The 253,880-nt window shown below is 45.9% G+C and overlaps 1 protein-coding gene across 3 annotated transcripts; it reads right to left on the bottom strand.

Annotated features, from left to right (window-relative positions):
* Window positions 1–12,428: 12,428 nt before the first annotated feature.
* Window positions 12,429–146,234, bottom strand: NEIL3 (nei like DNA glycosylase 3). Of its 3 annotated transcripts, XM_085641871.1 has the most exons (11): window positions 145,828–146,234; window positions 145,587–145,718; window positions 129,351–129,472; window positions 116,250–116,384; window positions 96,789–97,002; window positions 79,038–79,112; window positions 77,935–78,101; window positions 70,968–71,134; window positions 60,924–61,314; window positions 40,080–40,251; window positions 12,429–12,922 (listed from the first exon to the last, which is right to left on the bottom strand). In XM_085641871.1, the coding sequence occupies exons 2-11, from the start codon at window positions 145,692–145,694 to the stop codon at window positions 12,740–12,742; spliced, it is 1,734 nt and encodes a 577-aa protein (XP_085497997.1). In that variant the 5' UTR covers window positions 145,695–145,718; window positions 145,828–146,234; the 3' UTR covers window positions 12,429–12,739. The 3 variants fall into 3 exon arrangements, with proteins under 3 accessions (XP_085497997.1, XP_085497999.1, XP_085497998.1); XM_085641873.1 differs by lacking the exon at window positions 40,080–40,251 and having other exon boundaries at window positions 145,828–145,965; XM_085641872.1 differs by lacking the exon at window positions 129,351–129,472 and having other exon boundaries at window positions 145,828–145,959.
* Window positions 146,235–253,880: the final 107,646 nt, after the last annotated feature.

The raw sequence follows: 253,880 nt of genomic DNA, 5'->3' as shown, positions 1-253,880 counted from the left end.
GTAACAAATGACGCAAGGAATTTTTAAATGTGGCTCCGTCTTCTCCCTTCAGCTACAGGAATGCAGCAAATACATTTACCCTGTCTGGCAGCACAGTCCTCACCCTCCAGCTTGTGCTAGGCCAGATAACGGGCATCCAAAAATGGATCCAACTGCACTGGCTGATTCATATACGCAAGAAAAACAAAAAGGGGGAGTAGAGAGGTACCACTCAACCTGAGTGGTGGAGGTGGATACGTCCTCCCAGGATTCAGTCAATAAACATAGTGATCCACCCACAGATGTGTATGTAAGTCAAAATTTCCCCAGATAAGGTGTAGAACCCCACAGTGGTGGGAAGTACACACTAGTTGTTTAAATACCCCTCACACACCAAAAGGGCCCTTGGTGTCATGCTTCATCATAGGGGTCTTCCCGCCCCTCTACGGGACGGGGCGTGCTACGACCTACGTGTACGTGGGAGCACTGATTGTGTGAGACGTGTGGCTCCGTGGGACAAGTGAGTCCATGGTGAAGGTCCGTTTAAATACCGTATGGAATTGGTATCGTTGATTGGCAGACATAGGAGGCACGGCTCATTGAGGCATACACACCTCCTCCCCCCACTTTTTACTAATACCAGCTCATAGGTATATTAAAAAATTTTTTACCGACGAGCCAGGTATTTTTTATCTCACTTTCTCTATTCACCCCCGACCCTTCCTCTCACACCCTATCAAAACACATAGTTGTCTCACACAATCAGTGCTCCCACGTACACGTAGGTCGTAGCACGCCCCGTCCCGTAGAGGGGCGGGAAGACCCCTATGATGAAGCATGACACCAAGGGCCCTTTTGGTGTGTGAGGGGTATTTAAACAACTAGTGTGTACTTCCCACCACTGTGGGGTTCTACACCTTATCTGGGGAAATTTTGACTTACATACACATCTGTGGGTGGATCACTATGTTTATTGACTGATTCATATACGCAACTGGACACCATACATGTGTTACACACACTACATATGTACCTGCACCAGATGGGTGTTTAAGGTTTTGAGCACACGTGTTATAGCAGAACTTTACACAAGTGCATCAATAGGTCTCACTCTCAGTGATACAAATAAAAAAGTTTCTGGTCACGCTATGCTTCCACCACCACTATATACGCTATATCTGGGCCAGGAACAGTGGGCCAGGAACATCTCTTATGACAGATTCAGGCCTCTTAGCACATACTGAGATTATGATAAAGTATTTGGTTTGGAAGGCAGGGCAGGTACTCAGAGTTTTAAGAGGTGGCTGGCTGCAGGACAAACCGGAGTTTTGCTTCTGCAGGTTCGAGGTGGGGACAGGCAGGTAGGGCCCGGCCAAGTGAGTGGGCGTCCTCCTCTTCTTCGCTTCGGCACAGCTGTTCAGTCCTTCTCTTTTCTTATTGTAGTTTCTTGTCTGAGGAGGCAAGGTTAGGGGTGCCCCCTAAATACTAGATTTAGGGGTGTTTCAGGTAAGTAAAGGTTGGGACCAATGTGTCCCTTCCTTGGGGTGGGTACACCCCCTATTATGCCACCCTCCAGTGGGAGGGGACATATGCCTCACTCAGGTTGGCTGGGTCCCCCATCTCCTAGATGGCAGGGACAAAGTTGTGCTTCACCTTGCCTCCCCCCCCTGAGGGGTGGGGTTGGCAAAGGTGGGCACACTTCCCTTCCTCACTTAGATTTCCCGCCGGTTCTCCCGCCCAAAGTGGGGGCCAGTACTGGTGGGGGCCAGTTCCTGAAAGCAGCAACAGGCCTGGGGAAGCTCACAAAGGCAGCAGGCTTATGAAGCTTCCCCTTCGTGGACCCTGCCCATCCTGCGGGAGGAGGCTTAGCACCTCGTCTCAGGATGTGCATTGTTACAGGCCCCCTAGAGCAGCAGGCTCTTGACCCAGAGGTCCAGAAACATGTCTAGTGGTGGCAGCTGAAAGAAGCCACTCAGCCTGGACACTAGTGGTAGGTCGTTTTTCAGGGGGCATCTCTAAGATGTCCTCTGTGTGCATTTTTCATTAAATCCAACACCAGCATCAGTGTGGGTTTAACGAGCTGAGAAGTTTGATACCAAACTTCTCAGTTTTCAGAGCAGCCATTATGGTACTGTGGAGTTCGTAATGACAAACTCTCAGCACAATATACTCTTAATGGCAGCACTGCACTTAGAATGTCTAAGAATTTACTTAGACACTGTAGGGGTACAGGGCACATGCATTTGTACCCTCACTACTGGTATAGTTCACCCACCTATAGGGGTGACTGATTGTAAGCATGGCACACAGGGATGTGTACCATGTCGACTCTTCACTTTGTTCTGCACCAAAACACACAGCCTGCAAAGGCAGTGTGTGAGTGTAAAGGTACAGGACCTCTAAGGGTGGCACAATAAGTGCTGCAGCCCTTAGAGGCCTTCCCTGGTCACAGTGCCCTGGGTACCTGGGGTACCATTTACCAGGGGCTGACCTGTGGCCAGAGAGTGCCAATTGAGTTTTGTCTTTAAAGCAGTTTTAGGGAAAGAACATAGGCCCTGGGTACCTGGTTTGCAGGAAACCAGGGCACACTCAATCAAAGTACATCAGCAGTTCAGCAAAAAGTGGGGGCAACCATGCAGAAAGAGGGCACTTTCTCACACATAATACTACAGCATAAATAAGTCAGTTAGGCAACAAATGCAGTCGAGTACTCAGGGTAGCGGAACACTCATGTATACAAAGCAGGGAACATTTCCATCGCAACACATATTGTCTGCCATCTCCATGCAACTTGCAACATTTAAGGTTATTTTGTCATAAGATTCCATCTGGAAATCTCCTTGGGAAACAAATTAGCTGATTAAATGAAGAGTATTTAGAATAACCATTCAACATCAGCAACTAGTGATAATTGGAATTCATATTCCTCCTCTAAAATGTATACCAATTCAGGCGATTGTTTTTATTTGCATAAAACCACACCTCTTGACAAGGGAAATTGTTCAGCTCAAGGCATCTGCGAATAAACTACCAACCTAAAAGGATTCTTCGTAATGACTACCCCCATTCAAAGCTGTCTGGCTATTGCACAACTCTTCACTAAGCTGGCTTGCTTCATTCACAATTATTAGGCACTTACAATTAATTTCCAATCCAAAACTACTTCCCCACTAAATGCTTGCAGGCGTGTGGAATACTTTAAAGCACTAAAGGTGATTGGAGGAATGCTTGTAATAGTCTAAACTACCAAGCATCCTCAGACCAATTTCACCCTTTTTGAGCATCATCAGTGAGGTATAGCTTGAATCATATGGTACAGCGAGAAAGGGACTCAAATCTGAGCATACCTTTGGCCACTCGGGGCATTACATCAAATACACAAAATGCGATGAGAGGAATGTTTGCAATGGCTCATATGTCAAAGGGGTACAAAAGGGGGTGGTGATGGACGGAGCATCAGAACCAATCAAACACTCACACCCAGTCAACAGATCTGGGTTTGATCCATCACCGTTCTTTAGCCCACTCTGCCACCCCAGTTCAGACATGGCCATATGCAAATCAGTCTGACCCTGTGCCTCATGGGAACAGTCCAGCCCGAACTGCCAAGCCATGCCTTCCCTGGACCGGAAACAAGCTTCCTAGGACCGGTTCCTGGCATTTCAGCCGTCTTCAGCCAGGCTTGCTTGAATCCAGTGGCAAAGTGAGCAAGGGACTCCCGTCTGAGCATACCCTGCCAACTTATGGCGAACAAAGCGGTACAAAAGGGGGTGGTGATGGACGGAGCATCAGAACCAATCAAACACTCACACCCAGTCAACAGATCTGGGTTTGATCACATATGTCAAAGGGCCTCGCTGTAGAGTATCAGTCAACAGGTTTGGCGTAAGCCTCTGCTGTGATCAATTGCAAGTCTAAGATCTCCACAGCCCTGTGTTTCATCACCTCAAATGGGGCACTTTCCACAGTTTGGTCTCCAGTGCGGTGTCCAAGGCACTGGCTTTTTGAAGTTTGAGATAGAGACCAAGATCAGTATAATGGAGGAGAAAATGGTCTGCCTCCTCATCATTGTTGGGAACTTGTTCAAGTTCCTAGGTGGCATCAGTCAGAACCATAAATTGCCTCCAAACTCCTGCAGTTATGATGTTGGGTGGAGATTCCTGCTTATTTTTTTATAGTGTGACGGATCAAGTTCTCACTGAAAAATACTCAAGATCTGCTCACTGAGTCGGGGCCGATTCCAGAACTCGTGCCTTTGCAGGCAAACCAGGCGCTGCACCAGAAGAACCAGCGAGGCCTATAGCAAGGATGACCAAGCGCAGCCTGGTTGTGGGTATGATGGGCATGGCTGAGTGGGTCAGTCAGTACCAGTAAAGACCCCACTGGATCCATGGAGTACAACGGTGCACTACAGTGTTCAGGAAACATTGTAAAGAGTTGCAACATTACCTCATTGAAGGCCTCAGTCTGGTATGGAGTATATAATGGCCCAAGAAACTGGGTGCAACAGCCCCACAGCTGGAACCAGACATTGAAGCCACAATGTGGCCCTTAGATGGCAAACAATGCACCTTCCCCGGAGAGCAGGAGTGTGGGAGCAACAAACCGATATTTGACTTCTTATGCTTGGACTTGTTTTTCACCCATGAAAGCCAAACAGGATCGAGACCAGGAAGGACCTTCTGACTTGAAACAGGACCTCTTCTTAGCGATATAAAGCTTTGATTCACGCTTCTTGATGGCCTTCAGATACAGCAGGGAGAATATATTACAGGATCGGAGTAATGTTTGGCTCTGAGGCTCCAAAGACAGATGTCGTGTGGATACATCACTAACATCAAGAGCAGCTCAGATTATACACTGGGGAGACACCACTGTCACAGCAATTGGAAATAATTCAGTAAAACCCTGAAAACGTGGGGAGTGGAGCTCTGGGTTGGGGGTGAAGAGTGCAGATAATGAGAACTGATGTCCGCATGCAGGGGTGGTGCCTGTACAAAAGCAGCGGTTGTCTCGGAGTCATTTCATCAGAAAGACGTATACAAAACCATCAGTATTTCAAAAACGTGTACATTAAAATGCATTGTATATTTGAACAATGAAGAAACAAGTATGTGTGCTACGAAGGTAAATGAGTGACGACGGTGTTCAAGAGATAATCCTTTTCAATATTGTCAGTGAAAGTAAAAAGGCACATGGGAAGGATAATTCTGTGGCTGCAATGCTTTCTAGATGGGTAGTAGGGCAACAGTGATGTGTTTCCCTTTATATTTATTGTATACTTGTATTAGAGTGCATATTTCTCAATAATAAACGTGTGTTCCAGTTAATAATAAGTACAGATATAATGTTTGCTTTATTATAGGATCATAGCGCATCAGTTGCTCATATAGCATGTATTCTATATGTGGCAGATTTTAATGTGCTACATAATTTGCATGCTAAATCTTGCATGTTGCAATAATTAAGTACCATTTATGTTTATAATGAAAAAACGAAATCTTGTGAATGTCCAGCACAGACAAGTAAAGATTCAGAAAGAGATAACTTCAGCCTTCCTGGTAGCTTTCTTTGAGCTGCATGCTGCTAACAGACTGCGACCCTCAAAGTAAAGAAGCTTATTGAAAACAATTCTGTTGTTAATTAAAGGTATGCAGGTCAAAGGCCACCTAACAAACTCAAATGGGCACTTTTTGCTAAGAAAGCTTAGCTAGGAGGCAGGGGCTGAATACTAAAGACTGATTTCATTATTCAACGCTATTGAATATCATTAACAATGTAGCAATAGTTTTAATATATTATTTAGTAACTGCTAACATTGCCATTGTTTTTTCTACTTTTATAATTATATCCATTCATTTAATCTGCTCTAGATTAGGGCATTTTTTTAATAAAGCCTTTTTAATATATATTGTGGAAATATTGTGGGTGCTCATTGAAGGGGAAAGGAGATTTGAAACTCGTTCACAACAAATACTCCTGCAGTGTCACAGAACCGACTGTTGCCATGTACACACCATCTATGCATGGAAGGTTTGCATGTTACACTCTGCGAGATTCCCTCATTTGGGTTGGTAAATTGGCTAAGTCTGCACTTTGCCAGAAGGTTTAGGGTATCTAAAACTGGACCTATTTGCTGCTAAAGATGTAAACTTGTATCAGTAGATTTGCAGCATGAATCCTTTTCTGGATTCTCATGTTGTGCCTTATTCCGCTATATGGTGGTTGGGTTCGGAATTGTCTTTTTTCCTCTCTTGGCTGTGGGCATCGTCAACCACCATTTTGTGGTATATATGTCCCTTGTGTGACATCAGACGGCTCCCCAAGACTTTCTGTGTGTAGTCGCCGTCTTCAGATTCTTTTTTCCAACATTGAGTCTGGAAGAAACGGAGGAGCTCTGAAATCTTTTTCGAAAAATCAAAGTTTAAAAGAAATACGACCGACCGGTTCGAGCAACGTGGTCAGAGAATGAAGGCAGGTAGGAGTCATGGAAAACATCCCCTTTAAGTTTTGTACCCACTGCCCCAACAAGTTCACCCAGAGAGATCCCCACAAAATCTGCTATCCCTGCCTGTTAGATTTGGGGGTCCCTAGTTGGCAGAGGTAGGTACCATTGACAAATAAGGACCCTTTCGTCTAGTCAGGGTAAGGAGGTACACTCCTAAAATAGCCCCTGCTCACCCCCTTGGTAGCTTGGCACGAGCAGACAGGCTTATCTCAGAGGCAGTGTGTAAAGCATTTATTAACACATACAGTAAACCAGTGACAACACTACAGATGGACACCACACAAGTTGTACATTAAAAATAAATATCTTTTATATAGACTTAGCACAAGACCACAGACAACAAAAATCCACAATACTGTACTTAAAATGGTAGAATTAGCTTAGTTCTCTTTAGATGTTAAAATGTGACCCTTTGAGTTCAATGTACCTTAGGATGCGTAACGCTATACAACGAAAGTGTTGCAGGTAAGGTGATGCATCGGTTCCTTACAAGCAAGAACGTTGATGCGTTGGGTCCCTACTGATGCGTAGGGGATACGTTGGATCTTCTCTGCGAGGGGAGGTGATGCGTCGGTTTCTTACTGCGCTTTCGCGCCGATGTGGCCCGCCACGCAATGATGCGATGAAGATCCGGTACAATGCGACAAAGATGGCGTCTTCTTCTTGATGTGACATGATGCGTGCACGCCCGTCGGCCGTGCGGCGACTCAACTATACTTCTGAGCCGCGACAGGCTCTGCGACATGCTTCCCGGTGATGCGGCGGCGTCTGGTGCGACATCGATCCCCTTCTCTGGCGATGCAAGACGCTTTGACAACGATGCAACGGCCCTGCAGTGACACAACGATTCTTCTGAGCCGCGACAGGCCCTGCAACACGCTTCCCGGTGATGCGGAGGCATCTGATGCGACGTCGATCCTCTTCTCAGGCGATTCAAGGTGCTTCTGCAGCCCTGCAGGGACTGGACGATTTTTTTGAGCCATGACAGACCCTGCGACATGCTTCCCGGTGATGCGCCGGCGTCTGATGCGATGTCAATCCTCTTCTCCGGCGATGCGAGGCGCTTTCGCGTTGTGAAGCGACAGCGGCAGTTTGGCGTCACGCTTCTAGCTCGTGAGTCGTGCTTCCAGCTCCTAGCGACACGCAGTCCCTCAGAAAGCCCAACACAACTGCAGGCACTTCCAAAGAACTCTTGGGGAGCTGGTTGGTGAAGTCTGTTGTCCCTGAGACGTCAGCAGGAGGCAAGCTCTTTCTCAAGCCCTTTGAGATAGTTCACAAGTTGAATGAAAGTACACACAAAGTTCCTCTCTCCTTTCTTTGGCAGTCAGGCCAATCCCTCAAGCTTAGGGATAGTCTCTACTCAGTCTCTCTGGTTCCTCTCCTCAGCAAAGGTTTCTTCTTGTTTCCCAAAAGTGATCTAAAGTTCTGGGGTCTGGGTCCCCCTTTTTATACACAGTTTGTTCTCTGAAGGCAGAGTGGCCTTTGCCTAGTCCAAACCAGTCCTGGTCAGTCCTGGAGCACTTTGTTGACAAGACTCCTTCTTTCCTTTCACAATGCAGGGCAGGGACATCAGACGCACCACAGGAGATGGAGCCAGCATTAGGGAGGGAAGGCACATCCCTATTCAGGTCCCAGCTGCAACACCTCCCACCCATCTACATGCAGATCTCTCTATATAGCCCTGTGCTGACTCACCCTGTCTCCTGGAATCCCCCAGCCCCTGTCACTCAAACTCCAGACAAGGAATACACAACCTAGCAGAGGCAGGCTTGGATGGTTAGACAAGAAAATACCTACTTCACTAAAAGATGTATTTTATCATTCTGAGTTCAGGCATACTAAACTCGAATTTCTACCTAGTTCCCTGAGTCAGTTAGGATTAGATGTAATAATCAAACTGCCCATTCTGGCCTATGGGGAACAGTTAGCCTTGCAATAGTGAAAAACGAAAATGGCTGTAATTCACTATTAGGAAATGCCACACACACCAGGGCATGTCGTACCTTATACTCACAATGCACCCTGCCCTTGGACCTACCATAGGGGTGACTAATATGCAGAAATGGAAAGGTTTAGGGACTGGCAAGTGGGTGCACTTGCCCAGTCAGCATGGCAGTACCAGACTGCACGTAGGCTCTGCAATAGCAGACCTGAGACACACTTTTACAGGCTGCTTCTGTGGGTGGCACAACCAGTGCTGCAAGCCCACTAGCAGTATTTGGTTTACAAGCCCTGGGCACACTCAGTGCACTATACTAGGGTCTGACAAGTAAACCAAACCAGCCAATCATGGAATCACTAATCCATACATCAATTTACCATAGGGAGCACTTGCACTGTGGCACTGAATAGCAGTGGCACAGTGCCCAACGCATCTAACATCACCAAAAACATATGAGGTAACAGCAAAAAAATGGAAGGGAGACCAACGCCAAAGTGCCAGGTCTAACACGGTCTCCCAAAAGATCCCCAAGACGAAGACTGAGAGGCCTCGCCTTTTTTGTATCCAAGACTCTAAAGGTATGTCAACGACAGATACTGGGACACTACACCACCATGGCCAGCACTCAGAGAACGCAGGTTTCGTTGAAGGACCGTGGCCTATCCACTGACGAAGAGGAAAATGTTGGGTAAGCTGAGACAGCTCATGGAAAAGAAACAGACATCAAGATCTATGCGCACCATGCCAAGAAAGAACAAGGAAAAAGGCAGTGAAGGACACTAAAAAGAAGCAGAAGGTAATTAAACTGCTGAAAGGCTCAGATCCCAAGCCATTGGACAATAAGTCCCACAAGCCAGCCTCAGCTTCGGAACAATTATTGACCAAAGGTCAGGCGAAACACAAAGAGCCACACGGATCTCGACCGAGGGTTGCTGATGGAGGCAAGACACAGCCGAAACCGTCACTAATACCACCTGCTCAAGAGGGAGCGTGAGATAAGAGCAAGGTTTCGGAGATGGCAGACCTGTCGACGCGGAAGAAGAGGCCATCGCAGATGCTGAAAAGAAAGCGCTCGATGCTGAAAGCAAGAAAAGAAGGCTTGAGGCTGAAATGGCCGCCCTTCTGCCAAAAAAAAGAGTTTGACTCCTTGAAGGAATTCCGTATTCCTACTAAGCCTTCCACCGACACTCAAAGATAACCAGTCTGCTTTGGATGCCCCAGCAACTCCAGAACCTCATGAAGAGGGGCAGGAAGAGTTCTACAAACTTGGAGGTCGAAGAAGCTACAGGGTTCGACGAAGAATCGTGGGACGATCTCAAGTTTGAGTCCCCAGAAGGAGTAGAAACTACGCTTTGCGTCCACCAATTCTTTGTAGAGGATGGCAGCACAAAGGACTTGTGCTTTGCAGCAAAATACATTTCAGAATGAAAACAATTTGGAGCTCCTCTAAAGAAAGAAAAGAGTCATCCCCCTTGCACACAACAGCATTTCAGTTGGGATCAGCCCCACATTGAAGATACAAGATATACCAGCCCAAAGCCCTGAAAAGAACCCATAGAGACTAGTTGTTCGAAACCCGATGGCCACAGCCATCGGGATTTCCATGTATATTACATCCATATGGACAGTGAACCAAAATGCATACCTACTAACCCACCCATAGTGGATGTTTTGGAACCCGGTTGGCGGTTCTCGATGAGGTTAGGCTAGTTTTCAGCTGCCACCATATAACCCTTCGGTTAAAAAAACATTGGACTGGTCTGAAATATTGAAGTGTTTTTTAATGCATTATTTTTGGTCATTTTCGTTTTCTATGTTAATAGCACTATGCTAAATAACTATCACTTATTTGTACATGATTTCACTGTCATCGGTTTATTGTACAGATTGGATTTGTGTTGAAGAGGTGTTTTTTCTTTGAAGACTTGTTTGAAATGCATTAACCATATCTAATGAACTGTGATACGAAAACTAGGTCCAGTTTATTAATAAACTGTTCCTTCAGTAAACAGCTTTGAATTTAAACCAACCACTGTTGTTATAGTTCTTTGCACTTTTAGAAAGATGGCTGTAGTCCTAGCCATTTTGTGCCTGCTTCCTGGGTCAACTGACTAGGTGTAGTTGGCCTTTGTGTATTTCTTCCAGCCACACATCAGAGGGAGTGGGTGTTGGCAGGATTGGCCTTCCAAGCAGGGTGAAGGAGTGGAGATGTGCACAGCATTACTTACACCTCAAAGACCCTGCCTCAGCTCACATATAAAGATCTAAACACTAGCCTATTATATCCCCAGACAGACTGGGACCAGGGAAGGCAGCCAGGAAATTTCAGACTTGTCTGTGGGGGGAAACTCCAGAAGTTTCTTCCACCTCAAAGTTGGCATCAGTTATGATAATAAGACCTCAGAACCAATCTTCAGTACACCCACAGACTTTTGAATACTACAGAAGATAGCTTGCCATGCTGCCGAAGGCCTGCCCTGCCGTCTGAGAAAGAAGACTGGACATGCTCCCTTTATCCCAGGCTAACTGAGTGACTTCAGGCGTCAGCTGACTGACCTCATATTGCGAGTCACAGGAACACAAGCTCCAGAGGCCCCCCTGCAACTGCCCAGTGGACCTGTTGCACTGGAGCTACCTGTGCCTGCCTGAGACATGCTGGCCTCTGCTGGAGTGAGTTTCTGATCCCCAAGTGGTTCCTCCCCATGTCCTGAGCCCTTGGCTGATGTCAGAGAGTGCTCATCCTGGCCTAGCTGAAGGTTCCACCAAATCCAAAGCGAAGCCCCACAAAGTTTCACCGCACAGTTGCCAGCCTCATCGGAAACCATGCCTAGCAAACTAAAGCCATGAGGCACATGCCAGCTTCAATGGATTAGGCGCCAAGTTACGCAAAGCCTGCCGCACAGCTCATTGGAAACGCTGCAAAGAGACACAAGGCCCCACCGCATTGCTTCACTGAAACAGACACAAACCCTCGCAAAGCAAGGCCTTGCAGATTGCGCACCTAGGACATAAGGTACCATCCTCAGCAGGCCAAACTTGGTCCTCGGCCTGGCTTGTGCTCCACTGCAATCGGTCTGACCTTTGACTTTGTCCTGGTCCAGCGCAACCAGATACCCTCATTTGGAGCTTTGTGTCTTTTTGCACTTCTTTTATCTAAATATAATGTTGCATATCTCCAGTTATATAATTGGATTTCTGTTGTTTTCGTCTCAAATAATTTTATGAAAATTTACTATTTTTCTCAATTGATTCGGGGGATTTCTCTTATTATATTTTCACTTTATTACTGTTTAAGTGCTACATTAATACTTTACACATTGAATTAAGCTTGATCTCTATTTTGCCAAGCTACCAGAGGGTTAAGCATAGGTTAATTTAGTGACCTTTTGTTTGGTTCACCCTGACATGCATTGTGGCTGTTCCTCAACCAACAAGCATATTTCTCATTGTAAGGTTCTGCTGATGTCCCTGCTTGCAGACTTGCAGAGGGAGTCCCAGGAACAGGGCAGCAAAATGACTAACTTTGTAGGGATAAAGAAGCTGATGAATTGACATGTGGCCAATAACTAAGCTGGTAATGGCCTCCTGGATCAGAGAGGTGCTTAAATTGAGAGGGGCAATTCAAGAGGTTGAATTGAAGATTCATGTGCACAGAATGAGGGATAAGTGTGGCGTTCCCCAAATACATGACTGCAGACTAAATTTGAGGCACTAGACGCTGTAAACACATATCCCAAATCGTGATGCCTCTTTCTTTCCTGAGAAGGTAGAAGGTGTACCCATTCAAACTACAAGAAAATAAAACAATTTGCTTCTTTCATTCAATAAAGTCAACTAAATTTCCTATAATGATAGAAGCTTAAACATGTACTTAAACTTGTAAATTGTACAAGGGTAAAACATAAAGCATCAAAAGAGTAAATTTCCTTTTCCTACAATGTTTGCAGTGAGAAAACGGAGTCTTTGTTAAACGTCTAAATAATTATTACTAGCCAGATGTCAGATGTGATACAGCAATACAACTTTATTTCCTAAATTATATTAATGTTTATGCTTAATTTTTATTTTAAATATTTTTATATATAACTGATTTACACATCAGAAGTCTACTATCAACAATAACATTGTGTTTAACATTCAGTTTGTAGTGTGAAATTAAAAGGATTAAAAGTGAAATATCACAACATATAGAAATATATTGTTGAAGGTTCTTAGTTTTTTTCATATTGGGTATTTAACTGAATATTTAAAAAATGGATAGTTCAAAACTAATTTAAAGCATATACCCATCACACTTTTACAGTGAAACTTTAGCAACCCGGTACAATTTTCATTCCAGGACCATTTTCTGCCCACTGAAAAAACTGACATTGCTTATCCTTTCCAAATGGACACACATAAAAGTTCTTTCCATTATTGGGACCAATTTTGAAGACAGTCCTCATGATGCAACGTTTGCCATGATTGCAGAAAGGAAAGTGCTGATCAGCCCACTGTGGGAAAAAAACATGTTTTAATTTTAATGTTTATATTTAGTTAGGCAATAACTTGTACACAAAACTTCAACAAAGTATATTTCGGTTTCTGAAAGGCATCAGCAAATCTATTAGAAAAACTTATTCAGAATTTCAATAATATACACATTTATTACTGGATCCTCTATACATGGATATTATGTTTAAAATATGGGTGACTGTCAGCAGCCAAGTCTCAGAGGCGTATACCGCTGTATAAAATTAAAAACAAAGTACTTACCTTCAGTAACGCTCTTTCTGGAGAATAGTCTAACAGAAGATTGTTGTCTTGTTTAAATTTTTTTTTGTAGCCCAGGTGGGCGTCGACGTCCCACCATTTGGTGTACTTCTTGTGACGTCGGCATGCTTCCTGCGGAAGTCCCACCTTGGGGCGCCATCTTCAGATTCTTTTTTCCGCCGTTGGGTCTGGATCGTCACCGAGAAGCTCCAGAGCTTTTTAACGAAGAAATTAGAAGAGCACGAGTTTCATCGAAGGAAAATTAAAGGAGACTACAGACAGGAAGAACATCGAGCCGGGACGACGAAGAAAGAGGAGAACCTCGAGATCTTCGACGTCCAACGGAGAATGCGCACTCAGGGATACTGAGCGCAGGAATGGACAAAACACCTTTTAAATTCTGCCGTAACTGCCACCACAAATACCCGCAGAAGGACCAACATCCGGTCTGCAACCTTTGCCTGCCAGTCGACCACGAGAGCAAAGACTGCAACGCCTGCTCCGCCTTCACACCGAAGACACTCAGGGTGAGAGAGAGGCAGAGGAGAGCCAACTACAACATGGAAGGCAAGGGTAAGGCCCAGTCTCTGTACGACCTGGGCCTCTCCACCGAACGATGAAGATAACGTCACCGAGGGACCTGATGACTTCACGGTCGCAGAGGCCGATAAGAAGACGTCTGACAAGGTAGGAGAGACGTCGAGCACAAAAACCCCGAAAGGGCCCCGAAAAACAGAGACTAACTCACGAAAACCAGAGTCTAAGTCCTCGAAAGGAACACCGGCGCCGAAAATGTCGATGACCGCGAGTGGACCCAAGGACGAAAGGCCCAGCGGATCCTTTGAGAAGGACTCCCAGGTGCCGAAGGCCCCCGAAAAATAAAGTTCGTCGAAACAGGCCCACGAGGTTGGGTGTTCGGCGACGAAGGACAAGGTCGCGTCGACGCAAGCTCCGTCGAAAAGGCCAGCGCTCGACGCCGAACATGCCTCCGAAATGGAGAAGAAAAAGAGAAGGCTCGAGACGGAGATGGAGAGCATCCTTCAAAGGAAGAAGGAGTTCGACGAGAAGATGAAGAAATTCACAATCCCAACGAAACCACCGACGGTTATCGTCGAGGTCGAAGAGCAGGACGGGTTCGACGCCGAAGAGCTGTCGAAAACTCTCGAAGAAGAGGAAGATGATCTCTACTATGAGGGAGAAGAAGAGGAGGAACAGCAATCGACTACGGCTCGGCGCCGTCAACGACGCACGACCTGGAATGGCAGGACCTCGACACCGAAAATCCAGAAGAGCCTGTGGAGACTTATCATTCGAGGCCTTCGCCGCCAGATGATATTGGGGCTTACAACATGGTCGTAAAGAGCGCGGCTGCAGCTTTTGGCGTGAAACTAGGAGGAAAAACCGTAAGCGGACTTTTTACTCGAGACACTGCTCCCCATCCAAACTAGGAGCCAGTTCCTCCCCATGCTTCAGAGTGTCATGAACCAGGGGAAGGAGGCGTTCAAGGACCCTGCAACATGCATATCCATCACACCCAGAACAGAGAAAAAATATAAACACTCCTCCCAGGACCCTCCATACATCAAGGGATCTGTCACAGCAAACTCCATTATCGCATCTACAGCCAGAAAAAGGTCCAATGTTCCGGCAACCTCTGGACCACCTCCTGAAAAGGAGAGCAGAAGGATGGACCTCACTGGCAGAAAAATAGAGAGAAACGCGGCAATGCACTGGCACATGGCAAACTCCAATGCACTACTGAACAGGCACCAGTACCAACATTGGGACGAAATGGGGGACCTATTCAAGCATCTCCCCGAGCAATACCAACAAAGAGCTTTGCATCTAGTGGAAGAGGGGAAGAATATAGCAAATTCATGCCTTAAAACAGCGTTGGACGGGGCAGAAACATTAAGCAGACTGATGGCAATAGGAATCACTGAAAGGAGACAGGCCTGGCTCAGAATTTCAGGATTCAAGCAAGAGGTACAGAACAACATCCTGAACACCCCTTTCAACGGAGAAACGCTGTTCGGGGCACCAGTCGATGAGAAACTCACCCAACTCAAAAAAGAGAATGAGACGGCGAGGTCCATGGGGGCCCTGCAATTCAGAGGGATGAGAAGAGGTACCCCGACACTGAAACCTTACGGAAGGGGAGGAAACCAGCCGGGAACGTCACATCAAACATTCCAGCAAGGCCAGCAAGGCGAGGGTCACGGGCAACAGGGGCAGCAGAAACAGAACTGGCAGTACCAGCCTCTGGGCCAGTCCTTTCGCAGTAGGGGAAACTGACGAGGCCAAAGAAGAAGAGGGGGAGACCAACCCGCCTCAAAGTGACTTCACACGGAGGAGAGTGCTCACCCACAACACCCCTCCAAGGGTAGAGCACAAAGGAACCAACAAAAGAGGGTTACACAAACCAAACGCCTACGAGCATGCGACACCAGTGGGCGGCAGACTCAGATTTTTCCTCCAAAAGTGGAGAAAAATAACAGACAAATGGATACTCAACATCATACAGTACGGATACTGCATAGAGTTGGAAAGGAGACCTCCACACAAAAAACCAAAGAGAAGGGAACACTCAGGACAAGAGCTAGCACAACTCGTAGAGGAAGCACTACAGCTACTCCAAAAGGAGGCCATAGAACCAGTACCATTCAAAGAAAGCAACAAGGGAGTGTACTCAAACTACTTCCTGGTACCAAAGGTGGACGAAACACTAAAACCCATCCTGGATCTACGATTCCTAAACAAGTACGCAAGGACGCAAAAATTCAAAATGACATCCCTACAAGAATTACTCCCACAAATGAGAGACGGAGACTTCATGTCCACCGTGGGTCTCAAAGATGCCTACCTGCACATCCCAATGAACAGGCAGCACAAAAATCTGTTAAAGTTCACCATCAACAAGGATCACTACCAATTAACAACCTAGGCATTCGGTCTAAAGTCCGCACCAAGGGTTTTCACCAAATGCCTTGCAGTGTACCTGCGGAGGGAAGGGATTCACGTGTATCCTTACCTCGACGACTGGCTAATAAAGGCAAGTTCACGCGATAAAATGCGAGGAACACGCACAGCGTGTCACAAGAACACTAACAAAGCTGGGGTTCTCAATACACTGGGGGAAATCATCAATGGAACCAGAACAAGTGAAGATCTTCCTGGGGGCGCAAATCAACACCGTAAAGAGAACGGTGATGCCCAGTGAGAAAAGGACACTGCCCTGCTGAAGGAGACGCGCCGCTACCAGAAGGGGCGAGCTCTGACAATGAGAACAGCGAGCAAGATCATGGGGATGATGGCGTCATGCATTCACCTAGTTCCCAATGTACGCCTACACATGAGACCATTCCAGGAATGGCTGCAACAGCAATGGTCACAAGCAGACGGAAGTTGGGAGGATCTAGTGGTTGTAACGCACGCAGTGCAAGAAAAGATAGCATGGTGGAACAGGGAGAACATAACAATAGGGAAGCCCTTAACACCACCAAGCCCAACAGTGACCATCACCACAGACGCATCCCAGATAGGATGGGGAGCACATATGAACAAGCTCAGAGTGAGGGGTCTGTGGACTCCAGCAGATGCGGTCAGACACATCAACTATCTGGAGTTAAAGACCGTACTGCTAGCGCTGAAGGCCTTCCAGAAAAAATTGTACAACCAAAGGGTGTTGATACAAATGGACAATACTACAACTATCTTCTACATAAACAAGCAGGGAGGGCCACAATCGTTCCCCCTGTCCAACCTGGCACAGGAAATTTGGAGATGGGCCATCACGCTCAAAATAGACCTGCTGGCCATACACCTACCGGGGAAGGACAATGTAGAAGCAGACTGGCTCAGCAGGCAGACTTCAGCATCCCACGAGTGGGAACTCAATGGGCAGGAAACGCAAAAACTATTCAAGAGGTGGGTCACACCGACAATAGACCGGTTTGCAACACACCTGAATGCAAAATGCCAAAACTTCGCATCCAGACAACCAGGAAAACTATCCAAGGGGAATGCCCTATGGAGAAGTTGGTCAAAAACATTTGCCTACGCTTTTCCACCGATACCACTGATACACAGGGTACTCAACAAGTGCAGGACCAGCCACATGATGCTGATCCTAGTGGCACCACTGTGGGCAAGACAGACATGGTACTCGCAAATAGTGGAAATGGCACAGGGGCCACCACACAAGTTCACCAAAAGAAAATACTTACTCTCCATGCAGAACGGAGAAGTTCTACACCCAGAGCCAGAGAGCCACTGCCTAGCGGCATGGCTCCTGAATACATAGAGTTCGCACACCTTAAGCTACCTCAAAGCACTATGCGAGTGCTCCGAGAGGCAAGGAGACCGACCACATGGAAATGCTATGGGGAAAAATGGAAGAGGTTCACACTGTGGTGCAAAAAAAATAAACTGCAAAATAAGTTGACAAGGGAATCAACGGTGCTTAGATACCTCACGCATCTACTAAAAGCCAAACTATGTTAGTCTTCGCTAAGAGTCCACCTAGCGGCGATTGTGGCCTACACACGAGGTGAAACGGGAGAAAGTTTCTTTACATCACGAGTAGTAAAGAGATTCCTGGAAGGGGCAAAAAGGATAGCGCCACCAAAGAGGATTCCGCCGCCGGCATGGAACCTCAACATAGTCCGGACGGAACTTATGAAGGCGCCCTTTGAGCCCATCCACAAGGCCTCACTACAAATGCTGACAATGAAAACAGCCTTTCTGGTAGCAATAACCTCGCTGCGCAGAGTGAGCGAACTGCAAGCGTTAACGCTGCAAGAGCCCTACATCCAAATACACAAGGACCGAGTCGCAATGAGGACTGACCCACACTTCATGCCTAAGGTCGTGTCAGCATTCCATATGAACCAAACTATACAAATACCTAGTTTCTTTCAAAACCCAGCCACAAGCGCAGAGAGGGCAATACACACTCTAGACGCTAGAAGAGCGGTGATGCACTACATCGAGAGAACAAAGGAGCACAGGAAAACCAAGCAGTTTTTTGCGTCCTTCGCAACCAGCTTCCTGGGTAGACCAGTAACGAAAAGCACCATCGCGCGATGGATCGCACTAACGATACAATTCTGCCACAAACAGGCAGGGCAAGAGCTAACGGAGGGGGCACGGGCCCACTCCACAAGAAAGAAGGGAGCAACGATTGCCTTTCTGGCAAACACACCCGTTCAAGACATATGCCTGGCGGCAACATGGGCTTTAGTGCATACGTTCACTAAGCACTACTGCGTGGATATACAAATGAACAAGGAAGCACAAGTAGGGCAAAGGGTGCTTCAACATATATTCTACGACTAACACTCATCTTCCACCCAGCCGCCACAAAGATGACAAACCGCTACAAAGTCTATGCACAGCATAGTGAATCCAGAAAGATTCACGCTGCAAAATGAATAGGTTCTTGCCTGTCGGTGTAGTTTTGCAGCTTGAAGATCTTTCTGGATTCACTAGCGAACCCACCCACCTCCGCCAGAAAGATGAGGCAGGAGAGGAAGGTGGAAGGACAGAGTACAAGAACAAAAGAATACTGAAAGTGCATACATTGAAAAAGAAAATACTAAAAAACGCCTAGGGTCCCAAAAAAAAAAAAGGGGGGAAAAAAGAACCCGAAGATGGCGCCCCAAAGTGGGACTTCCGCAGGAAGCATGCCGACGTCACGAGAAGTATACCAAATGGTGGGACGTCGACGCCCACCTGGGCTACAAAAAAAAAAAAAAAAGACAAAAGAAAGACTACGATTCCGGACCCAACCACCAGACCGCGGAATAATGCACAGCATAGTGAATCCAGAAAGATCTTCAAGCTGCAAAACTACACCGACAGGTAAGAAACTATTTGTTTCTTGTCTTTACCCTTTCTGCTCTTTCAGATGGAAGTTGTGAACAATTGTTGGTAACAGTGTGCTGAACTGTTGTTAAAAAGAGGTCACTCCACAGAACAGGTAGGTGGAATGGCAGTCAGAAATCCGCACATTAACCCTTTCTGTGTGTCGTACGCGTGGGAGCTGTTCGACGCATAAGTGGCCATGTGTGTCAGACGGCTCCCGCGCTTCTGCCGCCATGACCCAGGGAATCCCTCTGGTGCGGGCACCAAAGGGATTCCCTTTGCCCCCTAAGAGCCTTGGGAGCTGGGGAAGAGCTTGCCCAGCTCCCGAGGCCCCCCCTGATTTCCCTGAAGAACAAGTTACTTACCTTCGGTAACGATGTATCTGTAAGAAACATTAGTTAGTTAGATTCCTCGCCTGGGGATATTTTAAGGTGAGGAATCTAACTAACGTGTTTCTTTCAGATATGACTATCAGCACGCACGTCGCGCTGACATCATTTCAGTGAAACCAAAACAGAAATGAGCCAAGAGGCGCATTTCAGTTTCCCTTTCTATGTGCTCAGGGGGGCTATCTCAGCCCCTTGAGCACGTAGACAGTAAATAGAGGTATCGTTGGAAAGGGGAAAATCTCCCCTTTCCAATGGTACCCCTCCCTAGTGGATCCTGCTTGGGGATCGCCCCAGGAGGGCGATCCCCAAGCAGGAGTCCACCCACTAGGCACCAGGGAGGGGGGGAGAGGCCCCTTGGGCAAGGGCCTTTGCTCACCCAATATTAATTTGGGCATATTTAGTCTTTCTGACCCCAATCTGACCCCCGGGTTGGGGGGCGGGGGGGCAGAAAGCCCACTAGATACCAGTTTTTTGCCCCCTTTAAAATTAGGGGTGGGGGCTGCCAAATATGGGCATGCCAATGCCCCCACCCCCCGGCCACAAAATGACAGTCTTTCTGCCCCCCCCGGGGGCAGTAGCCCCCAATCTGCCCCCCTGGGGAGGGCAGGAAGCCAACTACATACCAGGGATTTAAAAATAAAATTATAATTAGGAGTGGGGGCTGCCCAATATGAGCATGCCAATGCCCCCACCCCCCGCCGCAAAAGGTACAGACTTTCTGCCGCCACTTTGGGGGGCACATGGGGGCAGTAGCCCCCAATCGAAAGCCCACTAGATACCAGGCATTTAAAAAATATATATAATTAGGGGTGGGGGCTGCATCTCAAATGTCCCCCTGCCGCAAAGGTACAGGCTTTCTGTCCCCCCTGGGGATCAGATCGGGACAGTAGCCCCAATCTGCCCCCCGGGGGGAGGGGGGGGGGGGGGGTGCAGAAAGCCCACTAGACACCAGTTTTTTCCCCCCAGGATGAATTTAGGGGTGGAGTTGCCCAAAATTGGCTTGCCAATGCCCCCACCCCTCCCCCCACAAAATGTCAGTCTTTCTGCCCCCACCCTACCCCCCAACGAAAACAAAAGACTTTCTGCCACCCCAGGAGGCAGATGGGGCAATAGCCCCTGATCTGCCCCCCCCCCCCCACGGGGGGGCAGAAAGCCCACTAAGCTCCAGGGATTGTTTTTTTCTGTTTTAATATAATCGGCGGCCATCTTTGAAAACTACCAAACCCACACATTTCTGAAAACTAGACACCCAGCATGGCTTGCATGGATCCCCCAACGAATTTCGCTGAAAAGAATCACTTTTTTCTCAAATTTCTGTGTGGTAAAGTTCTGGAATCTACGTGTATCCACAAATTTCCTATCATCCAGCGTTCCCCCAGGTCGCCCGATAAAAATGATACCTCACTCGCGTGGGTGGGTCAAGTACGCACAACAGGCAAGGGCCCAAAACGTATTGAGGAGAAATCAAAATGACCTATCACAAAACAACCTGGTTTTGCAAGGGGGGGGGGTTTCATGAGATTTTGGCCCTGGGATCAGCGGACACTTTGGGAAACTACCAAACCCACACATTTCTGAAAACTAGACACCCGGGGGAGTACAGCGAGGAATGGCTTGCGTGGATCCCCCAACATTTTCCTACCCAGAATGCCCTGCAAACCTCAAATTTAGCTGAAATGTTCTATTTTTTTCTCTAATTTCTGTGGTGGAAAGTTCTGGAATTTACGTGGATCCACAAATTCCCTACCACCGAGCGTTCCCCCAGGTCTCCTAATAAAAATGATATGTCACTCACGTGGCTGGGTCAAGTACCCGCGACAGGCAAGGGCCTAAAACATATTGAGGAGACATAAAAATGACCTATCACAAAACAACCTGCTTTTGCAAGGGGGGTCACCTGGGTTTTTGGCCCCGGGCTCGGCGGCCATCTTGGGAAACTACCAAACCCACACATTTATGAAAACTAGACATCTGGGGGAGTCCAGCAAGGTATCGCTTGAGTTTTGATGCCCCAACCTTTTCCTACCCAGAATGCCCTGCAAACCTCAAATTAAGGTGAAAAAAACACATATTCCACATTTTTGGGTGGAATCACCGTGCCGGCAGAAATATCCTACCCCACAGCGTTCCCCTCAGTCTACCGCGTAAAATGATACCTCACTTGTGGGGGTAGGGCAAGGGCCTGTGACTGGGAAGAGCCCAAAACATAGGGAATAAGGGTATAGCACCGAGAATTCTAAGCGCTACATTTTTAAAAAAATAAATTTTTAGCCAATTCTGCATTGGACACCCACACAAGTGAAGTATTATTTTACTCGGAACACTAAAAAGAACGCTGTGGGGTAGGACATTTGTGCCGGCATGGTGATTCCACACAAAATGTGGAAAATGTGTTTTTTTCAGCTAAATTTGAGGTTTACAGGGGATTCTGGGTAGAGAAACGTTTGCGGATCCACGCAAGCCATACCTCATTGGTCTCCCCAGGGTGTCTAGTTTTCAGAAATGTGTGGGTTTGGTAGGTTTCCCTAGATGGTGGCTAGCCCGGGGCCAAAGAACCAGGTGCCCTCCCCCCCAAAACCAGGTAGTTTTATTTGGAGTCCTCACAGTACGATTTGGCCATTTCCTGTTGCAGCCACTATGCCAACCCACACAAGTGACGTACCATTTTTATCGGGAGAACTGGGGGGAACGCTGGGTGGTAGGAAATTTGTGTCAGCCCGGTGATCCTACAACTTCCCCACACAGGAATGTGAGAAAAAATACATTTTTTCCAATAACATTTGAGGTTTGCAGGAAATGTCGGTCAGGGAAATGTTGGTGGACCCACGCAAGGCATACCTTGCTGAACTCCCTGGTGTCTAGTTTACAGAAATGTGTGGGTTTGGTAGGTTTCCTTAGATGGCCGCCGAGCCTGGGGCCAAAAACCCAGGTGACCCCCCTTGCAAAACCAGGTTGTTTTGTGATAGGACAATGTGTAAAAAAGAAGTCATTTTGAAAAATGACCTATAATTTTCATGCCTGTATGGGTACTCACAATTTCGGAAATGTGCAAATACCTGCTGTTTCTAAACTCTATATTTTGTTCTAATTGCAGAAATACATAGGTGTCTCTCAGACCGATTTTCCAGGTATATATTTTCCAAAATTAATTGCTATATACCCGGTACATAATATAAAACCATTGCAAGACGCTGCTCAGTTATTGGCTCTGGGTTCGTCGGGTCCTTAGTGAACCTACAAGTCCTATATATCCCTACAACCAGAAAGGTCCAGTGTATGTAACGGTATATTGCTTTCAAACAGCTGTCCTAATTAGAAGAAGTTACAGGTGAAAATGTTGACACAAATGGCTGTTTTTTTTCAACTAATTTTCAATTTTTCCTATATTCAACTTATAGTTTCTATAAAGAAACATTGAAGGATCTACACAAATGACCCCTGGCTGAATTCAGAATTTTGTCTACTTTTCTAAAATGTATAGCTTTCCAGAATCCATTATTACCTTCATACTCATTTCTACCAGTAACTGAAGGAGGTTGAAAGCACAACAAATAGCAAAAATAGGCTATGTCTTAGAAAAATGCCAAAACAGTGTAAATAATGTTGGTTTTCTGACAAAAGTCTGCTTGTCCCTGAAAGCTGGCAAGATGTTTTTTTCAGCACCACAACCCCTTTTTGATACCATTTGCAGGGGAAAAAAACAGTCAATTTCATCTGTAGCCCTTTTTTCCCCATTGTTCCCAAAAAACCCAGAATGTAGCTGTATTTTGGCTAATTTCTGGGTCCCCTCCAGGGAAATCCTCAAACCCTGGGTACCTTTAGAATCCCCATGATGTTGAAAGAAAAGGACGCAACTTTGGTGTGGATACCTTATTTGGTCAAAAAGTTACAGGGGCCTAAGTGCAAACTACCCCATATAGCCAAAAAAGGCTTAGCACAGGAGGGGAAAAGGCCTAGCAGCGAAGGGGTTAAGTATCCGTCAGAAAAAAACATTACCAAAAGGTAAATAACATATCTTTGGATAGCTCTTACTGCAGATTTTTCACTAAAGGAGTACCCCCCAGGTGGAGAGTCTGTGGAGGGGGCTCAGACAAACAAGTTGCTTACCTTCAGTGATGCTCTTTGTTGTGGACTTTCTATCTAACTACAGATTCCTCTCTATTAGAATACTTTCAGCCGCCAGATTGGATCCTGAAATTTTCACACTGCAGTGATCCCACGTATTGGTAGGTGGCGTTGTGCAGCTCCATGCTGACTTTGTTCCATTTGAAAATGGAAAAACCGAGCTGCCCCCCCCTTGTGCACTGATGTCGGATACAAAGCCCAAAAAACACTGAGTACCAGTGTGCAGATCTCCATCTTCTGAGTTTTTTATGATGGAAAAGTACGAGTCACTTACCTTCGGTAACATTGTATCTGGTGGAGACGTTGTCTAGCAGCAGATTCCTTAACTTAGAATATCGTCAGGCGTGAGACTGGATCCGGAAATTTTTGTAGCAGCACCTCTGCGCGCCGGGGGACGGCGCCACACGACCCCGCCCTGACGTCGTCCACGTACGTGACGTCAGCGAGGTCCTATAAGTCCCTCCCGGCGAGCTGACGTCAGTTTTCTTCAGAGAAACTTTTCCGCGGCACAACGCGGAGCCACCAACCAAAAACTGTGAAAGTATGGGAACCGTGTGCGAGGGATGAAAAATCCGTGAAAAAAGGAGGAGGATGGTGGAAGACACCATCCTAAAGACAGAATAGACATTGCCTACACATATAAGCGGAAGCTGAGAGAAAAAGCCTCGCAAGCTAAGCGGAGGCCCCTTCCCGAGTGCAACAAGGGAAGAACATCTCAACAGACAGAAATAGACTAATAGTGCCATGTGGGACTGTGCCATCCACTAAGAACGGAACACAGAAAGAACAGTCCACTGTAGGAAAGAATGAGAAGACTGGTCTTTCCCCTCTTAAAAACAGAGGTAGAAAACAGAGCACAACCGACCCTCAAAGAGGATGTCCACGAGGAGACCAGGACCCCGAGGTAGTAGAGCAGACAGAAGGGAAGAGAACTGGAGAGGAAAACGAATCTCCTCGTGAATCAAAGGCACCATATAACAGAAAAGAAGCCCCTCAGCAGAAGTGAACCGTATATGAAAGCACCCAGGGGAGTGCACCGATCTGAACCCCTTTGAGATATAACCCAATGGCAACTGAAGAGGCTAGTGGAGAACACCACTAGACAAGGTCTTCACAGAACGGGGAGGCTGGGCGGGCGTTAAGGAATCTGCGGCTAGACAACGTCTCTACCATATACATCATTACTGAAGGTAAGTAACTCGTACATCTGATAGAGACATCTAGCCGCAGATTCCTTAACTTAGAATAGATACCACAGCCATACTCCAAAGGGAGGCGGGTCTGCGACAGGACAACAGAAATCGCCAAGCATCTGATCTGACAACAGAGTGACGGATAAGGAGGGAAAGCTGTGACAGAACAGCCCGACAGCAACCCCAGCAGCTCGAAGAGCAGAAGTCACAGGATAGAAGAGATCCTAAAACATGCCAGAATGGCGCCACACCATACCCGTATAAAGAATGACAGGTAAAACAGCATGAGCCCTATACCAGACCAAGGAAGGAGAGAGAGGAAGAAAGATCACTCTCCGCGAAATGGCACACGATGAGTGCATTGACCCAAACTGGAAAAGAACTTGAAGAGATGCAACCAGAGCCAAGCAGACTAGCCTACAGAAGGAAGCCGAAGGAGCCGGTGGCAAGAGCCCAAAGGCAAGAGCCAGAACCTGAGCAATGCTTTGGGAATAGCCCACAGGACAAGAAGCACGCCAAGCGCACACCCAACCCTAAAAGGGTAATGAGGGGCAATAGCACCAATCCCCAACCCGCTGAGGCAGGTAGAATATTTCGCCGGCAAACAGCCATAGAGACCTTAAAGTGGCTTACACAGGAACAGAAGAGTGCCCGACCGGGTAGCATGAGGGCAAAGTGAGAAACAACCCACAATATAGACTTGTAGACAGTTAGTAATGACAACTGCCATCAAAAGAACTGTCCCGCAGGCGTAGATTTAACAAGAGTAGGCATATCCGAAGGAAGAGGCCAAAAACACCAAGTTAACGAATGGTCGAAAAAGTCTCAGAATCCAAGACCAACACTCCAGAAAGACACGTACAGTGTCGATCAAAAAGGGAACATATGTCAATTTGGGAATTCACCCCAGTAAGCGGAAGCGAGGAGGAACCTATGGGCAACTTGCAACAACTCAGAAAAGCCCCCCCCACACATGGAGATATGGGTCCAGATCTCGCATCCTCGACAAGCGGTGGCGACGTAGGAAGAGGATGCCAAGGCAACCGGCATGTAGACATAAATGTATATTATACAATTATGTAGAGATAGAACGAGGCAGGAGCATGAACATGTATATACCGGCCATACCTAGAACAGTAAGGGCAGGTAGGAGCTGTTTTGGAAGAGGAGACCATGAAACCGCCAAAGGAGGTGGATGACCATGGCGAAAGCAGATGGCACCAGGGAAAACATAGAACACCATACAACGGACCACCAAGGGACGCATGGAGCCCACATGATCTCCAGACTAGGCAAGATAAGCAAGGCTATATAATAGCGTACAAGTACCCCACATGGAGTATGCATACCCCAAACAACGGGGGACACCTCTTAGGGCAGAAGACCAGGCCAAAAGAACCCAGTAAGAAACCAAACCCGTGAACTGAGCTCCGAGCCGTAATGACATTACCGAGCTGAGCCACCGGCTGAATACCACAGTCAGAGGACACACGTGGAACACTGCCACAGAAGGCCAACAGGCAGCCAAAAGCAAAAACGCATCCATGGGATGCCAATAAAAGGGTAAACACCCTTGACCACAGAAAAAAGAAGACTGCCAATATTAAACGGATAGAAGACAGGCTATATATGGCCTAAGTGAGAGGACGAAAGCCCGCCAGGAGCCGGTGAACCGCAGACTCGGCGTGAGCATCAAACAGCAAAACCCCATCAAAGGGCAAGTCAACCAGTCGCTCCCGGATATTTTCAGGGAAGACGCTATCTCGCAACCAAGCCTGATGCCTTAAGGCAACAGAACTCGCCATGGCTCGGCCCAAAGAATCCGCAGTATCTAAGGCTGAACGGATTGTGAATTCGGCAAGGTCGCGGCCATCCCGGATGAGGCGAAGGAGATCAACGCGAGCACCTTCAGAGGTGGCAGTATGCAAAGACTCTGCAGAGTCCCACAGGGCAGAGGTAGCCCGAGCCAAAACACACACTGTATTTAAGGACCGTAGGGCAGCACAAGTGGATGCAAAGACGTTCCTATCCCATGATTCAAGCCACCTGGACTCCAGAGAGGGAGGAGGCGTTAGAGGGGGCAGAGAAGGAAAGGCAGTCTGCAACACAAACCCCTGCGCATCAGGGTGCACAAAAAGACAGACCGGATCATGTTGAGCTGGACGGTGGTGGTGCAAAACTGAACGAGCCACCGGGTCACCTGAAGCAGGTCAGACCCAGGTACCCAAGAGGGCATCATAAAGGGAAGCCTCAAAAGGCAAAAACGGCTCCATATTTCCAGACCCACGGTGAAGGACCTCAAGCAAGGGGTCCACAGTCAATGGGGTAGAGGGGGTTGCATATTTAAAATGCGGGTGGCCAAAGAGCTGCACCAGCCTCGGTAGCCTTCCGTGGAGGGGAAAACAGCTCATCAGTGGGGGAGGGTTGAAAGCTGACCCACCCAATGCACCACGGAAGGAAGCCCCATGGAAGAGTGAGTAGCCTGACGGGCTCCTGGGGAGGCAAATAGCCTGCCGGATCTGGGAGCTCCTGAGGAGGCTCCACAAATTCCAAGGGGGGCACTGGTAACACTAGTTCCGGTGATGGCGGGAAGGCGGTGCCGAACTCTCTATGGAGGCCTCTATAGAAGAGTCCAGAACTCGGCGTCAACACGGTGCCGAAACGGCACGTGCCGGCGCCGATTGTGCCTTGTCAGACGCCGTCTCGGCAGCATCCGGCGTCGAGTCAGCGCCGTCCGGCGCAGAAACTATGACAAGCTCCTCCTCTGAAGAAGGAGAGGGTGCCGGGGCCGGCGAGGCAATCTCCCGACGCCACCCCGGCGCCGGCTCCTCCTCATCCAGAACAGGCTATGATTCCGGAGAAAGGAGCAGAGGCGGAGCCGAGGAGTTAAGCCTCCGGCGCCGACCTCCGCTCCGGTCAGGCGACCGCCTGCCCGGACGGCTGGGGTGTGCTCAAGTCAGGGCTATGAGCACCGGCAACCACCTGCGGCACCACTGGGAGCCCCGTGGGCTATGCGGCGTGGCAGAGGCGCCGTGGGTTGAAGAGGGGGACGCAGCCGGGCCGCACCCCAACGAGTCCATGTGGAGCATAGAGGGGGGACACAACCGGGCCGCGCCCTAACACCACCACATCTCCAACGTTCCTGGGAGGCAAGGGCTCAATTGGCGCCGGGTGCGAACCCGCCGGCGAGTCCGTTGGAGACCCCACAAGAAGCGGAGGTCCCGAGGACACCCCAGGAGGCCTGCAAAGCCGTAGCATAGGCCTCCATTTGGGCCAGAGTCGCCCCCACACCTGGAAAGGGCAGATAGAGGGGGGGCGACCATGGGGAGCGCACGTATGGAAAGTCCCAGGAACCAGTGGCCCTGACAACAGAAGAAGGTGAGGTCGATGATCTAGGCGACAAGCGCCTTGAATTACCAAGTGGAGAACGATGGCCCCGGACCCCAGAGGGCGATCAACGGCAAAACCATAGAGAAGAGGGACCTGCAGTCGATGACGAGGCTGGGGGCAAGACGACTCCATCCGGAACAGCCGTGCCGAGAGAAGCTTTATACGGCACTCCCGCCGAGACTTCGGTTTCAGATGTTGGCAGGCTTCACAGTCTGTGGAGTCATGGCGCTCACCCAGACACCACATACAAATAAGATGCGGGTCCGTTGCGGACATTTGCCGCGAACAGGAATTACAAGATTTAAAGCCCGAAGGCATCGCGCATTGTTTCCGAAGCGAAGCGTTGAAAAAAAGGCCTGAAAACAGGCCAGAGGAGCTCACTCTGGATCCGCACTGCACACGGAACAGAAGGAAACTGACGTCAGCACGTCGGAAGGGACTTATATGACCTCGCTGACGTCCGGTACGTGGACGACGTCAGGGCTGGGTCATGTGGCGCCGTCCCCCGGCGCGTAGAGGTGCTGCAGCAAAAAATTTCCGTATCCAGTCTCACGCCTGGGGATATTCTAAGTTAAGGAATCTGCGGCTAGATGTCTCTATCAGATAAGAACATTCAAAAGAACAGGGAAGCAGGAGGACAGTCAGGAATCTGCAGTTCGAGTTTTCACCAGACAGAGTATTAAGAAAGGTAAATACTTGTTCTTCTGACCACAGATTCACCATCTTTAAAATAGATACCAAAGCAATACCTCCCAAGTTGGAAGCTCTGTGAAATGGCAATCCAATCAAAAGGTCCTGCAGGACAAATAGGCAAAATGTGCTTCCCCAAGTACCTGGCTGCAGTGCTTTATGAACTTGTGAATGGACGCCCACGTCAGTTTGTCTGGGGAAAAAGGTGGTGTAGGGCACCTGCAATGAGAGAACCTGAACCTCACTCACACAATGATTGAAGTAATTGCAACAAGGAACGCTGCCTTACCTCATGGGAACCAAAGAACAGCTGCTCATTACCTCTCTGACAGGAAGTCAGGACCTAATTGATATCCCACTGTGGCATTACAAAGGCTTTAGGGGGTAACGTGCGTTGAACCTTTTAGGAATTTCAGCACAACAGGTTGATTTGAACAAGGCTTTCTGGGATGACTGTTGGACCCGATACTCGTCGCGTAGAGTTTCCCTAAACTTTTAGCTTTTTCTGAGTTTTGCTGATTCTCTTGTGTATTTGGCCTCTGGACACTTTCTCACAGTAAATACAGTATGAAAGTGCGCACGCCCTTCCTACCCATGTTGAGAAATGGTGCCGAATCGATGTTCTGAAACATGGGCTAGTCTGCCATTGCAGACTGTTGTGCGCGCACTGGTATCTATCATGATTAAACTCATGAGCCGCCTGCCATTGCGGACCACTGTATGTGCGCACCGCACTTATGGTGCCCCTGACTAAATGTGTAGCCTGCCATCGCAGGCTTGTGCGTGCACACTGACACTTGCATTAGTTAAACCTGTGTCCAGTTTGCTGTTGCAGACTTGGGCGAGCGCACTTGCACCCCTGGTGCTGGGGACTATGTGTCCAACCTGCCATCGCAGGTATGTGTGCGCACTAGAGCACGTGCGCCCAGGTCATGAGGAATACATGTGTGTGTTTTCACTACCTATGAGGTTTGCTCTTCCCATACAGTAACATGGGGAAGTGGTTGATGTTACTTCAGAATTCAATGGTGGACTACAGTAGAGCAACCTCATAATGTCTCCTATCAATGGATTCACCATGCCAAACCCTTTCCATTGGCAAAGGGGCTTTTAGCATAACTAGCTTAGAAATGCCACTGATAGACTATGGACATTTCTATGCTCTAGGAGTCTCGGGTGCTGAAGGGCCTGGTTCCGGTGGACAGCCGGGGTCGGGGGAGCAAATCTGTGCATTCCCCAAGCGACGGCCAGAAACCATGGGCATCCCACGACAATGACCTCAGCTATTTGAGGGCCAGATGGGATAGAAGTTTTGACATTTAGCCTCTAGGCACTCGATCATGGCCCCACTACAGATTAGGATCTGCATTCCATGAGTCCATGGAAGACAGTCCTCCAATTTAGGGGAGACATCTGTGGTTCAAAGGGAAACCCCATAAACTACCCCTGACTGCAAAGACACACAAAAGTATAACTACTGATGCCATCCTTCAGCAAAGGGTGAGATATGCTTGTGGGGACGCTGGATCAGGGAACCCAGACCATGTGGTGCACATTGCCAGAGGACTCTGTTGTGCACATGGAGGATAACTGCCCATTAAGGTGACCGCGTGCCATTTATGAATAGTGGCTGGCCTGGGCCAAAGACCTGCTAAAGTGTGCCCTCCAAGGGCCAATCTCTGGGCCTCCGGTTATCCCAGAGATCTCAGGGACATCATAGATTTCCACGAGTGACCTACACCATCTACCTGTTCCATCTGGAGAGCGGCGCCCTCTCAAGTGTCCACATCGGCTACTGAATCTCAACTGTCAGCACGGTATGAGAGTGGAACTAAGACTTCTGCCTAGAGATCAGATGGTCTAGTGCAGAGCTCAGAAATCTTGCCTGCATCTAAGGCGTGTGGTTCCTGTAACGCAGGGACCTGAACACTCATAAGCTTTTAGTTGGTGGTGAGCGGATTCCCTGGTTGAGGGAATCCTGCGTGGCCCATTTCGTCAATCATGCCACATGTCTCTTGTGCGACACGACAACTGCATGCTCACTGCGTGCAGTGTCCAATTCATACAGTTGACCCTCGAAGTGGGGCTGTACCCGTAGTAGTGCCTCATTCTACCTCATGTGGCTATACTGAACATGCACCTGTGTATGTGACTGGACTGGTGCAACCTATATCATCGTGCATTGGACATGTGCCTAATTTCCAGGGAGGTATGAGATTGCAACTCTTTGTGTGTGTGACCAGACTTGCCTGGTGCAACCCATCTCATCGTGCACTGGTCATTGTGACACAATTCCCAGGAGGTACAGATTTTGCAACTCTTCGTGTTTGGGACCTGAAGTGTCTGGTGCAACCCATACCAACGCGCACCAGACGCTGTGCCTGGATTACCCGGGCACGACCCTAATCAACGTGCACCGGACACGGTGCCTCCTCCTACAGAGAGGCTTCCCTGTGTTACCCCCCATTCATCTGTTGTTCCCCTTTGACGCTCATCGTGGTGGACCAACTACCCTCTCCACACCTGGCTTCTCCTGGAGATATATTTGCGCCAGGTAGTAGTGAGAAAGATCGACTGGGTTGAAGGAATACTTCCAAGACAGTTCGGAAGCGGGTCAAGAGACTGTGTGACTCCATTGTGTTTTGAGACCTGTCTGTGAACTTCCCAAGTGGCTGCTAAACTCCCCTTGCTTACGTCTACCTCCTAACTAAAACATGCTACATATTCCCACCTGCTTCCCAAGGACCCACTCTATGTGTCTTTTGCTTTCTCGCCCAAAGTGTGCCACGTATGCCCAGATGTGGGTCCTGGGCTCACTGTGCCACTGGAATCAAGTTATCCTGGCTGAAGAGGGGTGAAACCCCGAAACCGGTCCTAGGATGCTTGTTTCCGGTCCAGGGAGGACCTGGCTTGGCAATTCGGGCTGGACTGTTCCCATGAGGTACAGGGTCAAGACTGATTTGCATATGGCCAGGTCTAAACTGGGGTGGCATGGTGAGCAAAAGAATGATGGATTTAACCCAGATCTCGTTACTGGGGGGTGAATGTTTTGATTTGTTCTGCATTCCGTCCATCAATTTTGTGTCATTTGCTTTCTCGCCCTAAGTGCACCAGGTATGCCCAGATGTGGGTCCTGGGCTCACTGTGCCACTGGAATCAAGTTATCCTGGCTGAAGAGGGGTGAAACCCCGAAACCGGTCCTAGGATGCTTGTTTCCGGTCCAGGGAGGACCTGGCTTGGCAATTCGGGCTGGACTGTTCCCATGAGGTACAGGGTCAAGACTGATGGATTTAACCCAGATCTCTTGACTGGGGGTGAATGTTTTAATTTGTTCTGCATTCCGTCCATCAATTTTGTGTCTTTTGCCTAGTCTAAGTGCGACTTCGGCCACGTGCAGCTAGTATCCGCGAGGAGGGGTTGGTTATATCTTCCATTCCGGGGTATAGAAGGCTGGGGCCACAAAGTCTGCAGGGTGTTATCCATTGACTTGCTGGGTATCAGTAGCACTGCATTAGGGTGCTGAGTGCGTATCTGTGCAAGAAAGTTCTGCATGGACTGGGCTGATACCTGTTGCATCGTGTAGTGGTGCGGAGTGTGTGGGAGTGAGTCTGCGGACCGCCTGTGATTCACGACACTGGCCAGCGGTACTGCCTTATACGCCGATTTTTGAGTGAAAAGCACAATACATTTGACATTGGGTTGCTCCGGCTCACGGTATTGATAAAAAGTGTTCTAATTTTGTGTACGTACATATTTTTTTATATCTACGTGACCCGGGCGTAGCCTAAAACTGTGTGGTATTGTATTGTCAGAATTGCTAGGATGGGCTTGGGGTGGACAGTGTGTCACACCGCATAAGGGTGCTCTCTCTCTCTCTGGGAGATTAGATTAGAAATTGTCCACAGTGTGCATACTATTGATATCATAACAATACGAGTGGGCCTAGTAGTTAGTAATATTTCCAAAAGTGTTTTATGCCCCAAAAATATATGATGTTCATGTTATGACTGAATATGTGTGCTGAATATAAATATAATTTACATACATCCTGTGTGAAGTCTCTTTAGCGACGCTCAGTGTATTTATCAGAGGTGACTACTGTGCCTTTGCTTTACACATTGGCTTTGAAGAATAAGCCTGAATGCTCAGTGCCAAGCTATCCAAGGGTGAGCACAGGTTAAACAGCGAGTGTAATCACCCGCCATGGACACGAGCAGTAGGTTATACCTGGCTGGGGGCATCCCTTCAGTCAACCAGAAAGTGCAGGTTCCAACAGAAGCAAACACTGAAAAACCAAAAGGAGTGGACAAATAGAGTTTATTAGTGTTCACTGCAAGACATTGCTGGGCCAAAAACAAAACAAATAATAAGACTTCTTGGTATAGATTGTGAGGCCCAGGTGTAGAACCCTGCAGCTGTGATAGAAGAACCTCCTGAAGCATAAGTCTGATCGGAGGATAGATGCTCATGCCCAGAGGTTTGGGGGATCCCACTCTCCTTGTCTAATCTAGTAACACTAGGATGACTTGAGTCATCTTCAGTACATAGTGCAAGAGAGGTAGTGAAAGAGAGGTAGGAACAGAAAGGCTTTTAGGAGTCCAGTGATCCACTCTAGCCGGAATTATTCTCTCAGAGAATGTCTTCTTGGGAACGCCAGTGCACAAAAGCATTGACACTGTGCATTCTCAGCGTTGACAAAACATCAGACAAGGTTTCGTCCCATTGCTGGAAGATGCTCTGTGCCACCTCAGGGTGTAACTGCCATTAGTGATTGACCAGGTGCTGTTAGTTGAGCTAGTCTCCACCCTGGAGTTCAAAGAATCCGCTAGGTGGTTCACCACCAGGGAAATGCCCTGATGTACCATCCAACCCCAGAAGTAAAGAGCTTCTCAGTACAAAACCGAGGACTCTACACCCCCCTGATTGTTGTGGTACAACATGGCAATTGTGTTGCTTGTGAGGACCTTCCTCTCCTGGTGGGCAGGAAGGCCTTCAGCACTAAGCAAACTGCCCTCAACTTCCCCAAATTGATGAGGAGTGGAGTCTCTGCCAGAGACCTCTGATCTCCACCTCTCCCAGATGACTTCCCAAACCCAGAAGGGATGCACCCGTCACCACTGTCAAATCGGAGTAGGACAGGGAGAGGAGTCTGCCACTGACCCAATCGCGGTTCAGTATCCACTACTGCAAATCTTGTGCAGTCTCCGAAATCCTAAGTTAACCCGGCAGACTGCCCCTAGAAGAGCCTGCATGTGCCATCTCGTATGTTTAACCAGCAGGAGGCCAACAATCCCAACAACCTGAGATTCACCTACACTGAGATCCAAGACAGTGGCTGACATATCGGGATTACAGCTCAAATGTCTGGACTCTTCACTCTATGGCAAAGGTACGAAGCCATATCATATCCAGAATATATCAGATGAACAGGAGAGTCCGGTGTAGCTTTGGCACATTGATAGTAAATCCAACTATTTTAGGACGTCCACTGTCATCATGATGTGGCTAATGATTGCCTGGAGAGAGCCAGTCTTTAGCAGGCAGTCATTGAAGTGGGGGTAGTTCCTGCAGGACGGGTTATACAGAAATAACCATCCTGCAGATTTAACACCACCATCCCGTCTCCAGGGACTAGTACAGACAGGACCTAGGCTAGCGCAAGCATTTTAAATGTGTCCTTCTGTAGGACGGCATTGAGAGGGAGAAGATTTAAAATAGGATGACGTCCTCCATCCTCTTTCGGCACAAGGAAGTAAACAGAATAACACCCAATTCCTACTTACGAAGCCATAACTCTTTCTATGGACCCTTTGGCCAAAAGGACCTTCACTTCCTGCTTCAAGACTGACAGATGGTCCTCTGTCAGCTGCTCCGATAGTTATGAAGGTGCAGCAGGATGGAGAGAATTGGGAGGGCATAGCTCTAATATACAATTTGGAGGTCCCATGGGTCTGAAACAATGGCGTGCCACCCTTTCAGGAAATAAAGGATCCTGATTTCGACATGGAGACTGTGTGCCAGCAATGACACACTGAAGACGTTTTGTTGCTGCGGATGCAGAAGGGCCCAGGGCACTGATCTGCGCATTGTTCGTGCTGTTGTGGGACTTATGTTAGGTTATGTTAAGTGCAACAGCTGCCCCAGCTAAGAGGTTTCCCGGCGCTGAACAGCAGAAGAATGGCCACGCATGGAAAGGCACAAGAAGGCCTACAGAGAAGGGAAAAGAAAAGTTTTAATGGCTTTCCTGAATTGGAGGTAGTAAGTGAGCCCTCGAATATGGATCGGCAAGGAGTTCCAGAGGATGGCAGCTCTGTTCCAAAAGGAATGACCTCCGGCACGAACCCTTCTCATGCGGGGGATCACTACCAGGCATTGTCCCATAGATCGTAGCGATCGCGTGGGAGTGTAGGGTAAGAGAAGGTCGGTCAATATTTGCGGGGTTGCCAATTTCAGGATTTTGAAGGCTATACACAGTGCCTTAAACTCGATTCGCCTGGCCACAGGCAAGCAGTCGAGAAACGGCGAATGGCACTTGTCACTGAGCAGGTTCTGCGCAGACCGAGGAGGGATCTTGCGGCCACATTCTGGACTCTCTGTAGCCTTTGTATTTCTGACTTGTTGACACCCAGATACAATGAGCTGGCATAGTCAAGTCTAGATATAATCAGAGCCTGGATAATGATCTGCCTCGTCGGGGCATCAAAGAGGCCTAGGATGGGTTTGAGTCCGCGCAACAGACCAAAGCAGGTTCCCGCCACCTTTTTGGTCTGAGTCTGAAAGTTAAGTGATGTTTCCATCCAGACCCCTAGGTTCTTCACTGCAGGCTTAGGGACAGGGGCAGTGCCTAGACTCTTTGGCCACCAGAGCTCGTTCCAACGGTCATGGTTCCCTCCCACCAACAACACCTCCGACTTGTTGGCATTCAGTTGGAGACAGTTGGTGGTCATCTTTGTGGACTCCAGCCTTGGCCACAATAGGACTGAAAGGCCTGCTGGGCTGATCGAACGATGGTGAGACTGAAACCCCCGACCATGGCCAGGGACGGGGTAAAATTGGTGGCGATTGTCTGGTCGCGGCAAAAAGACCCAAGGAATATGCTGTGGCACTGCTATCTTTAAATCGCTCCTCAGCCAAATCTGCTTTGTCATTAAAGACAAAAAGCCATCAAATGGCGTGTACATTAGGGATGCTTGAACATCACTAGAGCTGCCTGTAGACCGTATTCAGGTGTGGTAGCAAGGCTGACCTAGGCAAATCAGTTATGTTCAATTTGTGATGCAGCGCAGCCATCTTGGATAACTTGAATTAGGAATGCAAGAAGGGGATTTAAAAATTCAGGTAAAACATACGGCACCATTTCCTGTAGGGCCTGAGAAGAGCCTAAAAGGCAGAAGGAGTTTACTGAGCGCAGAGCAAGGCTTGTAGAGGAAAATATATGCTTGATGATTACTTCAAGCGACCTACCGATTAACTGGGGATCCCAAACATAGCTTTGCCGAAAGTCCTCATGGGTCTCCATGCGGACTTCATTTAATGGCAAAAGAGGGTCTTTTGACAGCAATTTAGTTTTCGCCTTCACAGTTGGAAGTCTAATGCTTCTGCTGCCCTTTGCATGACGATTTCGTCAGTAGTAGGAAAAGGAGGAGACATAAGGTTAGTGTTTGGAGAACTATCCAGCATACTGGCATCTTGAAGTTCTTCTTTTCAGTTTTCCTCATCATACTGGGGTCATAATCATCCCTTGTGCAAAGTTTGGGCCCTACTGTGTGGTAGGGTCAAAGTGTCAGTATTGAAAGGATTGCCTGTTGATTGCACTCCGCTGGAGCCGGGCATGGACTTGGTTGAGGTTGTAGTAGATTCCACTCGGAGTCAGACAGCAGAAAATACTCCTTTGGTGTTGGCGTCAATGCAAAGGGATCCGGCGCAGAGGATGGCACCAGAACTGAAGTCAGCAACGGGCCTAATACTGAACCGGATGCGGTTTCAGGGGCATAAACGACAGGCTCGCTGGCAGAACGTGTGTATAACATTTTTCATTTCCGGTTCTCTTTGGTGCAGCCCCTATCTTTGTTAATAAAGAGAAGAATCTTGGGTTTCGTCACACGCACGTCTCTTTTTAATCAGGCCAATGTGGCAGCGAGCAGGTGCTTCTTTTAGCAACTCCTCTCTTGGAAACATAGTTCTACCATTTGCACTTCAACAACGTTACCTGTTTCGATTCAGGTCTCCCAGATTCTGAGGCTACACGCAACGAAGGAATCAGAGACAAACCTGCATGCCTCAGCTTTAAGTGTTGCAGGTCCAGCCCCCTGTTACCCAGGGCACAAGCCCTAAACAAGCATTGGCATAGCCAATAGGTCTCGTCTTTGGGACTTTATAAGTGTTTAGCCATGCAACAGTTGCATAACTAAACACTTATAAGGTCCCAAAAGCGAGACCTATTGGCTATGCCAATGCTTGTTTTAACTGCTGCAATCTATTGAAGCCTCACGGAGGTGATCGCGATCAAACATCAAAGCGGCCGCGAAAGTGAAAGTAATAGCGGTAAAGTGCGACGCGCGCGCCCGTGCACATGCACTGTAGGTCTAGGCTGGCCTGGCAGCACTTTTTGGCGCCCTCTCAAAAAGTCTCGCCAGACCAGCGCATGTGCTGGGTCAGGCGAGACCTAAAAAAAGAAGTGGGGGGACGCTCCAAGTTAGGTAGTGTCACCGGAAGGGACGTCACAACAGGAAGCAACGTCACAAAATGAAGTCCCCTCTTATTAACAAAGGTTACAAGGTGATGGGGTCAGGTTCAAAGGGCAAAGCAGAATGTTTATGTTGGAATTCGTCACCGTATTGACACTCAAAGGACCGGGGAAATTAAGGCTGCGCTAGTTCGGGGGCGTATTTATTGCCCATAGTAAATTTGCCGGTCTCCGTCTGAAATGCATGAATACATACTGACCTTTTCTAATATACGGCCACGAGTGCCCGTCTGTCATACTAAACGGCTCCATCAACGTGAAACAACTTAAAGAGCTCTGTTCGCCCTCTCTCAACAATAGGTGGTGAGGTTTGGTGAGTGCTGAGCGCGCAGGTGCAGTCTCGGGTACCGGCTACATCTTTTGGGCAGGGAGGATAGCGTCCACCGGTAAAAACGCGGTAAAATAAGTGGGGGGATGCCATCCACCCACATGGTACCCCGACTCGAGCCCTGCTGTTACCTTACGAAGAAAGTCAAACATTACATTTCACCGGATTTCATCATTGTGTGGACACATTTCTGTAAAAGGTTACATTTTCAAACTTGTCTCCATTGGTGTCCAGGTCACTTCATCTGGAATGATCTTCCTTTTGGATTTTCAGGATGCTAACTTACTATCTACATGGTCTGAGACACTATCCTCAGATGTCCAGCTCCTAAAAACCCTGCAGTGGGGACAAAATTCTGTATAAATGTCCTCAGGCTGATTATTATTACAGAAATCAATACTTGTAGCTCACTGTCACCTACTAAGACAGAAGAGCGCCACTGAAAAAGCGTTCCCCGTTTTACTAGTTTAAGATCATTAGATACAAGGTTTTGAACAGCTTATGGACAAACATCAAAAAGAACAGTATTCTAAAGCGAACGAGATGGGTCTTACAACTGTGGGACATAAGTTACGCAACCCACTGAACATTCTTATGAAGGTGTTCATTCAAAATGCAGAACAATATATCCTTGGACTGTCGATCACAGACTTGTGTGTACTATAAAACTCCAATTCTATGCATAACCAGTCAAGCAAAACATGAAGACCACCATATTTCCCACTAGCAAAACACACATCCTGCACTTGTGGCTGAACTGAATGGAAATCATCCCTGCAGCCGGTAAACAATACAGGTCCTGAACAAAAAACGTAATTTGCTGTAAACTCACCAACAGGCTGAAAGTGAGGAGAAACTTGAACTTCTGCTGAGAAGGGAGGTCTCGGCAGTTGGAGAGCTGGGTTGTTATTTCACCAGTGAAAGGAATATCAAATCCTAGTTGGACACCCAACCAATCATGATCTTGCGTTAAGAAACATTTAACTGGAACTGCCGGGGAGACTATATAGGGAACACTCGTATAATGTCCAAATAACGCTCCCTGGCCAGAAAGAAGTCTTTTCCTAGGAACAGTAACCTTTGCACTCTTCTCAGTTAAGGTTAATACATTTCTTTGTGTTTTCTTCAGCAAGAGGTACTCTGGAGACCGGCTATAAAGTCAAAAGAGCTGCTGCATTACCTCGCTGCGAATGGTACATGGTCATGTTTGATCAGTCGATTCTTCTGTGTCTTTTTTACACCTGACAGTTGAAAGGCCCTTAGACACACCTTCTTGCAAGGTCTATAATCATATTAACTCTCACAAAGACTGTGATTGGGTTTTGCGCTGTTCTGAGGACATAAATGTGTATGTGCTGTTAAACAAGAGAATGATTTGCATCCCTCGAATCATTCATATTTTTCTGAACGCACGCACTGCATATATTTCGACAAAAGTGTGGTGAGGCAAATAGGCCAATGTGAATACCATGCATACATCTAGTTTTAACTTCACACTGACTGGGGCCTGTTAATGCCCAAAAAGCACAGCCATTGAAGAATGCAATGAAGTGTATCAGAAAAAGAAATGGGACGCCGACATGAGGATTTTAGTCTCACTTGTTTTATGTTGGCTGTGTCTTCTGTCGTTGCAACTGTTCCTGCAATCATAGAAGAAACCACATTCTTCTTTAAATGAATCGGGTTTCAACAATATTTGAAGAAACATAGCAATGTTTAAAAGAGCATTTCAAGGAATACAGAGCAATTTTCAAGAAATGGCAGATAGTAAAAGCAAACAAGCACTAGCAAAGCCAACAGGTTTGACGTGTGTATGGCAGAGGATTCCAAGTGTGCATGCTGTACACATATCAAAGCTATTAGCATTACTAGTGCTCGTTTACCCGACATCTAAGCCAAAAGAATCTGAAAAATGGATGATGCTGCAGAAAAAAAAGTTTGATTTCTTTTCTATAGATGCTTTTATCATCGCTCACTCCTATGTTCTATCAAGCCGCCTCTGACTAGCCTAAGATGTCATATCGTCCTAGATGCTTTCTAATACTAACGGAAGGACACAATAGCCAATAAAAATGGGGATAGAAGTTTAGTTTTATTTTGTATTTATTAATTTAAAAATATATAATTGGCAGAATAATACCGATTCAAATCAACTCTGGTCGAACTACTTACTTCAAAGAAATCACATTTAGTTTCCATGGGCATGGCACAACCGTAGAACTGCCTTCCCTTATTGTCTCCATCTTTTCTCACCACACGAAGCACAGCGAGACGCTTGTGTTTACTGCAAAGAGGAGTGCCAGTGTGTGCAGCAGCGCTGCTTGGCACGTTACCTCGAAGTGCACTGTAATCACAAATTACAGAATCACAGAAAGGAAAAGAAGCAACACACAGATAACCACTCTTAACATGCAAGACTATAAAAAGTCAATGCAGGCTGTGCACAGACTTAATTCAACTGACCACAGCTCAAAACGAGAGGTTGCTCTTTCAAAACATAAGTGAGTTAACCTTCGCTTGTTTATGTCCACACACAATAAAGGAACTTCATCATGCATCTCCTCTGATGGCTAACTTCATTTTGAATCAATTCCGTATGTGTCTACAATGAATATGCAGGACATCTGGCAAACTGTTAACATGGTAGATCCAGCACATAAACCTCAGGTTTCCTGCAGATCCAACAAAGGGGCGGGCAGGGTGTGGGCACAGATACATGGATGGAGGGAGGAGCTGGGAGTGGTTGAAAAACACATTTTTTCCTAATAACTTTGGCAAAGGTTTACAGATCTGCACAATAATTCTCAGACATTTACCATGTTTACTTGTGATATTTTGAGTTTCATGCAAATCCTTTATGGGAGGAGGAGGAGGAGGAGGGGACCACTTAACGGTGTGGTAAAAAAGTACTAATTTCCATTTTGACTCCTGTGGGGATCTTTGCTCCTTAATGGATCTGCCTGAAACCGGAGATTCCTGCACCATGCTTAACTTGTTTACAGCCTTTGAAATACAACATGGCTATGAGCAGTAGGGGTTGGCAGCCTGCGTACAAGCCATGTCTGCACCAAATCCCACTGAGCAAAGCCTTCCCACCCATTAGTACCAAATAGAGTCCGGCAAACTCACAATGCAAATGGCCCATTTATCTTTGCCCATCCCCTTATCTTTGCCAACCTTATCGGATTTTGTTGATTCAAATACCACACCATTTTAAAGTTACTAGAAAATTAACAGGTCTATGATCCACACAAACTCTGCCCCTCTGTGATGGATTTTCATGAATCCCTACACCGTGAGTAAGCTAAACATAAGGGTCTGACAAATTTCATGCAGATCAGTGATAAGAGTTTAGGTTTAAACCTATAATAACTGATAAAACCCCCAAAAAAGGGAACTAGCCCTCACCAGTGTATACATATAAACACTGAAAAAACACCTGCACAACCACAAACTAAATAGCATTCAAAGAAAAGAAAAGGAGAGTGAAAGCTGTTTGTATTTCTTCCTGAAGGGACTAATACAATGTAACGTTGTCATACAAGGTAGCAGCAAGAAAGACTGGGTTAACATATTGTTTCTTCTTTCTTTTTTCAGTTTTGTGGTCTTTGGTCTACAGACGCAGGGTTTAGAAGCATGTTTTAGGTCTTGTTTAATTATTTTATAAACTGTAGAGAATCAGGAAATATCAAAATTATATTTGATACTTTGGCTATATTTGATTATTTCACGGATAGGTAAAATGGCTGGTTTCATGAGAGTTTTTCTCAATATATACCATCACATTTACCCACAGAGAATGGGTAAAACCCCTTAATACATAAGCCCCCTTTTCTAGCCTGTCGGGATTGATAGTAGGTAAATTGCAAACACCCCAGGCTTTAAACATTTAATGCAAGGAGTAGTGACAGGTATATGTGAAGAGTGCTGTCACCAAGCATCTAGGATAGTGGTGAAAGCATGACACCAGCTTTTTTTTTAAACCTGGAATGTAGTGTCACTTGGAATGCTGCTGCAAAATCATTCTTACCAAGTTAATCAAAGATTGGAGTGATATTGTTTGTACTTGCAGTGATTCAGCTAAGTATATATAAAAGTTGAGTGATGACCTGTCAAAATCGATACCTGAGCTGAAGTGTTTTCCTGTAAGCGATCCTTGGCACTTGCTAGATAGTACACTGAAAGCATCTTTACAATCTTCAGAGTTAATGAAGAATGCTATTGACTTCTTGGCCCATTCTAGTGCACTGTTTTGTTATGAGTGGGAATGAAAACGCGAATGTTTCTAATTTTGTGCTTTGTGTAGCATCAAAGAAAGAGCCATTCCAACCTTGTCATTTAGCTAGTAGTGCGCAGTCCTGGAGGTTGTGAATGCTATATTATCCATGTGGCAACCGTTTCTGGGTGATGATGCCAAAGGCAAGAAATGAGAGGCTCTTCAGTTGCATATTTATAGGGATGTGAAAAAAGTACACTCTACTGCATTCTTAGATTTTTATAGGAGACCATGACATAACAAAACAAGCATTGGCATAGCCAATAGGTCTCGCTTTTGGGACCTTCTAAGTATTTAGTTATGCAGCACAATATCCTTGGTGCAACCACATCAACTGTTGCGTGGCTAAACACTTATAAGTTCCCAAAGGCGAGACCTATTGGCTATGCCAATGCTTGGTGTGGTTGTGTGTGTGTGTGGTTGTGGGTGCGGTTGTGGGTGTGTGTGGATGTGTGGTTGTGTGTGAATGTGGTTGTGTGTGTGTGTGGTTGTGTGTGTGGTTGTGTGTGTGTGTGGTTGTGTGTGTATGGTTGTGTGTGTGGTTGTGTGTGTGGTTGTGTGTGTGTGTGTGGTTATGTGTGTGTGGTTGTGTGTGTGGTTGTGTGTTTGTGTGTGTGGTTATGTGTGGATGTGTGTGTGGTGTGTGTGGTTGTGTGTGTGGTTGTGTGTGGTTGTGTATGTGGGGTATGTGGTTGTGTGTGTGTGTGTGTGTGGTTGTGAGTGTGTGGTTGTATGTGTGGTTGTATGTGTGTGGTTGTGTGTGTGGTTGTGTGTGTCGTTTTGGTTGTGTGTGGGTGCGGGTGGGATTGTGGGTGTGGATTTGTGGTTGTGTGTGTGTGGTCGTGTGTGTGGTTGTGTGTGGGTACAGTTGTGGGTGTGGTTGGGTGTGGTTTTGTGTGTGTGTGTGGTTGTGTGTGGGTGGTTGTGTGTGTGTGGTTGTGTGTGTGGGTATGTGTGGTTGTGGGTGTGTGTGGTTGTGGGTGTGTTTGGTTGTGGGTGTGTGTGGTTGCGGGTGTTTGTGTATGTGGTTGTGTGTTTGGTTGGGTGTGGTTGTGTGTTTGGTTGTGTGTGGTTGTGTGTGTGTGGTTGTGTGTGTGTGGTTGTGTGTTTGTGTGTGTGTTTGGGTGTGTGTGTGTTTGTGGTTGTGTGTGTGGTTGTGGTTGTGTGTGTGGTTGTGGTTGTGTGTGTGGTTGTGGGTGTGGTTGTGTGGGTGTGGGTGTGTGTGGTTGCAGGTGTGGTTGTGTGGGTGTGGTTGTGTGTGGTTGTGTGTGGTTGTGTGTGTTTGTGTGTGGTTGTGGGTGTGGTTGTGCGTGTGGTTGTGTGTGTGGTTGTGTGTGGGGTTGTGTGTGGGGTTGTGTGTGGTTGTGTGTGTGGTTGTGTGTGTGTGGTTGTGTGTGTGGTGGTTGTGTGTGTGTGGTTGTGTGTGTGGTGGTGTGGGTGTGTGTGGTTGTGGGTGTGTGTGGTTGCAGGTGTGTGTGGTTGCAGGTGTGGTTGTGTGTTTGGTTGTGTGTTTGGTTGGGTGTGGTTGTGTGTTTGGTTGTGTGTGGTTGTGTGTGTGTGGTTGTGTGTGTGGTTGTGTGTGGTTGTGTGTGGGGTTGTGTGTGTGGTTGTAGTTGTGTGTGGGTTTGTGTGTGGGGTTGTGTGTGTGTGTGGTTGTGAGTGTGTGGTTGTGTGTGTGGTTGTGTGTGTGGTTGTATGTGTGGTTGTATATGTGGTTGTGTGTGTGGTTGTGGTTGTTTGTGTGTGTGTGGTTGTGTGTGTGGTTGTGTGTGTGACTCATACTAAAAGCATATCAAAATAAAGGAACACAAACATCGAGCTTGTGGAAAGAGAAAGCACATTGTTAGTCAAACGGGCGCAGCAAAGCATTAACACAACAACATGTTCTTTGATGTTCTTTGAACAAGAACATCAAAGGGGCGCCGCAAAAGTGATCGCGGGCAAAAGTGAAAGTGATCGCGGGGGCTTAATGAGCATGATGAGGTTTTCCATATGGTGCCTCTGCTCGAAAGCGCGCACCCGCGCACATGCACTGTAGCTCTAGGCTGGCCATGGTAGCATTTATTGAGCCCTCACTAAAAGTCTCGCCAGACCAGCGCATGTGCTGGGTCAGGCGAGACCTAAAAACTAGAGTCTGAAAACACCCTTGTCTACCAAGCGTTCAGCATAATTGGTGTAGATGTGAAAGGCTTGGCAACTCTTTTAGTGACTTTGGCAGTGCAGTATGTCCCATGTTAGAGTGTCTATCCACTTGGTAAGCGAAGAAATGCTCAGGTGAAATTCAGGAAATTTTATTTTACAATGTATGAGAAATGGCTTGCAGTGATGCAAAGAAATGGCACTTCACCAACAATGGCATTTGAAGTCAATGAAGCCTCACTGTGGTACTCTGCACAAGTTCTAGAGCCCTTTCAGAAAGGGGATTTTTCTCTGCACTTTCAAAAGTGCTGCTTCATTTTTGCCCACTTTAATAACTTGGAGGGCATATATGCTCAGTTCAACGCATTTGTTGCAGAACCTGTCCCATAGAATCACAATCTTCAGGTGCACCAGTATTGGCATGGAAAGCTTTGTCAGTAACCAGAGTTAGCAAATTGTGTACTGGCTGTTTTGACTTGGCCCGTCTCAAGTGCCAACGTTGAGAGGGCCTTTTCACAGAAAAAGGTTTATATGGGAAGGAAAGAATGAGCGCTTGTGACCAAAGACTGACTGAAAGAGTATTGTTTGGTGTACTACAATAAGTTTGATTTGTAAAAATGTATTTGGGCCCCATGTACACTGTCTAGATATAACATGCACTATCAGTGCAGAAAGCAATAATAAAAGCAAAATGTTCCATAAAAAACCAAGAAACACTTTGTTGTTTTTAATGGCACGAAAATGTGTAACCACTGTTTTTAAGGTATTGAAATCAATTGAAAACACTGAAAAAACTCCACTAGAATTTACCAAAAATAGAAACTGAAAACAGGAAAGCCTGAACATAACAGACAATCAAATAATGTTTTATTACCTTTAACTTTTTCCCCATTGTCAGATCCGTTTGAAGTCTGAGATTACTGCACTGAGCTTAATTTGCTAAAAGCCATTCAAATACCACACTAATTTATTAACTAGTGTAGCGTCTTTCCAGCCTGGGTACCCATGCCACACATGGAGCTTAGTTTTAGTCTTTATTCTGATGTGTGTAACTGCGAACCCAAAATTGTAAAACAAGCTTTCATGGTATTGCACTCTGACACCTATGTCATAGCTCTACAAAGTCGGTTAGGAGCCAAAAGGGTTGCGTCATAAAATATCGCAAGTCACTACAACTAGCACCAATGTTATTAGCAAATAACACTTTGACACATACCATTTAACTCTGCCCCTCCATAATGGATTTTAATGAACCTCAATACATTGAGGGCAAGCTAACTGACATGGTTTTACCCATTTCATGTAGTTCTTTGATGAGGAACCAAATAGTTTTTAGAACCTCCTATCCCCAAACCCTTTACATTTGCTCATCGTTAATTGATCACCATAAAACCAAACATGCCGTTGGACGGCTAAATTTCATGCAGTTTCGTGAAATGGAAGAGCAATTTATTCACCTTCAGTAATGCATTTTCTGGTACAGACTCTAACATCAGATTCCTTACCATAGAATATTCCTTAGGCTTCAGAATGGATCCAGAAAATGCTCTGGTGGAATGAGCCTGCAAACCGTCAGGAGGCTGTTTCTTAGCCAACGCATCGCAGATTTTTATGCAGAGCACAATCCAATGGAAGAAGGCCCGTTTTTGCGCTACCTTGCCTTTTTTCGCTCCAGCGAACCCAATGAAAACTGGTTGTCAACCCAGTGTTATTTGGTGTGATCAATGTAAAAGCAGATCTTGTTTGGGGTATAAACAACAAAGCCTCTCCTCCTACTGAGAAGGATGAGGTGGTGTGTAAAATATCTGTAACGTAATGTTTTGGCTGTCATGGGAGGGGGTTAGCACCTTCGGCAGGGAGGAATCCCGGGTCCAAAGAACCAGTTTGTCTGGGTAGAATCTGTTGTAATGGGACTGAACCGAAAGCTCCCTCAACCGCCTTGCCGATGTAACTGCCACTAGGAAGGCAGGCTTAAGTGTCAAAAGCCTCAAGAGAAAACTGTGCATGGGTTCCAAAGGGGAACACTAAGAAAATGTAAGACCACATTAAGGTACCACTGGGGCATAATAAAAAGGGTATGGGGGAACAGATATTGCAAGCTCTTAAGAAAACGTGCCACAGCAGGTGACAAACAGAGAGGGCGGGTCTGGCAACTTCAAAAAAAGCCCAAATGACAAAGGTAACCTTTACAGGGCCCAGAGCAAGACCTTACTGGGCTAGGGGAATATAAATAGTAGCACATCTAACAGGGAAGCGACACGTGTGTCAATTTGTCATGAGAAGCACTAAGCCACACAATGGTAGGAGTATATGATCTTTGACGAGGCAAGTCTGCCTGCCAGAATTACATCACAGGTTTTGGAAGGAAGATTAAAAACACTCAACTATCCCCACTCAATCTCCAGGCATGTAAGTGTAGATTGCCCAGGTTTGAGTATAGGACCCTTCTCTATTGCTGCAACAGGATATCCTCCTGAAGAGGCAGCCTGATCAGAGGACAAACGCACATGCCCAGGAGTTTAGTCTGGAGCCACAAGACTGACTTGTGCCCGCCCAGACGGTCCTGATCTTCTTGTAAACTCGGGGCAGGAGTGGAATCAGCGGAAGTCCTATAGGATTCCAGAGTTACACTCTAAATGGAAGGCATCTCCAAGCGAGAGATGCTTTGGAAACTCCAGCACAAAAAACTACTGACATGAAAGTCATCTTTGAGCAAGAGACACTTTGCAAATTCCAACGCACAAAACTGTTGACAATGCATGTACTGAGAGAATAGAAACTGATCAAGCCATGGTTCTCTCCATTGTTTGAAAAGACCTTGCTTCAGATGCAGACATCATTCATGATTTGCTGGGCATCGACCACTGAGTTAGTCTATCCTGACCTTTAGAGATCCCACTAGGTGGTGCATGACCAGGAATATGTCGTGCATTCCAGCCAAATCCAGAGGCGGCGGGACTCCATACACAGGGTCCATGACTCCACTCTGTACTGTTTGTTGCGATAGCACACAGCTGTGGTGTTGCCTGTGAACACCCGAACCAGCCTTCCCCTGATGAATGCAAGAAGGCTTTCAATGCCAAGCAGATAGTCCTCAGCTCATAAAGATTAATATTGAGCTAAGACCCCATCAGAGACCTGAGTGGTCTGCACCTCCCCCAGGTGGCCAAACCAAGCCAGAAGTGATGCATCTGTCACCACCTTCAGCTCTGGCTGGGGAAGGAAGAGGAGTCTGAGCTAATTGCAGTTTGTCAACCACTACTGCAAATCTGAAACACTTTGGAGAAATTCCAATGGTGCTGGGCCCACTGAGACTTCAGGTCCCATTGCAAAGCCTGCATGTGCCATCTGGCGTGTTTCACCAGCAGGATGCATGAGGCCATCAGACCCATTAACCTTAGAGTTCCAATACAGAGGCTAAAACATTGAGATAACAACCAGTGTGTCCTAGACTCTTTTCTCCAGAGGATAGGCGTGGAACTGCACCGTGTCCAGATCTAAGGAGGAGTCAGATGGGTCTTTGGCATGTTGATGTACAAGTTACTTACCTTCGGTAACGATGTATCTGGTAGAGACGATTCTAGCCGCAGATTCCTTAACGTATAATTATCCCCAGGCGTGAGACTGGACCCGGAAAACGTTCTTACCCAGCATCTCTGCGTGCCGGGGGCGGTACCACGCGAATCCGCCCCGACGTCCTCCGCTGACGTGACATCAGCGAGGTCAGTTTGCTTCGGAGAACTTTTCCCCGCCACAAAGCGAAGCCATCACAACAAAACGGAGGAGAGCATGAGAACAGTGTGCGAAAAAACCAGAGAAACAAAAAGAGAGAGAGACAAAAGGTGAGGAACAGCACTAGTTGGTATCGAGGCGCCAGGAGGCTACAACAGGAAAGCCAAAGCAGGGAAAGAGCAGAGCACCTCTGAGGAACAACTGTGCAAGCCAAGGTGATAGCACCAGGCAGCACAAAAGTACCAGAAGGCCGCAGCAGTAAAGCCACAGCGGGGAAAGCGTAAAACAACACTCCGTGGAACCACCATGCAAGCCAAGGCGATAGCCAGTCTTGAGGCACAAGTTTTGGAAAGCGCCGTAAGACAAAAGAGAGAGAGACTGCAACCACAGACCACACAGCAAAGGGCCACAAGCCCGGAACGGAGGAGCAACAGCAACTCACCCCCAGACTACACAGTCAAGGAGGGCCATAACCCCTGAAAGGAGCAGGAGGCCAAGGACAGGCAAAAGAACCCCCAACGTAGAAGACCGCAAGGGGATCAGAAATTGTAACAACAAAGGGAAAAATAGCAATAGCAGGCCCCTACACTGGAGAGAAACCAGCTGGAGGGAAGCCCGACAGGCAGAAAACGAAAAGGACCCCCACAGAAGACAAGCCACCCAGAGGGAGGCAAGCACAGAAAATCAAGCTGAGGCTCCTCGCAGAACAGGGAGGAAGGGCGGGTCGTGAAGGAATCTGCAGCTAGAATCGTCTCTACCAGATACATCGTTACAGAAGGTAAATAACTTGTACATCTGATAGAGACTACTAGCCGCAGATTCCTTAACGTAGAATAGATACCCTAGCCATACCCAAAAGTGAGGAGGGCCTGCGAGAGAGCCTCCCCACCAGGAGAGACCCAGGGCCCCAGTAGGGGACATGTCACAAGGACAAGAAGGAAAAGGCCAGGATATCCTAAGCCCAACCAAGGGAGAGAGCCCAACACCCCGCAGGAGCACACAGTGCCCTAAAAGCCTCAAGGAACACAAGGACCACCTCGAACCCAGTGAGAAGAGGTAGAACAAGAGGCAGGGCCCAACTTAAGAAACACATGCACAGAGATAGAAAGAGCTGAATACACCTTGGCCGCAAGCAGCGGGCAAGGCCGGAACGGCGCCACCGCCAGCAGCACAGGCGGAAGAAAAGCACCGGTGCGCAAAGCCCCAGCGGAACCAGAGGCAGGGGCGCAAGGAAACACATCAAGAGCACAACGGTGGAGTCTAACAAGCTGTCCTTCACGGGCACGCGCCGCCAGCAACAGGCAACACCACGGAACAGCGCACTCAGGAAAAGGCAGACGCCAGCCGAAGGCAGAGGCCAGGGAGGACCAGGACACACCCCAAGGAAGGGGCCGGGCCAGAAAATAACACACAGACCCACGAAGAAGTGGAAGAACCGGCAGAAAATAATATAAAGACGGAAAATGGGCCCAAGCCGGCCACCGGAACACAGAGGCCCAGGAAAGCCAAACCCTCTGGAGCATCAGGCCGAGGGCCAAGCCAAAACACAGGACAAAAGTGCGGAACTGCCACAATACAATGCCGCAGACAGCAGGCCAGACCGGCCGAGTGACATGGTGACAAGAAGGATGGACCTAGCGCAAGCTGCTCCAAGACAATTGGCAAGAAGATCGCACCTGCGACATATCGTGACGCCACAGAGAGCAAGGAACCCAAAAGGGTGACCACACCTCCCCAGCACATGACAGAGCTATGTAATCGCTACAAGTACCCCACATAGGGTAGGTTATGTCCCAAGAACCATGGGAACACCTCTTAGGAAAAAATTTCCACAGCAGAGGACAAAACAGAAAGACCTGCAGAAAAAAACCTGCAGACGGCTTACCAAGCAGCCAATAAAGAAGAGACAGAAGGCCTAATCTCAGGGTTTACCGGGCTTACCAACAACCAAAGCCATAAGTCAACAAAGGGTCGGACCAGCAGCCAACAGCACCAAGGGCCCAACAAAAGGACCCCAAGGCACATCAACCAGACAGAACACACAACCTGGGCTACCCGTTACAAGGCCCCAGGAAAACAACGGGAGAACACCTCCCAAAACACAGACCGACAGTCAGGTCACTGAGGGGGAGGAGGAGGGCGAAGCCCCGCATGAAACCTCTGAATGGCAGAATCCGCAGGGGCGTGGAACAACAGAGCGCCATCAAAGAGAAGGTCAACCAGCCATTCTCTAACGTTCTCAGGGAAAACACTATCCCGTAGCCAGGCATGGCGACAAAGGGCCACCGAAGTAGCCATGGTACAACCAAGCACCTCCGAAACGTCCAGAGCCGAGCGAAGAATCTACGACGCCAGGTCACGGCCATCCAACACATGGTGTCGCAGATCAACGCAGGTACCCTCCTGAGAAGCGGAAGACATAAAGGACTCCGCCGAGTCCCATAAGCAAGAAGTGGCTCTGGCCAACACACAAAGAGTGTTATGAGCCCGCAAAGCAGCCTTGGAGGAGGCAAAGATGTTGCGCCCCCAGAAATCTAACCAGCGGGCCTCCCGTGATGGGGTAGACAACACCGATGGCTAAGAGGGAAAGGCAGTCTGTAAAAGAGGGCCCCTGGTAGAAGGGTGGAGGGAAAGACAGACAAGATCATGCGGAGCAGGACGGTGGTGGTGCAGAAGTGGCTGGGGCACAGGGTCACCCGTGGCAGGATGCCCTACGCCCCCAAAAGAGAATTGTGGAGCTAAGCCTCGAAGGGAAGAAGCAGCTCCCGTCCACCAGAGCCCTGATGGAGAACCTCCAGCAGATGATCCGTGGGGAAATGGGCAGCTGGATCGCCCATGCGTAAGATTCCCGCAGCCGTGGAAACAGCCCGAGCGAAGGCAGCACTCTCCTCCGCAGGACCCCGCGGCGGGGAAAGCAGTTCCTCCGTCCCCCAGCCCAACCGGAGGAAGGAAAAGCCAAGCCCGGAAAGGGGGAAGGTGGACCGATCAATGGGGGACCTGAGGTGCCTCCGGCGAAGACTGCGGGCGCGGAGACAGTGAAGAGCCATCCTAAGAGGACGCCGGGGAAAAAGCCACGACGAGGTGACCTTACTCCGGAGAAGATAAAACCAACAATCGCCGAACCTCTGGGGAAGAGGGGGCATCCGAAGACGAATCAAGGACCTGGCATCGGCCCGGCGCCGTAGAGTCCACCACCGGCGTCACGTCAACATCGAGTGGTGCCTAAGGGGACACCTGAACGACCTCCGCCACAACACGCGGCGCAGGAGCCCGAGGCGGGTTCGGAGCCGGGGCGGCTAAGGAACGGTGCTGAAAAGGCATCAACTCAACCTCCGACGAGGCAGCCGCCCGCGTGGAGCGACGAGGGGGGCCCGGGGACATGCCCCGACCCCTAGCCGGCCCCTGCGGCGCCACCAAGCCAGCAGTCGCCGGCACCTGAGCCGCGTCACCTCGGCCTCGGACAAGGCCACCGCCTGCCCAGAGGACTGAGAGGGACTCGAAGACACGCCCCAAGCCCCGGCAACCTCCCGCGACACCACAGGGACCCTCGTGGGGGTTTGCGGTGAGGCAGAGGCGCCGTGGTCTGAAGGAGGGAACCCCGAAGGGCAGCACCCTGACAGCACCACAACTTCAGAACCTGTCGGCGCCGAAGCCACTGGCGACGCCGCAGAAGTCCCCGCACGCAGCAAGGGATCCACAGACGTCCCAGGAAGAGAAGGAGAAGAGGGAAGAGCCAAAGAGGCCTGCAAGGCCGCTGCATAGGCCTCCATCTGAGCTCTGGTCGTGTCCGTGCCAGGGACCGGCGGATAGGGTGGCGACGCACGGGGCGGCACCACCCGCAGAGAACCCGCGCCCCCAACAGGCCGGGGACCGGGCCTCGGGGACAAACCAACACTTACCAACAGGTGAGCAACGCACTTGCGGCCTGGGAGAGGGACGATGTTGGAGACGGAAGCGGCGGGTCTTGAAGCCTTCCGTGGCGAATGGGCGCGGCGACGCCGCCGACCAGGACATGCATGCCAAAAGGAGTTTCATCCGGTACTCCCGCCGGGACTTCAGCTTCATTTGCTGACACGCCTCACAGTCAGTGGAGTCGTGGTGCTCCACCAAACACCACACGCAGATGGGGTGAGGATCCGTCGCCGACATCTGGCGCGCGCAAGACAAGCAGGTCTTGAAGCCCGAAGGCATTCGCACAGTGTTCAAGAAAAACGCTCAAAGCGGAAAAAGAAGGCCTGAAACAGGCCAGGAACACTATTCGGATACGCGATGCACGTGGAAAAGAAGAAAACTGACATCAGCGCGCCGGGGTGGGGCTTATGTGACCTCGCTCACGTCACGCCCGCAGAGGACGTCGGGGTGGAGTTGCGAGGTACCACCCCCCGGTGCGCAGAGATGCTGGGCAAGAAAGTTTTCCGGGTCCAGTCTCATGCCTGGGGATAATTATACGTTACGGAATCTGCAGATAGTAGTCTCTAACAGATAGTGAACCCCAGCAAATGGAGGAGGTCCGCCTTAGTCTGTAGGTGGGAGACAATTGCCTGGGCTGAACTTGTCTTCAGCAGCCAGTCATCAAGGTAGGAAAAAACTGGAATACCTGACCTTCGAAGGCGTACTGCAACCATTGCCATCAATTTACTGAACACCAGAAGGGCACTGGTGAGGCCAAAAGGGAGCACTGCAAAATGAAAATGATCCCAGAGATAACGCCTTTGGGCCTGCAGGACAGCAATGCGGAAATAGGAGTACTGGAGGTCCAACACTACCATCCTGCTGAACAGGTGATGCCATCAAATGGCATGTCCATCAGAGCCAATAGGACATCCGCTGAAAACACAACTGACCTCAGCCAAGTGTAGCAGTGAAGTGCCACCGTAGAGGCAATAGCACTGCCCAATGAGTTGGTAGTGCATCCCTGCCATCCAGAATAGCCTGGTTCAGTATGGCTCAGGCCTCATCCAAGACCATGAGCAGCATTTGTGCAACAGTGTCCCACAAGCTGTGGGTGTACTGGCCCAAGAGGTATGAAGTGTTCACCAACTGCAATGCAAGGCTGTTGAAGAAAATTATCTTCCTCAAGGTGTCCAGCCTCTTGTATTCCCTATACGGTGGAGTGGTAGGGAACGTGCTTGGATTAATTAGGCAGTCGAGGCCTGCAGCACCAGGCTCCTGGGTGTGGGAAACCGGGTACCCAGGGGCAGGGCAATGGTGACCGGCAATCATCCGGTGTATTGGAAAACCTGTGCGGGACTCGGCCCAAGGACAATGACCGCGAAGGGCTTTGCTAAAGCGAAGCGGGAGTTCCGCAGGGGATAGCCCCGGTTGAACCATCTCCGTCAAAATGTCAGCCTTGGCCTGGACAGAAAAGTGCTGCAGATAGAGGACTTCTGCTGCCCTCCTCACCACCTTGGTGAAGGAAGCGCCCTCTTCCATAGCAGGGGTGAGACAAGGTCAGAATCTCAGCTCCTCATACTAGTTGTCCTGGTAGGAGCGGGTAAATTCATTTGAAGCATTAAGAAAATGATAGGCGTTGTCATTGCCACCCCCAAAATCCAATTCCACACTGGGCCTGTCAAACGACAGGGGTAGTTGTCCAAACCAGATGGAGGACATGGTCCCAGCGGCGCTGAAGTGGACGCTGAACCACGCTCAGGTGGCACCGTCTCCCAGTCATACAGGACAATGGGTTCTGTGTCATTGGGTGTGGAGTCTGGAGGGCATGATTCAACGAAGGACCCAGCCTCAATGCCGGAGTCAGTATGGAGGGCCCTGCCGGTGCATCTCTCAGGCTCCATGGGTCAAGAAAGCACAGCAGAGGGAGTCAGTGGCCCATAGAAGCAGTGCATGGCAACATAGAACTCCTTGAGATCAGGAGGAGTTGCTCAGGCTCTCGGGAATTCAGGGATGTGTGGGGCAGACCTGGCCCCTGGCTTCTCAGAAGCGAGGTTTAAAGGGGGAAGATGTCGCTTGTTTTGACTTCTTTTTTGTGCTTCTTTGACTTACTCAACTTCGACAACTTAGACTTTAAAGATGACCGATCGCAAGTCCGACTCTGTGACAGGGCTCAAAATCTTGCTCAGGGTCAGACCGGGAACAAGGCGGTGCCTTCATTGCTTGCTCCCTGATCTCCTTCAGGTACATCGACCCACATTCGGCACAGTCGTGGTCTGACACCAGGCACCAAAGACATACCCAAGTGGGCATCAGAAACAGACATCTGTCTGCGACATTCCCCAAAAGGTTTAAAGCTCATAGGTTTGCTGGGGGACACGCCCTTAACACACTTGGAGCAACAGCTCAACAAAAAAAAAAGTCAACAGAAAGGTTGAAACGGCCGGTAAAAGATGACTGAGTAGCTCTCTGGATCCATGCTGTTGGCATGGAAAGACAGGAACTGATGTCAGTGCGCCAGGGTGGCGCCTAAATAGGCATCAAGCATGCCACTTATGCCATAGACTACGTTGACACAGAGCTGCCAACGCCATCTACCAGAATTCAGAGGTAGTGCTCAAGATTTTCCGGACCCAGTCTGACGACTGGGGAACATTATTTTCAAAACGGGGTACGGAGTTCCTCAGATACAGGAAGAAAGAGATGAGGACCAAGAAGGGGACCAGAATTAGTCACCAATTGGTTATAAGGAAGAGTTGAGGGGAGGGCCAGGGGAGTGCCCTTTGCGGAACTAGAGCTCTCACACACCCAGCAAGCTAGGTGTCATGCTTCATCATATGAGCACTGCCCCTCGTCAAGTCGGCGCTGCAATCCTTGACGGGCTCCCGAAACCGGGGCTCTTTATCGGGGATCTTTTGTTCCTGCCGATATGTGCTTGGGGGTGAGGGGCCTAGTGTAATGGATGTAGCAGGAAATGGAAGTGTTATAAAAGGTTAGTCAGTCCTAATCATGTTTTTATTCTGAAGGTAGACTACCCTATTAAAATTGGTGTAGAGTGGCTAAGTCATAGAATTAAGGTGTCTTGAAACTTTCTCCCCCGTTATTTACTACGCTGGGTACCACGAGCCATGACAGACCTCCGGTCCTGTGCTCCGTGACAATGGGAGACAGAAGCGTAGGGAAAATTAGCAGCATGGCCTCCTTGAAGGCCTCTATATGCTGCATGGTCGGCAGAGGAGCATCAGGACCATCTGAGGAATTGGCTCCATGACTGGAGATCTCAATGGAGAATGACTGACAACTTTACGCTCTGGAGCTCTTTGTCTTGAAAGATAAAGCGTGGGATGGGGTTGAGTCCTGCTCTGTTTTTTTTATGCTTGCATTTGGACATAGACTTACAATAGGACTTTGGGGGTCACAGGGACAGACCCATAACTTAGAGCAAGAGCTAAGTGAAGGCCGCAACTCCTTCTTGTGTTCAGTGATGTACAACTTCGTTTTACCATCTCGGATCGTCTTTGGGTGTATTAGGGTAAGTTTATCACACAACTTAGAGAAGTGTCCTGAGCTGAGTCACCAAAGGCACACCTCATGTAGGTCTGTGATTGACATCTGCTTCCTGCAGTTGTGGCACAGCTTGCATAGTGTTTTTGGTGGGCACATCATTCCATAGCACACAGTGGAAAGGTTTTGGAGTAATCAGAAAAGGTAAAAAGTGGAGCTCTGGATCCACATCAGAAAGAACGGAACTGTAAGTGTGCAGGGATGCTGCTTGTATGAGGCTTTGCTCTATCACTTTGGGCAGAATGGAAACAGTGATGAGACACACAACGCCACCTCATTGCACGGCTGGAGGACTGCTACAAAATGTTATGAATCTAATCTGGCATCTGGGGGCATAGATAGTCAAACGTGAGTAACGTATAGTTTACCTGTCGGTGTAGTTTTGCAGCTTGAAGAGTTTCACTATGCTGTGCATTATTCCGCCATCTAGTGGTTGGGTCCAGAATTGTAGTATTTCTTCTCTTTTTTTTCGTGGCCCAGGTGGGTGTCGACATACCACCATTTGGTGTCCTTCGTGACGTCGACGCGCTTCCTCCGGAAGCTCCCATCTTTGGTCGCCATCTTCGGATTCTTTTTTCTCTTTCTTGTGGTACTTTTCTTCATCAAACCTTTTAAGTCTGCTCCCCTTTATCCTCCTGTCTCATCTTTCCGGCGGAGGAGGGTGGGTTCGCTAGTGAATCCAGAAAGTCTTCAAGCAGCAAAACTACACCGACAGGTTAGAAACGATACGTTTTGCAGCGTGAATCTTTCTGGATTCACTATGCTGTGCATAGACTTTGTAGCGGTTTGTCCTTAAAGTGGTGGTTGGGTGGAAGATGAGCACTGGTTACTGAAAATGTGTTGCAAGACGTTCTGACCCACTTGCGCTTCTTTGTTCATTTGGATATCCACACAATAGTGCTTTGTGAACGTGTGCACTGAAGACCATGTAGCCGCTTGGCAAATGTCTTGTATTGGTGTGTTGGCTAGAAACGCAATTGTTGCTCCTTTCATCCTTGTTGAGTGAGCATGAGCTGCTCCTTGTAATGGTTGCGCTGCCTGTTTGTGGCAGAGCAGAATGGTTTCTGCAATCCATCGTGCAATGGTATTTTTGGTAACTGGTCGTCCCAAAAAACTGCTGGCAAAGGATACAAAGAATTGTTTTGTTTTCCTGCACTCTTTTGTCCTTTCCATATAGTGCATCACTGCCCTCCTGGCCTCTAGTGTGTGTAAGGCCCTCTCTGACCTTGTGGAAGGTTTTTGGAAAACAAAACGGTATTTGAATTGTCTGATTGATGTGGAACTTAGACACCACCTTCGGCATGAAATGCGGGTCTGTTCTCATGACAATCCTATCACTGTGTATTTGCAGGTAGGGCTCTTGGAGCGTTAGCGCTTGTAATTCACTTACTGCTCGCAGTGATGTGATAGCTACTAGGAAGGCTGTCTTTAGCGTGAGCATATGCAGTGTAGCTTAGTGAATAGGCTCAAATGGTGCCTTCATCAGTTGTGTTAGCACTACATTGAGGTTCCATGCTGGTGCTGGCATTGTTTTTGGAGGTGCGATCCTTTTTGCTCCTTCTAGGAATCTTTTTACCACCTGTGAGGTGAAGAAACTTTTCCCTGTTTCTCCTCTTGTGTAACCCACAATTGCCGCTAAGTGGACCCTTGGATCCTTAGTTCGCTCAGAATTTAAACAGAGTTTTGTTCATCACCGCTGTAGGAGAGTAGGGTCTGCTTTCTATGTTCACCCCCACTTTTTGCTTTTGCTTTACTGGTTTTCGACTTAGATGTGGCTGTGGGCCTGCTAATCAGACCCACAGCCCTGCTGTTCTCTCTCTAAATTGATACTATGTACTTTAGGTGCATAACCCATTTGGATAGGATCACCTTATTGGCCCCTCTACAGTGTACCCTAGGTACCCAGGCATAGGTGTACCCTAGGCCTACCAGGGGCTGCAGCATGTATTATGCCACCCCTGGCCTGGCCTTCCATTATGACACAACTGGCTGGTCACTCAGCTGGGGCAAGGTAGTGTAATCACTCCTTGCTTAGGTGTAGTATTCCTATACCTAACTTACATATAGACACATGTGTACCTATCAGTCACTCCTATGGCAGGCCTTAACAATCCTGGAGGCAGAGTGCTTGGTAACATGTGAGATGGTGCTCTAGCATGAGCTGAGCCTGTCTGCAGCTTTCGGAACCATGTCCTTATAGCTGTTCTATGATATAGCCTACCATATACTCTTAAAGTGCCTTATAATCTTAAACGGTTATGGTAACTATGGTTTGGCTTTATCAAAACATGTCGTGTAAGGTGTCTAACACTTTGGAATAATACCCCCATCCCATTTCTGGGGATGAGGATATTATCCCTCCCTTCTAGAGGGAGAAGACATATTGTAACCTACTTACCCGGTTAAAAGTTAACCAGAGCCCCAGCATCACAAAATGGATGCTGCTGCCACAGACAAGAGTCTGACCTCCTGCTGCTGGGAGTGATCCCGGCAAGGGAGGCTTGGACAATAGGTTTCCTGCCTTGGGAGGTGCGAGCACCACCCCAGACAGGCCTTAGTGTATTGGGGCAGGGAGGGATGAAAAGAATGAGACATGCCTGGGGCACACAAGGTGTCCCGTGCATAGTCCAGTTCAAACCGGTGCTGGGGCACTCCAGCCCCAGTCCTGGCGCGAAACTGGACAAAGGGAAGGGGGTGTAACCACCCCCCTCCCTGGTCCCACCCATAAGGCGTGACCTAGCAGGTAACCCAGCCCCCCAGATTTGGATAAGAGTGGTAGCTGGGCCCCAGGAGATTAGATTATCCTGAACCTGCAACTTGAACAGAAACTCTGGACCTTCGACATTCGACGAAAGAAGAAGACTGAAGAATCTCCCTTGTGGCCAAGGAGTGGCTACCCTGTGCAAACAGGCACCATCAAGAGACTACCCTTTGCTTTGCTGAAGTTCTACGAGGGACCGACTGCAGAGCCCGACCAGAGCCTTGACTTCCAGACTTCTCCGACCCTGTTCCACATCCACAGCCGAGCTGAGATCCGTGGAGGCGACGAGAGACGTGGGACCGGCTACCTGGGAAAAGTGGCTAGTATCTTCCAGCGCAGCTTCTGAGGCACCCTCGAAGTTGTGCACCGGGGATTGAGAAGCCCCAACCCCAAGCACCATCTGCACCGAAGATCAGCCCCCCACACTCCACGAGTCCTGCGTGGGGCCCTTCTGCATTTTCCTGCTTGCCGCGTCTGTCCGGTTGCTTGCCCGTTGGCTAGCGGCCTTTGTGACGACACACCTTGAAATCTTCACCGCTGGTTTGGCTCCTCCAGACTGGCTCCCGCTTCTTTGCAAAAGAGAAGCACCCCAGACCTTCCTGGTCTGCACCAGAAGCAAGTCCTCCGTTCTTCGTGGGTTCCGCTTGCCAAGGCTTGGTGAGTCCTAGTTCGACGCCGCCGACAGCAAGAGCCTTCGTGGGACAGCTCGCCTCCTGGTCCTGGTCGTCCTCGACGTCTCCTGGTACCCGTGGCTGCAGCGACAAGCTTCACCTTTCACCTGCAATCTTCACGACATCGCCTGGTTCCTTCCTGGTTCCACGTGGTCACTGGCTAGTAACCTTGACTCTGTCCCTTCTGCTGGCAGGTATCCTCTCTTCTTGCTCCCAGCCTTGGGATCCACCGGACACTCTTCACTGACCGCCTGTCAGCAACTTTCCTTCAGGCATCCATAGAAGTCCACGACGAAACCCGACGCAAGTTCACACCTATGCACCCGCAGCCCGTGGGCTAGGTAACTTGGGTACTTCGGTGCTCACAAGGGTAGTGACTATCCTAGGGTCTAGTTTCCGAGTCTCGACTCTCTAGCTGCTTCAGAAGTGTCCTTAAACTGTTAAATTCTAACTGCTAGTAATTCTATCGACTTTTACGCATTACGTGTGAGTGTTTCCACTCTGCACCTGAATCCCGTGGGCCTCCCACTTCCTAACTGTTGCTAGTGTAGTGTAGCCCCAGCGATTCCCTAGGCCTAGGCCTATTCTATTTCCGTGACAGTGGTCCTTATACCACTTCTTTAGTATATGGTTTGCGTGGCCCCTAGGGCCTAACTGTATTACTTACCTGTGTGACTTAATGTATGCTTAAATAAGACTGTGTTGTACTTACCTCTAATCTCATAAAGAGTGCTGAGGGTTTGACTAGAATAAATACACTTTATTTTATATATATATCTGTTGTGGTGTCCTTTCATTTGGTATTCAAGGGATTATATATGGTATCACAGCTGGCTTCACATGCCATTCAGAGTTTAGCCTAAGACTGCTCTTGTCCATGCTACCACTAGGATAGCTGGTCTATAAGGTTGACTTTACAACCAATCACCATAAGGGTTGTTTGGACTGATATAAGGTGTACACTAGAACTAGTGACATCATACATCAGGCCAACTTCTCACAACCGCACCCAGGGAGCTCCCTGTATGCGCATTCTCCTTTGAAACGTCCAATTCTTCGCTGTTCTCTCTTCTGTCGTCGACCTTCTTCCTTACTTTATCTCCGGTGTCTTCCCCGGTGATATATTCTAAAGTTTTCTTCTATTTTTGTCGATTCTTCTCTCCAAAGTTCTTGGAGCTCCTCCACTGTTGATTCAGACCCAACAGCGGAAAAAAGAATCTGAAGATGGCGACCAAAGGAGGGAGCTATCGACGTCACGAAGGACAACAAATGTTGGTATGTCGACACCCACCTTGGCCACGAAAAAAAAAAAAGAGAAGAAATACTACAATTCCGGACCCAACCACTAGATGGCGGAATAATGCACAGCATAGTGAATTCAGAAAGATTCACGCTGCAAAACCTGGGGTTGGAAGTCGCTTTCAGAAGCATGGCATTTTACAAGTTTATATTGAAACAGCATTTTATTCCATGTAGTTCATTACACATTAAGACAGAATGACGAGCACAGAGAATCTCATTCATTATTCATAGACACTAAATGAAGAGAAGGTAAACACTTTTAACTGAGCAAATTACAAAACTTCAGAATTCCCTTTTGATAAAGCAAGTGAGTCAATAGAGAAATGTATTACAAGGCAACTATGCAACGAATCTATAAAATAAATTGTGGGCATGCATGCACAGGGTTAAGTGAATGAGATCTCGTCCCACGCCACGAAGCCCGTCATCCCACTAGTATTCAGCATTTATTTCTGTAAGCTGTCGGAGATGAGTTACCTTGCTGGCTAGCATAACCGTTGAGCACCTAGAAAAATAATGCTACACCTCAGGACACTGAGTCTGAACGGTAATGTATCATTAAAGAAAAAGTACCCATATTGCTAAGAAGCCCTACACATCAAGTATGGATTTTCATATTACTGAATTAGATACAATTATTATTTATTCAGCAGTTAAGTTTAATATTTCAAAAAGCATACCTATTTGGTGATGTACTGGTGCCAGTGCTTATATGATCTGGAGATACATGATCAGTTTTTATCTTCTTAAACGGTGGGCTGAAGTCATTCCACTTAGAAGGGGCAGCTGAAGTGTTCACCATGCTCAATGGGTTTGTTTGTCCACTGTTTGCCAAAAAGCTCTGGGTGTTCTGCACATTACTGAAGGGGCTTCTTCTTTGAGAGCCATTAGGAGGAGGAGACGACGGAGATGGCTTCTGAGGTGTACCACTGAAGTCTGTCAGCACCAAGGTAGTGTATCCAAATGCAGCCCTCCTGTTCAGTTTAACTTCTGGTTGAAGTTTCCCAAAACTATTACAAGGGTACTTGATTAAACTGCTACTGGAGTCCTCAGAGTTCTCGATTTTTGTAACTAAAAATTGAAAGAAGAGAGATCATTGACATCTACTTAAAGATCTGCAGTGGTAAAGTATATGATCACACTGGTTATGAATGCATGTCATGGACAATATATAGCCATAGAAAGAGGGATACATTTGACTGTTTACATATTTCATACATTACTTTCACGCCTTTAACAAGGAGTTTTTAAATCTGCCTAGCATTTTTGTTCTTTGCCAAAATATTCTCCTCCACTCCTCTTAAGAATTAAAAAAAAAAAAAGTCCCAGTGAAATGATGACAAATATCTCAATCACAGTGCCTGTTTGGCATCACATCATGCCCTAAAACATATTTTATAGATTATCAATATTGAAAAACAAAGGATCAAGGTAAAAACGAGAAAATATAACCTAAAATGTACTTATATAGAAAATCAAAAGAGAAGGTATGAAAAAATTGGCATTGGAAACCATACTCATGGTAGCAAAGTTGTAGGTTAAATTTAGAACCGAATATTACCAATAAGGACAAATGGGAGGTAAAATTTAGAATAATGGTGAAATGTAGCATCCAAATTCTGAAAGATCAAGTCACCACAAGTCTGACTGTCCTGACGGCAGATACTACTTTTGCCTTGTGATCCCCTACTCTGGGTAGCAGTCTCTACTAGTAGGCTTGCAGGTTTCCTAGAGAGCGGGCCTTTTGAAGGTATCAATTTGCAAACCTGTTGTTAGGTGTTGAGGTGGAGGGTGTCAGGGCGTTTCTTTTCTTGTAATAAACCAGGATTAGTTGCTTCACTAATTATTGGCAATTCTTAGATGCGTTCTCGATATGACGACTGTGTGTACCCCTTTTCAATTTCCATTACTAAGTGATTTGTATTTCAGCTCAGATTCCGACGTTTGTTACGTCAGTGTTTGATGAGGAAGTAATTGTGATTGCTACTTTTTATGGAAAAATAGGAAACTTGTTTTTAATCTTACGTGGTAGACTACACACACCTCGGGTCATATCTGGTTCCCTGTTCTTGCCAGGGTTGATTTTCTGTTGCTAAAGTCTGCGTGTTGTCATAATGGAGCACAGCACAACCACCTGTAGAAGTCTAGATGTTCACTTAAACCAGTTAGCATATACTTCAATCACTTCTGTTCTAGATTGTGATTCTTTCAAAGATTGCAGGGCATTGGCTAACTGGGACTGTTCTTATGCATGCTCCCACCAGTTCCTCCACTGTGGACAGGGGCCTTGAACCAGGAAGGGATGTGTTATGCCAAGTATTGCTGGCACCTGGATGAGTCGACAGAAGCTTTCTTACCATTGAACTTATGTGAAAGCTATATGTAATAGACACTTGGATTCCCTTTGATTTGGATTCTCAGAAACTCCACTGTACAGCAAGGCTGTCTGTAACAGGCACTCATCAGTTATCCTTTTTTCAATGTATTGTTATTGTACTGTACTTTCTCTATAGTTTTTAGGTTTTGCCTGCAAAGCGCTTGCTCTGTGCTTGAGACATCTATTGTTTTTAATATAAACTTAAAGGGGGTTTCGATCCCCCCTCCTCTCTTTCCTGGCTTCTCATTGGTTCCTGTGCGTGCTACTTACTTTTCCTCCATTTCTATTGCTGTAGCATATTTTCCTGCATTTACAAAGGCTTGTTCCTTATCTGCTAATCAGTTTGCCATCGCCGAAATACTGTTGGTGGAGCTATGTTTTCATGCAGTTTTGCCTCTTTTTGCTTTTTACTCTTGCAGCATATTTATATAACAATTTATCACCAGGGACATTAAGTGATTTGCAAAGAATCACAGGATGTTGCTGCTGCAGAAACTGGAACCCGGATCCCCAGCTCTCGAGTCAGCTGCTCTGGCTGCTGAGCCACTTCATCTCCACTCCTGTGTTATTTGTCAGGAAGCTCTTTCCTTCTCCTGGACGATAATTGATAAAAAAAACAGTGCTTTATTCATTACATATGCAAAACCGATGCATTACCAATGCTGGTTTCTCTTTCTTGTTGGTATTGTTGAGCATTTAGTAACTGAACGAGTTTTGTTGTTGCTTATTCAATATTTTATTTTATATCTAGTTGACCACAAAGTTGAGCAGAGGTTTGTCTGGTGACGATCACTCTGTGCAGCAGAAATGTTTCCATCATTCCAAAGTTCTTTGCTCCACCCTCCCCAATGGGATCCCCCGAAGATATATCTGCACGAAGAGCACTGATATGACATTTTGTGTTTCTCTTGAGTGCTCATTGTAAAGATGGTGGTCATGACTGAATCTGCATCTGTAACGTCCATTAATGAGAAGGACCTACAAACTTTTCGTGATCCAGAGAATCCAGTCGGTTTTTAATAAAATTTGTACCTCTATGTAGTTGTGGGGCGAGTTAATTGAATGGTTTTTTTTTGTAATTTGTGTGCCAGTGTCCCCAGATAATGGTGGTGCCTCCTGGCCGACGTCATGAATGCTAAGTCCTTTTGGGTAACTGATCGTCAACACTCTGTTCAAAGCGATATATTCAAATGATAAATGAGGCTTGAATTCACCAAGCGCAAAGTGTGTACTTTTCTGGGTACCTTTTTAACACACCTCAATCACATTTTTTGACAGAATCAGCTTTGATTAGTCTCTGTGGGCCCTCCTTTGGTGACTATTTTGTTACAGTCCTCCATTCCTGTTTCCATCTGGAATGGGCGTTGTGATGTTCGAATAGGCATTGTTTCTCTGTACATTCCTGTAGGAAGGTGGGATCTGACTGAATGGGTACCCCCACTTTTTGCCTGGTGTTTTGCTGGTTTTTGACTAGTCTGACTGGGATCCTGCTAATCAGGACCCCAGTCCATCTACTTTCTCCCTAAAATGTTATGCCATGTACTTAGGTACACTCCAGATTGGATACGGGGGTACCTCGTCATTTCCTAGTATATGGTACCCATGTACCCAGGGCGTAGGTACCTCAGAGTACTCCCATGGGTTGAAGCATGTATTATACCACCCATGAGAGGCCATGGAAAATGGATCTACAGGCTTGCTATTGAAGCCTGTGTAAGTTGGTGCATGCACCACTTAAGATATTGGTTTACTATATCTAAGGGTCACTACACTTAAAACTTATAAGTCACCCCTATACCAGGCCTTGACAATCCTGAAGGCAGGGTGCTTGGTTCTAAGTGAGAGGGTGCCACTGCATGAGCAGAACACCCCACAGCCTACGGAGTCCATTCTCCCGGGTTGTTAGTGCTGCAGCCATTTACGACAAATAGAGTGGCATTATGTGACCGCTTAATGACCAACTCTAAAACGGCTGAAAGTAACCCTATCGTGTTTGGCATCAAACATTGTGGAATCATACCTCTGCACCGGTAACCGGTGTGGGAGGTATGATTCCACCCCTCAGAAACTAGCTTTGTGAGGTGTTCCCGGTACCAGCCTTCTAGTCCCAGGCAGCCTAAAAGGATTGCTGCTGACCAGAGACACATTTTTGCCCTCCTGCTGCAAGCTTGAGCAGGGGAAGGCAGAACAATAGGCATCCTGTCACAGGGAGGTGTGACCACCTCCCAGACAGGATTTAGTGTATCAGGCCAGGGTGGGTGCGCTTGCCACCAACTGAAAGCCTGCATGAGGGGCACATTTGGTGTCCCTGTGCATAGTCCAGTTCAAACCAGTCCTGTGACTCGTTGGCTCCTGCTCTGGCGCCAAACTGGACAAAGGACAGGGGAGTATCCTCCCCACTGTCCTGACCCTCTCCCGGGAGGGTCCCCTGAATCTGTCAAACTCTCTCCCGTGGGTACAAAAGGGCTTACCTGGCTGTAGGACCCTAGATTCGACGTAGACAAGATTCCGAACAAGACACCACTGACCTTCGACCGTCTGGACACTCTGGACTTCATCTGGGCCCGACCTCATCTCCCTCTCCGTCTAAAGCATTGTTGTGCCCGTGCACCATACAGAATCCAATTGGGGTGAAGGAGTCACTCCTCTGCATTTGCTGGCACTTTAACGCAACTAACCGGTCTGCTGATCCTGAGCTCCTGCGGACTCCGAAGGCTCCAGCAACACAGGAGGTGCCTTCCTATGTTCTTTGAGATCGAGCTGCCCTCTCACCAAGTCTGAGTCCAGTATCCCTTGTGGGGACCGCATAACCCAAACTCCTGTGCACAGCGTACTTTTGCAAGTGCATATGCTTGTAGGTACTTCCCGAACAAGTGCATTGGGCTACGAATAGCCCCAAACTCAGAACACATTTCCACCAAAGAACTTCGGCCTCCTCGCACTGAGTGCTCCGTGGGCAGTTGCTTTGTAAATCTGCTTGAGGTCCACTCGCGACTCCTGTGCCTCCAGCCTCTGTGGGTTCTCTTGGGGGGTTGACACTGCTTTTCCTGGGTTCTCCTGGTTGCTTCAGGCCTGCCCTGACTCCCCTTGCTAGGGTGAGTCCTCTGGTCCTTGCTGGACCAGAGCGTAACCTTCCTTGACCTTCTTCGTGGGTTGCCGCTGCCAAGGCTTGTTGGTGCTTCCGCCAGACACGGATCCCATAGCACGCGACATACTTTGTGGAACAGCTCGTATCTTGCTCCTGGTCGTCCTCGACATCTCCTGGGCCCTCCAGCTGTAGAGTCAAGGTCTCCATCATCACACTTGAAGCACCTGACATCGGTGGGCATTAGTCTACCGAGCCCATGGTCACTCTTGAGTGACCCAGACTCTGTCCCCTTTGCTTTCAGGTACTCTTCAACATGAATCCACCTTTGGATTCCAACTGACACTTTTCTTCTTTCCCACAGTGGCCTTTCGTTGAAGTTCTTCCTTGAGATCAATGGTGGTTTCCTACACCACTACAGCCCTATGCACCCGGCTTCCCTGGCATAGGTAACTCTGGTACTACGGTATCCATGGGTGGGGTAGCTCTTCAACCTGCTATGATACAAAGGGCTTCCTCGTAATCCACTGGGAAGGGTCCTTAAACTTTAAAATTGCAACTGCGACTCTCCCTCTAAATTGTAAGTAGCAGACTGTCATTTTCTCACACTAAATCTGTCCTCCGTGGGGTCCCTCCTTACTCACCTTGGGTGGTTCCTTGGGGTCCCAGCGAATCTACAACCTCTAGACACTGTCTTGACTCGAGTCGTGGTTCTTATACCACTATTTTAGTATATAGTTTGGTCTCCCCCTGAGCAAACTGTGCATTAGTGCTACTTGCGATTGTTTCGGTGCTACAGTATTGTGTACTTTGTGTTTATCTGCACGTAGCAGATACTGTGATGTATTTAGAGTGTGTTATAATAATAAATACATATTTCTAGAACTACTGTGTGGTTCTCCTTTCAGTTAACCAATACAATAACGTTGCATTCTGGTAAAACAAGCTGCTTAACATTCCTTCAAGACTAAGCCTAAAGGCTGCTCTCCAAAGCTACCACTTGGATAGCTTTCTAAGTTTATCTTTGACCTCTTAAATCAACATAAGAGTTGTTTGGACTGCTACAGGGGGCCCACTTTAATTAGTGGACAGCATATACTAGGCCAACTTCTCACAATTCCTCTATCCAAGTGCCACCTGCCCATGCCGTTAATGATCTAAGGGATCTTGAAGATCAGTAGTTTTTTCTGGATCAGCAATACATGTATTGTTCCATGAGCATCAAATAAGAATGGTGCTCAGAGTATTCCATCAGAAAATGAGGCATGAGAGGCCCATCCAAGGCAATATTGAGCTGGTGCTGCCATGGGCTGAAGACCATATACCAAAGGAACCTCTTTTAGATGGACTCTAATGTCTCTTTTAGAAAGCTGCTGATGAAGCATGATTTTTGAGAAATAATCCCGCTTGATCAAATCTGCTCATAAAGGTGTTATCAACAAAAATAATGATTAATGGTGTGATTTTTAACATTTATGTACATGAAAATATTCGAAGACACAAATGTGCAAAAAAGGCAGAACTTGTTTAGTAAAATAGAAGCTGCAATGTTTATAATGTTGAAAACATTGATAATTCTATGAAGTGTTCTTACAAAGCTATTAGAGAGAGAAATAAATATGTATTTAGGATTATGCATGTAGAAATATGAAATAGTAATAATGTGAAACGAGTACAGAAAAATGTTTTGTGATTTCTTATCCTATCTTCATAACAACAGAAAAACAAATCTTATTAATAGTTTGGTTATTGGGAAATTTAGATTATACTAATGGATTTAATTAGAATAAGGAATCTTTAATTCCTATTTCATTATGTGTTTCTTTTGGTTTCTAAAATATTAATGCGTGTGTTTTATTTCCTCAGAAAAATTGTATTTTCTCTATGAAGGCCTCAAACCTAGCTAGTGTAATTTTCCTTTTCCGTAACGTAGGCCACAGAAGAATGTACTTTGTCTTTGATTATTTCTAAAAAGCTGATTTATTTGTTTAGTTGTGCTTAGTTTATCACTAGGATTTCCTTCCTTCAGTTACAGTATTTCTTTCTATGAATAATTGTGTCAACTAATGTTGCAAGCTGATGTGGAAGCAAGCGTGAGGACATGAAGTTATCAAATTTTCAACTTGCTTCCAAAGAGCGATGATGACATTAATTTCTAACAAAGAACTTTAACAGAGAAAATCCAGATGAACTGACTGAGACGATCTCCTCACAAATTCGACCAGTGGAATCGCGTGAAACCGTAAAATTGCAACTTTAGAGGGATAGAACTTTAACATTTGGGGTAGAATTATTACTGTGAGAAAATAATTGGTAGGAGCTGTTTCTGTGAGAAGAGAGCCTTTGCTGCTGAAATCTCTATGCTACTCTGGTTGGCTATTATACTTGCAAATCCTTAGCGAGACTATCTTGATTATTTGTACTTCATCAGCTGGTTATCTTGCTCAAGCTGTACCTTTTCGGCCGAAGGGTTAGCTATTTCTGACTATTGCATGCTGTGCATTAGTTTTCTCTGATCTAGGTTCGTATGAAATACTGAATTGCATACTGAATTCGCAAGGATTATTTTCTTTTGTTTCTCTCTCTCTCCCCTCTCAATGTTGTTATTGATTATATGATGTATTTGTCAAAGAACGGTATTTCCTTGTTGTGAACTCACCTGTAGTATTGAAATATCATTGAATTTATGATTATGCACTTGTGTATGGACCATTCGTATTTTGAAATATTTAGATAAAAGTGACTTGATAAGTATTCAGCGTTTGTCTTCATTAGTGAGTTATTGGACAGAATGTATATTGTGATTACTATTGTTGGACAGGCTTTCCCTTCATTACAGGTCCTCATGAGGGAAATACCATCAGTCTCTTATTATCGAGGTCCTATTAGCTCTACCAAAGATCTATCAGAGGATCTGATATATGTAAGTGGTTATTGAGTTTATATGGGCCCAAACCTCATGGTTATAGAAAAGTTCCTGATTATAATAAATTAGGGATAAAGGGAATGATTATAAAATGTACACTGCTTCCGCTGAATCACTGCCATTATTCATGGGAGGACAAGCTTCACATTATACTTTGGCACCCCAGAAACAGTCAACACCATGGTTGGGTGACAAAATCCTGCCTTTTGGCCCATTAATGGCCAGGGCAACAAATCATAAATGTCAAGCAGCGTTGTCAGTAATTCTTTGCCCAATCCTAGCCGTGGCTTTCCAGATGCTCAGCTGTGTGTATACTTCAGAAGCACCTTGCACATATAGATGATTTTGAAGCTCCATAAGTATGCATTATTTCCTTTCTACTGTTCTTTTCTCTGAATTGTAATTCACTTAAAGCACAACATAAAGTGTTAATAGTTGCTAATAAATTTAATAAAGGTAAACATCTTGTGGCCAAATCCTGATTGCTGTGGTGCCACCTTCCAACCCCGTAGGCTATAGATGACTGGGAGACATAATAAACTAAATTTGAATTTCCCCTACAAAAATTGCATCACTGCTGGAAAAAAGCAAAAAAGTGGAGAGAATACTTTTAAGAGACTTCAAAGGTGTGCTTGCCATGGTTTTTAAACTAGCTCTTTTCTCATCATCTTTCACTCCTACAGCGCCACCAAGAGAACGGTTTGCATTCTATAAAAAGAAATAAAAGAACCTAAGATGAAGGTTGCGATAACAAAAATAGACCAAAGTGTCAGTGAATGGGATTTGAACAGGGAAGCAATGGTACAGTTCCACTAGCCTCCTTTTATCAGCCTTAAGTGGCCTTTACCAGAGTTGGATACAAGCACTGGCTTGCAGGTAGAGTACACGAGTGGATCGCCATATTCACGTTTTCAATAATTGATGTTTTAGCTAGGAGGGAGTCTCAGATAGGGATAGAGGATTTCAACAAGAAAGACTTGCACCTTCCTTTTGTGAGGAAATAGCAGTAAACCCAAATACTAAAGTTAAGGTCTGCACTTAATATGATAGCTGGCATAATAGACCAGTATTATGAGAATCTTAACATAATTAATTATGTTACCTATCTGCATGGCACTAAACAGGAACAGCAGATTATTAGAACAAGTAGATGTCTGTAACATCTCATGCTATGATTAAGTACGTGAAAAAAATATCCACACCCCAGCCCTGATCTGATAGTGGAACAAGTGTCCTCTGACAGGGTCCCCACCACTCTACCCCTGTATATTTAGTGTAGGTAGAATCTGTCATCATAGCCAGTATCTCCAGTTGAGGCAGGTGTTCATTTATTGGGGAGTGCTAGGCCAACATTCAAACCTAAACAAAAAGGTATGTTGACAGCTAGCATCTTCATAAACGTAAAGCTATTGTACCAAAACGCAAAGATATCTCAGCAGCCTGTTGTATAATGCATAATTACATACCATATTCATAAAAGGAGATACGTTTTCAATACACCCTCAACATGGTTTTCAACTTTCCTGGTTTTCATACTTCGCATAGTGTTGAATATCTCATTCTATATAACCTTCATTGCCAACATGTCTTTAGCCTCTTCAGGTTAGGGGAAACCTACAATCTTGCCAGATATTAGTGAATACTCTATACAATGTATCCCAGCATATTGCCACTGATTAAGCTCTCCAAAGAAATGTTGGAAGTTTCTCATTTATCCTCTATATCCTTATGGAAATATCACCAATCGGCTTTCTTGGCTACATATGATTTGCCCTCGCACTGCGGGCAACAAAGGCCAAATTGGCATTATTTGCAGCCACTGACAACCTGATTTGCTGGTAGGGATCCCAATCCGATTCGGGCTGTCACTCCAATGGCAAAAAGCAGTATCCCAAATACATACATACATACATATATATTTTACAGAGAAGTCTTTTACATTACAAGGTCATTATATAAGAAACATGACAGGATGGTGGTACCTCCAGCATAACCTTAAAGTTTTCATATAATGACTAGGTGTCCTCTACAGTGGACCTATATTCATGTTTGGGATTCTTCAGATGAACCTTTGGGGATGAACTGCGAGGCAGGGAACAGAATAGAAAACTTGTTTCAATAGGTAGGAACAGCTGGATGCACTGTTCTTTATTACAATGTCTTAATCTCTATTCTGTAATATGCTTTACAGATGCAGGTTACAACGAGATTGTGGGAAATCCAGTTTTTCCAGTCCAATAAAAAAAAAAAAAAGAGAGAAAGACAACTGGACCTGCTAAATCGAAGCCCCAAACACACATTAGATGATACTTCCAATATGAAAAGGACCTATTTACCTTGCGGACGTGGAGATGTACAAGCATCACAGACTTTGGCAGAAGGCACGTTTATCAAAGTGCAGAGGGCACATGCCCACTCTTCTTCGCTGCTTTTAGCCACATGTTCGCTGTTTGATCCGCTGCCATATGCCCAACCAATTAAACTGTTTCTTGTTGGTAATTTGCTGGAAAACAGCAAAAACATTTCATGGATATTTGTAAAGGGAGGTACTGGCTAAGCATCCTTATGAACGCGGCAGCATCACTTTTAAGCCTTCTTCAGACACATATGAAGTACATGCTGCTAGAATCAAAAGTTTGTGTAACAAATTCAGCTCAAAAGAATTCCTTCCATTCATTCACACCTCATTCTTGTAAGGCAACCACTGTCAAAGGGAGAACATCTGCCGAAAAGATTAGCTTCCTCAAGTATTCAGTATGAAATAATTTTAAAAGTTGCCATTACGTTACATACCAATAACTTTGCAGAGGTCAGATGTGGACCCAAGGGTGAAATGACTGATCTGGGGGGGAGAGGGGGTAGAGGTGCGTGCTGGCTCCAACCCTCTTCCTCCTTTATATTAATAGTTTAGTTTCACATCTGGAGAAGTGTCAGGGTGATGTTCCATCTCTAACCGGGGTGCAAGTCCGGCCTCTGTTTGCGGATGACACCCTTTTGCTATCCAAATCTCCCATGGGCATTCAAAAGCTCTTGGGTGGCTTTGGGGTCTTCTGCAGACAGTATGGCCTTGAAATCAACCTTGGTAAGACTAAATGCATGGTCTTTAATCCCTGCCCCACAACACACTTAAATCCCACTCTCAATGGTGAACATTTGGAGTGTGTTTGATTACTAGGGGGCAACCTTATTGGCTCACTTTGACTGGTCATTCCATGTTCAGAAGCGAAAAATTAAGCTTGAGCAATACTGTGGGGGTATTCTGAGGTCCCAGAGCACATCCGCATACTGACCAATTACCCCAGCCCTAGAGATTTTTAGATGCCAATCACTGGGGGCTGCATTGTAAGGTGCTGAATTAGGTGATGTTTGTGACGCTAGGACCCTTGAAGTAGCAGGAAATCATTTTCTGCGGGGCTTAAACAAACTCACAGCAAGAGCCCCCCCCTATATCCGTTCCGACTAGATCGTGGATTAAAGAGAGTTAATGACGCAGTGGGGCTGAAACCTTTAACAGCCTTGGAAGCAATAAGGGGGCAGTTGGGGTCCAGTAAGATTTCCTGAGATTGGTTGAGACAGATTGGTTTTGGCAATCTCTGTTCACCACCAACTGACCACTTGTCTCCAAAAAGGCAGTGAAAAAAGCCTATTGGCAAAACGTGGATGAAAATACTGCGAGTAACTCTAGTATGGTCTCCTTCACGGCCTCTTTCTCGGAGTTCAAAATTGACTACAGCTCTGAATCATTTTTAGATGGGGTGGAACCCCCCCCCCCCCCCCCCATGCCAGAACCCTGTACTTAAAGCTCCGTTTAGGGATCTTCACAATTTAAACCTTCACCACTGTATGGAGGTCTGGGAACTGAGTCTGACGAAACATGCCCTTTTTGCCTTGATCGAAGTGGTTGAATATGTGATTCAGTTTTGTCCAGTCTATCACCGTCCAAGGAATAAGTGGATTTTGGCAATCTGCCATAATTTGGGTCTGAGGAATTATAGCATCACCCTTAGAATACTCAGAAGTCAGTCCATGGTCTTTGCAGTCTCAAGGTATCTGATGTCTATGTGGTGGTTAAAACAGAAATAAAAGTGTCCCCATAATGCTGTGTATAACATATTTTATCCTGGTTTTACTGTGATATAGTCAGATCTTTTTTCTGTCTTTTATATGTTCTGTATTTTTAATTGTTTTTATATATTTTGAATTTATCTTTCTCTTTTATGGCCTTTTAGGCCAAAATAAAGATATTGACCGACTGGGTATGAAATAACACAAATACAGGATGCACAGTTTTATTGAGACATACCAAGGCACATTTTTTAGTAAATATCTACAGATGTTAGTGTTTTGCCATGTCGGTTTCGACAGGTCTCTCCTTCAGAAATGTAAAAAAAAAAAAAGTATTATTGTTTACCTTTATTATGCAGTGGGGGGTTGTGTCTTCTTATTATACCCCAGCCTCTGCTTCCTTAATACAATCACAGCTAGTTTCACAAACAATTGTAAGGGTATTAGGTGTAAGATCTGCTTTAAGTACCAATGATCTATGAATGTGAGTTTCAGGAGAATGTTACTTACCATGTTGATTGTAAAAGGAGGGTGATGGAAATCCTTCTCAGAACATCAGCTAGAGCACATTATTATCCAGGCTTGTACCAATAGATAATTTCCATTTACTAACCTCGTAGCATCTTTTTGTGCCATCTACTTCAATCCCAAGCACGGCGAGTGAAGAGAATGTCAGTGTTCACCCCAGGAAAATTGGAGAGCTATATAACAAATCTCAGATATAGAATGTGACATGGAAAGATGATTCAATTGACAAAAGAATAACCTATAGCCCTAAGTACTCGGTCACATCCCCAGAAAAACTCAAGCCTTATAGGCTAAGACTTAGAAAGCTTTCTTTGTTAGACCCTCACACACCATGTTGGTGTTAAGCTTCATCATCGAATCTCATCTTAGTCCTCATGAACCAAGGTGGGCTCGACCATATTCCAGGGAGCACTTTGGATACTTTTTCTGAAAGGGTCGGCGTTCATACAGATAAAAATACTTATTGGATACCCCGGTATCCCTTTATCTTCGGGTGGCTTTTCTATTATTAAAATTCTTATTCCGGGTGTTTGAAGAGGATTTGGAGTCAATTCTGATTTTTGTCAACATATTTCAGCCCTTGTGGTTAGGCAACTGAGGGTCTGGGGCTTCCTTCACGACCTAATCTCATTCTGCCCCTTGCATGGTTTCTTTTTCCCTTGCGATCTTATCCCTATACTTCAGGGTCTTAGACAACTGACAGCATGTAATACAATGGCAATTAAATCAGCCGTACTTGCCAGTTTTTTGTGTGAAGGGCATGTACTAATGCCCTCAGTGGTATTCACTAATACGCCTAACAGACAGGCAGAGGCACGCCCTGTAGTCAGACTCACAACAAGAGTACCGTGCTGCTGGTGATACCTAACCATTCAAAAGGGTTATCTTCATGCTGTAAAGTTCTCATTTTGAGTAGAGCAAGGAAATCTGAACAACTGGTCTGTGGAGAACAAGAATCTTCGGATGCTGGTCATTAGAAATCTTTGTATAGTAAATTTACGATGATACTAGCACATTAGACAACATTTTCCACCTATGGCACCTGGCATTTATACGAAGATTAAAAGCTAGAATATTCTATGAGGTGTGGTATAATTGCTAGATCGCATTTGGGGTACAAATGTAGCCTCACTGCAGTAGGCCTGCATGTTTGTTCTGTATGCCGTTTAAGTATTTTGTCAGCGAAGCACTGCCTGCATCAGGGTACATGATTTTTGTGTCTTTGGTAAATAGAATAAGATAAGATAAACCAAAATCACACAAAGATTATGGTGGAAGCATAAAATGTTCCATTTCTGTAATTATATTATATAGTCCTGACTAGATGATATAGGATTTATTCATATTATACCTTGCTTTTCTCCAAACAAATTGAGCAATAAAAAAATGGTGGGTCAGCAGGAAGAAGCAACCTATATCATAGAAGTGTGCCATAACTGAATTCTTATGCACGTCTCGGTTCATGAACCGACACACCTGCGCCCATGACCAAAACAGGTGTAGTATATAATCCTCACTATATGGAGTCACACCCTCTTTTAACTCACTTCTTAACTCCCAGCATCCATCTCAACAGGATGTAACATCACTGCATCTCCACACTCTCCACAGCCTTCAAAGGACTTAACCCCAAGGGTGTCCCCAACCTTGGTGGCCAAGACAAGGTCACTGCTCAGACCTGAAGGGCCTATGTCCAGAACCTCTACCTCCACAGTAAGACACCTGTTATCATGCGTCTCTCAAATGCCTCTACACACACCATTCCCACTCCCACTCCCAAACCAAGACCGTACAAATATACTCACTATACCCACACATTTAACAATAACCTTGTCCATATATCACTCATCAAAATACATATCACCCACATTGAGCCATCTTCAACTTATTTATTAATTATTTATTTTAGGAGCTTATATAGCACGCAGCTACCCCCAACGGGGGTGTCCCGGCGCTTGGACAGGCAAAGGAAGGAGTAGTCTCACTGGTTTTAGTCGCTGGAGAAGAGCCAAATCTTAAGGTCTCGGTGGAAGATGGATTCTGAATTAGCCAATCGCAATGCCAGGGGTAGGCTATTCCAGGTTTTGGCGGCAATCACCGCAAAGGCTCTGCCGCCCATTCTAGCGCGTCAAAAGCAGGGGGGGATGAGGAGGCGCAGGTGATTGGATCTAAGAGCGCGGTTAGAATGGGCAAGCCTGAGTCGAGCTCTCAGATAGGCCGGGTCCGTATTCCGTAGTGCTCTAAAGACTAAGACCATTGATTCAAATTGGATGCGTTTAGCTACTGGAAGCCAGTGCAGCTTCTTCGGGTAGGGGGAGATCGAGTGGCGGTAAGGGATATTGTATATCATCCTAACTGCCACATTCTGGACCGTCTGTAAACGTCTGATCATGTAAGCAGGAGCCCCTACGTACAAACTATTTGCGTAGTCTAAATGGGAGGTGAGAAGTGCATGAATAACGGTCCGGCGTGAGTCCTGAGGGAGGAAGGGGAATATTTTTCGGATCATGTGGAGTTTTCCAAAACAGGCTGCAGATACTTGGTCAATTTGATTTTTACATGAAAGTTGGCAGTTGAATCTGACACCTAGGTTCCTAGCCAATGACATAGGTTCAGGAGGTGGGGACAGTTCTAAAGGCCACCAAAGGGAAGGAGGGGGAGGGCTAGGTTGGTTAAAGAATATCACCTCCGTTTTATCCGAATTAAGCTTGAGGGTGTTGAGGGCCATGCAGGAAGAGATGTTGCGCAGGCAATGTCGAAAATTAGAGAAGGTAGCTTTGGAGTGGTCCGTGAATGAGACCACCAATTGGGTGTCGTCAGCGTATGAGATTGCACGGACTCCGCAGGCTTCAACTGTTTTAGCTAAAGGGGATAGGTAAACGTTAAAAAGTAGAGGGCTAAGTGCTGAGCCCTATGGGACACCGCAGTTCAGCGGCTTTTCACTGGAGACAAAAGGCTGCAGGGAGACTTGTTGAGAGAGGTTAGTTAAGAATGATCTGAACCGGGATAGAGGGGGGCCCTGGATCCTGAGGCTGAGTAGTCTCGCTTCCAAGATGTCATGGGAGACCATATCGAATGCCGCAGACAAGTCGAGGAGCACTACCATAGCTGCCTCACCTATGTCTACGCATTCGCGGATATTTTCCGATACCTCCAACAGTGCGGTCTCCATGCTAAAGCCGGGTCTGAAGCCAGACTGAGAGTCGTGAAGGAGGTGGTTGGCTTCAAGGTAGGTGGCGAGTTGCTCCTGGACTATTTTTTCGAGAACCTTTGCCGGTTTTGGTAGTAGGGAGATGGGGCGATAGTTTTTAAGAACCGAATAGGTATTAGCATGGCCAGTTTCCAGGCAGAGGGAAAGATTACAGACTGCAGTGAGGTGTTCCAAATGGTAATCAGCAGAGAAATAATAAGGGGGGCAACGAAGCTAAAGAGCGACTCATGTTCATGAACTAACATTCAGCAATATATTGTGTCAGGGTACCATCACACACCACAACTTATCTCCTCTTTTCATTACAGAAATCTGGTTCACACCTTCCCCCACATAAATTTAAGATATCCTTATTCCCTGTGGATACAGCATGCAGCACACAGACCTACACCTACAAAACTGAAGGTGGACTCGCAGTCACACAAAAGTAAACATGGCCCTACACCATCTTATATACGGCCACACCCAAGTCTTTTGAGCTCCTCTCTTGCCAGTTTCCTCTCTCAGCCTGCAAAATATCCTCTGTCCGTCTCATCTACAGACCTCATGGAGGGCACAAGAATTTTATATAAGAAATATCTGACCTCATCACCCCTGCCACCATTCAACACTTCGACCCCAAGTTTCTTGGAGACTTCAATCAATCAGCGGTACCAAAACCAGGAAGGGAGCCCTTGACTATCCACTCAACAACGTATAACTAAAAGACTGCCAAAGAACAATGAGTTGGACCACATCCTCTCTACAACCATGAACACTGACTGCCAAGAAAATGTGGTATAATCAGAGTCTGGTTGCACAACAAGAGTCAGGAAACATAGCCTATATGCACACACAAATCGTTCAATTTGAATAGAATTAGGTCTTAAAGAGGAGTAAGGGATAAACATTCAATTAGGTTAACAAGGGAGAATCTAACAACAAACATGAGCTTTGGGCACAATCTCAAAGGGGGGGCAAATGACCATCCTGTGGCCAGAATTAAACAGACAATAGCTGTGAATATGTGGAATACGTTGGGTAGCATACAGCATGTGAAAAGCAAGTCTATGGATTCTCTGAATGAATTTCAGAGACTTGACAACTGGGAGGCACTGCAGAGATATATACCTGTACACGCCCAGACGCATGAACTACAAAACCCTCCCTGAAAATATTGGACCATACATAGGTGAAAAGTGCTTAATCATCCATTTACATAGTAATACAAAACTATTAATTACTGTTCACCCCAACTGTATATTATCTGGTTCGCTTTTTTATTTTCCGTAAGTTTATCCTTGACCTAATTTTTGCATGATTGCAGGAGGTGTTATTTCAATACAAAAATAAGTTACAAGAAAATATTAAAATAACAGATCCACATTAGTGTCCCTCCATGCTTAGAACGTGCCATTGGTAATAACGATTTGTAAGCTCTGTACATAATTAATAAAACATTCAGAATGTCAAATACATTTCGTGGAATATCAGTGTATTTTTGTATGGCTCAAGCATACCCAACATCAAGCAGCTCAGGATTCGCTTTTTGACACTGAGGGCAGAAGTAAGTCATCCTATTATTCTCTCCTAGACGGCATACGACGATCTGAGCATTGCACTGGCCACAATTTGGTCGCTTGTATACTTTGTAATGTTTGTTAAGGGCAGATCCAGTCTTGCGACACTGAAATAAGAAGAGTTACTGGAAGTCGTCATCATCATCATCATTTCAAGTAGCTTCATATTTCCTATATTTTTTTGTTATTATCCCACAATGCTTCTACAGAAAGAGAGTTTTTCAGAGTTTAGGTTCCAACGATTTTTCCCTCTATCCCCGATCACAGGCAGCATTATGACACACTTGGTATGTCTGATAATATCCCAGCATAGTACCTTATACCGGATAGTCTAGACTGATAAGCAGCATTCACCATGATATATAGTTGTTGGTGAAGGGAAAAAGAGTTTGGGAATCATATAGGAGTAAAACACACATTACACCCCTCTCACGTCTCTAAGCTAGCCATGAATGTGAAGTAAAATAAAATCATACCTAAAGTATTTTGCAGGATAAAAAGGGCAACTTAATCTCTGCACTGAGATATCAAATATTGCAAGCAGACTTAAAATAAAGGGCTAAAAATGTTTTGCTTTAAAAAAAATCTTTATCAAAGCATCTCTAGTATCCACTACTAACTGAACATGTTTCAGTGCAGGTGGAGTTTGAGGTGGTCTGATACAACACACTGGATTCTAGTTTCAGATGTGGCTTTTACTCTTACACCATGATCAGTCCTCTGTACTTTTATCATGTCTCTCCACAAAGCGATATGAACCTCTAGTGGTGTACTCCCCCCTCCACATTCTGCATTTACAGCCTTTGAGTTCAAAACCTAAACATAATACTGTTATTTTCATAAAATATTCATGTTTTGCACAGAGCACGGAGTTAACTTTGTATAACAAAGTGATGTTGTTCAACGTTTGCAGAAGATCGCCATCTAGAATTTTAAATCTGAACAGGGATTATGGAGAAAAGGACTGGCAAACGTTTCCCTGGCTAGAGTATTATGTTTTTAGATATTTGCCCAAAATGAAGCTTACAAACTAATATTAATACCTTATAAAAAAGGAGAGTGAAATCACGCGTCATTTTCACAATATGATGTATTTGATCATCTGTTAACTGTCCAGCCTGTGAATAAAACACATTCAAGGAGTGAGCGATCTGTGCATTGTCTGGCGCACAATGAATTAACAATACTGGCAAAATATTTTTTCTAGACTGAATGATGTAAATACACATGTCTACAATTACATAAAATGAAGGTGAAAATGCAAAAAATTATTTTTCAGATTACTTATGATAGAGCATTGTGCCTCACAATGTTATCTTTCAGTAAAGTCGGCAAAGGTTTTTCCCCGTTACTTGTATGGACCTTTGTTACCCGACTTGAAGCACTGAAAGGGAGAAAACATCAATAATACATTTTAACTTTTGAAGCCAATGTGACTTCACAATAAGGACCAGGAATCACTAATTATGATTAAAAGGGTTTTATTTGGATTTCCATATAATCCAACATGTATGCAAACCAATAATAAGTTAAATAAATGCAATAGTACAGTAGGTAAGCTGAAGTATCTCATTTGGTTAAAGCGCAATAGAATGACATATCGAATTGCGATAATCACAATTATATAAACACAGATTAAAGCAAACAGGTGTTCCATAAAGACACTTCCCTTCTCTCTTCTGAGCATAACTTATATATGGAATTGTCTATCAAAGGTTGCTATTTAGGAGCATAGATGGTGTCAACATGTTCACACTTCAGTAGAAGTCTTGGAAAAAGGAAACAAGTCTTTAGCATAACACCTTCACACATTGAGAATAGGACAAGCAGAGAGGTCTGCACCTCTCAAAGTCTAAAGGGAATCTCTCCTAACTCTAGCTGCTAGAACACCAATTTAAAAGTAACAGGAGATTCAGATACAGCTAATTTCCATTCACACCACCAGGAAACCATCAAATTGTTTTTTGAGAGCATCTGCAACATCGCATCGAACTGAAAATGTGGTTCTCACCCTTGAACATCTTGCCATCCTGGTACATGATGAACAGAAGGCCTCTTTCAACCATTGTTTCTGCTACGTTCACTGCCAAATTTCTCTCCAAGCCTCCCTATCCACTCTAATACAGACTGTGCATCTTTCTCTAGCTAACAAAAATCATAATAATAAACATGCAAGAAAAACATGCTGGCAAAATAAAATGCATTTCAACTGAGGCCTATAGTCATTCTAACTTTAGTGTTTCTACAGTGAATACATTTAATTAATGCGTTTAAATGCTTCACACATGTTAATAAAGTTAAGGCACACAGTCAATATAATGTCAACTGCATGTATAAAATTGCATTTCTGTGGCAAGTGAGGATGGGGTCTAAATCGTGATGCTCCACTTACGTCTAATTTTCATTACTTCTTTCTACCTTCAATGAGCTATGTCCACCTCACAAGATAAGCTACCGGTTCAAACATCCTAAAAGATGTATAGAACAAACTCTCTCCTGCTCCTCTTCTATCCTGTGGCAGGACATAAAGTGATGAACCTTCACCAGTTTCTCCAGATACTTTTCCTACCTTCTCGAATCCATGGCATAAGAGGAAAGAGATTACTCCCAAAAGGAAAGAGTGTAAGGGATTTTGGGTGAGAAAACAATAAAATATGCAAATGCTCTAAACCACTATATTTAGACATATTTGGCTGCTATTATTGATGGCAATAAATTCCCCAAAAGTGATAAGTTCACTGCAATTGTAGGCTCAAAACTACAGCGAGTGGAATTTATAATTATAAACTCTAAGGCTTTGCTTAAGTATATAAACTATAAACTGCACAAGTATCTTGGAGCTTTCAAGAATCCACCAGAGAATGAAAATGAGTTCACATGTTCCGGCCATATTTATTTTGGAACTTCGCCATTTACTTTATGCTGCTTGCAGAAAAAAAGGTTGACCAATCAAAGAAAAAAAAAAGTACTCTAAAAAGGGACGCTGTATGAAATACAATCTAGAAAACAAGAATCAGTTTTTAGAGTATCTGGGCTGCTACTGCTTGGATTACGAAAGTAGTTGGAGGTGGGAAAAAAAGACAAACAAATAGATCTTTTATTTTTTTCCATGGCCATCACCGAGTAAAGAGTCGTTCTGATAATTAGAAACATATTTGTATCAGGTGCAGGGGTAACAATGGGGGTTGGGTCATGTGCCTATGTTGTGTAGGAAAGCTGCCAGATAGACATTTCAGAATTATGATACATGGTTAAGCATGGTTTACGAGCTCTCACCTCTACAGTGGTGGTTTCAAAAAAAAAAAAAATCTTTTAAAAATGGTGAAGATCTTACAGATCACTGCCAACAAGCCAGGAATAGCATAACTAGTTTATCGATTAAACATACATTTCTTTTGGTGTGCATTAGGGCTTAGATAATTAAACCTCATAGCACCAACTTCAGTTGCAAATGTTTGCAGACGAACTCTCTTCCTCCTGCTCGTTAAACATTCAATGTCTCTGCTAACACAGCTCTTTTCTTCGATCCTACAATGATGAATCCTGCAACTTGGAAATAGCGCACTGTTCTCTCCACCTCTAGACTGCTCATTTCTTTGTGTACTGTTTGAAAGCCGCGGCTGTGCCTGTTCAGTTAAGGCAGATGCAACTTCTCTCTTTAAACTGACAAGGCACTTTTAGCAAAACACAAATTAATATAGTAAAGAAATATGTGTAATATGACTGTACAGATTTTAAAATGAACAAAAATGCACATACTTACACGTGCTAGGCTTCACAACGGTTTAAAAAGCAGCATTGCTGAAAAGTGGTTTGACTAAAATGTGCTGATGTACGCTTTAAATGTTAAGTTCTTGACCTTTTCATGTTTTATTAAATCATATTATATATTTTACCTACTGGCGGTCGCCAGTAGGTAGTTATAGTTAGGACCTATTATCCATAGCAAATCCGCAACATTCTATTTGGAATAACTTTGGCGCCGGTTGACGAATCTTCGCGAAATTTTCAAAACTCGTGGCCCGCTCCGGTCCGCTCCTATCCTGAAAGTCTCGGGGTGATTCGTCAAGTGGGGGCCGAGAAAAAAGGGGGGTCCCAAAACGTGTTTTCCCCATGCAATTTTCCATAGGGACCGTTAGTCGCAGCTACAGTCCGAACTGCTGAACGGAATTACACCAAATTTGGCAAAAAGGTAGCCCTTGGTTCACACCCGTGCCTTTTGGTTAAATGGTGTACATCCGTTCAGTAGTTCCAGAGAAAATCAAAAGTAAAATCATAGATATATCTGGGCGGAGCCTAACCACACATCTCATTGTGAGATCTGATTGGCTGTCAGCACTTCGTCCAAGAAGTGTTGACAGCCATCTTGGGACCAATATACATGATAGCACCTCATTAAAAAGCATTGCAGTTAATAGAAGGTTTTAAGACTTTAGTTACATTATAAATCATTTGTTTATGGTACCATACTCATTTTAGGAATTGTGGTGTGTTCTAAGGTGATTTTACCATGTGAAAAAGCCTTCTGCTGGGATATCATGAATCATGTTTGAGAGAAAACTATTTCTCATGCTTTTACCACAGAGGTTTGAAAGGTGAGCTAAACTGAGAGCATATTTTCTGTAAATTCACATTATCTTTCTCAGTCATGTGAGAATGAAGTCTGACATTCTCTGTAAAACATGTACATCCAACAAGGGCAGAGACTGTCAGTTGATTCCTTTGTGTTCTACTGCAGCTTCCCAGAGTGTTCTAAAGAACAACTAGAGCGCTAACAGTCCTACTTATGACAAACGTATGGCACACCTGAAGCCATCTTGATTGGAATAAAGTGGTAACTCTTACAACATTTAATTTAAAACGGAACAAAATGAGGAGGTAAATCAAAAAAGAGGGCACTGTTCCGGAGTGAGTGTTGTAGAGAGTCAACGACGGACTAAAGGAGGGGAGAACAAAAAGGTGGAGGTCAGGGCCCTAATAGTGGGGATGAGGAGAGATGTATATTGTCTCTTGTTGCCCTCACACACCCCGAGGGATGTCATGCTTCATCATCGGGCATGTGCTCCTCGTCGGGGCGGCAGTGCAATGCCCTACGGGTCCCCCTGGTTCTAAGGTTCTAGAGCAGCTTTGCTGACCTGGTTCTCTGGCTCTAAAGCAGCTCTGCTGACCTGGTTCTCTCCCTCTAAAGCAGCTCTGCTGACCTGGTTCTCTGGCTCTACAGCAGTTCTGCTGACCTGGTTCACTGGCTCTAAAGCAGCTCTGCTGACCTGGTTCTCGGCCTCTAGAGCAGCTCTGCTGACCTGCGTTTCTGGTTCTAGAGCAGCACTGCTGACCTGGTTCTCTGGCTTTACAGCAGCTCTGCTGACCTGGTTCTCTTCACTCACGATGCATGCACCCGACTTTGCGAAATTATATTTAAAAATAATATAAGTTTATTATAAGTACAAATATATTATTTTTATGAATATCTTCGATAATCTCTCGCTCTAATATGTATATTAAAGACACATACATATCATTTTGGAACATAATTTTTTTTGCGGGAGCCGCGCGCCCCAGCACGTATATGACGTCACATGGGACCCACCACCGCGCAAGCATCTCGTACCGTAATGCGCATGTGTCACGAATGCGCGGAAGCAGGAGTCGCGGACTGGTCGCATACCAATCGCGCACATCGCGTAATATTAAATGTATATGATGTAACTGAAAAACACGCAGCAGTCGCACACCGTACGCGGATCCTTCACAACTTTTCTAAAATGGCGGCTAGAATCCGCGCACCCACCCATGATGTGTACGCTTTGAGTGCGCAACTCCGAATTTTCTTTTTATTAAAAATAATATAAATATATTAAAATGAAAAATGAAAACAAAAATTGAATCAATATTTCAGTTTGAATTTTTGATTTTTTTGTTGTTGCAATTTTCAAAAAAAAATGTTATTTAATGAATAAAATATTTATAAATAAACAGTTAAAAAAACTGTATAAAATCAGTACAAAAAATAGGTATAACTACTATCACACTTAGAAATTAGCATTTAAAAAAGCTTTGAAATTCACAGAAAAAAAACAGGTTTCAGAGACGTCATAGTTAGAAATTAGCATTTAAAAAACATTAGAAATTCACAGAAAAAACCATAGGTTTCAGGGGTGTTATAGTTAGCTGGCCATTTCACTCGTACAAAACCATAGAAATTCCTACGTTATAGTTAGTTCAGCTAACTATAACTAGTGTGCCCGCAATGCACTGCTGATGATTAAACATATTGCGTCATTCATGACATGGTCAGTGACATCACTGATGACATCACTGATGACATCATCCACGTGACAATCTGATACTCCTCATCATACACCAGTATAACCTTTCATCACTCACTGTAAAATACAGAGTACCATATTTGAAACCATTGACACTACCCATTCAACAACAGAATCATTTATACATGCAGTCACTAATAGAACACTATCAAATGCACTTATACACATATATAGACATTGACACATAAGCAGTCATCTTAGTCGGTTATTCAGTCATCCTACTCACTCATGAAAAAAATGTATCACACTTGCATTTACTCACTTACACAATTATCCAACACCTCATTTATTCAAACACAGAGTAACTCATAGTTAATATGTTAAGAAATCACCATTACAATTACACACTCATTCATATAGTTACTCTCACAATCACTGACTCTTACACATACTTATTTATATACACCAACTCTCACATACGCCTTTTATTTTTTTACTTTGTTGAAGATGTACAACTAAAACATATTTTCACTCACCAACACACAAATAAATACACTCAGTCACCCAAACAACTGTTTCCACATGCACTCTTAAACCTATACACCTAGTCATTCAACCATTCACACATCTATGCATAGTTACACACACCCCATCCAACCACACACAAGCTCAGTGTCCCATACAAATACTCACCCAACTAATCAATAACTAATATACACACTCATGTAGTTAATGACCAACTGATGCAGCATGTTATACAACAGAGACAGTAATGCACACATTCACATAGTTTAGTTACTAATCCATGTATTAAGTGAGACACTTTTAATTACTCACTTAGACAGTCAGACAGCTACTAAATCCTCCATCCAGACAGTTATATATCCACTCAATCTTCAATACAGATTGGTATATATATATAATACATATTTAAATTTCAAACTAAACCACATTCACTGGATGATGTCATCAGTGATGTCATTTGAGATGTCATCAGTGATGTCACTGACCAGGTCATGAATGATGCAATATGTGACATCATCAGCAGTGCATTGCAGGCGCGCGTGTTATAGTTAGCAGAACTAACTATAACATAGGAATTTCTATGGTTTTGTAAGAGTGAAATGGCCAGCTAACTATAAAAACCCTGAAACATATGGTTTGTCTGTGAAATATATATATATATATATATATATACATACATATATACATACATACATATATAATGAAGTACAGCGGTGATCAGCCCTGTGTGGGATGGTAAACTGTGTTTTATTTAAACACATTCCTGCTACAGCAATGTGTGGCAGCAGAGGGAAGGTTTAAGTTCTGAGAAGAGGAGCTATAAATACTTGCTCAAGTTAGAGTAGTGTCTGAGTCTCAAAGCCTAATGCCCCAAAAGTTGAAGACTGACAAGGTGCGATATTCCAAAAGCGGTTGCTGCAACGGAAGTATTAATATGGTTATGTGTCTTGAATTGTAATTATTGTTCTCTTTATTGATTGAAATTGGAGTACATGTATTGAACGAGTTACCGATGTTTATGTGCTAATTGTGAAGAAGTTGAAAAGGTTGTCGGGCTTGACGAAGCCTAAGATCCCAGGATAGACATATTGATAAAGTGTAGACAAAGGTTTTCTTGTCTGCAAAGATTTTGTGGTGTAGATCATGAGGTACCGTCGACCATACAATTTCGTTAGGTGCCATAATGATTTGTTGTGATTGTGCTAATATTGATTGATGTTGGCAGAACCTAATTGTGCAAAAGGGGAAGCTACATTGATTTGGGTGATTTCCCACTGATGGAGATTTCATTTGTTTGTGTGAAAACTCTTTTTTCGTAAGAAAAAGTCGGAAGGTGTAAAAACCTTAATATTCCGATTGTTGAATTGCGCTACATTCTTTTTTAGTGACGCAGACAAAGATTTTTGTTTATGATGTTTGAGAATGTAGACTTGTGTGTAGAGAGAAATTGTAAAGGAGGGTGAACTGCTTCAAGGAGTGAAATCATATGTCATAGTTTGCCACATTGGGATTGGTTGGTTAGTGTACTGTTGCGCTATGATTGGTTAGTTGTTGTTTTGAATCCCGCATTGAGATTGGTTAACGCTGCTTCAAGAATTGGAAACTGTGACAGGATTGGAGAAAGAGATTTGATGATTATGGAAAAGAATCAAAACATTGAATTTGAATTGTATTACTGAACCATTTATTGTTGGATTTTTTCAAAAATCATAAAATGCCTTAAGGAATTTAAGAACTTTGTGAGGGGTGATGTTACAATTCCAGTACGGGAAGATGAAGAGGCACCTTCCGAGGGCACACCTACACATCATATGACAACAATATTGAAACTGCATAGATGTTTGTGCTGTGGTGCCACATTACTGAATAGGAGGTTCCTTTAAGTTTTCCAAGATATGGTACAATTGAGTAGAGAATTATGGACAAATAAATTGAAGGAAAAGCAGTATGAAACGAAGTCATTACCTAGACGTGCACAGTATAAACCATTAAATATGTTGGAAAAGCCAGCAAGCGATAGAGAAAGAGAAATACCAGAGTAAGACTAGAAGAACAGTGCGTAATTATGCAGATGCTCGATGATGAGGAACAACAGAGATGGAGGAAGGCTATAGTCGAGGGAACTAGACTACACCCAGCTATTTCTACTGAGAATCCTGATAAGTCAAAAAAGAGTAAAGATGATGAAAAGGACGAGACAAAAACAGATACCGGTAGTGATTCAGGGGATGTTATATTGGATGCAATGTTAGACGCACGTCCACCACCTTATGTGAATCTTGTAACAATTGTTGAGAGTACTTTGACATCTGATGTAACAGTGGCTACTCCTCCTGTAGACCCGAATTTCGTTCACAGTGAAAGATCTTTACAGAGGACACAGCCTGTTGTGCGACCTGTTATAACAAACATAGTGGTGACCCGCATTGAGAATGGTCCAAAAGTGATGCCTCTAGTTATTACTGCTTCAATTGTAACCCTCCCAACACCCATTACTAGGGTTGTGACAGCACTCACCTTTGTAATTTGCTCAGTGACTGGTCCAACTCATACCATTTTAAATATAGTAGTTCAAGGAGCTACTTGAGGAGCACCTGTAACAGTATTTGTTCAGACATCACAGAATTCACAGATTGTTGCATGGAATCCACCGTAAACAATTCAATCACTGAGAGAAGGGGGAAGGATTGTCTTCATGACACCAACAGCACAGAGAGAGACTGGTTTATTCAAAGATGGGATTTTTCCACCATGGTTTGAGGAAGCTGCAGAATTATTTAAAAATACAGAATGCAGAACAACAAATTACCCCAGAACCTGAAGTGGAAAGACCACTTGATGTTTCCAAACTTAAAGGGGGATTTGAGAAGATTATTAGGGGATGCTTAGAATTTGAACTGTTAAATAGGTATCAAGACAAAGAACTGATTTACCAATCACAAGAAGCACAGCAATTACACATGACAAATTAACTGATTTGGCCCGAAAATATGATGCAGATCTTTCTAAAAGTTTTCTTTTACAGAGAAGTTACAGCGTGCAATTAGATGATGAAGCTATTGAGAAAATACGTTCTTCAAGAATGCGATTGCACATAACTGAGTTAGTGAATTGTATTCGTAAACAGAGTGACTGAAAATTTTGAAAGTAAATGGTCAAAGAAGCATAGAAAGTAAAAGAAACAATCAGAGGAAGATGGGGAAAATAAAAAGGTATCAACAGGTTTTCAGGTAGAGGAGGGAGCTTTGACTTATCCAGTGAGAGATGGCAGCAGAGGTATATGATCATGTACCATGAAGTAGGGGTGATTTTGCAGCATTTACGAACAACTTTCCAAAACTGAGGGACAAATTCATACAGTGGAACACGCAGGTTGACAGATTTGTCAAAATTTCATAAGTATTGTGGATTGATTGAAAATACATTCTTTGACATTGTAGTGCACATGATGTGTAAGCCAAATGAAAGGTAATGCAATGGCCTTGTGAGGATACAATGAGAGATGATCGCACTAAAGCACCATCTCATGGAGTCATGGAAAAATCTGACGCTGCGATTACTTTCCTGAATGGCAAGGTGCCTCCAAAAGTTATTTATTGGGTTAAGATTAAAAGAATCTCTCAAGAGCCAAAGGAATTCGTGCATGAATACTATGAACGGTTATTACAAGTGCTTCAACAACACAGTGTAAGGGAGTATCCTGAACCTAGTGATATACAAACCCAATTTCGAGCACGTTCTAGTAAAGATAGGGTCATTTGAGGAAAGACATCAATTTGTTATTTTTGATTCAAGTCCCGTAAACCTGTTATGGAGAAACATCAGACTGATTAAAGATGTAGTATCATGCCGCCACGTTAGGCGCTACAAAAGGGGGTGGTGATGGACGGAGCATCAGAACCAATCAAACACTCCCACCCAGTCAACAGATCTGGGTTTGATCCATCACCGTTCTTTAGCCCACTCTGCCACCCCAGTTCAGAAATCGTCTTCAGCCAGGCTTTCTTGAATCCAGTGGCAAAGTGAGCAAGGGACTCACGTCTGAGCATACCCTGCCAACTTATGGCGAACAAAGCGGTACAAAAGGGAGTGGTGATGGACGGAGAACGGTGATGGATCAAACCCAGATCTGTTGACTGGGTGTGAGTGTTTGATTGGTTCTGACACTCCGTCCATCACCACCACCCCCTTTTGTACCGCCACGTTAGGCGCTGGCAAGAACACCACCATTTTACATGTTTACGTTTAAAGTTGACATTTGAGACACATGTGCTTGTATGGTATAATGTTCCATGAAATAACTGCTTAAATTTACACATTTTCGTGGCATATTATCGGAGCCTTGAACATTGTGTATGAAAGCTAAAGTTCACTACGCAAAATGTTGTTATTGTTCGCTCTGTGACAGATTTGTCAGGATAGAATCAATAAAACAGCTTGACTGGCACTTCAGCATAGCAACATGGGTAAGAGTATTATACAAACGACATCACTCCTTTGTATAGGTAGAGGCCCATTTATTTCGCTGACACGGTCTAGGTCGCCCCATGCCGGAATTCAGCCCAGCTGAATCCGGTTTACCTCCTAAGAAGGATGGTACCCTGCTCTACACCAAGTCGGGCTCCCAGATGAAACATACTCACAGATAACTGGGAAGTTAGATCACCTGTAGGGATTCTGGCAGATTCAGCCACCCTGGGCACCCTAGGATAGGAAGCGCTTGTTACTATAACTATACTTAGATTCAAGCATATATTCTACGCAACAACGCAATGATTGAACTGTTCATTTTCTTTACCATTCTTGTGATGCGGACTACCCTGTTTTGTTTCTGTCTATTGATAATTGCATCGCACATATTTTGCACAGGAATCTTATTGCTTCAATAAATATTTTGAAATGTCAATTCGAATATTTCTTGTCTTTGCCTTTGGGCATGCATAAGTTACCAAACAATAGGGCTTTAGATCTGTTTCCACGATTTCCTTGGGAAATATAGGTTGTCATGTTCTGAGGTTGTACCTACTACCTGTGACCTTGCTAGGTTAGGGGACAGATGGTGCACAGAACTAAGGCTAACATATCCTGATGGTGTGCGTGGACTCAGTATCGCACGGCTTTGACGTTTATGTTGTCCAACAAATGCACAGTTTTACTGAGAAAGTATGAACCGTACAACATGATGCCACCAACGTTCTAACTTGGGTACTAATTTAATAGGTCTTCCGAGTAGTTTTTCTTTTGTGTGCCCAAAGATCCTACTCACCAATTAACCGGAGACATCCATGGTGTTAGGAAACAAATGCTCCTCAGCTAACTAGGGAACTTCTATTTCTAGCTGTAGGTTGTTCAAGATTGAACCTTTAAAAGGATCACCCTAAAGAGGTAACCTCCCTGAATTCCATATATTCCAAATACTTCAATAGCTAATCCAGCACAGGTTAATTGCAGACATGTCTAACACAATGTTATTACAACATGGCTCCCGCAAACGGGAGGGGATGCTACCTTCGTCGTAGAGGCCCACAAAGCATACAAAACAGAGGTATTCTATTCAGGGTCACATTCCCAACTCGGGGAATTTTCATACATGCACTGAAGCAGCAGTACCAAATCAATTCAGAGCATATGAGGATTTAGAAATCCCACTTACCTATTAGGAAAACATGAACTGGTTCCTAGAAGCCCTATCACATACATTAGAAAATGGAAGACTAGAACTCCTCAGCCAGATATAACTAACATTACAGACATAGAGCATTATACAGAGATTTAGTTACAATCTATAGACATCTAGTACAATTAGTTATGTGCGCCATAAGGGCTATCTCACAAAGGGTTGCTCACGCTGCACAACCACAATTGGCTATGCTTCGATTAGTCCAGTAGCCATTATTGCAATAATGGAGAAAGTTCCCACCAGACGCAATGGGATTCTGTTCTGGATAGAACAAAAAATAAAGCAGCTTGAAGCAGTGTTTGCCCATACGGGGCCCCAAGACAAACATTGAATTCTCACAATATGCCTGCCAATGGGGATGGCTCCCCTAGTAGAAGACTGCGCATCTTGGGGCGCGGTCTTTGCTGTGTGGTTCATGGTCATTAGCAGTTTTGTCTAAGGTGCTTAAACAGATTCAGAATGAGTTCGGGGCAGCCTCTGCCCTGGCTTTGGAGATTAAATAAATGGGCAACTTTGTTGCAGTATACTCAATAATATTAAGTAATATAAAAGAGGAAGCAGCAGGGTTGGCTATACACCAGCAACTCATGCAACTTGCTCCAGTAGATCAGGAGCCCGAACTGCCTAAAATTAATGAAGAAACTTGTACATCCATAGGTAGAGATCATTTAGGAGCCAGACCTGCTAATGCACAAACTAAGGGTAATTCTGAAAAGGATAAGTCAAAAGCAGGCTCCTGAGTCTTCTAAGAAAACAGTGGGGTGATAAGAAACATTAAGAAAAGACTAAAATACGGGGTAGATCTCCTCAACAGGTGTCCACTGAAAACCACTATAATTTGCGTAACCAGGAGCCAATAACACAGCCTGATAGATATCAGGATACTAATACACGTCCTTGTCGTTCCTTTCAGGAATCATCCGAACAATGTTTGGAGAAAGAAGGATGATCAGAGCGCAGATCAGAGGAGTACGTAAAACCGAAGGGGACACAGCCCTCCTCTGACTTCATAATAAAAAAAAATTAAAAAGACAAACCTACACAGTCAAAGCCTCAATTTAAAAAAAGAAAGTGGCTGGGATTGAAGCTAAACATTCAACAGATATTGAGGGCTTCTGAACGGGGAGTGGGCTCTGACCAGGCTGGACAGCAGAGCAGAAGTCATGAGAGTTCGCTGGAATCTTATGGAGTGTCTGGCGGCAGTAGCAACGAGTGACTATGTCCAAGTGGAAACACCAGACCAGAAACTGACCGTCCCATGTGAATTATATGAATTGCAACTCCCGATGGATCGGGATATACAACGTACTGTCAATGTTCTTTATTAGGAGAACTTGTCTTATGGTTATGACATTCTCTTGACTGAAAAAGATTGTTAAGGACTGCCCAATAGAAGAAACAGAAATTATACCAGCTTTTTCCAAAACTCGTTTTAGAATCAGTAAAACATACATACTCTAAAGAGTGAACCTTAGCACAAGCACATGTGTTATACAGCAACCACAAGGGTTGGGATGAATGATCCCCTTACCACATCGTACCTGTGAGGTCAAGCCCGCAACCACAAAGACAATACCCCATTAAACATGAGGCTTAAATACAAGTTAAAGAGATACTCACACAACTTAAATATCAAGGTGTAATAGAAAGTTGCACCTCACCAATTAATAATACCTTGTTTCCTGTAACGAAACCGGAACATTCATATAATTTAGTCTTAGATTACAGACACTTAAACACTGATACATGCACATTTGCTGTACAAAACGCACATAGCGCAGCACTAATGAACAATATAGTGCACCAAAAAAATATAAAACCACATTAGACCTATCAAATGGGTTCTTCTGCCAAAACACAGCACTAGAGAGCAGGTACTTGACCGCATTTGGCGCTCTAGGTGCTCAAAAACAATTCTGTTGATCATACCAAGGGCATAAGAATAGCCCGGGCTGTTTTCAGCGACTCACAATTTGATGACCAAGCATCGTCCTATGTTGAGGACATATACCTGACGGATAATGACTTAACAACACACTTGACCAGAGTAGATCGCATATTTTTAGAAAGTGCTCACATAGGCTACAGAATCAACTTTAAAAAAATCAAAGATTGCCTATCTTTGTGTCCTGTTCTTGGGATACGATTTGCAAAGTGAAGGCAAAAGCGTTGGAAAACACAGTTCTTAGAGAAGTGTGCGCTTTTCTAACATCCATACACTTTGAAATGACTCTAATCATTATTGGGTTTTCTAAATTTTGGCAGAACATACACACCAGATTATACCGAATGAGTAAAACCGCTTTACTGCTATATTCATCCATGCTTTTCAAGTGCACATTGGACATCTGAACACACAGAGTTTACGTTCAGTACAAGCTGATACGCTAGCTTCGAAACACTTAGACACGTGTCAACAACACAAATTTGGTGATACGTCTCCATAGAAGGCAAACTTGTCATGTTACCTGAAAGGTCCCATCCTGCTGTGATTCGTCCAGTGCTCAGTTTGCTTTCTAATGGGAGCTATTTGAAGTGGAACGATCAAGGTTGCTGGGGATGAAACCGGGAATATTATATCTGGTGACGGTTTATGCTGTTGTGACCTGTTGTAAACAAGTGCTTATTCCACCTGCCCATACAGTTAAGGATGCAACAATTTGGCTTTCCATTTCAAATGTAAACTTTGATGTTTTGAGGAGACAGAAAGCCTTATTGTTTGAGAAGGAAATGCCCTTAACATCTTGTGGGAGGGAGGGATGGGCGGAAAAAGAAGCATGGAGGCTGAATAATTTTCTTAATGTTTGCTGTATTTATTGGCAGAACGGTTATTATACAAGTCTGAAACAAGTGCTTCTTTAACCCTTCTTTCTTCTTTTTGCAGGTCGGTATTGTGGCTCGTCGGTATTGCGGCTCGTCAGTGTTGCAGCTCTACGGTGTTGGGCAGAATATAATCACCCAAAGACACAAAAAAAACCTGAATAAACCCAGAAGTTGGCGTTAAGTATGTGGTTCAGTCTTGTGTCAGTTGTTACAGACCTTTCACTGAACCCGAAAACTGTGAATCTTGTGGAGGCTAGTCACTTTGGTGCCTTCCTTATGGCCTAGTGGTGATAAAGAAGAGTAAAAGAAAAGGGTCCAGGTCTCCATTCTGACCAATACTAGTGGTTATGGGGATTTTGAAGAAACTGGCTTCTTCAGACACTACACTTTTTGTCCAGGACTTATTTCAGTCGATGAGCTGGTTTGTTCTTTTCCTTTGTGTCTTACCAGTCACCTTAGAGTGTCTTAATAAAAGCTATCTGTCTTCAGTCACCTTAGAGAGCCTAATAAAGCTATCTAGCTTCAAAATAAAAATGGCTAGGCCTAAAAAGTGGTGGACATAAACGAATGCCCTCAAACATTACCAGTCTCATAAGCCAAAGCTGTTGAAAATTACTGAATAAACAGACTAGTATGTATAATAGCACAGATCAAACAAAATGTAATATTTACTGATGTTTAGTCAATGTTTATATATGGAAGAGTAAATGTAAAATGTAATGGCAAATGAGACTACGACGACCAAAAGATAAGTAGGGGCTGAAAGCATTATGGGTTGGGGTCATGTAGTCCTTTTCGCCAATAATAATCTAATGGCAAATGAGATGGCGATAGTAAAAATGTAAGTAAGAAACTATATTTATTTCTTCAGAGAAAGTGTATAATTAGTTGGTGAGGATGGGTGTCCACCACAAGTAATAATGTCGCAAGTTTTGGTAGGTCCAATAAAGGTTTTAGTAACTTAAATCTGACCGGAGTTCAGCCCCTGGTAGGTATGGCACAGAGCAGACAAGCTTAACTTACGAAAACGTGTAAAGCATTTAGAAGTACCAAAACAGTTAAGAAAGTCGATACACAATAAAAGCCCAGTCTCATTTATATAATCGAGAATATTTAAATGAACAAAAGGACACCACACAATAACAATCCAATAGGTGGAACCAGAGAATTTTGAATGTTTTAAATAAAAATAGCTGAAAAAAGTGCAAGGCGATAACCGCAGGCAACTGGTCTCACTGTACTGGGACAAGAGTACGTTTTAAGGCTGAACTGATGGAGTGTAGGTCAATACGAGACCCAGGTAGGTCCCAATCAAGAGGCACCTTAGAACTTCGAACTTTTTCTGTAGAAAAGGTGGTAGTCAACAAGTCTTCTGCAGGACGAGCTGGATCCACATCATGTTTGACTGTGGATTGCTGAAGTGTGGGGTCCTGGTGTGGTTGACAAAGGCGGGAATGCTCAGCGCGAGCAAAGTTTGACGTCTTTGCCCAAGAATGTCTTGACAGCCATCGGCTTCAGCTCAGCGTCACTCTCAGTGAAGCCCTCTATGTTTGGACTTAGAATCTGTCCTGGAAGTCAGATCCTCAGTGGAACTGACCAGCAAAACTGGAGGGAACAGACCTTCCTCAGTTCTTCAGAAGAAAAGTTGACAAAAAGTTTTTAAGTCCCTGAATTTGCAGTTTGGACAGGAAGAGCACACTAACACAAGTCAAGTGTTCCAGGACATCAGGAACAGCACTTCAGGACTCATTCCAACGCTAGCCACCAGTAGGGTACAGGGTAGGTCCAGTGCACAGTGGGGCCCTTCAGGGAAGTGGGCTTCTAGCAGCTTTTCTGTGCTTGTAGCTTATAAGGAGATGAGCCAAATGATTCTTAGAGTCAACTTCTTTGCCCTGGGTACAACTGGGAGCAGGTCCAGTCCTTAGGGTTCTCCTCAGAGGTCGCAACAGCAGGTACACTACTTTGGTCTTCCAGAGACCCAGACAAGTTCTGAGGTTAATACAGGGAGTGCCACATTTACGGCCAGGGTGTGGGTGGGGGCAACTCTAAGCAATTGAGTGAAAGTTCCCAGTGCTGACCCTACCCAGTTTTGCCGCATTCACTGTGTGTTTCACTGTAAAGTATCCTCCAATGCCTCGTTCTACCCAACACCAAGATAATAGAAATCTTTCCTCTTTTCTGCAAAGCTACTGTGCCCACCCTCAAGGTGTGGTCAGTGGAATGGCAAACCTTTCCATGTGGTCACTCAAAACCAGTTCTAGGGGCACCTCCTCTCCCACTGGGAGTGGTGCCTGGCTGGCAGCAGGACAATAGAGGGGGTAGGCCGAGGTGTGAACTACATCTGCCAGTGACAGGGTAGGCATCATTTGAAAATAATTATGTTCCTGGGTCCAGCTCAGATGGCCATCCTGTCAGGTAAAAATCAAACACCTCTCCTTTTGACTCACCTCTGGAAACCACTTCACACCTAAATCGAGGAGCCATTCAGCTCCTAGGTGATAGTTAACTATGGCAAAAAGGCGCAATTTTTCTATGAAAAATAACTTTTTAAAAAGCTTCATTTTAAAATTACTATTAAATGAGTCCTTGAATCATTTTTCTAGCTACTACCAAACTGACACTACGCAATTTAAGATGTTATAATGAAACCCAGTGCTTTCCTGTGGGAGAACAAGCCTCTGCACAGTGAAAAAGGACTTTGGAGGTTTTTCACAGCCGGACACGTAAAACTTTAAAAATACATCCCCTGCTTTTTAAATACCATGCACCCTGCCCTGGGGCATAAGGGTGACGCAAGTAATAAAAAGTAAGGTGTAGACATAGCAAAAGGTTTATTTTGCCAAGCTGAATTGGTACTTTTAAAACTGCACACCCAGGGCAGGGACAGGTCTTTAGACATGCTTTGCATTGAAACATTAGTGGACCACAATATGTGCTGCCGTCTACTTGTGACATTTAAATTATAGGCCCTGGGTACATTTTTGAACCATATACCAGGGTCTTATAGTTAAGTTAAATGTCAATCAGGAGTATATCCAATTTCTACATGTTTGATGGGTCAGAGTACATGCACTGTGACCGGGATAGAAGAGTTTCAGTGCACAGAGTAAAAAAAAAAAACAGTGGCATCGGTTTAAATAAAATGTGGTTGACCATACATAAAGAGGCATTTTCTTACATTTTGAGACCCCAATAGTATTCGCAAGCTTATTTGCCACAACATTCTGTCTTCCTTAACCGTCTTTCTCATTGCGCAAGGTACTCAAGACATCAGGTGATGTCATAATCTGGGGAGTCACCACACGCTGTCAAAATACAGACCACATGAAGAGGGGGAGGATAACACAAAACTTTGTGTTCAATTATGTAGAAAATTACAAAGGTTATAGACAACAAACATCTGCTAAGATTCAAGAAATGTGTATTTATGTTCACAACTGTTAACAGTGTTCTTTCTTATTACATCAATCATTAGTTAAGTAGCCAATGGAAAAGTTTACCTTCACAGCTGGGTTGAGACCGCTGTCAAAAAGTGCTTCGTTTTTAATTATATTGCCCACCCCAGGCAACACAGCCTGGTCTAGAAGGATGTCGCAAAGCATGCGGCATTTTTGCTTTTTTACTTCATTCTCCGCTCTCGAGAAACTAAACTTAGCAGAGCACACATCCAAGTCCTCCATTGATCTAACTCTCTGCTCACAATCGGCAGCGTTCCTGGAACATAAAACAGGATTTAATTGATTGGACATATAAAAATGATACACAAGTATTTTAGCTTACAAACCCCAAATTAACAGATTTTAAAAATATATGAACTCCTTCTTTAAAATGTAACCTGCAACAACAGATGTCGCGGATGGTAGGTAAAAAATATAAAATGGGCTCAATGGATGTACAGAATCAGTACAGTATTAAGCTCTGCAAAATCACCAACTTAATAATATACTTTTTATTAATTGTGTAAGTTTTGTTTTACATATAAAACAGTAATTGCAATATTGTGGGCGATATTACACATAAAACGCCCAGTTACTACAACCTCCAAGTCTTACCAACTGGCTCCATAACAGGGTCTCAACCAATAATATCCATGTAAAATAAACAAAACACCAAGGATGCAATGAATAAATCAGTATCTGACTCATCCCCTTCCTTCGTAATGGAATCTTTGCCTTTCCCCCTCTTAGCAGTCTCTGAAGTACGGACTGGATATAATCTAGTCCCTTCTATAATAGCTTTTCACATTTACACTGTTCTTCATCCCATTGGGCCTTTGTTCAATTTGAGATTGCCCTAATAGCTCTCCTCTGGAATAGTTTTTTCTCCTTTTCCCTGGCCATTCTTTCCCATGCATTAAATGCTTCATACTGAAGGGGTCTAGGTGGTGGCTTCATTTTATGCTATTTTTCCTTCAAATGATCAAGAATCCTGGTGTTAAATGTCCCATATCTAGGAAAACTCGAAGCATCCTACCTTCTCAGTAATCCTACTCTATTTGAGAAGCCAAGAACATGTATTCAATCCATGTTCGGTAGTCATAATGTATGCAGACGAACCCATAGGAGGCGCCTCTTCACCTTTAAGTACTGGAAGAGTAATGTCCCCTCATACTATATTTTTAACCTCTTTAAAACATGATGACAATTTAATTCTGAAACCACACAATCTAACTGAATGTTAGGATTCTGTTCTGTATCCGTTTATTTTTCTGCTAAACCAATTAAATTCCAGTCGTTATTTTCAGTCTTTTGACAACAAATCCAAGTTAAATTTTCATCTTTAGAAATCCATTCCTAGCACGACACTACTAAGTCATCAACCAATCACAGCACGAAAGTACACCAACCGACCAATACCAGCGTGAAACAAGGACGCGCAACCTCACTCCTCACAGCGGCTCACCCTCCCATACAATTTTCTTCATACCTACACAATTTCTATTGATTCCCAAAACACTTTGTTTGCTCTACTAAAGAAATGAAGCCTCCCATTCATTCAAGAATCTTTTCAGCATTCACCAGTGATATCACCACCAGCATGAGATCATCCAAATCAATGCAGCTTCCCCTGTTTGCGCATTAGGTTCAACTAACACCGATCAATATTAATCAATCTCAACAACTTACTAACCCTATGTTATCCGAGTAGGTGATGTTACCTCACACACACACACCACACCTCAAGATTAAACAAGTTTTCAATTATTATTTTATCCCTAGATCTTTCAACTACAACAAATCTGAAATCTTCGGACACCTCTTTAACCTCTTGTTAAACTATTTTTCCACACCCACTCTTTCCTAATCGGCGTTCATTCAATCCAAGGAATTAACGCAATCGCAGCCACAACACATTTGCCCTAATAATACTCTAACCTTCAAACTGCAACTGCCTATGCGCACCACTTTGGCGGATTTTCAGGTTCTGGACATTGGATTGACGAATTGGTAATTTTAAATTAATTTCTGGGTACTATTTTATAGCTCCATTCAGAGTGTATAACCTATCCTCTCCTACCAGACTTGAGAGCAAGGAAATCTTACACAGATTCCTGGAAATAAAATCATTTTAAACGTACTTAACAAACCTAGAAGTTCCGCTCCATCCTAAGTCAATTAACTTTTGTCACCGTGTTAGAATAGAGCATTTTTGCAACACCAGCATCATTTTTTACATTTGATGCTCAGCCAACGAAGAGAGGCTTAGTGAACTTTTAAAAGTTTATCTTCTCATTAAGAGATTAGTCGATATTTTTGTTCCTTTTATTCAGGTTAGTCAGATCAGATCAATTACAGAAATAATCAAAAACATTGGTTAGAACAGGAATAGAAAAGAACAGCATGGTCCATTCAGAATATAGTACCTATTCTAATGTCATCGACCAAACCTATAAAGAACCCATAGAGAGTTATTTTTGGAAAAGAGCAAGTAGAATTTTGAAGCAAAGGCAGATAACTAAGAAAAGGAGCAAACCTCTCATAAAGGCTAGTTCTGGACACTCAGCCGAGTACTCCGGACAGTTGCAGTAGCAAATGTATAAACAAGCGAGAGAAATCACAGCAGTAGCTATGATCGGCATATGGACAGAAAGTCTCATCATCTGCGAAAGTAAAAAAAGAAATCCCCGTCAGCAATAGCTATGGTAAATTGAACTTGCACAACGAAGTGCTATGGGGCATGACAGGGTAGAAGTGCATAAAATGCCTTGATTCTTTAGCTAGGATTACAAACTATATAGAAAGGCCACTAAATATGTTGCGAAAACCGGTGAATATGTCATCAGCATCTATGGAGCAAGATCTTCCGATGGTCTGTCGTCTTCATCCTCAACTCCCACGGTAAACGTCAATGTCACCATTTAGTTATTCATAAGTGGCTACAACGTATTACAAAAAGTCTACAAAGGTTCTCATGGGAACCTTTTGAAATCTTCCTCTATTAGCTGTATGTTGTCCCATTGTGTACCAATGAGCTGCTCTATGGAATGAAACGGTTGTGTGTTTCCTATATAGCCATTGTTGTTTTCCCCATGTTAGCCTAATTTTATACGTTGTAGGCCGCTTTTGCACACATTAACAAACATCACGCTTGTTTTTGTGCGACAGTGCATCTTCCCACAAGGCAGGTTTTTGTATTTTGTTGGAACAGCCTAGGCAAGATCAAATAACATTGCTCCTTGTTATTCTCTGTGGTCAGACACTAGCACCTAGACATAATAGAGAAACGCGGGTGCTGTTTTTGTACACACATCTTGTCATATAACCTGGGATATGTTGTTCTAAAAACACAGAGCTGAGACTTGCAGATGAGAGGGCTGCGTCAGTTGGGATGTAGAGCAACTATCTATGTATGCTAAGGTATGGGGTCCGCTACTAAGCCCAGAGATCTATAACCACATAGTTTTAGTAGTGAGGGTCGGTTTAGGCAAATCCGTCAGATAATATAACAGAACGGTTTACTATACATGGTCTGTTAATGACATTACTGACGTGATTGGTTTTCTAGTTGTGGCGCAACTATTGCATATTAGAGCACAATAGTTTAAATAAATATCGTAAAACTCCTTTGCGTCGCTTTTCTATTTATTGTGGACAAATACGAGTGAGAGAACTAAGTGGGCTGACCTGCTACCGCGATCCCTGAAAGGGTCGGGAGTGTAGTGTTCTGGGGTACTAAATCACTTCTCTTTTTGGAAAGGTAAGAGGGCAAGTGAGGCACTATAAGCAAATAGTATTCGGGCCCATAGATAATGATGTGGTATGGTTACTCAATCCCTACATGCTGATATTCTATGGTCTCAAGCATAGTTCTGTTCTTGAGCAGAATCCCCTCAACAAAACATTTGAATTCTGGCATGTCCTGGTTATATCACCAAATATAAGCTGCATTAAGCATTTTCTTTTCATGAATATGCTTGTAAATTATGAATATGTGGCAAAGAAAACAATCTAAATACAATGAAGTCATATGGTGAGACTCAGAGAATTACATTTTGCATGAAACGGCACATTTCACAAAAAAAGTCAGGCTCTATAATTCAGTTAGAACATTAAATCACTATTTATGAATGCCATGTATTTTTCTTTAAGGAAAAGAGAAGAATAAAAGAATAGTGTAGTCTAGCAGTCAGAGAACGATAGTAATGAAAGCTTTCTGCTAATTTAAGCAGCATTTCCATCTTTGCACGCTTAAGAAAAGCACATTTCCTAATGAACAAGTTACTTACCTTTGATAACGATGTATCTGTAAGAAACATTAGTTAGTTAGCTTCCTCACCTTAGAATATCCCCAGGCGTCAGGCTGGATCTGGAAAGATTTTTTGTCAGCAATACCCCTTGTGCGTCGCTAGGCGTCATCTGCGGCTCCGCGTCCGCCGTTGGCGTAGTGCGCCGAAATGACGTCGGAGTACTTAGACGCCGCCCTCGCGCGCGGACGTCAGTTCTTGTACATAGCTTTCCGCGCCAGGAACGCAGAGCCATGCAAGAGACCGACACTGGTGCCAAAAAGTCTAGGGCCCTGAACAGGATGACCTTAACCCTAGATGTCGGTTCGCAGAGCGGGGAGGATGGGTGGATCGGTGAGGAATCTAACTAACTAATGTTTCTTACAGAGACATCGTTACCGAACGTAAGTGACTTGTTCATCTGAAAGAAACACGTTAGTTAGATTCCTCACCTTAGAATAGATACCCCAGCAATACCAACCCCGGTGGAGGGTCTGCGAACCAAGATCACACCAGAAAGTCCTGGAGAACAGAACGGCCAAAGAAGCCATCTCTCCGGACTTGGCTGTCTAGGCAATAGTGCTTGGCGAACGTGTGCAGTGAGGCCCACGTCGCCGCCTGACAGATGTCCTGCAAGGGAACTCCCCGTCCCAGGGCAGTAGTCGCCGCCGTGGCCCGGGTGGAATGGGCTCTCAGCCCAACAGGAGGGTCCTTTTTCGCCAAGGAGTAACAAACTTTTATACACAAGACGACCCACCGTGAGATGGTCCGTTTGTGTACGGCTCTCCCTTCTTAGCACCTGCGTATCCAACAAAAAGTTGCTCGTCCACCCGGAACTGTCTGGTGCAGTCCAAATAAAAGGACAGCGCACGTTTTGGGTCCAGACGGTGGAGCCTCTCTTTCTCTTTCGAAGGATGCGGAGGCGGAAAGAAGGTGGGCAAAGTGACCGATTGCCCGATGTGAAAGGGGGTCACCACTTACGGAAGAAAAGAAGGACGAGTCCAGAGGACAACCTCGTCCAGATGAACAGAAAGAAATGGAGGCTTAAATAACAGAGCCTGGAGCTCACTCACCCGTATAGCCGAGGTGATAGCAACCAGGAAAGCAGTCTTAAGAGTCAGAAGACGAAGTGGACAATTGTGAAGGGGCTCAAAGGGAGCGCACATCAGAAAAGTCAAGAAAAGATTCAAATCCCACTGAGGCATTACGAAGGGGACAGGAGGAAACATGTGAGTAATGCCTTTAAGAAAGCGTGAAACAACAGGGGACTTGAAAAGAGAAGGCTGATCAGGAAGCCGTAAGAAAGCAGAGATTGCAGAAAGATAACCTTTCAAGGTGCCCAGAGCAGAGCCCTGCTGGGCCAAAGAAAGAAGAAAGAGTAGAACCTCAGAAAGAGGGGCGGAAAGGGGATCCACAGCCTTTGCTGTGCACCATGCCACAAATTTGTTCCACCTGCAGGCGTATACCGATTTTGTGGAGGGACGCCAGGCTGCCAGAATCACATCACAGACTTCAGGAGGCAAGTCAAATGGCATCAACTGTCGCCGCTCAATCTCCATGCATGGAGGTGGAGACTGGACAGGTTCGGGTGGAGGACCGTCCCCTGCTGCTGCGACAGAAGGTCCTCCTGAAGAGGCAGTCGTATCGGAGGATCGATTGACATACTGAGTAGCTCGGGATACCAGTACCTTCGTTCCCAATCCAGAGCCACTAAGATGACTTGGGCCCGGTCGCGCCTGATCTTCTTCAGCACTCTGGGCAGAAGTGGTATAGGCGGAAAGGCGTACAACAGACCGCAACTCCACTCGCGACGAAAAGCACCTCCGAGCGAGTGCCGCCTTGGAAATTCCAACGCGCAGAACTGCTGACATTGCGCGTTCTCTTCGGTGGCGAATAGATCTAACCAAGGCTCTCCCCACTGCAGAAAGAGACCTTGCGCCCCGTCCGAGTTCAGACGCCATTCGTGATCCATCATGCACCGGCGGCTGAGTTCGTCCGCTCTGGCGTTCAGATGTTGAACCACCAGGACGATGCCCTGGTGTTCCAGCCATGTCCAGAGGCGCAGAGCCTCCTGACAAAGGGTCCACGACCCCACCCTGCCCTGTTTGTTGCAATACCACATGGCGGTGGTGTTGTCCGTGAACACCTGCACGACACTTCTCCGGACAGAGGGAAGGAAGGCTTTCAGTGCAAGCCGGATCGCTCTCAGCTCCAACAGGTTGATGTGGAGTTGAGACTCCGCCGGAGACCAGAGTCCTCTGATCTCCGTCTCTCCCATATGGCCCCCCCATCCCAGGAGAGACGCGTCCGTGACTACTACGTGCTCCGGTTGGGGTAGGGAGAGGCATTTGCCCCTGACCCAATCGCAGTCCGTGAGCCACCACTGCAACTGTTTCGCAGTGCCCTCCGAGATCAAGACATGGTCGGACAGGTTGCCTCGATGCTGGGCCCACTGAAACTTCAGGTCCCACTGCAGAGCCCGCATTCGCCACCTGGCGTAATGCAACAACAGGATGCAGGAGGCCATCAACCCCAGAAGCCGCAGCACCAACCTGAACGAAACCCAGGATAGAGGCCGAAAGATGGGAATCAGAGCCTGAATATCCCGGACCTGCTGTTCCAGAGGATAAGTCCGGAACTGCGCCGAATCTAGAACCGCTCCGATGAAGAGGAGCTTCTGGGAGGGTCTCAGGTGTGACTTCGGCACGTTGATGGAGAACCCCAGCAAATGCAGGAGGTCGGCCGTAGTCTGGAGGTGGGAGACGACTTGCTGGGGAGAGCCCACCTTCAACAGCCAGTCGTCGAGATAGGGGAAGACTGGAACCCCCGATCTGCGCAGATGAGCTGCGACCACCGCCCTCACTTTCGTGAACACCCGAGGGGCACTGGTGAGGCCGAAGGGGAGCACGGTGAACTAAAAGTGCTCTTGGCCCACCGTGAACCACAGGTAACGCCGGTGGGCCGGCAGGACGGGGATGTGAAAATAGGCGTCCTGCAAGTCTAACGCTACCATCCAGTCTCCAGGGTCGAGGGCAGCTAGAACCTGAGCTAAAGTTAGCATCTTGAACTGTCCCTTCCGGAGGAAGGCGTTGACGCTCCTGAGATCCAAGATAGGGCGTAGGCCCCCTTTGCCCTTCTTGGGAACCAGAAAGTAGTGGGAATAGCAACCACGGCCTACTTCTGGACCAGGAACGCGCTTGACGGCCTCTTTGGCCAAGAGGGCCGTAACTTCCACCCGCAGAAGATTCAAGTGATCCTCCGATATACGGTGGCACTGCGGTGGCATGGTTGGAGGGGTCGTCTCGAAGGGGAGGGAGTAGCCCCTTCGGACGATTTGCAGCACCCACCTGTCCGAAGTGATGGCTCGCCAGTGGAGCGGGTGATGGCGAACTCTGCCGCCCACTGGCGTGGAATGGGCCTGAAAGCTCGGACTAGGAGGGCTTTGAGGCGGATGCTGCCGGGGTGGATGTGGACTGACCGGCACGTTGTCCTCCAGTACTGCCACGGCGGAACCTACGTCCGCGTGCAGGTTGGGTCTGTGGCCGGTGGCTAGGCGGATGTGAGGAGGCGCCCATTCCTTGGCCACGAAAGGGGCGGAAGGCGGAAGTTTGCGGTCGTGGGGCCGTGAGACCCAAGGACATGGCCGTAGCCCGGGAGTCCTTAAAACGAGCCAGAGCACTATCAGCCTTCTCACCAAAAAGGCGAGTGCCATCAAAGGGCATACCCATGAGGGAACTCTGGACATCCCCCGAAAAAGACGTGGACCGCAGCCAGGCGTGGCGCCGGAGCGCCCCCGTGGTGGAAATCGCCCTACCCAGCGAGTCCGTGGTGTCTAGTCCACACCGTATGGCATGTCGTGCTGCATCTCGCCCGTCAGCAAGCGCCTGGGAGAGACATGTCCGGGCCTCCTCCGGACACAGGGGCAGCACGTCCTCCACCGTATCCCACAGAGAGTGGGAGAAACGGTCCAAGAGGCAAGCGGTGTTCAAAGACCGCAGGCCCAAACTCAGGGAAGAGAACAGCTTCTTTCCGAACTGTTCTAGCCTCTTGGATTCTCGATCCGGAGGAGCGGACGGGAAGGAGGATTGGGAAGTGGAGGCCTGGATAACCAGACTCTCAGGAGTGGGGTGTTGGGACAGGAAACTGGGGTCGCCCGGAGCAGGGCGGTGGCGCCGGGCCACGTTCCGATCCACAGGAGGAACTGTGAAGGGCTTGGACCAAGTGCCCTGCAGAACGTCTATCAGGGCCTCATTGAACTGCAGCAGAGGCTCAGTGGAGCTTGCTGACGGTTGAAGCACCTCTGTGAGGACGTTAGTCCTCACGGCCACAGCAGGCAGCTCGAGCCCCAGGGCTGCGGCCGCCTTGCGCAGCACCACTGAAAAAGCTGCACCTTCCTCCGAGGCCACAGTCGGAGGAGAGATGAAACCAGCGTCCGGGGAAGTGTCCAGACCACTGGCATCCCCCAGTTCGTCTGCCCAGTCCTGCGAAAGTTGGCCCTGTATGGCCAGAGGGTCCTCAGACACCTCCCAGTCGCCCCCGTCATCAGATTCCTGATAAACAGGAAGAATGATCGGAGACGGGCGGTAGATGAAACGCTCATCCATCGGCGTCAGGTGCAGCGTCAAGCGGCGCCGGGCCCGGACAGGGGCTAAACCGGGGAACGGCGTCGTCCGGAGACGGCGCCGGGGGCGGAACCGGTGTCGGCACCAGCGGAGGCGTCGTGAGGTCAACCGGTGCCGGCAGAGATCCAGGCCTGGATCCCTCAGGGACCTGCGGCGTCGGGACCGAAGTCGTCGATGGCACCGGAGCCGCCAGCACGCGCGGTCGCCCAGTTGAACCCGCGCGGCCCGAAGGCGCGCCGGCAGGCGGAGCCAGGCCCCTCATGGCTGAGAGGAAGGCACTGATCTCCGACGGAGTCGCATCAGTCCCAGGGACCGGCGGGTATGGGGACGGACGCAGCTCCTGCGGCTCCAATGGAGCCGCAGGGGTGGGACCACCCTGACTCTCGGCCGAGTCGCGCGACCGGCGAGGGGAGTCCGAAGAGCGGTGTCGCCTCTTGGACTTCTTAGATCGCTTCGACTTACCCGAAGACTTCGAGCCCGACGAGCGATGATGGTGACTGCGGCTCCGCGACAGGTCCTTGGAACCTCCTCCTGGACCGGGACCGTGAGCGGCACAGAGCCGAGTGCCGAAGCACGAGAAGCTTACTGGACCGCTCCCGCCTAGCCTTCGAGGTCAAGGCCTGACAATCGGGGCACGACTCCGCGTCGTGGTCGGCCGCCAGGCAGTAAAGGCTTTAAACCCGGGCATCCTACCGGCACCAGAGTCAAGTCGACAGAAGACCAAAAAGAGTCAAAAAGTTTAGTCAAAAATTGACTAAGGGGTAAGCTCTTCCCGGATCGGCGCTGTCTGGCGCGGAAAAAAGAAGAACTGACGTCAGCGCGCGAGGGCCGCGTCTAAGTACTCCGACGATGTCATTCCGGCGCACGATGCCAACGACGGACGCGGAGCCGCAGACGACGCCTAGCGACGCGCAAGGGGTATTGCTGACAAAAAATCTTTCCGGATCCAGCCTGACGCCTGGGGATATTCTAAGATGAGGAATCTAACTAACGTGTTTCTTTCAGGTGTCTACTTTAATATGCATTTCTATGCAAACATTTTTAACACGTTTCTATATTAGCAGGTGGTACACTTTTCATAAAATATTTCAGCTTCCTCACCACCAAAATTACGACACTGAGACAATTTTGTCTTCGGTAAACGTTTGTGCGAGGACATGGAAAGACGGTTCTCTAAAGAGGAGTTGAAAGAATGGTCAAGCTTTGATTTCCATGCAGTAGCAACACAATCACAGTTTGATTTTGGGACTGAGAACGCAATACTTGTTCAAAAGTATAAGAAGGTCCTGGTCAATTGTGAAACACCTGGTAATAGTATTCAGAAATACAGAGATTATAAATAAGTATATAGTGGCAGAACATGCATAAGGCGGGTTGTTTAGGATCTTTCAAGACAAGGTGAATTTCCCCTCTGCAGAATGCTGCGCAATACAATGCAGTATCTCAGCTTGTTGATGTCTGTGCAGCCTTTGAGACTTCAAGTGCAGACTGAACAAGGATTCATCCTAATGAACTCAATCAAGTCCAAATTAAGAAACAGACCAGAGGAGACCTACATATGCTAATGAGAACAAAGGCCTAACTATTTAAGTGGGAAAGTTGACCTAGATCAAGTTTATCAGCACTGGAAGAATGGTAAGGACCGTCAAGAGAAGCAAACATGACACGCATCTAATGTCAGCACCTGACTTGTCTGCCCTTCATCCCAGCCCCTCCCACAGTCCATGCGTGGCTTGGATATGAACATTTCTCACCCTGCCTATTGGCAGGGGCATTGTGACATTTATCAATAGTATGTACATCACATTGTAAATATTATGTAATTGTTTAACTTGCTCTGTGTAATTGTCGTTGACATAACCCTCTGCAGGACTCCAATTGATCATGTCCTTAGAGTGAGCCACTACATCACGGGACTGCCGTAATACCTTCTTACACGGCGCAATATTTGTAAAAATGCTCCTTTTTTCCCTTTAGTTGCAAAACAAACGTTTGAAGTGGCAAACACCTCTGATTTTGGTACTTGCGCGCTGCACTCATGTGAATTGTCAGTTTCTTGGTGCACATACCCTTGGCTGCAATGTACAGAGTAGGTAAATCAAATGAGAGGTGCCCCACGATCCAAAGGGACAGGGCTCCGTATCAGACTCTCAAGTCGCAAGTTTTCCCTTTGAAATCACACTTGGGCACTTCAGTTATAAACTGTTCATTCATACATTCAAAGTCAGACTCTCATAATCCAAATCCTGAGTAAGTTAAGTGCGGAGAACAATTCCAATGATTTTTATAAGGCTTTAATCGCAAATCATTCCATGTATCGTTACAAATATTTAAAAAAACAATCAGAGCTAAACATACACCGCAGAGAGAGAATTATTTAAAAACTCCATGTTAGAAAGTATATTATGTACAGGAAAGCAGCAATTTAAGGACAAGAGATACACAAGACAATGACATCGGTCTTAAAATCTTGCGAATTTGTAAGAATCACAACGGCACATGATTAAGACCAGTAAAGCACAGAGACCGTACACAGCTGCACACAATGGAAATAAATTAGGTGTAACATTGGCCACACATACTCTGAATGTAATCATAACTTATTGTCTTGAGTTAACTGTATCCGTTTGAAATCCACGTTGATGCTATATTAGTCTAACGTGTAACCAGGCTTGAGTAACATGAATGTAATTCTATTAAATGCCTTGCTAGTGTCTTGTTTTTTTCTCTCCTCGGTCTTAGCATGTGCCTTGTTGCACAAGTTACTTACTTGTGTAATGATATATCTGTAAGAGACATTAGTTAGTGATAGATTCCTTACCTTAGAATATCCCCAGGCGAGAGACTGGATCCGGAAAGTTTGTCAGCAGTACCCCTGCGCGTCAGCAGGCGCCGGCGTACGGCTCCGCATACATCGCTGGCTTCGCATCCGCCGAGATGACGTTATCAGAGCCACTTAGACACGCCCACGCGCGTTGACATCAGTTCTGTACACAAATTTTCCGCGCCAGGAGCGCAGAGCCATGCCAGAGACCGACTGCTGGCTCGACAAGTACTCGACTGCTGGCTCGACAAGTATTCGACAAAACAAGTTGTCAGAAACCAAGTTAAAACTTTAACTAGGGATACCGCTCTCTCTCGGATCTGCGCTGCTACGTGGTAAAAGAAAGAACAGACGTCAGCGCGCGTAGGCCCGTCTATGTAGCTCCGATGATGTAATCGGCGGATACAACGCCAGCGATGTACGCGGAGCCGTACGACAACACCTGCTGACTCGCAGGGGTACTGCTGACGAAATTTTTCCGGATCCAGTCCGACACCTGGAGATATTCTAAGGTAAGGAATCTATCACTAACGTGTCTCTTTCAGATAAGTTAGAATAGGCTCACTGTTTATTGTATTAGACTGGTAGGTAACCGAACCTTAATCAGAAGTTGGCCTTGGCTAAGGAGACCGTTAGTGGGAGAGTTATTCCCGTACCAGGCAGACTGGACTGATGTTACATCCAAGGTCACCCAGATGATTGCGCCTTTGTTGAGAACTGGAAAATTAGGGAGTCTACCTGCTCCAAGAGAACACTGTCTTTGGACTTGTTTGTTTGGAAAACAACTACGGAGAAGCCTTTTAGAATCATCTTTCATGCCTTATTGTGTGACCTTTAGAATAGTAGGGCACACTCTGTCCTGAATTAGACTCTCCTGATTTGCCTTGCCCAGGGTGTTTAGCTTACTGCTTAAGCACTGATACTTCCCCTGAACTTTAAACTTGTTTCATCAATGGTGACACCTGCTTCATAGAATGTCCCCTTGACACTTGGAATGCATTATTTACAATAGGGAAGTTCCTTTATGCAACCTGCTTAGTTGTTATTTTGCTTGCTGTAAGCGATTCTGTATAGAACTAAGGACCTAAAAGGGATGACCTGAACCCTAGAGAACAGTTCGTAGAACGGGGAGGATGGGCGGGCGGTAAGGAATCTATCACTAACGAATGTCTCTTACAGATATATTGTTACACAAGTAAGTAACTTGTGCATCTGAAAGAGACACGTTAGTGATAGATTCCTTACCTTAGAATGCATACCGAAGCAATACCAACCCCTGTGGTGGGTCTGCGAAGTGTGATTACACCAGAAAGTTACAGAGAACCGAACGGCCAAAGAAGCAGTCTCTCCGGACCCGACTGTCAAGGCAATAGTGCTTAGTGAAAGTATGCAACGAGGCCTAAGTGGCTGCCTGACAGATGTCTTGCAGGAGGACACCGCGTCCCAATGCTGTGGTAGCTGCTGTCACCCTGGTAGAATTGGTGTGCAGCCCAACCGGAGGTTCATTTTTAGCCAGAGAGTAACAGGTTTTAATGCACAAGACAACCCATCGGGAGATAGTGCGCTAGTGCACAGCCCGGCCTTTCTTGGCACCCACGTAGCCAACAAAGAGCTGGTCATCCACCCAGAACTTCTATTCTCTTGAAGGGTGCGGAGGCAGAAAGAAAGTGGGCAGAGTGACAGTTTGCCCTGTATGAAAGGCAGAGACTACTTTTGGTAGAAAGGAGGGACGCGGTCGAAGCACAACCTTGTCTGGATGAATCGCCAGGAAAAGAGGTTTGCAGGAAAGGGCTTGGAGCTCACCCACCCGCCGAGCTGTGATGGCCACCAGGAAGACAGTTTTCGAACTAAATAACCGCAAAGGACAGTTATGAAGAGGCTCAAAGGGAGCACACATCAGGTATGTGAGAACCAGTTTCAAGTCCCATTGAGGCATCACAAAAGGAATAGGAGGGAAATGGTGAGTAACGCCTTTGAGAAATCTATTGACAACTGGAGACTTGAAAAGAAAGGGCTGATCAGGCAACCTAAGAAAGGCTGAAAGAGCAGAAAGGTAGCCCTTGATAGTGCCCAAAGCAGAGCCCTGCTGGGCCAAAGAAAGATGGAATAGGACCTCAGAAATAGGGGCAGCAAGAGGATCAACAGATTTTGCTGTGCACCATGCCACAAACTTTTTCCACCGACAGGCGTATACTGTTTTAGTGGAGGGACGCCTGGCTGCCAGAATCACATTACAGACTTCGGGAGGCAAGTCCAATGGAATCAGCTGTTGCCGCTCAATCTCCATGCAAGGAGGTGGAGGTGGACAGGTTCGGGTGGAGGACCCTCCCCTGCTGCTGCGACAGGAGATCGGGGGATCCACGCTCATACTGAGTAGCTCAGGATACCAAACTCTTCGAGCCCAGTCCAGTGCCACAAGAATGACTTGGGACTGGTCGCGCCTGATCTTCTTCAGCACTCTGGGCAGAAGTGGTATAGGCGGAAAGGCGTACAACAGACCGCAACTCCACTCGCGATAAAAAGCGTCGCCTAGCGAGTGCCGCCTTGGAAACTCCAACGCGCAGAACTGCTGACATTGCGCATTCTCTTCGATGGCGAATAGATCTAACCAAGGTTCTCCCCACTGCTGAAAGAGACCTTGCACCACCTCCGAATGAAGACGCCGTTCGTGATCCAACATGCACCTGTGGCTGAGTTTGTCCGCCCTATGTTCAGGGTACCTGCCAGGTGTTGAACCACCAAGGAAATGCCTTGACGTTCCAGCCACGTCCAGAGACGTAGAACCTCCTGGCAGATGTGAAAATCTTTTTCCCAAATTGCTCCAGTTTCCTAGATTCCTTGTCCGGAGGAGCAGAAGGGAACACACTCGGCGAGGCAGAAGCCTGGACAACCAGACTCTCAGGCGTCGGGTGTTGTGTGAGAAAGATGGGATCGCCTGGCGCCAGGAGATGTTGGCACACCACACCCTTGTCTACAGGAACTCCTGTTAGGTTTGATCCAGGTGCCCAACAGGATATCAAGAAGCGCTTCATTGAAAGGCAGTAACGGCTCCGCAGAGGACGACTGTGGCTGCAGCACCTCAGTCAGGAGATTGGTCCTGATAGGTACAGAAGGGAGCTCGAGGTGAAGAGCCTCAGCCGCCCTTACGCAACACCACTGAAAAATTCGCAACCTCCTCCGTGGCCTCGGAAGAAGGGAACATAATACCAGGGTGTGGAGAAAAATCCAGATCTACTGGACACTCCACATCGCCTTCCCATTCAGGCTCATCCTCGCATTGAGCTGCAAGAGGGTCCTCAGACCCCTCCCAGTACTCCCCTTCATCCACCGGTTGCTGAAGAGGCTGGTAAGGATGAGGTGCCCTGGGAAATGGAATAAACTCCCCTCCAAGAAATGGAATTGGAGGGTAAGATACCAGTCCCGGTTCGGCGCTGTCCGGCATCAGCGGCGGGAAGCCGGCTCAAGGGCCGGTGCCAAGGCCCGAGCCGAGGCCGGAGCTGGTGGCGCCGTAGAGTATGGTGCCAGCGTAGCCGAGGCCAGAGGCGGCGACACGGAGGCAAACCCTTCCGACGGATCCGCGGTGCCCGAAGGCGCTCCGGAGGGACCCGGCGAGGCAAACAAATGGCGCAAGGCTGACATGAAGGCCTGCACCTCGTCCAAAGTCGCGTGCGGTCCCGGAAAGGGTGGGTAGGTCCTAGGCAACAACGGAGGCTCCAACGGAGCCGCGGAGGAGTGATCGCCCGCCCCCTACACCGCGTTCCGCGACCGGTGAGGGGTAGAGGAAGAGCGACGTTGCTTCTTCGACTTTTTATGGCGCCTAGACTTACCTGTCCCCGATTCCGGCGAGCGATGCGGATGGCTCTGCGACCGGTCCCTCGACCTCCCACGAGATCGGGACCTCGATCAGCGCAGAACCGATTGCTGGACCACCAACAACTTGCGGGAATGCTCCCGCAAAGCTTTTGGCGACATGGCCCGACAATCGGAGCATGCCTCGGGGTTATGGCCGTGCCCCAAGCAGAAGGGACACACGTCATGCGGGTCCGCCACCGACATGTTTCGGCAGCAGGCCCTACAGGACTTAAACCCGGGCGTCCCTACTGCACCAGGAGTCAAGTACTCGACAAAACAAGTTGTCAGAAACCAAGTTAAAACTTTAACTAGGGATACCGCTCTCTCTCGGATCTGCGCTGCTACGCGGTAAAAGAAAGAACAGACGTCAGCGCGCGTAGGCCCGTCTATGTAGCTCCGATGATGTCATCGGCGGATACAACGCCAGCGATGTACGCGGAGCCGTACGACAACGCCTGCTGACTCGCAGGGGTACTGCTGACGAAAACTTTCCGGATCCAGTCCGACACCTGGAGATATTCTAAGGTAAGGAATCTATCACTAACGTGTCTCTTTCAGATAAGTTAGAATAGGCTCACTGTTTATTGTATTAGACTCGTAGGTAACCGAACCTTAATCAGAAGTTGGCCTTGGCTAAGGAGACCGTTAGTGGGAGAGTTATTCCCGTACCAGGCAGACTGGACTGATGTTACATCCAAGGTCACCCAGATGATTGCGCCTTTGTTGAGAACTGGAAAATTAGGGAGTCTACCTGCTCCAAGAGAACACTGTCTTTGGACTTGTTTGTTTGGAAAACAACTACGGAGAAGTCTTTTAGAATCATCTTTCATGCCTTATTGTGTGACCTTTAGAATAGTAGGGCACACTATGTCCTGAATTCGACTCTCCTGATTTGCCTTGCCCAGGGTGTTTAGCTTACTGCTTAAGCACTGATACTTCCCCTGAACTTTAAACTTGTTTCATCAATGGTGACACCTGCTTCATAGAATGTCCCCTTGACACTTGGGATGCATTATTTACAATAGGGAAGTTCCTTTATGCAACCTGCTTAGTTGTTATTTTGCTTGCTGTAAGCGATTCTGTTTTGCCTCTATTTCCTTATAATATACACATTCAGATTGCATGATCATTGATATATGTATGCTGTTAAAATAGTTTTGCTGACTAATTTGACTTGTAACCTGAACTAAATTGTTGATAAAACCCTTAGGTTTTTGACACCTTCCTCTCGGTCGTTCGTGTGGAGCCAAGTTGATTTCACTGTACATAAAATATGTTGCTAATGTTAGCTCCTTTCTTATACTTCAAGTCGACAGTTAAAGGGTCTCTACGACTAGTGGGGATTCTCTGATGATTTCACTAGGAGATTGAGATTTAAGAAACCCTGATCACTCGCATAACCGTCACCAGTGAGAAACATTTTTCCTCTGCTTCTGAAAACAGTTGGGGATCACCCAGATCACAGGAAATCCATTATATTAAAATGAATTCCAGCGAAGGTGATACATGGAGAGTTGACTCCTCTGCCCAAGCAGTAAAGAGTGACAGCTTCATATTGCTCCCTGGTGTTAACCTAGCTAAAAATAACAGAGACCTCCACATCAGAATCGCCACCAATTGCGTTCCCAGGAGTAAGGGATGTTATTCAAGCCCCTGAAACTGCCCATCAGATGGTTACAGATCCAAGAAGGCATGTGGTTCAAGAGTCCATATTGTTATTCAATAACAATCCACATAGGTCTGCATCCAGAAGAAGCTGAGGAGGGAGAGGGGTTGAGAATTCTTAGTGACGTGCTTCCTAGCCCACAATCCATACTCGCAGTAATCTGCTGAAATGGATATCTCAGAGTCCAGAGAAAGGGATCGTAAATGCACCATGGGCAACCCTCCATACCCTTAAGAGCACATTAGAAGATAGTAATCAGTCTAGACAATGCTCAGAATCTTGGCTTCAGTGAAGCACCAGTTAGGTTTGGTGTCATACACAAGGCTTAGGGAAGAGCACCAACTTGAAACTGGAAAACATCAGTTTCAGATCTATAGATAAATAAGTCTTTGGGCCGAAGATGATGGTTAAGGTGCACCTGGTCACAGCATTCTCCTGTAGGCAAAAGCTAAATACAAAATATCCTTTATGGGGGTAAGTGACCAATGGGGTCAATAAGCACTATGGCTAGTTTCTAAAGGCCTGATGATTCAACAGCAAGTCTAACAATAATGAGCGCACCACAGGTTGTGATTACCACAATCACACGATGCACAACCCTTACAAAAACAGCAAACAGTCTTGACTTTAGGAAAGGCACGGAGCGCAAAGCTCAAGCTGAAGGTTAGACCCTGTACTTCTGAAGGATCCTAAGAAACAAACCTCATTTATTTCTGGGGAGGGATGCAGACAAGAATATGTAAATATGTATAGACAGAGAAAATTCATGATCTTTGGACAAAAAGTCGAGCTAAAATAACTATCTTAACGGAGTTCTTCAAGATCTATAATGGCCAAGAAAAGACTCTGAATCAAGTCCCAGATCAGAACCCACCTGCACATGCAAATGCAGATGCAGTACAAATGTTGCGCAACCGAGAGAAGTGCCTGTGGTACTCAACGCTCCATGCGCAGCCATGCTTCAAATATTGTGCTTTTTTATGCTGAAAAGAATGTCCCCAATTAACAAACATATTGGGGTCTAGAAAATCTCCGAGTCTGAACCAGGTGTAGCAGTCACAACGGTTAACCGTGGCAGCTACCTCTTTCATTAACGCGAGCGTCCGTATGAGTAAATTTAGAATTCCAGTAAGTATTAAATAACTGAGAAAATCATAACCTTCTCCTCATAGGTTCTCATAAAATAGAGCACTTGTGCAAAACATTTTGCATTCAAGTGTTATATTTGATGTATTTATGCAATTCTTAAGGTGCTCCCTCACCTCAAGATACTGATGAATACTATACACTTAAATGAAAATAAAATGAACCATAAAATCTGCTAATTAGAAAAAAGTGAGAAACAAATGGCTGAAATACTTGTATTATTGATTATCAATAGGAGAGAGAGGATTAGAGAACTTGTCCTCTTCCCCAAGGTTAGTATCATCAGATAGAACTTGTCTAAGTGGACGTGATATGGTGGTCACATTTCCTCTCAAGACATTCACTTGCGATCCACGGAGATCCGGCATAGCCTATTAGGTCTTTGAGAGGGTCCTGAGTGACGATGTAAACAAATCTGCCGGAATCTCATGGGGCGTTCTTTGCTAATCGCAAGTGAATGTCTAGAGAGGGAATTCCCTTCTTACACATAGGGCACTTTAGCATGTGCAACACACTTTTGGATCTAACACGTAATTTAGTATAGATCTCACTCTTCACATTATGAAGGTCCTGAGGAAAGCCAGTATATATTAAAGGCCTGGCTGAAACATGTAGACCGTCTGTCGGATGCAGGAGTTCTTAATTACCACTCCACCTACATCCACCGCCTTGTTTTTATTACTGCCAGAGGCCCAAACATTAAAAAAAAAAACCTTTGGGTAATGGGACCACTGGACAATTTTTAAATTTCACCTTCACACCACCTTCACTGCACACTCAGTAATATACCAGCTCTGCTGCAATACAGGCGTTGTAGCACACCAGGGACATACTCTATGTCACCAGGTGGGCCCGATGATGAAGCATGGCACCAACTAGGTTGGTGGGTGAGGGCTTCATAAAAAGAAATAAGCTTTTTCTTTTTATTACAAAATCATTTAGGTTTTGACCACCGTATCACGTCCACTTAGAATAGTGCTCTTTGATGATACATACTTTTACTATTACCTCATATCCTTTTTTCCCCGCCGAGATAAAGCTAGATTCTTCTTTGGGATAGTTTTATGCCGAATTTGAAAACACTCTACTGTTATTACTTTGTGAATTGGTAATATAACAGTTTCTCACCTGACATCCACAGTTGAATCAAAGAAACAAATAAGGTCTTTGTCGAGCTGAATTTCCAAAACTGCTGCCGCTCCACGCAGTCCCTTCATTTCGGTTTGATTGATCCGCATGGAGCCATTCATGCCAAAGTGAACCCTAGCGAGATTAAAAAAACGACCACATTACATTACTCTGAATTAACAGAAATAGTCTCTTCTGCCAAGGCTAAAAACATCAGCCCTTCCCCATCAGAAACGAGGAATCAACAAGGATGGTGGAGATGAGGAGAGAGGAAGGCAAGTTCATATCAAACTCTATCAGAAAATTTTCAGCACTAACATCTTTATTTTCTCATTAAAGGTATGCAGGGCTTACACACCACACAAGCTCATTGATGCTCCCAGCAGAACAACCAACAGAACAAACATTGGCAAACCAAGATGTCTGACTTTAATGTGCGAATACAAGCAAGGGCATGCGTTTTACATCAAGGCCAAACCTAGTCTGGGTTTCCGGTATGACTGCGCAGCATGTGATTATAAAGCCCTGCATACCAGCACATTTTTCAAGTCTATGCAGTACTAGCAAAGATGGTTTAGAAAGAATACGAGAACAGTTCAAATTAATAAAAATGGCACAAAAACTGAGGCATTATTTTATCCCATCTGCCGAGAATATTTGCCATGTATTTACCCCCTAAATAAGCCCTACCCGATCACAGATGTGTGTGCACTACCGCATATTAAAAAGCAAAGATACCACAACAGAGTGATCAGTCGGTGGGTCTCATGAGCCTGGGCTACAGACTCTTGACTGATATTACAGCTCAGGACTAAGGACAGAGCATCTAAGGGCCACCGCTGACATTGTAACACAAGTAGAAAAACCAAGCCCTTAAAATAGTAGTCATCTTGTCAGTGTCCCCTTAAAATCACACACCACAATAACACATATTCAGTAACTGGACCCATACGTGCATTTGTAATGCAGCTGCATGCCCACATCCCATGTGAGATCTTAGCATTTATCAAGCATTGGCAAAGCCATTAGGTCTCGCCTATGTGATAGCTATTGGGTTTACCAATGTCTTTTAGCCATACTGTACAGCAGCGTAGCTACAGTCAGCATGGCTAAATGCGAGTGGCTTAGAGCCGAGTGGCAGAGAGGAGAGTGGAGAAAAATGGAATACAGTAGCTTAGAGTGGAGTGACAGAGTGGCACAGAGTACAGTACACTGGAGTGACGTAATATATCACAGATGTGTGTGCACTACCGCATATTAAAAAGCAAAGATACCACAACAGAGTGATCAGTCGGTGGGTCTCATGAGCTTGGGCGACAGACTCTTGACTGATATTACAGCTCAGGACTAAGGACAGAGCATCTAAGGGCCACCGCTGACATTGCAACACAAGTAGAAAAACCAAGCCCTTAAAATAGTAGTCATCTTGTCAGTGTCCCCTTAAAATCACACACCACAATAACACATATTCAGTAACTGGACCCATACGTGCATTTGTAATGCAGCTGCATGCCCAAATCCCATGTGAGATCTTAGCATTTATCAAGCATTGGCAAAGCCATTAGGTCTCGCCTATGTGATAGCTATTGGGTTTACCAATGTCTTTTAGCCATACTGTACAGCAGCGTAGCTACAGTCAGCATGGCTAAATGCGAGTGGCTTAGAGCCGAGTGGCAGAGAGGAGAGTGGAGAAAAATGGAATGCAGTATGTTAGAGTGGAGTGACAGAGTGGCACAGAGTACAGTACACTGGAGTGACGTGATATAGTGCGCCGTAGAGTGGCATTGTGTGGAGGGGTTTAGAGCAGAGCGGTGAAGTGTAGAGTAGAGTGGAGTGGCACAAGGTAGACTGAAGTGGCATAGAGTAGAATGGAGTGGTGTAGAGTGGCATAGAGTGATGCAGAGTAAAGTGGCATAGAGTAAAGTGGCATAAAGTGGCGTAGAGTAGCATATAGTGGAGTGCGTACAGTGGTGCAGAGTGGCATAGAGTAATAGTGGGTGTTAGCAACTAAAACGTCACTAGTGATGTCAGTTAGGGTGAAAGAATAATGAATAAAAAAAACGCATGCCTATGTTAAAAGTAAGAAAGCACATTGCACGTCCATGAACAATACCGAAATGCTTTTAAATAAAATAGTGCATTGCAAAAAGATGAACAACAACAAAGATGCCGAAGAACACATGTACTTAGTCCTGCTTCGGAAAGAAGCTAATAAAGTGAGGTAAGCCTATGGGAGCCAAGCATGCGAAAGACTGAAAATGAGAATGACAATATAAACAACTAACGGAATGCTGTTGGAAAGCTTAGCCCATTGAATTGTAAACAATATATCTCGCAGCACAGTGCATGCGCCAGTTATATCACCCAGGCCAAAGGAAGTGCAGACAGATTTAGCTTGGCACTACTAAAATGGTGACATATTTTGCAACAATCACATAGTAGGTGACTTTTATGCTGCAGGAAGCGTTTCACGAGTGTATTACAGACAAAATAACTTTTGGGAGAAGTTATGTTAAAACGTGAATAAAATCAGAGCAAGTTTAACAACACTCATTGAATTGTGTGGTCACAATTTGAAAAATCTATGTGAAAAGGCCAGATGGGATTGCTAAAAGAGAAACTGCAAGAAAGGCCATGGAGAATGTGGTCTATTTTGAGTCGAAGGTCGCAAAATGTGAATGTCAACGTAATAGAAAAAGCATTGAAACCTATTTCTGGTCCAGTCCAGACTTTCAACAAAGTTTATAAAGATAATAAAAACGTTTCAACAAAGTTTATAAAGATAATAAAAAAAGTTTCATTTAACTGTTAATTAAGTATATGTTGTTGATCTGACTACTCTAGCAATTCATAGGAAAAGCAAACTGGACCAGGTAAAATGGAGGTTATGACTCTCCATTCTAAGCAGGGCCGAACTGGCCGTAGAGGGCACCGGGCATTTCCATGGTGTGCCGCCTGGGTGGGGGCCGGTTTTGAGCTCCTGGGGGGCCATTTTTTTAGGTCTCGCCTACGCAGCACGCATGCTCTGCAAAGGAGAGAGACCCAATGCCATTGGCACAGCTTTGGGGGCAAAAACGTGCACGCGTTGCATTGCTTGCGATGGCAACGCGTGCATGTCTGGCGATTTCGTTGCGGGAGCGCGCGGCGCCATATGGTCGCACGCTCCCGCAAGGTAATCTTACAGGCCCCCTCCCCTGCGCGATTATAGCAAAAGTAAACAAGCATTGGCATAGCCAATAGGTCTCGCTTTTGGGACCTTATAAGTATGTTTACTTTTGCTATAATCGCGGCACATAAAGCGCGGGTGCCGCGATTATAGCAAAAGTAAAGAAATAGAAAAAAACATCTATTTCTTTACTTTTGCTATAATCGCGGCACACGCGCTTTTATGTGCCGCGATTATAGCAAAAGTAAATATACTTATAAGGTCCCAAAAGCCAGACCTATTGGCTATGCCAATGCTGGTTGTCACTGGGGGTCGGCAATATCGGCCCCCGTAACAAAATCGGCCGAAATCCGGCCTTAGCTAACCCCTCGGCCGCATCCCGTTTCTCCCCCAGGGGGGAGCTGGCCGAGCAGTTTGCCAGGGCTGGTTTCGGTTCCCTGACTGGCCCTGATTCTAAGTAGCAGTTTGTAGAAATGCTTTGCAAGAAGCTATTAGAATCAGTTTGATGAAAATCAAATTAATATTTATATTAGTGTAGAAACCTGCTACGAATCAATCTCTCCTGTAATTACATAATAAATGGAAAACCTGCAATTCCAGTATAAAAACCTGCCTCTAATTTCCTTTCTGCTGTCTAGTTGCGACTTCTCCAGCAGCCTGTAATTAGAACACAATGTATCTACCCAACTGTAATAACGCAGTAAAGTTGACTTTTGACGTCATAATGCTTGCTGCCATGGCCAGCAGCCAAGGCGAAACACGGGTCATGGAGCACCATTGCAGCAGCAGTTTAAACAAAAACAGATATTGGTTGTTCGTTTTTATGAATGTTTTTTTCTTACATGAACAGTGATTAACAGAAAGGAGAGATTTATGGTAACATGTTAATTGTTTCCCACTTTACTCATTATAGAATTTGAAGACTCTACAAGTTACTGCTCATTGTGAGCAAGTCCTTTTAAAAATCAAGTAAACTGATAGTCATATATTGTAAAACTAAACGGTACTAAGGGCGTGATTAGCTGTTATTTATTGCACATGATACATAACGATACGGGTACACAATTTATCGTGTGCAATACTTAACACCTATCAAGAGTTTGTGGGGAATAACATGCGGATTTGGGGGTTTAACGCACCAGAATCAGCATTGGACCGTAAACACAGCACAATTTCCCCTGTTAAATTTCAGCAGGTTGAACCTGCCGAAATGTCATACCAGCCGAGTTATTTAACACATCCGATGTTCATTGGATGCGTCAAATACAGCCAAATCGTAATTCTGACCCGTGCGTAAACAGGGGTTTACGCACAGGTCGGAATTTACCTGCCCACCTGCAATCAGGCCTCAGGTGTTTTTGGTGTGTTTAATTTCGAAGTACAGATTCCGCTTTTATTTTTGGTGCCTACAACCATACAATATCCTTCATAGGAGGGAACCAGACACTAAGGTTTTAAGAGATTTGTGCGGAGTGATATAGTGATCATATATTTTAAGAGATAAAATATCTTTTGGCGTACATTTAAGTATACTGCAAGTCGAAGATGGTGACTGAGTAAGTCGCAAAGAACTGAGCCCCGTGAGCCCAATCCTTCACAATACATTCTCCAGAGATCCTGACCTCTGGCACATCCTGTTTCCGGCTTCTTATACCCGCCAAAACCATCTGTGTGGTGGCACTGGCCCAAGGAAACCCCCGATTGGACTGGGTTTTGACCCACCTGGGTCTTATGAGCCGCAGACTCGGTGAGGGCAGTGGCTGCGACTAAGCTTGACTTTACTACACATCAATTAATGAAAAGCCTGTGCGGTAATTCGGACTCGACTTCATGGTTGCCTGGCCGTGCTGACTGCTGCAGCTCCGTAAGGTGGATCCCTCCTCCCACTGAAACACAGCCGCAAACTGGCTGTACCGCCCAGCCAAAACAGGGGCGGGATCGGGGCCTACTGCCCCCCTTGGATTGCTCTCTACTGGCTCTCCTGCACACGCCACTGGCCCTCATCGCCTAGACTAGTGGGGCTCCGAACGAGGAGCACCAACCACCGTGGGGGTCCCCCTCCTCTCTCCTGGGACTCCGCTGAGCTGCCTCAGTCCGTGGCTGAACCCCATCCATCACGCCGTGACCTACACCGAGAGGGGTCCTAGGTGGTGGACTCTCCCCTAAGCTGAAGTGTAGTCGGGGCCGTGCGGTGTCACCTGTCTTGTAAGTTGCGTGGCCAACAGTGATATTAGCGGCAGACCTCTCCCTCCCTGAATATACAGCCGGATGGTCCTGCCCTCCATCCTCCTCCTCAAAACCGGTGACCTGCCTAAGTGGCCCTCTCCCACCCCGCTGAGTACTGGTAAACATTACCTTAGATGCGGGGGCACACCCTGATGGTGAAGGTACAACCACGCTCAGCAGCACCTGACCTTACTTGTGGGCCGCCCCTCGGCTAGACCCTACTTGATTTGCTACAGGTAGGGCCTTTTGAGCTACTGCACGAGCAAGGTGCCACATCCTGGCAGCACAGAGGTCCTTGATCTGAATAGTGTGGTGTGCATCCAGTAAACTCAAACACTCAAGGGCACGCCTGACTAACTAGCAGGAATTATAATCCACCCTAAACAAGATCGGGCCACTGAGGCCACAACAGAGGCAGCGGCCCAGAGGGGAGTGCCCTGCGTCCTCCTAATGCAGCAGTACAGCTCACTCCATCAGACCACTCCTAGAAATTCAACGAGATCCTAGAGGTAGTTCTGGACATTAAATCATCCCCGGCACCTAAAATAGATACCCTGGGAATTGACATGGGCCTAATGTGCGCAGACCACAAGAAGTTGTAATACTGAGTGGAGGAGTAATCCAAGTTGGCAATGCTCAGGCCGGTCGTTGCGTAAACGGACTCTCATCTCAAAGCCCTCCAGGAGAAGTTAAGCTACCTCAAGAAGTGGGTAGAGGATCATGAGGGTCGCTCACGTCGCAAAAGCGTGAGGATTGGGGGTCTGCCGGAATGCTCAGAGGGCCCCAGCTTCGAGCTCTACCTAGAGAACTGATGGAGTGGCGGGGATGGTGGGGCCTGATACATGTTCCTTTACTTATGTCAGTCAATAGACATATTGCAGCGACACACTACCACTTCCAGACTTGGAATGTCAGGGGCATGGCCAGCTATGTTAAGAGGTATTGCATCTACCAATACCTGAGGGAGCAAGGTGTTCACATAGCCTGCCTCCAAGAGACCCACTTATCTTCCCCTGCTCAATAGGGGGTGCGAAAGAAATGGAGAGGTACAGTGATGGGGACCACACACTTGAGACACGCCAGGGGTGTCTTGATATGGGTTGCTCCTGGGGTGCCTCTATCAGTGTTTCAGTGCTACACACTAAAACCAACCTGGAAGGGAGGTATGCAGTGGCGGAAGGATAACTGGCTGGGTTTTCAGTTTCTCTGGTATCATTGTACACCCCTAACTCCAACCAGGCACTCTTACTAGACTTGTTAACACAAGCACTACTAACAACACACTAGTTCAGTGCTTTGGGGGAGGGGGGATACAATTGTGTCCTTTACGTGGTGATAGATCGTTCCCATTTAACGGCCCTCAGTGCACAATCCCTAACATTGACAAAACACCTGCAGCAGTGACCACGCCCAGGTTTCAGACGCCTGGCGCGGCTTCAACCCAGTAGCTAGGGAATCCTCATATTACTCACATAAATAAAATCCACACCAGAATAGATATCTTCTATTGCAGCGATACAGATATACCTGGATGCACTGCATCTCCCACAATTGCATGTGTCACATCGGACAGATTTTGAAGCCCAACTCTCTGCAGCTGAAATATCACAGACACTCAAGTAAATGTTGAACAGTAAGATGGTTGGTCCGTGAAATTCTATGTCGACTTTGCAGCACAGCTGACAACACTCCTACAGGTCTATGAATCTGCATATTCTACAGAAATACTCCAACACTCTATGAGTGAGTCAGTACTATTGGTGCTCCCCAAACCTGACAGGGCTCCCTTGCTGATGGGTCTTATTGACCGTTGTCCCATTTAAATACAGACTATAAGATACTTGAGAAAGTGCTGGCCAATAGGCTGATACCCATAGACCAGCATCGAATAGAACCCAATCAGAATGGTTCCATTCCCAGTAGAAACACCTTCTTAAATATACAACACCTTTTCATGATAATGGACTCCGCGAAAACATCCAGAGCCAATCCTTGGGAATCTGCCCTGGACATAGAGAAGGCGTTCAACACTCTGGGGTGGGATTACTTGAAGGAGGTCCGCTGCCAACTGGTGGTGGGACTGAAGTTCCTGGCCAGGGTTACACTGCTTTATAACGCAACGGTGGCAAGGGTAAAGATGGGATCTACCATATCTGAACCACTACACATCAAACCTGCCACAAGGCTGGGTTATCCCCCATCTCCGACCATCTTCGCTCTGGCCATGGAACCACTGGCATGCGCACTAAGTGCCAGGGCTCCAGAGTGGGGTCTTTGGGTAGAGGACCAGTGGCAGACAATATCACTTTATGGTGACGACACGCTGGTTTACCTGTGCGAGGAGGAAGATAGCACCCAACGACTGATTTTGGTAAGGCCTCTGGCCTAAAAGTGAAATAGGACTAATCCCATCTCTTCCCACGGAGCTATGATACACGCACATTTCTGGGGATTAGAGTTTATCACACAAAGACCTGGTAGGCGGCAATATAGGGAGGGCACTATCCGATGTGAGAGGCTCCCTACCTTTTTGGTTGGGCCTTCCGCTCTCCCCTATGAGGCAATAGCCATTTTCAAAATGCTGGTACTTCTGCAACTACTATATTTCTTCTAGGCAATACCAGTCCTTTTGAATAAAGGATTCTTGACAGGGCTACTGTGGCTCTTGATTACACAGATATGGGGCACCGGGATGGGACCATCACCAAATGCAAAAGGGCACAGGAGATGCCTGCCAACATTGATCTGCCGATGCCACAGATTTTGCACACATGATGTGGGAGGGCCCCTCCATAAGCATCTTCTGGGACGAGATACTAACCCATATCTCCCGCACACTGGATTGCCACTTGGAAAAAGACGCTCCACATTGTTTATTAGGTCTCACTGCCTGCAATATTAAATGCAAATCTCTCAACAAGTTAATCGACCTGACTCATGTTCTCGCCAAACAGCAGGTAGCGACGTGCTGGAAGTCAGCCCGTTTGCCACCCCCTAAAGCTCTCAGATTTATGCCCTGGGATACTGGCTGAACAAGACCTGCTACGCAGAGTCATGGCGAGTCGTGGGTGCATGCCTCGCCTCCTGACTGGGAAAGATATACGACTACAGTGGAGGTGAATTTGGACGGGAGACTGCCCTGAACACTGCAGCGCATAGTATATATTTATATCTTATGTTACAATGGGAGAGCTCTGGGGCGCTTCCTCGTCAGCGCGGCGCTCCCGTCGCGCTGAGGGGCCTTGCCTTAACCACTTATGCAGTGCACTACTAATACGCCTCCCCCCTCCTCTCTTTCCACCCCGTCCTCTGGGACTCCGCTACCCCACCCTGGGGTTCTCCCTCCTGGGGATGATAGTTAGTGGGGGGGGAACCTTTGACTCCAGCCCAATGATGCATGTCTCAGATTATATGATCCTGCGACTCTTGTTTCCATCAGTCTTTTACTCATTCCAAGGCTTAGCAGCACACAATGACGTGTAGGCAGGAGAGTATATTATAGGATGTTAAGGCAGTTCATTCATATCAGATTTAATATGTATTCCACATTTGACGTGCTGCTTAATGTACCTAAAGTTATAATGCACTGGGTTGTATAAACTTCTTAAAATGCCAATAAAGATCCATTAAAAAAAAAAGTATACTGATCCATGAACTTTAAATCAACTCAGCCCATGGCCTCAGGCTTCTGTAAGGTCATAGAACTCCTCGTTGATTTGCAATATCCTTTATAAAATATAGCAAGGGATATTTTATCCTATCTATACATGGCAAAAAATAAACCTGTTGCCGTACAACTTCCCTTTCTCTAGCCAGCTGTTCATTTTAGAAAAACAGATCAGAAGAAGGAAAAGCCAGTCCTTGCTATCCCCAATTAAACTGCTGTTATGATGCTGTGACCTGCATTCACTTTGGCTACTGGCAGCACGTATTATGACGACAAAACAACTGTAATAACTTATTACAGTTGAGCAGCTATGTCACTTCAATATAACAGGTGATTTGAGATGTCACAACTCGATTTTAACAAGGAAATTAGTGATAGGCTATAATACATGTATTTCAGGTTTCGATGGGATAAGGTACGCTTTGCTGGGGAACCGCTTGTGGACGCCCCGTGCCCGGTTGTCTTATCGGTAGACTTAGAGAAGGCTTTTGATAGCCTGGAATGGGACTACCTTTGCACTGTGCTACGGAGGTTCGGCCTCGGTGAGGGCTTCATCAGATGGACCAAGGTTCTGTACGCCTCGGCATCGGCCAGGGTTCGGGCGGGACCGCTGATTTCCTCACAATATCCGGTGGAGCGAGGCACGAGGCAGGGATGTTCGTTATCCCCACTTCTCTTTGCGCTGGCGGTGGAACCACTTGCGCTGCATCTCCGGTCGGGAGCCCATTACACGGGCCTGTGGACTCCTTCGGGCCCGCACTACATTTCGCTGTATGCAGACGACCTGCTGCTCTTCCTGGAGGACCCGCTCGCTGCCTTACATGGAGCTGCGACGGCGCTCACGGAGTTTGGGGAGGTCTCGGGCCTCCGAGTGAATTGGACTAAGACCTGTCTTTTCCCGGTTCGCAGGGGCACCCCTACCCCTGCTCTAAGTAGGGAGATTAGATGGGAACCCGACTGCTTTAAGTACCTGGGGGTGTACGTCTATCATGAACCTTCTGACCTCCTGGATGGGAACATTGCCCGCGGCACTCGAGCACTTCGAGGCAGTATGGACTTCTGGGCCACGCTACCGCTCTCGGTGGCAGGGCGGATTGCTTTGCTTAAAATGGTGGCGCTTCCCCGGTTGTTATATTATTTCCGGACACTACCGATCTGGGTCCCACCGGCCACGTTTCGACTATTACGATCAATGATAGTCGGATTCCTCTGGGGCTCGGGCCGCCGGCGGGTGGCCCTCAAGACCCTGATGCGGCCGAAGGATGAGGGTGGGCTTGCGGTTCCGGACTTCGAAAAGTATTATTTAGCGGCGCAGCTCCAGACCTTCACCCAGGAGATTGCCCGGGAATTCCGAGGCCCAGAAGACAGGAGGGGAACGGGTATGGCCAGGCATGTTCTCTCCTTCATAGCGATGCGACAACGGTTGGCCTTGCAGGACTTGTCGATGGAGGAGCGGACCGTTCGCCTGTGCTGGAACCGAGCTCACGCCCGGGGCCACCTGAGAACACCGTATGCGCCCGAAATACCTCTGGGGATGCTAACGGCTTTGCCCCATGGTGGCGATTGGTCACGGTTGGCGAACTGGGAGGACGCCGGCCTACAGCTAATAGGTGACCTATACGAGGACGGGGCGCTCTTGCCCTTTCAGGAGCTCATTGATCGCTTCGGGATTCCCCGTGGCGACTTTCTGCTGCACTCGGCCCTTGTCCGAGCGATCCAGGCGCACTGGAAATGCGGGCAGGAGGAACCTCCTTTATCCCCGGTATGCCAATACGTGATGATGTCTGCGGGCACGGTGAAGGCGGTCACTTGCCTTTACGGCAGACTGATCAATGAGGGGCTGGCTCCCCTCACTACTCTGAGAAACCGTTGGGAGGAGGACATTGGCAAGGAGATCCCGGAGACGACCTGGTCCCAGCTGGTGCGGCGAGCCTGGAAGGGCACACGCCACGCCCGCTTTCAATTGGTCCACTACTACGTGCTCCATAGAGCATATCTGACCCCGGTGAAAATCAGGCGATATTTTGCTACGAATTCGGCGGAATGCCCCAGGTGCCCGGCCCAGGAGGCGGACCTTCTCCACATGCTGTGGGCCTGCCCGGGATTGTCATCCTATTGGGTAGAAGTGGGGAAGACCCTGGAGGAGACGACTGGGAGATCCTTATCGTTTGACGCGGCGGTGGGACTCCTGCACTGGTTCCCTCATACCCCCAAGAACAAAATATCTAGCAAGTTCATTGATTTAGGGCTGCTCCTTGCTAAACGAGAGGTGACCAGGAACTGGAAGGCGCAAGCTGGTCCGACAGGAAGCCGGTGGCACAGCGAACTTTTGAAGTGGGCGGCGGGGGAGAGCACGCTAAGATACCAGCTAGCTTGGAGGCAGCGTAATGAGAAGGCACAGGAGGCAGCGCTGGAGTGGGAGACGTTAGTGCAGGCCCTTAGGGATTATTGCGCCCCCAGCGACTCTGAAAGTGAGGAAGCAGCTCGCCCCAAGTCCCGATAGACTATTGCACTTTTCAGCTCTGTTGCTTTCCCCATGGGTCCTTTAGCAGATCCTGTTGAGGTTGTTGCCGTGCGCTGATGGCGGGGTTGGGTGGGTTCTCTTTGGTTCGTAGCGTTTTTGAGGGTGGGGGTTTTCTTTCTGGGTTTATAGGCTTGTTTGGAAAAGCAGATGACGGACAGTGGATCATCCGGACCAGCCTCGACATCCTTCTGAGCCCCCGTTGAATTTCGCCGCCCGACCCCAGGGTTGTGGGCTGAATGGCTGTGTAAGAAACTTACGGCGGGGGGACGGAGGGGGGTGTCTCATTGATCTTGCTTGTTATATAATGCTGGTCGATTATGTAACGATTTACTGATTCCTGCAATAAAAATATATTTAAAAAAAAAAAAAATAAGGTACGCTTTGCTGTACAGCATAACAATACTGTAAATCACAAAGAGCTCCATGACCATATAGAGAAGCATGGCTGAAAGCAGAGCTACTTAATAAAGTCATGGAAATCACAGATGACTTGCAAAGCCATTTTAATGTATAGCATAAGATATTTTATGGCTTTATAAAACATGGTCATACCACCACTCATCCGACAAATCACTTAAATACTTGGTCGCTTGATCATTGATATGAGATAATATGGATGCAACCATTAAAAATAATAGCAGAATCTGTAGTGAGAAATTAAAAACACATCAAAAAATTGGTAATAAGCTGTTGCAAAAAAAAAAAAAAAAAAGATGTAATCAGTTTAATGAAATCGGATTTTAAAAAGCAGTAGAACGTGTACCAACACACAGAGAGATGTGTGGGTTTCGGTAATGGCCTACACTATACAAAAAAAAAAAAAGTACTCAAAAACCTACATCTTACCATAAATTTCTCCTTCACATCACTTTTCATTTTAGAAAAATATATCATATGGGCAAAAACAGTTTCAATTGCAACTGTAATTATGCTCCATAACCGGCCTTTCACTTTAGCGGTGTGCTATGGCAGCAGGCTCTGTGACCTCACAACTCAACTGTAAAAAATGATTATAGTGGAGCACCTATGTCATTTTCTTATTACACGGGACTAGGGACGTCACAACTCAACTGTAATAAAGAATTTAGAGACAGGTTTTTATACTGGAATTGTAAGCTTCAGTGTATTATAATGTAATAACTGATTCAATGATATGCCCCAGAGTTGGCTCTTGTATTAATTACATGCTGCAGATTAAAAACTAACTGGCAGGACTTGCACCTATAAACCTAAACCTGTCCTGAACTTCCATCTGCTGTGTATCAGCCACCTAAGGAACCGAGTATTTCTCATAAATGCTTCTAAACGTCCAGTCAGTCTAGCACCAGGAATCCTTCAATCTTTTAGAATTGCTTTTAGACAAAAAACTGTATTTTAAGGCTTGTTTTTTGGATCTACAGGTGCCACGCAGCCAAACATGCAGTTATTGCTCCAATTCTGTTAAGCATAAAGGAATACATTACTTTTTAAAATGAGATATAAAATACACAAAAAAACAATATATGCCACACAACGTACCTTAATGCTTTTAGTCCGAAGTAAATAAAAAGTTCCTTTCCCAAAGTGTCCACACCACTGTAAATGCATCCACAGAGTAACCTGAGAGAATCATGCAGCCTCTGGCCAGGTTGTTGAGCTTTCTAAAAAAATGGAAAATAAATTCCTGGATTTTATTTTAGCACATATCCTAGCACCGACACATCTCCAATTAGAACCTGCTAGCTATTGAAAACAAGCTAGGATGCAAAGATATGCCACACATAGTCCCTTTTTGCAAATGTTTATAATGCACATCCCATAGGAACAACCTACTTTGGTTCATTAGGAATAGAGTGGATACTAGCCTTGTTTGCAAGGCCAGTGCTCCGGTTATCGCTCTCATGTCACCCATCGGCATGTTGCAGTTCAGCAGCTGGAATCAATATAACCTTAATGAGGGGCTTGCCTCACAGGAACTTCTGTAGGGTTCAGATCTTTTTTGAAGAGTGAATGAGGATCGTAGAAGGATCACAACCACAAAATGACTTCCCATTGGTTCGAATGGCAAAGCCTTTACCTCAATTTCCTCCTATCTCTAGGAGTGAGATCAAGCTGCCCATCTTCCTCCCTTTCATTCCACACTTAGGAAACGTAAATAGGGAGTACCACAAGGCTCGCTTTGAGCCTCATACTCTTTTGTGGATGTTTCCCGGGGCACAACTCATTCAAACATGTGGTCAATCCTGCATGATATACATGCATAATAACCGTATATTGTTCAGTCTCAAATAACCCTATTCTCAACAGGAGTCATAATTTACAAAATAGTCTCATTGCAGTCAGCTCCTAGATGAACAACTTATTCAAACTCTATACCGATGAGACAAATTCTAGTTTGGGAAAGCCGATCTCTTCCTGATTTGAAGACATAGTTGGTCCGAGAAACCAGGTACTCCACCCACTCATGTCACTGGAGAATGCAATCTAGGATATTGGATAGACCGAGCACTTTCACTACCCAGGCTGGACTACAGCAACACACTACTCTACCTAGAACCTGTCTCAAAAGCACAGCTCCAGACACAAGTTGATCCTGGACACGATAGTATATTTTATCTATAATCTTCTTTGGGACTCAGCTAACCCCTCTTATATGGCAGCACTTCACTGGCTTCCCATTTCTAAGTTAGAATCTACACATACCACATTGGACTTCATACACATGACACACTGTGGTGGAAGCGCCAAACCTAGCTACAGGTCAGACATACAAAGGCACAGCTTTATATTTTGAGATATTGTGACCAGCAACTGTGAACTCAGACTCTTCTAAAATATAAGTTGTGCCCTGGCCAGTCAGCTGGCCGTTGGCACAGGCTCTATATGCAATTTTTTTTAGGCCAGGATTGATGCACGTATGCTTAAGACTGCATACAACAGATTTTCCTCTATTGCTTGGTCCGTATCAAACAATGCAACACTTCGAGCCTTGAAAAAGCCTTAGGACTCCACACCAACATACAGGGCGAAACATGTGTTGGATGATAATTAAGATAAATAAATGCGAAATTAGTTATTTTACATAAACTTAAACTAGTCCATGAAGTCACTATCTAAATCCTCTGATGAGATGTATTAATGAAACTCTATAAGCTGGACTTTATTAGTACATTAAGCAGAAAAGATTTTTGTTAAAGCATCCACCACAGAACTGGTACAAAGATCAAAAGCAATAAAGTTAATGCCATGAATGCTCTCAGAAAAGGGGCATTACAGAATAAAATGCACATCAAACTAATTAAAAGTCCCAAGTGAGCAGCAAAATCAATAGGAAAATGGACAGCATCCTTTGTAGCATTGGAAAGTCTTCTGGCTCACCCCCCAAATTCAGGGGTTTATATAGGAAATCTTCTAATCGAACAGAATATAAAGTGCAGCTTCATCATGATGTGAGCAAATGTATCACAATTTTAACAAATAAGAGCACAATTATATTAAAAGTCATAGTGCCACGATGAGCCATGCCCCCAACACTCAACCATCTCTCACCTCGTTTCCAGTGCCTATAGGGCAGTGGTATTGAGGGAGCGATAGTCAGGCCCCAGAACTCACAACAATTCGGCCTGTGTTGCATCCTCTCTGGATAAGCAGCTTAGTGAAGGCCGAGAAGAGCAACTTGTAGCTCAGCCTCGACCTCCCGCCCTGCTGCAAGTGTTGCTTAATGCATGGTTTTTTTTTATAGCTGAGGTACGAACTTTCAAATAAAACAAATGTGTAGTTTGAATAGTTTTACTTTACCATATAAAATTATTTCACTGTGCTGAGTGACCTTTATTAAAATTAGTGAACCACAGCCTTTCAGACCAGGCAATGTTATCAATAACTCAAGGGGTAAATCAGCTGATTTGCTTCTCCGATACAAGCCATTATTTTATAGAAGGGGCAAAAACATGGTCTATTAAACCCTATATCCCTAGAGATGCTTGTACAGTGCACATCCTAAAATGAATTATTACAAGGAGCTCTCAAATGTGATTATCTTGAAATGAGGCATAGTGAAGAAAAGTTATTGTCCAGAGTCAACAAGTTTGCTCAAACTAGGAAGCTGTGATTCATATAAGGGGATTTGGATCTGGGCTCAGCCACTAGTATGTGCCCTGGCACCCACATAATTTCTTGAATTGCTGGGGCATGTTATGAAAGTAAGTTAAAAATATATTTTCTTTTTACATAAGATCGGACTATACCAGTGGGAACATCCCTCCTTCACATAACAGGTACATCTTAGGCATTAAGAAAGCAAGCTTCTATCCTTTAGAAGAAAAGATAAAGCGAGGCTATAAGCAGTTTAAGCTTTCCCTATCACAGGACAGGTACAGATTAGACAGAAAAAGTGCAAGTTTGCCTCCTCACAGAACAGTGACAACAGGGCAGTAGCAAAGCAAAGCTTCCCTCTCTCACAGCAAGTGCAATATTCCATTCCCAAAAGTAAACAATCTTTCCGGCAAGACTAGTACAAACTCATTGCTTTCAGAACATGTACAGGTTAGGCACGGAGTGACATGTAGGTTATAGCACATAATCTACAGCAGGTACTTGAGTCAGGAGAGGAAGGTATAGGTGGATGGATTAGTGAATATGCGAGTTCTGGCGCACTCACTTAGGTTATATTCAACTTCACCACCAATAAAGCCCTGCTGCCAGTTACGTGGAATGAATTCTGTGATTTTTTTTAACTACTGAGTAGTAACGGTCACCTAGTGGTTCAATATTTTTGGGATCACCCAAGGCACAACCTAAGTACATGCGATTTGGAAGGCAGACAGGTGCTAACCTCTTTGAAAACGTTTTGAATGCACATGCACAGCTCTGTGCAGTCTCAGTGCTGCAACTGTTAAAAGTGTTGAGGGGCGCTAGACATCACTTCAGTTCTGATTAATGGAAGTGGTCAATCTCCTTCAGACTGCCCCATTCTTCATTAAATGTAGACATGTTCTCTGTGGAAAATGTTCCATGCATTGTAAAGTGCTATTTAAATTATAGCCAATTTCAGTCACGTCACGAAACTCACTTGGACCGATCACTCCATTGTCCACTTCAGCATCTCAAGTCCTCGCACCGCCACCCCCAAGATGACCAGCGCCCCCCACCGCAGTTGGAATAAAAGACCGGCTGGACAGACATTTTCAACACCTCCATCCCTGCTACCGCCACCTACCTCGAACAGGCAGTTAAGAACTTGAACGCCTGGATCATTAAATGCGCCGACAGCATCGCCCCATCACGAGCAACAACCAGACAAAATCCTCCAAAAGGGCCAGCTGGTACACCGAAGAACTCATAACAGTGACAGCTGGAGAGGAAATGACAGCAAGAACACGTCCGACTGAGCAGCCTTCAAGACGTCCCTCAAACTCTACCACTGCTTGCTGAGGGCCACAAAGAAGATAGCAGTAGCCGCACACATTGAAAGCAGCAACACCACCACCAAGGAACTCTTCAACATTGTGAAGGAATTCTCCAACCGCCGACTTCTTTCATAACAAGATTGCAACCATATATTCCCACAGACGCATACCTGCACCACATCTTCAGTCTCGGAAAGCAAAGAATCAGCCAGGAACTCACCACCCTGATCAACAATTCAATAACTACTGTATCATTTCCCGACACCTGGAAACATGCCAAAGTCAGACCACTGCTCTAAAAACCCTCCACAGACCCCAGCAAACTCAAAATCTACCGGCCAATCTTCCTGTTCCCATTCTCAGCCAAGGTATTGGAAACGATCAAGGAACTCATGACACACCTGGAGTAGAACCAGCTACTCGACGCCTCCTTATCTGGCTTCTGCAGCAATCCCAGCACAGGCCCCGCCTGATCGCAACTACTGCTGACATCCAAGCCCTCCTCGAATGAGGAAAAACTGCAGCACTGATCCTCCTTGACCTCTCAGCAGCCTTCAACACTGTTTCCCACCATACGCTGATTGAAAGACTCTACCACATCAGCATCCAAGGGGACGCACTCAGATGGGTCACCTCCTTCCTCACGGTAGAACACAGAGGATCCACTTCCCACCTTTCACCTCCGAACCAAAGGAGATCACCTGCGGTGTCCCTCGGGGCTCATCCCTCAGCCCCAAGCTCTTCAAGGCATATAGGACCCAGAAACCATTCTACTGTAAAAATACTATCTCCAAAATTACTTATCTGATTCCAATGAGCTTGGTGTCTAAAATTATATAAAATCTGTGCTATTTTTCTAAATTGGTCTAAGACTTCTTTTTGAGTGTGTGTCTCACTGATTGAGTCTGTGTATACAACAAATGCTCAACACTCCCCACTGATAAGCTTAAGCTGCTTGACCACCCTTCCACAAATAGAGCACTTGGAATTATTAAAAGTAAACACCTGCAAACCAATAAGGGTCATCCGGACTTTTTGCATGGTGTACTGCTACATTGGTACACTACATTAAAAGTCTGCTTCCTACCTTGAAGGTTCAACAGTAGGATACAAGACTTTGCATTTGCGGATACACCTCTGTCAGGTGATTCCGCAAAGGAATCAACAATTGACTTTAGTCAAAAGTATCTTTTCAATTTTTTGATTTGTTTTTCAAATTTTTTAATCTAAACTTTTAGATCCTTGTGTTAAGTCCCCCACTCCATTACATTAGAAATGTAAAACGCGTACTAGTAAGTTGGGCCTAAAAAAGTATTTTAGAATTTTTTGCAATGCAGGAACTCAACCTGACCCCTTATCTGCATCTTAACATGAGGCAGGTAAGGCCCTTTGTAAGGGTAGTAAAATGGTTACTGGCTCTAATCCTACCAAAGTAACAGAAGATCCTGACACCCCTCTAGAAGAGGAGCTGGACAGTGACCATGAAAGTGGGAACAGTACTCTAGGAGATTGTCCCCTAAACTCAGAGACGGTGATGAGGTACCCCCCCTCACATCTACCCTAAAACTATACCTCGAGTGCCTTTCCCTTGTGCGGGTATGTTAGGCAACCCAGGACAGGAAGAAGAACTAGTAGAAGAGGAAGACGTCTGTATACTGAGGCCAGAGACCCCATGCCTGATGTCACTAGGAGACTGGCAGTGCCTCAACAGTACAGAGACTTCTTACTCACCTTAGCGCATGACATCCCCCTAGCTGGACATCTTGCCCAGTCTAAATCTTGGAGTAGGTTAGTCAACTACTTCTACTGACCAGGCATGGCCTAGATAGTGACGGAGTTTTGCAACTCCTGTGTTACCTGCCACGCCAGTGGCAAGACAGGTAGCAAACCAAAGACCCCTTTAATTCCACTACCAGTGAGTGGATTTCCATTTGAAAGGGTGGGGATTTACATGGTTGCTCCCCTTGACCCTCAAACAGCATCAGCAAACAGATTTATACTGGTAGTAGTGTATCATGCCACCAGGTATCCTGAAGCAATTCCCTTTAGGACTGCCACTGCTCCTGCAGTGGCCAGAGCACTCTAAAGTAGTTTTACTAGAGTGGCTTTCGCTCAGTAGGTGGTTTCTGCTTGTGTAGTTTGACTCGGAAGTGCTGTGTTAGGAGTTCCGGTTTATTTATATGTCCGCGGTCCAAGCGGACGATAAACACTAGAGCGATAGCTTGAGGGTTATAAGCTGTTCCGCCCCACCCTGTGTGCGCTAAAAAAGTTCTCCCACACTGTTCCCTTGAAAAATGCTATTCATATCCGTTAGTCTGCGCTGCATATATCAATTACTGCGATTTGGCTGTCATACGAGCACATTAAGTGTATAATGTGAGTTTAGTCTCAATTGACATAATGGATTTCCACTGATAAAAGGGTTTTTTATTTTTTATTCGAAGGTAAATGGAAAGAGTTATTACTGTGTTTCCTTTGCACCGAATAATATGCAAATCGCACCTGCATTTATATGGATAACATAATTCTTCTTAGTTTTCACTTTGATCACCCTAAAGTCTCTCTTCTATGTATGTATACTATATTTTGTTTATTTATAACTCTATTGTCTGCCTTTTATCCCCGTTAGGATCAAAAGGACAAGTGTTACAGTTAAATAGTGAATCAGATAGACGGTCCAATAGGAGGGTTCAGGGTGTGTATTTCCCTCACCTTTTTGCACCGCATAGAAAGTGAATAAGCAATCACGCACACTCGGGAGGCGCCATCACCCACACTCAAGCAAAACAACCCCATCTTTGTATTTACTGTAGATTATGTGCTTGGCCTTTGTTCAAGGAGAGTTGAGTACATAGAAAAGGTAAATAAAAACATTGAGGCTGGCCAAGAGCTCCAGAAACAGTGGTCTGACCAAAAGACTGCACTGATTGAGTTTCAACCAGGGCAGAAGGTATAGGTTTTGGAGCCTGGGGCATCCAACAACACCCAGGACGAATGGAGTGGTCCCTACTCTATCCTAGAAAGATATGGGGAGGTCACCCACCTGGTAGACCTAGGCACTTGTAGGATCCTACACAGGGTCATCCATGTAATCTTCCTGTTGGACCTGGCCCTTTTTGCAGGGTTATCCCCAAACTTTTTGCCTTCCTCCTGTATGTTACCTGACCTGTTTTTATTGGCTTTAGGACTCTAGGGACTTTACCACTGCCATTCAGTGCTAAAGTGCATGTGCTCGCTTATTTAAACATGGTATGATTGGCTTACACCTGTTTGGCATATTCAATTTACCTGTAAGTCCCTTGTACAGTGGTATCCCATATACCCAGGGCCTGTATATTAAATGCTACTAGGTGACCTGCTGCTCTATTTGAGCCACCTACAGAAGTAGCCTTTCAAACCTGTCTCAGGTCTCTGCCACTGCAGCGTCTGAGTGCACAGTCTACTGCCACATTGACTTGGCATTTAAAGTTACTTGCTCAGACTGAAACTCCCCTTTTACTACATATAGGTCACCCCTTAGGTAGGCCTTTCCTATGGGCAGGGTGCTGTGCAGGTAAATGGTAGGACACGTGCAGTCAGTGTGTGGCATGTCCTGGTAGTGACAAACAGCCTATTTGGTTTGTCACCTTTGTGAGGCTATTCCTCTCATACGTTAGCATTGGGGAATTCCCTTAAAGGTTTTTAAGTAGTAATTTCTGATCTGAAAGAAGTAGCGTTGCAATGTTTGGAATAGTGGTGATAAATCCTGCTTATTGGGGCAAGTGTATTTTTGTACATCACGTCTCGGATAGAATGAGAGCGTGGCTTTGTGCATACTTGCCAGACAGGCATCAAACAGGAAGGGTTGGGTGTAACAGGGTTACATCTGAATTCATCTGCATACTGAATGGTCTTCCTGGGCTGGGAGAGAGTGAGGTGGGTGCACCTACATTTGTATAGGCTGGGTCCTGCCATCACACAAAGAGCTTGTTTACCCCTACTGATGTCTGGAGCCAGGGCTGGGATTGAATAGGGGTGTGGTGCACTTCTAAGATTTCTTTTGAAGTTACCTCCACCTCAAAACACAATTTGGAGTAGAAGTACAGGGTCTCTGACCCCATGATTTTAAAAACTGCGAAGACTTGTACCCAGATGCTGCTGGCTGTATAGACTGCACATTGCCAGAAGGAACTGTTATGCTGCCAGGAAGAACGCCATTGGAGGACTGACTTGTTGGTTGGGCTGACCTGTGGCCTTCTGGGCTACAAGAAGGACTGCCACTTTGCTCCAGGACCCTGATGTGCTGGCCTGCTGCTTGTCCCCTGCTTTGGTGCCCCAATTCTCTCAAGGGGCTTACTTGCAGCCCCATCCCTGTCATTTGGAATCTCAGGCAGCAAAAAGGATTCCACCTGAAACCAGCCGTGGGACTGGCACAGGGTTTTTTTTTAACAACTCAGGGCGTAGAGAGCGCTGTTCTTGGCTCGTGAATTCTACAATGCAGTGCGTGGTGAGCGCGGTTATGGGATCTTGATTACTGCCAACTAGCTTGTGTGGAGCGATTCATGCTGTGGGGAACCCCGACTGATTTACCCCATGTTTCTCCCCCCCTCAGCACGCCATGCTCTAGTTGCTGGAGAAGCGCCTGCTGCACTAAGAAAACCCCCCTCAGAGGGGCCCCAATCAGCTGGACTGGCGGGCTGGATTCAATGCTGCAGCTCACATTGAGAATCCCTTAGTGCGGCGCCCCTTCCCTACGCTCATTGCTAGCACCGGAGAGCTGTGTTCCTGTGTAGCAGCCAGGTATTACTATGTGCAGTTGAGCGGTGCGTGGGTCAGAGAGGAAGCCGCAGGGGAGTACTAGCTGTCCCGCGCTCCCATTGCAGGCCGCCTGGCCCGTTTCAATGAGGCACCTGTATTAGTAATCCTACATGTGGGAGAGGTCTCCCTGCTGGATCCTACTGTGTGTATTTCCAGCTCCCTCCTGTTGAGCCATACCTGGGGGCACTAATGCTCTGGTTATGTACTATGTGACGAGGACTAGCCGCATTACTGATAGCCTGAACTACTGTATACTTTAAATAGGAGCACAGACGCACTGTGCCCTATATGCCCATAAGGGTTTGTGTTTTGTATATCTAAATAACGTAGTAGGAGTGTAGGAACGCTGCACCCTAGGTGTTTATGATATTAGTTAGTACTCAGTGTACGTAGGGTGACATATACTGATTTATAATTTTTCATTCTAACCAAACTGCTGCATAATCAGGCCTTGATGTAATGATGTGTGTCATTTTTTTACTTTGCATTGGCAAGAACACTAGTATTATTTGAGAGCATGCATTTGCGGTCGCAGTGATGGTGTTTTCATGACGTGTGAAACATATAAGTGTTTATCTTATTGCACCAACTGTGACGTTATGGCAATTGCCTAGTTAGAAAAGTGGTTATTGGTTTATGTTGGTTTGGTCTATGTTTAAATTCAATACAGAAACATTTTTATATAACACTGTGCGGAGTATTTATTGTGTCACTGGTATGAGTGTGTTGCGCAAATGCTTTACACATTGCCTCTGATATAAGCCTCTGATATAAGCCTGACTGCTCATGCCAAGCTACCAAGGTAGAGAGCAGGGGTTAGCTTGGGTGTGTAACTCCCGTACCCTGACTAAAGTGGTGGGTTCTGCCTGGCTTAGGTGCATACCCTAGACAACCAGAAGCCTCATTTCTAACACGGCCTAAAATCTTTTCATGACAGGGCTGATGTGACCATGCTGATGGTCACTGATGAGGATCAGGAAAAAGAGAGCCAATCCCTCCCTGACCTCCTCTCAAACAATCCTTAAGATGGGTATGTTGAGGGAGTTGTCTTTTCAGGCACCGTCACTGTCCAACAGCACACTGACAGCAGGCAAGTCCTGGGGCAGTATGGTGAGCTCTTTTCTTTGACCCCTTGTTAGACTTGGCATCTTTGGCGTGGTTTTCCCTGACTTTTTGCCTCTCTCACCTGTATTTTTGATGCGGTGTTGAATTTCGTTTTTGCTGGCTTAGATACTTTGGGCACTTTGCCACTGCTCGTCAGTTTTAAAGTGCAAGTGCTCCCTGTGTAAATTATTATGATTGGTTCTCCCTGATTGGCATATTTGATTTACTGGTCAGTCCCTAGTAAAGTGCACTGAGTGCCAGGGCTAGTAAATCAAACACTACTAGTGGGCTTGCAGCACTGATTGTGTCACCCACAGGAGTAGTTCTGAAACGGTAACTCAGACCTGCCACTGATATGTCTGTGCGCAGTTGTTAACTAACATGTCGACCTGGAAAGTGCACCCACTTGCCAAGTCCTAACCTTCCCTTTTCTTACATGTTAGTCACCCCTAAGGTAGGCCCACGGTACCCATGTGGGCATGGTGCAGTGTATGTGAAAGGTAGGACACACCCTGATCTGTATGGCATGTCCTGAAAGTGAATTACTGCCAATTTCGTTTTTCACTATTGCAAGGCTACCTGCTCCCATAGGATAAAATGGGGAGTTTGTTTAGAACATCTTCTAAACATAACTGCCCCTCGGAACAAGGTAGGAAAATAAAGTTTAGCATTCCTGAACCCAGAATGTTAAAATGCATCATTTAGTGAGGGTGATTTTTACTGGGGGAGGAGTTGGTTCCTAGTGAGGGGGAGGAGTTGGTTCCTAGTGAGGGTGGGGAGCCAGCTGTGATGACCCTTGTCTCACTAGGAGACAGAGAGATAGCCTAAGAAACCTGCCTGCCAGATAACACTAAAGAGTAACTGCCGTGGGTGACCATCAATGGGAGGAGGGTGGAGACTCGGAGAGACACAGGAGCAAGTGTGACATATGTCAGGTGTAAATGGGTGTCTCAAGAGCAGGTCATCCCCAATGGACTTCACCAGCATTTGCTGCGGACATCTCCGAGCGCCTGTGTAAGGTGGTGCAGGTTCTCTTTGAGTGGAGGGGTGGGGGGGGGGGGGGGAGGGGGGAGGGCTCAGGTTCCATAAAGGTCGTTCTAAGTCCGTCCATGCCTGTTGACTGTCCGCTTGGCAATGACCTGGAGAGCTCGCCTTGGAAGGAGGTGGAGCGCCAGGCTCATTTAAAGATGTTGGGACTGCCTGAGTGGGTCTGTGTGACCACTCGGTCAATGGCAGCCGGTAAGGGTGATCAAGAGGACCTGGAGCCTGAAAGAGTGGCCTAGGTGCCTGCCAGAAAGAGGAAAGGCAGGGGGCGTGGGAAACCAGCCCCTGAAGTTCCCACGGTTCAGGAGGAGGCAGAACCTGAGGGGGATGCCCTGGAACCTACAGGGGGACAAGGGGACAAATTGGGAGACCTGCCGGAGCGGACCCACTGGCAGCAGGAAGGAGAGTCCTCCAGGGAGGAGTGCTGCAAGGTGCAGACCGAATGCCCTACTTTTGTTGGTTTGCGGCAGCAGACTGCAAAGCAGGCAGCAGGTGGTCCATCCGGATCACATTTGATTTTTTAGGAGAATGGTCTCCTTTACTGTGAGACTCAGGGCGTAGAGAGCGCTGTTCTTGGCTCGTGAATTCTACAATGCAGTGCGTGGTGAGCGCGGTTATGGGATCTTGATTACTGCCAACTAGCTTGTGTGGAGCGATTCATGCTGTGGGGAACCCCGACTGATTTACCCCATGTTTCTCCCCCCCTCAGCATGCCATGCTCTAGTTGCTGGAGAAGCGCCTGCTGCACTAAGAAAACCCCCCTCAGAGGGGCCCCAATCAGCTGGACTGGCGGGCTGGATTCAATGCTGCAGCTCACATTGAGAATCCCTTAGTGCGGCGCCCCTTCCCTACGCTCATTGCTAGCACCGGAGAGCTGTGTTCCTGTGTAGCAGCCAGGTATTACTATGTGCAGTTGAGCGGTGCGTGGGTCAGAGAGGAAGCCGCAGGGGAGTACTAGCTGTCCCGCGCTCCCATTGCAGGCCGCCTGGCCCGTTTCAATGAGGCACCTGTATTAGTAATCCTACATGTGGGAGAGGTCTCCCTGCTGGATCCTACTGTGTGTATTTCCAGCTCCCTCCTGTTGAGCCATACCTGGGGGCACTAATGCTCTGGTTATGTACTATGTGACGAGGACTAGCCGCATTACTGATAGCCTGAACTACTGTATACTTTAAATAGGAGCACAGACGCACTGTGCCCTATATGCCCATAAGGGTTTGTGTTTTGTATATCTAAATAACGTAGTAGGAGTGTAGGAACGCTGCACCCTAGGTGTTTATGATATTAGTTAGTACTCAGTGTACGTAGGGTGACATATACTGATTTATAATTTTTCATTCTAACCAAACTGCTGCATAATCAGGCCTTGATGTAATGATGTGTGTCATTTTTTTACTTTGCATTGGCAAGAACACTAGTATTATTTGAGAGCATGCATTTGCGGTCGCAGTGATGGTGTTTTCATGACGTGTGAAACATATAAGTGTTTATCTTATTGCACCAACTGTGACGTTATGGCAATTGCCTAGTTAGAAAAGTGGTTATTGGTTTATGTTGGTTTGGTCTATGTTTAAATTCAATACAGAAACATTTTTATATAACACTGTGCGGAGTATTTATTGTGTCACTGGTATGAGTGTGTTGCGCAAATGCTTTACACATTGCCTCTGATATAAGCCTGACTGCTCATGCCAAGCTACCAAGGTAGAGAGCAGGGGTTAGCTTGGGTGTGTAACTCCCGTACCCTGACTAAAGTGGTGGGTTCTGCCTGGCTTAGGTGCATACCCTAGACAACCAGAAGCCTCATTTCTAACACGGCCTAAAATCTTTTCATGACAGGGCTGATGTGACCATGCTGATGGTCACTGATGAGGATCAGGAAAAAGAGAGCCAATCCCTCCCTGACCTCCTCTCAAACAATCCTTAAGATGGGTATGTTGAGGGAGTTGTCTTTTCAGGCACCGTCACTGTCCAACAGCACACTGACAGCAGGCAAGTCCTGGGGCAGTATGGTGAGCTCTTTTCTTTGACCCCTTGTTAGACTTGGCATCTTTGGCGTGGTTTTCCCTGACTTTTTGCCTCTCTCACCTGTATTTTTGATGCGGTGTTGAATTTCGTTTTTGCTGGCTTAGATACTTTGGGCACTTTGCCACTGCTCGTCAGTTTTAAAGTGCAAGTGCTCCCTGTGTAAATTATTATGATTGGTTCTCCCTGATTGGCATATTTGATTTACTGGTCAGTCCCTAGTAAAGTGCACTGAGTGCCAGGGCTAGTAAATCAAACACTACTAGTGGGCTTGCAGCACTGATTGTGCCACCCACAGGAGTAGTTCTGAAACGGTAACTCAGACCTGCCACTGATATGTCTGTGCGCAGTTGTTAACTAACATGTCGACCTGGAAAGTGCACCCACTTGCCAAGTCCTAACCTTCCCTTTTCTTACATGTTAGTCACCCCTAAGGTAGGCCCACGGTACCCATGTGGGCATGGTGCAGTGTATGTGAAAGGTAGGACACACCCTGATCTGTATGGCATGTCCTTAAAGTGAATTACTGCCAATTTCGTTTTTCACTATTGCAAGGCTACCTGCTCCCATAGGATAAAATGGGGAGTTTGTTTAGAACATCTTCTAAACATAACTGCCCCTCGGAACAAGGTAGGAAAATAAAGTTTAGCATTCCTGAACCCAGAATGTTAAAATGCATCATTTAGTGAGGGTGATTTTTACTGGGGGAGGAGTTGGTTCCTAGTGAGGGGGAGGAGTTGGTTCCTAGTGAGGGTGGGGAGCCAGCTGTGATGACCCTTGTCTCACTAGGAGACAGAGAGATAGCCTAAGAAACCTGCCTGCCAGATAACACTAAAGAGTAACTGCCGTGGGTGACCATCAATGGGAGGAGGGTGGAGACTCGGAGAGACACAGGAGCAAGTGTGACATATGTCAGGTGTAAATGGGTGTCTCAAGAGCAGGTCATCCCCAATGGACTTCACCAGCATTTGCTGCGGACATCTCTGAGCGCCTGTGTAAGGTGGTGCAGGTTCTCTTTGAGTGGAGGGGTGGGGGGGGGGGGGGGGGGGGGGGGGGAGGGGGGAGGGCTCAGGTTCCATAAAGGTCGTTCTAAGTCCGTCCATGCCTGTTGACTGTCCGCTTGGCAATGACCTGGAGAGCTCGCCTTGGAAGGAGGTGGAGCGCCAGGCTCATTTAAAGATGTTGGGACTGCCTGAGTGGGTCTGTGTGACCACTCGGTCAATGGCAGCCGGTAAGGGTGATCAAGAGGACCTGGAGCCTGAAAGAGTGGCCTAGGTGCCTGCCAGAAAGAGGAAAGGCAGGGGGCGTGGGAAACCAGCCCCTGAAGTTCCCACGGTTCAGGAGGAGGCAGAACCTGAGGGGGATGCCCTGGAACCTACAGGGGGACAAGGGGACAAATTGGGAGACCTGCCGGAGCGGACCCACTGGCAGCAGGAAGGAGAGTCCTCCAGGGAGGAGTGCTGCAAGGTGCAGACCGAATGCCCTACTTTTGTTGGTTTGCGGCAGCAGACTGCAAAGCAGGCAGCAGGTGGTCCATCCGGATCACATTTGATTTTTTAGGAGAATGGTCTCCTTTACTGTGAGACTAAGGTCGCTGAGCCCGGGGCAGACCGTATGCTGATGGTACCCGAGCGCTACAGGACCTACTTACTGGGTTTGGCTCATGACGTGCCTTTGGCAGGATATTTGGGATGCGACAAGACCTATCAGAGGCTTGTCACCCACTTTTACTGGCCCCAAATGGAGAGTATCGTTGGCACACATTGTAGGTCTTATCAGACTTGCCAGGCAAGTCAGGAGGGAAGTGTAAGGCTCCCCTACAACCCTTTCCTGTGGTGAGCATACCTTTCGAGCGGGTGGGCATCGACATTGTGGGGCCACTGGAACCTAAGACAGCCGTAGGCAACAAGTTTATCTTGGTCTTGGTGGACCATCATGTATTTCCCCATAGCCCTGCCAAGTACCTCACATCGGGGGTTAGACTAATGCAATTTAGTGCTGATGTCTGCATCACCACACTGAAATGAATTGGTCATGCGTTAAAGCGCCATGAATCCAAAACGTACTCAATACTGCCTGGCTGCATTTCACAATAGTAGCCAGTGTGCTGTTGGCTTGTAGTGCTGACCTGTCGTGGGGCGCTGGGTTACTTCCGAGTCTCTCAAACATATTCTATCACATTTGAGCCATGTCTGGCTAGGAAGACTATGGGTTAATGACTCTCTATTCAGGTTTTGCAACAGTTTCAATATCTTTTTAGAGCTTCTCATTTCTTAAATTGTGTAATTTCTAATAATTATCTGTTTCCATTTGCTTCATTGCTAGGTTTTACTCCCAGAAAGGGTCACACATTTTGTCGTTGAATGTCACTCTTACGTACACAAAAATCATGGTAACGTCACGCTAACAATCTGAAAACTTGGCCGATATATTAAAAATAGTTTTTTGCAGATTTCGTGGCAGTTAACTTTAAATATTACATACACAATGTAGTTAAAATAAGAATAGCTTGTTCTTTTCAGCCGAGCCTTTGACCCCGCCCAACTACATTCAATCAATCAATCAATTAGTCATTTGTAAAGCACACTACTTACCCGTGAGGGTGTCAAGGCGCTGAGGGGAGGGGGTGCTGCTACTGCTCGAAGAGCAAGGTCTTGAGGAGTCTTCTGAAGGTGAGCAGGTCCTGGGTCTGCCGCAGGTGGGCAGGGAGGTTGTTCCAAGTCTTGGCAGCGAGGAAGGAGAAGGACCTGCTGCCAGAGGTTGCTCGTTGGATGCGGGGGACGGCAGCGAGGGCAAGGCTGGCGGAGCTGAGCTGGCGGTGGGGGGGATGTAGAAGCGGAGTCTGCTGTTCAGGTAGGCTGGTCCGGTGTTGTGAAGTGCTTTGTGTGCGTGGGTGAGAAGCTTGAAAGTGATCCTCTTCTTAATGGTGAGCCTTTCATGGATCACTGTTCAGTGTCTAAAAGCCCCGCCCCACCTTTAACTCCATTAGGTCAAGTCCACTCAGCATTGCCTAATTTGCCTAAAGAGGGTTTACTCTGCAGAACGCAGACCCCGTCCCTGACCCCATCACGCAGCAAAACAACCACAACATGTGGAAAACATATACAGTCCGTACCCTCCACTTCAATGCTGCGATTCTGCTAGAGACATTGGAGAGGATGCGGTGTAATGACCAGGGCTGCCGAGTAGAGAACTGGGGAACCAGGTTAGAGTCTCGGGGTTCTCTCAACAACCTGTGATTCTGGACAAATCACTTAATCTCCCCGTGCCTACCAAACACGAATGTGTCCTTATGTAATATAACTGGTGCTCGTGTAAAGCGCTCCAATACCTTCCGGTCGAGTTCGCGCTATATATAACTAAAAAGAAAAAAGTCATGTGCAGGACAACAACTCACCGGTGCTGCAGAGACCGCGCTCCCCCGAACATCTCGCACAGGCTGTCCCTTCCGCACCCTCGCCCGGATCTTCTCCCCGTTAAGCGTACAGCCGGGTCCCTCAACCATTGTTTCCCCCCACGGGCCGGAGAGCTAAAATGAAGCACGGAGAGAGGGAGAACAAATGCTATATAAATGTAGGGAGGGGTTGCGATGGAGGGTTGGGGAAAGGGAGGGGGGTGGGGTAGTATACACACTGTACCTGTTGTGTTGTCTTGTGTGTTGTCTTGTCTTGTCTTGTCCACACCCACAGTCACTGATCAATGTTTGAAATGTGGCGGCCTGGGATAAGCTCCTCCCTATGTGGGAGGAGCAAATGACGAGTGTACACACAGATCCGCTCCGGAGAAGTGAACATGTCCGGGCGAGGTCCCTGGATGAGATCTGTCTCGGAAAGGCAGAAAGAGTCGCTGCTCGTGCACCGATTCGTATTCCTCTTTTCTTCACTTCCTGAATTTAGCTCTTTGCGTGTTAATATTCTGTTTCCTTTGATCACTTAAAATGTATGTTTTTAGGGCTCCGCCATGTTTTGTTTTATCCATTTATGGGTATTTTATGTTGATGCACCGGAATCTTGCGACAGACCGAAGTAGTAGATTTTTACAGATCTGCTTTTCTTGCTGAACGAGTGTTATTGTTATAGCCATATTGCAACCGGGTTACGGACAGGCGCGCAACACCCATTGGACTCACAGGGCTGAGACAGCTTCCGAGGGCACACACAGCCGCACCCGAGCACTTCGCAGGTCTTTAAAAGACCATTTGTATGTTAATGAGGCCTCGCTGTTGTTTCACCCCATCTACAAACCCCTGCAGCTCCACTCTGCCTATTGCTTAAAGTTTCAGCCCCCCCCGAAATATTTTCTTAGGCCCCCCCCCCCCCCCGAAATTTGACTCTCGTTGCGCCTCTGGTTACGGGGGAACCTAATTTCATTTTTCTAACACTGAAAACTTTCTCAGACTTCAAGAGGTACGAACTATAGTTTACCAATGTGGTAAATATAATAGTAATGGCTGTGCATGAAATATATTAGGTGATATGCGATTCTGCTCCGATTTTAGGAAATGACGAGGCAGCCTGGTCCACATCAAAAGTGGCACTAACGAGCAGCCCAGCTGTTTCACATGTTCATACATGACTAGTAGCTCCAGTCCGTTTTTTTTAATTATTTCAATTCTGGGACTTGCAGTTTATTTATTTAATTATAAGACCAAAACTACAAGTTCTAAAATTCTGAGAAATAATCCAGCGCTGGAGCAGCTCATAGCTCATGGACATGGGATACTTGGACGCCATGAATAGTTTGTTTTAAGGTCTGGTTACAGACTGCTATCATTGTTTCTTATATTATCAGTTCTTCAAAAAAAGTTAAATACAAAATAGAGTGAGTGTGGAGTGGACTTTGGGTCAGCCTCTTAATTAATTGTTTTTCATGTATTTCATGGCTTGCCTTTGCTTGAATAGGATGTTTATCAAGATCATGGCATTACCTGGACTGCTACACTGTTCCTTTTGTGTTCCTTTAGTTTTAGGCGATGGGTACTCAAGTGGTCAGTTCAGTTCAGTTCAAAATGCTTTATTCGGCTTGTATATACAGCCATATAGCAACCACAAAAAATAAACGTACAACAATCATACAATAAAACTATAAGAAGGCAGAATGTAGACCGATTGCATGGGTATGTACAGGACAAAATAATTATGATACTATCCCCATAAAAAAACCAGTGCATAATGAGGTAATCAGTATAAAAACAGATTAAGATGATTCTAATAAACTTAATAATTTGTATATCCTAAAGGCTAACGTGCCAGTTAATGTGCAAAATATGCAATGTAAAGTGCAATTCTCATTTCAGGACATATACAGGGCATCGCGGGAAAAACCACTACGATGCTTGACAAAGTGACAGTGCAACTTGCTGAAATTCTAGAAGATTACATAACAATGGATTTTCTGGCGCTCATACATTTTAGGACATAGGTAGCTATATAAAAACATATATCTGCACTTTCCAGATTAAACATTAACTGCATTGCACTCCTGGTAGACCGTACATTGTATTTTAAAAAGATAGGTTTTAAAAAGTATCGTCTTAAAAACGTATAAAATTTACAAACAGCATAAAATGACAGCAACTCTGTTTGGATAAGTCATCACAGGGGCACAAAGTATTACTATACTGCCTAGTGATGGGGAAGGACACAAGGTGGTGTACTATACCAAGCCTTAGGCGAGTAAGAACAAAACGGTGAGATCTTCTTGTAACTTCTGTTAAGTATAGCTGGAAACCTTCACTCAAATTATTTTCGCAATAAAAAACAGAGGTACATTGTTTGGCACAGACAAGATCTCTAGATTGTCTTGAATGACATAAAAAAGACACCTTAAGATCTAATTTAGATATACTGGCAGCTTCCTCCGGTGTTAAGAAAGGATCCAAATTAAAAAGGAGCTTATACCAGTAATAAATATGTCTGAGCCAAGGGATATGCAAACAATGGTCCAGCCTTAGACAGTCTCTAATTACTTTTTGGGTAAATATGGTTTCGGTTTTAGACCAGATGGATCGCCATAAAGCCAATGGACGAACAGCTATGAGATCTTTAATGTAATCTAAGCCCACCTCCCAATGGATTAGCTCTGTGGAGGCTGATGCAGGGGTGCTCAATAGACGCCTCAAAAATGAGTTTTCGTTGAGTTGGATACGGTTACCACAAAGGGAATAGTGCCCCCATATACCAGCCCCATATAAAGTGGATGATAAACATCTGGCTTTGTAAATCGAAATCATATCCTTGATTCTACTATTCCCAAGCTTAGAGGCAAATCTAAATACACCGTTAGTATTTTTTTACCATTTTAAGGCGCACATTTTCACATTCATTGTCCCATCTCCCGTCACCAGAGAATGTGACACCAAGATAACAGAAACTAGTCACGGATTGAATTTTAGTCTCATCCAGGAAGAAAGTCCTTTTAACCCCTTTCTTCTTCCCGCAGGTCATTACATAAGTTTTTTCTTTATTAATTAGCAGTTTCCTACTGTCAATAAACCTACAGAAGCTGCTAATTAGGCGTTGGAGGCCGATTTGGGTACGAGACAGGAGGACGGCGTCATCCGCATATAGCAGTATTGGGATAGAATCGCCATCTACTCGGGGGGCATCAGCAGGAACTTGTCTAAGGGTTGTATCAATTTGATTAACAAATAAAGAAAAAAGCAAAGGGGCTAAAACACAACCCTGCCCGATGCCTCTAGTCACTCTAAAAAAAGGAGTGGATTCCCCATCGGGCCCAAAACGCACTTTACAAGAAAGCCTTTCGTATAGTCTGGCCAAGAAATGTACAATATCTTTTGGTGCACCCATTTCCAAAAGTATGGGCCATAAAATAGAATGTTCGACCAGATCAAAAGCACTGCTGAGATCGGCGAAACATAAAAACAAGTTCCCTTTTTTGACCGTAACGTATTTATTTATGATGAGGTCGAGGTTCAGGCACTGTTCCATCGTACCTATTCCCCTCCTGAACCCATACTGAACTGGTGATAAAATAGTATTTTCTGCTGCCCATATCTCCAGTCTATTAAGGAGTATTCTACTCAGAATTTTAATTGATGAGTCCAGGAGGGAGATAGGGCGGTAGTTCCGTGCCTCGGACCTGGACCCCTTCTTGAATAAGGGGACAATAATAGATTGTCCCCAGGTCAAAGGAAGATTGCCTTCTATGGCAGCGTTAAAAATACGGGTTAAAATTGGTGCCCATAAATTCATCTCCTGCTTGTACAAATCCACAGGAACACCATCTGGGCCCGGAGCTTTACCCCCTTTACTTTTTGACAGCCCCAAATAAACCTCATCCAGGCTAATGGATAAAGGTGACGATAACCATACGGAGTTGTGATTTGCTAAAAAATCTAAAACCAGCCTATCAGGATTAAAAATATTAGAAAAATGATCAATCCAGTCGTTGCAGTTTACATATGACGTTAATTCGGGGATGGTATTGTTGAAAATTGAAATAACGATGTGAGTAAGCATTCACTAAAGACATGAATTCCCCTTTGATGACCGAGTTTTTCCCGTTATGTTGACTAAAGTCTGGACTCCATTTTGTATTGTCATGCCTCCACGTGCGTAGCACGAGAAGAGTCCTATCTTCGTGTTAGTTGCTCTTGTAATCTGCCTAGTAACAGTCTATAAATAGCCCCTTTGTCCGTCTGGCGCATGCCCACACTTGACCACATCTGTTATCAGTTAGTCCTTGCTTGACCATGTTTTCGCGGGCTCAGGAAATTAGTTACTCCGCCCACATATTGATTCTGTATCGAAAATGACCATAAAAGGTAATACTCTTTGCCTCATGTTGTATCCACCCACTTGTGAGCCCCTCTGTTGGGTATAAAAGGGGACCGTGTACGCAAGTTCTTTGTGCTACCCTATGCAATACTGAAGAGTGTTGTATGGGTTGTAGGACCACCCTTAAGGGTTAATAAACATTGTCTTTGTACTTTGCAGTTTCCGTGCCAACTTCCTTGTAGATTCCATTTGCAGGAGAGCGAACCCTTGTGTCCTGCTGGCCTAGCTGGGGCCTATACTCATCAATTGGCGCCCGTCACGTGGGGCTCATCGGCGACTCGGATGCTCGAAGGACTGGTCGTGACGAAGGTGAGGAATTTGGCCGGGGATGTGATCACTGCCAGAGGCACTTTAGTCCTGGCATCCCGAGGTTTTCTTCCTCCCCTTCCGAGCTGACCATCTGGGTGGCGCCGGTCCTCGACTGAGACCTCTTCTGTCGGTCCTGCCGTGACAGCCGTTTGGGCGAATTTTGGAGCTTGGCAGTTGGAATCTGGACACTCTTGATTGGTAAGAACCGCTGTACGGTACTTGCTCCTAGTTTTTGAAGCCGGGTTTGGCTATTTGAGTTTGATTTGTGATGACCGGTCATATCTTGTATTGATCATTGTGAGAATATATGCGTTGCAACACATATAGGCAGGTAATGTGGAGATATTTCTCCGAAGTTGTGTAAATTTGAACGGCACAACGTTTAAGTTCCATTTTTGATAATACTGCATATTTTGCATTATTTTTGAGCATGCCTGCTTTTAGCGCACTCCGTAAGTGGTGCTGCTGCTTTGGAAACTGGTTAAACCTCGAGGAATCTGCTCCAGCTCCCCCAGAGGGGACTCCTAATAGGGATATGTATGTGAAGCATGGTCTTTCTTCCATAATGTACAGCACGGTATGCAGGAAATACACCAAAAAGGATCCTGAGTTACGATGGCCTTTGTATGGATCATTTGATATGCGTAAGATTGAGTATGTGGAACAGTGTATGTGTAAACGGCGTGCTCGGCAAGACATGTTTGAATGTGTGCGATTATGGGTGAAGGAAGTGCGTGAGCGAGAGAAACGTGAGAAAGCTCTGTTTGATAAAGAGCAACGGAAGAATGATCATGTGCGAGCACAGGAAGCGAAGCGTCGGGAGGAAAGAGAACAGACGGAGAGACAAGAGAAAGAGCGTAGGCTGCAAGTCTCGGGTCAATATGCTGTCCGTCAGCCACTTTATCCTGTCCTTACTAATCTTGACGATGATTTTTATTTATTAGATCGCTCTCCGCCCCCTTATGTTGGCGCGTCTGCCCCGAGGTCACAGGATTCTGGATCGACTTCGGGTAAGGTAGACACGCGGTCCATGTTATCGGTTGACCGAATGGGTGAGCTTCGGCAAGTTTCCTTTCGTGCACTTAAGGGCAAGTTATCCCTTGCTGAATTGTTGGACTCTTGGGAAAAGTGGCAGGATAGAGAGAAGTTGTATTTTTTGGGACACTTTTCTGATGAAGTGATTTCTGTCTTTCGGAAATATTCGGAAGTTTTTGAGCCTGATGATGTAGTATTAGATGCTAAAGCATTGCGTAACGGTGTTTTTTCTCCCTCTAAGGCGCCTGATGCGGCTCGACGGCTGTTTGCATTGCGGGACGCGGCGAGTGACCTTAATGAGAGAGCGCGCCTAAAAGCAGAGGAGGAAAAGCAGTCGGATTTACGTGTCGGTGATGACCAATCATCTACCTCCCACTCAGATAAGAGCGAACTAGTGCATGCTAAACCAATGCGAGAGGCGGCACCTTTGTATGTTCCTCCTAAAGGAGCGGGAACTAGTGCGGATGTTACCTCCGCCGATGCTAAGGGATATTTTGTGTACAATTGGATTTATACTCCCTGGCATAGGGCTGATGTTATGGCATTAAAGAATGCATTGCCTGATCCCCGCAAGAATCCAGCGGCCTTTTACGAAGAAGTCGAGGGGGCCTTGAATTCTTGTACTATGACCTTAGCAGATATAGATCTGTTCTTTGGGCTTACTTTACCACCGGATATGTGGCGATCCGTACGGAAGGTGGACGATGTTGCCGCTTTTAAGGCTCGGTGGTCTGAGCTTGAGGATGAGGATAGGGAGAGGAAGCCCACGCAGAAACCACCTCAGATTATCCTAGATCTCCCCGCTGCTATTTTGACCAAGTTAAAAACAATCATTCCCCCTAAAAAGATTGACTGGAATATGTTAGCTTCGTGTAAACAGAAAGTTGATGAATCAGTTGCAGATTTCTTTACGCGCTTTGAGGAGACATTTCATGATTTTAGTGGTCAGTCACTTACGGATGATACGGGTCGACACCTCTTTGCTGATAAATATGTGGCGAATTTATTACCGGCAATAGCAGCCCGCCTAAAAGCGAGTGAAAGTTCTTGGTCCACCGCGTCTCCGACAGCCCTCCTGACTATAGCTCAGTATTATGAGCATCAGGAGCAAGAAGCGAAGGGGCAGGAGGAGAAGAAGTCGAAAGATTTAAAAACGAAGGTGATGTTAGCGCAAGTGTACGGTCCGCCTCGTCGGGGTGTCAATAGAGGTAGGGGAGGATCTTATGGTCCTCCTTTGGGCCGATCTGATTTGAATAGGAATCAATGTGCGTATTGCAAACAATCGGGACACTGGGCCAGAGATTGCCCGGCGTTGTATGCATCGCGTCAGGGGCATAATCAGGGTGGACCGAGAGGTAGAGGGGGTTCTTCAAATTTTAGAGGGAATTCTAATGATCACGCTCGTTTTGAACCTACCGGGCAGCAACGAGATAGACCTAATGTCTTTGATCGACAAAACCAGTACCAAGTGTCAGGGACTGACCGCTCTGGGTACCATGATTCACAGCATGCATAGGAATGCGTTGGATGCGGGTTAGAATCAGTTGAGGTGCCGGTTGATCAGAAGGGTCCTTACGTATCAGCGAAGGTTTTGGGTTCTACTGATCAGTTCCTAGTGGATACAGGAGCGACTCGTAGCGCGCTGTCTAGACAATTGGTTCCGAGGGCTCCCCCATCTGGCTTAATGGTTACATCGGTAGGGTTTGACGGTACGCTCTCCCGAAGCCCTCTTTCTCGACCCCTCACATTCCAGGTTGATTCCTTTTCTGCACCCTGTCCGTTTTTGCTTGCCCCGAACACGCCGGACAACATTATGGGTCTTGATATGCTCAAGCACTTCAGAGCTACGATCCGCTGCTCCCCCGCTGGAGTGCGTGTGATATTAAATGATAATCACCCTCTGTCTGAACGGATGTGTGTGGTTGCAGAGGATACTGTGTTAGCAACTCTCCCTCGTACTTTGTGGGCCATTTCGGATACCGATGTGGGACAGATGGTGATTCCGCCTGTCCATATTAGTGTCCAGGAGGGGGCGGTGTTACCACGCCTCCCGCAGTATCGTATTTCCCAGGAGGGGGAGGAGGCCCTTATACAGATTGTGCAGGATTTGATTAAGGTGGGAGTAGTGGAGGAAGTTCCCTACAACGTCTGTAACAGCCCAATTTTACCCATCTTGAAGAAGGATACGGATGCCAAAGTTTATCGGTTTATAATTGATTTGAGGGAGGTGAACAAGATCGTGATACCTCAGTATCCAGTGGTTTCTGATATCACGACGTTGCTCACTTTGGTCTCGCCAACGGCGACCACGTTTTCGGTTATTGATTTGAAAAATGCTTTCTTTTCGATTCCTATTCATCCCGATAGCCGATACCTTTTTGGTTTCACTCTGAATAACAGGTCTTATCGATTTTGTAGAGTTCCTCAGGGCTACACAGAAAGCCCTAGCATTTACAGTCAAGCCTTGAAAAGACAATTGGACTCCTTTGTTTTGCCCGAGGGAGTCGCCCTCATACAATATGTCGATGACATCTTGTTGGCGGCTGACACTCCGGAGCTGTGTGAGAAAAGCACGTTATCCTTGCTTTCCTTTTTGGCATCTCACAATCACAAAGTGTCGAGGAAAAAATTGCAGTTCTGTAGACCAAAGGTGACTTATCTGGGTCACCTTTTGTCTAAGGAGGGGCGTGCACTCACACCAGATCGTATTCAAGTAATTTTGGACACGCCAGTGCCTTCCACGCAGAAGGACGTGCGTGCATTTTTGGGTCTTGTTTCTTTTTGTAGGCAATGGATATTAGGGTTTTCACACATAGCCAAGCCATTGTTAGCCCTTTTGACAAAAGACACGCCTATTCCGCTTCCTTGGTCAAATGAGTGTGACACTGCCTTCCAGCAATTGCGACAGGCCCTTTGTTCAGCACCAGTGTTAGGGACCCCTGATTATACAAAACCCTTTTCGCTGTATGTGCATGAGAAAGATGGATGTGCATTATCAGTTTTAGTGCAGATGCATGGCGACAAGCAGCGCCCTTGTGCGTATTTTTCAGCTGTACTTGATCCTGTTGCCCGAGCATTGCCTGGTTGTTTTCGCTCGGTTGCGGCGACAGCTGTGTCAATACGCCAAAGCGAGGGAATTGTGTTATCTCATAAGCTGTTGGTATTAGTCCCCCATGCTGTTGATGCCCTGCTTAATCAGACAAAGACGCAGCATTTGACCAGTGCCCGTTTAACGGGATATGAGCTGACGCTTTTGGCTCCTCATATTACGTTAAAGAGGTGTGTAACGTTAAATCCGGCTACATTGTTGCCGTTCCTGGAAGCTCAGTCTGAGGCACGGAAAGCACATGATTGTATTCTTGTGACTGAGGAACAGACAAAGGGTCGTATTGATCTCCAAGATACGCCCTTTCCAGATGTAGATGGAGAATTGTGGGTGGATGGATCATGCCTGAAGCTACCAGATGGTACGACTTCAGCAGCGTATGCAATTACCACACTGCAAACAATAGTGGAGACAGCACGCATACCACAGAAATCAGCTCAAGCAGCGGAACTGATAGCATTAACATGAGCCTGTGAGCTCAGCACAGGATTGTGTGTGAATGTTTATACAGATAGCCGCTATGCTTTCGGAGTAGCGCACGATTTCGGCCTACTCTGGAAGGAGAGAGGGTTTCTAACGTCGCATGGAGTACAAATAATGCATGGAGAGTTAGTTCACAACCTTTTGACTGCATTGACATATCCGAGGAAAATTGCTATCATTAAATGTAGTGCCCATAAGAAAGTGGTTGATAAAGTCGGAGAAGGGAATGCTTTGGCAGACCGGGTGGCACGGGAGACTGCGATGCAGCCCGGTGCTACTGCCATGTATGTAGTAAAGTCGCAGGTAGAAAGATGGCACGATGCGAAAAGAGAGGTGCTGGAAATACAGAGGACCGCTTCTGACAAAGAACGGGAGCAATGGTCCAATGATGGAGAATTGGATGATGAGGGTTGTTGGAGAAATAAGCAGATGGATAGATGGAAGTTACCCACAGCTTTTGTACAACCTATGGTTCAGATGGCACATGGGCTAGCACATGTTGGAGCTTCCGCAATTGTAAAATTGCTTACTCAAGTCTGGGAGCATCCAGAGATTGCTAGCACGGCAAAGAGGGTAGTGCAGACCTGCATGATTTGCCTAAGGTACAACCCAGGAAAGGGTACTCGAACTCCAGCAGGAGGATTTGCGACACCTACTGCACCCTTTGAGGTTTTGCAGATGGATTACATCCAGCTTGAGCGCTGTAACAATTTGAAGTATGTTCTAGTAGTGGTATGTGCCTTTAGTAAATGGGTCGAGGCATACCCTACGAAAGATAATACTGCAATGACTACCGCCAAGATGCTATTGAAGGAGTTCTTCCCTCGATATGGCGTTTGTAGACTGCTGTGGAGTGATAACGGACCCCACTTTATAGCGGATGTTATAAAGTATGTTCTGAAGGGTCTGGGCATCACCCAGAAGTTCCACGCAGTGTTTCACCCTCAGTCTGCAGGACTGGTCGAGAAGTATAATGGTACACTGAAGCTCAAGATCGCTAAGATCCAAGCTTCGACTTCTTTGACTTGGCCAGATGCTTTACCGCTGGCATTATTGTCAATTAGATCGATACCGCACTCTCGAACTGGTCTTACACCGTTCAAGATTGTTTTTGGACGCCCAATGAATATTTGGGGTCCACCACGATCTAAGGCTGTGTATGATGTACCTTGTGTAATGATGAATGATTATCTGGCACAGTTAACGGATAACTTGGTTTCTATTCATCAACAGGTCCGGGAGGCGCTCCCTGATCGGTCCACCGGCGAAGGTCACAGTCTCCGACCTGGAGACTATGTTATGGTGAAGATTTTTGAAAGGACGAACAGCTTGGAGCCGAGATGGGTTGGTCCTGAGCAAGTCCTACTTGCAACGAGGACGGCTGTGCGGGTTTCGAACCGAAAGAATTGGATCCATTCCCTGCACTGTCGCAAAGTGCCGCCCGGATTGCTGGAGCCTGCTGTATTGACCGACCATCGAGAAATTCTGACTGCAGAGAAAGGCCGTGCTGTGGAACCGAACGACACTGAGGAGCTCTTTCCGGACCACGTGATTCCTGGAGGAAGGCGATATCATCTCAGACCAAGGAAGTGAATTCTTCAGTATCAGGACACGTTGTCAGAACGGCCCTTGGGTTAGTGAAACGGAGAGCCAATGAGGCAAGGGGGGGGATCAGCCCTGCATTAGTGTAGCGACACCCGTCTTGGCCCGCTGGTGAAGAAATCAACCGCTGCCTAAGGGGAAGAGTTCTGACAACCTTTTAGTTTTAGGAAGATATTGATCTTTCATTCTGACATGGAAAAAAAGAAAATCCTTTGTGCAACAGGTTTTATGTTCACAGTAGCTATTGTTGGGATAACCACATGGTTTGTGGAGGATGTGACTCCTGTTCGAAAGTTACTTGTTTTGACTACTCCAGTGCCTGAGGAGCACTACTTTTATACACTACCGTATCAAGAGTTGAAGCATCGTCAGTCTTATTTGAATAACACTTTCATCCAGATGTTGCATCATACCCATGTTGCCACCAATGCTACGAACTGTTGGATATGTGGCATGATGCCAGCTCACCAGAAGAAAGGAGGAACTCCGTTTATACCCCTTCCTTTCTCTCATAATGGCTCCTGTAGAGCATGGTACACTTTACTTTTTGCCACCCGGAAACCTACAGTGGGACGATTACTCTTCAGACTTAATAGGGAATGTCATCAAGATAAAGATGGATATCCGAAAGCGAATGGGACAATTTGGGAATGGGAAGAGTATCGACCGGACAATGAATCGATTCCCTATATTTTCACGAACACCAGAGACACTGTGGGGAAAGACCGATTTGTGATTCAAGTGGCACAAGCTCAAGCGGACCTGTGTGTCCAGAGTGTGGGTTATATTCCTGTGGGTGTTAGTGATTGCATCACTATCTTAAATATCGACGGGTTGAATAATAGTACCTTCTTAGCATCCCATAATACATACTTCGTGTGTGGAAATAAAGGTTATTACCGCTTGCCAGCCGGTTGGTCTGGAGTATGTTATGTAGCATTTCTATTACCTCCTGTATTCTTGGCACCTGCATCTTATCATAAGGATTTGAAGTTGTTGAATAATGTGACTGTAAATAGGTATAAACGTACTCTATCGATTGATGACGTGGACCAAACTGACACTAGTCTGCAGCAGTATATTGATTTTAATTTAGGATTGTTTTTCTCTGTTGGGGCTGCCCTAAACAGTAGGAAAGTTCGAAGGTTAACAAGAGTCGTAGAGGCTGTGACAAATCAAACCGCTGCTGCTCTTGGGAATCTTACGGAAGAATTGCAAATTACTAGAATTGTTGCATTGCAGAATCGTATGGTGTTAGATGTTATGTTAGCTGACCGAGGTAGAGCTTGTAAAATTATTGGAAGTAGTTGTTGCGTGTTTATTCCTGACCACACGCCATCAGTTTATAATGCTATCAATAAACTGCATAAAATTGCAGCTGAAATCCATACAGAAAATGGCGCTTGGACCTTTTCTGGATGGTTTTGGGCATTGATCACCACATGGGGATGGAAGGTTCTAACTTTTCTCTGTATCATTGTAGCAATTCTGTTTTCCTGTTGCATTTGTATCCAATGTGGTCCTTTACTCTGTTCCCTATGTGTGTCACTCTGCATTCCTGATAAGAAAGCTATTGCCAATGTCACTTACCAGAGACATCTGACTAAAGAAATAGAAGAAATGATGAAGATTGATATATACGATGATTATTCTAATAAACCGGATGTCTTCAGTAAATGCTGAAAGGGTCGTCTGTTGAAAATTGAAATAACGATGTGAGTAAGCATTCACTAAAGACATGAATTCCCCTTTTATGACCGAGTTTTTCCCGTTATGTTGACTAAAGTCTGGACTCCATTTTGTATTGTCATGCCTCCACGTGCGTAGCACGAGAAGAGTCCTATCTTCGTGTTAGTTGCTCTTGTAATCTGCCTAGTAACAGTCTATAAATAGCCCCTTTGTCCGTCTGGCGCATGCCCACACTTGACCACATCTGTTATCAGTTAGTCCTTGCTTGACCATGTTTTCGCGGGCTCAGGAAATTAGTTACTCCGCCCACATATTGATTCTGTATCGAAAATGACCATAAAAGGTAATACTCTTTGCCTCATGTTGTATCCACCCACTTGTGAGCCCCTCTGTTGTGTATAAAAGGGGACCGTGTACGCAAGTTCTTTGTGCTACCCTATGCAATACTGAAGAGTGTTGTATGGGTTGTAGGACCACCCTTAAGGGTTAATAAACTTTGTCTTTGTACTTTGCAGTTTCCGTGCCAACTTCCTTGTAGATTCCATTTGCAGGAGAGCGAACCCTTGTGTCCTGCTGGCCTAGCTGGGGCCTATACTCATCAGTATCATTCTTAAGAAAAGGGCAATTAATTGTCTCCCAAAATAAACCATTGTTGTTTGTGTTAGCAGCTAAATTGAGTTTATGCCATAACTCCTCCTGTATTTCTTTTTTCCGAACTTCCAAAGAAATTTTATAATTATGGCGTTCAGCTTTAATAAGAGTATTATCCCTGGGTTTAGTGACCAGGGCATTTTTCAATTTCGACAAGGCCTGAATACAATTTTTGTCAAACCAACCAGCTGTCCTGGTTTTCGATGGCCTGCTCCTACCTGTCAATAAACCTTTAATAACAGTATTAATTTTATAGAATTTGGTAAGCAGTATGGCAGGTACTATCTCATTGCTTAGGCAGTAGTCAATTTCTGTTATACATTTAGTTATAACTTCTCCCAGGAGTTTAACAGAATTGACGTTGGCCCACTTAATTCTCACCCCATTTGGTCTCTCTGCAACTATATCTCTAACAGAACTGATGGGGTCTGAATGTACGTTTCCCCACGTCAGTAATGTTACAGAGATGCTATTATGATCACTTACTGCTTGCTCTGTCATCCATAAATCGGTATACGCAGTATTGCAGGAGACAAGAATGTGGTCAATGTTAGAGTGGGCACCCCTGCCTTTGAAGGTTGGGCATATGATATTGCCCTTTTTCAGGGAGCAGTCGAGTAACTCTAGGTCCAATTTAGCTATCAAATTATTAAGAGAGGTTCCATAATCGTCGTGGGGGAAATGGATATGTGGAGGGCTAACATTATCATCTGTTTTCCCCAGGAAGCCGCATGTCCTTTGGTTTGCATATGGACAAGCCTGTATATTAAAATCTCCTGTCCAAAGTAAAATCGGTTGGTTCCTAGAACCAGCCAGCAACTTGTCTATTTCTCTACCTATTTCATGCACAATGGGAGCCCTGCGTGCATCAGAGGTATTGTTATAGTAATTCATAATAAATAAGTCCTTGCCAGTGGCATGCTCCAAACGTAATAACTGAGCGTAAGGGGCCACCTCATAATAGGTATTAGGCTTAAACTTAATTAATTTAGTTGAGACCAAAATTAGGAGGCCACCCTTCGCCCTTCCTACTGCCGAGTTCACAGCCAATACCCAGTGTGATGTATAACCTTCCACGTAAATGGCTTCTTTATACCAAGTCTCTTGGAGACATATAATGTCGAACCCTTGTGCAATAAAATCATTCCAGAAAGGAGTATTTAACTTTGCACTAAGACCAGCTATATTCCAGGTCATGATGTTAAGTCCTGCCTCTGGTAATATAGCATTTTTAGATGTTGTTGGACTAGTTGTTGGTTTAACGGCACCTTCCTCAGAGATATTTTTTACTTCCACTGGAATCCTCGGGTGTACTACAATTGACTTCTCCACATATGGCTTACCAAATACGGCACTTGATCTGGCCCCCGGTAATACTTCCCTATTAGTAATACGACTGTTATGGACATCTATTACCCTCAAAAGGGTGGATATATCATCGGATGAACGGCAACCTGGGGAGAGCAGGGAATTATTTAATGTCATTCCTCCGCCCCTCAGTCAGTCAACAGTCTCCAGGCTGCTGAACCGATTTTGCAGAGGAATAGGATCTAGGGAAAAGGGGGGTCTAAGCCAATGCCCTTGTGGCAGGCCCCTCCCATTTCTGTGCACAGTTTTCCATCCATCCGATTTTATGGCAAAGTGGCCAGGAGGGTAGAAATAAGTCAAAGGAAAGGCCTTAATAGATACACCTATATTAGAATCATTCCAATTACAGATATAATCAACTATAGTGGGGTCATCAAAGTTGATTAAGATACAATCCCCCTCTATGTTTTTTGCCAAATGGCCAACCCATGGCACCCTCCTAACCATGATAATCTTGCAGGCTTTGTGCAATGGAAGTGGTCTGTTTTTATTAAGCCAGTGTACAACCCTGTTTCTCAAGGTTGTGGGGGATTCAACCTCGTGTTTACCCAAGACGGGAACCCCTGTTAAGATGACAACAAATGGGGCAGCTTCAGGAGGTAAATTTGGAATGTTTTTTCCCCTAGGAGTCTCGAGTAAAGGCAGCCTGGCATCATATTTGTGTTGGAGTGCTTTGCATTGGGCGGATTGTTCATTATCGGGCACAACTATAGACTTGTTAATTACGGTTAGGTCCTGGTTAGTTGGGGGTAATCCTGGCAGGTTTTGGGAAGCAGACGATGCAATTTCTACTCTAGTGCTATCCAACGATGTACGAACCCCAGGTTGCTCAGTGTTGCTTCTAGAATCGATATAACCCCGGAGCCCTTGTTCGATCCTGGATAAATGATGCTCAATCTTATATATTCTGTCCTCCATGGGACGGAGGAGAGATCTAATTGAGTCATAAATGTTAGACAAATCAGGGCACATTCCCTCGTCCCTAACTATGGCATTTGTCCCCCCGCTTGCACCCTGCATAGTAGATGATGGAAGAACTGGTGGTGTATTTTTGTTTACAGGTGCAGCCAATGTATGCTGCTCCGGATGGGCATTAGGCATTCTGGAACTTCTCGGATGGTTCACAGGCTTTATTTTTTTACTTCCTTTTTTGGCCTTTCCACCAATTGTAGGGATATGCCCTTGTTTGGTTTTGGGGACAGCCCCTAGGTGCCTGTCACGCAATTGTCTAGTGCATGGCTCTGGGATTACACTGTGTGTGGATGGTAATAGGCGAGGTGAGCTCAACAATGATTCGGAGACCGTGGACTGTTCACCCGTTGATACTGCAACTGTTCCGCTGGGTAGCAAGTCCAGAGTCGAGATGTCAGTATCAGAGCATGGGGTTATAAGGCTTGTAATAGTTTGTTGGACAGGGGTACCAGCATTGGCAATGTGGCCAATCGAGGACCTCCTAGCCGCCGCGAGATCCAGCGATACGCGGCGTTCCAGCAGCGTAATTTCCTGATCGATGACGCAATTGACCTTAGTGATGAATTGGTCCATAGTTCCAGAAAATTGGACTTTGGGCGCTAACCCTTTCGTATCTTTAGCTGGCATGGTAATAGCAAAATGACACGATAACTAATTGTGGCGCTATGGGCTTCACTGGTCGTGCGAGATTATACAGGAAGTATGAGGTCAATAAATTATTCAGTTACCACGCTATATCCCTATCACAACACTCTCCAACAAGCAGGAGGAAATAGGCAATATCAATAGTACCTGAAGGCATCTACTAGGGATACGTCCTTAGGGGGGTTGCCCAGTCCAGTCTGTTCCTGTCAGTGACGGGCAAGGACGGGCCCGCCCTTGGCCCGGGCGCTGCCCGCGCACGACCCGCGCTGCGGTGACACCTGGCGGCCTAAGTAGTAGTCCGGCGCTGCCAGGTGTCGTCACCGCAAGCGCCGCTCCCCAAGGATGCTGGGAAATTGAGTTCCGGTATGCCGTTCCCCTCACGGCGGTGGCGGAAGCGTCCGCAGCAGGGCGAGGGAAAAGGCAAAAAAAAAAGTATCCCCACTGAAGTAGCCTTTCCCCTCACGGCAGGTAGGTGATTAGGGCAGCAGGCAGGTCTCAGACAAAGCGTCCCTGGTTACAGACTGCTATCATTGTTTCTTATATTATCAGTTCTTCAAAAAAAGTTAAATACAAAATAGAGCGAGTGTGGAGTGGACTTTGGGTCAGCCTCTTAATTAATTGTTTTTCATGTATTTCATGGCTTGCCTTTGCTTGAATAGGATGTTTATCAAGATCATGGCATTACCTGGACTGCTACACTGTTCCTTTTGTGTTCCTTTAGTTTTAGGCGATGGGTACTCAAGTGGTCTTTTTGAGGTACTGAAGATAGTTTTCAAAATGCACCTGCAGCAAAAGCTAGAAGCTGCACTCAGGCAGGGCTCCACGAGGCCGGATACATTTACTGCCAAGTGCCATCGAACCGCATTTCAGCTCAGAATAAACCTAAGAAGGGAAGGAACCGTGTGTTCTTGCCTGCCTTAGTTGTGCTTTCTCTTAGGACACTGTGACAACTTGCCCCTGTACTCCAGAGGTAGAAAAACGACTAAGTCCCACTTTTCTCCACTGCAAAGGAATTTCCTCTTGGTCACTCCTCATTTCTCAGGTCCCCAGGGCAGGCTTCTAGGCACCAGGTCTCTCTCTATCCAGCAGTCTAGCACGGTCTAGTCCTCAGTGGTACACTGGGCCTTGTTGGAGTCAGGAATAATTCTGCTATTTGTGTCCCTGGAACAGACGAAGAGGACACCAACCACTAGTCATAGTCACATTTTTTGTAAAGTTAATAAAAACCTTTACAAACAGTAAAAAGCATAAAGATATGCGACTTTCTAAATGAAACCATATAGTCAAGGCATCATTAAATACCAGCAGAGAAGATTCAGCCAAGTGTTATTTTACTAAATGAATAGGAGACAAACAGCGCATGTAGCAAAACAAACCTTTGAGCATAGGGTAGACGCAATATGCAAGATACGCAGAACAAGGACCCGTTGCAGGACAGGTCTGCAGAAAGCGTGCTGAGAATGTTCTGCTGAACCATATTTAAAACGTGGTTAAAACAAAGGTCAGTGCATAAAACAAATCCAGTTTTTTATGCGAGGATTTACAAACTGTGCAAATGAAACAAAACAGGCCTATTGGGGAGCGACAGATCAACAATCGATACTAAATGAAAAACAGGTCACAAACTTGTCTTGCTCAGTGGCTGGCCTTATGCAGTCCAAGCAGTACATTTTTATAGCAGACGATTGCAAAGAGTAGTAATAAAAAATTCTAAAAATGATGCCTGACCCCAGAAAGTAGAGCAGCAGATTTGATCATTGTAAAACTGTTGTGAGCAGCAGTGTGAGTGCTATAGTGCAAGAAAAACTAATGGCATGGCTGAACTTCGTCCATGTGGATAATGATGTGCTAGCTGCTGTATGATTAACCTTAAGATAAACGTGAAGAACATAACGTTATTGTGGCGGGTTCTGCCAGCCCCCATGTTATGCATGCAGTAATGGGAGATGCAAAGGAACAAGAAGTACAGCATTTAAGAGCATGTTTCCACGGTGCTAGTGGGCTCAACAAAGTCCAGTTTAGTCGCAGCCGTCCAACAAAACCTAACAGTTTCGGCGTTTAGTAGTGGATTAGATGGATTCAGGCTGGTGATGACTGTCTGCCGGCAAGTGCGCACTCCTAGCCAAATAAAATCAGCATGAAGAAAAATTTGCCTTTGCTGCCGCAGTTGGAGGCAGATACATAAAATATGGATTACGGTTCCTTTTTTTAGTCCACATAAACGGCAGCTTGTATCGTGAATAGCTGAGAGGCCCCAGGACAGAAGATGCAAAAACAACAGTTGATGGACAGAATGCAGAACAATGTGATACATTCACCCCAGTACAGAGATCTGGGCCTAAATCCATCGTTTTTTGCTCACCATGCCGTTCCAGTTTGAACCCAGCCATATGCAAATCAGTCTTGACCCTGTGCCTCATGGGTACAGTCCAGCCCAAACTGCCAAGCCAGCTGCTCCCTGGACTGGAAACCAGCATCCTAGGACCGGTTTCGTGGTTTCACCCCTATTCAGCCAGGATAGCTTGATTCCAGTGGCATGGAGAGCACGGGACCCACATCTGGGCATAACTTTCCCACTCGGGGTGACAAATGCAAAAACAACAGTTGATGGACAGAATGCAGAACAATGTCATACATTCACCCCAGTACAGAGATCTGGGCCTAAATCCATATTTTGTTTTCTCACCATGCTGTTCCAGTTTGAAGCCAGCCATATCCAAATCAGTCTTGACCCTGTGCCTCATGGGTACAGTCCAGCCCGAACTGCCAAGCCAGGTCCTCCCTGGACTGGAAACAAGCATCCTAGTACCGATTTCGGGGTTTCTGCTGGCTTAGTGTCTCTGCGCACTTTCTCATTTCTGATCAGTGTTAAAGTGCAAGTGCTCCTGTTGTAAATTGTTATTATGGATTAGTGTTGCCATGATTGGCATGTTTGATTTACTTGTCAGTCCCTAGTAAAGTGCACTGAGTGTGCCAGGGCCTGTAAATCAAATGCTGGTAGTGGGCTGCAGCACTGTATTGTGCCAGTCACACCATCAGCCGGTAAATTTAACTCTGGCTCTGCAGTGTGTATTTGTATTTGTATTTGTAAAGCGCAACATTCATCCTACTGGATATCACGGCGCTGATTAGCGGGGGCATGTGGAGAGTTGTGTTGGGGGTCGTCGACTACATGTACCTAAGACCTCGGGAAAAGATGCGTTTTTAGCTGTTTCCTGAATGAAACATAGTCTTCGGAGAGACGTAGGTGAAGAGGGAGTTAAATCCAATGTTTGGCTGCTAGATGTGAGAATGACCGGCCGCCTGCTCTAACTTTCTTTATACGCTTGGGTTTAGGTAATGCTTGGTGTCTTGACCTCAAACTTCTTGTAGGAATGTAGAAATCAATTTTGTTCTGGGGGATTTTAGGTCCGATATGCAGTGCTTTGTATGCATGGCTCAGCAGTTTGAATCTTGTTCTTTGGCGCATGGGAAGCCAGTGAAGTTCTTTCAGGCATACGGACGCACAACTAAGTCTACCTTTATTACAGACAAGCCTAGCAGCCACGTTTTGCAGCACCTGTAGGCGTGAAAAAAGGTATTCTGCCATGCCTACAAACAAGGCATTGCCATAGTCCAGTCTGCTAGTAAGTAATGCCTGAGTAACCGTCCTCCTACACTCAAGGGGGATCCAAGGGAAAAGCCTTTTTAGGAGTTTTAGGATAGCGAAACCTCTTCCACACAGGGCCCGCACATGATCCTGCATGGACAAGGTGCTGTCAATGGTTATACCTAAGTTTTTTTGTGCGCTGTTTAGGTGCTGGGGCCTCACCCAAGAATTGTGGCCACCAAGTTGGATCCCAAATTAGATGTGCCCCACCAAAAAGCAGTATTTCTGATTTCCCTGCATTAAGCTTAAGGCAGTGTTTGGTCATCCATATTGCCATTTCCGAAAGGCAATTGTTTAGCTTGGCCTTGGTATCCTCATGTCTATCCTCCATGGTAATCATCAGCTGGGTATCATCTGCATAAGAGCAGATACTAAGTCCCCATTTCCTGCTTATCAATGCTAGGGATGAAACATAAGCATTGAAAAGTGTCGGACTCAGGGAGGCACCCTGGAGGACGCCACAGCTGATGTTTTTTTCCCCCCGAGAAGAACTGACCCAGTTGTACCACCTGGGTTCTGTTCTTCAAGAAGGAGTTGAACCATTGGAGGGCTTTGGCATGGATGCCCTTTTCATAAAGAATTTCCAGCAGGAGGTCATGTGAGACAGTGTCGAACGCCGCCGACAGGTCCAGTAAGATCAAGGCAACAGCCTTGCCTTGATCTGTTGACGATCTTATATTGTCGAGGACCGCTAAAAGAGTGGCCTCTGTGCTGTTGGCTGCCCTGAAGCCGGTTTGGGAACAATCTAACAGTTCGTTGGTTTCCAGGTAGTTGGCTAGTTGTTTATTTACCAGCTTTTCTAGCACCTTGGATAGGTATGGGAGCTGGGAGATGGGTTGAAAGTTTTCAGGTTTAAGGACATTTGTTCCGGCTTTCTTCAACAGGGGGGTCACTACAGCTTGTTTCCATATTTCTGGAAATACTGATGAATCCAGAGATCTATTAAGAATGTGAGTGACATAGGGGCATATTATCGGGGTGATCTGGGAGAATATGTAGTGGGGGCATGGATCTGAAGGGGATCCTGATTTTACTTCCAGCATGGTTTTTCCAACCTCTAATTCCGTAAGGGGGACAAAATTGCCCATATGTGTCATGCTAGCTGGATATGGGGGTAGGTGTTCCCAGTGGGTGTTGGATTGGGAGGAGTCATTGGTGAATGACGAATAGATTGTGCTGATCTTGTTGAAAAAAAATTCATTGATCTTTTCACAGTTTTCCTCCGAGGGAGGCAAGTTTTGAGACAGGCTGGAAGGTTTGCAAAGTTCCCCCACAACTCTAAACAATTCCTTAGCCGAGTTGCAGTTTTCTTTTATCCGGGTAGAGAAATAGTCTTTTTTTGCTGTTTTAATAGAGTTGTTGTAGGTCCTTAACTCAGACCTATAGCTAATTCTATCCGTTTCCAGTTTTGACATTCGCCAGGAGTGTTCTAGTGCTTTGCACTTCCTTTTCAGTGTTTTAAGCTCCTGTGAATACCATTTTTCGGATGAAGATTTGTTTCTGGGCTTGGATGTAAATTTAGGTGCCAAAATATCTAGAGTCTGGGTGATTTCGGCTTCAAGTTGGTGAGCTTCTACGTTTATTATTTTTTATTTATTTATTTATTTATTTTATTTTTTTATTTTTATGAAAAGTGAAAGGCATGTCGACATACATAGTTCTGCGCCTACAACCCGGAGGCCGGCCACCATGCTGCAAATAGTAACCCGACAGCACAGGCTATCCCACATCCCGGAGGCTGGGCATCACCGCGTGCAGCCGGTATAGCTCTTTCTGCCTTCTGATTCACCGTCCCAGTATGTCGTTGTCTTTAGATTACCCCATTACCGGGGCATAGTTTGAGCATGTATCACCCGCCTCTTGTTCCCTTCAAATTCGTACCTTTGGAAATCAACTATGATACCCCCTATTCCCGCCCCCAAACAATAACAAACCCCCCACCCCGCCCACCCATATCAAACAGTTGAGGTCACCTGCCACCTTGTAAGTAGTATTACACTCAGTACCCACCCGCGTCCCGACATCTGAAAGCGTCCCTGATGTTCCTCACTGCCTCTAACCATGGCGCTCCTGCACAGAGTTTATACCTCCACCCCACCCTTGCTCCCCCCAGGAGCCCCTCTCTCAACGCCCTCCAAGCTGTTCCTCCCTGTCTCACTCTCTGCGTCCATGCCTCCCCTACCAATATAATCGGCATATAGCCCCCAAAAGTTTTTGGGCCGACTGCGCGGCGGGAGCAGCTCACTAAACCTTTCTGTCTGTGTACAACAGTAGAGTACATCCCGTTTCCACTGCACCACTGTGGGCAAAGGGCCTCGCATCCAACATAGCGCAACTCTTCTCTTCGCAATGAGCATACCCATATCTACCAACCGCCGCACCGCCCTGGGCACCACTCTGGAGTGTCCCAACAGGGCTACCGCATTATCTGGAGCCAGCTCCACTTCCGCCACTCTAGCTATTTGCCGATAGATCGCCTCCCAAAAGCTGCGTATACCCGAGCAGTGCCACGCGAGGTGTACAAAGTGTGCCATTGGGTGCTTGCATCTTTCACATGCCAACTCGTCTCGCAGGCCATAACGATGCAGTCGCTCCGGGGTATAATAAATCCTGTTTATGAACTTGAAATGAACCAGCCTGTGTCTGCCGTGCAAGGCGATGCGTCGAATCCCCGTGCAGCAGTATGCCCACATGGCGTCGTCGATTGCTATTTCGAGATCTCTCTGCCAGGCCAGTCGGGCCTTAGTGTACTCCTGCGATCTTTGCGACAGCGCCGTGCGATATAACTTAGAGATTAACCTCTGGGGACTTTTGTTCTTAATAATAAAGGACAACTCCGGAACCTCCGGTGGTTCAGCCATGTCGTTCCCCAGCAGCTGCCTCCAAGCATGTCTAACTCTGTGGAATTGGAAGCGCTGCAACTGCGTGGCGCCGTCCGCCGAGGGAGCCACCTCTTCCCACGTCTTAACTGCGCCGTCTGCGAACAAGTCCCCCATGGTGTGTATACCCAGCGCTCTAAGGGACCTTACCACCCCCTCTTCCCTGCAGGGGGACAGCCAAATTGCCCATTCAAGTGGCATTGCCGGCGAATATAGCAGCGCCCCGAGCGTTCGCTGCAAGATATTATTCCAAGCATGTCGGGTTGAGTTCAAAGAGTCTAAAAACCCCGTTCGGCAGTCTGGCGGCTCAAAAATGACAGCAGGAAGCGGGAGCGGGGCCGCGAACATAGTCTCCAATTTGAGGTACGGGATAGCCCCATCTCCATGTATCCAGCTATGCGCCTGAGCCCCCTGCGCTATCCTGTAGTACAGTTTGAGATCCGGCGCTCCCAGGCCGCCCAGATGGAAGGGCAACGTCCAGACCCGCCAGCTGATTCGAGCCTGCCTACCAGCCCACGCTAGTCGCACCAAGGACCCCGTCAGCCTAGCAAAAAAGGCGCGCGACAGCACCATAGGGATGTCAACAAACAAGAATAGAAACCGAGGGAGCACCACCATCTTCATGATGGATATGCGTCCCAGCAGCGATAGTGGCAGCTTAATCCAAGCCTCAACATCATCTTCAAGTTTGCTGATAGCCCTGCCATAATTCTAAGACAGCACTACCTCCGAATCCATGTGCAGTTGGATCCCCAGGTAGCGGACCGCGTCGTCCGACCACTGCAGCGGATATTCCATCTCAAAGGGGACAGTGACCGGTGTCAGTGGGAACACAATGGATTTGTTCCAGTTCACCTTCAGACCAGAGAGTGCCCCGAAATGCACCACCTCCCGCAGCACAGGGGCCAAGTTATTTTCCGGGTCCCTTACGTATAGCAGGGTATCATCCGCGTACGTGGAGACCACTATCTTATAAGTAGGGAAGTTAATTCCCCTCAGGCTGTGATATTCCCGTAGAGCGCACGCCAATGGCTCCGCCACCAGTGCATACAGGATTGGCGACGGGGGGCAACCCTGTCTCATCCCTCTCGAGATAGGCATCGCATCTGTAACTCTGTCTCCCAGCCGTAGTCTAGCGGTGGGTCCACTATATAGCACCCCAATCAGCTGCAGAAAGACCGGGCCCAACCCCATTCGTGTCAGGACCTGTCGCATGAACGGCCATTCTACCGAGTCAAAAGCTTTCTCCATATCAAGAAAGACTGCCAACGCACGCGTGTCTCGGCGAACATGCTGCATGGTTCCAAAAACCGTCCTCAGATTATACATGAGGTTCCTGCCGGGCACGAACCCCGCCTGTTCTGGGGCCACGAGTTCCGGGGTGAGCAGGGCCTGGCGAGTAGCCAAAACGTTCGCGTAGAGTTTGGTGTCAACGTTCAACAACGATAGCGGCCTGTAATAACTGCAGTCTTCCGGCGGCTTACCTGGTTTTGGAATCGCAACCAAAAGAGCTTCACGCATAGATGGCGGCATGTGCCCTTTAACGCACATATCATCGAACAATGTCGATATGTGTGGGAGGAGCTGGTCAATGTAGGCCCGATAGAAAGCAACAGTGAGGCCATCTGCTCCCGGGGCGCTATGTGCCTTCATGCCTGCCAGTGCCTCCAGGATTTCGTCCTTCTCAATAGGAAGGGCCAGAAATTCCCTATGCTCGTTCGTAAGGAACGGCAGTTTAATATGATCCAGGTAGTCCCCAATACTATCTTCCATACCAGTCTGTTGGGAAGCGTACAACTTAGTGTAGTACGACTGAAATCGCGTAACTACGTCCTCCTCTTCCGTTAAGAGCGAGCCTTCCTCCGATTTGATCTGGGTGATAGCAGTTCTGCGCCTGCGGGCTTTAAGTAGGTTAGCTAGTATCGATCCGGGTCTGTCACCCTCCCCGTACACCCTGGCGGTGGCGTACTTCCCTAAGTGCAGTACCTCCGCATCCGCAGTCTCATGGAATTCCGCCAGGAGTACCTTCATCTCCTCAGTTACACCCTCACACTCCACTACGCGCTGTTTAGCTTCCAGGTCCGCCAGCTTCCGCTCCAGGGTCGCCAGTCATTGCCTGATGTCGCGCAACACTCCCGAGTGTTTGGCCATCGCAACTCCCCGGATATAGACCTTGAAGGTCTCCCAGATTGTCTGAAAGTTGTCCACAGAGCCCAGATTGGTATCGAAGAACTGCCCAATGGCCTCCGCTAGTTCCTCCTTAAAAAGGGGGTCCAGCAGCGAGTATGGGGGGAATCGCCACAGAAATGGTGGAACAGTCTTGCTGGGCGCGGCCAATAGCATCAGCACCGGAGAGTGATCAGAGAGTGTGCCCGGCAACACCGTGCATGCTCGCACCAGCGGGAGGAGAGTCGACGATACAAGCCAGTAATCTATGCGAGTGTGCAAACTGTGATATGCCGAATAGTGTGTGAAACCCACCTGTTCAGGATTGAGAGTTCGCCACACATCCTCCAGATCTAAGCAAAGCATTTCTCTCAGTATCGCCTTCGCCGATGCCGACCGCGCCCTAGCCGGGCCACCCGATCTATCCCTCCCTGGATCCAAAACCACATTCAAGTCTCCTCCCCATAACACTTGTCTAGCCCCTTGGTCCCTGACCGTGCCCGCCAGCGCTGTGTAGAATTCTGGGCAATCAAAGTTCGGCCCATAACAGTTGACCAGCAATAGATCCAAACCTCTGCCCTGGAAGCGCGTTAGCACAAACCTCCCTGCGCTGTCCGTAGCCAATGATTGCATTCTATAATCCGCCCTAGGGTTGACCCAGGTCATTACCCCTCTAGAGTGAGTCGTGAAACCCGCCGCATGTGCAGCCCCGCAGAGCCCTCTGGTACGCAGCATGGGACTATGGTTAGGAAGATGCATTTCCTGTAGGAAAGCGATGTCTATGTCATGCCTCTTAAGGTAGTGCATAACTTTACGGAGCTTCCGGTAATCATTCAGGCCCCTGACATTCCAAGTCAGAACTCTAAGAGCGCCAAGGCGTCCAGGCGTGCCTGTGTTATTCGAGGTCACCGTTCTGTCTGAAACGCAAATCGCCCGCGACTCTATGTCGCAAGAAGCAGGTGCTCACAAGTGTACAGTTCCATGCATACCGACAGTAAAACCTCAAAACTTTGCTAAAGAAAACCCCACCCTCCCTCCACCCACAGCAGACCCACCCCAACTTGGCCTTGCAGATTCCCATATAGGGACGTCCTGAACCTCCCCCGCCCTACCCCCAACAAATTAACCCACTCAGAGTTGTGGAACTCACTCGCGGGCGGAGGTTGCTCAGCACCCACACTCTAGTGTGTAAGCACCTAGTGACTAACGGCAACCACCCGGCCCGGCAAGCTAATATCTGCCCGTCCGCTATACCTTGGCCATGTATGGCCGCAGCGCTGCAGCATCCCTCGGGACCTATTAACCCGAAGGCTCCCGCGCGCACCCCATTGTAGAAAAACAGTATATGCAAACCCCTCCGGTGGTGTGCACCGTGCTCATGCCTAGCTAGATATACCCTTGCAGTGACATCTCACCTGTGGCAATACCACCGGAGGGAAGATGTGTACAGGACTCCTTTCAACCCGCTCACAGCGTACCCTATCCCTTCAGACCCACACAAAAGCATAAACACAAACTTAGCGCTGCTCTGGAGTCAAGAGATTCTACCCAGTCTTGCCTGCCCTCCGGGGTCAATCCTGATTGTCCAGACCGCCATCCCTTGCACCCTCCTGCAGCTGCGTCTCCGGACTCCGTTTCTGCCCCTTATTCCAGTCCTTCAGCGCCTTCTACAGAGTTTTAGGGTCCAGAAATATGTGGGATTTACCCTGTCTGTTGACACGTAGCTTAGCTGGATACAGCATCGCGTAATCCAAGCCTAACTCCCGGAGCTGTTTTTTAGCTGGGGCGAACTGACGTCTGGCCTCCTGCACTCTGACTGTGAAATCCGGAAACAGTGATATATTCGACCCCTCGTAAACCAAAGTTTTCTTTTCGCGGGCCGCCCTCAGGGCTGCGTCCCTGTCCCGGTAATTCAACAGTTTCGCAATGATCGGCCGAGGCGGCGCTCCCGTTGGGGGCCCAGGGATCTGTGTGCTCTCTCCACCATGAACATCCCCGAGAACACCTCCTTACCCAGCAGCTCAATCAGCAGCGTTTCTACAAAGCACTCCATACGGCCCGTCAACGTCGTCTCCGGCAGGCCTATGATGCACAAATTGCACCGACATGTACGCGCCTCTAGGTCCTCCGTTTTGTCTTGTAGTACCTGCATCTGACGCTTGAGCTTCCTCTGGTCCACATCCAGGGTCGTCTGAGCTCCCTCCACCTCCGATAGGCATCTGTCAGTCTGGTCCAGGCGCTCCGTGTGCTTGTCTATACGCTCGCCCATACGATCCATCCTGTACGATAGTGCTTCTATCTTGGCACCGAGGGATGTAATGCCACTCTGCAAACCCCTTTCCATCGACAGTAGCAGTCCCCGAATATCTTGCTCTTCCTCCGGAGGGACGGATGTCCCCCCCCCCCGTCGCCCCTTCCAGCGGCATCTGGGCCCTTGTGGCGCCTCTGCTCAAAAGTCAACTTGGGCTGGGATTTATCAGTCTTTTCCATCTTGGGCACAGCTCCGTGCGTCAGCGTGGCACGGTCCCCCAGAGTGCGCCAAACTAGCCCACCTGTGCGTCTCGCCGTTCAACGGGGCCCACCTTGACTGTCTCCACACTTGTTCACCTCACGGCGGCTGGCACCCGCCCACGTAATTTCAGCGCTTTCTGCGATCTCCCAGCTTCTGCACACCGTGCCGCACTTCTTCACACTGCTCCGGCCCGTACCCCCTCACCATTGAAGGCCTGTATGCCAGACCTGGGGGTCGTGCTGTGAGAAGTCACCACTCCAGCGCTTTACTCGCTCCAAACCCCCGCCGCCTTCAGGGACCCAGCCTGGCCACCACAGCACTCGCCGCCGGCTCACGCCCTGTGCGCTCTCTCTTCTGCCGCAGCTCACCCAGCCTTCCAGTAGGTGGTGTGCTCTCATAGTGCAGCTGCGCACTTCAAATCAGGGGCAGTATCGAGGGAGCAGCTGCTCCGCACCATCAGTGAGCATCGGGCAGCTTGCCCGTCTCCCCCACAATCCTCGATCCGGCCGCTAGTCCGCCCCACCGCCAGAGCAGCAACCAGGAGCGTTCTATCTCGGGTCAGCCCCTCTGCCGCTCGCACACCTCCAAAGGCTGCCCGCAGGTCGCGTGTAACTCCGTGCCCATAGGTCAGCGAGACCTCTATCTGCAGCGCTCCAGGCGGCAGGCACGCGAGCCCCCGTGCCGCGATCCAGCGGCGAGTCCCTCTGCACCCGCACACTCACCGGTGCTTTCTGCCTCAGTGTTCAACTCAGGGTGTCTCCTCTACTCTCCGTGGGCGACGGCCGTCAGCCTCAGGTCGGCTTCACGCACGCCGACGCACAGCCGTCCGTGTCAGCACCCGAGGCTGGGGATCCTCGGCCCAGCCCACCGACAGTGTCGCTGAGATCTGCCGCAAGCCTGCGGCGTGCTCCGGGTTCCAAACTTCGCCAGATGGGTGCGCTTCGTGCCCAGCGCTGCCACCGCAAGTACGGTTAGTTCGCTAGATGCTTGGGGCCGGATAATTGGAGGATCGTGTTCAGTGCTCGCCGGAGCTCCGGGCTCAAGCGGCCATCTTCGCTGCTGGCTAAGCTCCGCCCCCAGCTTCTACGTTTATTAAAGGGTAGTCTCGGGTAGCTAAGTTATCTGGGGAGAAGTGGGCTTGGAACCGGTCCTTAGTGACCAGTTTCCAAGCTCTATTTGTCCCTCGCGTAGTTTTAAGGGATTTAGTGGCAAACGCCGGCAGGTAGAGAGTAAAGGATACAAGTGAGTGATCTGTCCAGGATACAGGGATAATCTCCTGGATCCTTGTTGACTCTATGTTGGAAAATAGTAGGTCTAGGGTGTGCCCAGCACTGTGTGTGGGGCCTAAAATCCATTGCTTGAGATTGAGGATCTGCATGTCTTCCTCCAGTTGCCTCGCTGTGTTGCTATGTGTCTCCTCAAAGTGCACGTTAAAGTCTCCTATGATTAGGTAGTGTTTTATATTTCAGACATAGGGGAAGAAGTTGAGTAAGAAGTTTGGCGCTCAGATCAGTTTGATGGCCTGGAGGATTGTAAATGACTGCACCCCCGAACAATGTGTGGTTGTTGCTGGATACCTGAAACGGTAATATTTCATGCTCTCCCGTAAGCATCACTTCGGTATGGAGACAGGTGAAATGGTCTTTAAATATAATGGCCAGATCGCCTCCGTTCCGTCCCTGCCTGTCTTTGTTGAGAATTTTGTATTTAGGTGGCAGGGCGTTGGCAATATCGGGGAGATTGTTATCCCCTAGCCATGTTTCGGTTACAAAAACCAGGTCAGGATGTCTCCCGTTTAGGGTATCCCAAATGTCGAAGGTGTGTTTAGGTATTGACCTTGCGTTGAAATATAGGTATCTTATATTGTGCTGATCATCCGTATCTGTATGGAGATGGCGTGGAGACGTTAGGCTCTGCCATTTGCACACAAAACAGGAGAACGGTCCTTCGGTGCTTCCTGGACAGACCTTTGTACAAAGCATCATATTATGGTTTGTTACGGTGGGTGCCAGCGCTAGCAGAGATTCCCTTGAATACAGTATTGTTGGTTTAGTGGTAGTCTCCGTAAGGGTGATTGGATCAGGGGTCATGGCCCCTGGTCCCGGTCGGGCGCGGACGGGCGCAGACGGGCTTGCCTTAGGCGCGCCACCGGCGCGCGTCCGCTGCGCACTCACGCTGACATCCGGAATTTGTAGGCAGGAAGTAGGACGCCTAGAGCGCCGACCTGCCTCACCCAAGATGGCGCCGCGTTTGTGAAGGCACCGGGTGGCAGACGGTAAAATGTGCAAAATTGTGGTGAAATGAAAACCGGGGTTAAAATACTTTAAAATAGCGTTTTCACCAGCATCAATACGGGATTAAAATACTTTAAAATAAAGTTCTCACCAGCATCAATAGATTAAAAATGTTTCGAACAGGTTAAATCAGCAGTAATGCCCCACACTCACACGCAGCAGCTCTGTCCTCCCGGCTCCACCCTCAGGGGACCAGTTATCCGTCTGGGAAGGCCATGTCGACCTGGCAAGTGTACCCACTTGCCAGGCCCTACCCTTCCCCTTTCTTACATATCAATCACCCCTAAGGTAGGCCCAAGGTACCCCTGTGGGCAGGGTGCAGTGTATCTGAAAGGTAAGACATGCCCTGTTGTGTGTGGCATGTCCTGATAGTGAATTACTGCCAATTTTGTTTTTCACTATTGCAAGGCTACCTGTTCCCATAGGACAGAATGGGGAGTTTGTTTATAACATAAACATAACTGGCCCTGGGAACAAGATGGGAAAATAAAGTTTAGTATGCCTGAACTCAGACTCTAAAAATGCATCTTTTAGTGAAGGTGATTTGTACATTCTATGCTTGAAAATACCACTTTTAGAAAGTAGCTATTTTCTTGCTCAACCATCCAGTAGGACTTGGCTGGGTTTGTGGATTGACTGTCTGGGTTTTCAATGACAGGGGCTGTGATGGAGCAGTGGCTTCAGAGAGTCTAGATGGGTCAGGGAAGGGCTGAATAGACCTGGGCTGCGTTTAGAGTAGGGGAAGGAGATTTCCTTTCACCTGAATTGGCCTGGTCTGCCTCTGACAATGATGTCTCCACCTCCTGCCAGGAAGTTGCACCAGAGAGGACAGAACTGGTTCTGCCCAGACACAGACACTCTTTGCCTGAGAGGACAAAGGAGTTTGAGCTATAAAAAGTGAGGCCCAAACCTCTAAACTTTAGAACTCGCTGGACTCAAGGAACCTGCTAAGAAGAAGTGCTGGAAGAGCTGCCAAGAGGAGTACTGCCTCTTTGATGTGTTGGTGCTTTGTTGGGTTGACCTTCAGTTGCTGCTTCTGCCTTGGGCAGTGAAAGGACTGGACTGAACCTTCTTTACTTGTGCTGAGTCTCTCCAAGGGCCTGAAATCGAGCTGGCCTCCTGTTCTGCAGTCTCAGGGACTGCAAACACTTCATCAACCTCTGGGTACCGCTTCTGCAACCTCTGTTTCTGTTGCTACAGAGAAGGGAACCGCAACTGGCTCCATCACCGACTCCATTGCTGGCTCTGTGTCCTGACGGCACCACAGACCGCACCGTCTGCATCTCGCACTGCAACCCTCTTCTCGCCGACGGCCGCCGCCACTGAGCTGCTGCTTGCACCGTGACCTGTGGGCACCGCAGTCCGCACCGCCTCGCTTCACTTCGCCATCCTGGTCTCACTGACGCTGTCACTGCTGCTGACTCTACATCTGTGTCCGTATCGTGGTTGGGAGCACCGCTCGTAAAGTTTCACGACGAACCCCTTGTCCCACACAGCTGTTTGGGCCGACCGACGACAGCTCCCGCATAACGGCTGTCCCCTACACCGCAGCCTGCCAGCACCGTATTGAGCACCGTCTCGCCCTGCACCATAAGCCTTGATCTTACCAACTCCGTCTGGACGATCGTCACCGAGCCGCTGCCTGCACCGCATCGAGAGGACACCGCCCCCTACACATCTTCCATTTTGAAAAGCAACCACGATGGTTGCCACGACGGCTTGCACCCTGTGTAAGCCGTGACAAAACAGGTACTGTTACCGAGTCTGTTCACGCTTTTACTGGCCCATATCGACGCGGTCGGCTGGAGCTGTTAGACTCTTTTGTTTTCAGCTTCGCTGTAGCCCCGGACGGAGCTACCAACTCGTATGAATGTGTTTTTGAGGTATATCTGCAGTTTAGAAGCCATCTTGCAAAATATCTATTTTTCAAGTATTGTATTGTGGGTTCTTTATCATTTTTGGTCTTGTCTTAAGTATAGAAAAATATTGGATATTTTTCTAAACTGGTGTGGTGTCCTTTTGTAGTGCTTACACTGTATTACTGTTGGTTATGTGCAGATGCTTTACACACTGCCTCTAAGATAAGGCAGACTGCCCCTGCCAAGCTACCAAGGGGGTGAGCAGGGGTTATTTTAGGAGTGTAACTACCTTATCCTGACCAGGAAGAAGGGTCCCTATTTGGACAAAGGTACCTACCTCTGCCAACTAGAGACCCCCCGTTTCTAACATTGGTTGTCAGCCATGAGGATAGGTCTTGTGTTTGCACCTGACTTACAGTGATTGGTGTGCACTACTACCATATTGCAGACCATAACATGCCAAATACTGTTTTTTGGCCTATTTTTGTGACCCTATCGTTTTGGAACTTAAACTTCTTACTGCATCATGCCTGACACAGCAGCATCATCATTTGCATCCATGGAGGTGGCCTTTGAGGAGAACAGGTTGGAAGCCTACAACGTCAAGGAGTTGAAAGCTATTTGTAAAAGCCTAAAGGTCCAAGTCAGAGGCCTCTGCAGGAAGGAGGAGCTACAAAAGGCGCTGCGGGCCTGGGTAGCAGCCAGACATGCCAGCGAGCAGTCTGGAGATCTTAGTGAGGGGGGGGGGGGGGCAGAGGAGCCCTCTCCTAGGGAAGATGTGCTGTTGGGAGGAGGGGTCCCTCCAGGCCAGGTAGCAGTGGTCTGTCCCCAGAGGAGCTGGAGGACAGAAGAGAAGTTAGGAGGCACGAGATAGAGCCTGAGAGGCTCAAGATGGAGGCACAAACAATTAGACCATGAGAGTGGGCTCAAGGAGCTGGAATTGAGGAGCACATCCAGCACGGATGGTGGCAGCAACTCTTCAGTGCAGGTAGATAGGATTGTGGACATCCCCAAGAATGTAGGCAAAGAGTTCAAGAAGGGGATGACATACAGAGGTGATATTAAGGGTACGAGTCGTCCATTCACATGAATAGGGTCCATGAAAAGAACTGGGGGGCAGGGTTGTGGCCTCTCTTTCTAGAAGGAGTTAGGGATACCCTGATAGCTTTGGGTAAGGGGCAGAACCTCACCTATGCTGATATGAAGGACACTTTCCATACCAGGTATGGACTCACTCCTGAAAAGTACAGAGATCAGTTTAGGTCCAGTAAGAACTCTGATGCCAACACTTGTTTGGAATTTGTAGATTCATTCTGCAGGGCACTGGATAGCTGGATAAAGGGCAGTAATGTAACAGATTTTCAGGGGCTCTACAATTTGATTGCATGGGAGCACTTGTCTAGTCTGTGTTGTGCAGACCTGCGCCAGCACCTGGTTGATGGTAAGCTGACTGACCCCAGGAAGCTTTCTATGGAGGCGGACTGCTGGGTGAGTTCCCGTGTCCACAAGAAAGCGTTTGGGGGACACTCAGCCAAAGGTGGGCAGGGTCCCCAGCAGAAAAGTGGGGGGACAAGGGTGAAGCATAAGAGTTCTCTAAAGGGTCCCAAACTAACACCAAGAATAAAGGTTCCCATCCCCCCGGAGATAAGAAACAAGGGGTCTCCTCAGGAAAGCCTGCTGAGACCGGCTCCCGCAAGTATTTTGCATGTGACCAGGTGGGTCACTTGATGAGGGACCCCAAGTGTCCCAAGAGTGCACAGCCACCCACTGGTGGGCAAACCAAGGTGTTGGCGAGTGTAGCACTTGGGGAGGAGGGGTACCCACAGGAGGGTGGGGATCCTGCAGAAATTACCCTCGTCTCACTAGGGGACAGTGAGATGGTCCCAGGAAACTAGGTGCCCCCAACACAAAGAAATATAGCACCTGGGTGACCATCAATGAGAAAAGGGTAGAGGCTTTCAGAGATACTGGAGCCAGTGTGACCTCAATCCGGTGTCACCTGGTCTCTGAAGAGCAGGCAGTCCCAGGGGCATTCCACCGAGTAGTTGCTGTGGACAACTCAGAGCGCCAGTGTATGGTGGCGTAGGTTCCCTTTAAATGGGGGGGTCTCAGGTCCCTTGAGGGTGATTGTGAGCCCTAACATGCCTGCAGATTGTCTGCTAGGTAACAACCTGAAGCAGTCCTTGTGGAAGGATGTTGAGCTCGGGTCTCACTTGGGGATGCTTGGGTTGCCAGAGTGGGCATGCGTATGCACTCAGTCAATGGGGGCCAGAAAGGGTGATCAGAAGGACCTGAAACAGTTGCCCAGGTCCCTGCCAAGAGAAAGGGCAGGGGGAGCGGGAAACTGGCCCCTGAGGTTCCCACGGACCGCGGGGAGGCTGACCTTGAGGGGGACGCCCCAGTGTCCACAGGGGAACAAATAGCTGAACTGGGGACATCTCCGTACTAACCCATTGGCACAAGAAGGTGGTCCCACCGGGAAAGACCTCTGCAGGGAGCAGAAGGATTGCCCTTCTCTGGAGGGTCTGCGGCGGCAGGCTGCAGACCAGGCAGCTGCTGATCAGTCTGGCTCACATTGGATCTACTGGGAGAATGATCTCCTGTATAGTGAGCCTAAGGTCGCTGAGCCTGGTGCAATCCATGTGCAGGTGGTACGCCAGTGCTTCAGGATCTTCCTACTGGGTCTGGCTCATGACATGCCTATGGCAGGACATTTGGGGTGGGACAAGACCTTTGAGAGGCTTGTCACCCACTTCTTCTGGCCCCAAATGCGAAGGCAGTCAGATGGACATTGCAGGTCTTGCCAGGCAACTGGTAAGAGTGGGAGGAAGGTCAAAGTTCCTCTCCAACCTTTTCCAGTTGTTGGAACACCCTTTGAAAGGGTAGGGATGTACATTGTGGGTCCACTGGATCCCAAGACAGCCATGGGCAACAGGTAAACCCTGGTCTTGGTGGACCATGCCACCCGGTACCCGGAGGCAATTCCTCTCAGAACAACGATGGCACCAGTGGTGGGCCAGGCGTTAATGGGGGATCTTTTCCTGCGTGGGGTTCCCCAGAGAGGTGGTTTCTGACCGGGGGACCAATTTCATATCAAGGTATATGACATCCCTGCGGAAGGAGTGTGGTGTAACCTACAAGTTCACCACTCCTTACCACCCACAAGGTAACAGTCTGGTGGAAATGTTTAACTAGACCTTGAAGAACTTGATTGAGGTTCTAACTGAACCCATGAGGCGTTAGTGGGACGTCCTCTTGACATGCCTTCTCTTTGCGTACATGTAGGTGCCTCAGAAGTCTCTTGGGTTCAGTCCATTTGAGCTTCTGTATGGCCACCCTGTGAGAGGACCTCTGAGTTTGCTAAAGGAAGGCTGTGAGGCAGCTCCCAGGAAAACTACCCAGGATGTGTTTAGTTGCATGCTGGCCTTCAGAAACGAAATGGCCTGCTTCAGGAAACTCGCTCAGGCGAACCTGGAAGCAAGCCAGAAAGAAATGAAGAAGTGGTATGACCAGAATGCCACTCGGGTCGAATTTCAACCTAGGCAAAAAGTGTGAGTCATGGCCCCAGTGGAACCTTGTGCCTTGCAGGACAAGTGGACTGGGCCTTTTGAGGTAGTGAAGCGCAAAAGTGACGTTACCTACCTAGTGAATTTGCGGACTCCAAGGAACCCTTTGAGGGTCCTCCACGTGAACCGCTTCAAACCCCACTTCGAGAGGTTTGAAGTGAGCATGCTCTTGGCGACAGATGATGGGGTGGAAGAGGAGAGTGAGCCTCTCCCTGACCTCCTGTCCACCAAAGAGCATGATGGTTCAGTGGAAGGTGTGATGCTCTCCACTACACTGACCCCAGTGCAGCAGAGCAACTGTCAACAGTTGTTGGGACAGTGTACCCCACTGTTCTCTCGGACCCCAAGTGTTACTCACTGGTGTACCCATGACGTGGACAGTGGTGACAGCCCTCCTGTAAAGCACACGATTTACAGGTTGACTGACCGGGTCAGGACCAGCATCAAAGAGGAGGTCTCTAAAATGTTGGCGCTAGGGGTGATCAAACCCTCCAACAGTCCTTGGGCCAGCCCAGTGGCCTTGGTCCCAAACGCTGCTGCACATGGTACCACTCCAGAACTGCGGTTTTGTGTGGACTACCGTGGGCTCAGTGCTGTCACCAGGACTGACTCGCACCCCATCCCCAGAGCAGATGAGCTCATTGATCGGTTGGGAGCTGCCAAGTTCCTCAGCACGTTTGATTTAACATCTGGGTACTGATAGATTGCCTTAGCCGATGGGGCCAAGGAGAGGTCAGCATTTTCAACCCAGAAGGACATTACCACTTTCGGGTGATGCCCTTTGGGTTGAAGAATGCCCCTGTCACCTTTCAGAGGTTGGTCAACCAGGTGTTGGCTGGACTGGAGAATTTCAGTGCCACGTACCTGGATGACATTGCAGTGTTCAGTTCCAGCTGGGAAGAACACTTGCAGTACCTCAGGGAAGTGTTGAGGGCTCTGCAGAGGGCAGGCCTCACGATCAAGGCCAGTAAGTACCAGATCGGGCAGGGTTCTGTGGTGTACTTGGGACACCAGTTAGGAAGCGGCCAGGTGGCGCCCCTGCAGCCCAAGATTGACACCATTCTAGCTTGGGAGCCCCACAAGACCCAGGCAGGGCTATGGCACCATTGTTGCCCCCTTAACAGAGCTGACTTCCAGGAAGCAGCCCAAGAAGGTGATCTGGACTGAATCCTGCCAGAAAGCTTTCGATGCCCTAAAGGCCGCCATGTGCACGGCGCCCGTGCTCAAGGCACCAGACTTCTCCTAGGAATTTGTCGTGCAGACCGACGCTTCAGAGCATGCTGTGGGAGCACAACTGAAATAAGAGGGCCTAGACCAGCCTGTAGTCTCCTTTAGCAGGAGACTACTCCCCAGGGAACAGAGATGGAGTGCCATAGAAAGGAAAGCTTTTGCTGTGGCACTGAAGAAGATAAGACCCTACCTGTTGGGGACTCACTTTCGGATTCAGACAAACCACAGGCCCCTCAGATGGTTGATGCAAATGAGGTGTGAGAATCCAAAAATGTTGAGGTGGTCCATCTCCCTGCAGGGAATAAACTTTATGGGGGAACACTGCACTGGCACAGAACACGCCAACGCAGATGGTGTGTCCAGGTTCTTCCGCCTTAGTGAAGAGAACTCCCAGGAGGTTGGGTAGTTCTCCCTATTTTCAGCTAGAGGGGACATGGGTTAGACTTGGCATCTTTTGGTGAGTTTTCCCCGACTTTTTGCTTTCTGACCTCCCGGTTTTGACTCTGTTTTTGGTGGCTTAGTGTGTCTGCACACTTTCTCACTGCTGATCATTGTTAAAGTTCAAGCCAGCCATATCCAAATCAGTCTTGACCCTGTGCCTCATGGGTACAGTCCAGCCCGAACTGCCAAGCCAGGTCCTCCCTGGACTGGAAACAAGCCTCCTAGTACCGATTTCGGGGTTTCTGCTGGCTTAGTGTCTCTGCGCACTTTCTCATTTCTGATCAGTGTTAAAGTGCAAGTGCTCCTGTTGTAAATTGTTATTATGGATTAGTGTTGCCATGATTGGCATGTTTGATTTACTTGTCAGTCCCCAGTAAAATGCACTGAGTGTGCCATGGCCTGTAAATCAAATGCTGCTAGTGGGCTGCAGCACTGGATTGTGCCACCCACACCAGCAGCCGGTAAATGTAACTCTGGCCTGCCATTGCAGAGCCTGTGTGCAGCCTGGGACTGCCATGTCGACCGTGCAAGCGTACCCACTTGCCAGGCCCTAACCTTCCCTTTTCTTACATGTCAGTCACCCCTAAGGTAGGCCCAAGGTACCCCTGTGGGCAGGGTGCAGTGTATGTGAAAGGTAGGACATGCCCTGGTGTGTGTGGCATGTCCTGATAGTGAATTTCGTTTTTCACTATTGCAAGGCTACCTGCTCCCATAGGATAGAATGGGGAGTTTGTTTATAGCATCTTATAAACATAACTGGCCCTGGGAACAAGGTAGGAAAATAAAGCTTAGTATGCCTGAACCCAGAATGTTAAAATGCATCATTTAGTGAGGGTGATTTTTACATTCTGTGTTTGAAAATACAATTTTTAGAAAATAGGTATTTTCTTGCTCAGCCATCCAGTAGGCCTCTGCTGGGTTTGTGGATTGACTGTCTGGATTTTGGATGACAGGGGCTGGGAAAGAGCAGTGGCTCCAGAGAATCTATATGGGTAAGGGAAGGGCTGAATAGACCTGGGCTGCATTTAGAGCAGGGGGAAGAGATTTCCTTTCACCTGAATGGGCCTGGTCTGCCTCTGACAATGCTGTCGCCACCTCCTGCCAGAAAGCTGCACCAGTGAGGATAGAACTGGTTCTGGCTGGGCACAGACACTCTCTGCTTGAGAGGACAAAGGATTTTGGGCTATAGAAATTGGGGCCCAAACCCCTCAACTTTAGAACTCGCTAGAAACAAGGAACCTGCCAAGAAAAAGAGCTGGAAGAGCTGCCAGGAGGAGTACTGCCCCTTTGCTGTGTTGTTACTTTGTTGGGTTGGCCTACAGTTGCTGCTTCTATCTTGGGCAGTGAAAGGTTTGGACTGAACTTTCTTTACTTGTGCTGAGTCTCTCCAAGGGCCTGAAATCGAGCTAGTCTCCTGTTCTGATGTACCGATTCTGGAACAGCTGTTTCAGGTGCCACAGAGAAGGGAATCGCAACTGACTCCGTTGCAGGCTCTGTGTCCTGACGGCACAGCAGACAGCACCGTCCGCATCTCGCACCCCAACCCTGGTCTCACCGACGACGACCGATGCCGCTGCTTGCACCGTGACCTGTGGGCACCACAGTCCGCACCGCCTCGCTTCACTTCGCCATTCTGGTATCACCGACGCTGTCTCTGCTGCTAACTCAACACCCATGACCGTATCGTGGATGGGGGCACCGCTCGTAAAGTTTCACGGTGCACTGCCTCGTCCCACACAGCCGGGCTGGGCTGACCAACGACAGCTTCCGCAAACCGGCTCTGTCGCCTACACCGCAACCGCCAGCACCGCATCGAGCACCCCCTCGCCCTGCAACGTAAGCCTTGGTCTCACCGATGCCGTCTAGACGATCCTCACCGAGCCGGTGCCTGCACCGCATCAAGAGGACACAGCGCCCTGCACAGCTTCCATTTTGCAAAGCAACCGCAGTGGTTGCAACGACCGGCTCCCACCCCGTGTAAGTCGCAGTGAGACAGGTACTGTTACCAAGTCTGTTCATGCTTTTGCTGGCCCGTATCAATGTGGTTGGGTGGAACTGTTAGACTATGTTTTCAGCATCGCGGTAGCCCCGGACGGAGCTACCGACTCGCACGAACTGTGTTTTTGAGGTATTACTGCAGTTTAGTCTTGCTAAATCTATTTTTCAAGTACTGTATTGTGGATTCTTTATCGTTTTTGGTCTTGTCTTCACTATATAAAAATATTGGATATTTTTCTAAACTGGTGTGGTGTCCTTTTGTAGTGCTTACACTGTAGTACTGTTGGTTATTTGCAAATGCTTTATACACTGCCTCTAAGATAAGCCTGACTGCTCGTGCCAAGCTACCAAGGGGTGAGCAGGGGTTATTTTAGGAGTCTAACTCCCTTATCCTGACTAGGAAGAAGGGTCCCTATTTTGACAAAGGTCCCTACCTCTGCCAACTGGAGACCCCATTTCTAACAATGACTGACCATGCATGGGTGTGCTTTCTTAAGGCTGTTAAGTCCTACAGTTTTGATTTTTTTTTTGTCAGTGAATGATGTTACTTAAAAACCTGATCAGAAAAATAGGAGACAAAATGTTTCAAAATAAACCTGCAAAAAGAGCCAGGTCTAACAATTGTCCTAGAGTTAATGGATCGGTACAACGCACTCATCTTATGATAAAAGAATCCATTCAGTTAGTGCATTTAGTGGGGAAATACATAGAGGATATATTGAGACAATTGCTGATGTGCCACACATCTCCCGACAATATATCAAGAATATCTCCCTCCTTTCCCTTAAAAGAGAGAAAACCTGGATCAAAGCTGTTACCTAATTGGCATAATACTGGTGGTCCTGTGTGGGTTCACCGTCAAACTATGTCAGAAGAGAGGGAGACAAATCAAAAAGAGTATAATCTGAGATATCACAACAAATGTGGTGTGTTAAAATCAAAGTGAGAAAAATGTCAATGGCTTTCAATAAAAAATCCTGTTAACACCAAGAACCAGTTCAATAAATACTCAAAGCCTGTGAAAATCAAACAGGTAAAAATTAGTATGGTTATTTTGGAAGATGGCTGCTGCTGGAGTATGGATAGGCTAGTGAAATGCCATCTGTATGTATTCCTATGGATCAAAAAATTGACCCCATTTTCCTTTCCTTTTGACAAAAGCTGTATTAAATTTCAAAAACGTTAAGGGAAGGAATTGTGTTGTAACTACTACATTTATTGTTATGTACCATCTATATATGCTCATGTATGAAAACGTTATATATATATCTATATCTTTAATGTATGTAAATAGAACCAATTGATATCTTCCCCACCCCTCTCTATTGTTATGGTATGCTCCAACTGTCTTGAAGCTAAAGGTAGAATGCTGGTGAAGAGCTGTATTCATCTGGAGTGATGCTGAGCAGAGTGGGAGATCATTACAAATAAAGTTTACCTGTACTTCTACGTTGTCACCTGGATTCTTTCTAACAGAAAACCTTGGCTTCTGGCACTTATGGGGCTGATCTTTGGGGTTACAAAAAGGGCCACTGAAATAGTAAAAATTGAGAACGCTTTTTTTCGGTGCCTGTTAAATCTAGGACCTGGGACCCCTATGGCCAAGCTAAGGGACTTCTTGCATTCACATCAATCCTGCATGGAATGCAAATCTGACAAAACATGAGTTATCCATCTATCTAGAACTCCTTCATGAAATTTGGCAAATGATCAGTTTTAGCAAACTTCCTTGGTTCAAATATATCACAAGCATTCTGACCAATAAAACCCTGGATTCACCCTGAGATGATGAGCTTCTCAAGCCTGCAACTAAACAAGTGGAAGTATTGTTCCTATCACAACACTAAGCCGAAGGATGTATTAATGACACAATTTCAGAAATGTAAACCTATTGCACTCTATGGATGATATAGGGACCAGTTATTCCCAGAGATAAAAAGATCACTATATATATATATATTCACAGAAAAAACCATAGGTTTCAGGCACGTTATAGTTAGGAATTAGCATTTAAAAAACCTCAGAAATTCACTGAAAAAACCATAGGTTTCAGGGGTGTTATAGTTAGCTGGACTTTTCACTTGTACAAAACCATTGAAATTCCCCCGTTATAGTTAGTTCAGCTAACTATAACTCGCGCGCCCGCAATGCACTGCTGATGACGTCACATATTACATCACTCATGACATGGTCAGTGACATCACTCATGACATCACTGATGACATCTCAAATGACATCACAGATGACATCACTGATGACATCATCCAGTGAATGTGTGTTTTTCTGAAAATTAAATATGTTTCATATATGTATATCTCAAGGTCGATGGAAGAATAAATGGGTATATAAGTGTCTAAATGGATGATTTGTTTTTGAAAAATTGATTGTGTAACTGACTGATTAAGTGTATCATAGTGAATACATGGCTTAGTGAGTAATGTTTAAATATGTAAATATCTGTATCAGTCTCTCACTTTGTGTATAAGTGGCTGCATGGGTTGGTGAGTAGCTACATGGGTGTCTATATAGGTTATTAGTTGGTTTTTTGAGTATCAGTCTGAGTGTCTGCATGGTTCGGTGGGGGGTATTACGTAGTGCATAGGTGCATGAATGAGTGACTCACTGTTTGTATGTGTTGAACACAGCATGTGTGCAGGACTGTATGGGTGGATGAGTGTGTGTATGGGTGTGTTAGTGAGTGAATGACTGTCTCAATAGTGTCTTTATGAGTAACTACATATGTTTTAAACTAGTATATGTGACTATTGGTGTATATATGTGAGTATATGTGAGAGTGAGAGATTGAAAGAGTTCCTGTATGAATAAGTATGTGTTTCTATAAGTGATTGTTTAAAAGAATAAGTATGTGTAAGTTTCCGTAAAAGTAAGTATGGTGGTGTGTGTATAACTGCATATGCAAGTAAATGTATGTTTGATTCTTTATTAGCATGAGTGACTATGTGTGTGAGTAACTCTATGGAGGAGTGGCATTGTGTAACAGGATGTATAGGTGTATGAGTACATATGATGAGTGAGTACATGTATGAGTGACTGTATAGGACTGTTGGTGAATGAGTGGATGTGTATGTGGATCTTAGAATTACTGAAGAGGTTGTTGTAACTGGTGTTGGTATGTCCATTGTTTTGAAAATTTTAGTCTCTATTTTTGAATGTGTGTATCAAAGGTTATATTAGGGTGAGAGGAGGTCTGGCACTCTATCACAAGGATGATGTCATCAGTGATGTCATCAGTGATGTCATTTGAGATGTCATCAGTGATGTCATGAGTGATGTCACTGACCATGTCATGAGTGATGTAATATGTGACGTCATCAGCAGTGCATTGCGGGCGCGCGAGTTATAGTTAGCTGAACTAACTATAACGGGGGAATTTCAATAGTTTTGTACAAGTGAAAAGTCCAGCTAACTATAACACCCCTGAAACCTATGGTTTTTTCAGTGAATTTCTGAGGTTTTTTAAATGCTAATTCCTAACTATAACGTGCCTGAAACCTATGGTTTTTTCTGTGAATTTCAAAGGTTTTTTAAATGCTAATTTCTAACTATGCCTACAGAGATAGGACATATGAAGAAAGAAGAAAAAATGCACAGAAAGAAACAAAAGAAGTGCAGAAAGAAGCAACAGAAGTCCTCAAATACGAAGATAAGTGCAGGAAGAAGGATAACGTGCAAAAAGAACAAAAAGAAGAGCAGAAAGAAGCCTTGTTGCAAAATCATCCTGTACCCTCAACTTTTTCAGACGGATACTGGTGGTAACTGAGTCTGACTAACCAGTCCTAGAGCCAGTGCTGTGTTAAAAGACACTTAGAATACAGTGAAAACACCTACATACACTAGGGAACATTATGCGTTGGGGTCCCCCTGTGATTAGCATGACCTCCTCTGTAAGCCCCTAGTATATAATAGGGCATGGAGATTAAAACTACCTTTTAAAACAGGCCACAGGGCGTTTTTGCACACGTTAACTCAGGCCCCGTCCCCTCCATTCACCACTGTGTAAACACGCCCTGTGTCCATTTTTAGTTGGGAGATTAAGTTCATTTGAATCCTGAGGGTCCCTAGGGTCCAACTAGCCCACTAGGTACCTCCAGTAAGTGCCACAGAGCTGCGTTGCAGAGAGGTGTAAAAAGTGGCACGGCCTGGACCACCTCTCTGCAATGCAGCTCAGTGGCGCTTACTGGAAGCACTTGGTGGGCTAGTTAGCCCCCAGGGGCCCTCAGTATTGAAGGGAAATTATATCCCCAATTTAAAACGTGCCATAGTGCGTGTTTGCACACGTCACCTCAGGCCCCGTCCCCTCCCTTCACCACTGTGTAAACGCGCCCTGTGGCTGTTCTAAGTTGAGAGATTAAGTCCCCTTGAATCCTAAGGGTCCCTAGGGTCAAACTAGACCACTAGGTACCTCCAGTAAGCGCCACAGAGCTGCGTTGCAGAGAGGTGTAAAAAGGGGCTTGGCCTCAGAACACCTGGCTGCAGCGCAGCTCCCTGGCGCATACTGGAGATGCCTGTTGGGGGCGCGTTTGCAGAGTGCTGCACGGAGGGGGCATGGCCTCCGGCACGATGCCAGTCTTTTATTTATTTTAGTTTTTTAAGAAGGGGGGCTGTTTGGTTCCCCTTCTTATTCTAATTTATTGGCCCTGATGACCCCATCCCCCAGGGCCAGTCTCCTAATTATATTTTTTTGACCCCAATCCCCAGGGCCGGCCACTGTTTTTTATTATTTTTAAAAAATATATATTTATAGACACACCTAGGACATGCTGGACAAACCGTACGTACCTATCACCATGACGATTTGCGTGATATTCATTAAAAGGCGACTATGCATGCAATGAATCCACGTGGAATGTATTTACACCACTAGTGAAGCTCTGACATGTCTGATGCCCTACCGTGCCTAATCCTGGTAGACACCCTTGTCGTTTATTTATACAAACATGGGTAGCTATTAACGGGCACATTTAATACACATGCACACCAAGCCATTCAAAGGGGATTCGACAAAAATTCGACCAAAACTATGCAAGAAACCCCCCTCACGGTTAATAAAACACACATCCACTGCTGGATGTGTAATACTTTTTATTTTACTCTCTGGAAAGGGGACGAACATCACTTGAGAGTCACAGCGTGCTCCTGACAGAGCCCAATGCTGTGTTACACCCACCATTGCCTGCCGAGTGCCACACACCTCTGTGTTGTATTCCACTAGCTAGTGCATATGCTATGACACTCTCTAGCCCATGTGCACTGTAACACCACCCCGTGAATATGTCATGCCACACTTGTCTTCGCACGGGTTATATTGCCCCATCTAACGTGCCTTTCTCGATGCCTATGTTATAACGCACAGTGCTATGCCATACATATTACAATCTGGGATCCATATCTTTGTCACAGTGCATATGCAACGTTACACTCCCCAGCACATATTTTATATTACAACTTTAGAGACTAGTTAGGTTACACAACACTGCCCTGTGCATATTACACTCCAAGGCGCATATCGCATAGCACGCGCTAGTGCCTGTGCTATCTCGCGCTCTCCAATGAATCTGTCATTGCGCACAATGTATTGCATATTATATTTCACGCCCGGTTCATCTTATATCACACTTTTTGGTGCATAGTTTATACCATACACTATATCTAGTTTTCATTTTCAATCGTGCTCTCAGGACTATGTTCTATATAACACTGTGTTCACCTACCCTTTTCACGGGCATTACATTTTGCGATAGGGGGTGGAGGGTCAGGGGGTGTTTCTGCCAAGTGAGCCCGGAGTCACAGTCACAAACGTCCTCTTCTTCCTGAATAAAAGTGAGATTATGCTGCATACTTGTTCATATTTTAAGTAGTTCGCACTGACACAATGTTTTAAAAACAATAAAGTTCCTAATACCCGCCTTCTCTGAACAGTTAGCTTGCTGCCCCATCCCCTTCCTCCCTATCCTCTGTTGTGTGAATCCATGGACTAGCCTCCTCCCTCCTGCCATGCATGGTCTGATGTGCTGCCACTGCCCTCAATTTAGTATGATGTACCAGTCCACTCCTCCTGCCCTCCATTGCCCAATTCTATGCCCCATCATTGACCTCCTGCTTAAACTTTGTGCTTAGCTTGCTGCCCCTATTCTCCTTCCCCCTGCCCTCCGATGTCTTTGTGCATGCCCCTGCTCCATCCTTTTTGCCCACCATGTCCCATGGACCTGCCACTCCTATCTACTCTGAGTGTTCTGTTGAGCTGCCACTCCCCTCCCACCTGCCTAGCATTGTCAGATGACTGTAACCTGTCCCTGCCACCTCCACCCTGCCTGTCCACATGCCATGCCCCTATCCTCTTCCTCCTGTCCTACATGGTCCATTGTACTGCCACACCCTTCTGCCCTCCCTGGTCTGTTGTGCTGCAACTGCTCCTCCTGCCTGCCCCGTGTGGTCTGTTGTGAGGTCCCTTCCCCTGAACTTTCTTGTCTGTGCACAGGTCCTGACCCTCCCTTCTATCCTCCATCGTCCTTTGTGCATGCCCCTCCACCCTCCTTCTTGCCCATCATAGCCATTGTGCTGCCACTAACCCTCCCACTTGCCATGCATGGTCTTCCGTGCTGCCATGGCCCCTCCCACCTTCCCTGTGTGGTCAGTTAGCTGCCCCTGACCCCCTCCCACCTTCCCTCCATGGTCTGTGTGTATGCCATCACAGTCTCACTGTTGCTCTTCATGGTGTGTCTTGCTTCTAGTGCCCATCCTGCCTGACCTCCATGGCTATCTTGCTGCTCCTGCCCTGCCCCCTTGCCCCCAGCCCTACTCCCTCCCTCCTGGCTTGTCTGTTCCATTGTAATGCCCCTGATCCGTCCCTCCTGCCCTTTATGGTCTGTTATGCTGCAGCTTTCTCTCCTGTCTGTCCATTATGGTCAGCTAGCTACCATTGCCTCTTGCCCCTCTGTTCTCTGTTGTCCATGTGCATGGTCCTGTCCCCTCCCTCTTGCTTTCTATGGATTGTTGTGCTGCACTCCCGTCCTGCATGCCCTGTGTGGTGTATTGTGCTGCTGCAAACCCTGATGCCTGCCCTGCAGGGTCAGTTTGGTGCACCTCTCCATGTCCCTCCTGTCCTCTGTTATCCAAGTCCATGTCCCTATCCCATTTCCTTCCATGATCCAATGTACCATACTTGCGAACATTTTGAACTTGGTAAGAGGGAGATTTTGAAAAAAAACTGGGGTATTGATTTTCCCCTTTGAGTTACATTGAAAAAGAGGATATTGTAGACAGGAGACAGATCAAATAAAGCCCATTTGAGCTTAAAAACATTGGACGTTTCCTGGCTGAATCGGGTCTGTTGGCATGTATGGTTTTACTACCATTGCCTCTTCCTTCTGCCCACAATGGTCTATTACATTGCCACAGCCTTGAAGGAGGGTAGATTTTGTATCACAGGGGGCCCCTGCCCCGTTCTGTCCACACCTGAAGTATGAGACCCTTGTCCTTGCCCTGCCAGCTGCATTTGTAGGCCGTATTAAATTGACCAGCGGGTCCTGTGTTGCTATATAATTATCCTGAGACATCCTTACCACTCAGCCAGCATAAAACCCCTGTGTAGGCCCTTCTGTTCAATATGTAGGCCTCTTTGTTAAATTGACCATAGCTCTGCAATTTTAGTGTATAGCAGTCTGAAGGCAGGTCTGCGAGGCCTTCTGATCCAAACTAGTAGCCCCCACCCTACCCGAGTGCTCCGTGCTCGGTATCAAAGTTCAACATCCCCCTGAAGCTGTCGACATACAGTCGGCTGCATCCTGGACTGGTACTTGCTTCCTGGGCAGGTTTCCCGCTTTTAAGGAAGTGGCAACCGCAGAGCGTCAAGTTAGGAGAACTGAGGAGATTTTATACATGAATATATTGAATTCCCGTACAATACCCATTATTTTCTGCTTGCTCTATGGAACTTACGATAAGCGATTGGCCTGAGAGACTGACCTTTTCACCAAGTCCATTGTCAGCATTAAGTGGGTAAATGACGAAATGTCTGGTAAAATCTGCAGACGAAGCTTTTGGGTAGCATACGTAGGTAGATGTAGCGTGCAAAGGAGCCCACAAAATGATATAAAAAGGGAGCACCCACAGATATCGACGGACTACCTCGCCGTCTGTATGTAGGTTAACAGGCAGTGCAGGTTTTCCCCAAGAGCTGGGAGCTCTTGTCTTCCTTTGCTTAAAATGTCTTGCTCTGCTTTGCTTGAAGTATCTTATTCTATTTTACCTATATGAAATGTCATGTTATGTTTAACCATTGTTCTCTTTACTTTTGCATTTAAAAGATTTTGTATTGTAATTGCAGGAATGCTTGCTCTAAGAGTAAACGTGAGTGTTCCTAGGTAACATTTTCCTTGGTGTAACTTGTTTCCCATGATGCATTTATAGATGTGTTTTCTCTCTCTCTCTGTCAGTACATTAATTGAGATACAGAGAATATTATGACAGCTGTATGATTATCTGGATTCTGTATTTTGTACTTTATGTCTCTATTCTGCGGTTTCTTTGAAGTTGCATCTTCTCATTAAACTGCCATTGTATTCTGCCTCCAATTCCATGTCTCATATGTCTGTTTTCTTCATTTTTGGAGCAAGCGTTCCTAGGCACCCCGGCTCAAATTAAGGTGCCCCTTTTGTCCCTGACTCACTCTCCTGCTCAGTTCTGTGGTGGCTCCCGGGGATCTGGGGACCGCCCCTAGCTTCCTTGACCCGTAATAGATCTTCCCTCCAACAGCCTCTCTTGCAAGTCCTGTATTGTTGGTTTGTTGCCCCTGCCCCCCTTTCCACTGCCCTCCATAGTCTGTTGTGCTTCCACGGCCCTTCCTGCCTGCTCAGTGTGGTTAAATTGTTGCCTTTGCACCCTCCTACCTGCCTTCAATTTTCAGAGTCCGTGCCCCTGGCCTCTGCCTCTCAACAGTATCCTAATGAACAACTAGATTGCTAACATTCTATATTTATTACAAAAGTGTGGAACGCCTGACATCATCTTGATGTAATCAAAACTGTAATACCTAGAGCATTTCCTTTAGAAATTACATATATGAGAGGGTCTTATTGGCATCAAAATTATGGTTAGTGCTCTAAAAGACTAAAATAAGGACATATTTTCTGAGTTTTCAAATAGCGACAAAGCACTTTTAAATTATTTGTTATCTTTATGTTTTTTTATCCAGTTGACCACTTGATTAAATGTTGCACTTAGGGGAGAGGATGTGGTGTTACTTCCAGAACTGCAGACTTTGCAACTGGGGAACCAGGTTGAAGTTTCTGCTTCAGCTCGACATTCTGTGATTCTGGTCAAATCACTTAGTCTCCCCATGTCTACAACCAAAATGAATTTGTTCTTGTGTGATGTAACCAATGCTCATGTAAAGCACTCCAATACCTGACAAGTCTGCACTATATAACACTGCAAAAACACAAAATAATAAGTGTTTTGCACACTTCTGTCATTGGGCTATATTTGGGCTACATCTGGGTGATTTTGGGCTACATTTGGGCTCTTTTGTCTCCGGTGGCCATCTTGGGAGATTTATTTGTTATGAAGTTTCCTAATTTCCTCATGTACTGCAGTCTCCTCAGTAGGAAATGCTTTCAGTTTTTTACTTTGATTCCATCATGAAGGTATTCAGATATGTCACACATTTGCCATAAATTCTGAATGTTAGCACTCTAGTTGCTCATTAGATCACTGTAGTAAAACTACTGCACCATGGAAGTCTGCTCCTGGTATTAAAAGTGCATGTTTCAGTCTGCATGTCAGAATTTTTTAATGAAATAGAAGAGGATTTGAGAAGTCACTCAAAATGTGCCCTCATTTTCTTTCTTCAGCATTAATCATAATTTCTATGGCAAAATGAACCTCCTCATTGTGTTCCTTTTTAAATTAAATGTTTTAAGTGTTACCAGTTTATTCCAATCAAGATGGCTTCAGGTGTGCCATACTTTTGTCATAATGAAGACAGTAAGCGCTCTAGTTGTTTTTAAGAACATTCTGGGACATTCTGTCATTGGGCTATACTTGGGCTACATCTGGGTGATATTTGGGCTACATTTGGGCTCTTTTGTCTCTGGTGGCCATCTTGGGAGACTTATTTGTTATGAAGTTTCCTAATTTCCTCATTTACTGCAGTCTCCTCAGTAGGAAATACTTTCAGTTTTTTACTTTGATTCCATCAAGAAGGCATTCAGATGTGTCACACATTTGCCATAAATTCAGAATGTTAGCACTCTTTTTGCTCATTAGATCACTGTAGTAAAGCTACTGCTCACCAGGGAAAACTGCTGCTGGTATTGAAAGTGCATGTTTCAGTCTGCATGTCAGAATTTTTTAATGAAATAGAAGAGGATTTGAGAAGTCACTCAAAATGTGCCCTAATTTTTCTTTCTGCAGCACTAATCATACTTTTTATGGAAAAATGAACCCCCTCATTTTGTTCCTTTTTAAATTAAATGTTTTAAGAGTTACCACTTTAATCCAAGCAAGATGGCTTCAGGTGTGCCATACGTTTATCATAAGTAGGACTGTTAGCGCTCTAGTAGTTCTTTGGAACACTCTGGGAAGCTGCAGTAGAACACAAAGGAATCAACTGACAGCCTCTGCCCTTGTTGGATGTACATGTTTTACTGAGAATGTCAGACTTCATTCTCACATGACTGAGAAAGATAATGTGAATTTACAGAAAATAAGCTCTCAGTTTAGCCTATAGATCACCTTCCAAACCTCTGTGGTAAAAGCATGAGAAAATATTTTTCTCTCAATCATGATATCCCAGCAGAAGGCTTTTTCACATGGTGAAATCACCTTAGAACATACCACAATTCCTAAAATGAGTATGGTACCATCAACAAATGATTTATAATGTAACTAAAGTCTTAAAACCTTCTATTAACTGCAATGCTTTTTAATGTGGTGCTATCATGTATATTGGTCCCAAGATGGCTGCCAACACTTCCTGGATGAAGTGCTGACAGCCAATCAGATCTCAGGATGAGATGTGTGGTTAGGCTCCGCCCACATATATATATGCTTTTAAATGCTATTTTCTCAGGAAATACTGAACAGATTTACACCAGACCTGCAAAAGGCACTTCCTTGACCTTATGGCTACCTCTTTGACAAATTTCAAGTAATTCTGTTCAGCCGTTCGGGCTGTAGCTGTGTCTAAAGGTCCTATGGAAAAATGCATGGGGAAAACGCGTTTTGGGACCCCCCTTTTTTCTCGGCCCCTGCTTGACGAATCCCCCCGAGACTTTCAGGGTAGGAGCGGAGCGTAGCGCCCCACCTATTTTGAAAATTTCGCGAGGATTCGTCGACCGGCGCCAAAGTTATTCCAAATAGAATGTTGCGGATTTCCTATGGAAACAGGGTCCTAACTATAACTACCTACTGGCGACCGCCAGTAGGTAATATATATATATATATATATATATATATATATATATATGTATATGTGTATATATATATATATATATATGTATATATATATATATATATATATTCACTGAAAAAACCATAGGTTTCAGGGGTGTTATAGTTAGCTGGACTTTTCACTTGTACAAAACCATTGAAATTCCCCCGTTATAGTTAGTTCAGCTAACTATAACTCGCGCGCCCGCAATGCACTGCTGATGACGTCACATATTACATCACTCATGACATGGTCAGTGACATCACTCATGACATCACTGATGACATCTCAAATGACATCACTGATGACATCACTGATGACATCATCCAGTGAATGTGTGTTTTTCTGAAAATTAAATATGTTTTATATATGTATATCTCAAGGTCGATGGAAGAATAAATGGGTATATAAGTGTCTAAATGGATGATTTGTTTTTGAAAAATTGATTGTGTAACTGACTGATTAAGTGTATCATAGTGAATACATGGCTTAGTGAGTAATGTTTAAATATGTAAATATCTGTATCAGTCTCTCACTTTGTGTATAAGTGGCTGCATGGGTTGGTGAGTAGCTACATGGGTGTCTATATAGGTTATTAGTTGGTTTTTTGAGTATCAGTCTGAGTGTCTGCATGGTTCGGTGGGGGGTATTACGTAGTGCATAGGTGCATGAATGAGTGACTCACTGTTTGTATGTGTTGAACACAGCATGTGTGCAGGACTGTATGGGTGGATGAGTGTGTGTATGGGTGTGTTAGTGAGTGAATGACTGTCTCAATAGTGTCTTTATGAGTAACTACATATGTTTTAAACTAGTATATGTGACTATTGGTGTATATATGTGAGTATATGTGAGAGTGAGAGATTGAAAGAGTTCCTGTATGAATAAGTATGTGTTTCTATAAGTGATTGTTTAAAAGAATAAGTATGTGTAAGTTTCCGTAGAAGTAAGTATGGTGGTGTGTGTATAACTGCATATGCAAGTAAATGTATGTTTGATTCTTTATTAGCATGAGTGACTATGTGTGTGAGTAACTCTATGGATGAGTGGCATTGTGTAACAGGATGTATAGGTGTATGAGTACATATGATGAGTGAGTACATGTATGAGTGACTGTATAGGACTGTTGGTGAATGAGTGGATGTGTATGTGGATCTTAGAATTACTGAAGAGGTTGTTGTAACTGGTATTGGTATGTCCATTGTTTTGAAAATTTTAGTCTCTATTTTTGAATGTGTGTATCAAAGGTTATATTAGGGTGAGAGGAGGTCTGCCACTCTATCACAAGGATGATGTCATCAGTGATGTCAACAGTGATGTCATTTGAGATGTCATCAGTGATGTCATGAGTGATGTCACTGACCATGTCATGAGTGATGTAATATGTGACGTCATCAGCAGTGCATTGCGGGCGCGCGAGTTATAGTTAGCTGAACTAACTATAACAGGGGAATTTCAATGGTTTTGTACAAGTGAAAAGTCCAGCTAACTATAACACCCCTGAAACCTATGGTTTTTTCAGTGAATTTCTGAGGTTTTTTAAATGCTAATTCCTAACTATAACGTGCCTGAAACCTATGGTTTTTTCTGTGAATTTCAAAGGTTTTTTAAATGCTAATTTCTAACTATGCCTACAGAGATAGGACATATGAAGAAAGAAGAAAAAATGCACAGAAAGAAACAAAAGAAGTGCAGAAAGAAGCAACAGAAGTCCTCAAATACGAAGATAAGTGCAGGAAGAAGGATAACGTGCAGAAAGAACAAAAAGAAGAGCAGAAAGAAGCCTTGTTGCAAAATCATCCTGTACCCTCAACTTTTTCAGACGGATACTGGTGGTAACTGAGTCTGACTAACCAGTCCTAGAGCCAGTGCTATGTTAAAAGACACTTAGAATACAGTGAAAACACCTACATACACTAGGGAACATTATGCGTTGGGGTCCCCCTGTGATTAGCATGACCTCCTCTGTAAGCCCCTAGTATATAATAGGGCATGGAGATTAAAACTACCTCTTAAAACAGGCCACAGGGCGTTTTTGCACACGTTAACTCAGGCCCCGTCCCCTCCATTCACCACTGTGTAAACACGCCCTGTGTCCATTTTTAGTTGGGAGATTAAGTTCATTTGAATCCTGAGGGTCCCTAGGGTCCAACTAGCCCACTAGGTACCTCCAGTAAGTGCCACAGAGCTGCGTTGCAGAGAGGTGTAAAAAGTGGCACGGCCTGGACCACCTCTCTGCAATGCAGCTCAGTGGCGCTTACTGGAAGCACTTGGTGGGCTAGTTAGCCCCCAGGGGCCCTCAGTATTGAAGGGAAATTATATCCCCAATTTAAAACGTGCCATAGTGCGTGTTTGCACACGTCACCTCAGGCCCCGTCCCCTCCCTTCACCACTGTGTAAACGCGCCCTGTGGCTGTTCTAAGTTGAGAGATTAAGTCCCCTTGAATCCTAAGGGTCCCTAGGGTCAAACTAGACCACTAGGTACCTCCAGTAAGCGCCACAGAGCTGCGTTGCAGAGAGGTGTAAAAAGGGGCTTGGCCTCAGAACACCTGGCTGCAGCGCAGCTCCCTGGCGCATACTGGAGATGCCTGTTGGGGGCGCGTTTGTAGAGTGCTGCACGGAGGGGGCATGGCCTCCGGCACGATGCCAGTCTTTTATTTATTTTAGTTTTTTAAGAAGGGGGGCTGTTTGGTTCCCCTTCTTATTCTAATTTATTGGCCCTGATGACCCCATCCCCCAGGGCCAGTCTCCTAATTATATTTTTTTGACCCCAATCCCCAGGGCCGGCCACTGTTTTTTATTATTTTTAAAAAATATATATTTATAGACACACCTAGGACATGCTGGACAAACCGTACGTACCTATCACCATGACGATTTGCGTGATATTCATTAAAAGGCGACTATGCATGCAATGAATCCACGTGGAATGTATTTACACCACTAGTGAAGCTCTGACATGTCTGATGCCCTACCGTGCCTAATCCTGGTAGACACCCTTGTCGTTTATTTATACAAACATGGGTAGCTATTAACGGGCACATTTAATACACATGCACACCAAGCCATTCAAAGGGGATTCGACAAAAATTCGACCAAAACTATGCAAGAAACCCCCCTCACGGTTAATAAAACACACATCCACTGCTGGATGTGTAATACTTTTTATTTTACTCTCTGGAAAGGGGACGAACATCACTTGAGAGTCACAGCGTGCTCCTGACAGAGCCCAATGCTGTGTTACACCCACCATTGCCTGCCGAGTGCCACACACCTCTGTGTTGTATTCCACTAGCTAGTGCATATGCTATGACACTCTCTAGCCCATGTGCACTGTAACACCACCCCGTGAATATGTCATGCCACACTTGTCTTCGCACGGGTTATATTGCCCCATCTAACGTGCCTTTCTCGATGCCTATGTTATAACGCACAGTGCTATGCCATACATATTACAATCTGGGATCCATATCTTTGTCACAGTGCATATGCAACGTTACACTCCCCAGCACATATTTTATATTACAACTTTAGAGACTAGTTAGGTTACACAACACTGCCCTGTGCATATTACACTCCAAGGCGCATATCGCATAGCACGCGCTAGTGCCTGTGCTATCTCGCGCTCTCCAATGAATCTGTCATTGCGCACAATGTATTGCATATTATATTTCACGCCCGGTTCATCTTATATCACACTTTTTGGTGCATAGTTTATACCATACACTATATCTAGTTTTCATTTTCAATCGTGCTCTCAGGACTATGTTCTATATAACACTGTGTTCACCTACCCTTTTCACGGGCATTACATTTTGCGATAGGGGGTGGAGGGTCAGGGGGTGTTTCTGCCAAGTGAGCCCGGAGTCACAGTCACAAACGTCCTCTTCTTCCTGAATAAAAGTGAGATTATGCTGCATACTTGTTCATATTTTAAGTAGTTCGCACTGACACAATGTTTTAAAAACAATAAAGTTCCTAATACCCGCCTTCTCTGAACAGTTAGCTTGCTGCCCCATCCCCTTCCTCCCTATCCTCTGTTGTGTGAATCCATGGACTAGCCTCCTCCCTCCTGCCATGCATGGTCTGATGTGCTGCCACTGCCCTCAATTTAGTATGATGTACCAGTCCACTCCTCCTGCCCTCCATTGCCCAATTCTATGCCCCATCATTGACCTCCTGCTTAAACTTTGTGCTTAGCTTGCTGCCCCTATTCTCCTTCCCCCTGCCCTCCGATGTCTTTGTGCATGCCCCTGCTCCATCCTTTTTGCCCACCATGTCCCATGGACCTGCCACTCCTATCTACTCTGAGTGTTCTGTTGAGCTGCCACTCCCCTCCCACCTGCCTAGCATTGTCAGATGACTGTAACCTGTCCCTGCCACCTCCACCCTGCCTGTCCACATGCCATGCCCCTATCCTCTTCCTCCTGTCCTACATGGTCCATTGTACTGCCACACCCTTCTGCCCTCCCTGGTCTGTTGTGCTGCAACTGCTCCTCCTGCCTGCCCCGTGTGGTCTGTTGTGAGGTCCCTTCCCCTGAACTTTCTTGTCTGTGCACAGGTCCTGACCCTCCCTTCTATCCTCCATCGTCCTTTGTGCATGCCCCTCCACCCTCCTTCTTGCCCATCATAGCCATTGTGCTGCCACTAACCCTCCCACTTGCCATGCATGGTCTTCCGTGCTGCCATGGCCCCTCCCACCTTCCCTGTGTGGTCAGTTAGCTGCCCCTGACCCCCTCCCACCTTCCCTCCATGGTCTGTGTGTATGCCATCACAGTCTCACTGTTGCTCTTCATGGTGTGTCTTGCTTCTAGTGCCCATCCTGCCTGACCTCCATGGCTATCTTGCTGCTCCTGCCCTGCCCCCTTGCCCCCAGCCCTACTCCCTCCCTCCTGGCTTGTCTGTTCCATTGTAATGCCCCTGATCCGTCCCTCCGGCCCTTTATGGTCTGTTATGCTGCAGCTTTCTCTCCTGTCTGTCCATTATGGTCAGCTAGCTACCATTGCCTCTTGCCCCTCTGTTCTCTGTTGTCCATGTGCATGGTCCTGTCCCCTCCCTCTTCCTTTCTATGGATTGTTGTGCTGCACTCCCGTCCTGCATGCCCTGTGTGGTGTATTGTGCTGCTGCAAACCCTGATGCCTGCCCTGCAGGGTCAGTTTGGTGCACCTCTCCATGTCCCTCCTGTCCTCTGTTATCCAAGTCCATGTCCCTATCCCATTTCCTTCCATGATCCAATGTACCATACTTGCGAACATTTTGAACTTGGTAAGAGGGAGATTTTGAAAAAAAACTGGGGTATTGATTTTCCCCTTTGAGTTACATTGAAAAAGAGGATATTGTAGACAGGAGACAGATCAAATAAAGCCCATTTGAGCTTAAAAACATTGGACGTTTCCTGGCTGAATCGGGTCTGTTGGCATGTATGGTTTTACTACCATTGCCTCTTCCTTCTGCCCACAATGGTCTATTACATTGCCACAGCCTTGAAGGAGGGTAGATTTTGTATCACAGGGGGCCCCTGCCCCGTTCTGTCCACACCTGAAGTATGAGACCCTTGTCCTTGCCCTGCCAGCTGCATTTGTAGGCCGTATTAAATTGACCAGCGGGTCCTGTGTTGCTATATAATTATCCTGAGACATCCTTACCACTCAGCCAGCATAAAACCCCTGTGTAGGCCCTTCTGTTCAATATGTAGGCCTCTTTGTTAAATTGACCATAGCTCTGCAATTTTAGTGTATAGCAGTCTGAAGGCAGGTCTGCGAGGCCTTCTGATCCAAACTAGTAGCCCCCACCCTACCCGAGTGCTCCGTGCTCGGTATCAAAGTTCAACATCCCCCTGAAGCTGTCGACATACAGTAGGCTGCATCCTGGACTGGTACTTGCTTCCTGGGCAGGTTTCCCGCTTTTAAGGAAGTGGCAACCGCAGAGCGTCAAGTTAGGAGAACTGAGGAGATTTTATACATGAATATATTGAATTCCCGTACAATACCCATTATTTTCTGCTTGCTCTATGGAACTTACGATAAGCGATTGGCCTGAGAGACTGACCTTTTCACCAAGTCCATTGTCAGCATTAAGTGGGTAAATGACGAAATGTCTGGTAAAATCTGCAGACGAAGCTTTTGGGTAGCATACGTAGGTAGATGTAGCGTGCAAAGGAGCCCACAAAATGATATAAAAAGGGAGCACCCACAGATATCGACGGACTACCTCGCCGTCTGTATGTAGGTTAACAGGCAGTGCAGGTTTTCCCCAAGAGCTGGGAGCTCTTGTCTTCCTTTGCTTAAAATGTCTTGCTCTGCTTTGCTTGAAGTATCTTATTCTATTTTACCTATATGAAATGTCATGTTATGTTTAACCATTGTTCTCTTTACTTTTGCATTTAAAAGATTTTGTATTGTAATTGCAGGAATGCTTGCTCTAAGAGTAAACGTGAGTGTTCCTAGGTAACATTTTCCTTGGTGTAACTTGTTTCCCATGATGCATTTATAGATGTGTTTTCTCTCTCTCTCTGTCAGTACATTAATTGAGATACAGAGAATATTATGACAGCTGTATGATTATCTGGATTCTGTATTTTGTACTTTATGTCTCTATTCTGCGGTTTCTTTGAAGTTGCATCTTCTCATTAAACTGCCATTGTATTCTGCCTCCAATTCCATGTCTCATATGTCTGTTTTCTTCATTTTTGGAGCAAGCGTTCCTAGGCACCCCGGCTCAAATTAAGGTGCCCCTTTTGTCCCTGACTCACTCTCCTGCTCAGTTCTGTGGTGGCTCCCGGGGATCTGGGGACCGCCCCTAGCTTCCTTGACCCGTAATAGATCTTCCCTCCAACAGCCTCTCTTGCAAGTCCTGTATTGTTGGTTTGTTGCCCCTGCCCCCCTTTCCACTGCCCTCCATAGTCTGTTGTGCTTCCACGGCCCTTCCTGCCTGCTCAGTGTGGTTAAATTGTTGCCTTTGCACCCTCCTACCTGCCTTCAATTTTCAGAGTCCGTGCCCCTGGCCTCTGCCTCTCAACAGTATCCTAATGAACAACTAGATTGCTAACATTCTATATTTATTACAAAAGTGTGGAACGCCTGACATCATCTTGATGTAATCAAAACTGTAATACCTAGAGCATTTCCTTTAGAAATTACATATATGAGAGGGTCTTATTGGCATCAAAATTATGGTTAGTGCTCTAAAAGACTAAAATAAGGACATATTTTCTGAGTTTTCAAATAGCGACAAAGCACTTTTAAATTATTTGTTATCTTTATGTTTTTTTATCCAGTTGACCACTTGATTAAATGTTGCACTTAGGGGAGAGGATGTGGTGTTACTTCCAGAACTGCAGACTTTGCAACTGGGGAACCAGGTTGAAGTTTCTGCTTCAGCTCGACATTCTGTGATTCTGGTCAAATCACTTAGTCTCCCCATGTCTACAACCAAAATGAATTTGTTCTTGTGTGATGTAACCAATGCTCATGTAAAGCACTCCAATACCTGACAAGTCTGCACTATATAACACTGCAAAAACACAAAATAATAAGTGTTTTGCACACTTCTGTCATTGGGCTATATTTGGGCTACATCTGGGTGATTTTGGGCTACATTTGGGCTCTTTTGTCTCCGGTGGCCATCTTGGGAGATTTATTTGTTATGAAGTTTCCTAATTTCCTCATGTACTGCAGTCTCCTCAGTAGGAAATGCTTTCAGTTTTTTACTTTGATTCCATCATGAAGGTATTCAGATATGTCACACATTTGCCATAAATTCTGAATGTTAGCACTCTAGTTGCTCATTAGATCACTGTAGTAAAACTACTGCACCATGGAAGTCTGCTCCTGGTATTAAAAGTGCATGTTTCAGTCTGCATGTCAGAATTTTTTAATGAAATAGAAGAGGATTTGAGAAGTCACTCAAAATGTGCCCTCATTTTCTTTCTTCAGCATTAATCATAATTTCTATGGCAAAATGAACCTCCTCATTGTGTTCCTTTTTAAATTAAATGTTTTAAGTGTTACCAGTTTATTCCAATCAAGATGGCTTCAGGTGTGCCATACTTTTGTCATAATGAAGACAGTAAGCGCTCTAGTTGTTTTTAAGAACATTCTGGGACATTCTGTCATTGGGCTATACTTGGGCTACATCTGGGTGATATTTGGGCTACATTTGGGCTCTTTTGTCTCTGGTGGCCATCTTGGGAGACTTATTTGTTATGAAGTTTCCTAATTTCCTCATTTACTGCAGTCTCCTCAGTAGGAAATACTTTCAGTTTTTTACTTTGATTCCATCAAGAAGGCATTCAGATGTGTCACACATTTGCCATAAATTCAGAATGTTAGCACTCTTTTTGCTCATTAGATCACTGTAGTAAAGCTACTGCTCACCAGGGAAAACTGCTGCTGGTATTGAAAGTGCATGTTTCAGTCTGCATGTCAGAATTTTTTAATGAAATAGAAGAGGATTTGAGAAGTCACTCAAAATGTGCCCTAATTTTTCTTTCTGCAGCACTAATCATACTTTTTATGGAAAAATGAACCCCCTCATTTTGTTCCTTTTTAAATTAAATGTTTTAAGAGTTACCACTTTAATCCAAGCAAGATGGCTTCAGGTGTGCCATACGTTTATCATAAGTAGGACTGTTAGCGCTCTAGTAGTTCTTTGGAACACTCTGGGAAGCTGCAGTAGAACACAAAGGAATCAACTGACAGCCTCTGCCCTTGTTGGATGTACATGTTTTACTGAGAATGTCAGACTTCATTCTCACATGACTGAGAAAGATAATGTGAATTTACAGAAAATAAGCTCTCAGTTTAGCCTATAGATCACCTTCCAAACCTCTGTGGTAAAAGCATGAGAAAATATTTTTCTCTCAATCATGATATCCCAGCAGAAGGCTTTTTCACATGGTGAAATCACCTTAGAACATACCACAATTCCTAAAATGAGTATGGTACCATCAACAAATGATTTATAATGTAACTAAAGTCTTAAAACCTTCTATTAACTGCAATGCTTTTTAATGTGGTGCTATCATGTATATTGGTCCCAAGATGGCTGCCAACACTTCTTGGATGAAGTGCTGACAGCCAATCAGATCTCAGGATGAGATGTGTGGTTAGGCTCCGCCCACATATATATATGCCTTTAAATGCTATTTTCTCAGGAAATACTGAACAGATTTACACCAGACCTGCAAAAGGCACTTCCTTGACCTTATGGCTACCTCTCTGCCAAATTTCAAGTAATTCTGTTCAGCCGTTCGGGCTGTAGCTGTGTCTAAATGTCCTATGGAAAAATGCATGGGGAAAACGCGTTTTGGGACCCCCCTTTTTTCTCGGCCCCTGCTTGACGAATCCCCCCGAGACTTTCAGGGTAGGAGCGGAGCGTAGCGCCCCACCTATTTTGAAAATTTCGCGAGGATTCGTCGACCGGCGCCAAAGTTATTCCAAATAGAATGTTGCGGATTTCCTATGGAAACAGGGTCCTAACTATAACTACCTACTGGCGACCGCCAGTAGGTAATATATATATATATATATATATATATTTTTTTTTCAGGCGAGGTGCTCTCTCACTAATGACTCACATTAACAACTGGTCAAATAAAATCTCACATGCAACATCTTCACCTGCAAGCAAGTAGGGAATGAAACACTTTAGCACTTTATGCTACTTCACACCATCTTCATACAAGCAGGGAGGCTCTACATCCGCCCCCTTTTTAACTAATACAATATAAGACACTTCAAGCCTGTGATGTCCTTATGTAAATGATTCTGAAGCATTTTTTTATCCCGGTGGGCTCCTCGATCTATCCCACCCGGAAAGCTATTAGATTTTGTTTTTCATAAATGTGTTTATTTCATTTATGGGCGCTGTCTGCTGGGGCAAGCTGTGACTCATTCAAGAAAACATTTATTTTTGTCAGTTTTGTGTTTGGTCCAGCGTAGTTTCAACTGTCTAAACACACTTGCACTTTACATTAGTGTATTTGTCCATTGGAGGGGGAGTGATTGAGACACATCTGCACTTTAAGACACATGGGCCTTATTAAGATGTCGGTTGGAGTTGCCTCCGACTGACACCATCTTGGTGCGGGAACCACCTGGCTATAGGTCGAAGGTTCGGCACACTATTTAGGATGTGACTGCACATGTTGCAGTTGCAAAGTCCCATTTCTCTATGGGAGCTTGTGGGGCGGTATGGGAGCTTGTTCGGTGGGCTCAAACCACCCGCATCACAAGCTCCCATTGAGAAATGGGAGTGTACGAAAATCCCATCACCATGCACACGGTGCAGGGATTTTAAGAGGGCAGCATAGGTGCCCACAGGGCCACAACCGGAGGGCCAGAGGAAAGGGGGTCCTGCTAGGGGTCCCCAAAGTCGCGTTCCGACATCCTTTCCATGTTGGAAAGGCCGACATGGAAAGGTTGTCGGAAACTGACATCATAATTCCAATGGTTAAAGTGCCATCCTTAAGAGATTATGAGCCCATTCTGTGGGAAAGTGCCCCTTTTTGCATGGTTGCCCCCCACCTTTTGCCTGATGTTGATGCTCTTTGACTAAGTGTGCACTGGGTTCCTGCTAACCAGGTACACAGGGCCTATGTTCTTTCCCTAAAACTGTACACTTCGGCTCTGGATCTTTTAGCGCCTATGAGACCCATTAAATCCCTTCGCGCCACTCCCTCGGCACCTTGGTATTCTGAGGAACTGCGGATCCACAAATCAATCTGCAAGAGGCTGGAGAGAAATTGGAGACGATCTTATTCTCCTGATAGTAGATCCAAATACCAAACTTCCCTTAAGGAGTATAGAAAGAAAATCATTGATCATAAAAGATCCCACCTTGAGGAGAAAATCACCCGGGCTAAGGGATCGTCTAGAGTCATTTTTGACACGGTCAGAGCCTTTACTGACCCCATGGCCCTCAAGCGCCAACCACTGGTCTCCCAGGCCCTCTGCGACAATCTTTCAAGCTATTTTGAAGATAAGATTGCGGTCATTCAGAACTCCTTTCCCAGTAACATCACCCCTTCCCAACTGAAATCAGGTTCAACCAGCTCCAATCCTGATAAGGTTTTTTCTAAATTTGAGGTGATCTCCTTAGAACAGTCTCTGGCAGAATTACTCAAGTGCAAATCTGGCTCCCCCCTTGACCGTGGCCAGCGAAGCAGTATAAATCCCTTGCTCCCCTGCTCAATCCTTTACTGAACAAAATCTGGAATGACTCTCTTCTGACAGGTATCTTTCCAGACTCTTGGAAACACGCTAGACTGGTTCCTATCCTCAAAAAGGCAACCGCAGACCCCTCTGAACCAGCGAATTATCGCCCCATCTCCTTGCTCCCTGCCCCAGCCAAAGTACTGGAGAAACTTGTACATGGTCAATTGGCTAGTTTCTTAGAGAGGAGTGGTGCCTTCCACATCTCCCAGCATGGCTTCAGGTCGGGTCATAGCACCGAATCTGCCCTCTTGGAGATGGCTGACGCTATCAGATGGAAAGTTGACGAGGGCTCTAGAGCGGTGTTGGTGCTGCTAGACCTGTCGGCAGCATTCGACACCGTCTCTCACCCTATCCTTCTCGATCGACTACAGGCAAAAGGCGTTCAGGGCAAGGCCTTGGAATGGCTTGCCTCCTTTCTGTCCAATCGGACTCAGGCTGTATTCACTCCCCCCTTTACTTCAAGCAGCCGTCCCCTTAAGTGGGGCGTCCCTCAGGGCTCTTCACTAAGCCCTCTCTTGTTTAACGTATATTTTTCCCCGCTGGCCGAGATCATCTCCCTATCTGGAATACAGGCCACATCTTATGCGGATGATATACAGCTTCTTTTTTCATATGATTCCCCGTCTGAGTCTACCTTTGACCCACTAAAAAATTGCCTTCGGAACATTGCCAGCTGGATGGATAACAACTGCCTCCGGCTTAATGCTGGCAAAACCGAAGTTATATTTTTTCACCAGCCCTCTCCATTGGACCCTACTTTGTGGTGGCCTCTCGATTTGAGTGCCCCCCCTTTGCCTAAGGATTCCGTCAAAAACTTAGGAGTCATTTGGGATAGTGATCTTTCCTTCAAGAAGCAAATTCAGTCTGTATCTGTGGCCTGCTTTTCTAAAATGAGGAAGATGAAAAAATTCATCAACTTCATCCCTAACCAAACCAGAAAAACGATTGTGCAGGCTTTAATCACCTCCCATCTTGACTATGCCAATGGCCTGTATCTGGGATTATCCAGAGGTCTTCAGCGGCGTCTTCAAACAGTTCAAAATGCTGCTGTCCGTCTGGTCTGTGGTCTCCCCCTCAGAGAACACATCACCCCCCACCGACTCAGGCTGCATTGGCTCCCAGTTCATAAAAGGTCGGAATTTAAGGCTCTCACCCTTGCCCACCGTGCGATCAATGGTAAGGGTTCTGCTCACCTGTCCTCATGCCTCCGTCCTTACAGAAACACTCGCTCACTCCGGTCGAGCTCTCAACATCTTCTTTTTACCCCGAGGGTTAAAAAGGCTCGATCTGGGGGGAAAACGTTCCAAGTATGTACTGCCTCCCACTGGAACAACCTACCCTTGTACATTAGGATCATTCGGGACGAACCTCCCTTTCGGAGAGCCCTGAAAACTTTTCTATTCTGTTAAATTTTTACCTTACAGCTGGTACTGCACACGCTCTCACACAAGCGCCGGGACACCCCGTTGGGGTATCTGTGCGCTATACAAGATAAATAAATAAATAAATACCTTTGCAACCCCAATTGGCACCTCTCTGGCAACATATAAGTCCCTTGTAAAAGGTACCATGGGTACCAAGGGCACTGTGACCAGGGATGGCCTCTAAGGACTGCAGCACATATTGTGCCACTCTTAGAGTCCCTGTACCTTAACACACACACACACACACACTGCCCTTGCAGGCTGCGTGTTTTGGTGCATAGGAAAGTGGAGAGTCGACATGGCACACATCCCTGTGTGCCATGTCTACAAACCACTGCCTATGGTATACGTAAGACACCCTTCTAGCTGGGTGCACTAAACCACTGTTGAGGGTACAGGTGCATGAGCCCTGTACCCCTACAGTATCTATGTCGTCCATTCTTAGACATTGTAAGGGCAGTAAAGCCATAAAGAGTATATGGTCTGGGAGTTTGTCATTACGAACTCCACAGCACCATAATGGCTTTACTGAATTCTGTGAAGTTTGGTATCAAACTTCTCAGCCCCTTAAACCCACACTGATGCCAGTGTGGGATTTAATGCCAAATGCACTAAGAGGGCATCTTAGAGATGCCCCCTGAAAAACAACCTAACTGAAGAGTCCTGGCTGAGTGACTGCTCACCAGTTACCACATGTTTCTGGACCCTTTGGTCGAGAACCTCCCTCTCTCGGGGTCTTGAAACAAAGTACTTCCTGGGCAGAGGGGCCAACCCTCCTCCACCAAGATGGGCAGGGTCCACAAAGGGGAAGCTTCAAAGGCTTGCTGCCTTTGTGAGCTGACCCAGCCATTTTCTGCTCCGAACCGGTCCTAACCCCCACTTTGGGAGGGAGAATTGTTGGGAAAACCAAGATAGGAGGAGAGATGTGCCCACCTTTGCCAACCCCACCCCTCAGTTGGCAAGGCGAGGCACAACTCTCAGTCCCCGCCATCTTGAAGATGGAGGGACCCAGCCAACCAGAGAGAGGCTTATGCCCCCTCCCACTGGAGGGTGGAATAAAAGGGGGTGTACCCACCCCAAGGAAGGGACCCATTGGTCCCAACCTGTTCTTACGTGAATTGCCCCTAAATTTACCCCAAACCTTGCCACCTCAGACAAGCAAGAAGAAGGACCGAAGAGCCGTGCTGAAGGTAAAAGAGGAGGACACCAACTGCCTTGGCCATAGCCCTACCGGCCTGTCCGACCTCGACCTGCTGCAGTGGAATCCTAGCATGTCTTGCAGCCAGTAGCCCCCCAGAATCCGGAGGACCTGCCCTGCCTTCCCTACAAAGACTTTGTCTACTGTGGGCTCCGGACTTGCTCAAGAACCAGACTCCGGCGGTTCCCCTCGATGACCCGGTACCTTCTCTGTGCGTCTCGACGACAGCGCAATAAACTCTCTCGACGTTGACAAAAGCTCCATCCAAGGTATTTCTTCAGCAGGACCTGTAGCCGGCCTGCCGTCGTTTGGTTGACCTGAACTTTGACTTTGCTTTTGAATGCTAGCGACTTCTAAGCACCTTTTTTGGTTTATCCCTTAAAAATTATTATCTGAACTTTTTCTTATTGGATTTTTGTTGTTTTGGTCTTGTTTTAATCAGCTAAAGATATTCTATTTTTCTAAACCTGTGTGGAGTCTTTTTGCTGTGTTTTCATTGAGTTACTGTAATTCAAGTGTTACACAAATATGTTAAACATTGCCTCTTAAATTAAGTCTGACTCCTGTGTGCCTGTCTAGAGTGGTGTTCCTTACTTGGATAGGGTGCAAACCTCTGCCAACTAGAAACCCCATTTCTAACACACTTGTACTTAGATAGCAAGAGGAGGTAGGTGTCTCAAAGCAAATTGAAGGCACTGATTATGTACTGCAGTATTATGTAAGATCTAGAGTCCTTGCCAGGCAGGGGCCAAGGCTGCATCCACCCTCTTCTGGCCAGTAAGAACATTGTAGAGCCAAACCCCCACTATAATGTATATTACATATTTTACTCTATTGGTCTAGCTTAAAGTATTTTGTACTCTACAAGTTAACTTTAAGACCAGTGTATTTTCCCATCAGAAGGGGAGTGAGCTTTGCATTTACACTTTAAGATACACAGCTTATCAGCTTAGGGTTCATACTGATAGCATTCCCATGCACATTAAGACAATCAAAGTTGCATAACAGGAGGAGGGAGATGTCTTGAACTAAAATCTAAGTAATGCAGTAGCATTGTAGTTTCTATCCAATTTCCAGAGTAAGAGGTAGAAGGCACCCAGGAGGAAATACTAGGCAATGATGAAGAATTATAATATTTATGTAAATTCCTGAGCCCTTGTTAAGTAGGGCTGTCTGTACTTCTTGAGGAACTCCTTCTTTATCACAGCAACCTCTGTTTGACCGATGGCGACTATATACATTGAAGAGTTGTATTCCTTCGATCCTCGAAATTGAATTTAAATTGTATTGGATAATTATCGGCCTTTCTAACGGCAACAAAATCTTGTTTTCCATATGCCGATTTTAAGAGTAGAGTTTTTGCTCACTGAGGAAAAGTGGGATGCACTAGCACTTAAGTACGGCTTGCGCCTCACACAGCCTGACCTCGGCTCACAGCATTCTTTCATTCTATCACTATAGACTTACTCAAAGATTGACTGGTTTTAGTGAATGTTCCTATTAGGAGAAATATCCCGCCATGTTGTATATTATGATCATGCATGTTATCTTGGGAATTGTACACTTTTGCCCCATAGTGTTGCCCCATTGTGTTGCACTGTATTTGTTTTTCATGTGTTCACTAACCCTGGGCGGAAAACTCTGCTCCGCTCGTGGAGTTTGCGGATTGATTTTTGGCAACGGAGCAAAGTTTTTTTGTTTGTTCGCGCGTTCAAAATGTGTTTTCGCGCGCGCAGAAGTGACTTACCGGGATGCCTGCGTTTGCGATTTCCTATCCGTTCGCGGGTGCCACGAGATTTGGTAGCCAGACGCACAGTCCAGTGAGAATGTTCGATCGCGAACACGTCATTCGGATGCGCCATTGGACTTCCGGCGAAAGTTCCATGGAGATCGCTATGCCGAACACCCAGAATTTGCAAGCTGGAGAAGAATATCTCTCGAGCAGCATAAAACCTTCTCAAAATTATGATTTGGATGAAAAAAACTCCTCCAGATTGACATTTGGCTGTACTTTTTTTGTGCAAGGAGTTCTTTTTCTTATTTTACTTTTTTTTCAAGAGAAAGGAGGTGCCCCAGAGTCTGGAACTTCCTGTTCGTGTCCAGCACTCTTCCCAGTGCTTTGTCCATGTCCTGTTCACTTTTCATTTGGATTTGGAGCTGGAAGGATCATTCTTTGTGTCTGCTGCATCATATATCATATTGGATTTGAGGACTTTTGGATTTGAGATTTTACAAGTAAGTTGGAAAATTGGTGCTGTTAGTTTGATTGGGGCATTGCACCTACATTTTTTTGTACTTTTCATCTGTTTTTTTAATGTATTATTGTGGGTGGCCTGTAGTTTCAGTAGGGACCTAGTTGTTTTTCTTTGTATATAATTTGTTCTACTAGCTTTCTTTTATAAAGGAAACATGTTGCAAAGTTTACTACATTTTCTCCAACTTTTGCAATCCATTTGCAACATTTATTTAATTCACTAGCCCACTTGTCTGCCAATAGGCCTTTCAGTCAGTATGCCCAGAGCTACTCATGTGTGCATGAAACAATTGTTTCTGTAGTGTCTGTTAAATTTAAACATCACTTAGGGCATGGATGGCGTTGGATTGAATTGCAAAATGTGTTTTTTTGGGGTAATTTCATTTTTTTCGTGTGGGTTAAATAAATGCCTTTGTTGGATGTGTGTGGTGTGGTTGTTTTGTAACTTGCAAACCTTTTATAGCCCTGTGGATTTTCGGTTTTGCATTGTTGCATTAAAGCTGTGTTGTTTAGCATGCCTCCTCTGGCCATATAGTCCTGCATGAGTTCCTTCTTTTATAGGCCTCCTGCTTGTTGTTGTGTGAGTGACCATGTGGCTGGTGGCCATTTTGTGGTGGTAGTTAGTGTGCTGCTTTTGCTATAGGCCTGCATGTCTTTCCTTTGTTCTTCTTGGCTTACTGCTTCCATCCCCATTGCCAGCTGCAGCTTCCTGAATGATGCTGCATCCCATGTGATGCACAATCACATTCACAATGCCAAACAGGTTCCATTACATTTGTATTTTTGTTTTTGTTCTTCTTCTTTCCTATCCTTCCTGAGTGTACTTAGTACACCATGAAATCCCTTGTTGTGAAAGTCTCACAAATGGCTACACTGTTATGTTTTTTAAATAACGGAGTTAATACCATTTAATAATATTAATAATAACACTAACAGGTGTGACTGACCACACACACTAAGTTATATATTATATCTGTGTTGGAAAACGAGACCACCTTCTAACAATCTGTTTGTTTGTACTAGTAGTAAATTGAACCACAACAATAAATGCCACATTTCACTGATGTTCTTCTTGCTTCTTTGCACTTAGGTGCACAAAAGAGGAGGAGGCGTCATCACCCATTGTACTGCCAGACAGAAGTCCTGCTGTGCAAGACGTCACATGACGTGTGACCACAGACATCTCTTCAACTTGTGCCACTGCGTGCTGCTGACATCTGAAGAAGATGGCCCCAAAGAAAAGTACTAGATCGTACAGTACCAAGAAGTTTGCCAGTGAGAAGAAGAAGAAAGTGCCACTTAGCACTTCTGGTGAGCTGGCCAAGATATTTTTTGGGAAACCAAAAAGTGCGCTTTTAGCAGCGGTGTCTGGGGAACAAGCTGGGAGCAGCACCCCCGCATCAGTGGACCCACCCCACCAACCTACGCCCAAGCCCATGTCTGTCGCAGAGGCAGCTAGTCTCATCATGACAATGCCAACGAGCAGTGATGTTGAACTTGACTTATCTTTATCTCAAAGTAGTACCCAATCAACGCAGGAAACTCGGATAAGTGGACAACAACAGCCGCAACCACCGCCCTTAATAGTAGTAGTTCCTCCTGAAGTAGGGGCAGTTTAGGAAATTGAGCTTCCTGCAGAGGAAGAAGAGCAAGCCACTCTTTCACAAGATCCATTGTCTTCCAGATTCCCAGCAAGGAAGTGAGGGTTAGTCCATTGAGTTCTTCTGCAAGCCCCCCTTCTGATGATCTAGATGCCACCTCAGTCTGAGAGTGAGAGACGCCACGAGACAAAGCTAGGGAAAAGGAAGGTTCCAGAAAGCCTTAGAGTTATGAAGGTAGATGTAGAAGAGGAGGATGATGACGAGCCAGTCATCATGGACATCAGTCCCGCCCTAGTGGGGTCCGACATTACTCAATCCCAAATTGCTGTGAGGGATGTGGCAAGGATAACACCAACACAGGTAACACCAACACCTCCTCCAGCTTCCATATTTGCATTTGCAAAGGCCCGGCAGCGACCGACATCCAGCACAACCCCCTCTGTAGAAGTAGGTAGTGGTAGTGCACAGAGTCAAATTCCACACCCACCCTCCAGTTCATCCGGCATTGCAAGTGGCACCTCCAGCAGCTTCAGAAAGTTCATCTCCCCAGTTTGGGACTATTTTTCCATTAGCAGGAAGGAGGAGAACGTTGCTATATGCTCTATTTGTAAACAAGGTGTTAGTCGAGGTAAGCTTGGTACAAACTATGGTACCGGAGGCCAAACAACCCATCTGAAAACACACCACTTGATCGAGTGGGAGGAACACCTTAAAGGCCAAAAAAGTAAAACTGCACACATTGCTGTTGGTGGTGATGAAGAAGTAAAAGATATGATTGCAGTGGAAGGTAAACAAGAGGTAGACATTTTCTCCGGAACGCAAAGTAGCCCTGTCCCCAGCACTGCAGTGGTACCACCCACATCTTCATCAGCCACAGCAACATCTCAGTGGCACAAGAGTAAGAGTCAGGCTGAGAGCGAGACACCAAGGCAACAGAGTACCGCAACGAAAAAAAGTGCGGTGTTGAGGCTAACAACATCTGGCATCAAAAAGTCACCTGCATCAGTGGCACCAGAAAGGAAAAAAATCCTGCCTACCATTCTCAGCATGTTTAGGTCAGAGGGGCTGTACGAACGCAACCACCCAACGGCACGTTTATACAATGCGAAACTGGCAAAAATGTTAGCGCTGGTTCTTCTCCCTTTTTCTTTTGCGGAAGGGGTGGGTTTTCTTGAATTTGTGACAGCCATCTGCCCAAAATGAAAGGTTCCCAGCCGGTTCTATTTTGCCAGAGTTGCTGTTGCAGCACTGCATCACGATGTGCTGGAATTGCTTAGACAAGCTTTGCGGCAGAGTGCTGTTCACAGTATCCACATGACAACAGACATGTGGACCAGTTGCCAAGCCACTGATTACATGTGCATCACTGCATACTGGATCTCTTTTGTGGGGGTTAAAGAAAAGATATCTGCAGGTGTTGACACTGCTGAGATTTTTAATGCCACTTGGAAACATGCAACTGTAGCCATGTTCGCTATGGAGAAATCTACTGCTGCAAACATTTTGGAAGAGTTGAACAGCAAGGTCTTTGAATGGCTGCAACCAAGATGGCTTAACATTGGTTTTGTTGCCACGGACAATTGCAGTAATATAGTAAAGGCCATTGGCAATAGTGGTTATTGTAGGGTCCTGTGTTCACCGCACTGCATTAACATCATTGTTCAAGACTTTCTGAAAAAAGAATACTGAGTCAGCAACTTACTGACCACCTGCAGAAAAATATGCACACATTTCAGCCATTCTTTTAAAGCCCGGAAGCAGCTGAGGATCATTCAACGTGAGTATAGAGTGCCAGTTAAAGCACTCATCCAGGAGGTGCCAACACGTTGGAACTCAACTTCTGTTTGAGCAGTACAGACCAATCAATGAATATGTCATGCGAAGACTAGAGGATGCTAGTGTGAAGTGCATTACCGTTGAGATGGACCAATGGGGCCTAGTTAAATGCCTGACAGAGATGCTACTTCCTTTCGAGCTCTTCACACGTGAAGTCAGCAAGGAGGACTGTACTATGGGCCAAGCTACCCCATTGTTGCACATGCTACAGGAACAGCGGAAGGGGGTGTCTGCAATGTACGCAGATGTGGAGGAAAAAAAGAAGCATATGAGTTGATAGAGAGCTTATCCCTTTGCTTAGCTGAAAATACAAGGGTGCAAACTGAGATTGTGTCATCCAACCATTACATCTCTGCCACAATTCTGGATCCACGGTACAAAGCAGTACTGAACACTAACAGATTAATTCCTTTTTCACAAGTGGATGTTGTCAAGTACAAAACTTGGATAGCTGCGGCAGCCAGTCGCTTTGAAAAAAAACGGCTGGAAATTAGAGGCCCCTCCAGTCCACAACAAGTACTGCAGGGCAGCCGGCGTCAAGTTCAACTTCAGAGCCTGAGGGCAGTGCAGTTGGCTCACAGTAGTCAAAACCACCAACATCAACAATAGCAAGAACAGGATCATCAGCCCCAGTAAAATCGGCACAAGAATGGAATCTACAACAAGGGCTGGTTAGGTCCAGTGCTGATGCAAAGGCAAAAGAGGCCGGGCAAAGTGGAGCACCCCTGAGCATTGAGCGGATGGTCCAGGCCTATCTGGATGACCCAACAGAGGTCTATATTGATCAAAACCCATTGCTGTATTGGTATGGGAAAAGTAACCATTGGCCAGTGCTCAGCAGGCTGACGATAAACTATCTGGATTGCCCTGTCGCAAGTGTCTCTTCTGAGAATGTTTTCGGTGCTGCTGGTGCCATTGTAACAGTTAAAACAACCAGTCTCTCGCTCCAAAACGTGGAGAGGTTAACCATGATCAAAATTAATCAGCACTCTATACCACTGGATTACACCATACCTGAAGCACAGCAGGAAGAGGAAGACAGTGACTTAGGTGTCATAAGTAGTGTGGTAGATGACCTACTTCTGGGTGAACCACCAGAGTTTGAGGACAAGCTCTACTTCCCTGACAACTAGGCTTTCAACTTGTTACTTTCTTTCTTCCTTATTTACTTTTATTATTTGTGTGTGCCTCTGTCTTTCTGGTTCGAATAACAACAAATGCATCACCAGTCTTGACTTTTTATTGCCATATTGGAGTTGCAACTGTGTGTATTTATTGAAAAAGTCCACTCCTCCGAGTCCTACTCCATCCATCCTCCTGACTCGCCCTAAATCCATTTCCCTCAAGCCAGACATTGGATAGAAAATAGTACAAGAAAATGTGTGCCTGCCTCCTCAAGTCCCTCCAAAAGAACATGACTATAGCAATCCTCTTTTCCTATCGGAGAGGAACTGCCCCTTAAGAGGAGAACAGGTAATGATGGCATGCATTGGATGCTGACTCTGAGTAATTGGTGTTTGTGTTGTGTTGTTGCTGTTGTTGTTGTGCATGAAATGTACTAGTATTTAATCTACACACTAAAACAAAGTGACTCAATTCAATGTTTCCCTTCTTGTTGTTTAATAACAAATTGTACTTCTACTGCAGGGCGCTCCATTGCATTTTTGAATATGGAATCTGGACTCACTCGGTACACTACAGACTGAGTTGGACACCATGATGACGATGACCACATACTCTATACTCTTCGCAGTCAGTCAGTAGGATCAGAGATGATTGATGGAATAACTCAGGGCGTTTCATGAAGTGGCATAAAAGGTAAACAAATCAATCACCAACAACCTCAGCAGACCTACATGTCTGTGTAGTGGTGGAGTCGAGTCAGTGTAGTGGAGTGGTATGACTGACAGCGGTGCATTGATTTAGTTACTTGATTTGGAAAATGCTATTTTGCTGTATATGTGTGCTCTGTCTCGCTCAGTCAAAATCTAAGCTAAGTGGAGGTTGGGTGGGTGCCGGGGGCCTGCTCTGTCCTGTTGTTGAAGCATGGTCAATGCTGGAAACAGAGTAGATATGCCACCTCTGAAACTGTTGTTGTTGCACTTCTCTGTAATTTTTTTTCTCCTTGATTTTGCAATATCCCTTTTGTTTTTCCTTCTATACTTAAAGAACATTCTTTATCCTGTGCTATACTAGGAAAAACAACTCACACTTACCTTACCAATCCGCATCCACAAGGCAGGCAGTGGGGCACTCAAGATTGACGGACATGGAAGAGAGGACAAAGAGGAATATCGAGATGCAACTTCCTAAATTGACCAGGATAATAACAACATACAGTAACTTAGGATCATTCATCAGTTTTTCTCTTCAATCATTACAACTGTGTGTTGTTGTTTATTACGTTTGCTCTTAGTCTTTGCTTATATCCCTACAGCTATTTTTAGGTCTCGCCTGACCCAGCGCATGCGCTTGTCTGGCGAGACTTATTGAGAGGGCTCCAAAAAGTGCTACCAGGCCAGCCTACAGCTAGAGTGCATGTGCGCGGGCGCACGCGCCGCGCTTTACCGCAATTACTTTCACTTTCGTGGCCGCACGGCCGCTTTGCATAGTCAATAGGTCTCGCTTCTGGGACCTTATAAGTATTTTTTAATTTTCTTGCTAGGTTTAAAAGGAAGCCCGGTACAACTTAACATAAATAAAAATGTATGTAATTTGGGTTTCTCTGAGGGCAGGCAATGCAATTGCATAATAATAATAATTAACAATATACAGCTGCACGGTCCTGTCTACTTAGTACTACTTATCATTAACCACATCATGCATGCATTTCCTTTTCCTCCCTTAACAGATTTATGAATATGATGGTCGTCTGCCAAGATTGTGTGTTCTCCATGTATAGTGTTTGTCTTTGTCAAACCTTTCCCTCAAATACCCCTTCCCAACCATTCATCAAACCCTAACCCTCTTCCCCCGGGCTGTGTGATTTATTGAGGTGTGACTAAATTAAATTTACACCAATAATTGATCACACACTTCTGGGGTGGATGTGGTTAAAGCAAGTAAGCAACACTGATTCAAGGTAGGGCGAGGATCTTCTACTTCTGTTCTAAGTATATATATATATATATATATTTATCGTCGGCCACACTGGCAACAGGTTAGATTGCAAAAAACACACAATTGATGGAAGGAATGCAGAACAAATCAAAACATTCACCCCCAGTCAAGTGATCTGGGTTAAATCCATCATTCTTTTGCTCACCATGCCACCCCAGTTTAGACCTGGCCATATGCAAATCAGTCTTGACCCTGTGCCTCATGGGAACAGTCCAGCCCAAACTGCCAAGCCAGGTCCTCCCTGGACCGGGAACAAGCATCCTAGGACCAGTTTCGGGGTTTCACCCCTCGTCAGCCAGGATAGCTTGATTCCAGTGGCACAGTGAGCCCATGACCCACGTCTGGGCATACCTGGTGCACTTAGAGCAAGAAAGCAAAAGACACACAATTGATGGATGGAATGCAGAACAAATGAAAACATTCACCCCCAGTCAAGAGATCTGGGTTAAATCCATCATTCATTTGCTAACCATGCCACCCCAGTTTAGACCTGGCCCAGATTAGATTGCCCCTTGCCCACCCATGCTCAGTAGTATTCGCTATTCTCTTTTATTCCAGAGGAATATAATTATATTAACACATGATTAATTATTAATTACCGTCATGGATTTCATCCTTCCAGCACTAAAGGTTACGTTTGTCCACTTCATAGGTCGACTCAATTACTTCAGTTTGTTTTAACTTGTACTACGCTATCCCTGCCACCATTATGTTTTATTTTACTTTAGCATTGCTTAATATCAATATCATTCATCATCACTTTCTTCTTGTTTGGCAGTCTTCTTCTTGTGTACTTACTACTTACTGTACTTCTACTACTCGTTCCTTAGTCTCCCTCAGGTGACTGACTTGTCTCATTTTCTTTTTTTGCAAATGCAATTGTCTACTACTGCTACCACCACCCACCATGGCACCTTAGGCATCCAAACCATCACAATGCAGTGATTGCTTCGCTTAAACATCAATCACAGGTAAGAGAAGAAGTGTGGGGGAGTCCATAATGTATATCCTATGGAAATTCATTAATTCACTCACCTCACCTTTCCGGGTACATACTGCAAAGGGGATTTAGTTGCAGAATGCATAACTAGGAGGAGAGACTGACTGTAGTAGTACAAGTGAGGGTAGTGCATCTATCTGTTGGTGTGTTACACTATTGGCAGATTTAAAAAACTTGCTGCGGCCCTGCAGCAAAAGCAGGAAACAAAAACAAACAAGGTGACGTAAAAGAGTAACTCCGCCCCGAAAAGATTTGCATGATATCATATGTATTGGAAACCTATAAATGTATTACCCTAACAAATATAAAGTAGGAGAAAAACCCACAACACCTGACCCACCATTTTCCCTAACCCCAACCAATGTCCAATAAATTAAATAAAGCTCCATGTCCAAGTAAGTTCAAGAAAAAGTAAACCCAAAGGTTCCCCAACTATTACCAATATCCCACCTACCAAACAAAGATTAAAAAAGGGGCAAGAGTCAAAGACTGTGGTTGGTGATGATGATGAGTCTGACTTCTAGCCGTGGGGCTGCCGGCTAGTTTTCTTCAGGACCTCCTCCAGCTGGGCCTCCAGGCACACCACCCTGAGAAGCTCACGGCGCCGAACGTTCCTGCAGGAACAACAGGGGTGGGCAGCAGTAAATGCTGGTGAAGGGCTGCGGTGGCTGCCAGAACTCGGCGCCGTACCACCGGAGGCACGGGGGGCTGGCTGGGCCCCGAGGCAGTGGAGGAAGAAGCTGCAGCTTCCGCCTCCTCCTCCTCCTCCTCCACCAGGACAACCAGCCGGCGATATCCATTCCGGATGGCCTCCAGCTTACTTTGCCGGGCCCTGGCCGCCAATTCCTGCCTAGTGGTTTGGGAAGGAGTAGCTATATCAAGAAAGGAAAAAAAAGAGAATTGTTGTAACCAATACTCATTGCAAAACAATAACGCAACATTAAAATACAGTCCACACATAAAGATTATAGTGGCACAGTAGTAGCAGTAGCACAAGCAGCTGTTGTATCCTCCTCACTTCCCTTTTTCTGCCCCTAAGATTTGGATGTGATGATTATACTTTCAGGCACTAAGTATGGAGTAGAGTAGAAGTATTATTTTTCTCTCTCTTGTTTAGCGCAATTAATCTTGTAGGCAGGACAGCTCAGTCAGCTTGTGCCCTAGACAGACATACTTGTGTCGCAGACTCATGTACTTTACTACTGTCTGCATGTGGGGCAGCTGTACTGCACAATTATATATTTCCAATATGGCCATACTCTGTTAAATCAATGGCAAATGCTCAGACAATTTCCTTTTCACTCTGACTGCACTACTGCAATAAGGCACATGATGATGGTTAATGATCACATGCTTATGGATGATGAGAAACGGCTGCACGACATCATGTCACTCACGTGATGATGACATACTGAGTGATTTGTAAGTAAAAGTTACCATGCAGCCGATAGGCCACCCATGGCTGACACAGGGAGGGGACTGGAGCGGAAGTGGGCCTCGGAGTCGGAGGGAGGCGATTATGGGTAGGGTAAATATTTAGCAAACGCAAAGAGATGATGGACAGAGCGCTGAAACTTTTCAGACACTCACCCCCAGTCTCACATCTGGGTCGAATCCATCATCATTCTTTAGCTCACTCCGCCACCTCAGTTCAGATCCAGCTATATGCAAATCAGTCTTGAGCCTGTGCCTCATGGGAACAGTCCAGCCCGAACTGCCTAGCCAGTTCTTCCCTGAACCGGAAACAAGCATCCTGGTACTGGTTTCTGGGTAACACCCTTCATCAGCCAGGCTAGCTTGAATCTAGTGGCAAAGTGAGCAAGGGACCCATGTCTGGGCATACCCTACCATCTTAGGGCGAACAAAGCAAACACAAAGAGATGATGGACGGAGCGCTGAAACTTTTCGGACACTCACCCCCAGTCACAGATCTGGGTTCAATCCATCATCATTCTTTAGCTCACTCCGCCACCTCAGTTCAGACCCAGCTATATGCAAATCAGTCGAGCCTGTGCCTCATGGGAACAGTCCAGCCCGAACTGCCAAGCCAAGGTGAATGCCTGAAAAGTTTCAGCGCTCCATCCATCATCTCCTTGTGTTTGCAGGGTAAATATTTAGTAATTCACAATATATATGTTGTGCTTGCAAACTACTGTGAGTGAAGGGAGTATTCCATTCTGAAATACAAGTACAACCTCAAACCTTTGAATCAAAAACCTTGCAAGAAAACAGTTCTTGTTCTTCCCAGGCTTGTTCTTTCATTTACATTCAGTGCATTGCTCTTCTAGCATTATTATTATTTTATTCTTAATCTTCTTCACCCTTGGCTTTGGTACTTTGGCACGGTTCAATTTTCTTTTACATTCTCTTCATCCAGTCTGACTCTGTTTTCACCTACTATGATACCATCCAGTCATTCATCTATCCAAACATGGCTATCATAAACTGGCTTTCACCGACAACAACATACATTTAGATATAACCAACCACCACCCATGCCATGATTCCTTGCTTTCCTTAGAGTTTGACCCCTCAACCCTTCCCCCGGAGGATTCCTTTCACCCATACAGTTTTACCCACCCAGACAGGCATCCTTTCTGCTTTCTCTTTCACCTTTTCACCCATCCTTCAACTACACATGCATCCTATTCCTATCATCTTCATCTGTCACCTATGCTTCCCAGGGCCCATTACTTCACCCACACATCCTTTTCTGCCAGTCATACATGTCGTCTGACTGTTTGTCTTCATCATAGAACTGTCTTTGCTGAGTTGAAAATAGAATATGCCATTAGTTAGTCAACCCCGCTGCTAAAGCTAATGTTTAAGTAAAGGCCAGGGTGTCTTCTTCAACTGTTCAGTGTTCACAAGCAACAACTTAGCCTCATCAGAAGTACAGTATACTAGTACTGAGTGTACACCCTTGGAACAAGTGTATTGATCATTCTCAATAAGTAAGGAATATGACTAACCACCGCCCGCCACTGCTGCTGGCTCACCCCTTGTGGCTGCCGCATCCGCTCCCTCCGGAGTGGCATGGTGGCCCTCACCGCTGGCCCCGGCACTGGTGGTAGGTAGGCCTGGGAGAAAAAAAAAAACATTTTTTTAGATGCCATATACGCCTCCCCTATTTATTTTTTCCATTAGCAAGATTGAAAATACATAGTTCATAATACATATACACCACACACATCACTATCTACAATTCGGTTAATAGAGTACAGTAGACAGTGTGTCCTATCAAAAATAACCAAATAATATCCAGTTGGGCATTTTGTTGGTGGCAATTTTTGAAAAGCCTCTCAAGAAGAGGGCAACCCATAGGACTGGACTCAATGACTAGAGCTATGGTGGCTATTATTTTTTGAAAAGCAGAAAGAGTGGCCAACTGGGCAGACATGAGGTCTCTCTTAGTTGAAAAATGGTGCAGTCCTCCTACTCCTCATATACTTCCTTCCAGCCATAGTGCACGGTAACAGTTGTTCAGTGTTCACCATCAATTGCTGCTACTAAAAGTACTAGGCCTGGATTAGAAAAAGTAAAATACACCACTTTGGGGGGTCCTGCTCCTGTCCAACATGAGTGACCACCATTACTTATTGAGCATGATAAGACAGTAAAAGAAACTAAAGCCTTCTCATCTAACAATTCACAAACCTGCGGATATACCTTACTTGTCTTGGGCATGCAATCTGCATTCTGCACAGCACATTAGTGCTACTAATAGTAGTAAGGAGTCCTTACTTGTACTAGAAGTAGCCTAGGACCAATGGGTTCTCTGAGACTTACAGTACCACTACTAGGTAATCCACTTAAGCCAGAGGTCTTCAAACTTTTGTAGGTTGAGCCCCCCCAGCTGAATTTTTTTTAATCGTCGGTCTCCCCAACACCTGACAGAAATTTCCAGAATCTGGTACACTACATAATCGACCACCACCCACATATCCCAGGCCATATGCGGCAAATAATGTTCAACACAATAAGAGTGTTTAGTTAACTGCAGGTTTGTGAGTGGGTGAGGTTAAATGACAGAGGCTTATTACACAGCTCAAAACACAATTTTCCAAGATAAAATAAAATGAGGTTAAAATAAAATGTGACGGGTGTACCTGTTTTTCACCACAGAGACTGTCAATCTGTGGATGGATTTTTGCTACTGCCATCCTCAGGTTGTGCTCCACATCCAGTCCTGAACTGTACTTCGTCTTTAATACCGCAAGTGCTGAGAACCCAATCTCACATAAATAGGACGAGCTGAAAGGCAAGAGAGTTTTGATAGCAGTTTCTTTCAAAGCTGAATATTCTGCCGACATTTTCAGCCAAAACTCATCCAGTGAGCCTTTGCTGAACTGCATCTGCAGAGTGCGGTCACTTTGGAGATCAATCAGTTCTTCCTGCATATGAATCTGGAGATGGCTTGCCACCTCTGCCAGAAATGGTTGAAAAACCCAGTCAGTGAAGTGATCGTTGTCCTCAGGAAAATACTTTTGTAAACTGTCCCTGAGAGACGTCAGGTGATTTTTTATTATCTCAGCCACACTAGGATGTTCATATTCAGTTTCCTGAAGAGCTTCTACTAAACATGGAAACTACTCAAACAGGCCATCTTCAACTAGTCTTCTCCATAATTCAAGCTTCTTCATAAATGCAGTTATTCTGTTATTCATGGTAAAAGAAGTGATGTCGGCTCCTTGCAGAGACAGATTCAGGGAATTTAATTTTAAAAAAAATGTCAGCATGGTATGCAAGAAGCACAAGCCAGTGGGGATTGCATAGTTGTTCTGCTTTGCAGGGGTCCAAACACCAAAGAAACTGCCATACTTCATTCCTTAATTCAAAAATGCGAGACAGTACTTTCCCCTGGGATAACCACCGCACTTCTGTATGAACCAGCAAGCCATCATGCTCAGCTCCTATTTCTGCACATAAAATTGCAAATAGACGAGTTCTTGTGGGATGGGTCTTTATAAAATTTACTATTTTTATGGAAGAATTCAGCACATCCTCAAGTTCTCTGTCCATGTTTTGAACAGCAAGGGCTTCCCGGTGTATCATACAATGGGTCCACAGAATATGTTGAGCCACTTTCAAAAGGTTAGCTTTTAGGCCAGCCTTGGCACCACACATTGAAGGAGCACCATCTGTGCAGATTCTAATACAGTTTTCCCATTTTAAGCCATGGATATTCAGGAAGTCATTGATAATGGCAAACAAACGGGAGCCTGTTGATCACCCCTTGATTGGCTTGCAAAATAAAAAATGCTCTAATAATAGCATTTCATAGGCAGTATCGTACATAAGCAATTAAATGGGCTTCCTTTGACACATCAGTTGCTTCATCCAACTGCAAAGCAGACATACTTGATTTCAACCGGGCTATGAGCTGTCCCTGGATATCTTCTGACATGTCAGAGATGCGGCGGCAAACTGTTGTGTCTGAGATGGGCATACTTTTGAAATTCTCTGCTGCTTTTTCACCAAGCATTGTCCTAGCTATGTCAAGCAATGCTGGGAGAATCACTTTTTCTCCATCTACAAAGGGCCTTTTGTTTTTGGCAATGTTGTATGCTACTTGGTATGATGCTTGTAATGCATTTGCAGGAGTATTTTTCAACATGTTTCTACGGAGTTATCTCTTGCAACTTCCTGGCAAAAAAATCTCTACTTTTTCCTGTTTTGTTTCAAAGTGACACCTTAGTTTGGTTGGCTTCAAGCTGTCGTTAGCTAAGATCATGCCACAGACCACACACTGCGGTCTACTTTCTCCACTAACAACAATGCAGGGGAAACCAAAGTCCAAATAGGAGGCATTATATTTTCTTGTTTTTGCAGCTTTTTTCTCTCCGTCTGTTTCTGTTTCAGCCTTTCGCTTGAGTACTCTACCATCTTTTGGCAGCAATAAACGATCCATGTCAAATGTTGGCTGAACCTAAGATACAAAATTCCGAAGCTTCATGTTAATGAACAGTACATGGGTGCAATTTTACAGCTGAATGAGGTACAGCAGGTTTTTAACTTTGTAGTTTCAAAAACATATTCCCAAAATATCTTCTTAAATTATAAATAAAATACATTTGGATAAAAGAATAATTTTGTGGTACATGGATAAAAAGTAATTCTAGCTCATTCAGACTTTAAGTAGGTGCTGCCAAAATTGCTGTAGTATGTATATGCCGTATGCCACCGATGAGGCTCTGCAAGTTACTTGTTCAAAGGTTAGTGAGGGCAAACTTCAGCACTGCCCCTTCAACCATCATTAAAAAAAATGCATACCTTCTTCACTTCCTCGGATGTTCCTGCTGCTTGAATAGGAGTCCTCTGCCTAGCGATCAAGTGGCTTCTTCCATTGCAATGAAGAGAAATGTTTGAGAAATATTACTTGCATGTTCTCAGTATGTTTCGCATGAGACATCATGAAAGCTCCCCCGATATCAGAATCATAGGGATGGGCAAGGGAGTGAATGACATGCCTAGAAGTTACCTGCTGTCTTATCTTAAGGGCATATAAAATATGCCATTATCTGCAAGTTATTAGTTTGTAGTCCTAATACCTGGTAAGATAGTCTGACAGACTCAAGAGGTTGTACAAAAGTTTCACGGGGCCCTGGCCTTTGCTTTTGGGCCTGTGCCATATTACAGACGGACGTCCAGGACAAAAATGCACTGGGAAAAAGAACACATCTTACAGCATCAAAAAGGGTTCATACAACGTGTGCTGCTAAATGGCATCTACAAAGGGACATGGAGGACTCCTGGGATACCCCGTACCACCACATTGTACCTTTTTATCATTTTGTATTCAAAATATAAATCTTTCCTATGCCAATGCTAAGATTCCATTGGTTAAGGCACCACCTTGATAAAATTGGGAAAAATGAGTGCTAAAAAGTAACCCAAATGTAGTTCAATATTGCAAATCCCAGGAAGGAGTGGAAGGGGCACCGTCAAGCAGGCAGTAAATGGAGATTTGTTGCTAGACTATCTTACAGAGGTGATCTGTGCAGAATGTCTACTCATGTTAACTTCTTACTTTCTCTCTGAGCCCTGGGATGGATGGCAGTACCCTGAAGCATAGCAAGATGCAAGCAAGGGAAATTGCCATTTTGGCTGCTATTCGGGTAGTGCAATAGAGCAATTACGAAGGATCAATGAGGCCCTCAGGGTTTTGGCCCCTGGTGCCACTGCACCTGCTGCACCAGTAGCAGTACCCCCTCATCCTTCTTCTCCGTGTGGTGCTCAGTCACAATCAGGTGGGTAATATCCTGTCACTCCTTCCAGCAAAGTGAACTTCACCTTCAGTTTTAAGGTTTGCAAAAAGCATGCAGTAACATTTGGCACAGTTGGAGGCACCGTTATAGCCCATGGATTGGTGTTTTAAGAAATGGCTGCTTCTCAACATTTTCAGATAGTTTGAGGAGATACTCCCTATATATATATATATATATATATATATATATTTTCATGTATTCTATTCTTTTTGCATTTTTGTACAAACATGACCCGAAGACATTGGAGCACTTTTACTCAAATACTAGTTACTTACATTACGCAAGAACACGTTTCTTTATTTTACGCACAGGGCGATTAAGTGATTTTCTCCGAATGACAGGATATTGAGCCAACACCGAGACGGGAACTTGGTTCCCCAGTTATAAGTCGGCAGCTCTGGTGTATTTTAAGCAAACTAAACAAATACAATTTGAAATGTAACAACCTGGTATTTATTTACATGGACTCGGTTACCATTCTCCCACCTTTGAAAGTGTCTAACAAACTCGTGGTAAATGTGATTGGGTGGAAAGCATCAATCCAAGTACAGCATGTGAACGAGTACAGTGGACTAGCGCAAACTAAAAGAGGGTTGGTTTGCTAAGTGTGATTGCCTTAGGAAAAAAATGAGTTCAAATGATGCATTGTACAGCATAAATTTTGAGAAACTTACTACATAATGAAAGAGAATGGTTTTAAATGGCACATTTTATTGCTAAAGTATTCCTGAGGTATTGAGGAAAATAAAATATTATGAGGCCTATGTGTCCCCGTGTGTTCCCCCACACTCATGTGCACATACATGTCACCTACGTATTTCCCCTCCATGGCCTGTCTATCATGATGCTCATGCTATAACGTGGCCTGCCATAATCCAGTCTCCCATGAGAGAAACGACAAATCTGCTCTGAGGCCTACACGTTTTGCATCATGTTTTCCTGCATTTCCATTATTGTGGCCCAGCCAGAGCCGAAAAAAAAGGCTTCAGGCCTCAGAACGCTCTGAAAGCTGTAGCTGCGTATCCTTGGCCTTGCACACTTGGGCCTCAGCCAAAGGGGCCCTGTCCGAGACAGTATTGAGCACGGTTATCTGCTTACTCCTACCGAAACCACATTCCTGCCTGGAAAAGGAGGGATAAACATGACATATGCAAAGGAGAAGCCTAGCCTTTCTGTCTCTTTTTGTGTGATTACAAAGCTCACGTTTGTGAAAAGCCCATAGCCCCCGTGCTAGACTTCAGCAGTAAACGAAGAAATAAATGCCACATTGGCCCTTGGTGATGGGCAACCTATGTCACGAATCAGTCCCTGCTCCAAACTTCAGATATCAGACAATACGAGATGTGCTGGTCACCCTGACACTGAAGGTCTCACTTCTAGACTACAGACTCCCCGGTTGCATAGCAACCCTTTACACGTCATGCTCGAGTTGAGCACAAGTAAGGCAAAGTTCCAGTAAAATTCCAGCTGATCACGCAACCCCCTCTAGGCATCCACCCACCTATGACACTTACCTGTTATCATCAAGTGGACGCCCACCTTCACGCCTACTTACACGCCCACATGCTCTTATCTCATTCTCTCTTGCTCCGCCTGAAGCGCTCTTGCTTACGTATATTATTACAAATATATATATACTGTACTCTGTGAATAAAGTTTGAGAATACCTTTTTGAGAACCCTGGTCCTGATCCCTTGTGGTGATGGAACTATTCTCCCTATAACTCGAGTTATTGGAATAAAGCCCTTTTTGAACCTGATACCACAGACTCAGCCTCTTGCTTTATGCATGATCTTATTGATATTATGAAATTATGAGAGCGTAATATTTTATTTACGACATACATGGCGCCCGAACAGGGACTGATCTCCTTCCCCATGCGCCGGAGATGAAGGTCCAGTTTTGCCCCCTTCCACAGCCGTGACGGACTTCGAGTGTACACGACGCGGGTTTTCCCGCCAACTCCCTCAGGCCAACGAAGGAGACGGACTGCGACCAAGCATCCATACGAGGCGGTGAGGATTGTGGATCGTCCCAACCCAGAGCCCACCTGCGAGAGAGCTGTGTCCGAGGTTTCAAGAGATCCACCTAAGATACGCCATTCCCCGCGCAGCGTCAAGTTTCCGAGGCCTTCAAGTTCAAGTACAAGTTCTGCTTCCCGGTGAGTTTCTCATGGGGGTTGCAATCATGACGGGTTCATTTAATGAACACGGTAAAGACGTGTCTCACTTGTGAGACCGGTATGTTCAAGTGCATGCGTTCAAGAATTAATGTTTCCAGATTTAGAGGCCAAGTTTTCAGGTGCACCGATATAGCTGTATGAATGTTATCATCTTAAGTTAGGTTCAGTTAGGTTTGAATGTGTCAGGTTTGTGTGTAAGTTTGCTACATTGTCATTTTTGGGTTTTTTTTGTGTTCATTGTGATTTTCGTTTTCGGTTACATTCCAACGTGCCGTTATTTTCGAAACTGCGTAAGATAGGTACCAGGAAAGGTGTACTAGAGGAACCAGTTAACATTCCACCTAGAGACACACCTGGACATTTCATGTACTGTAAGCATGGTTTAGATGCCGTGTTGTTTTTAGAACTTTGGGTGGATTACACGAAGGATTTAGAGACAAAGTATAAATGGCCCATTACGGGAACGTGGGATGCGGAATGCATCATGAAGGTAGAGGAAGAGATACGGAAGAGAAAATCTAGACCTGCTCAGAAGGATGCCATTGAGTTATGGCGCAAGGAATCTCATAGAAGAACAGAGAAAGAGTTCCACAAAGCAGAGAGAAGTAGACAGGAGTCCGAAAAAGCAAAGGAAGAAAAATTACAGGAAGAAGGGGAGCGGGTAAAAAGAGAGCAGGCTGAAAGAGAAAGAAATACTGCCGTTGCTGGTATTTATCCCGTCCTTTCAGAGGAACTAGCAAAAGTGGCCCCAGTAGAAAAATTAGTTAGAGTGCCACCGCCAATACCCCGAAAAATAAAACAAACAGCATCCGACACGTTCATTAACAACTACCTAGAGGAACCCCCACCATCATACGTGGACGGAATTTTCCCTGCACCCCCAACACAAGAACAGCTCCAGGAGCTCGAGGACGGCGGGGAGGGAGGATCCGGGGCAACATCAGGAGGGGGACCGACAGTAAAAGTAGCAATCTCCGAATGTATATATGACCCAGATCCAGGAAAGGGCAGAATGCTCGTGTTTTCATTACGGCTTAGACGAGCAGTCGCAGATTTGGAAAAATTGCCAGATATGGATAGACATCTAAAGAAAATGTACGCGTTCATAAGAACAGGGGAAGGTCCTGAATGTATAGCAGAAGCCGTACAAAATAGAAAGGTAATTATTAAGAACTATATCCTTCGCTTCCTAATTAATTGTCTGATCAGAGAAAAAGACGAAGGTGATGGTGATGTAGACCGTTGTTATACTGGTTGGAGTGATCGCATAGATGCCGGTCAGCATGATAAATCAGGCCAAACAGACAACATGTTGACCAAAATCCGGAAGGCAATAATAGCATCACATGAAGGAAACACGCACGAAACAGCTGAGTTGTCTTCTGATGACGAAGCAGGGGACACAGACAGAATACATTATGTGGGCCGTGCCCGGCGATTCGAAAGGCCCAAGGGCCTCAACCACCGTAAACAGGGAACTGCCATAAAAGAAAGATATTCCCTTGAAAGTTTGTTCCAGATCACCGAAAAAGCAGTGAATAAATGGCTAGGTAACGATCAGCCCCTCACCCCGACCGAAAATGAATTAGCACGATCAGCTACCCTGTGGATATCCCAATATGATACATATAATAATGATATCGTGGCCCAAAACGTTCCTGAGCCTCCCACCAAACGAACAGCGCATAGCTGGTGTTTACATGGTCCAACATTTGATCACGCTATATGAGAGTCAATATTCTGGTCCTGGTCTGTTGTATAAATTGCTGGACGACATAATACTAGACAGATGGATGAACATGGGTACTGAACTGATTAATGTCATTCTGGATCAGCGACACAAGTATATAGTATACGTGACTAGATCCCTGCTTCCCGCTGCACCCCAGGTTAAGGAACAGTCGTACGACAAGCTGAACCCCCTATGAGAGGTTCATCCTGTAAAGGATGCAAACAATGAACTGCAAAGGGTGTATGTCTACACCCCCTTGTCAAAATTAGAGATACTGGAAATGAAGAAAATGTTACCATCCCATGATAAGGACCCGGGGGGTTTTCACCGAGAACTAAAGGACATTCTTCGTCTAGGAGAATATACATATGCTGACATTCTAAAGTTATTAAAAGTACTATTGCCCGCTGGTATTTACGAGAAATTGAAAGGACAGGACTGGGAGGTAGGAGACAAAAGACTCAGTTGGGATATACTGGAAAGAGAAGAGGCAGGAAGGGGCCCGGGGGTTGGTCTGGGTCCTCGAGCTAAAGACCTACCTGAACTCCTTGTACAGGTTTTGCCCAGATTACTAATCACCAAGAAGGAAGACTGGGATGCTATTTTGGCCTGTAAACAGAAACCAGACGAAGACACTAGCGATTTTTACTCTAGGTTCGAGAAATGTTTCACTATCAATAGTGGTCTTAGGCCCGGTAGTGATTCATATCCCCATCTTTTCGTGAGCAAACTAGTAGAAAATTCCCTACCAGAAGTGAAGTATAGGGTACTAAAGGTTGAGAGTACTTGGCAAGCAAACAGCCCTTCACAAATGTTACAGATGTTACAATACCACCAGAACAGAATTAGAGAGGAACACGAACAGGATAAGAGACGCATGAGAGACACAAAGATGAAGATGCTGGTGGCCCAATCAACACCGGCAAACACAAACACGAACAAGAATAGCACGAAACAAAATACTGGGACCTGTAATTATTGCAAGAAGCCAGGTCACTTCATAAATGAATGTGCGGTCCTGAAACACAATATAGCGGTAGGTAAAACTAAGCCACGACCTTACCCTCCCAAAGAAAATAACAGACATCAGACACCTTTCCACCACCGCCGCCGCCTGTCCATGCACCTGCACCAGCCCACGCCACAGCACAAATGTATGAGCACGCTCAGACTAACTATCCAGAATACCAAGCATATTCATGAAAAAGCCCAGAGAGGGAATTCGACTTGCCCCTTATTCCAGTTCCTGTGGACCAAGCGGGTCCCTATGTGCATGCACGTTTACTAGGACAGAATAAAAAGTTTTTGATTGACACCGGGGCAAGTAGAACTACCATCAGTCATTCTGAGGTTCCAGGGGCACCCCTCTCGGGCTCAAAAAGTGTATCCCTGGGTTTTTCAGGAAGGCCTATTATCAATGAGGTTTCAGAACCAGTCTCTTTAGGAGTCGGTCCACTAATACATACAACAGACTTACTGCTTACTAAATCATGTCCAGAAAACCTACTTGGCATAAAAACATTAAAGGAACTGGGAGCAGTTATCTGTTGTTCGCCAGAAGGAGTGCGACTGTATTTACGTGATTTCAAGGGACATTTTGTCATGAAAGACATTGACATCAGGCTTCAAAATGTACCACAGCACCTATGGGCACAAGGCCCGACTGACGTAGGTTTCATGAACATTACACCATACCAGGTCACCCTCAAGGAAGGAACGGTGCTGCCGCGGATTCTGCAATATAAAATTCCTCCTGAAGCTGAAGTATGGTTGCTGAAAATTATCGATGAACTCATTGCACAGGGGGTGGTGATGGAGACAGAGTCAAACATATGTAATTCACCTGTTCTTCCTATTCTTAAAAGAACTGATCCCAATGCACCACCTGTCTATAGATTAGTTGTGGACCTGCGAGAATTAAACAAATGTGTGGTGCCACAGTACCCTGTGGTCCCAGACATTTCTTCATTATTGACTGCCATTGATGCGAAGGCTACGTTCTTTACAGTTATTGATCTAAAGAACGCCTTTTTCAGTATCCCAATACATCCGGACAGCCAATATCTTTTCGGTTTCAGTTTAAAAGGCCGCAGCTTCAGATTCACGAGAGCACCACAGGGCTTCACGGAAAGCCCTAGCATCTACAGTCAGGCGCTCAAAAGACAACTAGACAATATTCATATGCCTACCACTACAGCACTGATACAGTATGTAGATGACATTCTCATTACCGCACGATCGGAAACTGACTGTGAAAGTGCATCACTCACTGTTTTACATTTCCTGGCTGACAAGGGGCACAAAGTGTCCCCTTCGAAGTTACAATTCTGTGAACAGCAAGTGGCGTACCTTGGGCACTTGCTATCCAAGGAGGGTAGGCGACTAACACCAGAACGTATTCAATTGATTTCTGGTCTTTCACAGCCCAAGACACAAAAGGAGGTACGTGCATTCATTGGCCTCACTTCATATTGCAGGCAGTGGATTCCCCAGTATGCTCACATAGCCAAGCCCCTAATACAATTGACGACACAGGAGGTAGCTTCTACTAAAGTCCTCCCTTGGACACAAGAACACACTGTGGCATTTGAAGAATTAAAAAGAGCTTTATGTCAAGCACCCGTTTTAGCAATCCCTGATTACAACAAATCTTTTATGCTTTTTGTGACAGAGCGGGATGGAACAGCACTATCTGTCCTCACACAAGATCATGCGGGAAAACACAAGCCCTGCGCTTATTTTTCTAGTACATTGGACCCAGTAGCACAGGCTTTGCCTGCGTGCCTAAAATCTGTTGCAGCATCAGCCCTAGCCATAAGACAAAGTGACTCGATAGTGCTGGGCCACCCCCTGACAATACAAGTACCACACGCAGTAGAGGTTCTCTTGAACCGAACACAAACACAACACCTGACTGTAGCGAGACTGACAGGTTATGAGCTGACGTTATTTCAACCACACATAGATATCAGACGATGCAACATACTGAATCCTGCTACTCTTTTGCCCTCCAGTACAGAAAACGTTTCCCCACACGACTGTGTTGAAGTAATACATACCGTGACGAAACCAAGACAAGACTTGACAGATGTTGCACTCCCAGACCCTGACCTAACACTCTATGTTGACGGCTCATGCATGAGGACGGGGGCGGGAGAATTAGTGGCAGCATATGCAGTGACCACTGCTACTGAAATCATAGAGACTAAAAGAATAGACATACTGTCAGCACAAGCAGCAGAGCTCATCGCTCTGAATCAAGCGTGCATAAGAGCTAAGCACCTGAGAGTAAATATTTACACTGATTCACAATACGCATATGGGGTAGTTCATGATTTTGGCGTCCTATGGAGGGAAAGAGGGTTCTTGACTTCTCACGGGGCCAAGATACAGCATGGCCCCCTTATTCATGCCCTTCTGGAAGCAATACATTTACCAACAGCCATAGCTATCCTGAAATGCAAAGCACATACTAAAGCCACAGATACCATTTCTCAAGGCAATGATCTGGCAGACCGAACAGCTAAGCAGACAGCTCAGACCCCACTAGACATGACGAAATCACAGGTACCATTAAGGTCCAAAACCATGACAGTTAGGGATCCTTCCAAGGATGTACAAGACATACAGACACATGCTACTCTAGACGAATTAAAGAAATGGTCGGAACAAGGAGGGGTACTGACTGATCAGGGTTGGATGACTAAGGGCAAAGAAACATGGTTTCTTCCTGATTCAATGGTACAAGTGATTATAAATACCGCACATAGCCCTGCACACTTAGGAGAGAGAGCAATGCTAGACAGCTTACAGAACATATGGTTCAACAAGCACCTGCGTGCAACAGCGAAACAAAAAGTCAGAACATGTATGATCTGTTGCCAATTCAATCCAGGTAAAGGCATTCCGATGGAACAAGGTGGTTTCCATCCACCTGACCATCCTTTCGAAGTCCTTCAAATGGATTATATCCAAATGGACAGATGTAGAGGTTACAAATATGTCCTAGTAGTAGTATGTTCCCTATCAAGATGGACAGAGGCCTATCCAGTCCCTGATTATACTGCTGTGACTACCGCCAGACAACTGGTGCAAGAGTTTTTCCCACGTTATGGATTACCGCGTGTCGTATATTCCGACAACGGTCAGCCTTTCTCTTCTGAACTCATGAAACAAGTGTCCCTTCTGTTAGGGTATACCTGGAAGTTCCATCGTGTACGACATCCTGAGGCAGCAGGCCTTGTAGAAAGACATAATCAGACCTTAAAAATAAAACTAGCAAAAATTTGCGCAGAAAAAGGTGTGGATTGGATGGTAGCCCTGCCGGTTGCCCTCTTTTACATGCGAATGGTAGCCCATTCTAGAACAGGTTTATCTCCCTATGAAGTGGTCTTTGGTAGACCACCGAATATGTGGGGCACTCCAATGCCTAAAAAGATCACTGATGTTGATAGTAACATGCTGACAGATTACCTGGCTTCCTTGATGTCTGCACTACTCTCTTGTCGTTCGCAGGTTGCTGCCGCCTTCCCTGACAACACCCAGGTCAAGGAACATTCCCTCGCTCCTGGGGACTTTGTTCTTATAAGGAACTTTGACAGAACGAGCCCTCTTGAGCCAAGGTGGAAAACGCCTAAACTAATACTATTGACTACGAGGACCGCTGTTAAAGTGGAAGGACGAAAAGGATGGGTCCATATTCATCATTGCAAACGCTACTTTGGGAATAACGATTCGTTTAAAAAAGACATACAGACTTCAGACTTTGAGCCCCCTTTATTAGAGGAGACTCCTCAGCAGACTTACAAAACCAAACTTAGATCTAACAAGTCAGAACCCGTTTGATCAATTAAGTCCACTAGGTGGTGAAGCGGTTGAACATGTATTCTGGCTCGCATAAGATCTTGGATACCGGAGATGAGAAAAAGAGCAAGATGAAAACAAAATACTGTAAAATGTTACGTGGTAGATGTATAGTGACTCTGATATTTTTATTTCTTCTGTGCATCACGATGATATGTATTAGCTTAATACTACATGCTATTTTTCCTCCTATTGCCTCACTCTTACACTCTACCAATGATACCATAAAACACACATTCAGTGATCTGCCATCCCATGAGCTATCGTATCGACTTGCCTTACGCAACAATACTTTTATCCAGATGCTGCACCATTCACATCAGACTAGCAATGCTACAGACTGCTGGGTCTGTGGCCGACTTCCCCCGTATCAGAAGGTGAAGGGAGTGTTGCCTCTTTTCCCTTTTCCATTCTCCCATAATGGGTCTTGCGGAGCATGGTTTGCCTTAATGACATCCATCAATGGTGATGCCAAAGAATGTCAAGACAAAGAATGTAGGGGCGACTGGGTATGGGGTAACTTGAACAAAGTCATGAATAAAGCATGTTTCCCAGATGAAGAAGGCCTTCCCCAAAGGAAAGGTACCGATCTAGAAAATGAAGAGTATCTGCAAGGAAATGCGACCCTTGACTTTATAGTGTTGAATGTCAAGCCCATACACAATTTAGGTCCATCCTCAATCACAGTCCTGCCAGTAAAAGGGAACTTGTGTGTCAGAAAAGAAGGCTCTGTACAGTTGGGGCACAGCGAGTGTAACACTATACTAGTGTTCAAAGGCAAAGGAAAGTCTTACTTCAGAGCATCACGACACACCTACTTTATTTGTGGCCAGACAGCCTATGTACAACTGCCCTTAGACTGGGGTGGGACGTGCTATATATCATTCCTCCTACCACCCGTTTTCTTGGCCCCATCGAACTATCATCAAAATCTTCAACTAGCACTTATCAGGCACAGACGAGGGCTCGATGCCTCTGGCATTGACCAGACTGAAACAGCTTGGGAACAATATACAGATTTCAACAAAGGATTCTTTTTCTTCATAGGTCCCGTCCAGAATAGTAAACTTATCCGCAGACTAACAAGGATTCTAGAAACAGTTGCTAATGAGACTGCATCAGCCCTGGGGAACTTGACCCAGGAACAGTCTGCTATGAGAATGGTCATTCTTCAGAATCGTCTTGTTCTTGACGTCATCCTAGCGGATAGGGGCGGGGCCTGTAGGGTCATCGGTTCCAGCTGCTGCGTTTTCATACCTAATAACGCACCGTCTGTATACAAAGCAATAACAAGACTTCACAAGATTGCCCAAAGCATACACCAAGACCCAGGCACGTGGACTTGGTCCAGTTATTATTATTATTATTATTATAGAGGCTTTTGTAGCGCGCTCTGTTACTAAAAAGTATAGTATCCTGGCGCGAAAGAAAAGGGAGACAGATCATATTACAAGCGGAGTTAGAGAGACATCCATTAGGCAGTGATGTTAAAAAGGTGGGTTTTTAGGCCTTTCCTGAACGTCATGATGGATGGGGATGTTCTCAAGTGAAGCGGAAGGGTATTCCAAGCTCTCGCTGCTCTGACAGAGATGGATTGACCGCCGAGCCTGCTATATTTAAACTTTGGCACAGTCATTTGGTGGAGGTTGCTTGATCTAAGAGGGCGATTGGGAACATAAAGGGAAAATCTTTTCCTCAAATATGCTGGACCCGTTTGATGAAGTGCTCGGTATGCTAGCACGAGGATCTTAAATAAGATCCTTTGAGCAACTGGGAGCCAATGAAGATCTCTAAGGGGTTGGCGGACACTAGATCTTCTGGGTATGTTGAACAGCAGCCTAACCGCGGCATTTTGAATGACCTGGAGGCGGTGGATCAAATAGGCTGGGAGTCCGCAGTAGAGGGCATTCGCATAATCCAATCTGGATAGTATAAGAGCGCGAATGACCGTCTCCTTGGCCTCTCTTGGGAGCAGAGGGAGAAATCTGCGCAGGGTTTTGATGGTGGAAAAGCAGATTCCAGTAAGTTTTTTCAGGTGGTCCTCAAACCTGAGATTGTTATTAAACCAGACTCCTAAATTTTTTGCAGGTCCACCAATAGATTTGGGACATGGGAGATCGGTGGGCCAGAGGGAGTCGCTAAAGTTATCTGGAAAGGAGCCATACAGCAAGATTTCCGATTTACTCTCATTGCATTTAAGCTGGGCACACGCCAGCCAGCGGAAAACCGATGATAAACAGAATTGGACCCTCGACGTGTCCGAGTTGTTTTTGGGCCAGGTAAACAGAAGCTGAGTATCATCGGCATAAGCCATAATTTTGGCTCCTAGCTGTTCCGCAAGATAAATGAGGGGGGTCATATATATATTAAAAAGCAGGGGGCTTAGAGTGGACCCCCGTGGGACACCAGTAGAGAGTAGAGAGTTGGCTCTGGGAGATAATATCAGCATGGGGATGGAAAGTGTTGACGGTCTGTGGACTAATACTACTGATGATATTCAGTTGTTGCCTATGTCTGCAGTGTGGCCCGGCCATTTGCGGCCTGTGTGCTACTGCATGTGTCCCACATCCCCATTTACAAAGCATTGAAAATGGAAAAATAATGCTGCAAGAACAGATTGACTGTCTAATGAGAATAGATATGACGTAAGGGTCCACTAGGGGACAAGGAGGGAATGAGGAAAATAAAATATTATGAGGCCTATGTGTCCCCGTGTGTTCCCCCACACTCATGTGCACATACATGTCACCTACGTATTTCCCCTCCATGGCCTGTCTATCATGATGCTCATGCTATAACGTGGCCTGCCATAATCCAGTCTCCCATGAGAGAAACGACAAATCTGCTCTGAGGCCTACACGTTTTGCATCATGTTTTCCTGCATTTCCATTATTGTGGCCCGGCCAGAGCCGAAAAAAAAGGCTTCAGGCCTCAGAACGCTCTGAAAGCTGTAGCTGCGTATCCTTGGCCTTGCACACTTGGGCCTCAGCCAAAGGGGCCCTGTCCGAGACAGTATTGAGCACGGTTATCTGCTTACTCCTACCGAAACCACATTCCTGCCTGGAGAAGGAGGGATAAACATGACATCTGCAAAGGAGAAGCCTAGCCTTTCTGTCTCTTTTTGTGTGATTACAAAGCTCACGTTTGTGAAAAGCCCATAGCCCCCGTGCTAGACTTCAGCAGTAAACGAAGAAATAAATGCCACATTGGCCCTTGGTGATGGGCAACCTATGTCACGAATCAGTCCCTGCTCCAAACTTCAGATATCAGACAATAGGAGATGTGCTGGTCACCCTGACACTGAAGGTCTCACTTCTAGATTACAGACTCCCCGGTTGCATAGCAACCCTTTACACGTCATGCTCGAGTTGAGCACAAGTAAGGCAAAGTTCCAGTAAAATTCCAGCTGATCACGCAACCCCCTCTAGGCATCCACCCACCTATGACACTTACCTGTTATCATCAAGTGGACGCCCACCTTCACGCCTACTTACACGCCCACATGCTCTTATCTCATTCTCTCTTGCTCCGCCTGAAGCGCTCTTGCTTACGTATATTATTACAAATATATATATACTGTACTCTGTGAATAAAGTTTGAGAATACCTTTTTGAGAACCCTGGTCCTGATCCCTTGTGGTGATGGAACTATTCTCCCTATAACTCGAGTTATTGGAATAAAGCCCTTTTTGAACCTGATACCACAGACTCAGCCTCTTGCTTTATGCATGATCTTATTGATATTATGAAATTATGAGAGCGTAATATTTTATTTACGACAGTATAATCCCCAATTTGCATTTTTTCAAAAAAGCCTACAACCCCAAAGTCAAGCTCAGGGATACTTTAACACATGTGCTACCTAAAAGACCTGCTCATTGATAACAGGAACTCCAAAGTATGGGGACTAGGGGAACACAGTGCGCAGGGGAGTGGAGCTGCAAAAGCAGGTGATGACGAACAACACGCCTATCTCCACTGGCCCCGCCCTTTGCTTGTGCTTTTCCGTGAGTCATGCCCTGCCGATTGCACAATTGTTTTTGACAAATAATAAAGGTTTCCAGAACTATACAAAACCTGTGCAACTTTGGAAAGTTGCTGTGTGTGAGTGATTAATAACTCAGTATTAAAATACATTGAAAATAGTTGATAAGTTTTGGTTCTCTAACAAAAAGTAAATTCCTGGACATGTGATCTAGAAAAAACACAGACTGGTTACAAATGCCACTGCAGCTGAAAGACTGCTGGGCTGGGGCAGAGGCTGTCATAGGCCTGGGCTGTAAATTCCATTCCGCTCACGGAATTTGGGTAATTTCACATTCCGCAGAGAACCCAGAATTGCCCCAAATTCTGTGTTCTGCTGCTTCGTGGAATTTTTTGCTTGTTCGCATTCTCAAAATGCCTGTTCACGAGATCTCTCCCCCTAAGCACGCAAACAGCGTTCGTGGAACAGGAAAAAAGCATCATGAACAAGCAATTCCGCATGTTCGCGGAATTTCTGCATGCTCGCGGAGCTTTGCGGAGCGTGACTACGCAAATTCCGCCCACCCCTTGGCAGTCACATGTCAGGCCCGTCCTGAAAGAGTGAAGTGTCGGGGAAGTCAGCCATGTCAGGTTAGTACCTCTGAAATGCACGTGGTCTGCATAGTCAGTCACATGTGTGCCCAGTGATTCTGAAAGACAGCTGGGCTAGGGCAGAACCAGTCACAAGTCAGGGTAGTGCCTCTTAAAGGCTGGTGGGTTGCAAGGCACACAGAGTAAACACATCTTAGCAATCTGTTTTCATACCAGCTGCTTAGATCAGCTCCAGGATCCCCCTTCAAACATGGGGTTTCATATTTCAGGTGAAACTAGCCACTTTGAGGTACAACTTTACAAATACTTTGGTTAAAGATATACAATTTATACAGAAAGCTCCAATGGAAAAGCCCCATTTGAAAATGAAGAACACATGCAGGAATCAAACGTACCTGCGAGATAGGAGTGGACAACAATGAAAGGTGAAGTGCGCCCCCCTCCCCTGAAATGGTGACGCTCCCCACAGAGTGAAGAACCCTGCCATAAGTGGAGAGCCACATGTAATCGGGGCAGTCGCTATGGGAGGGAACAAACCACCACAAGGCGGACAAATAAAGCAGATCCACCCATCACAAGCACTGATTTATGCACGGCAAAAAATGGAACCAATCAAAAGAGATGGGCGTGGTTGAAGTCCATAGAACAGATTACATCATGTTGAGAGAGCGCGTGCGATGCCTGGGTTCGACCTAAAAAGGGAAAACTTAACCGCTCAAACCATCCATCCTAAAACCAATTACTTACAAGGGTGGTTTCATGTCCATGACTGATAGAGTCACTACATTAACAGTCTCTGGTAGAAATCATAGGAAGTAATACTGACAATGATGAAAAAGTGTAATCTTAAATCATGCTAAAACTGTCTGAAGTAGAATGACCATGTAAATCAATGCCGTCTAATGGCATGACATTAACAACCCCAGATGCTAAATGCTGGTGGTGGAGTGGAGACTGAATGCTGGTGGCGACAATAGAAAAGTGGCACAGTCATTGACAGTAAAAAAAAACACCAAGCACTTAGCTGTAAGGCTCATCAATTGAAAAAGGGCAAGCGTTATCTCAGAGAAAGCAAGGTACCTGCTCTAGGCTACATCCTGGCACAAAGCAAGAAGAAGAATCCTCTGAATTATGCACTGCATGAGGAACATACCAGGAGCAGGGCACGAGTCAGGGGTATACACGAGTGGACGGCGTCCACCCACTATTTTCACAGGGTGAATGCCGTCCACCCTGCCAAGGATTTGGACCCCACTGAATACTGTGCTGAACTCGTCCCGGTGTAACTTCCAAACACCGGGACACTTCAGCAGCACCTGCACATTGTCTGCTTTACATCTTCAACAAGCATCAAAATGCAGGCGGGACGGGGCTTTATTTTTAAGACTCCTGCTGGGCCCATAACAAAGGCTGAATTTGAGGGGTCATCAGGCCTCCTTTTGTGAGTCTCTTGGCTGGGAGCAGTCAGGAGCCTCACACCTAGAGGCAAATGAAGCGGAGGGGAAACAAAGGTTAGCACTTCACACATACACAGCTTTTGACTTTGTTCAGTCCCTGTTTAGGAGATATGCATGCACTGTAAGAATGTTAGATGTGTTGGTCTTTCCCAGTATTTACACACAGCAAATTGCATTTACATAGAGCTTACTACACCTGAGGAGGCAGTGAAATAATTTATGTACCACTATTTTTTCCTGTATCACCCTACTCATCCCAATGCAGGGAGTCAGAGTGCTTTACATCAACACGCGCATATTACATGTACAATACATTATATACGTTTGTAAATGAATGTACAGGATGTGTTACATGAAACTGGGGGATTGCAAGGTGTAGAAGTCACATATCATATTCGTTAGCTCGCTGCGCTATTATCCTCGCAATGCGCTCAAACGTACACATGATAGACCTGCTAAACATATATGTGAGGGCTTTAGATCTGATGTCACTTTTTGTGATGCCTCTTCCTGTAAAGTCATGGCTGGTGATGCCACTTTCTATGATGCCAATTCCTGTGATGCCATGTGTGATGTCGCGCGCCGTGATGTCACTTGCATACTGTCTAACTAGGTTAGTCGCCCCACTTCTTTTTTTTTTTTAAGACTTGTGCCCTGACCAGATGCATTCAATATGTTACTTGGATACGAATGTACTCCTGTGTTGCTCGGACGCCACAAGTTTCCATTTTCCTCCTTACTTGAGGTTTCCCACACTGATAGGTCACTAATCCTCTCCTAACAGAATAAACGTGTCAGATGGGTGTTGTGGGGAGTTATCACACCTTGCTGGAGGAACTTGCATTACATCAGTTTGCAAGCTCACTGTATGACACATTTTAATCTTGGAGCAGAACATGCTTAGATCATGAATGCAGAGGTGCAAAGAATGCAGAGTCTAGTATTCTCACTGTCACAGACCTCACTCTGTATTTTCTGAGGCACGCAACTCTTCCACTAAAATTCAAACTCTGCGAGACATAAGTTCCTGTTGCCCGCAGGCTGTAGTTTTTGAGCCTTCCACGTCTCTGGCACAGTCATTTGAAACACTTTCAAAGTTCCACCATGCCATTTTCAACACTTTCAAAGTCTTCACAGTCACTGGTGCAGGTGGGAGGTGTGTTGCTGCCCATGTGAGAAGTTCTTGTTATTGTAAATAACAATGGCGCTATTTGCACCAGCGCTATTCACACTGCTGCAGTGGTGTCCTTTTACAAATAATAGTTTTGCTCTTTCTGTAATTTAATTGACAGACCATTGGTAAAATTCAAATAGCCCAAGTCGCAAATAATATCTGCCTCATTCCTAGACAGCACAATTCTTAAAACTCAGCCTGCCTAGGAGCATGATAAAGGTATGAGTCAGTCATTATTCATGAAAACACTAGACGGCAGTGTTCTGCTGTTTAATGTTATCTGAACTTGCTCTGCTTTTGGTAGAAAGGAGACAAATATTATCATTAAATTATAAAAGTATGCGCGTCGTGCCCCATCGGTTTCTCCTCCATGCCCCCTCCAAACCCAACGGACTTCGAGAACTGTGCAACCCTGAATGTGTGCTCAAAGGCTGTAAATAACAGGGCAGCATTCTAGTAAAAAAGCCCTTTTCACTTACCTGTTGACGGTGTAAAATGTTCAGAGGCTAAATCCTTCCCAGTGAAGCTGTAAAACACAGGATAATCTCGACAGCAACCAAAGAAGAAAAGGCAGCAATCACATGGTAAAACGGCAGGAGTGAAAAAGTGCAACACTACCAAAAGGTTGCAGTATTCAGGAGCTTTATGCCCGCAAATTTCGCGGCACTTCCTGCCATCGATGATGCTGACCCCCTCATTGGTGGAACGTCAGTGGTGACGTCCATGTGTGCTCATTGGATGCTGTGCTCCAATGGAAAAGCCCCATTTGAAAATGAAGAACTGCAGGAAGCAAACGTACCTGCGGCGTAGGAGTGGACAACAATGAAGGTGAGCTTTTAGGGTGGAGTGCCCCCCCCCTTGAGATGGTGTCACGCCTCCCCGCCCCCCGGTTCAAGAACTCTGACTTAAGGGGAGAGAGAAAGCTCAGTGAAACCCAGAATAAAGCAAGCCACAGACAGACTGTCTAATACAGAGGTTAGTCAGATGCAGTTTGATTTGATGTAAAAATAAAAACAGGCACTAGAAGAAACAATGTTTTTTTTTTGTTTTGTTTTTTTTTGTCCTCATCTGCCAGACAAGTTTCAATATGCAATCTTGTAGGTTTACACAAATTGTGCTGCCTCAGTTACTAAGACTGGTTGGGGCAGTAATGGAACGGAAAGCTCACCCCTGCGCACCAGTGTTTCAACCAGCCATGATCACTAATTTATAACCAGACAGGCATTTGCTAAAATCCAGCCAAGGTACTAAACTTAGCACCATGAAACAAGTAGCCCCCAGAATGAGGTTGATGGCATAATCATTGGACCTGGGGGGGGGGGGGGGGGGGGACAGATATTCAATGAACCCAATTCAGGAGATGCCAGAAAGATCTTGTATCTGGATTACCGGTTCTGGCCAGGTCCAACTTAGAGACAGCAGAGTAGAAGCATACCAGTCATTAATAGAAGGAGATGAAGAATCCTTCCATTTCCTGCATAGCTCCCTCCTTTCTAGCAGGATGGCATAAAAAATAAGCTTTTTTACCAAGGAGGGGACCCCTTGGTAGCAACCAAAAATTACTGATGTTAAGTCCAGGGTAATGTTAACTCCAACAGAAAGTGAAAGAGTCTTACTAATGGCTTCCCAGAATGGGGACAAATGCGGGCACTCAAAGAACATGTGAATGTCAGAAGCAGCCACCAAACCACACTTCGCACAGGCCACACTACTCCCCACGGTAAATTTAGAGAGACGAAGGGGTGAGTAGTATGCTCGATGAATGGTGAAAAGATGGTTCCTGTGTAACCATGCAGGTTTGACAATATCCCACATCATCGTACAAGACGAATTGCAAAGATGTTGTAAATCGGAATTGGTGACGTGTAGAGACCAAAGATCCTCTGGCAGTGAAAAAATTCCATCCGTTTCCTCCAAAATTAGATTGTACCACAGTGAAATTTCCTTCTTGGCAGGCGGCTTATCTGCCAAAAGCGTTATGAGATGACTATATGCACCCAAGGGATATTTAACACCGTGTGGAGGTTGAACAGAGTATGCACGAGATCAGCTCGACATTTGAAGATACTTAAGCCTGGAGAAGTGTGGACCAATTTTAGTGCAAAGATACTCCCAGGGTAACAAATCCCCGTCAACAAATAGGTTACCCCACTCCTCCAGGTCAGCCTCTCTCATAGGTATAGCTAGTGCATCCCCTAACCACGTTTGACCGTCAGGATGGTCCCACAGCGGTGTCCTGCTTCCATAGTACCCAACTTTAAAAGCTTTAGACATCTGAGCCCATATTCTAGCCATACCCCTTAAAATTTTCAGTTTAATTTTTTTGAAGAACTTGGGGTTTCCAAATTTAAAAAGAAACCCTGACTGACTTACACCTTCTACGTCCAATAACATTGAATAAAGGGACCACACTCCATACCCCACTGGTCTCTTTAATAGGATCCTGGCATGTGATAGCTGGAAAGCCCAGGCATAAGCCTGGAGATCAGGGGCAGCGAGCCCTCCTTTTTCCCTACGCCTCCTGATTTTTTTCCAGGAGATTCTTGGAAGATGTTTATTCCAGATAAAGGTACTAATGTCAGACTGCAATTTTCTGATAGAGGTGGGATCAAAATATAAGGGTATCGTATTAAACAAAAAAGAGACTTTCGGCAAGATGGACATTTTGACAAGGCTGACCCTACCCAGTAGGGAGAGTGGAAGATGGGCCCAGGTCTGGAGCAACTTACGACAATCCTTTGCAACTTTTGAAAAATTAGTAGTAGTAATCTGGTCGAGGTCAGCTACGATATCCAAACCTAAATATCTCATCCGACTCGCCGGCCGGATTTCCGAATCAAAGGTACTTTGGTCAATATTCCAGGTCATCATCTCAGTTTTTAGAGTATTAATTTCATAACCAGAGACCATCCCAAACTCCGAAGCCAACTTGAATATTACTGGGAGGGCCTCATGTGGATCAGAGGTAAATATGAGAATATCGTCGGCGTAGAGGGCCACCTTTCTCTCCCAGCCCCTGTACGCAAATGCCTTGATGTTAACACTATCCCTCAAAATCTGGGCAAAAGGTTCATCATATAAATCGAACAGGAGCGGGGAGAGAGGGCAGCCCTGTCTGGTACCCCTCGAAATGTCAAATGAGTCGGAGAGTATACCATTAACCAAGACACGGACACTAGGGTTACGATAGAGAAGACCAATCGCCTGACGAAATCTACCCCCCACGCCAAACTTTGCCAAGGCCTCCGACAGATACAACCAATTAACTCTATCGAAGGCCTTGGTGGCGTCCAGCGTGAGAACCGCCAAGGGCAAAGACTTCAAACATGCCATATCTATTGATCCAATCAAATCAAAAGTCAGTTCAAAAAGCTGTCGCCCCTTAATAAATCCCTTCTGATCAGTATGTAAAATGGAAGGAGCGACCAAGGCCAATCTCTTTGCAAGAATGGAGGCAAAGATCTTATAGTCTCCATTCAAAACAGAGATTGGTCTATAGGAACCACAGGCAGTTGGAGACTTCCCTGGTTTCAAGATAACAGTTATGGATGCGTTATCCCATGACGCAGGCGGTCGTACTCCATCCAGCAGAATCTGATTAAACAATGCAACCAGGAAAGGGACAAGTTCCTGCTCCAAAGATTTATATATTTCAGCAGGCAGCCCATCAGGCCCAGACGCCTTGCTTATCCTGGCATTGCTTCTTCACAAGATGGGGTGGAAGGTACAGGGACAGGGACAGACACTGACATGGATAGCTCGACAGATGACTCCAATACACTAGCCCCCCCAGAATCCTGCGTGATAAAATCAGGAGCACAGGAGTCGGAGTGACTAAGACCCCCCTCGCTAGGTTCTGCTAAGTCGCCCCTCACATCGGAACTAATAGGTGTTGCCCAGCCCCCGACCACATCACTAGAAAAAAACTCCATTCTTGGGTATAATTGTAAGTGGGGAAGGTACTGAGACTACAGAAGCAACTGAGACAGCTGGTGCTAAATCCCTTACAGTCATCCTGGAGTCACCAAGAGCCGAAAGGGCTAGCACAACAACTAAAGAGGGGGGGATTGTAAGAGATGGAGTTAAAGTAGGGGAAATCAGTTGAGCAGAATCCTTTAGTGTGGTCATTGCCTTAGATTCGACAAGGCGCAGGACCTGTGGGACGACTTTGAAATATGACCGAAGAGATGGTGTAATTTTAGATGCAGCCTCGGCTCCAGCGATGAGATTACGTGTTGCTTTCCCTCTAGCTCCATTAGATTTCACCTCCTTAGATAAATAGGAAGAGGTTCTCTTACCAATTTGGGGCTAAATAACGGCACCGGATGAATTAGGACCGGTAACAAGCCCCCTCGTAGGCACTCTAGCCTGCTCCTTACCTCGTCCACGACCAGATTTCCCACCTCTCCCCTTACCTCTGGGCGCTTGATAGTGTTGGTGCTGTTGAAAGTGCAAACCTTCTGAATCTGTACCCCACACTGAGGTAAATCCGAGGCTGACTCCTGTGCCTTCGTGTCTCTGTGTCCGTCCGTTTCCGTCGTGACAGTTTCTGTATTCTCAGCTGTAGCCTGAGCAGACCTTCCCAAATGGTGAGCGAGGGTGTCTCCAACACATACAGCACGCACCAAACTGCGTGCTCTCCTGCTGCGCCGCAGCTCCAGGGCGGCTGAAGACCACGACCACCGAACCAGTGGACAGCCGATGGAAATGGGAGAACCGAGGCAAACAGGAGTATCAACCGCGCCTCCAGGAGCACCAAGGGCGTCACCGGCAAGGATACTGCCGCTGAAACAGCAAATCATAGAGAGGGAAAACAGACCTGAACCGAAGGGAGGAAGGGGGAAGGAGTTCGCACCGCACGGACGACAGGCAGCCAGCAGCCCGCGGTCCACTGTCCGCTGCACGCCGAGGGAACCAGGGAGGCTCAGAAGAAACCGCCAAACGTCCAAACGTTCAAACTTGCCAAAAGACAGCAAACCGAAGGCTCAAGCACAAAACACAGGTAAAAAGCTAAAAAGCTGATTTAGTGTCCGCCATCAGTGGCTCAGACGGGGAAGCGGGAGCCCAACTCACGGAGCACCACGGCAGATCAGCCGTCTGCCGCCATGTTCTCCCTTTAGAAGAAACAATGTTAGTAGTAGTACTTAGTAGTAGATAATGTTGGAGCAAAAACAAGAATTTAGAAACAGATAGATTGAAGAGAATTTTGAAAAAATTAAAATTAGGAAATGGAAATAATAGAGTGGTAAAAGTTAGGGAAATATCAATATATTACAACACCAGGAAGTCTTACTGGGACCATCAGCAGAGCCATCTGCGCCTGAGGCTGCTTCCTGCTGCTCCTGGGAGGTCCCTCTAGCTCCCGCACCCGCCGCACTGCCAGCTGCCCCAGTCTTCATCTTGCCCCTGGATGCTGATCATGTAAAAAGACAAAAAATGATTTGTGTTAAATATATAAATATAATTGCTCTAAAAATATGTTTAGACAGGAAACGGCAATTGCAATAACATTGACCTATGCTAAATCAATCAGATCGACTTCTTTGACAAGTAGTAGTAGACTAGTATGTATCGCAGTTGAGTACCATCCGATCATTATTTTTCCACAGTTCAATTCCGATTCCTGAATCCTAAACATACCTAGCCTCCCTATTCCTGACTTTGGAATGAATTGCAAAAAAATTATATTTGCTTCTAAGTTTAGATCTCATTCCCAATCATCTCTCAGACAGTCTCAACTCCAACAACCCCCTTTGACGGGCCAATTACTAAGTCTGCATTTATTCTTCTTAATGCATAGATGGATGCATGCATAATTGCATACACCAAATTGGTTGGTTGCTATTCACTCACTATAAGAACTACAAAAGGCTCTACTAGGGCTAAAGACGTGAGAGGATGCATCACTCACGAGTCACGATGCAGGCCGCTAAATTAGTAATTACCAAATAATACTAACTAACTAACTACTACCACTATCTTAGTGACAGGGGACAGGACAGCCTGACAGGAAAAATGAAAGGCCTGGAGTCTTTTTTCTATGTGGATTATATACCTACCTTACTTAAATACTCTAACCTCTTTTACATAACCAGGCCAAGTGAGCGCAAAGTTGCAAACGAGTACGATGATTAGTTAGTAGCGCCGAGCACCTGTCTGGAAGTAACTATCACATAACATAAGATTTTTAAACATAGGTTACCTTACCTTCATGTAAGCAGCAGCAACAGCATGTTAGGTATTTGTGAAAAAAATAATATTCGCAATCGCAATAACAGTCAGAACAGAAGAACACAAAATTGTAATATAAATAGCTACTCACCAAGCCCTGAGATCACAACATCTAGCAGGTCCAGCAGGTCATGCTCCCGGTTCATGATATTGGACCACCGGTGCGTCAATTGGTTATTGGTGCGCCGGACCCCAGAGCAGCGAAACACTGCCCGGTGCACCCTTGCCCACCGCCGGTGACGGTCCCGGAGCCCGGATCCGGACCCAGGCCTGCTGTCTGCTGCCAGGGTTAAGTGGAGGTGGCGCTGGATAAAAAAGACCAGTGCGGCCACCTCTGCCTCACTAAATAAGGACCATGCTTGCACCCCTTGTGGGTGCCGCCTTCCGCAAGAAAGGTCAGTTGCGGCTCTCACTCCGAGCCCTCCTAGTCTTCCTCTGGCCCTTTGCCATGGTTCTGGGTAGGTGGGAGGCAGAAAAGAAAGGGTAGGAACTAAGAAAGTAAGTAAAATAAATGAAAAAAGCAGGTAATAGAAAGAGTGAAAAACACAGATGAAAAACACACAAAAAGTAGGAAAAAACGCTAAATATACAATCAGAAATAGAGAGGGCTAGATAATAAATAAATAAGGTCAAAATAAAGTTTCTAGAAACAAAGACTTAAAAAGATATACGAAGGATAGAAAAACCGTCCCAGAACCATAGCAAAAAGTGAAAAACAAGATGGCCACGCCTATTGGCGACCGCGTGGTGAAGTTTGTGTGCTATTTCCCCCGAGCATGCAAAAATCATCCCCGAACATGTATACTAGTTCCCAAACAGGAAAAGTGCATCGCGAACGGGTGGAACAACCAACTCCATGCGCTTGTTGAACTCCAAGTAGCTCGCTGAGTTTTTTTGCGGCTTTGCGGAATTCCGTATAGCGCGACTACACGAACTTCGCCTAGGGTTAGTGTTCACCCTACAGATACAATGACTTGACTTACCTGCATAGTACTGCAGGTTAGCGGGCACATAATCTGTAGGGCATATATTCCTTTTATGGATGAGGTGAACTGCAAGCACCCTCGCCGCAGGTATTCACAATAACTCGAGACGAACAGTACATATGGATGAAATAAATTGTACATTGTGCATGTTCACTTTATTTTATTTTGTGATCTGTGTTTTATACTGTTTACATTTGTAAGATGGAACAATACATTGAATTAAATAACTGGCATTTTCTACATTTAAGACGGAGAAGTAGGTGTGATTTTTGTGATAATGTGTTCAAATATGCATTTATTTCTATGATTTATTTATTAAAATACTGTCAATAAACTTGGATATACATGCATTTAAAACCCTGTATTTATCATAATGAGATACTTAATTGTAGCAGAGGTAAGTCGTGATCTGCCAGTGCCTTCATGAGGGCACTTTTGTTTTTACACTGCGCGAAACACCTATAGAGGAAGATAGTGGTTTGATAAAGTAAGGAAATAATTTGAACAAAATGATCTTGACTGAAATGAAAAATTAATAAGTTAAGTATTGTAGTTCTGCTTCATAATTGATTGAAATGAAAAAATACAAAGTGGTGGCCTTCAATGTGTAAATTAGAATGACAAATGTAAACTATTTGACAGCTCGCAAATACGGTGGGTGACCTTTTCTACGCGGCCACTACTTCGGATTGCCTTTACTTCGGATCATTAGTGTGCAGAAACCATTACTTCGCATGGTTTTACTGCGCATGGCCGTTACTTAGCAGGATAGCCACATCGTTGTGTTTATTTAGGCGCTTCCGTTTCTAAAAACGTAGTACAGCTCTGAGGACGCAGGAAGCTGGAGCAGTGGAAGGTGATCCATGAGGAGAGAGAGGTAAGTGAAGCTGTGTGTACGGTTGTGTAGGTGTAGTGTAAAGTTGTGTATTTGGGTGTAGTGTATTTTATGGGGTCGGAAATGGTAGTGTAGGTGTAGTGTAAAGTTGTGTATTTGGGTGTAGTGTATTGTATGGGGTCGGAAATGGTAGTGTTTGGGAGTAGGAAACGGACTGGGGGTAGGGGCAGGGTAAAGCTGGGGTTAGTGTTTTAGGGTTTACGGTAGTGTTGTGGGGTTAGTGAAGTGTAGGTTAGTGTTTTAGGGTTTAGTGTAGTGTCGGGGGTTGTGATGGGTAGTGAATGAGTGTAGGCACAGGAGTAGGGGAATGTGTATGTTCGTTTGCAAACAGGCAGATTCTAAGAATCAGCCCGTTTGCGAATTGTAAAAAGCCTTTTTGGGATGTATCATCCCAAAAGGCCATCACAAAATAAGAATTGCAAAATTTGTGATTCTCTATTTTGCAAATGCAATTAAGGAATTGAAAATTGCGATTCCTTAAATGCAGTTCTGGAAGCACCAGAAATTTGCTATTTGGCCTTAAGGAGTTGTAAATTACCACCAACTTGAAGTTGGTGGTAATTTGTGATTTTCTTTAAAAAAGCACTTTTTTGATTTTTTAAAAGTGCCATCTGACTCACAAACATGCCCTTAAGGCATGTATGGGCGCAAAATGTGCATACATGCATATTTCAGGGGTGCAACAGGGTGTCCTTTTGGCACCCTTGCAACCCTGAAATTGCATTCTCAATTTGTGATTATCAAATTGGTAATCACAAATTGAGAATGTCTTCCCATTCATTCCTATGGGCCTCCTAGCCCATAGATTCTCAGTGTTGGCTGTCACACAATTTTTTGATTTATCTCTTTCTTGATTTCCAACCTCATAGGAAGTCTCTATACACACCTTTTCTTTTCTTTTTCTGGCCACAAGAGCAACCGATGATGAGAACGAGAGCATACTGGTGAGTACCATCCAGCAGCTTCTTGGGTATGCGTCCGTAAAGTGCTCTCTGGCCTCTTCTCACATTTTTCTTGTGTTGCACACATTCACTTGATGGTACGGTATCATTTTTGTGTGTAGGTCTTGTGGTTATTGACGTTGTTTTAAATTGAACAGTAAGGACCAGCTGGTAATGGTTAATTGGCCGTGCCTGCGGGGGAAGTTGAAAGTGATTGTGAAAACTGCCTGTGGGTCTAAAAGAACACTATGGGTTCTGTTCAATGGAGGTCAGATTTAATGTTTATAATTGTTTATGTAACAGAATCGAAAGATTGAATTGAATTGCATTTATTTGAACTGAATATTGTTGAACAGCAAAAATCATGAAATGCTTTAAAGAATGTAAAGGTTTTGTGAAAGGTGATGTTACAATTCCAATATGGGAAGGTGAAGAGGTGCCTCCCAAGGGTACACCTGCATATTATATGACAACTGAATTATGATTACACACATGTTTATGACTTTGTCAATTGTGCAAGGTTACTGAAAAAGAGGGTCCATTGAGTTTTCATTAATATGGTACTTTTGAGCGAAGAATCATTGAAAAACTGAAGGAAAACACTGTATAAAATGAAGCAACCGCCTATACCCACACAGTACGAGACCTTGAATATGTGGGAGAAGGTAGCATGAGACGAAGAAAGGGAGAACTAGCAGAGTAAGACCAAAAGAGCAATGTGTAATTATGCAGATGCTCGATGGGATGAAGGACAGCAGAGATGGAGGAAAGCTATAGCTGAGGGGACTAGGCGGTATCCAGCTATTATATATTTTGGAAGAAATGTTAGCTGCGCGTCCCCCACCTTATGTGACCCCCACCACTAGTACCAATAATAGTGCAACTGCAATTACTACAGTGGCTACCGCCCCTGTTTAACCAAGTATAATACACATTGAGAGGCCTTTTCAGACATTACAGATTGCCCCTACCATCTGTTGTTCAGGCACGGATAGTTATCACACCTGGAGTTACTGCCTCTATGATGGCCATTCTGGTACAATTATCACAAATTGCTACTGAACAAACATTGCCTAGATCACTTGTGACTGCCTCGATTGTGACTGCCCCACATGCGTTTAGCCGAATCGACATTGTCCCGACTCCAGAACCTCAAGGAGCTGCAGGAGGATTCACTGCATCAGGGTTTATCCCAACATACCAAAATTCACAAATTGTTGCCTGGAAGCCACAACCAATGATTCAGTCATTGAGAGATGGGGGAAGGATTGTGTTTACAAGACCAATAATATAAGGAGAGGCAAATGTGTTTGAGGATGGAATTTTTCCACCATGGTTTGAGGAAGCAGCAGGACTTAGAAAGACAGAAAGTGCAGAACGACAAATTACCCCAGAACCTGTAAAGGAGAGACCACTAAATGTTTCAAAATTAAGGGTTGAACTTGAAGAAATTGTTAGGAGATGTTTAGATCTTGAACACTTAAACCAGTATAAGGAGTAGGAATTAATTTACCTAAGTAAGGAAATTACAAGATGTGCAGTAATCACATATTATAAATTGACTGATTTGGCCCAAAAGTATGATGTTGACCTTTCAGAAAGTTTTCCTTTACAGAGAAGTTACAGAGTTCAATTAGATGATGGAGCAATTGAAATAATGTGTTCTTCAGGAATGTGTTTACACAACAGAATTGGTAAAGTGTATCCGTAAATGGAGTGATATTGAGAGATCAGAAATTAAAAGGTCTAAGAACCATGAGAAGAAAAAGAAACAATCGGAAGCAGATGGGGAAAATAAACATTAAATGGCAGGTTCACAAGATGTGGAAGAAACTTCGGTTTATCCAGTAAGAGATATAGCGGGTGCAGTATATGTCCATGTACCATGGAGTAGAGGTGATCGTGCAGCATTTCCGAATAACTTTACAAAATTGAGAGATAAACCGGTACAGTGGTACACACAGGTTGACCGATTTGTCAAAATTTCAAAGGTGTTGTGGATTGATTTGAATACGTTCTTTGACACTGTAGTGC

This window comes from Triturus cristatus, chromosome 2_2, assembly GCF_964204655.1.
Source record: "Triturus cristatus chromosome 2_2, aTriCri1.1, whole genome shotgun sequence".
NCBI lineage: Eukaryota > Metazoa > Chordata > Amphibia > Caudata > Salamandridae > Triturus > Triturus cristatus.
This window is presented reverse-complemented; position numbering and strand designations above follow the sequence as displayed.

What these genes read in the sequence shown, in the direction of transcription:
- NEIL3 (XM_085641871.1), bottom strand. Translation starts at nt 145,694, where the DNA reads ATGGTTGAGGGACCCGGCTGTACGCTTAACGGGGAGAAGATCCGGGCG. An exon ending in GCGCGGTCTCTGCAGCACCG is followed by an intron (nt 129,473 to 145,586) that starts GTGAGTTGTTGT and finishes CCATTTTTTTAG; the next exon opens with AAAGCTCAACAACCTGGCCA. An exon ending in ACCAGTACATCACCAAATAG is followed by an intron (nt 40,252 to 60,923) that starts GTATGCTTTTTG and finishes TTGTGATTACAG; the next exon opens with TGCACTTCGAGGTAACGTGC.